Source organism: Podarcis erhardii (assembly GCF_964252035.2).
Source record: "Podarcis erhardii genome assembly, chromosome: 7".
Lineage (NCBI taxonomy): Eukaryota > Metazoa > Chordata > Lepidosauria > Squamata > Lacertidae > Podarcis > Podarcis erhardii.
The window spans coordinates 67,836,592-68,099,207 of NC_138511.1; the positions used below are offsets into that span (position 1 = coordinate 67,836,592).

The following is a 262,616-nucleotide window of genomic DNA, read 5'->3' on the forward strand; positions in this document are numbered from 1 at the left end:
CCATGAAGTTGTTACAGTCACTGCCACACTTTTTAACCAAAAAGGGGGGGGTGCTGGTACTGCATACCCTTGAGTACCCTCTGAAAAAAGAGGATTGCATAAACCTATGAATGTTTGCTCAAAAGCAAGCTCCATGGAGCTTAATCTGAGGAAAGTATGCATAGGATTTTGGGCTTATGGGCACCTCCAACCTGTTGGGATGGAGGGTATATTTTGCAATAATAGTGTTTTAGTAGTGGATTTGTGCTGGGCTGTCCACACATTGTTTTGCTTTATAGTGGTACCTCGGGTTACATACGCTTCAGGTTACATGCGCTTCAGGTTACAGACTCCGCTAACCCAGAAATAGTGCTTCAGGTTAAGAACTTTGCTTCAGGATGAGAACAGAAATTGTGCTCCAGCGGCGCAGCAGCAGCAGGAGGCCCCATTAGCTAAAGTGGTGCTTCAGGTTAAGAACAGTTTCAGGTTAAGTACGGACCTCCGGAATGAATTAAGTACTTAACCCGAGGTACCACTGTACTTGTAGTTCTGTGATGCTTCTGCAATGTTGCTTCATTATCGCTGTCTGGAGGGGCACTCTTGTGCCACAGTGCTACAAAAGCAGGACAACACCACCACCTTGGAACGGTCAAAAACTTACAGAATGTCAGCAGGAATTTTTCAGGACACTCACCAGTTGGAAACAAAATTGAATGACTGGGTTAACTCCAGTGTAGGGCTAAGTTAAAGTCACTTAGCAGTATATTTGTTCCACAGGCAAAATGTCTTCTACAAAAAAACTGTGCAAGAGACCGCAGAAGCAAGTTGCTGGCATCTTCATTGTACCATAGAGTGAGCAGTCTATTGCACAACACATTTCCACTAGTGCAACGGTTGCATTAGATTCCTCTGTTGTGCAAGATTAAAACTTGCCCATCTGCTACCACAAGAGCCCTTGAGCTAGAAAACAGAGAACATTAGATACAGCCCTGTGTCCACGCCAACACTTTTGCAAGTAGGCACAAACAGTATTGAAAGCGGAATCTCATATAACCACCCAGATACAAGAAGAAGAAGAAGAAGAAGAAGAAGAAGAAGAAGAGGAGGAGGAGGAAGAGGAGGAGGAGGAGGAGGAGGAGTAGTTTGGATTTGATATCCCGCCTTTCACTTCCTTTAAGGAGTCTCAAAGCGGCTAACATTCTCCTTTCCCTTCCTCCCCCACAACAAATATTCTGTGAGGTGAGTGGGGCTGAGAGACTTCAAAGAAGTGTGACTAGCCCAAGGTCACCCAGCAGCTGCATGTGGAGGAGCGGAGACGCGAACCCGGTTCCCCAGATTACGAGACTACCACTCTTAACCACTACACCGCACTGGCTCAAATAATTTATTATTTGTACCCCGCCCATCTGGCTGGGTTTCCCCAGCCACTCTGGGAGACTTCCACAAAGACCAAAAATACACTAATATGTCATACATTAAAAACTTCCCTGAACAGGGCTGCCTTAAGATGTCTTCTGAATGTCAGGTAGTTGTTTATCCCTTTGACATCTGATGGGAGGGCGTTCCACAGGGTGGGTGCCACTACCGAGAAGGCCCTCTGCCTGGTTCCCTGTAGCTTTGCTTCTTGCAATGTGGGAACCACCAGAAGGCCCTCAGCGCTGGACCTCAGCGTCATATGCACAGATAACCAATGTATAATAAAATAACTTTTGGAGGGACCCAAATAAGCTCAACGATCTGGAAGTCCCCTTTTGCAATTCTACTTCTGCCATGAACCCACTAGGGACAGCAATCCTGTAAAACTTACAAGGAAGTAAGTCCCATTGAACATATACTTCTGAATAAACATGCATAAATTTAGGCTGCATTTGATCTTAAGCAAGCCCTAAGAGCATAAGAAGAATGCTGATGGATTATTTATTCAAGTTGGCACCCCTGCACTTACTCACCATAAGGGAACTGGTCCAGCCCCATTATCAATCACCTGACTGGAAAGACAGATAGAGCTGGATTAATGACACCCAGCTCCATACAGCTTTATATTAATGTTGAACAATATGGAGGACAAAATGGATCTTTGAGGGACCCCATAATGAAAATGTCATGATGCAGAAGTAAGATCTTTATGGAATCCACCCTCCAGGTAGGAGCAGAGCAACTTAGAAGAAGGTGCCTTCATTCCCCAACCTCAGTGATATAAAATGCTACCAAATGATCCAGTAGAACCAACAGAGTTGAATTTCCCCCTTTTATCTCCTGGTGTATGGCACCCATCATGGTGGTCAAGCCAGTTTCAGTTACAAATCTGGGCCAGAATCTAGATTAAAAAATGGATCCATCTAATCAGTTTGTGAGCATGATCAATCCATCAGTCAAATAAGACTTCTTAAAACTGGGTGACAGAAGTAAATACGACAGAAGTAAAGGTAAAGGTACCCCTGCCCGTATGGGCCAGTCGTGTCCGACTCTGGGGTTGTGTTCTCATCTCGCTCTAGAGGCCGTGAGCCGGCGCCATCCGAAGATACTTCTGGGTCACGTGGCCAGCGTGACGAAGCTGCAGCTGGTGAGCCAGCACCAGTGCCGCACACGGAAACGCCGCTTACCTTCCTGCTATAAAGCGGTCCCTATTTATCTACTTGCACTTAAGAGTGCTTTCAAACTGCTAGGTGGGCAGGAGCTGGGACCGAACAACGGGAGCTCACCCCGCCGTGGGGATTCGAACTGCCGACCATATGATCGGCAAGTCCTAGGCACTGAGGTTTTACCCACAGCGCCACCCGCGTCCCTAAATACAGTGGTACCTTGGGTTAAGGACTTAATTCGTTCTGGAGGTCCATTCTTAACCTGAAACTTTTCTTAACCTGAAGCACCACTTTCGCTAATGGAGCCTCCTGCTGCCGCCGTAGCACAATTTCTGTTCTTATCCTGAAGCAAAGTTCTTAACCCAAGGTACTCTTTCTGGGTTAGCGGAGTCTGTAACCTGAAGCATCTGTAACCTGAAGCGTATGTAACCTGAGGTACCACTGTACTAGCAACCAACAATATCTTCTCTCATGTCGTAAATATCCTGTCATATTTCCTATACATAAACGTGAGACCAAGCCACTGGGATACCAAAGGTGAACTACATGAGCAGAGAAGATTCAGGAACTGTCGCTTCAGAACAAAGTCAATCAGTAACTTGCTGCCATTAGCAAAATTAGGAGTCGGGCAAACCATTTGACCTTGATCATGCGGAAGAGAATTCTGTTTACGCGGACAAGAGCAGGCTATGCAGAGAGACATATAAAACCACACGATTACTTTTGCCAACAATGCCTGTGCTGAAAATTATTATTATTACTTACATTTATATACCGCCCTTTGTCAAAAGAACACAAATGTCAATACATAACATAATGTGTATGCAATATGAAAATCAAGATGGTTATATAAATACAATTACAAAAAGAAGTAATGCATAATTGGATACAGGTTATCATAAAATGCAAATTATCGTAGCAACAACAGTATAAAAAACAAGGAGGAGAAAACTAGCAGGAGAGTATCTAAAATATAAAAACAGTGAACCAATACAGAACCTTCTTTCTGTCCAAAGGCAACTCTTAATTCTGGCTCCCACAGAAAATGACAGACCTTCTCAGCTCTCATCCGAGTCATTTCCATTCCTTTCCCAGTCTCTTACCCTGAGAGATCTTCAGCTTCCCAACTCTCACTCAAAGTCCTTTTACCCTCTAGCTGCCACTTTTATGTGGGTGCAGTACTTAGCCCCCAGTGGCACCTCAGAAGGGGAGACACCAGAAGGATAATTCCCTGTGGTGTCTTCCCTTTGAGGTGACTTCCACTGGCATTGGCCTACCACTGGGCCAACGACAGAAAAACGCCAACGACAGAAAAAAGGCAAAGCATGTCCCTGGTTCCTGGGAACAGTCCCCAGATTTGCAAATCTGTCCCCGGAATGTCCCCAGATTTGCAAATCCGTCCCCAGGAAACGTGGCAGCGGCAGTCTCAGCAGCCAGGAGCCAGCCTGGTAGCACAGTTGGCTCTGGCTGGCTTCAGGAGCTGCCCGCTCCATGGCGCCCACCATTTTTCCTCTTCCTCTTCCATATGATGTGTCTTGTGCGCAACACGTCAAATGGGGACTTCCGGAGAGGAAAAATGGCGGGCACCACAGCCGCGAGCAGCTCTTGAAGCCAGCCAGAGCCAACTGCACTACCAGACTGGCTCCGGGCTGCTGACTGCTGCTGCCGCCGCCACTGCCAAAGGGGAACTGGAGATGTCTGGCAGTACAGATCTCCTGCCCCCTTCCCCCTTTGTTTTGACTGATCGGGGGTCAAGAGTCACGGGCGGGCGGCCATTGCCCAGTTTTTTAAAAAACTGCACATTTATGTTTCACAGGGTGCAAAAGAAGAGCTTTGCACCTTGTCTGGCAGAGAAACCGCGCGCCTTGCCACCCTCATGGGCAACGGCCACCCGCCCACGACTCCTGAGCCTCCCCTGATCTGTCAAAACAAAGGGGGAAGGGGGCAGGAGATTGGGGAAGGCTCAGGAGTCACAGGCACGTAGCGCGCTATTGCCCAGTTTTAAAAAAATTCTGTGCATTTATGTTTCAAAGGGTGTGAAAGAAGGGCCTTGCATCTTTATACAATATGCATGTGTGCTTGGGCCCAGGGTCTTTTGCCTCACCATCCCCACTACTGTCTCCCTGTTGCTAGGTAAAGGTAAAGGGACCCTTGACCATTAAGTCCAGTCGTGACCGACTCTGGGGTTGCGGCGCTCATCTTGCTTTATTGGCCGAGGGAGCCGGCGTACAGCTTCCGGGTCATATGGCCAGCATGACTAAGCCGCTTCTGGCGAACCAGAGCAGCACACGGAAACGCCGTTTACCTTCCCGCCGGAGCGGTACCTATTTATCTACTTGCACTTTGACATGCTTTCGAACTGCTAGGTTGGCAGGAGCAGGGACCGAGCAACGGGAGCTCACCCCGTCGCGGGGATTCGAATCGCTGACCTTCTGATCAGCAAGTCCTAGGCTCTGTGGTTTAACCCACAGCACCACCCACATCCCACCTTTATACAATATGCATGTGTGCTTGGGCCCTGGATCTTTTGCCTCACCATCCCCACTACTGACTCCCTGTTGCTACTCAGCTTTTTTTTAAAAAAAGTGTCAACGGATTCATTGAAAAAAATCTGATAACCATACCTTAGAGGTCATGGATTTTTTTGTGGGCTGACTTGAGTTTTCTCAGGCCACAGATGAATGAAGCACATGGAGGAAATGGGTGGTGCACAGGGTACATAAGCGAAAGAACAAGGAAACTAAATGAGACAGGTAAGACCAGCAACAATGCAACAAAAGGTTGGTGGTGTGGAGTGCTCCTGTTCAAGGTTCCAGCCATGAAAAAGGCCAACCATTCCCTTTCCCAGGATATACCATTCTACCCCCCCCCACCTCAGTGGTTTAGCAGGCAACTCCTCTCATCAGGTCCTAGGGCTGGGAGTGAGATCCTGCCTGGAACCCTGGAAAGCTGCTGCCCATCAGTGTAGACAACACTAGCTGCTCTCATAGTCTGACTATACCTTGTTTTCCGACCTGCCAATGCCTTCTTCAGAGTCCATGTGACATGGAAACCTCTTTGGCTGTGGTACCCAGGTGTAGAACACAATCCCCAAATAGCCTGGTACAAAACTAAAACCTTTAGCTTCATCACTCTATTCTGATGAAGGCTGCTATATGAACAAGTCAGGCCATTGGTCCATCTAGCTCAGTATTGTGTATAGAGCCAGTGTGGTGTAGTGGTTAAGAGCGGTGGACTCGTATTCTGGGGAACTGGGTTTGCGTCTCCGCTTCTCCACATGCAGCTGCTGGGTGACCTTGGGCTAGTCACGCTTCTCTGAAGTCTCTCAGTCCCACTCATCTCACAGTGTGTTTGTTGTGGGGGAGGAAGGGAAAGGAGAATGTTAGCCGCTTTTAGACTCCTTCGGGTAGTGATAAAGCGGGATATCAAATCCAAACTCCTCCAAACTCCTATACTGACTGGCAGCAGCTCTCCAGGGTTTCAGGTGAGGGTCTCTCCCACCTATACCTGGAGAGGCCAGGAATTGAACCTGGGACCTTCTGCATGCAAGGTTGATTCTCTAGCACTGAGCTACTGCCTTTCCCCAATAAAATAATGAATACCTAGGTTCCACTCACCCATTAAACTCACTTGTCTCTCAGTCTGTCCTACCTCACAGGGTTGTGTGAATGAAATGTGGTGGCGTGGGGGAAACCATCTATGCCTCGCTAAGCTTCTTGCAGCAAAGGCAAGATAAAAATGTTAAGTTTTTCGGCTCACAAACCTGAGTATGGAACAAGAAATAAGGAGAAACAAATTTCTGGTTCCAGAAATTTGAAACAGAATTCCTTCCCTTTGTCAATCCAGCAGAAGATCCAGAGTGGAATGAGAGGTGCATTTTTGCTGTTTGCTCCTTCCCCTGAAGCTCCTGATGCCTCCCCACCAGAGTGATCTGCAGGATCAATCCTCTGCAGCAGTTTGGGGTCAGGGTGCAGGGGAAAAAATTAAAATTGACAAAATTTGCCTTCCTTTCTCTCTGCCCCCACCCTTCTCCAGCATGAGAGCTTTATGTTTATGGGATTTCTGGATCCAATACCATAATTATAGTGAGAGAACCACCCCAGAATCCTTAAAATGCACTATGAATTGCAGTTTTGCTCCTGCTGTTGTGACTGGCACCCAAAGGTGGGAAGCCTACAAATTCCTCCTTTGGCACATTGACTTCCTCCAGGTTCCAGAGCTTCTGCAAAATACAAGTAAAAATAAACGCAACTGGGAAAAGAGGAACAAAGGAAATTCTGGCAGATCAGCAAATCTTTCAGTGGTAGAGAACTGCTATATATTTATATCCCTAATGACCTTTTAATAAAGTGTAACAAACACAGAGGCATTATTCTGAATCGAGTTGGCAGTGAGACTGGCTGACTCTGGAATATAGATGACAAATACTCTTTCAGTTTATTATCTGTCTGTTCTAGCAATTTTGAGCTACCATGATAAAAACTGTAACAATGCAAAGCCCTCTATTTTGAAATAGATATAATCAGAATTGCATTTGAGAGGAGCAGCCTCTTAATCTCTGACCAGTTGAGGCTCCATCTATTTTTTAATGCAGTTTGGGAAGAAGGGATATGTTGCCATTTTCTTCTACTTGTGAAAAGGTTACTGTGCCTGTAAGAGCTGTGGCACAAGCAGATATTCAACAGACATTGTTCTCCACATTTCCACAATGTGAAATCATTATCTGTTGAATATCTGCCTGTCCTGTAAGATGTTAAATGGGAAGGAGTCGGGCAGGAAGACTGACAGCCCTGTTAGGAAGTGATGAGGCCATCACTTTTTAAAGATTCCAAAACCTATCGTAGAACTAAACTGTCACAAAAGACGGAGCAAACTTCAGAGTACTGTACACCAGAAGTCTTCATCAGCTTGGATGTTGAGCAAAGGAGCGGAGGTGGAGAAGAAAAAAGATTGCCTGTTTACTCAGCATTAATCCGGATTTACTTGCACAAATCTTACACGGCGGTGAGACTGTGTCTAGTCTTTATTGAGCATTTGTTCTGAATTGCTTATAGAGTAATTATATAACCTGATTTGCTTGAGGAGAGTGCATACATCTTCCCATTCACCATTCATTCGTCCCACACTTCATTCGGTACAGTTCCCTGCTACTTTCCAAACCACAAAAAAGTCTATTGTTGTCCTTTTAAAGTGGATTTGTGGTGAAAGAGCACATTAATCCACTTTAATTGCACAAACCTAAAGTTCCTATAATATACTTGAACACACACCCTAAAAATTATTGAAAGGCACCCTAACTTGATGAGAACTAACCTTGTAATCTAAAGCTTGGTAGGAGTTCACCTTAATCTGTATTGGTCTCAGCCTTAGTGTAGGAAGAGGTACTACTATGCAGTTTCAGGAGACAAATAGAGAGGCTGGGAAGAAGAAACACACAGCTTTCCCCCATTTTTAAAATAATGAAATCCTGCCATTTTCTGCCCCTGTCTATAGCCTTAATCAAAATGCAAGAGGTTATCGTAGATAGCAGAAGTAGGAGAAACGTGGCAATTTTTACATTAGCAATACGGGAGTTTCATTTTAAGTAGTGTACTAGGTAAACAAAATCAATAGAAACGAAGCAGATCCCACCCTCTCCCTCGTGGGTCAACTTTGACAGGTGGGCAGGATTGATAGGTAGGTGACCTGCTTTGCTTGCAGGGTGGTATTGGTGGTGAGATAAAGTTCTAATCAGCGGTGCCAAAAAGCTTCCCCACTCCTGACCTAGTGGCTGTGGAGAATGTAATTTCAAAGAAAAAAGTCCATGGGATTCAAAACAACGACTTTGGAAAACCAGGGATGAAAATAATAAAGAGAGTCTCCTTTTCTAATCATACTGAAGTGGTTAAGCACAGTGGTTTAATCACGAGGTCGGGAAATGTGCAGCAATAAAGTACCAGCAATGTCCAGAAGGTGGCTCTGTTGAATAAAAAAAAGCCTTAGTTTTTTTTGGTACAGGATTGGATCACTGTACTCTATGTTCCCCGCAGAGAAAACACAATTTTATTCAAGGTACTTTACCAGCAGGACGTTACAAATGGTGACAAGGGCAAGGTGTCAAGGAATGCAGTAGATTAGATTTACATGGGGGTACGAGCTGCAGATTGGACTAGTCAGATGAAGACAGCATGTTTGGGTCAATATTCCTCCACTGGTAATCCTTCACCCATCCAATCTTTATCCACCCTGTATAAATGCAGGAGTTTCATCCTGTGCCCTGTCTAGCAATCAAACACAGCTTCTTGTGCTTTTAAAGAAAGAAAAAGTGGGCAACTTGTGAAAGGATTCTTCTCGTATTTAATAAGTACTGCTATATGGGCCCAGCGCTGAACACTAAATGACATGTTTTGCATGCAAACAGACGGAGGGGACAGGAAACTGCTTTTTGTTGAATCAGGCCGCTGGACCATCTTCTTCAGTCCTGTCTGTGTGCATGAGCAGCGGTGTAGTGGCAGGAGTCTTGCCCATCCCAATTTGGAGAGGCTAATAGATGAGGACGGAATCCAGGACTTTCTGCATGTAAAGCAGTGGTGGGGAACCTCCATCCTGTGGGACAAATTTAGCTCACCAGGCCTCCCCAAGTGGCCCACTTGCCCATTTCAGGCAAGCCATGCCCACCAGCCTGGTGTCATATATGATGTCAGGAGTGGGGCAGGTAAGGACAGGGTTTGGCCAAAAGGGGCTCTGTACAGAGGTTCCTAAATGCCTGACAGCCATATACTGGGTACTGGGGAAGAACTGGGTAAAAAAGGTAAAGGTAAAGGGACCCCTGACCATTAGGTCCAGTCGTGACCGACTCTGGGCTTGCGGCGCTCATCTCGCTTTATTGGCCAAGGGAGCCAGCATACAGCTTCTGGGTCACGGGGCCAGCATGACTAAGCCACTTCTGGCGAACCAGAGCAGCGCACGGAAACGCCGTTTACATTCCCACCAGAGCAGTACCTATTTATCTACTTGCACTTTGACATGCTTTTGAACTGCTAGGTGGGCAGGGTCAGGACCAAACAACAAGAGCTCACCCCGTCGCGGGGATTCGAACCGCCGACCTTCTGATCGGCAAGCCCTAGGTTCTGTGGTTTAACCCACAGCGTCACCCGTGTCCCAGCACTTGGTAAAGTGCTTTGCAAATCAGCGCTCTGCACTTCCCAAGCACCACGCATGGGGGTTGGAAAACTTGCTCAGCTTGCTATGCAGTGCTTCCCAAATGCATGACAATGAAGCCGGCTGAGCAAACCCCATCTTCCCATCCCACCAACCAACCATGACAAGTGTCAATTGCCTGGCATCATTATAAAACTGTATGATTGACAGGTGGGTAGTCCCACCCAAGCTGGCCTGAAGACAATGCTCCAGCCCATTGGGTGAAAAAGGTTCTCCACCTCTAATATATGCTGTACATATCTGTAACTCAGGTATAACTCAGATTTTGTGGGGAAGGGGAGACCTGGTCTGTTGAGGGACAATCCAGGCTCCTTCCATTAAGACTGAGACTTCATTTGAAACAACAACAAAACACACATCTAAAGCACATTAAACTCACATTTAAAGCATATGGCTTCTCCCTACAAATACTGATAAATGTAGTTTGTTCAGGGTCCTGGAAATTGTAGCTCTGTGAGGTGGAAACTACAGTTCCCCTGATTCTTTAGGGGAAGTCATGTGTGTTAAATGTGCTTTAAACCATGTAATAAACCATATAATAAAAATTTATTGTATTGCATTGTGGCTATTAGCTTGTTCCTAAATTCGTCCCCAGACATCTTTAACTTAAAAGGATCTCAACCAGTGGGGTTCAGAAAGACCCCCACCCAAGGCTAGTTGGGAAAGTGGCCTAACTCATTATAAGGCACAGAAAGAGAGTACGATAGTGTTGACCAGCACCCAGTACCCTGCTTCCTGGATATTTATATTGTGTGGGCAGTCTTACCAGCTTCCCCTGTTTCTGGCTCCAGTGTGGAACAACAACAGCCAGTGTCAGTAGATTTGGCAAGAGTCTATTCTAATTTTGGCAAATGAATATAGGCAACTCGTCCTATTAAATATCAGCTTAACCAGATTCCGAGGAAGCAGCCAAGCCATTTTAAGAGCAACAAGGTAGATTTTGTGCCAGACTATTTACTGAGACAGTGGGAACGAGACACGGGAAGTGCCAGGTACAAGGACTGTTTCACCTCAAGGCACTTTGATGGAGGAATGTACAGTGGTACCTCGAGTTAAGTACTTAATTCGTTCCGGAGGTCCATTCTTAACCTGAAACTGTTCTTAACCTGAAGCACCACTTTAGCTAATGGGGCCTCCTGCTGCTGCCACGTCGCCGGAGCACGATTTCTGTTCTCATCCTGAAGCAAAGTTCTTAACCTGAAGCACTATTTCTGGGTTAGCGGAGTCTGTAACCTGAAGCGTATGTAACCTGAAGTGTATGTAACCTGAGGTACCACTGTACTACAAAAGAGCAACGTCTGTTGACCTGAGTTTCATCAAGTTACTTTAAGAGAGGATTGGACAAGTTCATGAAGGGAGGTAACAGCTCTGGAGCATGACGCCTATGATCTGCCTCCATGTTTGAAGGCAGCAATGCTTCTGATGACCAGTTGCTGGAAGTCCCAGGATGGGCGAGTGCTCTTGCACTTTGGTCCTGTGTCCAGGCTTCCCATAGGCACTTGGGTGGCCCATGAGAACAAAATGGCCAGAGTGCTGATCTAGCAGGCTCTTCTTGTGTTCTTACCCTCAACCAGGTATACAAGGCAATGGGGGGGGGCGGGTTTCAAGATACAACAAACCAATACATCTACTGTTCTGTAACACAATTCCTTCCCAACTTTAGGGTGTTATATATAACTATACACATACACACAGTTAACCTCTGCTGCCTTGCAGCTATAGTCATTCCTGAGAAAGGCTTTGGGAGTAAACACCTGAGGAAAAATTTGTACCCACTGCCTCGTGGGATATCTTCAGAAGAAAATGCTAAGGCAGGCTTCCTCAACCTCAGCCTTCCAGATATTTTGAGACTACAATTGCCTTCATGCCTGACCACTGGTCCTGCTAGCTAGGGATCATGGGAGTTGTAGGCCAAAAACATCTGGAGGGCCGAGGTTGAGGACGCCTGTGCTAAGGAGTAAACCCTACACATATCCAGAATGGAGTCCCTAAAACAGTTGGATGGCACCTTGTACGCCACCTTCCAGCAACTCCTGTAGCCGAGCTTGTGCCAAACATATTGCTGTTTTCCTTGGGACCACAGCAGTGAGGCTGAGAGGGGGTCTTATCGTCTGGGCAGCCCAAGATATCAAGCCCCATACACACTGCCCACCTTGCATTCTGGGAAGGTCACTTTGGTGCTACTAATGCATCAGCTTGACTTCACCCCTGGAGGCACACTGCGTTGTCTGTCAAGACAGACAGATGCCAACAACAACATACACAGTAAGAAGCTTACCAATTCATTCTCAAGCAGCTGGAGCAGGAACACATTTTTTCCTCAAGCCGTACAACATGGAAAGAGAGTTTGTTTTTGATTTAACAAAAGACAAACAGAACTATCAGATTTTAAACAAAAATAAAAGCTTCTTCCAATTGTCCCAAAACTTCAGAGTGGGGGAACACATACCATTAAGCCATGAAAAATAAGAAGCAAACCCAACAGGAAGGAAGAAACTTTGATGGAAAGTGCATGTGTGTGTTTGATTGACTGGTGTGTGTTGATCACGTATGGGTGTGCTTGAACTGAATGGAACACTTTTTAAACTGAAGTCAGATTAAGTTGTGTTTCTTGGGCAGAATCCAATGTCCTCATTCTGTAAGCACAAGGATTTGCACTTACATAAGGAAATTCCCCCCCCCCCCTCAAATCTGCTCTGGAGGATTGGGGTATACCCTAGGATAGATTTAAGAGGGTGCACAGTGGTAGAAGAGGGCAAAGTTCTGTTGCAAAAGCAGAAGTATTTGTGCTGACCAACAAGTCAGTTTGTGCTAATTCAGATATAACTCTTAGTTGCTAGGAATTCAATGGGATTACTGTAGTTTAACGGGGACACGGGTGGCGCTGTGGATTAAACCACAGAGCCTAAGACTTGCCAATCAGAAGGTCGGCAGTTTGAATCCCCGCGACGGGGTGAGCTCCCGTTGCTCAGTCCCTGCCCCTGCCAACCTAGCAGTTTGAAAGCACGTCAAAGTGCAAGTAGATAAATAGGTACCACTCTGGTGGGAAGGTAAACGGCGTTTCCGTGCGCTGCTCTGGTTCGCTAGAAGCAGCTTAGTCATGCGGGCTACATGACCTGGAAGCTGTACGCCGGCTCCCTCAGCCAATAAAGCGAGATGAGCGCCGCAACCCCAGAGTCGGTCACGACTGGACCTAATGGTTGGGGGTCCCTTTACCTTTTACCGTAGTTTAAGTGTATGTTTCATTGGGTATACAGTGGTTGGGAAGAGCAAGCTGATCTCTCTTTTGCATAGCTGTCAGTCATGCTATTTATAGATGTGAAATGCATGGTTTTAATTTGTAGTCTTTTATTTCCTGGTGTTTAGAATATGCTTTGTTTGGTTGTTTATGTTTTGCAATGTGGAACTGCCCTTGTATTTTGTAACCCATTTATATTTTGATGCTAAACAGGATGCTCTTAGCAGCTAATCATGTTTTATAGACTGTGGAGCTTGCCCCATCTTTTATTTAATATGCTTTAACTTGCACTGTAAACTGCTTTGAGATTTGTTTAAATGTTAACATATAAGTTGTCAAAAGAAGAATGGGGCAACTTCAGGAGGCAGCTGGAAGTGCATAAAATGAGTTGCCTGATGTATTGGTTTATCCACCTGCAATGTCATCAGGATTTATTAAGCTGCTCTTAACTTGTGAGGTGTCAGCTGTGAGTCTGTTTTGACGCTGGATTGACTTGTGACAATGGTTACCAATTATGAAAGTAGCAGAAAGGCATGTATGACACACCAACAATGTATAACTTATCTATCACAAGAATGAAGAAATGGTGGACAGAAAATGCACACAACTGACACATTCACAACACATTACAGAGAGGACCCCAATATATTGTTTTCTGTTTATGCAGCATTTTTGGTGTAGGTTAAGAAATCTATCCCCTCCCCCCACAAAAAAAAACCTGACTGGCTTTTGAGAATCATAACTCTTCTATAACTCATCTCCTTTTCTCTTGGGAGAAAAGCAATGTCAAACCTAGACAGCATCTTAAGAAGCAGAGACATCACCTTGCCAACAAAGGTCTGTATAGTTAAAGCTATGGTTTTCCCAGAAGTGATGTATGGAAGTGAGAGCTGGACCATAAAGAAGGCAGATCGCCGAAGAATTGATGCTTTTGAATTATGGTGCTGGAGGAGACTCTTGAGAGTCCCATGGACTGCAAGAAGATCAAACCTATCCATTCTGAAGGAAATCAGCCCTGAGTGCTCACTGGAAGGACAGATCCTGAAGCTGAGGCTCCAATACTTTGGCCACCTTATGAGAAGAGAAGACTCCCTGGAAAAGACCCTGATGTTCGGAAAGATTGAGGGCAAAAGGTGAAGGGGACGACAGAGGACGAGATGGTTGGGCAGTGTTCTTGAAGCTACCAGTGTGAGTTTGACCAAACTGCGGGAGGCAGTGGAAGACAGAAGTGTCTGGCGTGGTCTGGTCCATGGGGTCACGAAGAGTCGGACACGACTAGACTAAACAACAACAATAACCCATCTCCACACATGCCTACCCATACTGTGAGAACTTCATTAGAGACCCTCCTCTAGGCTCCCTGTCATCTAGTATGGCAAATGGTTTCATCAAGGAAAGGGTCTTTTCAGTGGTTATACCTTGGTTTTGGAACACTCTCCCCAAAGAGGACTGCTTGCTGCTCACTTTAATATTTTTCACTAGGTACAATTTTTTTATATTTCCTGACTTTTAAACTTTTGATGATTTTGTGCATGCATGCACAGATCTTACATATTTTACTGGTTTTCTTAAATTGCTGTTTTCTGGCTTTCTAAGTTTTGATTATCAGTTGGAGGGGAAGGTGACTCTATCATGCACGTTTTACTGCTGCTTTTATAAATTTGGTATTTTAAGGACATTTCTATAGATGTTATATTTTACTGTAAGCCACTCTAATTGTTTAATTGAAGGGTGGAGTGTAAATCATGAATATAATAGACCCTCAAGAACATGTCTTTGCAAGAGCTTCACTGGGAAGCAATTCCCATTAAGCTCCAGTCTGAAGTATCTGGAAACAGTTAGGAGGAGGATTTTATTTTATTTGGACATGACAAGTGCATTAAACATTTACTACTCACTTAGCTATAATTATACTAATTATGATTAGTGTTAGCATAATGGAAGCTCTTCAGTGGAGTAATTATGGCCGGTTCTGAAACGATCCAGCTCAGAGAGGATGAGTCTTATGCCAATTACATAACAAAAGAGCAGCGTAATTATTCTGTAAGGGACAAAGGATTCTGTAGGCATATTTTAGGTCCTGAGGCAAAGTTACATTCTGTTCCTATGAAATAATTAAGTGCACCAAGCCAAGCTGCAGTGCAGGTCTCACCTTGGATAAGCACAGCTGGTGTCACTGGTCATTAAAGTGCCTCTGTGCAACACTTGTGTCTCAATGGCAGCAGCACCTTAGATGTGACATTCTGCTCATTCTTTAACAATGTACAAAGAGAAAGTGAGAGAAATTCCTGGGGAGAGAAGTCACTCCCTTCCTCTCCTGAATTCCTGTGCCTTTGCTGGCCAGGTGGCATGATAATCCAGTCTCTCCAAAGTTAATGCAACAGAGGTAACTCATTCTATTATTATCACCATAAAAGCATCAATGTGCAATGGCAATGAGACAAGGATACATCCTGTCCCCTCTACTCCAATTAGTCTACTAAATTCTTATTGTAATATTCATTGTACAACAGCCAGCAGCTCAACCCAATATGTTTATACTAAGATGATGTCCATTCTTCCAACCTTACTTTTTCCCCATATCTTATTCTATGCTTTTAGTTTCAAGTAGCAGGGAGAGAAGAGGAGAAAAACATGTTAGAACTGAATTAACTAAAATCCAAAGGACATTGGTCCAAAAGGAATATCCAGGTCTAAAATTTCCCTTTCCCCAATACTCCAAAAACAAGAAATACTTCAATGGGTTTCTCATTCCCAGTCCTACTTCTAACATTTCCCCCTTACCCCAAATCCATGTGACAAAAAAACCCCCCACAGGAGTATATATATATATAGTACTAAGCAGTACATTAAGCCCAAAACTTATCCACATTTAACTTGTGTGCATTCAGCTTTACATGCAAAAGAATTTGTAAGTTTTTTCAAAAGGGGGTGAAAAGGAGGTGGGCATCTGCGAAAAAAGATTTTGGCAATCCCACCCACATTGAATCCAATGTGTTTTGACTACACACAATTCTGGCTTTAGGCGTGACTCCTGGAATGTAATCCCTGAGTAACTTGCAAGCTTCCTATACTAAGATTTTGGGAGAACTAGTGTGATGTAGCAAATAAGGACAAACTTAGGACATGGGAAACTTGGGTTCAAAAACCTCCTGAGAGATATTTGGGATCATTCCCTCCCAGTCCAACTTATCTCACAGGACTGGCTTTTTAAAAATATATATATGAAAGGGATATTTATTGATTATTGTATATTCCATAAAACATATAAACCACTTGATTGTTTAAGAAAAATCTCACAGGACTGTTGTGGGGATAAAATGATGGTAGCAGGAAATCCATATGCATTCTGACTTAACTGAAACATGGCCAGGACAAAATTTTATGCATGAATGACAAAGAAAAAATCACTTGGCAAAGTGGGATGGCACCAGATAAGTAACACTAGGTACATCATTTGTCTTATGATGTGGGGTGTGAACTGAGGAAAGGGAACAGCATATGTAGGAAGTTGCCCATTCTTCTGTACAAACCAGGTGTGGAGAACCTTGGGCCCTCCAGATGTTGCTGAACTACAACTCCCATCAGTTCTAGCAAGATATAGTAGCTGGCTCTGTCCCCATCCTGCCAGAGGAAGATTTGATTTTAAATTACAAAAACTAGATGCCCCAACTCCAAAATGCAGTAAGAGAAAGCCAGTTGCAATACTAATTTTATTTGGAGTAAATAAGTAATAATAATAATAAAATCCATTATTACTTAGTAAGAGACCAACCCAACCTTCTGAATTTTGTTTTGCTTTCAAAGGTCTGAGCAAGATAACTCTATCAGTATTGGTTAAAGCAAGAGTGGGGAACCTGTAGCCCTCCTGATGTGGCTGAACAAAAACTGGCATCACACCCAGCAAGCATGATCAATGGTCAGGGATGATGGGAATCATAGTTCAGCAACACCTGAAGAGCCAAAGGCTCTCCACACCTGCGTTAAAGCTTTCTGCAATTCCTCAGTCTTTGTAACAGGAAAGACTCAAGCTTTAGCTGCTGGCCATCTTGCTCACATCAGTCTTTTAGGATCAATTTTCTCTAGATGAACTAAAGGCTTTAGCTGCTCAGCAAAACTCCTCATGTCATCAGAAACCACGTCTTGTCCTGCTGGTGCTACAATGCTGAGCTCCACAAGATAAGAGAGGGACAACGGCTCAATGTTATCAGTGTTTCCTGGAATCAGGATGCGGAAGATCTTGTACACCACAATCTTCATAATGCCCTTGCGGAACACGTGCCCCTTGGCAACAAACTCATGGTCCATGCGGAAGCCCATCTCCACCAGGAAGTCTGTCAAGTTCTCAGATGTGGCAATATCAACACAGTTGCGTACCAAGGCATGGCGGTTTTTGTCGCCCATTTCTGGCTGCCCAAGGTACCGCAAGTGCCAGGGAGTGCCTGCTTTGTCCATTGAGCGCCGAGTGCGGAGAACAAATGGGCTGGCCTGCTGCCCCTTGAGCAGGAACACCATCTCATGATCCAGAAAGGTCTCAGGTTCCATGTTATCACATAGGCCACGGAGTCGATGAAGGAGGCTCTCCAGGCTTTGATCCAAAACACTCCCTAGAGGGAGAAAGGAGGGATTAAGACAGCATCACTGAACAGGTAACCATCCCCATTAACAAATGGAAAGCATCCTACTGCCCTGACAGTCCAGTAACATCATGCCAACATTAAAAAAACAAACCTATGGCAAGCTGCAAATAGTACAACAGCCTTGCTGAATGGAACATGGATCAGAGAACCATGTGAAGTGGCCAAGTGAAACAAGTGTTTGCTAATACAGCTATCATGCAGGTACACTCAAGGTCAGCTCATTATCGAGTATATACTCTGTGCCCAACTTAGGTTTGTGGTTTTATTTGTGGAAAGACCCTAGAGTTGTCCACTCACAATCTCAACAGTTGTTCTGTTTCTTTAACTGTCCTGCAGCTATAAAAGGAAAACACCTACATTGCTAAAGAAACATACATTCTTCCAGTAGAATGTCATATGGAATGAATCAGATATTACAGTTAAGCCAAGTCTTGCCTGTGACTTACCTTGAAGTAAATATTCCATCATGTTAATAGTGCCTCCAGTGACAGGCATCATGGTGACGGGAGGGGCCTCCATGGTATTTTCTTCTCTACAAGCAGCAGGATCAATAAAAAAAACAAGCTGGTCATTCAGGCTGAACCATGAGATAAATGTAAAAACATAAGAAAAGCCTAGCAGGATCAGGCTAAAGGCCCATGTATTGCAACATCCTGTTCTCACAGTGGCCAACCACGGCATGGTTATTTCAGCAAAGCAGAACCATAACGTATCCCCAGTTCAAACACCACAGGTGCCCCTTCTTTACCTTTATTACTGTGTGTGTATATAATACGGTCCAAATATCAATTGGGAGACAATGAATCCAGAGCAGGGTTTCTCAGATTCATGAGCTTCATTCAGGGGGTCCACGGAGTGCCTGTTAAAATACAATTAAAAACCATACAGCATCAAAGACAGTGCATTATAGCTGTTACAGAAGGCAGAAAAATCATTACGTGGTCTGTCAAGAGAACTTCAGCAGAGAAGGGGGGGAATTAGGCTCAGAAGAAGCACTCCCTCGGGGTCATGTTCTTACCACCCCTGTGTGGAAGATGCATGAATCAAGACCTAATTCCTCCTGCCCACCCCTGCACCAGCTTTTCCCCCTAGCAGCAGGACAGGGAAGCAACCAACCTTTTCCCAGCTCAAGGATAAAAACACATGGCCTTGCAGATGTTGCTAGATTTCCCTCTCCCATTAGCCCCAACCAGCATGGCCAATGGGAGCTGTCAACAACATCTGGCGAGCCAACAGCTTCCCCATCCCACTGCAAATATAAGGCAACTTGGTGACAGACAATCTCCAGTGTAAAATCCCATAAGCTCAGACAATTCAGAGGCTCTCCTGGAGTTACTGACATGTATGACCATGCATCTGAAATGATCTTTCCACAAGTTACTCATTGGCCTGACCAAGAACAATCATAAGTCATACAGCTCCATTAGGGTCTACAATATACTAATGGCCCACTCCTAATCAGCCATACTTGGAGGTAACTGTCTTTGATCCAGCGGAATTCCCTTTCATTAAGTAAGCATGCTTAGAATTGCAGCCAGCTTCTCCCACCCCCACTAGAAAGTGCATATGTAAATATTTAATATTAACAGCTTTATCTTACATACACATAGTAGTAAGCTCTGTGGATTTTTGTAGTATATATTGACAAGTAAACATCCATAAGGATTTTAAATACACTCAGCAAGGTAGCCAGTGTAAACAGACTTTCAGCTTTATGTTTTTAAGTCGCTCTCTTAACTGACTGATTTATTTTGTTGTTGTTGTTTATACCCCCCCCCCCCCGCATCTGGTTGGGCTTCCCTAGCCACTCTGGGCAGAATATAGCGTATCTAAAAACATCATGCATTAAAAACCTCCTAATACGAGACTGCCTTCTAAAAGTTACGTAATTCTTTATCTCCTTGACACCTGAAGGGAGGCCGTTCCACAGAAGGAGCGCCACAACTGAGAAGGCCCTCTGCCTGGAATGTGGAATACGACAAAAAGGCGGCTGTAAATGCTCCTTATTTCACACCAGTTTCCCGTAAAAGGATTCCCTTTGTTCCAGAGATACGATCTTCATTGGGATATTTGGGGGGGGGGGGTGAGAGAGGAGACACCTCCAGTATCTCCTGAGAAGTCCTACTTATCCCAGCTAAATGCTGTCCGAACTAACCCTCCGTCTGTAGGCCTCAAAGCCCCGGTCTCAATTAGTATCAGCGGCGCAAAAACCTTATCTCCGGCTCGGCTGAACTAGTAACTTCAGGCGGGGGCTGTGCGCACGGCCTAGGAAGAAAACTTCAGGTATTGTACAGGGGGAAGTCTCCAGCAAGGCGGAGAGGCCTATTACCTGCAACACTCTTCGCCCCACCGTTTGGAAGCACTCTTCCTTCTCTATACAGCCAGTCAAGCAGCGCATGCGCGTTCTCCACCCCCTCCCGCGCTGTTCATTGGCATCGCCATCTTTTTCCTGACGTCACCGTACGGCACGTTCTCATTCATTCTGTGTTCGCTGAAAGAAAACAACAACATCGCGGTTTGCCTGCGGCGGAGTGACGTTGCCGCCTTACGTTATATATCTGCGCCGCCGAAAAGCAAAATACAAACCACGCCGGATCCCTGTTGAACTGTAGCTATGCGGTGTCCCTCCCGGGGTTAGGGTGCGTCTCAGGCTATGAACGATCTAGGACCAGTCTTTGGAAATCCTTCAGGCAACCCAGGTGGGGGGGGGCTTACTTTTGAGTAGACCTGTATAGATTTGGGCCTCTCCTCCTCCTAAAATAATAAGTAGTAACCCCAATCCAGAACTGTGGTTCAGCATCCGGATAATTTGTCGACATGTTTTGTTCCCCCCCGCCACCACGAAATTTTATTTTACTTCGAAACAAAGTTAATAAAAGCAAAAAGTTACCCCGAGGCTGCAGTCCTGTCTTATGCTCTTACCCGGGAGTAAGGCCCGTTAAACTCAGTGGTTTTTCCTTCTGAGTAGTCTTGCATAGATAGGATTATGCTGCAAATGAACGAATAAAATCCCTGATTAGACTTCTTCGCTTCATTGTAGGGAGTTACTGTTGAAACAGCCTAAGGAGAAGTTCAGTTTTGGTTTTTAAAGACCGCAGGTGAAAGGCTGAGTTTGGGTGTTGAGAAAGACACAGCTTGCAGTGAACTTAAAAACAGGAATATGGGGGACGAAGATTGGTGAGGTGCAGAGCAGTACTGGGAAGGCAATGGACTCGGGCCAAACCCACAAAAATCTACTCTGCGTCATGACATCCTCTCCAGGCTTGTAAGGCAACTGTATCTATTGCTTAGTTTCTGTCACTGTGCTGATCAAAAACAATTACTATGCCCTGACTATAGTGAATCACCATATTTTCAGAAGATTGCAAAGCATTTTTTTTTACAAATAGCAGTGACTCAGAACAGGTGTTTATTTTCTTATTACATAATTTGCACCTTTCTCAGAAGTGTCCAGACTGGTTTGCATATAGCTTCCATTTAGGCTCTTTAAAAGACTCGTCCAGTTCAGCACCAGCCATACAGGAACATTGTATATCTCTAAGCAAGTGGCAAAATTCTGTATTTCTGCATTCAGAGGAAGGACTGCAACTCTGGCAGAGCGCATGCTTTGAATGCAGAAGGTTCTGGGTTCAGGCCCCAGCATCTCCACATAGGACTGGGAACATCTCCTGTCTGAATACCCAGAGAGACCTGCCAGTCGTAGAATACTGAGCTTGATGGACGAATGGTCTGTCTGATTCAGTATAAGCAGTGCTGTTTTTCTAGAAAAAGAGGTGCTGGAACTCACTATGAATGTCTCCCGTGTTCTCTTAAAATGGCAATAGCGCCCACCTGAGGGGTGCCAAAACTGAGTTTTGGTGAGTTCCGGCTGAAAAAAAGCCCTGATTATAAGGCAGCTTCCCACACTCTCATGGTATGAAAGTACCAAACTGCAGTAAACTGCAATTTACAGTTGTTTACTTGTCTCTCTCTTGGGTAGCTTGTACTTCAGGTTTTGCTTAAGTAATCCACTGAGTAGCAACTTCTCCCATCCCTTTGTGATCTTTGGTTTTTACAAAGCAAAAGCATGGAGCAACTGATGAGTGAATCACAACCTTTCCTATCTCCAGATTTACCTAACCCTCCCCTCCCCAATAGTGTTAAGACACTTCTAAACATATTTTGGAAATTCTCTTATTTCCTTCGGATTTCTCAACACCCACCTTTGTTTGGCACAATTTTTTAGTCCACATACCCTGCTGTGGCAAAGCCTAAGTACATTGTTTTGGATGGATGACATCTGTATGTCTCAGGAGACAATGGAAGATTGATTGATTGATTGATTGATTGATTGATTCATCGATTCATCGATTGATTGATTTTCTATACCACCCTGTAGCTGAAGGTCTCAGGGCATTTCACATAAATACCATTTCTCTTCTCCTTCCTGCTGTCTCTTGTGATAAAGATGTAGATTGTGAGTTCCTCAGGGCAGGGACCTTTTATGCTTAGCAAAAGCACCATGCACATTGCTGATGTATTTTTATTATTAATGGTGTTGCTATTATTAATGCTCCAATTTCTAATAAAAGCTATAGACAAGTATCCCAGGAGATTACATTCCTTAATGCTGGTATAAAGTTTCTGTCCTGAATCTCCAAGTAATGGTTTCATTCACAATTTCACAGTAAATCATGGTTCAGTGGTGGTAAACCTCCTCCTGTTGTTGTTGTTGTTGTTGTTGTTGTTGTTTGTTTGTTTGTTTATTTACTTACCCACCCTTACCCCAAGGTCATAGGATGAGTTACAGCCATCTAAAATAAAACAAACCAGAAAACCAGACTCGGAGCAAACTATAGTATGCCCTCACATGTGAACTGGGCCTCTATGTCCTTACTAATGGAGTCCTGGATTTCATTCTGCATAAAAGGCCAAATAGCTGCTACCATTGCATTGTATCTATTAGGAACATAGGAAGCTGCCTTATTTGAAGTCAGACCATTGGTCCCTCTAGCTCGGTACTGTGTACACTGACTGGCAGTAGCTGTCCAGGATTTCAGTCATTAGATTCCCAGCCCTTCCTGGAGATGCTAGGGATCGAACCTTGGACCTTTAGCATGTGAAGTGGGTGCTGTATCACTGAGCCCTTCTGCATGGACTCCACGGACTTCCACTTTACAGCCCAGCATGTTAAATTTCTGAACACCTTAAATCACCTGCCTTTTTGCTTTCCTTTTATTACTCTAAAGAGCAGGTGTCTGTAGAGCAACCATCTGAGTATACCTGTTGTTATCACCCCCATGTCTGTCTCCTACTGAGTGCAGTTGCAAGAACAAAGTGATTTATAGCTACCTTCGAGGGCACAGAAAGGGCAACTTGCTGCCACACAAGCTGCTATCAACTCTGTTACGTTCAGTTGGAAAAAACTAGTTGGGAGAAGATGCTTCCGAGAGTTGTAGGACTGAGTCATATAACACAAGTCTACCTTCCTCCCTGCCAAGGCCTGGCCTGCTGTGCCTGTCACCGTTTTGCCATTTGCTGATGAGATCCTAAATGCACGTGCAAGTCAGAATTCATCTCCCTTTGCTTTCATAGGCAATTGCATAACAGTGGTACAAATACCACCATTACATAGCCGTGGCAAAAGGTACACTGTGGTTTGCAGTGCAGAGATGTGAAAGGGAAGGGCTGTAAGCTCAATGGGAGAGCACAGGCTTGTCAGGTTTAATCCCTGGCATCCTGGTCAGGATGAAAGCTCAGACTAGGGGTAGCCGAAGTGCTGTCCTCCTGATGTTGCTGGACTACAATACCCATCATCCCTGATCATTGGCCATGCTGGAGTGGATAATGGGAGCTGTAGTCCAGCAGCATCTGGAGGGAACCACAGGGCTTCTGCTGGTCTACATCGCCATAAGTGTTGATAAGACTGAGCTAGGTGAGCCAGTGGTTTCACTCGGTATAAGGCAGTTTCTTATGTAAAGGCAGGTGACGAATGGAGATGTGTTGTTATAGGTACTAGCATGTACTCAGGGCATCATGAGAGCATGTGGCATACTTTATTGAAGGGTGCCTGTGCCAGCCTGACAAATTGGTAAGGAAGGCTTCCTCAGTTCATCCTACATACTAGCAATAAATTGAGCTCATTTTCTGAGGCTCCACCACCTGCACTACCCATTCAAAGCAGTATCATATCACTTTAAACTGTTGCTATTGTTGCAATTTATTACCTGCCCTTCACCTAAGGTCCCAGGGTGAGTTAAAAGAATTAAAACACAATATTGTGCAATATTAAAAGCAGCAATATAAAATTGCAGAAATAAGGTGGGTCCTAAAAATATACCTCTCAAGGGAGTTTTTGAGGGTGGTGGAACCACCAAGTGGGCTCCCCCCACCAATCTTAGCACCTGAGAGGGTCTGTAGGGAAGGAAGTGGTCTTTCCCGTATTTGGGGCCTGAGTTGTTTAGGGCTTTAAACACTGTACTAACATGAGCACCTTGAATTGAGCCTGGAAACAAACTGGAAATTATGGCTCCCCCCCCAAAGAAACCTGGGAACTGTAGTTTATTAACAGTGCAGAGAGTTGTTAGAAGACCTTTGTCCCCCTTACAGATGACAGTGTGTTCATTTGATGTATGCTACTGCAAAATCAATAAAAATATTTGAGGAGAAAAGTATATCTGGTACTATCTGACAAAGAAAGAAAGCTTGCGAAACGGTACATAGTCTCACATGCTGTTTCTTTCTCTGACAGCATCTGTTTCAAAATCATTTTCAAATGTTTTTCAAACTGTCTCTTCTGCTTGATGACCTCAGTATAAGACATATGTCACCCACAAGCCATCTGTCACTGGCTTGTGCTCTGTGGTTAAGATAGAAACTGGCTGTTTTGTTTTACAGCTGGCGATCTTTGCCCGTCTAGGAAGAAAGCGCACGCTGTAACTTATGGACGGGACCTAGTTGCAGGTGGACTTAGAACAGCTCACCTCATATATTTGCATGGCCCTAAAAGGAAATACTTTTTTGATGACTGTCAAGAAAAGACTGCAAGTTTCCTTGGGTGGCAGGGAAGGTGTCCATGATTTCCACCCCTCACTATCTATCAAAGAAGAATATTGTCAGCCTAGTGAAGCTGCAAAATAAATCAACCAAAACGATCGAGGGGCTGGAGCCAGTCCAACACAAGGAAAAGTTACAAATATTGGAAGTTCTTTTGGTAACTAAGCAGGGTAGGGGAAACACACATAGCAACAAAAGAGGCCTTGGAATGAAGGTCAATGGAGACTGCGGCATCTTTAGGATATGTGGTTTTATTTACATACATGCAACCTGAGCACAGGGTGGGAGGACTCACAAGCCAATAGAGTTTGCCACCCCATTCAGTTTCCAGGGAAGCCCTGACCCATAGCTTTGGTTCCAGCTCAGAGCAGTACCAGCTGCTGTGTCTCCAGGCTCCAGCATCAGCCAAAACTCGCACACCACAAATAATGATGAATGGCCAACTGTTCAGAGACGCAGGAGGCAACTCGATAGAGCTGGCCTTTTAAGCATGGCTGATGGAATGAGCTCTTTTTCCCACCTCTGCAGGCCCATACACTGTTTATTTATCTATCTCACACTTTTGTTATTATTTTCTGTGAATACTGAGACCCCAAGCTACGAATATCTTGTAAGATGTTTCAAACTGTTCTGAATACAGTCATACCTTGGGTTACAGATGCTTCAGGTTGTGTTTTTTCAGGTTACGGACCCGCTGAAACCCGGAAGTACCAGAACGGGTTAATTCCGGGTTCTGGGGCTTGCACATGTGCAGAAGCGTTAAATCACGCTTTGCGTATTCGCCCAATCGCAACCCGCGTGTCCATAGACGCTCTGCTGCAGGTTGTGAACATGCATCCCACATGGATCACATTTGCAACCTGAGCGTCCACTGTGTAGTGTTTACCTTTAAAGGGTGGGGATAAGATAAGAAGGTAAGATAAAAAATGTAGGTGTAGCCCTCTCTGCCCTGAATGCCATCAGCTGTAGCTATTGTAGGACTGATTCCCGCCTCCAGTTAACACAAGGAACCCACTTAAGCCATTGGAATGGCCTTTGTCAGGCAAATGATGGAATAACCATGCTCCAGACTTTGTCCTTGGTGAGAGCTGTCTGTGACCCAGATGGGACATAATCTCCATCTGCACCTTGGAGCCCGCAATCAGGAGTGCACATTATTATTGGTGTTGCAAAGTCCAGAATGCCACACTGTCTGCAGAAACATTCCTGAGGCTGAGAAATTGGTGAATGATGGGACTTTGGCTGGGCCTACCCAACAGAATGCCTGTGTTCACTGCACTTTTTTAATGGATTTATTCAAATATCCCTTCCTATTCCTTTTACCTTTTTGTTTTCCTTTTTGTATCCTGTTTGTGGCTCATACAGACTATGGGATTTGCATTGGCTTTTTAAAAAACTATGTACTGCATTTAGTGGTACATTCAGCATAACAACCAAATGCAGGCTAGTGGGCATAATAATATTTATATTTCAGTTACAGCAGTTCTTTTTGAATGCATATGCTTATAAATTAGCATGCGCCCATTTTATGCAAACCTTGATCGTTTTGGGAGCAGAATAGCATTGCAAAATTCAGAGAAGTGCACATTTTTAAGAACAGATTTGTTTTGGTTTGCATTTCTGAAATGTGGTTCACCTTTAAATGTGATCTGAATCAAATATCTCCCCCATTACCTTGAATTTACCTTGGACTATAAATTCTTATTGTGAAATCAGTACTGCCCATGCAGGCAAGATTCTGTTTTCCACCCCCTCCAGCATCTACATAATCTTACCAGCATAAAAATGCCTGCCTGTGTTTCTCCCCATCCATTCAGGCAGGATTTACCCTTGGTGCAGAAAATCCAATAAGTTACTTTACAGAAATACAAAACTGGAATACCGTAATTTGCAGTGTGAAATCCTCATCTGGAAGCCCCTGATCTCTCACCACCATCTACTTCACAGGGTTGTTGTGAGATTAAACTTGGCGAGAGGAGAAGTGGCATGTGACATCACCCTGCACTCCTTGCAAGAAGAATAAAAATGTTAAACATACAAAAAAATAAAGCATTGGGGTGTTTATCTGATATGTCAGGCTGTTATCCTTGCCCACTCATTCCCCTTCTGTTTATGGAGAGATATAAGCCTTATGCAGTAATCGCAGCCCAAGGTTCCCCACGTATTAAGCAGGGGGAATCCACAGATGCAAACGGCAATCCGCACACAACTTGATTGTTTAAATCCTGCTTCGCAAAGAGGCCTGATTGCTCAATGTGTGATCAAGCCATCAACTAAGCCCGCTTGTCTCGTGCTCTCGGAGACTAATGATGATGGGAGTCACGTGCTGCTCAGAGCGATCATGTGGTCCCCCGGCCATTGAAGACATCCTGCACGTATTGGCTCTGTCAGCAGGAACCGTTTTAAGACGAGCAAACAGTAGCTGTCAACAAGAGGCAAGGCTGCCCTTGTTTAACTAATCACAGGAAGCGGAGGAAATTTGCAACTGTTTTCTCTTGCGTTCATGACAGCGGAGAGGAGAGGCCGCCATTTGGCCAAGACCACCCAAAGAAGCCTCAGGACAAAGGAAGAGGCAAGCCTCCATCCCAGCTGCCACAAACTCTCTCCTCACCCATGGCTGGCATCAGAGGTTGGCACCATCAAGATATTGTTGTTGTTGTTGTTTATTCGTGTCCGACTCTTCATGACCCCATGGACCAAAGCACTCAAAGCACTCCTGTCTTCCACTGCCTCCTGCAGTTTGGTCAAACTCATGCTGGTAGCTTCGAGAACACTGTCCAATCATCTCGTCCTCTGTCATCCCCTTCTCCTTGTGCCCTCCATCTTTCCCAACATCAGGGTCTTTTCCAGGGAGTCTCATGAGGTGGCCAAAGTATTGGAGCCTCAGCTTCAGGATCTGTCCTTCCAGTGAGCACTCAGGGCTGATTTCCTTCAGAATGGATAGGTTTGATCTTCTTGTAGTCCATGGGACTCTCAAGAGTCTCCTCCAGCACCATAATTCAAAAGCATCAATTCTTCGGCGATCAGCCTTCTTTATGGTCCAGCTCTCACTTCCATACATCACTAATGGGAAAACCATAGCTTTAACTATACAGACCTTTGTTGGCAAGGTGATGTCTCTGCTTTTTAAGATGCTGTCTAGGTTTGTCATTGCTTTTCTCCCAAGAAGCAGGCGTCTTTTAATTTCGTGGCTGTTGTCACCATCTGCAGTGATCATGGAGCCCAAGAAAGTAAAATCTCTCACTGCCTCCATTTCTTCCCCTTCTATTTTCCAGGAGGTGATGGGACCAGTGGCCATGATCTTCGTTTTTTTGATGTTGAGCTTCAGACCATATTTTGCACTCTCCTCTTTCACCTTCATTAAAAGGTTCTTTAATTCCTCCTCACTTTCTGCCATCAAGGTTGTGTCATCTGCATATCTGAGGTTGTTGGTATTTCTACTGGAGCCCTAACCCATTAAGACCGGGAGGGGGAACTCTTTTCAACTGCCCTGGAAAAACTGGGATGTCTTTTTCCCCACAAGAGCACGGTGGCCATTTGGGGCAACTTGCCCTTGCATGGTTTCAGGCCAAGATCTCTCCCTGGGGAAAGCGTTTTTTGGGTCCACAATCTTACACAGTTCACATGACTCACACAGGATTTCGGACCCAGATTTTTGGGCCACATCATTTTGGAGGGTATGAGGCCATATTCTCTTCTGGGGGGGTTGCATGCCATTGATGGGCATGGCTAGAGGCAAAAGAGGGTGAAACAACAAATGTTGATTTTACCTTCAAGCTATAGGCTAGTTTCTATATATGCACACACACCACTATTTATTTATTTATTTACTTACGGTACTTACTTACTTACTTACTTACTTACTTACTTACTTACAATATCTCTATACGTCCAACAGAAAACATTATCTGAGCAGGTTGCAGTCAATAATAATAGTAACATAATAACAACCATAAAGTGGGATCCTGCAACCTGGGGCTCTCCAGATGTTGTTGGACTACAACTCCCATCAACCTTAGCATGCCTAACAGTGAAGGACGATGGGAGTTTTAGTCCAACAACATCCGGAGGGTGCCAGGTTGGGGAAGGCTGCCTTAAAGTACGGAAATAAAACATAAACAGGAAAAAGCAGCAGCAGAATAATACCAACATAAAATAAAACCAGCAACTGGTGATAACAATAGTGAAAAGGATTTGAAAATCCCTAAATGCGGAGAGCCAGTGTGGTGTAGTGGTTAAGAACGGTAGTCTCGTAATCTGGGGAACCGGGTTCGCGTCTCCGCTCCTCCACATGCAGCTGCTGGGTGACCTTGGGCCAGTCACACTTCTTTGAAGTCTCTCAGCCCCACTTACCTCACAGAGTGTTTGTTGTGGGGGAGGAAGGGAAAGGAGAATGTTAGCCGCTTTGAGACTCCTGAAGGGGAGTGAAAGGCGGGATATCAAATCCAAACTCCTCCTCTTCTTCAAAAAAAGAGAAAAAAAGAAAAAAAAAAAAAGAAAATCCCTAAATGCTTTTTAAGACCGACACGCCTGGCATAAGAAGGTGGTCTTCACTTAGTGGGCCTCTCAAAAAGGCTCTGAAAATCTCAGTAGGATAGCTGTGTTGATTGCATAGGGACTATCCAGGTTTAGGGAGGAGGAAGTGTGGGACAGCAGTAGGTGGAGAATGAAAATCAAACTCTTCTATGAGCAAATTAATCTGGCCCTTTGGCCTAGTATCTACTAGTGCACTTAATAACACAAAGCACTGCTCATATAGTGTAGAATCAATAATCAGGCCAGAGAAGAGCCCTCCCCCCTCACCCCAGCATTTAAGATGATATATTAATGCTCCGTCTGCAGTATTTTATCAGTGCTGATTGACACAAAAGTCATTGCTTGATACTGCCATCAGGAACATTCATGTGTGAGCCCTCCGGCTATCTGCACCGTACCTTTTAGCTCTTATCACCTTGGAAACTTGCTTTTTTTGTGTGTGTACTGGTTGATTACATCTTAAAAGCATTCAAGGGTTTGTTCATGGAAATGAGGAAAAGCAAAAGATAAGCTTTGGAAGAGTTGATCTTTTTACTTTAAAGCAATCATTTGCAAGATTTCAGCTCCTGCCATACAACTGTCAAAATGTGTTGTACGTACTTGCAAGCACACAACTGCAAGATATGTAGAATCAGAAACATGTATGACTACCCTTCATCTAGCTCAGTAGTTTTCTATGCTGCTGGTAGTGTTGAGACTTCAGGCTTTTTTTTAGAAGCCAGAGATCCACTGACCAGAGCCCAATGCAAAGTAGTGGCTTAGCTGGCTGGACATATGCTAAGAATAAATGAACAGGGTGCCTCTGAGCATGCGCACCCCAGGAATATTCTATCCATGCCAGAAACAAGGTTGTTGTTGTTGTTGTTTAGTCGTTTAGTCACGTCCGCCTCTTCGTGACCCCCTGGACCAGAGCACGCCAGGCCCTCCTGTCTTCCACTGCCTCCCGCAGTTTGGTCAAACTCATGCTGGTAGCTTCAAGAACACGGTCCAACCATCTCGTCCTCTGTCGTCTAACAAGGTTAGAAAGCTCCATTCCTTGTTTTCTGTTTCAGAAACCTCATTTAGGAGAGTTTTGTGTGCCTTAATAGTAAGTTATGGATATTGTTAGATAACCCAGAACAGAAACCCTTGCAAATCAGATTCAAAAACCTACCAGTAGCTTCTGAGCTACTTTCTGCCCATCTACATACACTGCCTGGAGGCAGCTCTCCAGGTTTTGAGACAGGTGCCTTTCCCAGTCCCAGCTGGAGAAGCCAGGAACTGAATGGGAGGGCTTCCTTCTACATCAGGGGTGGACAGGTCAGAGCCCTATCAGAGCCAGCCTTGCAATGGGCCGAATGTGACAGGTGGTCAGGATCCCTGAGGCTTTGGATCTACCCTCCATCAGCTGATGGGAGGTAGGGCCAAAGTCGGCTTCCCTTTGCCTATGCGTGATCAGAAGCACACTTTAAAGTTCCGAAATGTGCATTTGCAGCCACTAAACTAACTGGCCCATACCTAACATCAGTTACAGGGCAAATGGAGAAAGCAGCCTCAGAGGCCAAATTTGAATCCTAAGTTCCCCAGCCCTGTTTGACATTTATTTTATTGATGCTAACAAAATTCAATACAGTGGTGCCTTGGATTACATACGCTTCAGGTTACATATGCTTCAGGTTACAGACTCCGCTAACCCAGAAATAGTACCTCGGGTTAAGAACTTTGCTTCAGGATGAGAACAGAAATCGTGCTCTGGCGGTGCGGCGGCAGCAGGAGGCCCCATTAGCTAAAGTGGTGCTTCAGGTTAAGAACAGTTTCAGGTTTAGAACGGACCTCCGGAACGAATTAAGTACTTAACCCGAAGTACCACTGTATACCACTCAATTGTAAAACAAACAAACAAACAAACAAACAAACAAACAAACCTCTAAGTGATTTAAAATATAAAATAAATCATAAAAACTATCAGTAAAACATAGTTTCAAACAGGTACTTAAAATATGTTTAGAATGATTAAAATCAGCACTAGCTAAAAAATAAAATAAACACATGTCTGGATAGGCTTGCCTAAACAAACATGTTTTAAGCAGGCACCAGAAAGAGTACAACACAGGAGCCTGGCTGGTGTCAGTAGGCAGGGAGTTCCAAAGTATAGGTGCTGCCACACGGAAAGCCTGATTTCTATCAATTGCAGAAGGAAAATTACCTGGCATCTGCAACAGTGCCAGTTCTGCTGAACAAAGTGGTTGAAGGGGCATATATGTGGTAAGGCAAACCTGCAAGTAAACTAGTCCCAAGCAATCAAGGGCTTTATCTATTAACAGTAACCCATAGGCAACCAGCAGGTGTTATATGCTGACAGGTTCTCACTGCTGTCAGCAACTGTGCTGCAGCGTTCTGTGCTAACTGCAGATCAAGCCCAAGGGAAGCCCCACGTAGAGTGCACTGCAGTAATCCAGCCTTGAGACACACTTTCTCTCCCTGAGCTACAGGCCTTCCCAAAATATGACCAGCTTTGCACTGGGATGGCTTGCATGTTGCCTTATCCAAATGGGAGGCCCATTTTAAGCAGAGCCCCCCACCCCCTTACAGGGCTGTTACACTTTGGCGGCTAGTCACATATGAGGTTTGAAATGCCATTGAGCTCTGCTCTTATCTACCACTAACCAGATGAGTTTTGCACTCGTAGCAGCACAGAACATTCTCTGCCTTGCTTCATGCCTGCTCAAAGCTGATAAAAAGTTTGTTATCCCAGAAGCTCTTACAAAACTGGTGTTGAGTAACTCCTGCAAACCGAGAGCCTTGGGATGAAAAAATCCTTGGATGCTGGTCCTCAAAGCTACTTCTAATCCTTTTGCCCTCCATCAAACGCAAACATCCATGGCCTGCATCAGGTTGCTGGCCAAAGAAGACCCCAAAGGAATGGCTGTTTTCAAATGGCAGTGCCCCTCCAAAGTACAAACACATGCCCATTGTAGGCATCTCAGCCAGGGCTGCAGTTAGGGATAGGAGGCAGGGAGACATTCAACACACATTTAGAGGAGGAGGGGGCTACTGATGGCTATTGGTATTTGAACATCAGTTGATGAAAACCGCAGTGGGAGCCGGCAAGTGCTCTTGTGTTCAAATTCTGCTTGCGGGTTTCCCAAACGAGGCTTCTGATTGGCCACTGAGATAATCAGATGCAGGATGAGATGGGCCATTGGGCTGACCCAGCAGGCTCTTCTTATGTTCTCCACCGTATATTTAATGCATATTCAAAGCATGTGACCCTGGCTGAAAGCTCGTCCTAACCACCTGAACATGACGAGGAGAAACCCATTCACTGATCGCTGATGCTATAATGCTAATTCACTTTTAAGGTGCCTTGTTTCAGCAGTCACAAGAGAGTTTTAGCGACTGCCTTAACAACAAGCCAAACGGAGGGCCAAGTGGCTGAGTAGGACGAGGAAGCAGACTGGCTTGTACTGGCGAGGGAGCAGCTGCAGCCACTCTGCACAGGCACACCTGGGCCTGAGCTGCACGCCTAAACTTTTATCTGGCAGGATTTATATGGGGATAAGATAAGGCACTACTGTTCAGTCCATCCTGAACTGCTGCTAGGCTACTGCAAGGAAGAAATGGCTTTCAAAGAGGATTGGACAAATTCATGGTGGATAATGCTGTCGAGGACAGCTACTAGTCACGGGGGTTATGCTCTGCCTTCAATTGTAGAGGCAGTAATGCTTCTGAATGCTGCTACCAGTTACTGGAAAGTAGAGGGGAGCAGTCTTCCCAAAGGCATCTGTCTGGCCACTGTGAGTAACAGGATGCTGGCAGAGATGGACCATTGACCTGTTCAGGCTGGCTCTTCTTCTGCTCTTAAATGTGACTGTCAACACACAGAATGATGGGTTCTAGGAGCCTCAGCCTGAACAAGGAAAACAGTCTCCCTGCTCCTGAACGTGAGAGATGTGGCTCAGTGGTTAAGCACACTTACTTTGCATGCAGAGTGTCTCAGGTTTGATCCCTGGCATCTCCAGGTAGGCCTGGACAAAACTCTGTCTGAATCCCTGGAAAGCCACTGCCAGTCAGGGTCTGACTCAGTACAAGGGTAGCTTCCTATGTTCCTAAATCCAGCTTTTCATCTTCTGTTGAAAACCAGGTTTGGTTCCGCAAGTGCACAAGGGGCCCCAAGTCTTGAAAGCAGCATGCCGTTGTACCCAATACAATAAGCTGGGCTGTGTGTGCTTACTTGTGGTATCCACAAGTCTTTCTCCCATTCAAGGACATAAGAAAAAGCTTGCTGGATCAGGCCAGTGGCAAAGCACCCTGTTCTCAGAGTGGCCAAACAGATGTTTGTGGGGAACCAGCAAGCAAGATTCAACCCCAAGAGCCCTCTCCCCTCCTGTGGTTTTCACCACCTGGTATTCAGAAGCATTGCTGATTCCACCTGTGGCATCACAGCACAGCTGTTCAGGCTAATAGTCCTCTCCTCTGTGAATTTCTCTAATCGCTCTTTTAAAGCCACCCAATTTGGCAGCCATCACTGTCTCCCGTGGGAGCGCGTTCCATAGTTTAACTATGTGTTGCACGGAGAAGCACTTTCTTTTGCTAATGTGTCCACAGGCTCGAAGACGGTTGGCAACCCCTGGCTTCACTGATGTAGGCAAGAACTCTGTTTAAAAACAAACCGGACAGATGTTTGGAAAAACCAAAAGGCAACTTTATTTCTCAAAAAAAACAAACAAGAACTGGTAGCAAAGTCACAACACTGGTACAGTCAAGAGTAAATACATTTTTTTAAACACACAAACACAACATAACTTATACGGAGCAGAGGTCCCACCCAGGTTCCAGAGGCATCCAAGTCTGTACTGCTGGAGGGGTGGGGAAGGGGGAGTGGGAGGGAGTGAAGCCAGGAAGAGAGAGCAATGGTGTGCATGGATTGGTTTTTTTTTGTTTGTTTTTTTTAAAGTATACTTGATGGCATGAGATTTGAGAATGGTCATTGCAGAGACTGGGAGAAATGTGAAATTTAGTGGCACATTCAGGCTAAAGTCACAGACACAGCCTGCTCTCTCAGGATGCTGTGGGATCCTCTGCTCCCCTGCCCCACACTGCACCTCTCAAGGTGGAAACAGACAAAGCTTTCCTAAGAAAGACCCACCTGAAACAGGACACATGATAGTCAATCAACAGAACTGCATTTGGATACGGACAGGCTCCTTAAGAAAAAGTGGCGAGTATCTAAATCAGCTCAAAAAGCCGGCTTGGGAAGAAGAGGGGGGTGGCAGGGGGAAGTGAGGAAAAGTTCAAAACCAGCTTGAATAAAGAGTCGAGGCCTGCTCAGCTCAGTTTAGTCACAGGCCAAGCTAGCCTTTGAATTTCACAGTGCATTTGCTGCCTTAATGTGCAATACTGCCGTGGGCAAAGAGAACGAGCCATTACGCTTTATGGGGGCTTTGTTTCTCCAGGGAAGCTGAGCAGCAGGCTACTCTGGTGAAGCCACTTCAAATGGATCCCCCCTGTGAAAAACAAGGGGGACAACTTAACCAAGAGTCCTTGCAGAGTGTGGCCTAGAGGTTTAGGTCCTTGCAGAGTCAAGGCCCCACCTTCCGCCTACAAACACCACCACAAGACTTGCTTTGCAGTGCAGGAAGTGTATGAATGTTAACACACAGTGACCGTACAGTGTCTTGAAGCAGAGTTAACTAAGCAGCCAAACATAAACCCCAGCCTTTTTGTTTTTCCTTCCAGCGAGCAATGTGTTTCAGTTAGAAGAAAGAATATCCTTTGCAGTCTCTCAAGGCACCTACAGAGTCAGTCTGGAAAGCCATGATCACTAGTATCTTGAGAATTTACAAAAGGGTGACTAACCAGTGGCCCTCCAGATGTTGCTAGGAACCAACTCCCATCAGCCCCCAGCCAACATGGCCAAAGGGCCAGGAATGAAAGGAGTTAAAGTCCAAGAGCGTGTGTACGACCACATGTTAATCACCCTGCTTTGAAAGTCAGCATATAAACACCAAAATCATTCTGAACTCTACACAACCAGGTGAAATTTGAGAAACCCAAGGCTCCATACCAAACCTACTGTATTGTGACCGACGGACGGACTGGGAAGCCATGGGGCAGCCAATGTGCTGCCTTCCAGAAGCTATGGACTACAACACCCATCAGCCCCAGCCAACATGGCCAATGGTCCTACAATGTCTGTAGGGCACCATGTTGGCTATCTTAAAATACCAATTCATGAGCTGTAAAGCCAGTCATATGAGGTAGGCCCCAGCAAATGAATCCTGTGTACCTTATCTTTGACCAACAAAGGCCGAAATACTGTTTTAGCTTCCCTGCCTATGCCAGCTCTGTGATATCTTTACTTTTCCTAGGGCAGGAACTGGGGAACCTGTGGCCTTTCAAGTGTTGCCGGACTACAAATCTCATCATTCCTGAACATTGGCCATGTTGGCTGGCGACTGATGGGAGTTGGGAGTCCAGCAACATACAGAGGGGTGCAGGTTCCCCATCCCCCGTCTTAAGGCTTATAGAGACAATAAGCATATACTTCCAAAGTCTGGATTCATCACAGGGAGCTCCTAGGGCATATTTACAGCATAACCAACTCAGAGGTAATATAGGCTCTCTCTGACCTGAGCAAACCAGGCCTGGGAGGCCAAGTCAAAGAGGCAGCACTAGCTTTCAATCAGCACCCCCCACAAAACCCCCTGCCTATCTCATCTTTCCTGGTGTCCTCCAAATGCTCTGCACCACAACTCCCATCAACCCTAGTCTGCACAGCCTGGTTGGCTGAGGCTGATGGGAATTGTACTCCAAAATAATCTGAAAGGCAACAGGTTGGGGAACACTAGGCTAGCTTGAGCAACCTCTGCCCGTGGCAGTCTTTCATATATTTCAGGAATGCTCCCTAGAGTCCTGTTCTTTTTACCAGTCAAGCCAACACAGGATTTTCATTACTAAAGTTTAAAGGGGGGGGGGAGGCACATATATACAGAACAACCAAAACAATCTTGCGGGCATACTCCAGGGGTTTGGTACACGCAGTTTCATGGCAACAATCCAAGAGGTAAAAATTCAAGATTGTGAATATGAAAGGAGAAAGCGCCAGAACTTGATATGCATCTACACCACCTTTACGTGTTAAAACCTTTTGAAATTATGGACATTTAGTTCCTTCTTGAAGTGTAAAAAAACCCCACACCCAAAAATGGGTTAGCAGTGGGGGGGGGGGAGCAGCTTAAGAAACCCAACAAGAGTGTGGTGTTGTTTGAAAAGGTTATCTTTAAGGTTTGCTTTTTCACAGTTTAGTGATCTACTCTCTGACCAGGGAAATCAGTTAAGGCAGATACACAGTGGACTCACAAAGAACGTTGTGTGTGTGTGTGTTTTGAGCATAGGGCCTGAATGGGGTCTTTCTTGGCAGAGGGGAACCCTCCTAACTTGAGAGAGAGATGAAAAGCGCACAATGTAACATTAAGGCATGATGTTTAAATGCTCTCCACTCTCCAGTGGTCAGTGCTCTTTAAATACGGTACTTCCACATATTCACATTTCTGGAGACTGCTTTGGCAACAGGTGAGGGTCTGCTCTATACACGCAAGAGAATGAGGTGGGAGAATGGAGCACAACACTTCAGCCAGCCAGAGAAGGATCACATTTTTTCCATGCCCTCTCATGTTATATATATATATGTATATCTTTTTATTCCCTGCAAGTAAAGGACTAGTACATCAGAGAGAGGGGGTTTAGTTGAGCCTGCTTCCTTCATGCTAGCTCTTTACCTACAGGGACATCTACTTATTTACTGCAGGAGACCATTTAAAAATGGCACCTCTCACCTGCAATCTAAACTAGGGCAGAGCATTGCACGGCAAGTGTTACCACTTTATTCTATCGCACAAACAGATCAGGCCAACCTCTTCTGAAAATGTCTGTTCAGTCCCCAACTCTGGGTCATCTAGGTGGGCCCATTGTTGCCTAATCAAAACATAGAGGAACTTGTGGGCAGGGCCAGGAGGCAGAGAAAATAACAGCTCCATAAATGCTAAACACCCAAGTTCTGGGATCTGTGAGACAGCCTAAATACATGCGCGCGCACACACACACACACGTTGGGAGGTGATGCTTTTTTAAGGGAGGCAAGCACAGTTGGACATCTCTATCTATACCCCAATTTTCACAGATGCAGCAGCCTTCTGTTCTGGATCTGGTCCTTGAGAATCTGTGTACTCCAAAACTGGTTTCCTCAGCTGAGAGATCTCTCCATCCCTGGCCAGGAGAGACCCTTGCATTTTGCCCACTTTGACAAGGTGAAAAGAAAAAAGGAAAATCTGGCCAAACTTAACCACAACCTGGTATACTTTTGCCCCGTGTGACCTCTTTTAAGCCAGTCGCCATATATGGAGTGCAGTGATCTCAGGCAGGAAGCTAAGAAATGTAGTGTAGTCACCAAAATTGCAGTGGGGAAACTGCTTGTTTCATATGATTCTCAGGCCTCCCCCCACCTTCCAAAGCGTGACCTCCTCAAACATTCACAGTCCTACATTCAAAGTCCTGCAGCAGGTAGAGAAAGGAAAGCCCAAGATTGCGGCAGAGAGATCTCTTTGGTTAATCAAGTCTTTGCCTCAGCTGGTCCAGCAGCGTTGTCGTTGCAAAGGACATGGCCACGAGATCCGACATTCATTGCACTAATCATCTACTGGGTAGGGGTGGGTGTGTAGGGGGAGGTATCTGAGAGTAGCCACAACAGGAAGCCACCACCAATTTCAACACATGACAGGCCAGCAAAAGGGCATTGGCAAAACGAGCCTTCCAAGATGGAGGCCAGAAGCCTGGCCATCCAAACATGACCACCCCTCTTCCCAGCTGGTGGCAGAGCCAACAAGCCACACAGCAGGAGGGGGATGGCTCCCAAGTCTCAGCCGAGAAAGCCGGGGTTAGGCAAAGTTGGTTTTCACCACACGTGTACAGTTTGGTCTCCTGCACCGCCCTCCTTGGCTGGTTGCTTGGCAGGAGATGCTCAGAGCAGTGTCAGAAACGCCACACACAGCCCTCCAAAAAGTCACAGGGGGAGCAAGGTGACAAAAGTGTCTTTCGCAACGTAGTCCAGAAACACGCCTTGGTGTGGGGAGGGGAAGGCTCCCCTGTCCAAAACAGCTGGCCTGCCCCCCTTAGGGACGGCAAGGGGGAGCAGAGTCCCGTCAGGTCATGTAGCGGGTGATGGCACGCAAGGCGTACAGCAGGGCAGCCTGCATGCGGGCCTCCAGCAGAAGCAGGTTGATATGCACCTGGAAGGTGAGAAGAGATAGGTCAGAATGGAAAGGGGCAGAGAACAAAGCAAACATGCCAAGGCCCAGCAGGGACTACCGCTGATGCCTGCCTGTGCCCTGAGCCCTCCTTTTCAATTTTGTCTCCTTGGCAACTGGTGCTCCTTTCCCCCAGTTATAATCCCCTGGTGTTTCCCTGGGGCATTGTGGGAAATTTAAATGGTGACACCCAATGGAGCCTTCGCTCAGAGCTCAGCATTGATTAGGAGAGCAGCATATATATATATATATATATATATATATATATATATATATATATAAATCCAAGCAATTTCGGAGACAAAAGCTCTTATGAGAAAAGTATAGAATATATCCAATACTAGTCCTGGCCCACTGAATGGATGTATTACTAACTTAGGCTCATTCATTTCATGGAAGGAGAGGTGAAATTCAAACAGGAAATGAAAATAAATCACCTAGTTTGAAAGTTTGTGGGATAGGGTTGTACTCCGAGTAGACCTGCTGAAATTAATGCTGCTAACTTAGTTGTGTCCATTCATTTCAGTGGGTCTGCTCTGACTAGGAATAGCCCTGGATACAACCCACAGTGTACAAGTGTGCAGCCATATCCTATATTGGGACCCTCCCAGTCTTGTTGGACCCAAACCTCATAAGCCCAGCCAGTGCAGCCAATGGCCAGTGATGATGGAAATTACTGTCACACATCATCACAGTGTGTGTTGTGTCCTCGGATTCCCGTCCCTGCTATCACTCTCTCAGCCATGAGAAACTCAGACCAGTCTCTTGAGACCCCAGAAAGAGTGAGAGAGAAACAGACCTCCCTTCTCCTCTCCCTCACCCCCCAAGGAAATATCATGCGGCTTTACCTTTTCAGAATGTTTGAAATGCCTCCAGAAGTGAGTGTACATGCGCTTGGTGGCTTTCTCTGGATAGCAGGCCACAGTTTTGATGTAGATTTTCAAGCTGCGCTCCAAGAGCTGATTCACCTCCCTGTAATCATAGTCGTCGTACCTGGGGGGGAAAGCGCAAAGATGTGAACGTTATGGGGCTGCCTTCTGTCAAGTCAGAACATTAAGAACGTGAGTGGCCCAAGTAGTGCAGCATCCTGTTCTCAAAGAGGTCAAGCAGATGCCTAGGGGAAGCCTCCATGCCAGACCCGAGTGCAAAAGCAACCTCCCCCCCCCCCCATTTCCAGCAACTGGCGTTCTAAGGCCTCTGGCGTTGGTAGCAGAACACAGCCACAAAGTACATCTAATCCTCTTTGAAAACCATCCAAGTTGGTGGCCATCACTACTTCCTGGGGGATTGAATTCCATAATCTAAGCATGCACTCTGTGTAGAGATCCTCTTTCTTTATCCATCTTCTAACAGTAAGAGTCCATTTTGACGGGCAGCAACTCTCTGGTGTCTTCTGCAGAGGAGCCCTTTCCTGGCTCTGCTCATCAAGGTACTTTAAACTGGACACGCCAGGGACTGAGCCAGTGAAATTCTGCATACAAGCACATGCCCTGTACCCCTAAGCTATGGCGCTTCCCAGAGAAATCACTTCTTTAGCCACACGCCAACCAACAGCACAACTGTCCCTTCCCTCTTCGTTTAAGTCAGGGGGTGAGCCCCTGGCCTAATTTCATTGGGGGGTGGCAAAGAAAGGAAAGAGGGTGGGCAGAAAGAGAAACCAGTAGTAGGAAAAGGTTAGCTACCCCTGCTCTAGGGAAGCTGTTCCATTCACATGGCAGATCCAGCCGAGGATATGACAGGACAAGTCCTCCCACATCCCACAAACGTGCCTAACATCCGACCTCTCTATGAATTAGGTGACTCAGCTCCCTTGAGTCACACCTGTTTGGCGAGATCCGTGCAAGGCTAGTCGCAGAAATCAATCCAGCCAAAACACACAAAACAGTCAATCTCCTCCTTCAGTCCTATACTAAACAAAGCAACCGATCTGAGAAGGACGATGGATCTCAGTAGATTTCTTGTGAACCAGGCTATGGTTTAGCATCACATGACTAAGCTTTGGGCTTGTGTGCTTCCTCCTCTCGCCTATGTGTCCTACTTCCTGATCTGAGGCAAACCATAGTTGACATGAACCAGCAAACTAGGGTTTATCTGCAAAGTTTCTTACAATTTCTAATCCCACTTTTCAGACATTTGTAGTTTCCCAAATGGGTAAGCAACTAATTAAGCAAAATCCATGAAGGATAGATGGCGCACATGAGTACAAGGCTCATCCACAAAGTGCCAAGCTATGGTTTGGTGCTGCAAGCAACTTAATCCAATGCTTTCCTTTCTTAGAAGTAATCATTCAGCAAAGTAAAGGTCTGGAAAGGTCTCAGGTTAGCCTTGATGAGACACAATGCAGTGCGGAGGGAGAGGAGGGGAAGGGAGAAACCAAAGTCTTACCGAATGCCGAAGACACAGTGCACATAATTCCAGATGGCCCTCCGGAGCATGGATGTGTCCACCCCACTGTGCATGGCTATGGTATTATAAGTCAGGTTGTAGACCACCTGGAATTTCTCATCCAGCAATTGCCCCACATCAGGATATAGGCGATTGATGAGTGAGTAGCCATGGTCCTCCCAGGTGTAATCCTGTGTAGAGAATGAAACATAAGGACATAAAGTCAGCCTGTTGGATCAAGCCCATGGCCCATCCAATCCAACATCCGGTTCTCACAGTGGCCAAGCAGATGTCTGCAGGCCGGACTGGAGCGCAACAGCACCCCGCCCACCTGCGATTCCCAGCAATTGGTAGTCAGAAGCATGATGCCTCTGGCAACGGAGGTAAAGCATAGCCAATGTGGTTAGTAGCTGCTTATAGCCTTGGCCGCCATGAATGTGACTTATGCTCTTTTAAAACCATTCAAGTCGGTGGCCACCACCAAACAGCCTCTGTGCCACAAAGCCTACTGATGCTCTTAAGTGGTTTGCCATTTTGACAGATCTTGCCCTGCACTCATCTACTTAAAGTAGAACAATATAGTATTGTAGGATGCACAGGTACTAAGTTCATCTATCTATAAGATTTGAACTCTGGTCTCCAAGGTCAAAGCCCAACACTTTTACAGCTACACCACACTGGCAAATATTGCATACAGTGGTGCCTCGCAAGACGAAATTAATCCGTTCCGCGAGTCTCTTCGTCTTGCGGTTTTTTCGTCTTGCGAAGCACGGCTATTAGCGGCTAGCGGCTATTAACGGCTTAGCGGCTTTAAGAAAAAGGAAACAAACTCTTGCGAAGCAAGCCCATAGGGAAATTCGTCTTGCGAAGCACCTCAAAAAACGGAAAACTCTTTTGTCTAGCGAGTTTTTCGTCTTGCGAGGCATTCGTCTTGCAGGGCACCACTGTATTACCAATCTGCTGGATTGCTATCAAAGGACAGAACTGGCATTGCGTTTTAGAGAATGAGGGAGGGGGGTTGGGAGAGACTAGGAACCTTCACACACAGCAGGGACCATGAATGCATGCGAACAAGGTACCTGAGCTCGGAAAGTCGGGGGCGTCTGTTCTCCTCTCCTGGTGAAATCCTTGTATCCAAATTCTGGGTCCTCCACAAAGCACATCACATTGGGAGGCAGGGAGTGTTCAGCAATGTCTAGTGGGAATAAAGCCCCAAGGAAGATTAATGTGAGAGCATCAAAAACGCCTCCCTTTGGACAGTGCTTTCTCTTATACCAGAGCAGGTGCTATGTGCAACTAAGCTGTTCAACTAGAATACAACTGTGTCCTAATATACACCCTAGAAAAATAAAGGCAGTTTGGAGCCTAGAATTATTCTTTATTCATTTTGCCAAGACAGGATAGGAATGCCACTATAGTTCCCATCTTGCATGTGTATAATCCTTCTCTCACAAAAGGAACTTGCTCTCCTTTTTCCAGCATCAGTGGCTAAATGCAGAACACATCTGTACTATACATGTAAAGCAGTATCATACCATACCAAACTGTAGTTTGTTTAGGGGTGCTGTGAATTGTTAGATGATCCCTATTCCCTGCAGAGAGCTACAATTCCCAGATTTCCCTAGGAAGAGGGATTGATTGTTAAACCACTCTGGGAACTGTGGCTGTGTGAGGGGGATTACCTTGTTGCACTAAGTTCCAGTGCAAGAGTCTCTACTTCCCTTTGCACAGTCTGTTTTTGGTTGTTAACAGCACAGTCACTGGGAGATCCCCCCTCAAATCTTTTCCAAGTCTAGCAGGCCGTAGCACTAGGAAACTCCCCACTGAAATGGCTTGGATCCCATCTGAGAACTTGCCTGTCTTACCCGAGGGAGTAACGAGCAGACTCTCTCTCTTTTCCATCTCAAAGCGGGTCTCCATCTCCTCCTGGGTGACTGCCTCCTCTTCCAGCTGGCACTCTTGCAGAAGCTTCATCCTCTCCATCAGCACTTCCACCTCCTCCATAGCATCTGAGCCCTGAGAACATTGGGACAGAAACCAGTCAGTCCTCAGAATGACGGCTGGAGAGGGGCACACATTTATGAAGTGCTTAATTGGGGAACGGCCGTAGCTCAGTGGTACAGCACCTGCTTTACATGCAGAGGGGCCTCCAGTTCAATCCCCACTTGGGGGTGGGAATGTCCCCTTCCTGAAACCTTGAAGAGCCTTGGAGAGCTGTTGCCAGTCAGTTTAGACAACACTGAGCTATATGGGCCAATGGTCATTACTGAAAAGCAGTGCTTTTTTCTGGGGGGATGCGGGGGTACACATACGCCTAAATATTTTGTGAATCTAAGTTTGTCCTCGTTGAGGGGCAGTATTTAAATATGAGTAGGAAAATGAGAGTATCTCTAAACTTTTTTTTTTAAGAAAAAAGCACTGCTTAAGAGTATAAGCTTCCTGAAATAAACCTCTAAAGTTTCATAAGCCACTCTGGAAGCCTTTGAGGCTGAAAAGCAGGACAATGAATGCTTTCAGGTAAGCAGATATATAATGTGGAAATCACAGCACTCCCAACCCTCTCCAAGAATGGACCCTGCCAGTTTTTGGTGCTGTTTTCTAGTGGGCTTTAAGGGTCCTTAATGCATTGAGAAAAATGGAACCCCCTCCCCTTACTGCCACTCACACTGGAACTGTTTACTCCATCCTCCGAGGCTGGACTGCTATCACAACTGCGTGGCGAGGGCGGCCGAAAGACGTGGCCTCCTTCCTGGTCGATCTCCAGATTGATGCCGCAGCCAAAAACGAAGGATGCAAGCGAGTGGTAATGTGTGAGGAGCACCAGAGCCTGGATGAGTTCTGCCAGAGACCAACTGTTGTCGCCCGTCTTCAGGAGCGCCTGTTTAAAACAAGCACCACCACCAAAGGGGTCCCCATTTAGCTCCATGCATCAAAAGAAGAACTGCCCATCTTTAAATGGGAAATGAATAATATCTTGCTCAGAACTCTGCTGTACATAAGGCTGGCAAGGATGTGCTGTGCTTCCTAAACAGCAGGGCAATGGTTTCAACAGGTGGGCAGGACAACCTACCTGCCCCCCATCTGATGTCATCTGATTGACAGGCAGGTTGTCTTGCCCAACAAAGATGGTCCATAGGGTGGTGCCAGATAATGATCTGGCTCACAGGCCAAAAATGTACTCTACCCCTGCAACAGACAAGAATGGTCTGACCGGGTATGAGTCAACTTCATATATTTGTAAGTGAATCACTTTCTGTGGCCTGCCATTAACAAGAAAATGGGTGAGTTTTTTGTTTTCGTTTTTTAAAAGAGCAATGGTCTTATGAATCAATACACTGTCCTCTGTGGAGTTCTCAATGGATGTTTGCGCAACTCCCAATTCCTTCCTTCCACCCTTAGTTACTCACCTCAATGTGTTCCTTGGTAATCAACCAGGGCCGATGGGCCAGGATCTTGTTGATTTCGTTGAGGTTCCTCAGTTTCTGTGGGGCATACTGCAAGCCTCGCAGCCACTCTGGGTCCCCACCCACCTGCAGGAACTCCCCCATGTGGAAGCCAACCAGATAGGAACACTGATGTCTTGCAGCAGCCTGAGAAAAAATCGGGTAACTTAATAAGAGGGGTAACTCATAAAGAAATGCAGGAGAACAGTCTCTGCCAGGAATCAGAGTACATGGCCACATTAACAACATGGGACCCAGATTTGGGGGAAAGCTTCTCATTGGGCAGTGCTTAATTAGCCACCCTGAGCCCGGTCTTGGCTAGGGAGCGTGGGGTATAAATAAATTTATTATTATTATTATTATTATTATTATTATTATTAATTTCTATAAACAAGGGATACACAGGATGCAGTTTTCTACTGCCAAGACCATCGGCCCAATATGCTTTCTCCAGCTTGGTGCCTTCTAGATTGCTGGGTTCCTAGCCAGCTCCAGCCAGAGTGGCCAATGGTCAGGGATGATGGGAGTTGTAGTCCAGCAGCATCTGGAGGACAATAGCCTAGGGGAAGCTGGTCTACTCTCATGGGCAGTGGCTCCACACAGGTTCATACAGGCGTCTTTCCTGGCCAAATGTGGAGGTGCCAGGAAGTAAACTGGGGACCTGGCCTTCTGCATGACAAGTACACGTTCTGCCACTGAGCAGAGGTGCTACTGAGGTGGACCCAAGTTAGTCATGTACCTCAATTTCAATGGATCTTCTCTGAGTAAGACCAACATTGAAAGCTGCACGCTATAGCTACGGCTATAGGGCCACATCCGCACCAACTGAAGGACAATTATTACCACTTTGTTACGGCTTCCCCCAAAGAATCTTGAGAACTAGAGTGCTGTTAGGCAAGCTCTGTCCCTCTCACAGTAATATTATTCCCCAAGTGGCTTAACAATCATTCTTCTTCCCAGAGAATTCTGGGAATTGTAGGTCTAGGTGGGGAACAGATGTGGCCTAAGAACTCTCAGCACCCTTTGCTAACTACAGTTCCCAGGATTCTTGGGCAGGCGGACAGGGACTGTGACTGTTTAGAGAGAGATGATACTGCTTTAAATGTGCAGTGCAGAAGGGGCCTCTAAAATTCTAGGTCTTGCGAGGGAAGTCAGTAAGGAGTGTGCAGTTAGGCAACACAAACACACAAAAGTGACCAGCAGCCAGAGGGAAATAAGATGGGAATTCAATCAGGATGATTTGTTTAATGGTCATGAATGATTCACATATGGTGGCAAATTGATTTTCTTTTGCCTAACTGCCAATCACATTACTTTTAAAAATGTTACATTTATAACTTTTATTTGATTCTCATTTATAATACCTTACTTTCTGATGTTCAGAGGTTATTTTGTATAGCTGTTTTCTACCTTCCACACATTTTTGTAGCTGATTCTATGGTGTAATGTTTATTTTGATACTAAAGAGGATTCAGAGGACTTATTATTTTGATACTAAACAGGATTTATTTCAATGCTTAGCCGTGTTTTAGGGAATGTAGAAATGATCTGGGCACTTTTTGTATTTGCTGTATATTTAAGACATTTTAATCTATGCCGTAAACTGCTCAGAGTTTTGTTTAAATATAAGCAGCATGTAGGTTGTCCAAATAAATAAAAATACGAAGTGAAACAGTGACAGAAACAGCCACTCCATTTAAAAAACAAACAAACAAACAAACAAACAAACAAACAAACACCTGCCATTTTGTGGGTGTTGTTGGGGAGTGGCTGCCTGGGGCAATGCTATGACCACTGGAAGGATTAGAAACAACTCTGAGGTAATTCTGTCGTAATTCAAAACACAGAATCTAAACAGGTGCAGGGATAGCTAGGGAATTAAATAATAATAATAATAATAATGAGAAGAAACATTTTAAAATGAGGTGTTCTTTAAAATCTACACCTACTGACCCAGGTTCCCATTTCTCCTCAGTCACTCACCATGATGGCAATGTAATGGCGCTTGTGATATGGCAAAGGCCCATCCATCCGCAGCAGGAGGTACTGAGTTTTCCAGAAGCTTGTCAGGTACTCAGGATGCAGCCCCATCACCATGGTTATGTTATCCACCCTGCCTGTGGAAACAAAGGCCTCAATGAAGAGGCGCCGCTGGGCACTCTCTACTCCTTCTTGTAGGATCTACAACAGGTTAAAAAAAAAAAGGCAGGAATGTAATGGGTTGTCCAGGGGAGCCTCTTTTATTGAGCATTCGTGCCTATTAGCTTGCAAAAAGCATATGCAGAAGTTCAATTGCATCCAGTCTTTAATGGGGCATTTGTTCACATTTATTTGCAGGCAGGTTATATGGTCAAGAGCTCCACTAGTTTTCACGGTGCGTTTGCCCATTAATTCCCTAATCACAAAAAGTACAATCCTTTATGAAAAGTGAATTTGTTGTGCGAGGGTGACAAAGCGCTTTAATTCACTTTAACCGCACAAACCTAGATTTCCCAGTATGCACTTGAAACCCTTCTGCAAAATACTGAAAGTCTGGAGTTAACCCTGAGTGGCTATATAGTTTTTGGAGCTGCTAAAAGCACTTCAAATACACAATGTCAAATACACAATGTTACCAAAACAACCCTGTCCAAGTAGATTACCATCTATATGGGCAGATCCAAACCATACCTTTAAAGGACATGACTCCCTGCCCCTGACTAGAACTCTGGGAACAGCAGCACCCCTTTCACAGAGCTACAATTCACAGCATCCTTAACAAACTACAGGTCCCAGAATTATTTAGGGGAAGTCACTTGTTTATTGCTCTGTATTTTATGCTTTTTTAAAGTTGTAGGCCGCCTTGAATCCCAACTTGGGGGAAATATATGATATAAAACTATTAAAGAAATAAATCAACGTGCTTTAAACATGCACTGGATGTGATTCAAACGTATGAGGCAGATCTGCCCCTAGTAAAGTTACAGAAAGTCTGCAATAAATCCATTCAGTTGTCACAGCTTCACCTGAAGGAATACTCTCCTTTACAGAGAGAGCAAACCCTGGCAGACTTTTTAGCCAACTCGGCATTGCACTTTTCAAAGTTTATTGAGCAAACAACTTTGAGGGAGAGAGAGAGAGAGAGAGAGAGAGAGAGAGAGAGAGAGAGAGAGAAATTTAGCTGTTTCCCACAGCAGCTGAAGGGCTCAGCCATCTGATGCAATCGGGTTGTTTGTTCAAATTCCAGGCCAAAAAAACAGCCACCACCAACAGCCCAGCCCATCACACACCTCCTTGCCCCTCCTGCTTGGCAGGGAAATTTCAAAAAACACGGCTCTCTCGGTTGTTGGAATCAAAATCCTGCCCGGTGACGTCTCTGGAAGCAGATACTGTCCTTGTGGCCAGCACCACAGAGCTGCCCAGGAACAGAACCCATATCATTTCCCCAGCCAGACCAGCCAATGGCTCAATGGCTCTGAGCGGCACCCCCTTGTGAAGGAGGGAAGAGGAGCTGGGAGTAGGCCAGAGAGAAAAAGAGAAAGGGGCAGCTGTCAGCCCAGAAGGAACCCCCCCACACACCCAAAGGCTGCATACACACCATATATTTAAAGCACCCCCTCCAACAATCCTGGGAACTATAGTTTGTCAGGGGGTGGGAGTTGCAGCTGTGCTGGGGCAAACTACAGTTCCCAGGACTCAGGGGAGTGCTTTGAATGTGGTGTGTGCCTGCAGCTGAAGTCTGTAACAGGAGCAGAGTCACAAAGGATTTGAACAGATTTATGCTGCCCAAAGGGTCCACCCCACCCCAGGGCTTGAAAGGAGGGGTGAGGACAGCATCTGATGGTTGCAACAGTGGCCAGGGAGAGGTAGCTGGCGCTCAGTCTTTTGATAAGTTGTTTGTGCATACACAGGGAGGGAAGGTCACTTGATAAATAAGGAGATGACGACATCACAGGGCAACGCTCACACATGTGTCACTCCCATCACAGGAAGAGAAAAAAAAATCACAAGGGTGGGGGAAGCCAAGGACTTTGCTGTGGCAATAAGCAAATAGCACTTTGTGTTATGTGTTGCCCTGCTGGAAAGCCAGCAGGGCTGGCTGCCCCCCAAAAACCAGGAAGAGGCGGGGGTGGAGATTAACACCTCAGATGCCTCTGAACCCATGGCCAGCAGTTTTGCAAGATTGCCAGAGGTCAGGGAAAGAAACAAGTAAACAATAATCCATCTCTGTTGCTTTAGGCAAGAAAACCACCATAGAAGGGGGCAACCCTTCTTCAAGGTGCGAGGAAAACATGGGGGAAATACAGGATATTTATTTTTATTTCAGTGCTGGTGGTGAGAGGGGTTGATTTTCATTTGCAGCCTCCCTTCCTTCATCCCAGTTAAATAGGCAGCACCCCAGAAGCAACACAGTTGTACCTTGCATCCCGAAAGCCTTGCGAGTTGAACATTTTGGCTCCCAAACACCGCAAACCCAGAAGTGAGTGTTCCAGTTTGTAAAACATTCTTTGGAACCCGAACGTCCTCCGCGGCTTCTGATTGGCTGGAGGAGCTTACTGCAGCCAATCGGAAGTCACACCTTGGTTTCTGAATGCTTTGGAAGTCGAATGGACTTCTGGAACTGACTCCATTCGACTTCCAAGGTACCACTGTATTTTGACACACACACAAAAATATATCCTATATATACAAATAGCAAACTTGTTCTTAATGCAAATCCTTATCTAGGCAAAATAGTACCATCCATGCATGAGGAGGGGAGAGACATTAGCAGACCCAGAGGAGCGCCAAGATTTGCAGGAATACAATTTTTTAATTTGTAAGAATAAAAAGTCAAGTGGATCCCTTTACCCTCCAAAAAAGCTCACTGACAGCCAAGCATGCTTAACAGCCACAGGAACAAGGTTGGTAGGGGGGCACCCGGAACATAGTGTTCTCAAAAAGTGCATGGGGTGGCTGGCCTTCTAGGGGCAGGGGAGAATGGAGTTTTCTCAAAAAGGGCATGGCTGGCTGGTAGGCCTTCTGAAGAAGAGCACTCCGCACTGCAACATTTTCTTGCAGGTCCTACTCATAAAATAATTGATGTTATGGTATTTGCTTCTTATCAGCAGAACAACAAACTATTTATGTTATCAGTACCAGGGGAAAAAACAAACCTGTTTTTAGCTACTGCAGTTTCCCTCTGGGAATCGGAATTTATGAAGCAGTTTGACTGGCTTTTTCTAGCCTCCTTTAAGGAACATGATCCCTAGGCTTCAGTAGAGGGCAGTCAGGCGCAGAGACAAGTGACTGAGGTCACCCAGTGAGCATCATGGCTGAGTGGGAACTTGAGCCCTGGTCTCCCAGGACCTAGTCCGACACTCTAACCATAATGCTGCCTTGATTAATTGTCATGGAAGTATGGTCTATAATTATCTCAATAAATAGATAAAACAGAAGCTGGAGACAGTGGTGTGTAGTGCTCAGAACAGTGGTAACTAGAGATCACAAGACCGTGTGTGTGTTCCTGCCCCCTCTTCCCCCCCAAAAGGAAATTCGTCCCACCCACCCTGAGGTTTTTTAAAAAACAGTGTTGGGGCCCAGCCAGGTCTCTCTAGATCTGTTCATGCAATTTCCACATCTGTTCCAGGGCTTCTTTTCAGCCAGAACTCGCCAGACCTCAGTTCTGGCACCTCTCAGGTGGGAGCCATTGCCATTATAAGAGGCGTTCATGGTGAGTTCTGGCACCTCTTTTTCTAGAGAAATAGCACTGAATACACATGTTCCTTCCTAACATGGATGGGAGGTGGGGATGGAAAGGAATACTAAAGTTTCTGCCCTCCGCCAACCCAACAACGCCCCCCCAACCCAGCTCCAGTTCCCCTAGCTGAAACATTCTCTCATTCTAAAGTACTGCTTCCTCAAAAAACGAAAGCAAAGAACAGGGGCACTGACTAACAAGAGAGAGCTATTCCCATGCTCAGGACCACCCTGAGGTTTACAGAGTTAAAAGAAGTGATGAGGACAACTAAAGAGCAAAGGGAAGTCCTACATATGGCACAAAGAAGATAGAGAATGTTCAGCTATGGAATGTTGAGTGTGGGAACCCTGAACAGCAGGAACCCTGAATAACAGCTCTCCTGCTTGTAGCCAGCAAGCACACTGAACCTTTGCTAATATTTATTATTTATTGATACTCAGTTATTTAATATTACAGCACCTGAAGACTACTAGATGCTGAATGCTTGCCGGCTATTTTCTTGTGCATATGAGAGATCTCAAGTACATAGCCTGTTTGCCAAGGGTGCTGGGAACTGTAGCACTGCAAGGAATAAACTATGGTTCCCTGGACTCCTGCCCCAAGGTAGGGAGGACGAATGTGTTTTAAATGCACAATGTGTAAGCAGCTAGAGCTAACCTTCCCAGCACCCAGACTCCTCTCCGCCCCTCAGATCCATCCCCAGAAATGCAAAAATAACTAGCACCATCACTGCAAGGTGCTCTCTAGTAAGGATGATTCCTTAGCCTGGCAGAGAGAGAAAAAGAAGTTCCAAGCTGTGCATCTTACCTCTTCCACCGGGATGAAGGAACTGGGGCCTCTTCCCAACTGCCTGGGGATTTTGACTCCTCTGTCCTGGAAAATGAAAGGAACAGCTGTTTTTAGAAGAACCAACACTCACATCAAAGGGGATTCTGCCCCACCCAGTTACCTCTTCCCTGGGAGGACAGCCATTGCCAGAGGCTGTCCGTCACAGTTTGGGGGTGGAGGAAGGGTGGGGTGGGGAGAATAAGGCAAGAGTGAAAGAAAGCACAAAGGAGTGGGGGGGGGGAGTGCGCCAGAGCCTAGAGAGCAAAGGCTGCTGGAAACTTCAAGTTAGGCTCTGCGGATGAGATGTCTTTTTCTTAACCTCCCCTCCTTGCAAAAGCAGTTTGGAGCAATAGCCCTGGAGGAATTGCATCAGATAAAAGACCTGCCCAGAACTGGTTAGCTCAGTGTGAAGTTTGGGGATTTCCATCAACCTCCCCCACGTTCAGAAAAGAAAGCGACAATATCTCTTAAAGGAGGAGGAGCTGGTCACCCATTGCTTTTGACTCAGGAATTCTGCTACCTGATGAAAACGGTCCAAAGCGTTACAGGGAGATCTCCCCTCTCCCTGCAACAGAGGGCCTAGCCTTGCATCAGCAAGACGATCTCCCCAGGACAGGAGGCGTTTGGTAACCTACTGTATTTTTTGCTCTATAAGACTCACTTTTTCCCTCCTAAAAAGTAAGGGGAAATGTGTGTGCGCCTTATGGAGCGAATGGAGGCTGCGCAGCTATCCCAGAAGCTAGAACAGCAAGAGGGATTGCTGCTTTCACTGCGCAGCGATCCCTCTTGCTGTTCTGGCTTCTGAGATTCAGAATATTTTTTTTCTTGTTTTCCTCCTCCAAAAACTAGGTGCGTCTTGTGGTCTGGTGCGTCTAATAGAGCGAAAAATACGGTAGTTTCTCTCTCATACTCCACAGACCAGCGGTGCCAGGGCAAGAAGAGCTGCAGGCTGGAAGACTTTTATCTAGACAGCTGATCCTAAGAGCCACCTGCTGAATTCCAAGACTAGACAAACAGAAGGCAGACAAACCCAGATCACCACCTGCCACTTCTCTGCTATGCTTTAGGCCAATGGCTAAGGGGGGTTTTGTTGAAGGCGTCAACTGAAGACAGCTTAGTGCTGCAGGGCCTGCGAGCACTCTCTCCCCCCCCCACACCTGAGCGGAGAGTTTTCTGGCACTCCTAGACAGGACTGAGAGGTCTGTGTATATCAGAGAGCCAGGCCTACACTCCCCGCTGGGCTCAGTATGGAAGAGGAAAAGCTGAGCAAGCAGTGCTTATGCGCTACAACACAGAGGAAAGTAGCATTGTGCCCTAAATTTTGCAAGAGAGATTGGCTACCAATGGAGTTATCTCTATGCACTGACCAAAGCTAAGGTCGACAGACGCAATTGCCAGCTCGCCGCTGGCGAGTGCATCTTTCTAACCTGGCGACTGCAGCATTGGAATCTGGAGAAGAACAAGGATTTGTCCTCCAACAGCGTGTGGATTCTAGGACACTCCTATTCCCGCTCTGGAAACCATACCGCTGTGAGGGGTATAGGGGTTTTGATACTGCTTTAAATGCACAGTGCAAATGGGCCCCCAGAAGTTATACAGGACTTTTCAGCACCAGCCCCAGAGGTCAAAACGCTTCAGCTTGATTATCTCAGTGATCTTTCAAACAACCCTGCAGTTCAGGCCCTGTATCCACCCCATTATGCAGAAGGAACATGGAGCAGGGAATCCAGTAAAGGCTACTTAAGTGAGCTCTTGATGGAGTCAGGAGTTGAAATAGAAACCTCGGCTGTCTCTTAGCCACTGCACCACACCAGGGCTCTCCTATTAAAATGTTTCCCCATGCATGGCAATTTCAGGATGAACACTGCTCTATAGGCAACCAGCAACCACATCTTCCCATTTCTTGACTGTGCTAGAGCTTTCAAAAAAGTTAATTACATCCAACAATAACATGCAAAGTTAGTAACCCTGAGGGCTTATCATCTACTTTTGATGTGGCTGTCAGCACCAAACAAGCTGTTCACCACAAAATTAAGAGATACAATTAGAGCCAGCAGAAACTCAGGGTTTGTTTTTTTATAAAAAACCCTAAGTTAACAAAGGTGGGAGTGTGGAGGCAGAGAGAAAGGGAGGGGAGAAAGGACAAGCAGCAACACATTGGCCAACATGTCTTCAAAAGCCAGTCATGAGATTTAAAACAGCCTTCTCCTGGTGACCTGCAGATGTCGTGGGTCCCCATCTCCCATCAACCCCAGTCAGAACGGCCTGTGATTAGGGATAATAGAAGTTGTAGGCAAACAACATCTAGTGGGCACCAGGTTGGGGAAGCCTGCAAAAGATGCCCCTTTAGGCAGAATGTAATGATTTAACACCCTCTTCAGGTGTCCATTCTTTCCTATCACCTCACAGAAGTTCATTGTATTTTTTAAATGCCGCTTTTACTTATTTACTCTAGAAATTTAAAAAAAGAAATTCAGTGTTGTCACAAGGAAGGAAAGTAATAAGGAATTAGCCTGCATTTTGGAGGGTTAAGTACTTTCAAACATCACTGCAGGCCAGATTTGCAAATGGATAAAACTGATCAAAGAATGGCATAAAGGAGCCTTCTGAAGAGCTGATGGTATGAATTTAAAAGGAGAAACAACCTCCACTATATTATGGTGTGGGCCACAAACTCAAAGTTAGCAAGATCCCTAGTGAAGGTTGCTAAGATGTCACCACTTTATATCCTTTACGTTTGGTATTTTACCTTATTGTTTGTTCTTGCGCTAGTATTATATTTTCTTTACGTAAGTACTGTATTGCATTTGTAGAGTTATAGTCATAGAACTGTAGAGTTGGAAGGGACCAAGGGTCATCTAGTCCAACGCCCTGCAATGCAGGAATCTCAACACGACTTTCAGTAATAAAAAAGCAACTCAGATTTAGGAACACAAGAAGCTACCTTATGCCAAGGCAGACCACTCGGTCTGTCTACCTCAGTGCTGTCTACACTGGCGGGCAGCAGCTCCCCAGGATTTCAGGCACCAGTCTCTTTCAGCGGGGATTGAATTTGGGACATTCTGCATGCAAGGCAGATTCTCTGCCACCAAACTTGCAGCCCTAGAATCCTTAGGACTGTAGGAATACACACACACACTTCTCAAAAAGTGAATTTTCCCAAATGCAACTATCTTGCTCAGGACAAACATAAGTCTGGATGAGCCCTATTTAAAATACTATTTTGGTCAAATCCTTCAGAGTTTCCATTTGGGCCTTTCATATCCCTTTCTATTTTAAAAGTGCACATAAAAAATTAAGATATACAAACGCAACAGAACACTACTTTTTGAAAATGTAGGTATGCACATCAGTAGGGATACCAGAGAACTTCAACAAAAATGGAAACGGGAGCAGAAATTGCTGGTGTTCCCTTATTCATCCCATGTCTGGAAGGCTAAACAATCCAACAAATATTATCTGTGGTCATTCTTCAGTCCACCAATGAAACGTGTTTGATAAACTGCCCCCCGCAATTTGCATTGTGTGCGGATTAATGTAACTGATTATGTAATTAATTCACCATAGCGGAAAAGAAGATGAATAATACAGTTCTTGTTGGAAGCCAAATTGCAGCAGAACAGAAACAGCGCAGCACGCAATGCATCCAAGGCGGAACAGAAGTATACAGTGGTGCCCCGCAAGACGAATGCCTCGCAAGACGAAAAACTCGCTAGACGAAAGAGTTTTCTGTCTTTTGAGGTGCTTCGCAAGACGAATTTCCCTATGGGCTTGCTTTGCAAGACAAAACGTCTTGCGAGTTCTTGCGAGTTTTTTCCCTTTCCGCCCCCTTTTTCTAAGCCGCTAAACCGCTAATAGCGCTAATCCGGTAAGCCGTGCTTCGCAAGACGAAAAAACCGCAAGACGAAGAGACTCGCGGAACGGATTAATTTCGTCTTGCGAGGCACCACTGTATTGCCTTCTTACATCCCTTCTCACCAGAAGGTAGGGATGGGTTTCTGCTGTTTTGAGTGCATGATCATCACGGGCAAAACATGATTTTCTTAGCGAACAGTGAGCAAAACTGTCCTAGATGTTCCCTCCATCAAGTCACGGCCGTTCTAGCGCTGCTCTCTGCAAGCGTGAGAACACAAGTCACCTGTGGGTTGGAGGGTGAGCGGGGCTATTTATTCCACCCGCCCCTTTTTGTAGACTTTCATTAAACATTGAAAAAATGAGCGAGCGAGCGAGAAACACATACAAACAAATAGAAAAAAGAAGCCCACAAACCAGTATTTACACTTGTGCAGCTGGCTAAATAAAGGGTTAAAGAAACGCTTCCTTATTTCAGTCTCCAAAAATGCTGACTCCCTGGAATGACACTTTTTTTTTAAAATGGAAAGAGCCTGAAGCCTATATCCAGAGGCACACACAAGACACTGGTGAACTAACCTTTGCCACTCTTCCTTCTCCCCCCCCCCCCCGCCACCATGCACACACCCTAACCAAGCAAGTCTAACTCAGCTCAAATATAAAGCTCTCCAAAGCTGCTGACTCAACAGACTTTTTTTTCCAACCTCTGAGACAGACAGACACACACACACACACACACAGAAAGACACACACACACACACACACACACACACAGAGAGAGAGAGAGAGAGAGAGAGAGAGAGCGCGCGCGCGCGCTTTGATAAAGGGAGGGTTAGAAAGCTGAGAAAGGGGAGGGAGAATAGGAAGGTCAGGCCTCGGCTGGAGGCGCTTCAGATTGCCAAACAGCAACTAAACTGGACTCCTTTTTTGTCGCCAGATACTTGAGCCAGCCAATCACAGCATGGAAGAAACACAAGATTTTGTAATCCTTTGAGCTTCCATAAAATAAAGCTTCAAAAGTGCAATATAAATCATCACAGGTGGTCATTAGTAATACAGGCTATATTTATGTCCCACTCACCTTATTTCTTTCCCTGATCATCTAACCATCAATATTTTTTTTAATTTATTTTTTAAAATAATTAATTCACTGACAAGAGGAACAATGAACCAAGCCAGCATGGTCAATTCCACATCTCTAGCCAGCATGGTCAATTGCACACAGCGCAAATGTCCCGTTTTGAGCGGGACACCTTGGATTGACAGAAGCCACCCTGATCCAAATCCTGGGTTTTGACTCCCATGCTCTGAATGTGCCACAGCGTGGGACCCAAATACACACGTTCTTGGTCGCAAGACAGTTGGCCCACACCAGAGTGCGGGACCAAAAAATGGAACAGCCGGTGTACTTATGGAAGCCAGTGCTGCACTTTCAGGATTTCAGCCAATGGGGACCAAAGGAGTGTGGAAGCAAAAGACACGTGTCTTTTGGTTCCGCGCTCTTTTGGTTCCACACAAGTGAAGGCAAGGCGGTGGCTAGCAGGTGGGCAGTGAGCGAGTGGCAGCAGTGTTGGGGTGCTGTGTGTGTGTTCCGAATTGCCCTCCCAAAATGTTTGGGGGTATGCAATTGTCAAGGAGGAGAGAATAATAATTATTATATTATTTATATCCCGCCCATCTGGCTGTGGCCCTTCTTCCATTTTTAAAACTGTCTGGCGGGTTGCGACTAGGGAACATGACATCCCAACAGTGCCTGCCCCCGCATATATAGAATGCCCTCACCAGGAAGGAAGTCTTGGCTCCCAAAACTGACATACTGTCAGTGCCAGGCAAAGCCATTCCTCTTTTTCTCAGGTATTGGTGGGTTATTGTTTTTCCTCGCAGCAGTTGGGGCATCCCCTCCACACTTTTTGGGGCTGTGTGTGGTGGTTAGACCTATGTTAGCGGGATAATTTATTTTTTATGATATGATTACCTCATGTTGTCCTTCATTTTAATGATTTTGTTTTTCATATGTTGCTTATTTTACTATTACTTGTAAGTAACTCTGAAACACTTGTGTAAAGCTACAGCTAATAAAACACACATAATAAAATGCCCTCCTTTCCATTGTTTTAAGTGTGATTTCAGGTCTCTTTTCTCCATCCATCCTAATTCAATACTTTTATTTTGCGAAGGGATATGTGTTATTTTAATATATATCTCAAAAAAGTGAACACATGGCAAAACAACAGAGAACTTAAATAACATAGGATCACTACTGCTGTCTGCACATAATAGCAAAAAATCTAGCAAGCAGGAGGGTATATGTTGGAGAGTGCAAAGAGACAAGATGGATTAGGTAATAAACCATGAAAATTTTTGTTTTGTTACAGGTTAGCATATGGTTGGTCTTCATCCACTGGTTCCTGACAGTTCCAGAAACAGGCATATTGGTCTGGCACCTGTATATGTGCACCATCATTTTGTCAATGGAAAAAATTAAATCTTGCCAAGTTGTGCTAAATTAATCTGTGTCTCTTAAACAGCATGTTCTTCCAGTATGGCAAAGTTTCATTGCTTTGGCACACAGGTGACTACTATTAGCCATTGTTTTCTAGCATGGATATTAGCCAGAGCCGGCATGGGGAGCCTGTGGCTTTGGGATGGTGTTGAACCAAAACTCCCATCAGTCTCAGCCAGCATGATCAATGGCCAGGAATTATGGGAGTTGTGGTTCAACATCTGGAGGGCTACAGGTTCCCCATCACTGAAGAGAAAAACACGGCAATTATCCAACCAAGATTGGCAGGTCAGTCTATGGCATGATTTGCTAGCGAACCTTGGCTATTGCAAAAACAGGGAAACAGGTCTTAGCCATGGAAAACAAAAGAAACGAATGCATTAAAGCACTGAACTGGATTGTGAAGTTTATAATGTAAGCACTCACTTCAAAGCTTGGGTTGGATAAATTTAACTTTCTCTCAACAATAGGATAGATGCCTTGAAACATAAATCAATCAGCGAGGAGCTGTTTGTACTGAATCCCTTTGCATGGAAAAAAACAAACCTGTGAAAGCAAGCCCAACCATGCCTCATCCACCCCCACCCCCGCAGCAAGCCCACAGACAGTATTTTTCGCATTTGAAAAGCTCGAAAATTGCTACCAGGTACTTACTTCAAGGGACTAATCCACATGCTCTCAGTCACTTGAAGACCAGTGGTGCCAAGTTTGGCAGATACATAAAACAAGAAGTTATAAGAGTATCCCACGTAAGGATTAATAGGAGAGTCTCAGATCTGAAAAGACTGAAGAGCTGAACTTTTTCTGCCTCTCCATTCTTCCAGATAGGAATTTCCTGCTGATAACTTATATATAATCTATTTACTCCCAAGTGTTCCCAGTAAGTCAGTGGACCAGCTCAAAGCAAGTGGATTGTCAACCCAAACAAAAAAGGTCTCTCCCCTTTCAACATGGATCTCTGATGTCAAGCAGCCAAGCAACATTTATTTACTCTCATTTCCTTACAACCAAAAAGTCAGACTGACCTACCTTGATTTTGGTCTCTCTCTCTCTCTCTCTCTCTCTCTTTATTAAAAAAGGGGGGTAGCTTCTTTTTGCCTGCCTTCACGACAGAACTTAAGCCCGATCACTTCCCATCCTCAGCAGCTTCTATGCTTCCTGTTCTAACACATTACATCCCTAAATAGTCTTGTGTCTGCCCACAGATGCATCACGTCACAGACCAATTCCCTATGATGCAACTTGTTTCCACCAAGAGGGTGGAGAGCTGAAACAGAGGACTCCTTTGGGAAACAGGCAAGTCAGCCAAAACGGATTGTTCTCCCAAAAGGAGAATACTCAGATTATGGATTCTTGCCTCTGCCACCCACCTCCTCTTGATCTGATTAATCTCATCCTCCAAGCCTCCCACTGGCACAGCAGTTGAACCAAATGTCCCCACCTTCTCTGTTAAGACACAAAACCCATGCACAAATCCTACACAGTCTGTTCACTCAAGCCTGGCAACATTGGCTTTATAAAACTCTAGAACATGGGCATAGCCAAGGGGGCAGGGGGCAGGGGGCAGCTGCCCTCCCCCCAAATCAATAAAAATATATAATTAACTGAGGTTCTGTGCCCCCAACAAAAGGCCTGCCCCTCCAACAAAAATCCTGGCTACGCCCATGATCTAGAATGAATGCAGGTGAAGGAGAAGAACCAACCTCAAAGAGGGCCTCCCAGTTCAGAAAATGATTACAGCAATGATCTACCTAGCAGGGTGGTGATAATAAGAAAAGAATCTGTAATTCACTTTGTACACTTTTAACAAGTCAGTTCTTGGTGCCTCCACTTCCTTGCCTGTTCTGCCAACCATCTCCCCCTCAATGCAAAGACTGTTTTTATCTCTTGTCTTTAAAGGAGTAGTTTAAGGCTTCCCCTTACTTCTTGATTAAATGATTTTTGGTTAACCATTTAAAAACTCCACCAACCACTTTTTTTTACCCATCCCCATGCCTCCACTTCCTAATTTCCTTGTTTCATAGAATGATGGGGGCGGGAGTATGTTCAGTTGACATTTTACCGAGAAGCTGCCTCATCTTGACTTCCCCAAAATGAGAAGCAAACCAAAATGCAGCTAGCCACACTTCTCCAAATTTCGCAACGCAGTTCTCCAATAATAAAAATGTGCATATTATTGGAAAATCTGCCTGAAAATGTAAATGTAAACAGCTCAGGACCGCAATACCTCAAGAACCACTTGTCTCCACATGAACCTACCTCAACCCTAAGATGATTCTCTGAAGTCCTTCTCCGTGTGCCTCCTCCACGACAAGTCTGAAGGGTGGCAACATGAGAACAGGTCTTTTCTGCAGTGGCTCCCCTTTCGGAATACTCTCCCCCCAGGGCGCTTTCACTATATACCATTAGGCGTCAGGTGAAAATGATCCTTGACAATCAAGCCTTTGACCGATTAACATCCAATCACCTTTTAAATATGTCGTGGGAGATTATTGGTTTGTTTTGGTTTTTATTTTTATTATGTATTTTGTATCTTTTATGTTGTATTTTTAGGTTGCAAACCACCCTGAGATCTATGGGTGAAGGGTGGTATATAAATTTGATTAATAAATAAATTAGTAATAAATATTAAACAACATTGCTTGTGTTCATTGGGAGAAACATAGCAGGCCACAGGTTGTCTATCTGTGGTCTACACCAGTTGATACCAACTCTCTTAAGTTTTCAGACAACGGTCTTTTATGAAACCTGCCTGGAAATGCTGGGAATCGAACCAGGGAACTTTTGCGCACAGAACATGTGTTCTGCTATGTGCTCCGATTCCTCCACTGTAGCTACAGGGAACGGAAAAGCCTGCTCTTTGCCCTTTGCTAGATGCTTCACTCCCCACTCAACCCCACAGAAAACACACAGAACAGTATATTCAAGATGAAGCTGGATGTTGGAAGGTTCAGGACAGCTGAAATAAAGCACTTCTTCAGGCACTGCATAGACAAATTATGGAACTCGGTCCCACAAGAGGTAATAATGGTGACCAACTTGGATGGTTTTAAAAGGGGATTAGACAAATTCATAGGAGTACAAGTTCGTGGCTACTGGCTATGATGGCTATTGCTCTGTCTCCATGATCAGAGGCAGTACAGTGGTACCTCAGATTAAGTACTTAATTCGTTCTGGAGGTCCGTTCTTAACCTGAAACTATTCTTAACCTGAAGCACCACTTTAGCTAATGGGGCCTCTCACTGCTGCTGCGCCGCCGGAGCACGATTTCTGTTCTTATCCTGAAGCAAAGTTCTTAACCCGAGGTACTATTTCTGGGTTAGCGGAGTCTGTAACCTGAAGTGTATGTAACCTGAAGCGTATGTAACCCGAGCTACCACTGTAATGCATCTAAATACCAGCTGCTGGGAACACCGGAGGGGAAAGGGTTCTTGCACTCAGGTCCTGCTTGTGGTTTCTCATAGAAACCTTGTTGGACACTGTGAGTACAGGATGCTGGCCTTGGATCCAGCAGGACCCTTCCTATTCTCCAAGATTCTTATTTGATAATTTGGCAGCAAGTTTAATGATCCCGTTCATATACTTTTTCCTGTGTTAACTTCGTGTTTGTATAGGGATTGTAATTTTAATACAAACTGTTGTGAACTTTCATGTGGTATTCTAATAAATGTATAAGGCAAAGAAGGGGGGGGGGACGACCCAGGTACCGGATATTACAGGTACCTTATAGATGGAAGCACCTCAGAGTCTGAAACAAGTATTTCAGGTGAAGCTGGAGAAAAGGCAATGCTGACTCTCCCGTCTAAAATTTAAAGCAAATCGAATATTGTAACTGATCCCCATCACCAAAGTACACATGAGATACTACTATAAAGGCAGACGAAACTTCCATGCTTTTCCACAAATGCCCTGACCATCAACTGGTCCAAGGCTGTTCAATCTCAGGCACACCAAAACCCAGCTGAGATACCCGGCACATGCCAACATAGAAAGTGCATGATAAAGCATCTTGGAATGGTGGTTAGGTTTATTAAAACATGTCCTCCATAATAACTAAGGCTTATTAAAACTAATTAACCATAGCAACATCCTCCTCTGGCTACAATATCTCGACTGAAGTAGAGGGTGATTGTCTCAATTTGTCTGATCCCACAGGCAACGGTGCCATCAGGCGACCAGACACCTAAACTTGGCGGATTTCAGCCTGGGAAGTGGCTCCATTATCGCTCTGAAAGAGACGGTATCGGATACCCAAGTCACCCAACGAGAGCCAGCATGCTGACTAGGTAGGGTGACTCCGCAGGAGATGAGACGCAACGCTTAGTCAGGAATTGGCAAGAGCATACTTGATAAGCAAGTCAGGAAAGGTTAAGCAAATTACAAGCCGTGCAACAAAACAAGGTTATTATAGCGTCATAAACTCAGGAGGCCAAAGAGGCTGCTCAGTCTGTTGGAGCCTATAGAACCAAAGCCAATCAGCTGAGACGGCTCTTTAGGTTGACCCAACATCCCCAGTTTTATTTTATTCTTTTGCCACCTTTCTATTAACCACCCGTCTCACCTGACAATCCACAAGGTGGCTTTATCTTAAAATCTGATACCAAGTACTAAATAAATTAAACCTTAGCCACATAAACAACAGCAAAATTACCCATCAGACCAGCAGCAACTAATATAGATCCATGGCAGGTCTCTCACTGGTCCCAAGGTAAGCTGGAATAGCAGTCTTAGGCACCATCTTGGCCTAAGGGCAGTTTGTTAAAGATGCTGAGAGTTGTTAGAGGAGACCTTTATTCCTGCCACAGAGCTATAATTCCCAGAGCTCCCAGGGAAGAAGGATTGTTGACAAGAGAGCCCTAGACCAGCTTCAGTGAGGTGGTAGATTCAGTGGGGCCCATGGAGAAGGGCTGGTTCAGAAGGTCTGGGTTCATCAACCCTAGCTGGCAGGGATCAAGAATCAGGGATGATGAGAGCTGCACTTCAATCAGATCCAGAGAGCTATCTTTCCATGGTTCAGTCTAGCTCAACATCGTCTACACCAGCTGTGGCTGATGGGAAGTTGTAGCCAACACATTCTGAAGGGCACCAAGTTGGCAAAGGCTTGTCTATCGGCACTGGCAGTGGATCTTCAGGTTTCCAGACGGGAGTCTTTCCCAGCCTTATTTGGAGATGCTGGGAACTGAACCCAGGAACTTCTGCATGAGACCATCCCAAACGAAGGACCATGTAAGTTGCACTTTGATGAGTATTTTTCCAAAAGAGCTTTCTACCTCTTTAAATACGGTATATGTAGCCCAGTTATTTTATTGACTGAAATGTAAGAATTGAAATCCGTGCAGCTGAATACATTATTTCAGCTCCTGCACCATTGTTCCGTTTCCGAAGTTCAAGGCCGGCTGCTTTCTCTTATGCAGTCAAAACGGCACCACTCACTCACTAAAGGAAGCTTTCAGAAGGCTCAGGAGACTTGCCAAGGTTTACAGAAGCACAAAAAATACCCTAAGTAACTAAGGGAGCATCCTTCCCCAAAAAGCTCAATAGGGGCTGAGGATGTTCAATGGCTAAAGAATGCTGACTGCCTTCTGGAGAAAGGGAAAAAAGAAAACCAGAAATTGAAGGTCTTGGAAGAAGGCAATGCTGGTTGGCTGGCACTGTGAACAGAAGCACTTCACACTGCAACGTTTTGTTCCAGGTTCCATTTGTTCTATGCCTATTCATCATGAAGTGGGGCATTCTTGCTCAGAGCTGCACCCTCTGCTGGTATATAAGGGACTTGACTGCTGTCGCCTATGCCTTTATGTGGGGCTGCCCATGAAGATAGGACAAAAATTGCAACAGGTGCTATTGGGTGCTGGTCAGTAATTTCACCAGTACTTACAATGGGCCCAAAAGCACTCTGGTCACGGGTTCAAGTTAGCCTTGGCCTATGAATCCCTCCTTGTTGACAGATAAGGGAATTACACAGGGTGACACAGCTAGGTGCTTCCAGTTTTGCATTTGGCTAGAAAAACAGGATATATAACCTGGCAAGCGAGTAATCTGTGGGCCATTGCAGACATAACATTCTTGGCTTGGTAAACAATGGCTTGGTAAGCAAAGAACCAGTATTGGGCCTTCACATTCCTCCCTGGTGTGCCAGCTTACACAATGTGACCCTTCAGGCTCTCTTTAAACCACAGATCCCCACCATCGTGTCCAAGGTGGGAAATGCTCAGTGTTGATTTCAGCAACCAGAATCTTAAACCCATAAGGTTTAAAATCCTGATAGGAGCTAAAGTCCAACATTGGGGGGCGGTGGATAGGTTCCCTACCCATGGCTTCTAAACTATTATTCTTATGTGCACATACTCATATGACCCCTGACATTTTTGCCCAATCTGTTGTTTCCAAACTGAAAAACTGTTCCAGCAAAAAGCTACTTTGTGATGTCACAGACATCAGGTCGATCAGCCCTCTGTTCTGCCTGAAACTAGCACAACTTCCCACCCTCAGAGCTCAATCCTCAGACGACTGTACACATGACAACAGCGTCGTGAGTTTACTTTCCAGAAGAGAGAGGCTCTATTCCAAAATCCACATTTGGGCAATGCCCTTATTAAGCTAATCAACTTGTTACAGAATGGCATGTACACATCTGAGCTCTCCAGAACGCCCCATCAGACCAGATGGTTTCTTGGGAGTTGTCAAACAGGAATTAAGAGAAACCAGGCAATTTGTATACAGTGGTACCTCGGGTTACAGACGCTTCAGGTTACAGACTCCGCTAACCCAGAAACAGTATATCAGGTTAAGAACTTTGCTTCAGGATGAGAACAGAAATCGCGCAGCAGCAGCACAAGGCCCCATTAGCTAAAGTGGTACCTCGGGTTAAGAACAGTTTCAGGTTAAGAACGGACCTCCAGAAAGAATTAAGTTCTTAACCCGAGGTACCACTGTACTGAAATGTGACGGGCCATTGCCAGATCCCAAGGAGAAGGCAGCAAGGCTGGAGGTAAAGCAAAGGTTGCCAGACAGTGGGTGACTCCAAGCGACCAACTTGCTCTGAGAAAGGTTGGGAGCAGATTGAGGCCTTGTAAGCCTCTGTGTCTCCAGACTACCTCCTTCACAGCTTCCCTCCTGATGCATTTCTGCACTGCCAGACTATTAATGTGCAGTGGGGGGCATCTTGTGTTTGAGTGTCCAGGCTCTGGCCCTATAGACCAGTGGTGGCGAACCTATGGCACACGTGCCAGAGAGGGCACTCAGAGCTCTCTCTGTGGACACACGCACCATCGCCCCAGCAGGGCCATAGCTTCCATGCTGGGGGTGGGGGAGGAGGAGGAGAGGAGGGTTTGCGTACGCCATCCCAAGCCTGTGGCACCAGGGCCTAGCAAGCATCGAGGGGCTGAGTAGGCATTGACTTTTGATGCGCCAGGGCCTCCCGCCAGTCTGTTTTTCCTACTCAGGAGTAAGACACCTTGAGTTCAGCAGGGCTTAACTCCCAGGTCATTTAGCATATAAAGATGGCAACCTAAGAAGGGGCTGCTGGGTTTACATGTTTGCTGGGCTTTCCTGCAGAAGCCAACAGGGAAATTCATTCTGTGGAGGCTGCAATCAAATGCCAGCTGAAGAAACAGCAAATAATAATAGTAGTAGTAATAATAACAATATCCTGCCCATCTGGCTGGGTTTATTTATTTATTTATTTATTTATTTTTATTTATTTGTATGTGCGCACGCAGACAATCATTATTATCTCATATTAAAAACTGGGAGAGGGTGGCTCTTAGTACAGCCCTTCAGTGTACACTAGTGGCCAACATCGTGGAACCTTCTGGAAAAAACGTATTTCCGAGGTTTGATGGCTCATAATACCACTTGTTTTGGAGTAATACCAGTGCTTTTTTTCTGTGGGGACGCAGGGGGACGCATACTCCTAAACATTTTGTGAATTTAATGGGAGAAGAAATTCACTATATTTATTTTCCCTGATTTGAACTGTATTTATTTTCCCCTGGTGGCGTTTTTCTTGAGTCAAAATGAGAGTACCCCTAAACATTTATTAAGAAAAAGAAGCACTGAGTTATACCATAAAATTTTATATCAATGGAAAAGATAATTTAATGAAGAATATAATGCAATAACTTTTATGAAGGATTATTTATTACAACAGAAGTCATAAAGAAGAAACGTGAAACACACACAAAAAATGAGATATACAGGTTAAATTGCCATGTTGGCACTTTGCGATAAATAAGTGGGTTTTGGGTTGCAGTTTGGGCCCTCGGTCTCTAAAAGGTTCACCATCACTGCTATAGGCCCTGGTGGTCTGGGCAGTTCCTCTGCTGCTCCTGCCCAACAGCCTCAGGCACAATCGTCTCCCTATTTTCTGCAGTCAGTTCTGAGCCCTGAATTTGACCATCTGGTGCCCCTGCAGCCTCCAACTCCATATCAGTGTTAGATCTAAGGGCCAAGACATATACATTTAAGCTGCATCGTAAACATAACCGGTATGCTAGGTTAAAAAGGAATTCAAAAGAAGCCAAACTGGGTAGCTTTTCTTACAGACTGGAAGGAATGCTCCCTCAGAAAATAGGCATTTTGTTTGGCTTAATAAAGGTATTGCCGCTATGGGCCAAAAGAGCTACTTTGACCTTGATAGTTTTTATGTAGGTTCTGGACTTGTAAGTCGAAGACATAGAACATCCCCTTCACCTGTTAGGATACGGAGACTAGGGACCAATTGTGGCTTTTTGCAGCATACAAAGGGATGATACTAATACAGGAATGAAGCAAAATAGGAAATCTTGAAGGTGCATTTGAAGCAGTTTGTTGAAGCCTGTCTGTTTTGAATTAGGGGACTGTTCTTTAGGGGAACCACTGAATCAGTTTCTGCAAGTGCTGGGTTTAATGCAATCTTGCAGACTATGTGATAATTCTCTCTTTACATTAATAGATAGAGCGCAAAACTGCCTTATCCCTACTTTGCAGAAACCAGCTCAGAGGTCTCCCAACCTGAAATGCGCTGGGCCTTAAAGAACTTTTTCAAGTGCATATTTTAAGTCCTCTCTTCTCTTTCTCTGCAGCACATTAGTATACAAGCAGTGAAAATGTGTTTACCTTGCAATGTATAAGTAGGGGTGAGCAAATACGTCAATTTAGGTTTCTCTCAATTACTCATTTTCCATGATTAAACTCTGTTCTCCACATTTCCAAATCAGTATGTGATTATTATTTTTAAAGAGGGTCCCCATGAAAATTCATCAGCATCTTAGTGTGTACTTCTAATATACACATTTGCATAGCAATTTCTGCAAATACAATGCATTTTTGTATACTCTTTGCACTAACATACACACACCCACATAAAATTTATTGTAGCATACACATTTTTAGATACATTACCGTATTTTTTGCTCTATAAGACGCAGCAGACCACAAGACGCACCTAGTTTTTGGAGGAGGAAAACAAGAAAAAAAAATATTCTGAATCTCAGAAGCCAGAACAGCAAGATGGATCGCTGCACAATGAAAGCAGCAATCCCTCTTGCTGTTCTGGTTTCTGGGATAGCTGTGCAGCCTGCATTCGCTCCATAAGGCGCACACACATTTCCCCTTACTTTTTAGGAGGGAAAAAGTGAGTCTTATAGAGCAAAAAATACAGTAATTGGCTACTAAACACTGCATTGCAAAATTCAGAGACGTGCAAATGTCAAAGGATGGCTGTCTTCTTCTATTGTTGTTGTTTCAGAAAGTGTGAATCAGGTATGCTCACCTCTAAATTTGAACCATCAGATTTCTCCTCCATCGCTACGTATAATTCAAAGGCTGCATTCAGACAGGTTTTTATTTCATTCTCCCAACGTTCTTCTGGAAACCAAGCCTTATGAGGAACAGTTGAGGGAGTTGGCTAAGAGGAGACTGAGAGGAGATATGATAGCCATCTTCAAATATCTGAAGGGCTGTCACATGGAGCAAGCTTGCTTTCTCCTGCTCTGGAGGGTAGGACCCATACCAATGGATTCAAGTTACAAGAATGGAGATTCTGACTAAACATCAAAAACTTTCTGACAGTAAGAGCTGTTAAGAACAAACTCCCCTGGGAGGTGGTGGATTCCCCTTCAATGGAGGTTTTTTAGCAGAGGTTGGATGGCCATCTGTCATGGATACTCTAGTTGAGATTCCTGCACTGCAGGGGATGGGACCGGATTACCCTTGGCGTCCCTTCCATCTCTACAATTCTATGTTTCTTTATCAGATAATTTCCATGTCTTATGTGAGATTTCACACAAGCCACTTGTGAAATCCAGTGGAAACATAGCACTCATTTCAGTGCTATTTGCTTCCAGAAAAAAATCTGTTTGTAGCCCCACTAACCCGGAAAACCATACAGCTCTTTCCCACCATTTAAAATTTAGCACAGCATAGAAGTACCGTATTTTTCCTTCTAGAAGACTGCCCTATGTATAAGACACCCCCTATTTTGGGGAACTCAGATTTAAGAAAATGGGGGGAGATGTATCCATGTATAAGACACCCACTAATTTTTGACATTATTTTTTAGGGGAAAAACCTAGTCTTATACATGGAAAAATATGGTATATTGTTCAAAAAGCCACAGTTCCATAATGCAACAGGTAAAAGATTGTAAAAGGTACATTAGAATCTGGGATAGAAGTGGTAATATTGTAAGGAAAAGTAATGCAATAATCCCCACATCTGAATGTGCCTGAAATCAGGTCTGTAAATACTTCCCCAATTACCTCCCTGTGGCATGTACAGCTGCAACCACACCACCATGTATTCCATTTTCACAACATTTCCCCAACTGTTCAGTTCTACATTGTATCTGAGCTTTCACACGATGCAAAAGTTACTTCCAGAACTATGGAGGAATGTAGTGGAACATAGCATTCATTTCCATTTTATTTGCAGACAGATTTTTTTCCGGAAGAAAACAACACGGAAGTCAGCACTAAATTTGCACTATATTTCACTACAGTTCCAGAAGTGGCTTTTACGTCACATCAAAGCTCAAATATAAAGTTGAACTGAACAATTAGGGAAAAGTTGTGAAAATTGAATTAACTGCCATGAAGTCTCAGAATAACTTTTAGGCAACCAAACCAATCAGCTTTTGCAAGTGGAAAGGATTCCGCCTCTGCCCACCCCCTCCTCTTTTTAAGGTCAGTGATATTTCATAAATGACTAACACAGGTATTTGCAGGCCAAAAACAGGCTAATAAACATTTATGAGCGATTAACTTTTGTGAACTCGTTTGCAAGGCTGCAATAAATCTGTAACAGGCAACACGATCCTTAGAAGTAGCAGCTCTTGGATTGCAAAATCACTGGCTGAGATTGAACAGCCTCAAGGAGATAATCTTTCCGACTACCAATGCAGTTCTATGCATGGGTTCCTGGGTGTAACCACCACCAAACATAGTGGAACTTAGCTACGAGGAAACAGTATGAACCCAAGTGCATAGTTAAACTATGGATGTAGCAATGACTGCCAACTTGAATGGTTTTAAAAGAGGATTAGGCAAATTTATAGAGGGCAAGTCTATTAATGTCCATGTTTGGGTGAAATGCTAAGCCAAACCATTGTTTAGCATGAGCATGCTAATTTCCAAGGAGAAGATGGCAGTTGTTTTGCTGCTCCCTGGTGTTTTTCTAGTATATTTATTTGCTTTATTTCAAAAATTTATAAACTGCTTTATTGTTAAATAACCCTCAAAGCTATGTACAAAAAGGAATAAAACAATGAACGGTTAGTGTAGCAGCTAAACCGAAGTGTTGTCCAAACCTAGGCCAAAATTTGTTTTCTGCTTACAGGCCATGGTGAATGAGAGACCTTAACCACAAGTCGGTAGCATTTTAAGATCCGCCCCCCCAAAGCCTTGCAGGAGGAATACTGCCACTACAGTCAGAGTACAATTTTTAAATTAAGAGTGTGAAGTACCTCACCCAATTCTGTTCATGCAAAGAGTTCGAAACTAGAGGTGTGGAAGCTGAGGCGCTTAAGACTACAATTCCCATCACCCTGACCTCCGCCCTCTCCGACTGGGGCTGATGGGAACTGTGAGTCCACCACATCTGGACTGCAATTCCTGATTCAAGAAGCTGAAAAACAGTTTGCCTTTATGTCGGGGAAGGTATCTGGAGGGTTGGATTTCTCCCTTTCTCTCTTTTCCAAGAGAGAACTGTTTTCTCCTCAAATAAGTTTTTTTGCCAACTGCCTTCCTTAGTTACAATGAGTTACATCTGTCTGTTTTGGTTTCTCTCAGTTTCTAAAGTTTTCCAATCTTAAGTTCAGCTCTCCACATTGGCACATCAGTTTAAAAATAATGCTAAAAAGTGGGATATTGTTCAGTAAGTGCCCACCATTGCTAATTCTCAAACCTGAAAAATAAAAGTCCACTTAAACAGACAGGAAAATGATGCAGCCATAACAAACGGAATCAAAAAGACTCCTGTAATTAACAAAAGGTATCTCATCTGTACTCCTCCAGATCCACTGCCCTCCATTGTGCGAAGGTCTCCGGCTTCCTCAAGACTCCACCCTTGCTACCATGCTGCCCCTTCTGCATAAAGATAAGGTAAAGGGACCCCTGACTGTTAGGTCCAGTTGCGGACGACTCTGGAGTTGTGTGCTCATCTCGCTTTACTGGCCGAGGGAGCCAACGTTTGTCTGCAGACAGTTTTTCTGGGTCATGTGGCCAGCATGACTAACTCGCTTCTGGCAAAACCAGAGCAGCGCACGGAAACGCCATTTACCTTCCTGCCAGAGCGGTACCTATTTATCTACTTGCACTTTTAAGTGCTTTCAAACTGCTAGGTTGGCAGGAGCTGGGACCGAACAACGGGAGCTCACCCCATAGTGGGGATTCGAACTGCCAACCTTCCGATCAGCAAGCCCTTGGCTCAGTGGTTTAGACCACAGCGCCACCCGCCACCTTCTGCATAGAATAGAACAATTCTGCACTACCACTACTCTTCTTTCAAACACCTCCCTAAAGTCCTAGTTCCCATACCTTACTATAACTCAGTCTGTCACTAGTACACCTAAGCTGGGACAGTAGCAAGCTGCCTTATGCCGAGTCAGAATATTGAGACCATCTTGCTCAGTACTGCCTACACCAACTGGCAGCAACCCTCCAGAGTTTCAGGCAGGAATCTCTCCCAGCACTTCTTGGAGCTGTTGGGGATTGAACCTGGAATCTTCTGCATGCAAAGCAGATATTCTGTCACTAAGCTACAGATCTTTCCCATGTGCAACAGAAACAACCACATATCGTTTCCCTGTTTATCCCTGCCTCGGCTTCCTCTAATGTTCAATCTATGTCAGATTTTTGATTACGAACTCCTTGGGGCAGTGACCTGGCCTCTTTTCACGATGTAAAAGTGGCATGCACCCTGATGGTACTACAGTATATTAAACTACCATCAACAATCCCTTTCCTTGTGCAGTTCAATACATGCCCAGGCATACAGGGAAATTAAAGAGGACCATCACTAAAGCGGTGCATAAATAATTGCAGATGCTCCCAATTCACAGTGTAGTTCCACATTTAAAACCTTAGCAAGTCTGGGTCCACTATACCTTCCATAGCATCTACTCCATTTATATGATTTACTAGGGGCTGTCAACCTCACTCATTCTGCTTGCCAACCCCTTTGTCGCCTCCCCTTTCCCCTGCAACTGGCCAACCCCTCCTCCCTTCATCCATCCCCTTTCCTATCCCTTCACAGCTCACTCAAATCTCTCCTCCCCTCATTGCTCCCCAAGCCCCAACTCACAGCAGCTGCCCCACCCCCTTGTAAAGGAGAGGGGAGGCACTTCAGAAAACCTCCATTAAGCAATTTGCCTGGGCCACCTGCCACTCACATTGCTTTCTAATTCACCTGTCTTCCATTCTGAAATCATGCTGGAATTGGTGTGGCCACCTAGTGGTGGCCATGTGAAATGCAGTATGACAACAGCCTTGCATTTTTATGTATCTAAGAGGATATTCCACAACTCATCCCAAGTGATCTTGGGGCATGACACAACAACTTAACATACATACAGAAAATAAGATCACAATTAAAAATCACGAATCCATCTATTAAATATTACATGCATTACATAGACAGCACAGGCACACAACCAATTCAAAAGGCTTGGTGGGAAGCCTATTTCTGCATTTATTTCACTACAGACAAAATTAGAAGAGGCATCTCTCCAAGCTGGGATGAAAACAGGGCCTTCCCAGTGGTGACACCAGTGTCATGAAATTCCTTTCTCAGAGGCATTTGTGTCAAGTCAGTTTAATTCTTACTTATTAAATCATAGTGAACCTTTTGGTAAACATTTCAACAGGCATTTCAGAGCCTGGTCTGAGTGTTTGTTTTTTTAACTGACTGATCAAGTGATGGAAAAAATGAATTAAGAGACTGTTTTCAGTTTCTTTGTTTACTTTGTATAATTTTAGCTGTTTTGACCAGTGTAGAAAAGAAGTGTTTGCTTTGTTGTAAGCCTCAAAAGTTCTATGCCATACAGAGCCCAGGGAGGGGTGCTGTGGGCCAGAAGGGGTGGGCAGGGGCCGCCTCTGGTCCATGGGCCAGTAGTTCTCCATGCCTGCTCTACGGAAAGACACTGGTAAGACAGAAATAAAATCAACAAATTAAAACCAAGGGATTTTTAAAGCTATTCACACTTCCTGCTCCGAATTTAACAGTGGCTGTTGTCCACCCTCGAAAAAGGACTGAGGAGAAGCAGCTGAGGAGCTGCTGCTCTTCCAGCCAACGAGTGCCCATGCAAGGAGTGCATGGAAGCGAAGACCCTTGGCTTGTGTCTTGAGCTGCATGATCCAGGGAGGGGCTTCAGCCCAAGCCTCTGTTGCTCTTCACTGCAGGGAAGAGAGATTTAAAGAGCCCTTTGCTCCATCCCAGTGGGCCAACAGGCAAAGCCAATACTGGCTCTGCCTTCAGTGCTTGCGAAACTCAAAATATGGCCTGTCAATTTGGGCTTTATGGTGTCCAGAGAAACTTCACAATCCTGATGGGAAGGCTTGGGGGGGGGTGCGAGGAGAGGGAGAAACGCAGCAAAGCCAAACAGGAGGTATTCACCACTCCATTAAAATTATACACCGAATTAACCCTTTGTAAACCATCACCACTGCCATGTGGTATCAATACACACTGACAAATATTTTGAGATCCAAACTGACCCATAACTATACACTAAAGCAACGGGGTCAGGAAATCCATAATTTAAAAACCTTATAGCAATTTAAAAACTCTCTGGCAGCTAAAACAATCTGAAGAATGGATGCAGTGTGGTTTTCCACCCCATTGCAGTGCTGACCTGGGTATAATTGGTGGGTGTCCAGGGAACCCAAATTTTTTTTGGGGGGGGGGTGGCGGCTAAAGTGCAATAAGTCACATTTTCTGGAGTGGGTCAATCTATGGGTTGCAAAAGGGGCAAGGATACAACCTTTCTTCTTGAAAAAGTTATCAGTGTTTGCTTAGCTAATCCTGGAGATAGAAGTTATCTATGCAGAAATCCTGCAGTTAAGCAGGCCCCCTTCCGCCCTTGGCAGTGTGGGGCACACAGTGTGGGGCATGCCCGTACATGTGTGCTTGACCACTAGAAGAAACAAGTCAAAACGGGAACTTATTGCCTCCCTCTAATGAACATCATGCAAGAGGGAGCCCTTGACCCCCACAAGCCGATAACCCAGAGCAAGGCTGCGGCAATCTTAACCCCTGCTTACACATGGAACTTAAATAAAAAACACAGCGGCGTTTATTTGCTCCAAAAGTCCCACAGTTAGGAGAAGAGTGGGCGCTCTAGTGCACACCGGTAAGTTACCTGGGAGTTAGGCCCGGTGAATCCAATAGGACTTATTTATGAGGGTAGCAAGGACTGCGGGGTAAGGTCTATTTAGCCATTTAGGGGGCCGAATGATTGGGGGGCGAGGAGGCCGTCCTAACGGACCAACACACCAAAGTAAAAGGCTCGCAACCGCTTACCATTTTGCAGTTTTCAGAAGGAGGGAAGGCACATCCCCGCTTGCGCCGACGGCTCACTCTCCCACCCCGTTTGATCATTAATCTCACTTAAGTGGCCTCCGGTACAGTACAGCAGCCACGCTCTCACCCCAGATTTGAGAGAGTGTGTTTTTCAAGACCCCAAGCCTCCGTGTGCTTGTTTGTGCTCTACGGCTGATGCAACTAGGTTCTAATGTATCCTGTTCGGAGGATCATCATAACAACCACCTTTTACGCAACTCTGCAGCAGCAGCTGGAGCGCCCCCCTCCTCCTCGCTCCCCCCTCCCAATCCCCCTAAAATGGCAAAGAACCGGCGCGCCGGGAGGGGAAATAAACAAACACCGACGCCGCACAAAGTTAGCCAGGGTTACAGCTGAAAGGCAAGTGGTAACCCTCCCCCAAAATATCCCCAAGAGGGAGAGAGGCACGCGTCTCCCTCGTTTGCCTTACCTCTTTACTCCTCAAAGTTCCGAGGCTCTTGCAGGGTAAATAGCCCTGGACTCCGGGGGCGTCGCAACTCTCGGAGTCTGCGACCATCATGGTGCCGTGTAGCGCTGGGGAGCCGCGCGGGGCACGCACACCAGAATATAGCGCGATCGCTGTCCGCTAGCCTTTCCTCCAAAGTTGGGAAGAGTTTGAAAAAGCAATTCTTGAGAGAGGGGGAGGGAGGTGGTGCAAATTCTTAAGAAAGAGAGAGGGAGGAATAAAGTGCAAAGAGGCAAGAGCGGGCAGGCGGACCCCCCCCCCTCCTCCCGGGCGCGTCAAGTGTCACAGGGAGGCTGAGCGCCCCTCCTTCTGCGCGAGGCTTCTGCGACAGAACGTCCGAAACTGGCGGAGTTCTAGAACGTCCCGGTGCCCCGGGGTTCCAGAACGCTCAAGAGGCTCGCGAAGCGCCCGACTGAAAACTCTCCTCCAAGTAATCGCTCTCAAGAGCACTGGGGGAGGGAGGGAAGCCCCGCCCCCGAACAGCTGCTATACTGAAGGGGAGGGAAAAGAGGCGTCGACGCCCGCCCCGAAAAGCCAATCGCTGGGATGCAGGCGGGGCTTTCCCTAGACCGGGGCTTCAAACTGCCGACCTCTTTTGCACCAATCGGAAGGAGAACAACAGCCCGCTTTGGGATCATGGGAGGCGTAGTTCCCGCCGAGGTTGTTTTTCTCCTAACTTATATGCCCCGGGAAAGAGGTGGAAAATTTGGCGGCGGTTGTGCTGCTGCTGCTGCTGCTGCTGCTGCGCGGGGCGGGGCCGTCCGATTGGAAAGCAGCCTTGGAAGCGCAGCGATCCGCCGGGGTCTGTTAGGGCCGGTCTGTCGCGATATGCGGGCGCCTGAAGACTTTGTCGCGCTTTCGCGCGGCTCTCTGGACACATTCTGGTGGGGTTGATGGCCGCATATGCCCCTAATGCGCAATCAGGGCGCTTCTCAACCGCAGATTTTAGGGCTCTTCACAACATAAAAATACAATATGGAAGCACAAAATACATGCTAAAAAAGAACAAAAACCCTACGGACCAATACCTCCCTCCCCAAAAAGTCCGATCGATTGGGGAAAGTGGGTTTGTTGCGCAAGTTTACTAAATCAGCTGTAATTGCGCATCCTGAATCTGTTGGAATGTGACTGACAACCAGCTGACGATAGCATCAGTTTGGAAGTGATACAAGAGGGCAACGTTCATAACGCCCCCACCCCCACCCCAACCTTCAAAGAAAGCAGGGCTGCTTGCAGACTGTCTCTTGCTGGTGGGATTCAAGCATCTGCTGGCAATTTTAGGCTGCGCAGCTAAAGCTCACTTCCAGATAACCAGTTTACTGAGCAAACACCCTAATCTGTTTACGCCAAGTTTGTGAGGAGGTTAGACAATGGGTGCTTCCAGACTGACACTATTTTCGGGTGGGATTCAATCATGTAAAATTGGGGTTTGCTTACTTATTAATTAGATTTCTATCCCATCTTTTCCTCCAAGGAGCTCAAGGTAGTGTACATAGTTCTCCCCGTTTTTTATTTCACCTCACAACATACCTGTGAGGTAATGAGACTTCTTTAATGGGAAAATGCACTGGAAGCTGTGGGATAATGGTTGCTTGGAGCATCTTTGTATCACCTCTCTGCTCAATAAACGCTCGTGGTGGGATACCTTATGGAACACAGCTGTTACGGAGAAACTAAGGAAGTATCTGAGAGCGCTAACAAGCACAAAGACCACAAGTTGAATTAGAACCGTGTGACACATGTTTATTCAGAAAGGACTTGCCACCAGGTACCCATGTTTCAGTCTGGGGCAATCTGTAAAGACAGAGAGTAGAAGGCATGCAACTGACACAAATAGACCTTACAAATAGACCAACTGAGGCAATTGCCTCACACGCCTGGATCCCACTGGGACCCAGATGCGGCAGGTCCTGTTGTGTCACACTGCACATCTCCATCTGCTGCCATTGCTGCTATGGTGGTGGGTTCTGGCAAGCTTTCGTGGAGTTCTGGGGGGCGGGGGGGCAGGAGGCCTGCTGTGGTCCTGGAGTTCCATGGGCACCACTTGCCTCTCCCTGCCGCTGCCAGAGAAGCAAGAAGCAGCTGCAGTGTTGGGTTCTCGGTTCCGGATGTGGCGAAATATGATGGGCCGCCCCTGCTAACTGATATAATCTTGTACAAAGCTGCTTAATCTTTGCCTATCATTTACTGACTGCTGATTGACTTTGATGCAATCTTACACACGGAATGTTTTTCAGGCAGGGAAGGTACATGGGGATTGTATGTCATATGTATTTTTTGAAACTGAAAAACAAATTTCAGGAGAAAAACTTAAAAAAACAACAACCACAACCCTCAATAAACAGCTCTTCTGGAAGTGAGGGAATCATATATATTGAGTAATCATCAGGATTTTTCTGCAAATGTTTGCAGGTTGCTGTCAAGTGGTGGTTATCCTGCACTTTCCACTGTAGTTTTCCACCACTTTTCGTACTGCACAACATCAAGTGAATGGGAGCAGATTTGTTGCGCAAGAGTGCCATTTGCATTGCTTCCAGGCAACCTGTTTATCAAGAATTTATCCTGAATTTGAATCCCACTTGCAAAACAGCAACAGTATGGAAGTAGCCTCAGGGTTTGAGTATGTTCACATTAGGGGCTTTAAGCGCAGCAAAGTCATCCCGCCCCTCCCCACTGTACATCAAGCCACATTTACAAGTATTTCTTCATTTTTCAGGAAGGGGAGCTGGGGATGTCTATACCTGACATACATTTTTTGTTTTCCCTGCAGCCCCCCTGGAACTCCTGTTCATTAAGTTGCCGCCAGAACTTGTACACACATCTGCCCCTGCACAAAGGCTGTTAGGTTATGTTCACATTACCGCTTTCTTCCTCATCCATTTTTATAACCAGACTTAAACTGGTGGTGGTTTTAGGGAAAGCACACCAAACAGCAGTAATAAACTACAGAACTGCTAGGGACTGTGGCTAACGTGTGAACGCAGCTTCAGAAACTAGCAGTAGGACCACACTAGGTGCAGAGTAAGCCAAAATGTGAACATATCCTCAGTGCCAGTTCCCTATTTGTGGAATGCCTTCTCGTGAGGTGTGCCTCTTGTTATTAGCTGAAAAACACTTCTGTTTACGCAGGCATTTGATGCCTGAAAGATGCAACTCCTGGCAACCTTGAAATTACTTGCTGTGAGAGCGTGTGATTATCTTATGTTTTAATTGTATATGTATTTTTTAACTGCATTGTTTTATCACTGGCTGCAGTGTTTTATCACCCTGGGTTCCTTTGGGAGGAAGAGCGGGATGTAAATTTAATAAATAAATGACTCAGCCGAGGCAGCAATCCTATGCACACTTTACCTAGGAACAAGCCCCACGTGGGACTGACTTTCGAAAGAACATGCACAAGTTTTGAGCTGTAACTATTCTATTTCGGAAGAATTCTCAGTTTAGGGCTGTGGATTCACTGCTTTAAATGTCTAGAGAGTTGATTGTCTTCCTTTATTTTCACAGGTATGACTAAGAGACGTTTTGGGTGAGTAACCGGCAAGATAGGTGTCTGTTCTTTCCTTCAGTTTCTGAGATGAGTTAAGGGGGAAAAAAGGAGGAGTACACAGTGATCAAGTGTGGAGAGGGCCCTCTTTTCTCTGGAATGTGCAAAACAACTGCAGTGAGAGAACAACAAAGTGATAAAGAGAGGGGAATATGAAGGGGGGGGGGAGGCAGAGGAGATTAGCACACTGTTCAAATAACATTTGTTCCTTGAACGCCCAGAGCAGTTGATCCAGAGCCATAAATTTGCCCTCGAGGTAAGCAGCACTGAAGATGCACTTCTGAAGTTACAGGAAAGAAGTAATCTACTTATAAACAACACGGTTCTCGTTCTTCAACAACACTCATAATACCATCAAGGGGATGGAGCCACTCCCCGAGGAAGAAAGGCTGCAGCATTTGGGACTTTTTAGTTTAGAGAAAAGACGAGGAAGAAGTGAGATGATAGAAGTTTATAAAATAATGCATGGCACAGAGAGAGTGGAGAGAGAGAAGTTTTTCTCTCTGTGTCATGACACCAGGACTCATGTGCATCCGATGACATGACGCTGAACGTCGGAAAATTGAGGACTGATGGAAAAAAGTACTTTTATGTAGCACTTAGTTAAACTATGGAACTCACTCCCACAAGAGGCAGTCATGGCTGCCAACTTGGAGGTCTTTAAAAGAGGGCTAGCTATCAATGGCCACTAGCCACAGCTATGCTCTGTTTGCCGTTTGGAGGCAAAATGCTTCTGAAACCACAGGAGAGGAGAGCACTCTTGTGCTCAGATCCTGCTTATGGGTTTCCCACAGGCATCTGATCAGCCACTGTAAGAACGTGGTGCTGGACTAGAGGGGCCATTGGCCTGGTCCAGCAGGCTCATCTTCTATTCTTAGAATCCTTAGTTTCCCATACTCCTCTCTTCCCAGAGAGCTGGTGTGGGGTAGTGGTTAGAGTGCTGGACTAGGACCTGGGAGACCAGGGTTCAAATCCCCACTGGGCCATGATTCTTACTGGGGGTCCTTGGGCAGCCACTGTCTCTCAGACTAACCTAATTCACAGGGTTGCTGCGAGGATAAGATGTGGAAGGGAGAGAATCATGTCCACCGCCTTAAGCCCCTTGGAGAAAAGGTGGGGCTTAAGTGTAAAAAATATTCAATAGATAACAGATTCAAGTCTGTTGCTCCATTCCTGGGAAACTCAATCCATTCCAGACAATAGAAGCACTGATTGTCCAAAGGGTCACATCACTATTGCCTGGCCATTCTTTGTTGATGATCAGTCTGCTTAATTCTAACAACAAAGACATCTGTGGTGTGATATAGCTTTTGAAATGTAGCTTTGGGAATGTAGCTTTTGAAAGCATATTGTACTTATCTGAGCACTTGAAACTTTGGAGAAGGAATATTGTATCAAATGGAAGAAGTTTCTTTGCTGCAAAAATAACCCCTGACCCTCGTTTAATCTCTCAAAGCCAAAATTAGTTTGTTCTTAGATTTCAAAGTCTGCAGCCTCCCGTTAAAGTATCCTTTACATAGTAATTTAACAGGAACTGGCAGTTCTAAGACTTCCAAGGCCCTAGTCAAGAATTTGGAACAAGTACCGTATTTTTTGCACCATAACACTCACTTTTTTCCTCCTAGAAAGTAAGGGGAAATGTCTGTGCATGTTATGGAGGGAATGCCTACGGGTGGCATGCCTACGGATTTTCCTCCTCTAAAAACTACGTGTGTGTTATGGTTGGGTGCGTGTTATAGAGCGAAAAATACGGTACTTACACTTTATTCCTGATATATTAGGAGGCAGTGCTACTGTACCTTTACAGTAGTACCTCCGGTTACGAACTTAATTTGTTCCGGAGGTCCGTTCTTAACCCAAAACCGTTCTTAAAATGAGCACGCTTTTGCTAATGGGGCCTCCTACTGCCGCCACACTGCCGGTGCACAACTTCCACTTGCATCCCGGGGCGAAGTTCGCAAGCAGGAGCATCTACTTCTGGGTTAGCGGAGCTCGTTACCTGAAGCGTTCATAAGGAGGATGGTACGTAACCCGAGGTTCCACTGTACTAGTAAAGATAACTCTGGCAGATGCTGTTTGCCCTGTTCTTAGTATTACGGGAGGAAGAAAAGCCACAGCCATTATTATTAAAGGTACAGGTTTCCCAACTTTTCTGACATCTCATCCTATCAATTCACAGTGAAATCCAACACATGTTTATTCTGAAGTTAGTCCTGCTAAGTTCAGTGGGGCTTCCTTCCTATCGAGTGAGTTCAGGACTGCTGCCTTAGTAAGTCATGAAAACTGATCCTTTCCTGGTCTGCCCTAAAACCTCCACTGGACACACATAGACATCAGTAAAAGGTTGTTTTTAAGATACCTGAGTTCTTTTTTTTAAGGGATTAAACAAAATGAGATCATTTTTTTTCCAGCAAATGACTCAACAAGCTGGAAACCACAAAAGAGGAAAGAGATGTTGGGCTATATATATTGGTTGTTGACAATGTGTTATGAGCTGTCAGTGGCCCAGTTTGCACATAACGCTAAGCCAAACCATGGCAAACGATCAAACCGTGTGGGTTCCTGGAGAGAAGATTGCAGCCACTTTGTTCCTTCTCATGTCCTGCTGCTGCACTGCTGGGTTTGGCTTTGCCTTATGTCCAGACCTAAATAGGTGGTTTATCTTGCTCAGGACAAATCATGAGCTGCAGCCAAGGTTCCATGTTCTATGGCTTACTGCTTATGGTTTGTTTGGAGGAAATAAGCCCAGAATTGAACGTAGCACACAGAAGAGTGGAGGCGGAAGGACCAGAAAATGAAAAAGTTACCATGACCTTCTCTCCAGGAACCTGCCTGTTTGCTAGTGGATTGGCTTTGTGTTCTGTGCCACATGGGTCAAATATGATGTGGTTCCAAAGAAGGCAAATATAGAAGGTATTATATCCAGTGTTATTTATACCCACAGTTGACATGTTAAAATGGCTTACTTCAATCATAGATCTCCCCTGCAACATCTAGGAAGACCTTGATACCTTTTCACTGGCTTTGCTTCTGGACGGTTGCTGCTTCCAGGTGGGATTCAATTACATACTGCAGTGCTATTTGATTTGATATTACTGGCAATTATAATTGATAGGGAGGTCTTGTCAAAAACACCCGCTTTCCCCAAAGATCAGATTTTTTGTGACTGTAACACACACTGGCTTTATTTCCTGCTGGCACAGTTTTGACACTGTATTATATTTTTGCTTTGTTTTGGCGGTTTATCACTGCATTTTACACTACCTAACAAATTTTGTAAACCACTTAATTAAAAAATAAAAAAATCCAAGCGGCATGTATAAAACAATGATGATGAATCCAATACAGATTTTTTTTTTTAAAAAAAGCAGAATTTCAAAACAAGTATTCACAACAAATTATGTGTCTCGGTGGATCTGCTGAAATAAAAAAAAGTTTTTAGCAGGGGCCTAAAGCTGCATCATGAAGATACCTGCCTCTTGTTTATAGGCAGGGGGTTCCAAAGCACAGCTACTGCAACACCATCTCACATACTGTTTTTATTCTTGTTATAAGTCACCCATAAAACTTTGTAATTGGGCAACATATGCATTCTGTTAAAAAATAAAGAAAATAAAAATCTTATCCACTTTTATTCCTGCATTTTTTTTAAAAAAAATTAATTTATAGCTATACAAAATTTAAATAGAAATAAACAATAATAAATAAAACACTGTACAGATAACTCACAACTTACACATGTTTAAATTGTGTGCATTCTTTTTAGGCACTTGGCATTTTTTAAAAAAAATAAAAAGGGGCAGAAATAGGGTGAACATCTTGAAAAAAATACTTTGACAATCCCACCTGCCATTGAAGCCAATGTGTTTTGACTATACGCACTTTTGACTACACAGTATTTCAGGAACATAAACCAGCATAAATTGAGAGTCGCCTGTATTGACAAACAAGCAAGAGAATGGTAAATAATCCAGCAACATAATTAGTAGCGATTTGACAGTGGATATTATCAGACAATACACACTTATAATAAATATATAATTACATATAAAAATAGTTAGAGTAGGTGTAGTATAGTTATAGAGGGCAATATTTGAAGTAAGTTTTATTGAGAGTGGACCCACTGAAATTACAGTGGTACTTCGCAAGACGAATGCCGCGCAAGACGAAAAACACGCAAGACGAAAGAGTTTTCCGTTTTTTGAGTCGTTCCGCAAGACAAATTTCCCTATGGGCTTGCTTCGCAAGACGAAACGTCTTGTGAGTTCTTGCGAGTTTGTTTCCTTTTTCTTAAAGCCGCTAAGCCGTTAATAGCTGCTAAGCCGCTAAGCTGTTAATAGCCGCTAAGCCGCTAATAGCCGCTAAGCCGCTAATAGCCGTGCTTTGCAAGACGAAAAAACCACAAGAGGAAGAGACTTGCAGAACGGATTAATTTCGTCTTGCAAGGCACCACTGTAATAGATCTAACTTATTCAGGCTCACTCATTTCAGTGGATCTACTCTGAGTAGTACTAGCATTGTCTACTACCCTATAGTTTTGATGTATAATTTGAAATTAATTTTCATAGGATCGAAAAAGGAATGTAACCAATGTTATATTTTTATACGGTTCGCAACTCAGGCGGATAAGGGTGAAGGGCATGTAGGGAAATCAAACAAATACAGAAGCAAGCAACAGTGACTAAAGTGGGAGTTACTTCCCTATAAGCATGCGCAAGATCGGGCCGCACATCTCTCCAAGGGTCTCACAAGGCTGCTTTGCCACTTGCCACTTACTAATGGATGAAAAACAAACAAACATTTGAACCTAGTTGGAAGAAACGTGGACTGTCTCCCACCCCAGTCATTTTCAGCTCTACTTCATTCCAACCAGAAGCTATTTTAAAACCAGGCCCCAGACAGCAATCTCTGCTGTCGGATCTGAAGACTTCCATGCGGCGAAGTCCAGAAAACAGAAATGCTCTGCAACAAAACATCCCAGGTCTTTCTTTGCTCCCCCCCCCGCTTTCTTCTGCCCGGCAACAGCTTGAATCGGGGAAGCCTACCAATTAGAGGACCGGGCCTTTCCACCTTGCCTGAGAGTGAGAGTGCCTCTCAGAGCAGCCATTGAATGGGTTGTTGTGGTGCAGAGGAGAGGCAGTTCCTCAGCCAATCTGGGGAAATAGCACTACAAATAAGGGGGGGGGGCATGGAGGATGAAGCTTCTGCTGTACAGTGGTACCTCAGGTTACATACGCTTCAGGTTACATATGCTTCAGGTTACAGACTCCGCTAACCCAGAAATAGTGCTTCAGGTTAAGAACTTTGCTTCAGAATAAGAACAGAAATCGTGCTCCGGCGGCGCAGCGGTAGCAGGAGGCCCCCATTAGCTAAAGTGGTGCTTCAGGTTAAGAACAGTTTCAGGTTAAGTACGGACCTCCGAAACGAATTAAGTACTTAACCTGAGGTACCACTGTAGCTCTAGAAGGCTCCTCGCACCCTATATTGATTTTTAATAGCTGTAGAAGTGGGGAAAGGCCAACCAGCCTGCAGACAACTAAGCGAGAGCCCGGGTCTTATTTTTTTTGGCATTCGCCATTGCACAACTCTGTGGCTCAACAAAGGGTTTCCTCAAGGAAGATTGTGTTATCACCAGCCCCTGCCGCTTGACAATGGTCCTGGTTCTAATCTTCCTGCCGCGTTCTGCTGTTGCATCAAAAATGTTGGCCGCAACCACGTTTCAAAGAGAGAAGACGTTTGCGGTGGCACGTCCAGCTTTTCACGGGCCTGACCCATGCCACCAGATGTGTGGAGGGGTCGCATGATTGAGGAGATGAAGCAACTCCAGCTATGGGGAAAAGTCACAGCGTTCGGGGCTTTTAGATTTAGGGGAAAGGCAAGTAAGAGGCAGAAGGAGAGGAGATTATAAGATGGTGCGTGGCATGGAGAGAGTGGATGCAGACAAGTCCCCCCCCCCCCATCTCTCATAACACTAACAGACAAAAGAAAGTAATTCTTCATGCTGCAGCGCATAGTTAAACTGTGGAACTCACTGCCACAGGAGGCAGCGAGGGCTGCCAACTTGATTGGCTTTTTAAAAGGATTAGGCAAATTCACAGAGGACAAGGCTATGTTTTGCTTCCACTGTCAGAGGCACTGTGCCTCTGAATGTCATTTGCTGGGGGTCGCAAGGGAGAGGAGTGTTGTTGTGCTCCTGTCCAACTTGCAGGATTCCCAGAGTTATCTGGTCAGCCGCTTTCAGGATGCTGGACTAGATGGGTCATGAGATAGGGTGAGGCACATTTCAGTAGGAAGGGATGTTCATATACAAGGAGCTACCACCGAAAAGGCCCTTTCCTGGACAACCCCATCACATACTTCATCCTGTGTAGGGACTACCAGGAGGTGCTCGGCTGCTGATGTTAGAGAACGAGCAGACTGATGTGGAAGAAAATGTTATTGCCAGGGAAGGCCAATGAGCTGCCCTCCCCATTTTGACCGGCCACAATTCCCATCATCTCTGACTGACCATTGCACATGCTGGCTGGGGATGAGTCCAATGGCATATGGAGGGGGCCAAGTCAGCTACCGTAGCTCCTTCCTCCAAATATGGTGATCAGTTTGACCCTAATGGGAGACAAATTAATGCTCCTTCCCCCACGCCCGTCCCTGACAGAGGAACCCAAAAAAGAGACCGCCATCAGCTGCCAGCCTGTGTCCTTCTTCTGACAGACCCAGCCACTCTCTAGGGAACCTATCAGCCTATTCACATCTTACAAAAAGGCCATAAGTTCAGGGAAAGGCCAATGGTGGAAGGAGAGCATCTCCTCCCAGGTTCATTAACCTCCAGACAGAGGGAAATGTGACTGTGTCAAGCCTCGGAGTGACAGCTTGAGTGACAGCTGTGCCTTTTGGGGATGGAGAAGCAGGAGAAATTAGCACTGGGGCTGCTTTTCTTTACACAAAGGTGTAAGAGCACATGCCACAAATCTGTCACCAGATTTACCCATTTGGATCGTCTCTGAACCTCAGAATCCTCAGAGATTGCTTCAGAACCCACAATACAGGGTGTGTGAGAGACAGAGATTCAGTCCCTAATCTCTGCATGGAAAGCCTTTGAAAACCTCTAGACTGGTGTCATTTGTCTATGTGCAGGTTTATTCACCAACGTGTCATTCAGAGCGGATTCATGCCGGACCATCCACACACATCGTTCCATTTTGTTAGTTGTTCTGCAATGCCTCCCCAAAATTACTGCATTATTGCTACTGGAGCAGCACTCTTGCATTCTAGCACGGCTAAAGCAGGTCAAACAATAACAACACCCTGGAACACTGGTGGTACGAGAAGTTTCAGCAGGAATTTCAGCAGGAAGCTATGGAACATGCACTGATTCAAAACAAAGCAATATGGCCACCCCAAAACCTTTGCAGGTTCAAATGGTATTATGAAAGCAGGATTGTGTATAACTGCCCCAATACCATCATGAGCACATATCATCACAAATGCACAATAAAAAGGAAGTCTGGAGAGGCCCAGAGGTGATCATTCTGTCCAACTATATCTGTTGCAAAATAGCACAAATGGAAACCTCCCCCCACCGCCGAGAAATCACTATGGAGTCATTCCTTATTCATACAAATGACATTCCACACCTTCCACTTCTATTGACCAATAACTGGTAAAGGAGCCAATCTCCACACTCGTGATAATTAAATGCATGCCATGGTCAACATGTTTACCACTAGTATGATATGTTCCTGCCTGACGTGCCTTTTAATTGCTCCAATTACCGTAATATTATTATTAATGCGCTGTTCACCTTAAGTTCCCAGGGCAGGTTGCAACATTAATACGCAATACTAAAAACAGTTTAAAACAACTTACAGTCATGCAAATACGGTGGGTCCTCAAAATATCTGTATGTGTGTGTGTTGTGTGGGTACTTATTTATTGCATTTCTATCCCATTTTTCCTCCAAGGAGCTCAAAGCAGCATACATGGTTCTCCCCCTCCTTATTTCATCCTAAAAACAGCCCTGTAAAGAAGGCTAGGCTGAGAGACAGCGACTGGTCCAAGGTCATCTAATGAGTTTCATGGCAGGGAGTGGGGATTGTGAACCCTGGTCTCTCAGGTTCTGGTTCTACACTATGATGCACTGGCATTATAATCTGAAACCCCACTGGGAAATTTAAGATGGTGACACGTAACTACCGACTGTTGCTATGGTGTAAACCAACCTGTAGTTGGGTGGTGGGGGCACCAGTATAGGAGGGGACTTCCTAAGGGCCTTCTCAACCGCTGTACCCCTCTTTCTCTTAAGCATCAGTGGCCTTCAGGAATATCCTCCAAGCGAAGCAAGTTCCCTTTCTCCCCATCTGCTCCTTTCAAAGAACCCAACTTTTCCTACTCCACTGCACTCCAGATCGCCAATGAGCCTTTAATCTCTTGTTGTTTGCTCCGATTTAAATTGGCCTCATCTGGACATTGTTGCGACTGGGAGGGATCCTCCACTCCTGTTTTGCAACCAAGGAGTGGTGCGGTATCAAACATCTTGGGGGAATTAGGCCATTGTTTGCCAAGGTGATTCAGAGAGTCTCCTAAGGGGGAAATGCTTCCATACAAAGGTTGCCGTGCAGTATGGTCAGGAGTGGAAGAACACCCTGCTCCCCAAAGAGTCATGATCCCATATTAGCAGGGTCTACCTATACTCTGTGATCCTAAGTGATGTTATCCATCCCTTTGGGACACTTCACAGGAACAGATTCAGAAATGAAATAAATAATAGCTAAAGGCTAGGCTTCGTTGTTGGGTAGCCATGTGTCCTACTTTGAAGAGGGCAGTTTTTAAGGGCTAACATGACTAAAGTGGTATGATACTGCTTTAAAGGTATAGTGTTTCAAAGGTATAGGCCCAAGGCCTACTCTGACTAGACCAATTGAAGTTAATGAACATGACTACCTTATGTCTATTAATTTTAATGGGTTTGCTCAGAGTAGGGCTTCGGCCCCTATCTGCACTATACATTTAAAGCAGTATCATACCTCTTGAAACAGTCAATGGCTTTTCCTAAGGGATCCTGGGAATTCTAGTTTGTTATGGTCGCCATGAGCTGCTATGCACCACCTGTTCCCCTCACAGAGCTACAATTCCCAGTGTTTCCTGTGAAGAGGGGTTGATTGTTAAACTGCACCTGAAATTTTGTCCTTTTCTCCAGAAATCCTGTCTTTTGATATAAATTTTATATCATTTGATATCGCAGGGCCACAGGTTCTCCATTCCTGGAAAACACGTGATGTGCCAACAATGGTCTGATCCCATATAACAGAGGTTTTCAACCCTTTTGCGTCCACGGCTCCCTTGACCAACTACATCCTTTCTGCGGCATCCCTGTGAGGCTCAAGAGCCCAGTTATGTCACCCCTTGCCTGCAGAGCTGGCAGCCCCTCACCCCTTTTCGAACACCCTCCCTTGTGGAGTGTTCCCTCAGCTTCCTCTCTTCTCCCCTCTCCTTGGAGTCCTCAGGGCAGCCATTGCTGCCGCCCCTGGTCTCTGAGCTGCCCCACCTGCCCCAAAGAGAAGTGCCTCCTCACCCTGCCCCACAGGGGCCTGGGAAACACCCCATAGCCAGCCCCAGAGGCACCATTCGCCTGGGGAGCTTGTAGCCAGGGCTGCTGCAACAAACAGCTGTGCAAGCCTTTGGCAGGCAGAGGCGCAAGAGGGCATTAGAGGAGGGAGGGAAGGAAAAAGGGACAGAGGCCAGTGTTGCCAGTGGCCCCCTTGACCATCATTCAAGGCACCCCAGGGTGCCACGGCACGCTGGTTGAAAACCACTGCCATATACAGTGGTACCTCGGGTTACAGATGCTTCAGGTCACAGATGCTTCAGGTTACAGACTCTGCTAACCCAGAAATAGTACCTCGGGTTAAGAACTTTGCTTCAGGATGAGAACAGAAATCGCGTGGCATGGTGGCAGCGGGAGGCCCCATTAGCTAAAGTGGTGCTTCAGGTTAAGAACAGTTTCAGGTTAAGAACAGACCTCCAGAACGAATTAAGTTCTTTAACCTGAGGTACCACTGTAAGAGGAGTTCATTAGGACACAATCCAAATTTGAAAAATCAACAATACTTTACACTTTAGGGAGTTATGTGAAAGGGCCTCACATCTGCCCAGCCGCTGCAGTGTGCTGCTAGACTTTTCTTCCTCTCTCCTATTTCCTGGACCTTTTGAGGTTTGGAGTTCAAGCTGGACAAAACGGGAAAGACCTTGACTATGCAGCGGTGGGTGACACCTTCAGGAACCAAATGCCAGCATACAGGTGAACTTTCCAGAAATCCTGATGGCGCTTGGGGAGAAGGGTTGGGGTGAGGAGAAATCCAGAAATGCTAACAGGGGAGGCTTCCAATCTGCAGTATTTGCTTGACTAGATCAAATTATTATATCCTTTGTAATCAGAAGTAATATCTAAGACACCTGGCCTGCCATTAGTGCGCAAATAGAAAAGAAATTCATGATTGCCCAAAGGCACTGGGGAAATCAATATATATATTCAAAAGCTTGATGAGAAGAGAGAGAGAGAGAGATAATTTAATGGAACAACTTCTTTTCCAATTTTACCCAGTGTTAATTTTTTCTCTCTTGACAGGCTCTCATCCAGAAAGGAAGAGTGCGGGCAGGAGGGGAAACTGGATTACAATAAATGGGGCTTTGGAGAGTAATGGAAGCTTCTAGCATACTATCAATATAGGTTTTTGAAAATTTAAAATGGAACGGTATTCATATTTACTGTCTATTTCTTTCTAATAGCCTAGCTTTCTTATTAAACCTCATATCCCCAACTGCACAATCAATTTGCAATGCAATCCTAAGCATGTCTACTCAGAAGTAAATCCTATTGAATTCAACAGGGCTTACTCCCAGGTAATAATGGGTTAGGACTGCAGCCTCAATTCTCACATTTCTTCCTGTTGCCCCCCACCCCACCCCTTCATGCTGGAAGGAGCAAGTTTCTTAAGCCCCATCTGCAGCCTACTGTGAAAGCAGTATCGAACCCCCTTAAACAGTCCTGGTTTTCCTGGGAACTGTAGTTTATTCAGAGTGCTGAGAGTTGTTAGGTAAAGGTAAAGGTACCCCTGACCCTTAGGGCCAGTCGCGGACGACTCTGGGGTTGCGTGCTCATCTCACCAGCTTTTGTCTGCAGACAGCTTCCGGGTCATGTGGCCAGCATGACTAAGCCGCTTCTGGCGAACCAGAGCAGCGCACGGAAACACCGTCTACCTTCCCGCCAGAGTGGTACCTATTTATCTACTTGCACTTTTGACGTGCTTTTGAACTGCTAGGTGAGCAGGAGCTTGGGCCGAACAACGGGAGCCATGAGGCATCCCAAACAATTAGACTTGCTGGAACCCCTCAGTCTTTCATCTTCCTAACACAAACAGAAAGGAAAATTGAATCAAGTGGGAGATTTCTAAAAGGAACATGTGGGTTTTTCCACACCTCTCACACCTGCTGGACTCCCCTCTGCCGATTCTGTTGGAAGATTCCTGCAAAGATTCCTGCAAAGCCTCTCTCTACAGGCCGTGGGGTAGTTAGAGCTGGATAGAGAGGGAGAAATCTGTCAATTTCAGTTGCTCTCAGTTCCTCATTTTTCCACTCTTATGTTCTGTCCTCCACATTTCTACATCAGTTAATTTTATTTTTAAAGTTCTTGTGGAAATTCACCAGCATTAAATAGTAGATTTTTCCACATAAACACATGGTTTTTTATTATAAAAAATGCAGTTTTGCCTCACAACCTAACCTACCTCACAGGGTTTTTTTGACACTGAAATGCAGGCGGGGTGGTGGTATATAAAAATACATTAAATCAATTGCCAAAGGTAAAAATAGGGTCATGCTTGTAACATCCTATTATATGAAACCAAGGATCATGGTCAGATACACAATTGTATGTTGCAGAAGGTTAATACATGTGACCTGCTGCATTGGTTTCTCCTGCAACAGGCTGTCTTCCGCTAATTTAAAAGCCAAGAAAGTGTTTGCTTCTTTGCTAATATGCCCAGGAACCTCACCAAAATGCTGGAGAAGGTGCACCTCCACAGGCACATACCTCCACATGTGGTGAGAGTGCCCCAAAATCCAACTATTCTGGACAACAGCCATATGAGAAATATGAAAAATAACTAAGCAAGTATTAGAAATCGCCCTAGAATTGGCCCTACTAAACATCTTCCAAGACAATAATGCCCATTTACACCACAAAGAACTCATAACCCACCTACTTTCAGCAGCCAGAAACACCATAACCAGACACTGGAGAGACCTGTCAGGAGTAAGCATGGACCAATGGTACCAAATAGTATGGGAAACAGCCTTACTAGAAAAATTAACCAATAAACTGAAACTGACATGGGGACATACAGAAGAAGACGCCTTCACCCTGGTATGGCTCCCCTTTATCAATTACACAGCCCAACAAGACAAAGACAAAAATCCACCAACAGCATACAAATCAGTATGGCTAACCTGATCCAAAACACCCACCCACCCAACTCACATGTGAAAACAAAGATCAGCACAGCCAATCACAAACAACCAACCACACCCTTGGCCCACCCCAACCTCTCTCACCCCCAAAGGAACACAAGTGAACAGCAGAGAACCTGCACAAGCGACACTGACACAAAACCCCACATATATTAAGTAAAATAGAAACATCGCCACCCAACCCCACCCCCACTCACCTTTTCCCCCCTCCACCTCTTTCCCCCTTTTCTTCCTAATGTCTCAACAAATCAAACTAATCTGTAAAAAATGTTACTTGGAGAAAAGAGAAGAGAGAGACATTGCACATACTTTTGTAAACCAAGAAAATCTTTAATAAAAATACATTTTTTTAAAAAAATGATACACTTGAAAAAGGTAGCTGCACTCCAGTTCAAAACATACCCCTGCAGTTGCAAGCTGCATGTGAAGTGGCAGGGTTAGCTCTGCGAGGGGCCTTTTGTGTTCGTCACACCTTCCAACATTTCACAAAGGAAAATAAGGACAGGCTTGCAGCAAACACATCTCCGTGTTACACAGAGGGCCTTCATGGTGCCAATGCACCTAGATAATGGAACACCTGGCACTGTGAAGTACAGCTGGCCCCTTCCTGTGCGGCGTTATTAAAGGCTGTTTTGCTCCTGCAGGCTTTCACTCTGTATGCGGCAGTCAATGTTTTGATGCTTGGTTTTTAACCAAGCCAATCGTGTCCCCTTGGTTGATTGCCTTATGCCAGGACTGGGGAGCCCAGTTTCAGCTCAGCAGCACAGCTCCTCACTTTCCCCCACCACCCAGAAGCCACTCTGACAGGTGGGCAGGGACAACCATCTTGTCACATTAAAGGAACTCACTGGCAGCGTTAATGAGCTGATGGACACTAACAGCAAGCTCTTCTTTGAGCATTTTGCATTTTTATTCATTCTGTGCCTGCAAATTTATGTTAGGGCGGCAGGCTTCATGTTGGGGGGAGGGGCAGAACCTCCGTTAGTTAAGTATTTTTATCATGGGTGTAGCCAGGATTTTTGTTAGGGGAGCAGGCCTTTTCTTTGGGGATGCAGAACCTCAGTTAGTTATGCATTTTTACTGATTTTTATTAATTTTGGGGGGGGCAGCTGCACCTCCCTTCCACCCCTTGGCAACATTCATGATTTTTATTGATTTGCTTGAATGCGGGGGAGGGGGAGCTGCCCACCCCACCCCCTGGCTACACCCATGATCATGCCGCTTTAAACAGGCTTGGCTTCCCCCAATGAATCCTGGGAATTGTAGTTTGCTAAGGGTGCTGAGAGTTGCATACCCTCCAACATTTCACTGACGAAAATAAGGACATCCTATTCTGTGTCCTCCAACCATTTCTCTGATGAAAATAGGGATACCCTAAGGAAAAGCAAGACATTTTGGGATCAAATCAGAAACTAGTACAGCTTCTGTAAACCCGGGACTCTCCCTGGAAAATAGGGACACTTGGAGGGTCTGGTTAGGAGACTCCCCCCTCCCTTCGAGCTGCAACTGCCAGAGTTGTTTAACAATCCCTCTTCCCAGGGAACACTGGGAATTGTAGCTCTGTGAGGGGAATAGGGGTCAACAGTTCCCAGAAATGTTTGGAGGAACTCATTACTGTTTGAAGTCATACAATAGTTTTTAAAAGACATAGTGCAGATGGGGCCTCTCTTACTCAGGAAATATATATGAAGAAGTTGCTACTTCCTTTTCATTTTGGGGACAGTGAAGAAACTATTCCAGGTCTGGTCACAGACAGCCTTATCTGAAATTCAGGGACTGTTGTTTCTCTATTGTCCTAGCCCTTAAATTTTATTACATTTATGGTTTTCTTGATTGCACACATATTGTACAAGCGCACAGAATGGTACTGGTACAGTTCAACATCTTGAAAAGAATTCTAGTCCTTATGGCCGCCTGAAAATATAAGTTGTTATAAAATATAGAATGTTATCATCTATGGTGACATAGCTCAGCTGAGGCCAGTAAGATGGTATGGAAGATTTTGCTAGGCCTTAATTCTGAACTAGGACTGAAAACCTATTTTCCGTTCCACCCTAGTGACCCTGTCGCATTAGAAGTAATAACAAATAAGGGAGTGCCCCTGATCATGTGCAGAGTACCTATTGGCGCTGAACATCCACATATTCCCAACACAACATCCCAAGTGAGGAGATAGACCTCCTGCATTGGAGCCATTTCTCTTTGTTCCACTAGGGATTTTGGTAGAGCATGAGACTCTTAATCTCAGGGTTGTGTGTTTGAGGCCAATGTTGAGCAAAAGCTTCCTCCATTGCAGGGGGTTGGACTAGATGACTTCGTAACTTATAAAGTAGCACTATATGCGTTGGCAGCTAAGAAGATCAGGAGAAAAGAACGAGATAAAATAGCGGTCAATTGCAAAGGTGATTCGGACATTTAAGCTGGCACATTCTATCTGAGAACCCCCTGCTATTCTATCGTATGCAGCAAACAATTTCTAGGAGACGTGACCATGGTTTATTGTATTTGCAGTGCCTGATGTTTTTATGGTTATTGTTGTTTTTCTTTTTTGTTTCCTTTGTGAATGATGCCATGGCCTTTGGCTAGTGCAATAAAGTTGATGATGATGATGATGACCCTCATGGTCCCTTCCCACTCTATGATTCTATGATTTACACAAGTTGTCTCCTGTGAGCTCGTTTAATATAGGTGGTTTAGACCACGTTCTGTCATTCTGCCTTTAATCTGTAACCAGCCTGCCTAGACTTGGCATCTTACCTGGGCAGCCTTTAGCATTTGTGAGCATCGCTCTCTGACCTCTCTGAAAGGGCAGCTTCTGGAGAGCCTGAGCAATAACACCAGGATCTGGTGAAGCTCCAAACCTGCTGCTTCTGACGACGATGAGGACCGTCCATTTTCCAGGTCATTTCGGGAAGGGCAAGGCCGATGGCCGATGGAACTCAGCAGAGCCTGAGCCAAGGTGTCCATTGCTTCTCCCCGGTCCTTTTCTCCTCTGCTATGGAGCCCAACCCACTTTCCACAGTCCAGGTGGCCCTGTGGCCCTGGCTGAAGTTTTCTCTGGTCCTGTGGGATGGCACTTTGTTGAGCCATCTGCGGATCTTCAGCCCGGATTGGCGCATTAATGCAGACCCCAGGCATGGATTGGCTTGTCATTTTTCTGGGATCAAGCGTACCTGTTCTGCAGTCCTGTTTCTCTCTCCCTTCAGCCTTTTACATCTGGAAGTTTCTCAGATCCACTTGCAGCAAGGGGAGGCCACACGAGCAGACAGACATCACTAGTAGCAGTGGCACAGCCACCAGGCTGAGAGGACCATGTCTGCCTGCAATCCTGCCTTGGTGAGCCTCGGTCCCCTAACGTTGCTTTTGTTCGGGTGGGAAGAGGCCGCAGAAAACATCTCAGGCTGATGCAATCTGTCTTGTCTCTGCTGCCGGAGAAAGCACAGAACTGCAAGCCGTGACAGGTAAAGGGGACCGTGGCTTAGAGCAACGAGCCCTAGTGCATTCTGGGAGATGTAGTTTTCTTTGTTGTGAATGTGCTGGAAGCTGCGAGTTAAGCCCTGACCAAGCGGTATTTACAAGATGCCTTATTTTCCAGAGGCAAAGCTGTGTGAAAGCAAACACACACATATACATATGAAGTCTTGTGGGTCCTTAAAGACTAACATTTTGGTATAAGAACTTATGTTACAATACATCTGTTACAGCTGAAGGTTCCTAACAAGACCTTTTAAAAATATACATTAAAAATATCTTCCGTCTCTCTGTCCTGCCTTGCGTCAAAATGTGCTCAGGCCTTATATTTGGACACACAGGCTGTACTTGTGTATGGGATTATGGGAAAGGGAAAGACAATATTTCTAAAATGGACATCCCATTTGATGAAAATTTATGAATGGGGAAAGGATGGATTGTGTATTGGTGTGGGGGGGGGGCAAATTGTGTGCCAAGGTTGCTTGTTTGTTTGTTTTTCACAATACAGTAAGATAACAGATACAAAAACTGCAAACAAAACAAGGTGGCATTTATTCGAGGATTTGTGAATTTTATTGTTTTTGAAATGCACACTCGGGAGAAGCATTTATGTGCTAATTCATTAAAATATTCATGTATCTTTTTGCAAATATTAAAATAAGAATTTGAGTGGGAGGAAAGGACCAGTCATGTTAAGAAGAGTTAGAGTACCTGTGTCCATGCTGTCAGCATTTTACAAGAGGGATTCAACCACATAGATTTGTACAAAGTCGATTAAAAGCCCTCTGTTGTCCTCATGCAACAAAACTATGGACTTTTTCCAGGTAGGAGAAGTGTGGGATGAATAAATGACTAGAAGCAAATCAGGATAACTGTTCATTGTCAGTAAAGACTGGGTACTTTTAGACCTGTTGTTGTTTTTAGGTTGTACTAAGATTGTTTTCCTGCAGTTTAGGATCCTGCTGTTGAATAACTAAATTTGGTATTTTCAGGTCACACAAAAAGCAACATGGCTACCTTTGCTTTTGCATGACAGGAGCTGCCATATGTTTTGACACCCACCCACCCCTTAATGGTGTTATTGACTTCCACCCCTTTACTCTCCCCTAATAGAGCCTGTGGTTCACAGTGAAATCAGTACTATGGGAGAACATGGTACATACTGTCATCAGTAGCTGTGAGAAAGTGATACCCAACCTCAGTAAGGATGTAAGCAATGCAGAGACCATGCAATGCTACATGTGTTTGTCACAGCACTCCTGAAAGGGACGGATGGGGGCAAGGGTATCGTAAAGTCACATGAAGCTAATGCATACTCAAGCGGTGAGCTCAGGACAAAACACCCGCTGCTTATAAAGCACTGGCAGACTAGCCAAAAAATGAACTTGCATGAATATAAATTGTATGGAACCACAGGGAAGGGGGCAAGGAAGACCAGAGGCAGCCCACTCAGAAGGCAGGTGAAGCAGCTGCCTCAGGTGGTGGAAGCGCAAGGGGTGGCGCCCGACCCACCCATTGCTTCTGGTGTGAGGCATTGCTGCTGGTCTTCTCCACCCTTGGAGAAGGAAAAACGAACAGCAAGGCATTGTGGAACACCCCTAAGTTTGGTGAGAGGGGGGCATTCTGGCAAGCGGCACTACCCCTCGTCCTCCCCACCCAGGGCAGATAAGATTTAATCACCTAATATGAACAATAAAAGCATTCAACTGATCCTGACTTAAACATAACAATTGTCATAACACATCCATCTCTTCCAGGGGGGCTAAATATTGTGCTGCTTGCTGCATGTAAAACGCATCAGGGACAACTTTGAGCAAACTTACCATTTTGTTCTTTGTGACTGGCGGTTTATCGTACGATGCAGGAACTAGTAATTTTATTGTAATGGTTCTGTGTTCGGTTTGGTCTTATTTTATATAGATGTACAGGCCACCCCCCCCGGCAATACTGGTCACTGAGTGTAATAAAAGAGATTGATTGACCTAATATTAAGTCCATATGTCCAAGTGGCTATCCAAATGAAACTGACTAGTCTAAGCTGAAAGGACAGTGGGATCTTCACTGCAGTCCCAATCTTAATTAAGCTGCCTGCACCTATTTTAAAGCCATTCACAAAACTGCTAAATTGGTGTCATGTCTAGTTTGAATGGTGTCATGTCTAGTTTGGCCGTCACTCATGCCTGTGTTTTGCTGGATTAGGAGCTGGAGCAGTAAGGAAATTGAAGCAGGCCTGCTTATCATTCACACATTTGCACTATCCAATTTCTCCCCCCACCCCAGCATCTGCAAATTGGGAGAGTAGATGCTTTTACCTGTAATCCAACTAACTATAGTACACGCCAAGGTCACACCGACATGTCAAGTTGCTGTAGTCTAGGAAACAGCTCCTACATCTTTGCATGATTGCCAGGAACAGCTGTTACGATGAATGTCTACATCTCCTGTGCAACCGGTTGGCTGGAAAACCCAGATGAATTTTGTGAATGGCTGAAAGCTGAATTAGGTGACTGTTGACATTTATTCACTTATCTCAGCATTTTCAAACAATGAAAAAAGTTTGTCTCACATTTTAACATTTGATGCTGACACGAGCATCACAGCAATCCACTCTAAAAGGCTCTTGTATTATTTGGAGAATACAGGTGGCGTAATCTCAGAACTAAAATGCACAACATAAATGTTATTGTTTCGTTTTATTGTAATATCAATTTTGTGTTTGACACCCTGGGAAGGAACAGCTGGATATATATTGAATAAAAGCAAATACTATTCATTGTGTTTATATCCCACTTTTTTCTCCAAAGAGCACAGGTGGTATACATGGTTCTCCCCCTCATTTAATCCCAACAACCCTGTGAGGTGGGTTAGGCTGAGAGGTAGCAATGGGCTCAGGGTGACCCAGTGAGCTTCATGGCCAAGTGGAGATTTGAATCCTTGTCCTAATCTGACACCCTTTGGGAGGAAGGGTGAGGTATAAATTTAACAAGTGAATAGTTTTGTTGGTTTCAGTTGTGTTCCATCTACAATTTTATTATGTGCACTGCTTAGAGAGCTGTCTAAGCTGTTTATAAATCTTTCTAAATAAAACGAGCAAGAACATATATATTCTGGTAAGGTGTGATGGGTTGTATCCAATGTTGTGCTAAGGAACCTGTTCAGTTAGTGCAAGGATTAACGCTTGTGCAATGGGATTTCCTCCCTCTCCCATCATCTAAATCTGATCTGGGGGTTCACAGCAGCAGATGTGGGGAGGGCACAGGGTGCACATGGGGGTGGGAGGACAGTGTTCCAATGTGCAAGCGTAAATCTTTACACTAACATTATAACTGCATTGGGTACCACTCAATGCGACTTGAGCACTGTTCACTCCCCACCCTGTCTCCAAGTGGCAGTCAATCAAACAGAGTAGGGGAACTCCGAGAACAATTATGTTATGCCATGTGCCTTCTTCAACGAAACATTTTAAAGAAGATGGTGGGGGCAGTGGGGGGGGGATATGCATTTCTCATGTTGTGTACTTAAATTTAGTGGGAGTCTGAGATTTTTTTGTGTCGCTTTGTAGAGAACTTCACTCCTTTCCCCACTTGGGTTATTCCAGTTTAGCTCATGAAACTTCCCTGCATGGAAAAGAAAAATGATCAAGGACTCGATGTTCGTAGGATTTTAAAAAATGGGAGAGACTAGCTGTCACCCCCACCCTACTTTTTTTAAACAAGTGACGATAGCTACAGTAATGTGACAAGACTGAAGGAGACATATCAAACAAGAAACCTTCAATACAGAAAATACTGTTTAATCCTCTACATACATCAAATCCCACAGTAGCACCAAAAGGTCTTTGTGCTTCATGCTGATCACCTGCGCCTGGATCAGGCCCATGCCAGTGGGGGGGGGGGGGAGGAGGAATGGTTTATCTTTACCAACTCAACCAAGAAAGGCATAGGCAAAGTATCGAAACATGAAACAACCAAAAGATCCCCCCCTCTCCCAAACCATTTTTTTTTACATTTATTTTGTACAAATCAATGCAACTTTTTTTTTAAAGATTGCCAATGTTACAAACATAGAAAGAAAGAAAAACAGCATCACTATAAATCACCCACTTAAATGCATGATCAAGGTGTCACAGTTAAGAAAAAAGACACAATTTACAGGAAAAAACCCTTCTCCTTGTTTTCATTTTCTGTAGGCTGAGGAAGCTAAAAACCACTCCCGCTTAAATTTCTTTTTCCTAAAAATGTTTTTGAATATAAAAATTAGGCTTCTGCTGCTACAACTCCTTCTGGTGCAATGAATTCTTAATGTACAATGTCTTTTAAACAAAGCAAAAACAAGACTAAAAAATAAATAACCCTCAGCAGAGTGTGTGTTTCAATATTCTTTCTTCCACGTTCCAAGGCTTGTAGGTCTTTCAAAGTGCTACTGGAAAAAAAATCATCCCATATATTTATATATTTTAAAATATCCATAAAAGCCCATCTGCAGCAAATATCCCTCTATTTATCTTATAGAAAGTTAATCTCACACCACCTCAGATTGCTGTGTTAGGTGCATGTCCATAAAGGGTGGGGGGTGTCCCCCATTATTTCTGTACAAAGGAGCAACCTGGCGAAATACCTTGCCTGCATCTCAACTGTATTTGAACGGCTTGCTATTTCCGAAGAGATGCAAAAGCCATCATCTTGAACAAGAAAATGAACACAACCTTCTTCCCTCACACCTCTTTGTTCTGCTGCCAAGTTAGCTGGAAACATGGTGCCTGACCTCCGCCCAACTTCCTCAAAACTCTGCAGAATTGGGCCTTGTTACGGCCCAGTTACCACCACATTATTGGGGACTGGCCTCACCCAACCACTGATCTTGGGAAAAGGTTCCCTCCCTCCCCTCCCAATTCCAGACAAAAGGGGTTGGGGGAATAGGAGAAAAAGCAGGCAAATCTTAATCAGGGACTGAACCCTAATTCTCAAAGAACCAATGCCATATAAGTGATGACGACAACAACAACAACTGAATAAGCAAAACTGCAATTCACCAACCCACTTTCTTCCAAATTAATGTCCCCAGTATTTTTTCCAAGAGGCCCTTCAGCCTCCAGAATTCCTGATAAGACAGTTGCTGCATTAAACCTCCATCTGGTTTAACGTCCCGCAATTCTACAGACGTAAGGGAAACTAGAATCATAGAATCATAGAATCATAGAGTTGGAAGAGACCACAAGGGCCATCGAGTCCAACCCCCTGCCAAGCAGGAAACACCATCAGAGCACTCCTGACATTTGAGAGGAGCTCTGCATACTAGAGCAAAACGCAAGCATTCTTACGAGTAAGCAAAGTTAGGTACTGCTCTTTAAAAGGCTATACTCAGGCAGGACGTTAAATGCCTTGGGGGGAGGGGAGGAGAGAAAGCAGGAGAAGTCCGTGGAGGGATCCTATCCCAAGCCCTGTTTCCCTTACCGACTCGAGGGAGTGGTAGTAAAACTGAATGGGAAAACCCTGACATTGAAAGTATTTGTTGGCGGGCTTGGAGGGATGGTGCCCCCAGCCACCCTCATCGCTGTACTAGGACAGGAGAACAAGATGTGGAAAACCCAACACCTCAAGTATGCTATTGAATGGTCAGACGCAGAGGCTTCCACCACGTCCTTCGCAACAACAATCAAAATGAGGTTCTGGAAGGATTCCAACCCAACCAGCTGGGTTTGCAGCCTTACTGCAGGAGGAGCTCCCAGGCGGTGTTTAAGGGGAGGTTATTGCTCCTGACTTCTCCGTTTTCTTCCCCTTGGATAAAGCTGCGGCTTGTTTCAGGAGCTCTCGGTTCTTGGCCTGTTGGAGGAAGGAGAAGATCCATGTGTTACTTGAATGGGTTGGGAAGTAGCCCCAGGCTGAGTAACTGCTGCCGATTTACACAGAATCCTGGACTGGAAAAGAACTTGGGGGGAGGGGAGAGGAGTTCTGCACTGAGAAAAGCTCAATTCTGCAACCTGAATAAATTATGCAAAGCAATCTATCCTGCAATTCTCCCAGTCATCATGGGGAAGGCACTGATGCATTCACACAACCATGGATATAAGCAATATGATCCAACATGCACACCCCTGAGAGTGCGACCCTTGGGAAAGGGTTGGAGCTCAGTTGTGAACTACGTTTTATATGCAGGAAGTCCCAAGTTCAATCCCTATTGCCTCCAGGTAGTGCTGGGAACGCCCCCTTTCTGAAACCTTGGAGAGCTGCTGCCACTCAGAATAAATGATAGGTAAAGGTAAAGGATGCCTGTATGGTTAAGTCCAGTCAAAGGAGGCCGAGGGACCCAGCGTTTGTCTGCAGACAGCTTTCTGGGTCATGTGGCCAGCATGACTAAACCACTTCTGGTGCAAGGGGACACCGTGACGAGTGCCAGAGCACACGGCAGCACCATTTACCTTCCCGCTGCAACGGTACCTATTTATCTATTTGCACTTTTGAACTGTGTGCTTTTGAACTGCTGGTTGGCAGAACCTGGGACAGAGCAACGGGAGCTCAGCCCATCACAGTAATCGGCAAGCCCAAGGGGCTCCGTGGTTTAGACCACAGCACCCCCTGTGTCCCGGTAAAGGATACCGCTTCTCGGTAAATGATGCCAAGCTAGGAAGCAAGGAGGCGCACCAACTTAGATAGCTTTAAAAGAGGACTAGATGAGTTCATGGAGGATAAGGCTATTGATTTCTCCTAGCCATATTGGCTATGTTCTGCCTCCACAGTTGGAGGCAGGAATGCTTCTGAACACAGCTAGAAACCACAAAAGGGGAGAGTGCTCTTGTGAACTCAGATCCTGCAGGCATCTGCTTGGCCACTGTGAGAACAGGATGCTGGACTAGATGGGCTACTGGCTTGATCCAGCAGACTCTTCTTATGTTCTTATGATGCAGCCCTCTGTATCTTTATGTAGGACTCAGAAAGATACCTGTCTGAAAATCTGGAATGCTGCTGCCAATCAGCACAGGCAACAATGAACTAAATGGGCCAAAGGTATTGAATTGTTAAAAATCCAGAGTAGAATATTAGTCGATCTAACAATGCAAAGGTTTGCAGAGCTGGTCACAGTGTTCTCAGCATCCAATCAGTCCTGTAAATGCTAATTAATGGACCAAGTTAAACAAAGTTACCTGCAATTGTTCTGTGACTTCTTTGTGTGTCTTTTCCATCTGGTTCATTTTCACCCTCATCTGGGATTCTTGGTACTGCAGATCAGCCTTCAGTTCAGTTATCTGCAGAACACACACAAGCAAAAGAAATCAAAGCAGTTAAAATTCATTTGCAATTAATATTTGCCATACAATGGGAGATATCCTTGTAGAAATCCAGTATGCTAAATAAGCTGCAGGGCTGCCACCTGGGAACAAGGTGATAAGGAGTTTTATTAAATTCCATATATATTTAGTTTGAAAAATAAAGCAGGAACATAGCTGAGATTCAACAAAATTCTTACAGAAGCCTTTGCCAACCTGGTGCCCTCCAGATGTTTTGGACTACAACTCCTATCAGCTGTTGCTGTGCTGGCTGAGGTTTATGAGAGTTATAGTCCAGAATATCTGGAGGGCACCAGGTTCCTGAAGACTGCCTTGTGGCTTAACTTCCAAAATCATGAAACACAACCAGCGCCCAACCATCTTTCAGCTTGGGATCCAAACACCCACAAGAGCACCTCTCCTTACACCATCCTGGCCATGTCTTGAGATCTTCAGAGGAGGCTCTTCTCCATGTTCTGCTGCCAGGATAATTTCAATATGCAGCAGACAGGGAGAGAGTCTTCTATGTGGTGACACCCCAACTACAGAATGCCCTCCTCCAAACACGACAGGTGGCAATGTGACAATCATTTCAACACTAGCTCAAGACTTATAGAATCTTATTTATCTGTAGCGATACTATGAAAGATCCAGATCTAGCTTTCCTCACCTTCCTTAGGAAGAAAATTAAGAACAGATTACAATAAAGTGCCCCATTGTCTCACTGAGAGGTGGCTCAAAGGGGACATTACCTTCTTCTCTTTCTCCAGGATCATCTGATCTTTTTGGTGCAGCATTTTCTTGAGAGTAGCCACTTCCTCTTTCAGCTGGGCTATGATGACAAAGTGGTCAGTGCCAGGAGAGTCCAAGGCAAGGTCTGGAGAAAAGCTATAAAGAGACAGTAAGGGGGAGATCATTAATTACTCACCCCTGGGCTCCAGTTCAGATGGGATAGTAAGCCGTGAACAAGAGAGGTCAGTCCCACAGGCTAACAGGAAAGCCTGCAAAGTCCCTCACGGTCATCTAGTTATCATCATTCAGTGAAATGTATTTGGAGAAACCCTTCCCAACCTTGAGTCACCGGATGTTGCTGACCACAGCCAATGGTAAAGGATGAAAGGAACTGTAGACCAACAACATATGGGGACCCAAGGCTGGAAACGCTGATTTAGAGGATATGTATGTAGGGTGATCTGCAATAATTAAAATAACACATATGTGCAACATCGGATGCAGGATATCTCTGACCCTCCAAAAGTGGCTGAACTCCTACTTCCATCAGCCCAGCAAGTCAGACCAACAGCCAGGGATGATGGGACTTGTAGTTCAGACACATCTGGAGGGTCTGTGTGGCATGCTTGACCTATTTGTCTAAAGCATGCTGCTCCAACTACATATTTAATTTGTGCCAGGGACATTTTGTGTCCCCTCCCCCCCACCTTTTAAAATGACAACATAGACAATCCCACCTTCTTCTTTGGTCAATTACCACTGCAAAGGTTTAGCTAATATTTGACGTGTTTCCACACTCTTCACGACAAAGGGGACAACGGCTATGGCTCCAATCCTATGCATGCTTCCTTGAGCGCAAGCACTATTGAATTCAACTTACTTCCAAGCGACTTACTTCCAAGTAAATATGCATAGGTTGATCTGAATTGCATCTAAACAATTATCACTGTATATCCTGCGAAGAGGGAAGAACGCTATGCACCTTCTTGAGCATATCACTCTCTTTGCACAAAATGAACTAATAAGCAGTTCTCCAAAACTTCTGTCTTCCCCCTTGTTTGCAGCTGTATGATATTATCCTTTTCCGTGTGGATTCATATTAATTTTTCAGTGCAGCATCAATTTTCTCTGTTTGGAGTTTCTCTGCATTATTTAGCGCACCTGTGCATAACACTGTACAGACCTGTCTTTGTTGAATTTCATTTTTTTAATATATTTTTTTATTAAAGTTTATCATACTAACACAAAACAATAATACAAACAAACAAGAAAACCAGAAAAAAGAAAGAAAAAAAAGATTAAAAAAGGAGAAAAAACATGTATAATTTCCATGCCTTATTTTCTTATAACTTACTTTCCCGACTTCCCCATACCTCCCCTCTCTGTATTCCAATTTCTATTTTATTGCTTCAGCAAATCCTTACCCTTAATTTTAATTTAATTTTTAACCTTTCTTTTCTTTTTACATATCCATTACCGCTGAAAACCCCATAATTTCTAAACCAATGTCATTCTAACATTCATTAATTTTGCAATGTTTCTTAAGATAGTCCTTAAATTTCTTCCAATCTTCTTCCGCTGTCTCTCTCCCCTGGTCTCGGATTCTGCCGGTCATTTCTGCCAGTCCCATATAGTCTATCAGCTTCATCTGCCATTCTTCCAAGGTGGGTAGATCTTGTGTCTTCCAGTACTTTGCGATGAGTATTCTTGCTGCTGTTGTAGCGTACATAAAGAAAGTTCTATCCTTCTTTGACACCAATTGGCCGACAATACCCAAGAGAAAGGCCTCTCGTTTCTTTAGAAAGGTATATTTAAATACCTTTTTCAATTCATTATATATCGTTTCCCAGAAAGCCTTAATCTTTGGGCACGTCCACCAAAGGTTTGTTGAATTTCAGTGCATTGCTGTCAGCCTAGTCCTAAAGCTCAACATCCCAATCGACTTCCCATATTCAATATAGCAGCTTTAAAGCAGGGTGAGAAACACTACCTTGAACACGCCACCAAAGAGCAGCTTAGAAAATTTCTGAGCTATGGGTCTTCTACACTATGCAAAATGAGTTCATGTGCTTTGGTATTCTTCATGTTCAGTGGGCAAAAATGTGGGATGTTAAAGAATGCTGTTTCACATGCAGAGAGAGGGAGGGATAAAACAGTAAGGAAAATCAAAAGCCAAGAGGTGGCTATGGCATGAGGTTTTCTAAATACCCTCAACAAGGACATATCTATACCACAAACCTATGTGGCAGCTATGGGAATCCTGTAGCCCTCTAGTTGCTGTGAGACTGCAACTGTACTTGTCTCTGACTACTGGCTCTGCTGTTTGGAGCTGATGGGAGTTGGGAGTCCAACAACCTCAGGAGGGCACCAGGTTCCCCACCTCTGTTCTCCTGGCTTCTCCCAAAGAATCCTGGGAATCTACCCTTGCAGCACTACAGTTCCCAGACTACCAAGCTGCTTTAAATCTGCAGTGAAGACACGAATGGCCAACTGATGGCTTGCAGGCAACAACGTACCTTGATATGTCCTCATCAAACTTTAGTCAGAGTAGTAATATATCCCCAAGTGCATTTGGAGATGCACTCTTTGCCCTTGGAGATAAAGGAGACCAAGATTCCCAGCAGCAGCATGAACATGTTCCCCATGAGGAACACAATCACTGCTTTTTCAGGTTAGGTTTGAAACCCAACATGAACACAACACACCATAAATGCTACTGCATTACTATCCCATGCAAATTTTGGATATGCAAAGAGTCACTGCCACCCCTGATGTAAATTTATATTTTTTAATATTGTGTTGGAAGCTGCCCAAAGTGGCTGGGGCAACACAGTCAGATGGGTGGGGTATAAGTAATATATTATTATTATTATTATTATTATTATTATTATTATTATTATTATCTTAAATCTGCAGAAGGTGGATCCAGGCCAAGTCAGGCACACTTATTATTTCCACTTAAGATCAAAACTTACTTATCAAGTTGCATGGATTTCAGCAGGTGTAACTACTGCCTTGGTCCAGATTTAACAACCCATTTAATGCAACCTAAATATTAATACTAGAGACAGAAAGAACCACACAAATGGAAAGAGGAACCCTATGAAACAGTGAAAGTTCTTGGGGGAGGCAGTAAAGAGAGAGACAGTATTTCAACTCTGTTGACAGCACTTTCATTACAGAAGCCAAAGAACAGAAAAAGAAGTAGCTAAAATGAGAGTGGGAGGGTGAGGTTTTCCAGAAATACCCCATTTTCAGAAACCATTGTTTTATCTACAACCTCTTCTTGAAGGGTCCATTCACAGTCAACTTCTCCTACACACAAGCAAGCACCCTCCATCTGAACTAGGAGCCACACCTACATTAACACGGGGAAGCATTATTGTGAACCAGGCTGTACAAAGGTACAACCACAGCCACTCCCACGACTGCGGAAGTGTCTGCTTGCTGTCTTCAACGTACACAACTCGGCCAGGAATCAAACCACTCCTTAAGAGTAGAAAGCTGGGCAGGTGAAGGCCTGGGGAGAGTACTGAGGGCCAGACAGAGATACCCACAGGGCCACGTTCACCCCATATGCCTGAGGTTCCTCATTCCTGACCTACATGGAATGCCTGGCTTGCCTATGGTTACCAGACAAGCAACTCAGTACAAGACTGCACTTATGTAATATTGCTCATTTCCAAATAACTTGAGACCCAGAGTCCTCGAAGGGAGGTCAGGCAAAGCAATCACAGGGCAGACAAGGACTCCCTTGGAACTTCAGGTTTTTTTACCTCTCCATACTGACCAGCCTTGATTGAGGCAGGCATAAGTGTACAACGCTGCCAAAAAATGTCCACCTTCCTAATTACTCTTCAGCTTGAGACACACCATGCAAAATGCAGTCCATCGGCTTCACAACTCACCGACCCACCCTTTGTCAGTCCCAGGCAGGCAGCAAAAACAGGAGGTATAGTAACAGGCTGCCATAAGCTTGGTGGGTTGCAAACAGTGCAAGTTTGCTGTGAAATGAGAAATGGGAGCTGTGGAACCTGGGAGCCTCTAGATAAAGTGTGGGGAACCTTTGGCCCTTCAGATGTTGCTGAACCGAATCAGCCTTGGCCCCTGGTCCAGCAATTTCAAGAGGGCCAGAGGTTCCCCATGCCTGCTCTGGGTGCTGCTGTGCAGTTTTTGCAAAGTTTCCTGCTATACCATCCAGAATATAGCAGGTGACAAGAGCCTAACAGACCCGGCTGAAAGACTAATTCCAGCCAGGTTGCTCACAAATCCCAATTCTTATGGATCACAATAAACCTGTGATTTCTTTATGCTGGTTTCTGCCTGCCCTCCCATGGCAATGAGGAGAAATTGCAGGTCTGTGATAAAAAACTGCACTCTCTTCCTTAGATAGTCGTTTAGAAATCATAACATGTATGCCATGGTCTAGTAGGTTTAGGTGTACTGAATATAGTGTGATTATTAGAGCAATAAGAATTAAATCAAGCATACATATACAAGCCTTGATTCTTACTGCTCTAATCACTGAAACTTGATATAGATTCAGTAATACAGTATCTTGTCTTATGGATGGAGAGGAGAGGACACGCAAGGAGGTGAGAGTGCACTAGCTGTGTGTGTCAGCCCCTCAGCTCTGACCTTGGGAGCTACAGATATGATTAATCAACAAATCTGGGTTGTAGCTCTCCAAAAGGATAAAGTTCAAAATGCATGCTACTCAGCAGCAGGAAACTGTAGCAAAAACTTCATTCCAGCTGATTATCATTGTATTATAATCCAATGCTCATCTTTTTTGGCCAAATTACGTTGTGAAAATTAAGGTGTGCGTTAGATTTGATGGCACATTAGACAAGTGATTACGGTACTTTTGAAATTTCTAAATACCATAGCTGGCTTTAACACCTTACCATCTACTCTACTGGAAATAAGAGTAGAAAGCTGGGCAGGTGAAGGCCTGGGGAGAGTACTCATACATTCCTTATAACCAATTCCTCATACATTCCTTATAACCAATGTGTCTTGCTTTTGTCAATCAAGCATTGAAACCATTGAGCATGTATTACTATATTACTCATATTATAAGGACATCTGCTCCTTATATATTTGAACTATTTTAACTGAATTCCCAGGCAGATCTGATAAATTTTACACTTCCTTCCTTTTGTCAGATTCCACTAAAGGCTGTTGGTAGCTTTTTGTACTTTTGCAAGCGTTGGGGTTCTCTCAAGTAACCTCCAGGCTGAATTACTGCAATGTTCTCTATGTGGGGCCGCCCTTGAGGCTGATCCGGAAGCTCCACCTGGTGCAAAATGTGGCAGCTCAACTGTTCACTGGGGCAGGACATGGCCAACACATCACCTCACTCTTGAAAGACTTGCACTTGCTGCCAATTAGCTACTGGGCTAAGTTCAAGGTGCTTGTTTTGCTAAATAAAGCCCTACATAGCTTGGGTTCAGAATTCTCTTTATAAATCCAATTGATTACTGAGTTCTCTTGGCGAGGGCCTCCTGTGAATATAATCTTGTCAGGAGGTCTATTTCCTCACAATACAGGAATTGGTCCTTTAGCGTTATGGCACCTCCTTTTTGGAATTCCTTCCCCTTAAATATTAGGCAGGCACCCACTCGGTTTGTCTGTTCAGGGCCTACTGAAGAACTTCTGTTTTCAACAAGCGTTTTAAGTGGAGACCTTTCCCCGTCTGCATCCACACTGGATATGTTTTTATTGTTTTACCACCTGTTTGCCACCCTGGGCAACTTTGGGAGGAAGAGGGCAGGATATAAATTCTATAAATACATAAAAAACAAATCCTGCCAGTATCTCCCTCTTGTGTGTGGATAATGTCCCCTTGGCTCTATGAGAACGCACACTAGAATAAGGAGTTCGATATTAGTGTATAGAACAATATTGTCTCCGCACATGGATTTCATGCCTTGATATTTCTAAATACAGGCATCACAGACAATGAGGGAGTGACAGGAGAGTTGTAACATGGAACTAGACCAGACCTTCAAGCGATGGTTAATAAAGCAATTGCCAACAAATTACCTACACACTTAGAAGTCCTGGCCTACAGTCTGGCCCACGCTCCTAGAATGATATGTTTTAGGAGGAAATCCAAGAGCATGGATTGCTTCCATAAAATGAGACAATTCCCAGGGTTGGGGAGGAAACAGGTGGGGGAGAAAATGATAGGTGATCTCACTTCAGGATGTCAGTGCCTTGAGAAACAGGACAATCATGGGCACCGAGACTCTGTTGGGAAGCAGCCCACTGCACCAACACGGACGGGGCACTCTGGATAGGGGGGCAAAGCATCTCGGGAGAGGAAGGAACGCTGAGAATTAGAGAGGAAAGGGAGGAATGAAAATATGCACATCAAGAGCGTCAATGCTAACTACACCCGCCCCCTTCTCATTCTTTCCAGATTTTAAGTGTCAGGGAAACCCTAACCTACCCTACCATGTCACTTGCTGGGGAAGGGGGGAAAACCAACACATTTTTTTTGCACACAGCAGTCACAGAACAGAAGCTACAGACTTCAGAGATTGGCAGAGGCTTTCCTTCTCCCAAAACAAAGGAAGGGGGTAAAGTGGGTCTCTTTTTAAAAGTATGATCTTGCTTGACAGTAGCTTTCTTTTCTCTAATATATTTCTATTCTGCACTGCCTAATTTAACAGCATAGTCTGGAATCCCAAAACTACACATATAACTATGCAAAAGAAATGCAACCTATCACCAAACGTTTTCCCCATAATGATAAAGTTGGTCCACAAGAGCCCTGCAGCTCCAGAAGAGACGCTTCACCATTTAAGTCTCTAAGTGCTGAAAAGTTTTCTAATTCTTTTTCTTTTAAAACTAAAAACAGATCAGACCACCCACCCGCACTTCCAAATTTTAAGATGCTCACCTGTCTCCATTGGCTGATATGGCATCAAACTTGGGCTTTTTCTTTGGGATTTCATTCTGAATAGAAGATGTAGATAATGTTTTCTGGCTGCAAAAGAAAACAAAGCAACAAAACACACCGTTAAGAAGTTTGGCAATTCCAAGTCAGTTTTCTGGTTGTTTTCTATAATTGCAGTATGCTCCTTGAAAAAAAGAACTCTTTGTGGATAAAGCAGCAGGATTTCTTAAACAGAAGTAAACATGAGATGACCTTTAATGCACCTGTTAAAAAAAAGAGGGGGGGGGCACCCTGACCATACTCAGTGGCTACACATTTTAATACTAGTTATGTGCCAAAGCTGTGGATTTGCTGACTAGAGTAGAAAAAACTACAACACTTGTTATTGGGAGTGGTACATTACACCCTCCTCCCACTTTCTCCTCCCAACAACCCAGTGAGGTAACATATGGAATGTGTGTGTGTGTATGTAAGAGAAAGAGAAAGAAGGCCAGTATCACCAAATGAACCTCAAGGCAGAGTAATGATTCAAACCTAGATCACCCTGATCATATCCAATACACTATCCTGACACACACACTTCCTTGCCAAGCAGTTTCCAAGACACATTTAAGCAGGGCAATGTGTATGTTGTGATCCCATGTGGCACTGGGTGCAGAATTCATCAAAAAATAAACTTTAAACAGCAGCAGTGCATTACAAAGCCACTACAGATTTCCACCTTCCCAGTTGCTGCACAGGCTACTCAACTTGTACAGAAATACAGAGCAAAGCAGCAATTTTCAAGTCCTCACAGCTGGGAAGAAACATCGGCCATGCCTGCTTAAATATCAAAATAGTTTTTAAATAGACAGGCAAGTGCTCTTTCTCTCCTAATCACCTCCCTGCTCTAAATCCCAAATAAACCGAAAGGTGGCTTGGGTTTATTATTGTTTTTAAAGCAAGAGGACTGCAATATGTGTTAGTGCATACTTTGGTCCTCTGAAAAAGCAAACCACACCAAAAGACAAATACTTCTTATTTACCATAAAGTAACAGCCTGCTATTGAGAGCTCCCTTAATAAATGATTTGAGGAACATATCCTAATATTCAAGACAAAACAAATTCCTTCCAGTAGCACCTTAAAGACCAACTAAGTCAGTTCTTGGTATGAGCTTTCGTGTGCATGCACACTTCTTCAGATACCACACACGAAAGCTCATACCAAGAACTGACTTAGTTGGTCTTTAAGGTGCTACTGGAAGGAATTTGTTTTGTTTTGACTATGGCAGACCAACACGGCTACCTATCTGTAACTAATATTCAAGAACATATTGGTTTACCCTACGGAAGCATTCAAACATACAGTTTTAGCAGGCAGCCCACCATGGAAGTGCATTAGACACATTTTGTGTCATCCTCTCCCCCCAGACAGAGTTCAGGGAAAACAGTTTTTTTTCTTCACTTTGCAGCAGAATGCAGTTTTGCCATCTCCAGTTAGGGCTGAGAGAAACTGCTGCCTGAAACCCTGAAGAGCTGCTGCCAATCAGTGTGGACCATATGGAACTAGATAGACCAATGGCAGCTTCCAACGTTCCATGCCTTCTCATAGAACCCCTGCATGTTTCCATGCATGTTTGTATACATCCTATCTCAGAGTTCAAAAGGCCACTGAAGGTCTGTAGGATGGCCACAATCCTTTGGCCAGAAAAAGCAAGCCTGCTTTTCTGCTGCATATGCCTCCATATGCCACAGGAGTGCACACAGAGAGTGAAGCTGCCGAGGGAGCTACACTGATAGTGCATTACCTGTTGTAGTGAGTGCCACCGCTGAGTCGGCCATACTGTTCGTTTTCCGGCAGGCTTGTCCGGGAAGAGGTGCTCAAGTGCTTACGTTGCTCTTTGGTCTTCTGCAAGACTCTTTTATAGGAGAGTGTGCAAAGCCAGCAGAGTAGCTTCCCATCCACCTAGGTAGAGGAGAAAAGGGACAAAACAGGCAGGATGTTATCACACACTCTCCTAGACAAAAGGAAAAGCACAACAGCCAAAATGGAACTGAGAAGCAGCTCTTCTGAAACAGACCATATTTAGAAACAAAATAGTCACGACCGTTTAAACTTAAGGGTAGCCAATGTGGTGCCTTCTAGATATTGCTGGACTACATCTCCCGGTTTTTCTGGGAACTGGCCATGTTGGCTGGGACTGACAGGAGCTGGTATCTGACATCTGGAAGGCACCATGTATTACTGGTGGGAAAGATACAAGCCAATTCACACAGCAATCTTTCCCCTAAAACCAGTGAATTTAAGTTTCACTCCTTCTCATGCTGGATGCCCGGCCAGATCTCAAGATGTTGGCCAGGAACCCATGTGGAATCCATGTCTCACTGAGCAAAGGAGACATCAGGGCAGTGGGCACCTGCAACAGGCAGAAAAACTTCAAGGAAATGCAGTGAGCCAATGAGGAGGAGGTCCCTCAGTCCCTATTGTGAGGGACTTAATGTTCAGTAGTTAGTTGGTTTTGAAGTTTACCCCACCTCCTGGCATGGTCAAAATAATAACAATACCAAAGTCATAATGATGACTCAGTAAGGAGCAATCTGATGAGCACACAGAATCATAAAATCTTAAGAGTTGGAAGGGTTATCTAATCCAACCCCCTGCAAAGCTGGAACATCTGTAGGACATACTTTTAAAGGTGTCATGTGTTAAATAGCCTTTTGGTGCTCAGAATCTACCCACAGCAGACAGCTTCTTCACTTTCCATGCTGAATGTATATAGGCACTCACTTTTTTCCTGTCATCTTTCCTGTCAAAGGCACACTGCTGCTTACACTGCTCACACGAATGTGGTGGTCCGTACTTCTTCTCGGAGTTTGTACAACGCTGGCACTTGTTACCAATAAATGCAGCAATTATATTGCAATACTGGCATGGTTTGGGCTGTAAAAAACCAGAAAATTGTAAAGAGATTAATGATGCACTTTAATTATATATGCAATCGCCAAGACTTGCTCCAGTGTTCTCAATGTTGCCTCCCTGCTTTCTCTCAACTAAGCATGATGAGTTTCCAAAAACACACTACATACATTTAACTACCCTAAGCTTGCTGTGACCTTTTCTTCCACTTGCTGGTCCACTGGAAACTGGCCAGAGTTCCACCCACCTCTGCTTTTAAACCACCATAGCAGGAATGGGGAATTTCCAGCCTGCATGTCAATCTTGTCACACTAGGGAGTCAAATTCTCCCGAATTCATTTTTTTAAAAAAAACACACACCAAACCCAGTTAGTTGATGTCATTGCAGTGCAGGATGATGTCACCTGATGGATAGAGTTTGATTTTGCATTGGCTGCCACACCAGTTCCCCTGGCCATAGCAGCAGGATGCAATCCCCTCATCAGCTGACAAGCAGGAGTTAGATCCTGCTCAGTTTAGCTGACATTCAGGGCTGCAAAGCGCAATGCAAATGTGACTATGATGTCAGGTGATTGACACACAGGTAGATGGCTCCACCTGCCTGTCAAATTTGGTCCTCAGGGTGGGAAGATAAGGATCTGTCCCACTGGCAGGAATAGATTTCCCATCTTTTCACTATACTATAGGAATTAAGATAAACTTCCAGTGCGTAAGGAAAGAAGACTGAAACATACCGTCCCATAAAGTTTCACGTTCTGTGCACACTTCTTGCATATTGTGTTGGTTTTGCTAGCAAAACAACAAAAAGATTAAATTAAGATAGGAAAACATGATGTAATGTGATCTGCATTTATAGATTATAAAGCAAAAAGAAGTAACTTTGTCACTTTTTGAATTATATACCATTTGTGCCTTACATGATATGGTCAATTTGTAACTATTAAGTTCTGGATCTAATTCTATAATATTTTAATTTAAGAAATAAAAAATGCACAATATATAAAAATGCAGAAAGACAGAATGATTTGCTGTCTCCTGTTTAAAACAGTTGGGGTTGCTCATGAGTGTTCAACTCAATTGGAGTTGCGCAAAGCTATTTCAAATTGTATTCTACATAGCAATTCTACTTTGCATTAAAAAGGTCCTAAATTAAATCCCTGGCATCTCCAAAAAGGACATGGGAGAGAACCATGTCTAAAATCCTGGGCAGCTGCTGCCAGTCAGTCATACTGGGCTATGTGGACCAATGGTCTGACTCAGCACAAGGCATCTTCCTATTTTTCTATGGTCCAAGCTTGCAATCCCAAGCCTTCCAATCCTTGGAAACAGTCTCTGATAGAGTTCACTTCTGAACTGATGTGTGAATTAGTTAGCAAAATAATGCTGAGTATTTTTCGCTATTGGAGAGAAAGTCAGACTCCCTGACTGATTCAACCTGGCAAAGCACCACTCTTATGCTTAAAACAATAGCTCAAGTGTGTTGGAGACTCAACAAATGCTGAAGGCACCAGAACAGGCGGCCTTTGTTTTGGAATCAAACAATGAAAAGCCACAATTGAAGATATCGCAAAGAAAGCAGTTCCATTTCCCCCCACCCAGACAATCCAGTGTAAAAAGGCTGAGAAAGTGTTTACCTCTCTTGCTGGAATTCAGTTCTGCAATAAGTACATTTAACAATGGGGTGTGCAATCCGACACTCCTGAAAGAGAAAGATTTTTGAAAGTTATAAACATCTAGTTATAAACATCTAGGGAATTGAACTGAAAGGCAAAAACATACAAAAGGCGTTTGGGTTGTCACTAATGTATCATCCCGTAAACTTAAGGAGTGTGATACTGACAAGGAATGGTGAAGAGAGAAATCCCATCGTGATAAAGATGAAGGCAGGTCCTAGAGTGGTGACTCAAAGTGGCAAATTATCAAACAACAGATTTTTGTATTCTGGCCCAGGAAGCAATTAGACAGGGCTACTGCTTTACACAGCATCCAACTAGAGAAGATGGCCAGTGCAACAGGCAGAGTCATCTTACAAAGTTATCATCTCCAGAGTCAAAACTCCTCTCTTTATAGTTCATCTGCATATTTTGCTAGTGGCACAGAAAACTGCAATTCTTCTAAGAAAAACAACATAGTGTCTCTTTAGCAATGAGTATGTTATCCCAAAGAAGGGAAGTGCCAAAGAATGGTCCAACTACCGCACAATTGCACTCCTTTCACACGCTAGCAAGGTTATGCTTAAAATTCTACAAGGAAGGCTTAAGCAGTATGTGGACTGAGAACTCCCAGAAGTGCAAGCTGGATTTAGAAGAGGCAGAGGAACCAGAGACCAAATTGCAAACATGCGCTGGATTATGGAGAAAGCTAGAGAGTTCCAGAAAGACATCTACTTCTGCTTCATTGACTATGCAAAAGCCTTTGACTGTATCGACCACAGCAAACTACGGCAAGTTCTTAAAGAAAAGGGAGTGCCTGATCACCTCATCTGTCTCCTGAGAAATCTCTATGTGAGACAAGAAGCTACAGTTAGAACTGGATATGGAACAACTGATTGGTTCAAGATTGGGAAAGGAGTACGGCAAGGCTGTATATTGTCCCCCTGCTTATTTAACTTATATGTAGAATTCATCATGCGAAAGGCTGGGCTGGATGAATCCCAAGCCGGAATTAAGATTGCCGGAAGAAATATCAACAACCTCAGATATGCAGATGACACAACCTTGATGGCAGAAAGTGAGGAGGAATTAAAGAACCTTTTAAGGAGGGTGAAAGAGGAGAGCGCAAAATATGGTCTGAAGCTCAACATAAAAAAAAGAAAGATCATGGCCACTGGTCCCATCACCTCCTGGCAAATAGAAGGGGAAGAAATGGAGGCAGTGAGAGTTATTACTTTCTTGGGCTCCATGATCACTGCAGATGGTGAAAGCAGTCACAAAATTAAAAGACGCCTGCTCCTTGGGAGAAAGGCGATGGCAAATCTAGACAACATCTTAAAAAGTAGAGACATCACCTTACCAACAAAAGTCCGTATAGTAAAAGCTATGGTTTTCCCAGTAGTGATGTATGGAAGTGAGAGCTGGACCATAAAGAAGGCTGATCGCCGAAGAATTGATGCTTTTGAATTATGGTGCTGGAGGAGACTCTTGAGAGTCCCATGGACTGCAAGAAGATCAAACGTATCCATTCTTAAGGAAATCAGCCCTGAGTGCTCACTGGAAGGACAGATTGTGAAGCTGAGGCTCCAATACTTTGGCCACCTCATGAGAAGAGAAGACTCCCTGGAAAAGACCCTGATGCTGGGAAAGATGGAGGGCACAAGGAGAAGGGGACGACAGAGGACGAGATGGTTGGACAGTGTTCTCGAAGCTACAAACATGAGTCTGACCAAACTGCGGGAGGCAGTGGGAGACAGGAGTGCCTGGTGTGCTCTGGTCCATGGGGTCACGAAGAGTCGACACGACTAAACGACTAAACAACAACAAATGTTAATAGGGATTCATAAAGAAAATCATGTCTCCTTCACTGTTGCCCTTGATTGTAATCAGTCACTGAAGAGAGTCATACTGCAGCAAAGGAACAGTAGTTAGATACCACATTAGATAAGTAGCAGCTAACTATAAGCAAGAGTGCAAAACACAAACAAAACACAAACTTTCAGTACATTTAAACCCAATTGTTTTTAAACTTGATTGTAAGTTGCCTAAGGAATGCCCTTTTTAGATGACTTAACAAGTTAATAAAACAACAATTTAATAAAAACAATAACATATTGTGGTTTTCTTTCTTTTTATGTTGTGAACCGCCCTGAGATCTTTGAATGAAGGGTGTTATACAAATTGGGTAACTAATAACTAATAATAATATTGCCTAGGATGAGACACCAACATCTTTATTCCTGATCTTATTATATGACTCATTTGTCCTGTTATATGATCTTTAATGTATTTCTTTTATGATTATATTGATTTTATTGTGAAACTGCCTGGGAGCTGTTTGGCTGAAGAATAACTTACGAAACATGCTAACTACATACTGCCATAGGCCACATCTTTCTTAATGAACCCCAATTAGAAGCTAACACACGAGGCACAAGCATACAAATAATAGGAATAAACAAATACACTCTGACTTCACAAAGGACGTATGCAGGAAATAACTAAAGCTATGTTAAGTGGGATTTGTGGGTACACTCACAAAGAAGCGCCTGCCTACCCAGTTTCCAAACCACCTCCCTAAGCAACAACACCTACTACAATCTATAGGCCAATCCTACCCATGTTTACTCAGAAATAAGGTCCACTACATTCAGTGGGGCTTTCTCTCAGGTAAGAGCACATAACTGAAGTCGTGGCTTCTTGCTCCATTCCTTTCCCCTTCTATTGTCTTCATCAAAGCAGTTCTTGAAGAAGAAGAAGAAACCAGTCCCAGAGAGTCAGAGTGGTGGTATAATAGCTATATGAAACTGGACCGCAGAGACGTGACTTTGAATTCCCACCACTCACCCCAAAGATCCCTGAGCAGTCTTGGGCCATACTCAGAAACCTAGCCTACCTCACACAGCTACTGCATGGATATCCAGAGGCACCTACACCTCCTGTGCAGAAAGTTGCAAGGGATATAAAGGCATCCTATCAGGATTTCTCTTATTCCCTTCACCCAGCGTTCAAAGATCTTTGAATACGTCATGCCTCAGCCCTGCTTGCCAGGGATGATGACAGCAACCCTGTGAGGCAGGCCAGTTGATTCCAATATGGAGTGGTGGCCAGTGGGAGGGAGGGAAAGGGGGGGGGGATGCCGAGTAATGCTGCCCTTCGATTACAGCACGCCTCGGCCACAACAACAACCACCACCCTGTGAGGTAGGCCGGTGTTGTTTTGATTCCAGCATGAACTGGAGGGTCAGGGGGGGAGGAGGCAGAGAGAGAGAGAGAGAGAGAGAGAGAGAGAAGGTTAGAGGCCGAGCGAAGCTGTTCTGGCTAAGGTCACCCAAGGAGGCGGCTAAGCTGAGCTCCGACGGGAGAGGAAGAGAAGGGTGGGCGGGTGGGATTCCGGCTCACAGCTCGCGCTCCTAACCGCCACGGCGCCCGCGCCCCCTCAGCCCCCGCCCGTTCCTGGCCCTGACCTTGCAGAGCTGCTGTCCCTGGCTGAGCGCCTCGAACGGGAAGCGCTGGTGGCACTTGGTGCAAGCATAAAGCGCCGCCATCCCGCCGCCCGCACTGACAGGCGCAGCTCTAACCCAACCCGACGTGACGCTCCCGCCTGTCTACGGCGCCATTGGTCGAGCGCGGCGCCACTCACCGCTTCGGAGGCGGGGCCTCCGTTCGTACCTGGAGGCTCATTGATTCTCCGGAGACGTCACTCAGAGGTTTAGGGCGGGGCGGGCTCGAGTTGTTGCGGGAAGAAGCCGGGGAAGGGAAGGGCGGAGCTGCGTCTCCGGGTGTGCCTCCGTCCGGGGTTGCGCAAGGGGAGCGGCGTCACGGCACCAACTCGGGTCACCCTTAACCATAGAGATAGTCAGAGAAAATAGTAGAGTAACGTGCAATATGAAATATGTTCTCCCGTCGTTATTGCTGTGGTAAAAACTGGGGGCCCTCCCTTTTGCTAGTGTTGCCCATAAGTACGGTGTGGAATCTTTGTGAGGAAAACAGGACTGATATATCTCGAGCTGGAAGTCTGAGTGGCAAAACTAGACCAGAAGCATAGAAAGTATTGAGACAACTTGTGACTCTATAGTTGCATCTTCATCAATTGCTTCTACGCTCCCGCACGTCTTCTGTTCTCTCGCGAGATCTGTGTGTGCTTTGGAGGGGGTAGAGGATGTTATGCTTGTTTCACATGTTTCGATTACAAAGTGGTTTTTAATTGTTATGGTCCCCTTTGCAGAGGGTTGCGTCCTGTTCTCGCAGTGGCCACGCAGATAGGTAGCCGTCCTGGCTAGGAGCCCCCGGCTGCCACAAATTTATCCAATCCTCTTTTAAAGGCCACCCCAAGTTGGTGGCCATCACTGCTTTCTCTGACGAGCAAGTTTTCCAGAGTTTTAACAACTTCGTAAAGAAAAGTACATTTCTTTATTATATGTCTCGAATCCTTCCGCATTCAGGTTCATAGGACACCTTGCAAGTTCTACTGTTTCTCCATGCCATGCATCAGTTTTTGAGCTTCTGTTCTGTCACCTACAGCTCATCTTTTTTCTAAATTAAAAAGTCCCAAACGCCACAACCTTTCCTCATGGGAGAGTTGCTCCACTCCTTGATCTTTTGCCCTTTACTGAATCTTTTCCAACTCTCGAATAATACCACCCTTCTTCAGGTGAGGTGACCAGAACTACACAGTATTTCAAATGTGGTTGCACCATAGATTTGTGTAATGGCATTATGATATTGGCAATTTTATTTTCATTTTTGATATGGAATGGATAAGGGTATTATATCTGACTGTGTATTTTACCTCTGGTGTTTCCTACGGGGTATGTTGTGTATGTGGATGTTAATGGAAATCCAAACTACCAACGGCTAATTTTGTATCAAATGCCATGCTCTACAAGTGATGCAAAATCATGTTGTCCCCCTTCCCCAAGATTTGTTACCAATATTTTCTCACAAAATTATGTAAGGCCACTACACCCTCTCCTCCTAAATGCAGGAGACGTATCTTTATAGGGTCAGGTATGGTACGGGGTAGGGAATGATTATAGTATTTTATATCCTTTAAATTCCAAGGGCAGCCTAAAGAATCATCATCATCTTTGGAAAGAGTTCTAGAGACTTTACCATGTCTGTTTAAGATCTGTTTATTTGTTTCTCATATACAGGTTGAGCAGGCTAACATACTCATACAAATAATATTAATAATTAAGAGCTACAACAGTCCCCGAAAGCAACAGCTGTCCCCATAACTGCTTCTGTCAAGCTAGCTGCAAAAATTCTAAGGCATTCTCCAGCCAAAAGTCAAACCTGAGAAGCAATATACGTTCTGAATTGCCAGATAGTCAGCATTTCTTGTTTGTGGACCATACTTTGACAGGGTTGAGCCTGTAAGAGCTCTTGAAGGCAGCTCCTATCCTGTCTAGGGATGTAGGGGATATCTAGATAAAGGCTGGTTGCAATATAGAGGTATGACTCTATGTCTCATTTTCCATATGAAGTCATGGCTTTTAAGTTTGGTTTTGTTAAGTGGTGAAGAAACATAGGAGATAGGCGCTTATTAAGACTTAAAAAATATGTGTGTGAGCACACAACTATACCAGTTCTATCTCAGGCTGGCCTGCTATGAGTTATCAGAAATAGCCGTCAGTGCATTGACCACAATCCGTATACAGTAGTTTCATGTACCAAGATCCTCAGTAACGTGGCCTACTTTAAATCAAGTTCTTGTATCCAAATCTTCCACCTACATCAGTGTTTCCCAACCGGTGTTCCGCGGCACACTAGTGTGCCGCGAGACGTTGCCTGGTGTGCCGTGGGAGGGAGGCTGGCGAGTCGGGCGGCGAGAGGCGGGGCGGCGGCGGCGAGCACACGCGGGGCGGGGAGCGAGCTCCCTCCCACATCCCATCGCCCCGTGCTCCGCGCTGTTGTAGGCCAGCTCTGCGCACCCGGGGGACCTCCCCCCGAGAGCGCAAGGCTTGCGGGCGTCAGCTGGCAGCGCGGAGCACGGGGAGCCCTTCGGAGGACGCCCCGTGCTCCACGCAGGTGTCCGCAAGCCTTGCGCACCCGGGGGATCTCCCCCCGGGAGCGCAAGGCTTGCGGGCGTCAGCTGGCAGCGCGGAGCACGGGGCGCCCTTCGGAGGACGCCCCGTGCTCCACGCAGGTGTCCGCAAGCCTTGCGCACCCGGGGGATCTCCCCCCAGGAGCGCAAGGCTTGCGGGCGGCAGCTGGCAGCGCGGAGCACGGGGCGCCCTTCGGAGGACGCCCCATGCTCCGTGCTCGAGTTGGCAAGCCTTGCACACCCGGGGGGCGCATGGGGCGCCCTGAAACAGAGGGTTCCCCATGCTGCGGACTGTAGCCTGCCGCCGGACGCGCGGGGCGCCCTGAAGCAGAGCGCCCCTCGTGCCAGGCAGACATGGGCCAGCCCCACAAGCTCGGGGGACAGCGGGGAGGCGCAGCACCGCCATCCCACTGTTCCCCGACCTGGTTTTTTGGGGGGGAAATAAAGGAAAAAATTTTTTCCTTTCCCCTCAAAAAAGTAGGTGCGTCTTATGGGACGGAGCGTCCTATGGGACGAAAAATACGGTTCTTACTATTTCATAATAAAGTAATTATAAAATACTTTCTTTGTGTTTATTTGATTCCTATTAAAGAGAGTTACTTTATATATAGTCAATATAGGCACAGAGTTAATTTTTTAAACATTTTCTAATGGTGGTGTGCCTCGAGATTTTTTTCATGAAACAAGTGTGCCTTTGCCCAAAAAAGGTTGGGAAACACTGACCTACATCAGCTATTGGATGCATGGGGAAGGGCTGTTCTGCAGAAGGGGTAGATTCAGGAGTTAATATAAAGTAGGACTATGTGTGGTTGTTTGCAGTTAAAGATTGTTTGGCAGGACTGGGATGAGGAAAATGGCCCTCCAGCTGTCACTAGACTACAACCACCATCCTTGACTGCTGGCTGAGGCTGATAGGAGGGAATTTGGAGTCCCAACCACATCTGGAGAGTCACACCTTCCCTATCCCTGACTTAAGGCTACAGAAGGTGCCTGCTCCCCTAGTCCTTATGGATAACCTTATTGGATCAAGACTGGGACAATTAGGATAAGTCAGGTGTCACCTTTGTGGAGATGTCTCCTAATTCAGGCTGCCTCACAGGTTAAAATTGGAGAATGCACGAGAGATTGAAGCTGAAGTAGTGCCCAGGCCCTCTGCTGTAAAGCACCCAGCCTACACTAGACCTTTTCTTCACTACCTACTCTGGTCTTATTTTCATGTCCACATATTTATAAGAGTAATGATAACCCTTCCCAGCAGCCCAGTTGATGCCATTGGCATAAGAGCTGTGTTCGCCTTTGAGATAGAGCCCATTGAGGTTAGAATGATGACAGTCCCCATACCACCATGCACCCGTGTAGACTTCTGCGCAGCTGGAGACACTGTTGTCATTATCTTTGTCCCGTGTTGAAAATGGCATGTTGTCGTGCACAGATAGAGAATCTCCTGGGGAGGTGGAATGTAAAGGCAGGTCTTGAATTTACTTGGCATACATAAGGAAGGCTTCTTTTTTATACAAGGCACAGGTGGGAGCTGCAACAAATTGTTGCAGTACATCCTCATTCTGTAACAGGAGTGCTTCTATTCTGGGGTCCCAGGTAGCCAGCCACGCCTCCCTCTGGGAGACTGAAAAATAAATTGTAACAGGCCAATGCAACCTCTCCTCAGTTTTCTATTTTTTAACATTCCAAGGCACCTGGTGATCACCAAAATCCACCCCCTACACCTCTTGCCTTCCATTGGACTTCATAGTTATGGTGCCTGCTGCAGTGCCCCAAACGCTCTGTGCCCCATGCGACCGAACCAGTCATGCTCCCCTCAGTCCACCTTTGCTGAGCTCATTACTAAGAGGGAGTGACAGAGACTCTGATTAGATACACAAAACTACTGAGACATGGGTCGGAGGTAGAACCAATAGCTTAGATACAGTCTTACATAGCACTGAAGGATAAACAATTGTGGAATATGGTATCTAGGTCAAAATAATTTGCATAAACGTGATAAATGTTTGACCACTGATGAAAGAACTTGCCCATCTTACTAGCTGAGGAGACCCAATGTGGTTCTCCCAGTAACTCACCCATGTCACCACTGGAGTAAGAGCCCAGGGTCAATGTGTAGTTGTCATTTTCACTCAGGACTTTGAAGCTTGTATACAGGGCAAAAGTTCTGACTTTGGCAAAATCCTCGGCATCGATCCTCAGTTGGTGTGCCCCTAATCAGAAACACAAAAAGTCACTAGAAGCATGAAGTGGGTTTGTTGCACAAGCCCTCCCAATCATCTATTATTATGCAACCTGAATTTGCTAGGATGTGATTGAATCCCACCCCATAGTCAGTCTGGAAGCACCCGGATAGGGTAATCGGAGTCGAGAGAGGACAGGAATACCTGTAGCGAAAGAGAGCCTTTTGGTAAATATGGGTTCTTCTCACAGGAGATGCGAAGGACACACAAAAGCTGCCTTACCCGAACTAGTGAGAACATGGATGTTGTCGTTGCCCAGCCAGAACTCAGATGCTCGGTTCCCAAACCCCTTCTTGTAGGACTCCCAACCACGATAGAAATCTACTGATCCATCCTGTCTCCTCTGGAACACCTGGGAAGATGACAGGCCAAGCTTTCTCTTGAAACCGTACTTTTCAGAAACAATCAAAGCTTTTTTTTCTTTTACAAGCCTTTCTAGATGGATGAAAAGGTCTCTGCCTCAGGTATTCATTTTGTATTGTTATTAGTGCTGGTGGGTAGGTGTGGCTTGGGGACAGTTCTGAGGGCCAAATGGAGAGGCACGGAAGGCCACATTTGGCCTTCAGGCTAGAGTAGAGGCAGCCTGTCCATGAGGCAAGGTGAAGTAGCTGCCTTGGTGGTGGAAGCCGAGGAGGCAGTGCCCCTGCAGGCACCCCGCTGTTGCTGCCAGACATAGTGTTGCTTTCAGGTGAGATCTTGTCTCTTCAGCTTTTCAGGTAAGGGGGAGGGAGGTGACATGGTGGCACATTCATATTTCACCTTAGGCAGTGAGTGGGATGTGTGACGGCCCCTGGGCTGGAGGTTCCCTGTTCCCACCCTAGAGCTTCTCACAGTTTGGAATGTGAGTTCCAGCCATGAATATCTCTGTAGGCCTCCTATGTAGTGTTAGGTGGATTTGCTGGGTTATTTCATCCTTCATAAAACACAAATAAATACATGTACATGGAAGAGGGCTGCTATTGGTGACCTTCAGTCGTGACAGGAATGGGCTTAATCTCCAGAATCACTCAGCCCTTAACTACAATAGCAATACCACCAAAAAGCCCAGCTTTTTCTGTGACATCTCTTTGGCCAGTGATGAAAGTGAAGACAGAAGACTAATGACCCATCTTATTGCATTCAGTATAGTGAGATGCCATACAGTTTTACTGCTGTTCATGTTTAACAAGCATCTATTTCCAGAATTGTTCTAAGCGCCTGTCAGGGAACTGCCATCAGTGCCGGAGGGAGAGAGTGAAAGCCAGAGGGATTCCAGAGAGCGTCCAGGGATCGGGAGGAGCAGCCCATCTTCTGGGGAAGAGAATCAGCGTAGTGCCAGTGGAGAAGGGGGGCAGATGGGGGAAGCGGTGAGGTGGTCCCATGACTCCTTGCCCGGGACCAGCGGGGAGAGTAGGGGTCCTCCGCTGCCCATGCCCTCCTTGCGCAGAAGGCTTTCGCGCAGAGAGAGTAGGAGGAGGCTAGGCGTCAAAGAGCTTCTTTGCTGGAAGAAGTTTAAGAAATGCCCACTGACGGATTCTGCCAGCGATTGAGTCAGCCACGGGTGAGTGGCTGCCCAGACAGAAAAGGTTCACTCAGGCAACCCAGCCAGGTGTTTGCACCCAGCCGGGGAGATACAGCCGGCTTACGCACAAGCAACCCCTAGAACCATTACAGGGCCAATGGAAATGACAGATTCCTCAGGCACAGTGTGAGCACCATGGTCATACTGTTCTTTCTAGAGCAGGGATGGGGCATCTGTGGCCTTCCTGGTGTTGTTGGACTCCAAATCCCATCAGCCCCAGCCAGCGTAGCCAACAGTCAGGACCCACCTTGGTTGTGAGTCCTAGAAGACCTTTTCCACTTGGCTGGGAGAGGGGGGCCCTCAAAAGGTTAAAAACAGGCTCTTGGGCTGGGATATTGTTTAGGGGGGTTGTTGTGGGGGGTTTGTTGCTGTTATTGATATATTTGTATCTTTGTTTTTTAGATCTTACGGTTTATGTGGAGATTGTTTCAATTTGTGTACTTCAAGATGCTCTATTTATTGTTGATGACTACTTTTGTTATATTTGTAATTATGTAATTACTTTCATGTTGTAAGCTGCCTTCAGCATGGTTTGAACATTGGAAAGGCAGCACGCAGATAAAATGATGGATGTATGATGGGAATTGTAGTCCAGCAACATTTGAAGGGCTTGTTTTAGAGCAGGCATCCCCAAACTCAGCCCTCCAGCTGTTTTGGGACTGCAATTCCCATCATCCCTGACCACGGGTCCTGTTAGCTAGGGGTGATGGGAAGGTGTCCCAAAACAGCTGGAGGGCTGAGTTTGGGGATGCCTGTTTTAGAGCTATCAGGCAGGTTGCACAGGGGCAGCAAGACTCACCAGCCAGCCTCCTCCATCAGTCTCCATGTCGCAGAAGACAGCCAGTGTTTTCTTAGCTGTGGGGAAGACGGTGTACCACCCACTTAGGGTCTCGCCCTGGTCTAGAAGCTCTTTGCAGTTCTTGGCTCTTGGGCCTTCTCAAAAAACATGGAGATTTTAAAAAAAAAACTTTTATTTTGCTTTAAACAGGTACATATAAATATAGACAACCAAAATTACAAAGGAAAATTCCTTAATAGTAATGAAAAAAAACTTTTAAAACTACAAAAAATATCAAAGTACATGACACAGAACATAAGCAACTATGGAAAAGATAAAAGAAAAGAAAAAAGAAAAATAGGAAAAAAAAGAAAAAAAAGAAAAAGAAAAAGATGAGCCAAAGCAGGAAGGCTCATCTATTGTACACTTCCGTCAAGCTCACAACAGATCATTATTCTTATCAATTGTCTCTATCTGCATTCCAAAGGAATCCCTCATCTTGGTATCAGGGAACATTTCTCTATGCGGCATCATTCTAAACATAGCCAGATCTTTCTTGCTGAGCCCTTGTCCCCTAAATAATTATTTAAACATTCCCATTCTTCTTTCACCAAATTTTTAGGTTTATCTCTTATTGCATCTGTCAGCTTTGTGAGCTCCAAGTACTCACACAATTTGACTACCCATTCCTCTTTAGTGGGTGTATTTTTATCTTTCCAGTGTTTTGCCACTATAACCCTTGCTGCTGACGTTGCATACATAAATAGCCTAGTTTTGTTTTTGGGAATATTATCTGAAACCATTCCTAGTAAAAATTCTTCCGGTTTCTTGCTAAATGTAGTTTTTATCAATCTCTTTATCAAAAAACAAGGAGATTTATGTCAGGCAGACAAGCCATCTGATGAGCAGATGCCTTTCACTGACTTGTGCTTAACTCCCACTGAAGAGATGTGAATAGCTGCTATCTTGTAATCTCAAAGGCTAATTGCCACTATATGGATTGTGTGGGTAGGCATGCATGTATGCACACCTAGGCTGCGTACACCCTCTACCTTGCAGCACATTCAAAGCACATTATTTCCCTCAAATAATTCTGGGCACTGTCTTCTGTTAAGGGCTGCTGGGTATTGTTACTCTGCAAGGGGTCAACTACAGTGCCCAGAATTCTTTGAAGCAAATCAGACCATTGGTCCATGTAGTTCAGTATTTACTACATCACCCATCTCCAACTGGTGCCCACCAGATAGTTTGGACCAACTTCCATCAGCCTCTGCCACGATGGTATACCGGTATGTATGATCAGAGATGATGGGAACAGTAGTTCAAAACATTTGAAAGGCACCAGGTTGTTGGAGGCTGATCTACAGTGACTAGCATATGCTCTTTTCTGGAAAAAGAGTCTTTTCCAGGCTTACCTGGAGATGCCAGGGACTGAACCTGGGTCTTTTCACATGCAAAGCAGGTGTTATGAATTATGGCCTGTGCACAAATTAGGAATGTAGGAAGCTGCCTTATCCCAGGTCTGACTATTTGTTCCTACAGCCCAGTATTTTCTATTAGCTTCCCAGAGCCTTGGGCACAAAGCCCTTCCTTACATACTTTGCATTGTCAGTTAATGGTGATTTACATTCATGATGGGATCAGGGCAGTAAAACAGAATCCTGCTTTCAGTACCAATTCTGTGAATGTATTGGTTTATTTTCTGTACTGGTTTTGTTGAGCTTCAGCTCATGAGTGACCCTACAATGTGGCACTGGGAAAGCATAGCAAAACAAACAATCAGAAAGATGTATGGACAAGTCAAACAGCAATGACTATTGTTGTTGTTAGGAGGCCCCTGTTCCCCTCACAGAGCTACAATTCTCAGAGTGGTATAGCAATAAACCCATCTTCCCCGGGAACTCTGGGAACTGTAGCTCTCTGAGGGGAATAGGGGTCTCCTAACAACTTTCAGCACCTTGAGCAAACTACAGTTTCAGGATTCTGTTTATGGTGGTGTGATCCTGCTTTAAATGCATTGTGCAGATAGGGCGTAATTGTGGCTTGGATGAGGAAAGGCTCTACCTTGTTGCTGGGAGCTGCCTCCGCAGTCCGAAGCACAAGCTTCTCCTATAGGGGGTGGAAAACAAACAGCCTTTGGTTAGTGAGGTCAGTGTGAGGGTCCCATGTAGCTAGCACTCACTTCAAATGCAGTAAAGGAAAAAGTTTAACCACAAACTACAAGAAAGAAGATTCCACCTAAACATTAGGAAGAACTTCCTGACAGTAAGAGCTGTTCAACAGTGGAATTTGCTGCCAAGGAGTGTGGTGGAGTCTCCTTCTTTGGAGGTCTTTAAGCAGAGGCTTGACAACCATATGTCAGGAGTGCTCTGATGGTGTTTCCTGCTTGGCAGGGGGTTGGACTTGATGGCCCTTGTGGTCTCTTCCAACTCTATGATTCTATGATTCTACAACCCTGGCTTCAGACCACATGCTAAGCCAGACCTTGCCTTAGCGGTTGTGCTGTGCTGAGTTTAAAGGAGCAGGGAGGCACAATCTTCTCCTGAGAAACAACACGTTCATGTGTTTGGCTAAACCATGGTTTGGCTTAGTGTCACCTGCAAATGCGAGCCCATTTATTTATTTACTGCCATTTATTAATCGCTTCCCATAAGGTATCTCAAAGCAATTTCACAGCAAAAGCACAAACAATAACAACAACAACAGTTAAAAACGGTTCCAGATATAAAAACAAGTTCACATGTGAAAAGAATCTTAAAATCAAGATGTGACATTCAGCACGTGATTGGTCCTTGTGTGCTAGTGGATCCTGCTGCACCCACTTTCTTTAGTAAATAACTGCAGGGCTGTGAACCACCACAGGGCTGGAAGGCTTTAAAAGAAATTCTAATCCTTTCCCCACCTCGTCTTCTTGTTTATCTAAATATTTCACTCTTCTTCTCTTTACCTCTTGTTATAACTTACGCTGCTATAACTACTCACACCCTGCTAGGTTAACTATCTTGTTATAATGATTTTTCATATATTCTATATATAACTTCCATTCTTCCTTAAGTTTTTTGTCAACTCTATTTCTTATTCTATTTGTAGAATAGCCGCTGACTCCAACAATTTGTGATGCCACTCATCTTTTGTTGGCGCTGCGTCCGTTTTCCACTTTTGTGCCAGTAAAATCTGAGCAGCGGTGGTAGCATATGGCAACAGACTCATTTGATTCTTTGGGGCTTCAGATGTTGTTATGCCCAGGAGGAAGGGAAGGATCTTGTAAACATTTTTTTGAGCTCGTTATAAATTGTTTCCCAATATTCTTTAATCACACTGTAAGACCACCACATGTGGTAACTTGTTCCTACTGTTTTTTTGTGTTTTTTTTACACTTCCAGCATTTATCACTCTGTGATTTAAACATCTTTGCCAACCTATTTGGTGCCAGGTACCACCTGTGAACCATCTTTAGATTGTTTTCCTTTAAAGTATAGCGTGAAGGAAATTTCAAGTTGTTTGGCCATAGATGTTTAAATCAATATTGTGTCCCACATCCCTAGCCCAACTAATCATAGATGACTTGACCAACTCCTCCTTTGTCTCTCACTCAAGTAATAATTTGTACATTTTAGAAATAATTTTAACCTTGGAACCTAATAAATCCCTTTCGAATTGTGATCTCTGGTCTGCAAAACTCTCTTTTTTAAAATCTATCTTAAACCTAGCATTGAGCTGATGATAACTTGGCCAGTCCATCACTTTAGAAGCAGTGATGCTTTTGAATGGTAGTTCCCAGAAGCCACTGGGTTTCCCACAAGCACCTTGGTGGCCAATGAGAGAACAGGGTGCTGGACTAGATGGGCCATTGGCCTGACCTGACAGGCTCTTCTCAGGTTCTGTCAAGGTTCTTGAACCCCTTGACAGTCCTGATCTGGATCTCTCTCCCTGTTCTTGCTGTCTGCATGGGGAGTGAAATTCCCATTTATACCAAAGAAAAAAACAGCAAGTCCAATGCAGACTAGAACCATGGTTATGGTGAAGGGTTAAATCCCTCTCCACCTTGTGGAGGGCGCGTGCGCACACACACAACCACCATCAATTTTGTAAAGAAAAAAACAAACCAGGGCCTATCCTACACTTAACATCCTATCCACAGAATTTGAAGAAATGCCTCTTGTACCTTTGTCTCCTTTGGGTCCAGCTTTTCCATGCTCTCCAGGGGAGCCCTTCTCACCTGAATGAAAGAGAAGGGTTTTATCTCTGTACGGTATTTAAGTGGAGCATTTTAAACCTGCTCTTCAGTTGAAAAGTCTCCCAGAGCAGCTTTCACACAATCAGCTAAAACAACACAGTCTCTGCTCACAGGCTCAGCTCACACCCTAAAAGAGGCGACACAAAAGGAAAACAGGAGGGAGGAAGGAAGAGGGGGGTGGAAAGCAAACTCAGGCATCAGTTCTTAAATAGTAGCTCATATAAAGATCAGCAGGAATGAAAAAGCCCTAGATTAATTGGGGGCCAGCATACTTGAAGTAGCGCCTCTCCCAGGAATACACCAGTCCTAGTTTTGAGATCTGCCCTGCTAATAGTTCCACCCAGTGCTGTTTTCTAAAAAAATGTTTAGGGGTACTCTCATTTTCCTACTCCTATTGAAATACTGCCCCTCAATGAGGCCAAACTTAGATTCACAAAATGTTTAGGGGTATGCGTACCCCTGTGTACCCCCAGAAAAAAAGCACTGGTTCCACCTTTAACTGTGGCTCGTGTCACAGTGACTCATAGCAGGGCCTTCTCAGTCATGGCTCCCTAACTGTTGGAATCCCCTCCCAGCAGAGATGCATTATCTCCCCGCATATCGGAGTTGGGAGTCAAACAAGATCAGGAGGGCACAGCATTGGCCACCCAACAACCCCACACTGAGATCGAACAGAGGAGGGTAAATGAGCCCTTCTGAGTTCATTCTGAAGTAAGAAATTCTGGAAAGGGGAAATTATCGCTACAGAAGGGTTTAGTCTAACTGGTGTGCCCTATCTTTTGAGGGGTGCTACTTTTGATGGTGACTGTGCTAAGCATAAACAACAGAAGAGTCCAGCTGGTTCTACATCTGTGAGGTTTAGTGGTTGGAGTGCCAATCTAGAACCCGGGCGACCACAGTTGAAATCCCCATTTCACCATGCCCACTGGGTGACCTTTTGGGCAGTCAGTGCCTCTCAGCCTAATTTATTTCACAAGGTTAATGTGGGGATTAAATGAGGTGGGGGGAGAAACAGGGCCACCTTTAGCACCTTGGAGAAAGAGGTGGGATAGAAATGCAAAGAATAGCAACACTGCAATTGGGACATGCAAGGGCGAGTGGCCTTCTCCACCTGGATATTGATGGGGTCCTCTTACCAGGGGGCCCCAGAGGACCAGGATCTCCCTTGGCTCCAGGTGATCCAATTGTTCCCGGTATGCCAGGGATCCCAGGAGTTCCAGGCTGGCCTTGGAAAAAGAATTTCTTGTCTGGCCCACACTCAGACAGCCCCTTTAGCTCTGGAAAACAAAAACGATGCAGTGATTCAAACAGGGTTCTAGGGCCACAGCTTTCTGAGAACTTGACAGTCACAAGGCGAAGTTTTCTGTTTCCCAGCAGGATGCTGTGCATTCAAGATCAGGAGCCATTCAAGGTCAGAACTGCCCCTACACTCCAGCACAACTTGAGAGCCACTTTCCCTTCTAGTTAACCTGCTCGGGGCCACATTTCAGGGGTGGGCAGAGCAATGAATGCAAATTGTACCTTTGTAGGGTAGCTATTTTGTACACATGCTCACAGATCCCTCTTGATCCAGGCCAATGGGTACTTATCTTGAAGTACACTTTTCAGCCAGGCCAAAACTCTCAAGAAAGGTGCAAGGCAGGACTGGTGGGGGGATGTTGCCTAATACAGCATCTCTTTGTTATTCAGGTACAGGTGTCCTTGGCTGTACCTATGCACTGAAATTCAGTTTCGGGCTAGATGCTTTTGTTTTACAGGACCAATGCAAGGTGTTAGTGTTTAAAGCCCTAAACGAATCAGGCCACAAATACCTGAAAGACCACCTTCTTCACTACAGACCTCCCTGGGTATTTAAGATCAGCAGAGGGTCCCCTCTTGCTTGTTCCACCACCCTCAAAAGCTGAGGGGTGGCTGCCCAGGAGAAGGCATGATGTCACAGCCCCCAAGTTGTAGAACTCTCTCCCCACAGAGTTGCATTCACTGCACAGCTTTGGGGGAATGCTGGAGAGGCAAATTTCACATGGGAGAAGCATATTTTCAGGATCCAACCTCTTTTAATGATTGTATTTTTTTGGTAACTTCCTTTTAAAAAAAATACTGTGTTGGTATCATTCAGATAATCATACAATATCCTGGAATTATGTGTTTGTGCATCCAGGGTTTTAGAATTCAACCCGTACAATTCACTGATTCTATGCTGTGTTTTAAATTGTAGCAACCCAACCTAGGATCTCAGGGTGATAATATAATTTTTATTTATGAGGGCTCATCAATTCCATCCCAAAAGCTTGTCAGCTGACCACAACACTACTGCCTCAGCTACAGGGCAATTGACAGGCACTGCTAGTTTTAATTTCGGCGAAGTCACTGCAAATGGACTCTGACATGTCAAACAAGCCTTGTTGAGATCATACCCTTCAGTGTGTGACAGATGAAATTAGGGACACTTCTAGATATGCCCAGTGGGTAGATCCTGGTGAATCACTGGGCAGAGCCAGCGCATCTTAGCTAGCCCCAGGGCAATTAAGGATGTGCCAGACCTCAGCCTGCAGCATTCTAGCATCAGGGCTGTACCCATGCAAAACAATGGAATTAAAGATGCTCTGGAGACAAGGATTCTGAACCATGTTAGCAAGACTGGTTGCTGGCTATTCACTCTGGAGAAGTAAAGGGGTAGCCAACCCCCAGCTCAAGAATCTGATCCATCCCCACCAAGTAAAGTTTCTTTGCACTCTCACTCATTTTGCAGTGCTGTGTGTATGCACACACGTGCACCTACACACAAAACACAGTGCTATCTATACAGAGAGACTGATGGGGATGGAAATCACCCCATTACCAGTCCTCAGATAAGTCAGCTAAGGAAAGAATGTAGCTCAGTGGGGCAGCACCTGCTTTGCATGCAAAAGGTCCCAGGTTCAGTCTCCAGCATCTCCAGGTGTGGCTAGGAGAGACTCCCTGCCTGAACCCCCATAGAACATCTTTGAAAACAAGACTGAGTAAGATGGACCAATGGTCTGTCTTGGTTTAAGGCAGCTTCTGTCATCACAGAAGAGCCCAATGAAGGCTGCTGCTGAGCATTTGCCATTTCCACAAACACCTCTTGCCCCTTTCCAAGTCACACTCACGTGCACAGCAGCTAGGTTCTGGGTCCTCTGCCAAGCCTCCCTTTATAGATGCAGCAATGAAGGTCAACTGAGTTAAGAAAAGGCTCATCCAGGGTGCCATCTTGTCCTTTGGCAGCTGCCTCCAGTGCTCATCCAGCCACTTTTTAAAGCTAGGACTGCTTTGTCCCTTAAATGCTTTCCATTGCGCAAGCAGGCGGAACGAGGCAGAGAATACCAAAGTCCTCCCAGTTGCGTAATCAATCAGTGTTCCTGGGTCTGCCTATCACAATGGAAAAACTAAGTGTAAGTTGGCAAGTTTGCACCACTTGAGGACCCTCCAAGGAAACCCTTATAGCTTTAAAAACACTTACTTGTGAAATACTCTCTTATCAGCAAAATTCCCACAGGAAATGTCTGTTTTCTGCTTTCTCTCTGCCAAAGTCATGCTTTTTTGATAAACCAAACGGGTATTTCAGAATTTCTTCTAGGGAATTTCCCAAGAACTGCATCTGGAGCTGCTATATGGGCTGTCTCAAAAGGCTATTTTTCATTTCAAAATGCCATGTATAAATTAAGTTAGATAGATCTTAAGAAGAAACACATATACTTAAAAAACCAAGTTTTTGAAGTGAAGTATCACAACCATCAGGAAGGCAGCTGGGGTGTGTGGGAAAGAGATGAATTCTTGACCTCTCTGGTTCTAGCCAATCAGTACTATGCAGAGCTGGCCTTTGTTATAGGCAGACAGGAGCAGCTTCTCCCGAGTGTAGTCCTGCAGAGAAATGTGTATGTTTGAACAACAATAGGAAACATCTGTGATGTTTCAATTTCACTAAACAAGTTGTGTATTTTTATATGCACTCTGTTAATATCTTAGGAGGCATCAGGAGAGTAAATAATTCCAGCCCAGCCATGAATGCTTGTCTGCTGCGCATAATTTATTCACATGCCGAGTTATATATGGTCAAATATACCCCCCCCCCAATATCCTTGCTGCTCAGTGATTGGGGGAAAAGGAAGTATATCAAAAGACAGTTACAGCAATATGGTTTGGTGTAGTATTGAACAGTGTGGGTTACACTAATCAGTAAACATGGAGACATATGTTTTAAAAAATACAGGAACCAGACTGAAGTCTTAAATTATGGCTGCATACACATTTGAAGCTCAGTTCTTTCCACCTCCCTGGCTCAAGAACCCTTGGAGTTGTAGTTTATTAAGACTGAAGGGAACTATAGCTCTGTGAGGGGAAATCACAGTTCCCAGGATTTAGTAGAGGTGGAATGTGCTTTAAATGCATTTTAAATGTATGGTATGTACGCAGCCAGAGATGCTGAACTGTGTCGGTGAACAAATGTCTTCCAGTTCAGGACTTTGATCAGACTTGGAGGAGTGTGTTGTGGCATGATCACCACCCAAACCCAGGTTCCCAATTTCTAGATTAGATGGTTCAGAAGAGGTTACTTCAGATAAGGGCTGTTGTACGTTGACTGGCGTGATCCTTCTTGCCAGTGCTTCCCCCCTTAGGCCAGGACTGGGTAGGTGGGAGCTGTTGCCACCCCACAGTTGTTGTCCTTCATCGACATGAGGATGTAGCCATCATTGCCCCAATATGTGGACCAAGAGTTCTTGATGAGCCAGTAGCTCTCCCCTTCGAGGTCCCCATATCCCACAGCTAGGACCGCGTGGTCTAACTCCATTCTCTTGTTTCCTAGAAGAAAAGAGGGACCAGGAATCAATTCACCACCTAGTGCCACAGCTCGCCAAGCTTTCCTTGTGTACACTAAGACCAGGGGTGGTGGAGAAATCAGAGTAAGTATGCATTTAAAACCAAATCTATCAAATTTGCTCTTTCTGAAACATTATGTGATTTGAAATGCAGATATCCTTCAAAATTTGCACTTATTGGAATTCTGAAATGCAGTTCTCCAACCAACCAGTGTTTTTTTTTAAAATGCATATATTAGGGAAGGTTGCTTCCAGAAATGTGTGCATTAGTTAAAACTGTTTTTATTAGGATAAATGTGCACAAAAATGCCAACTGAGCCAGGGGAAAATGTTGAGTATAATAAGAATAATATTAATAACAATGAATTTTCATAAGGATTAAAAGAATAAAATCTCATATTGCTGCAACTCATATTGGTCAACTAAATTTAAGATTGGGAAAAAATGCAAAACTGAGAGAACCAAGATTGACAGATACTTCCCTCCCTCTTCCAGGGCCTTTAGTGTGGTAAAATCTGCCCTCTGGAATGCACTTCTAGTGAACATCAGGCAAGCAATTATCTACAGTATTGGCATTTAAGCACCTGCTTAAAACTCATCTGTTCACCCAGACTTTCCCTGATGGGTGATCCAGCTATGTCAATGCACTAAGCTGATCTAATGATTGATTTGTGATGCATTTTGTACTTGTTTTTAAGGAGATCATTTTATTGTTGGTTTTATGCTGATAGACCTCCAGAGCTGACCTGAAGTCTCCATGTTTGCCTGCCCCACTCCAGGTGCTGGGGAGAGGGCTTGACTCTTTAGGTGGGCAAGAGTGCCTTTAAAAAATATTTTTTTATTAAGAAGACGACTATGCGTGCAGTTTGTAAGCTTCAGCCTGGCAGAAGTCAGCTGCAAATGACTGCATGGACTCTCTAGGAGTCTGCCATCCACAGCTCCCTCCTCCCCTGTTCCAATTAACCTCCATCTCCAGGGCTTAGTGGTAAGAAGGAGTGCAGAGGAAGAATCACCAGGGCCCGCCCTGTGACATCACCAAGTCTCATCCCCATGACATCCCCAGGAGCCACTCCTGATCTCCTTGGGTTCGGAAGTCTCAGGGTCTGGGATGCTCCCAACTTGACAGCTCTAAGTACCATAGCAGATATGACCCCATGGCTCTGCAGATGTTGTTGGACCACAACCCTCTACATCCCAACCACTGACCATGCTGGCGGGAGCTGGAGTCCAATGACACCTGGAGGGCCACAGGCTCCCCATCTGTGCCTTAAATGGTGACTGGTGGTGCAAGAGAATTTCCATTGTGACACCTGCCTATAAAGTTGACACATCCATAAAATTCCCATCCCACCATAGAGGCTTTGAACTAAGGAGTGACATTAGACTCACCGCAGTTTGGCTCATAGTAGATGCCACTGGAGTAGAAGGCAAAGGACTTGTGGGAGGCGTCAATGTTCACGGCCACAGGGCCATGCTTGTAAAGAGCAGCCTTCAGGGCAGTGGTGTTTTCAGAGGCCACATGGACATAGCCAGAGAGAGTTGCAATCAGCTCGGATTGGTTGTAGTGACAGTAGCCATTCTGGCAAAGGAAAAGCAGACACCCCCCCCAGTTTCATTGCAAGAAAGCTATTCCAGCCTCAGATACAAGCCTGCGACTCTGTGCGCACTCCCTGCTTTTGGGCTGCAATTTGTGCAACGTACATATTGAGCTGTTTGTGCAGAACGCCACCACAAAAGGGCAGGAAAGCCACAGGTTGCAGCATTCAGCTTCCTGAGAACCTTATCTTCCATGTTCTAGCCCTTATGAACACAAAAACATGCTTGGAAGTATATGGGGCATTGGAATCTAAGAGCCAAACTTGGTGCACATCTGCATTCATCATTTATATCTTGCAGGGAGCTATTGTTCTCCTGCCCTGTTTTGTGGGCTTCCTACAAGAGTCTGGTTGGAAACTCTAGGAAAGAGGATGCTGGACTAGATATGCTTTTGGTCTGATTCCACAGGGTTCCTCTTGTATTCTTAACATGCAAGTAGCAGCTGATTGGTAGGGGAGGCGACTGGCCTGGATTGCAACAAATGCAGAGCAGGGAATTTAACCCTTTCCTCTCCTGCTGTGGTCCTGGTAAAAAATTGTCCTACCCTCTGAAGCTGCATTGTTGCATTGCATACTTCAATAAAGCCTTGGTAAGCTGATTTGAGTAACTTAAAGAATGCTGATTCCTAGTAACTCCTTGCGGGATGTGAAACACAGAGCAGTCAAATACAACATTCCTAGAGTGGAAATAAAAGGGGATGTCTGGACCAGCCAGTCGGAACTTCCTGTTTCCTCCTGGGCTGGGACAGACTTCCTCTACATGTGAGCAGAGGTGGGCGTTGCAGGTAACAAAACAGCACAGGGGTGGCAGCCACATCTCTCTCTGACTCCATTCGTCGAAGAAGCAACATCCTATCAGTCTGAGATGCTCTCTTGGCTTCTAGCCAAGAGAGGACAAAGGAACTATCTCCTTATGGGATAGATTCCAGGTGTATATATTTTGTAACCTAAGTTTTTGTAACCTAAGTCTGGGATCCATCTGTGAACAGACACACACTTTTATACAAGACTGTTGTGTCTAATCTTTTTAGGAGGGAATAAAGGGGAATTTACCAAGAAACGCTATACAAGCCTGGAAGAGACATATCTGCTGCACAAGTTTAAAAAGGGGGACGTTACTCTGCTAAATTATAGAACTTGTTAACACAAGTTGGGAAGAATATAATTAAACAATATATCCTCTCCTGCCTCCCTGAACATTCCCATACTCCTGAGGGCAATTTTTCACCCTACGCACTGGCAAGCCTACCCAGCCGAGAACCACAACCAGCCCTGCCTCTCTGATGAGTATACCTGGATGATTCACATATTTGTCTTATTGTCCCCTCTTCAAATTAGGTGCTTTTGCCCTGCTGGAATTTGTCATCAAACTGATGCCTTCTGCTTGCCTAGATGGAGGATGCATAGAAACCTCTGACCTTTGCATGGCTATGTTAAGGTAAGGCACGTGGCTCCTGGAAGTTTGCCCAAGAGGAATGCCACCCTCTGGTTGCTCCAGGTGGACATTCTTTACTCACCTGACCCTGGTACGGCCCATAGGACTCTGTGCTGGCAATCCCGCCATGCTTCATAATCCACTCGTAGGCATGCCGTTCCTCACCCCCATCACAGGCATGGTTTCCAAAGCCCCAGGAACAATCGATTAAGACTTGCTGTGACAGTGGAGTGAGCACTCCAGTCTGTACGGAAAAGATGGGATATTTATTTAGTTAGGACTCATCCAGAATTCCCCTTGTCCCACCACTTTCCCCCGGGGAAACCAGATCTTTACCACTCACTGAAACAGAGCAAGCATCCACCAGGTTTCCCCACAGATTGATGTTTGCCCCTAAAGAGCAGATATTCCCCGGGAAACCGGTGGGGCAAACAGAAAACTGCTTGGACCCTAGGCATGGGACCAGTGGAAGTTTGGGGGAGTCCTCCATTAAGGCATTTTTCTTTTACTCTACTTTTTTGCCAAAATGGTTTCCAGAGCAGCTTACAAGTCAATAATATGACAGATCATGCCCTCGGGACTGAAATCTAAAAGAGATGACATGCAAAGAAAAAGGGAATGGTGTGGAAGGGAGGAAAACCAAACACGCGTAGGTGCCAGCTTTTAAAGTTACAATGGCCAACTGTGGAATGCCCAAGGCAGCGGGTCTCTCGGCTGAGGAATAGCTCTTCTTCTGGTCTCCCACTCTGTTCTGCAGCCTGATGGCATGAAAAGCCAGGGACCAAAAAGTCTAAGGTCTCATTCTGCACTATACATGTAAAGCGGTATCATACAACTTTAAGCAGTCACAACTTCCCCCAAGGAACTTTGGCTTGTTAAGGGAGTTGTTAGGAGCACCTACTGCCCTCACGGAGCTACAGTTCCCAGAGTAGTTTAAAAATCAACCACTCTTCCAAGAGAGCTCTGGGAATTGCCGCTCTGTGAGAGGAATAGGAATGTTCTAACAACCCTCAGCACCCTTAAACTATACTTCCCAGGATGAAGAGGTATGGTCCCAGAACAGGTTCACAATTTCAGTGACATCTATACTAAGTGGAGATTCGGAGGGTGGCAACACGAGAACGGGCCTTCTCTACAGTGGCTCCCCATCTGTGGAATGCTCTCCCCAGGGAAGTTTGCCTGGCACCTTCATTATACACCTTTAGGCACCAGGCAAAAAATGTTCCTTTTTAACCAGGCCTTTGGTTGATCTGATTTACATCCTATGCCGTTTTAAAATGTGTGTGTGTGGGGGGAGGCTATTGGGTTGTTGTTTTTATTTTATTATGTATTTTGTGGTTTTATATCTTGATTTTCTTCTGTGAACTGCCCTGAGACCCCCGGATATAGGGCAGTATATAAATTCAATCAATCAATTAATCAATCAATCAGATAATAATGTGTTTAACTCTAGTTTATCCCTCACAGGGCTACAATTCCTAGAACCCTTAGCCAACTAGAGTTCTAGGATTCTTTGGGGGAAGCAAGGCCATGTTCTTTAAGTAGATGCTGTGCAGGGCTCTGAGGAATCAAGGAAGCCTCAAGACACAGTCAAGCGCCCAGGTTCTCACCTTGAGAAAGAGGGCGCCTTCCAGTGTTCCTGTCGTAGCAAAACTCCAACAGGAACCACACACGGCCTGGTCTTTGACTGGGGTCACAGCACCTTCATTGGTAGGCAGAGAGAAATGGGGACAAAAATTACAGAGAAACAGATCTCAACCACACTGTCGCATTAAATGTTTTTTTTTTTTTTTTAAAGCCCAAGTCACTGCTGCATGAAGTTGGCATGGTGCAAATCCACACACAGGAGCACAGGATTGGCTCCACTGGCATATTTCCACCCATGCCAAACTTCCCACCACCTTGCCCCTCACTTGCTACTTCCCATTATTTAATATAGGGGGAAGGGGGAGAGAAAAAAGTAGGGTTAATTGAAATATATTTCAGTTTTATGCTGTTTTGAAGTCGTTTGTTTAGGTTAGTTAAATTATTATTTAATTTAATTTCAAAAGCTTTTGATATATTGTAGAGTCCTATCTTCCCCTCCCTTTTCTTTTTCACTTTAGTGAAATCCTTTTGAAATATACACTTGCGTTCTATTTAATCTTGTATACATTTTGGCTTGTATACAATGCAGCACTCATTAGTGCTTCGTGTCCCCCCCCCCCCCGATCGGCTCTAAAGGATTGGGGGACCCCCAAATGACAGATTTAGGGAGGCAGTGTGGGAATAAATGGGACAAATAGAGAGGATAAAATTGCACTCAGGGCTTATCCATAATAACCTTTCCCCTGCTCTTTCCAGGCACATCCGCAATTTAAAGCTCCCTGTCTGAGTGCCCTTTATTTTCCTCCACAGCCTTCCCTGTGAAAACTCACCCTTTAAAGCTCAATCAGAGCAAACGTCAATCCACGGAAAACCTAAATTGATGTTTGCTCTGATTCAGCTTTAAAGAGTGGGTTTTCACAGGGAATGTTACTTACTTAGTGTTGCATTGGATAATTCTTTGCAATTAAATTTTGCAGATGTCCTATTTCAGTTTGGATTCCCCCCCCCGAACTGTTACTATAAGTATTCTTTCCAAATTTAAATTCAAAACGAGGGCTTTATGTTCACCATAAAGCCGCCAATCCAGACTCTCTGGCAGGGTGAGGTTGTCATAGCCTTGGGCAGGGAAGGGCCAGCCCTGGTTGGGTTCACCGGTCTTTAGCCTCCCCCTCATCACTGCCATCTCCTCTGGTGTATGATCGGCCAAGTGGTTCACAGCCAGTTTGTAGGAAAGGTTGGCCCTGTTCTTGGAGTGGACGTATCTGGAAAACAATAATGAAAAGCACATATATATGCCTGGCATATCTGATTTCCCTCTTTCCCATTTTCCAGCTGCAAATTATCAGTTTCCAACTGCACAATTTTTTCTTCCACATTTTGTGTACCTCATGTTGTGGATGAAGTTGTGCTTCCTGTGCTCCATCTCCTCCTCACTCTTGTAGGTCTTTCTGAATTTCCCCTTGTAGTGATGGAATAGGTGCTCGTGGTCTCGGCCTACTTCCCCGGCTCCCCCAACAAATTCTTGCATGGGATTGGCCAAGATCCTATGCTCCGGTCCTACACCTGGCCAATGTGTGCATTTTATACCTATGAGACAGAAAGCATGACCAAAAGTCAAAATAAGATACAGTTTATTCCCCTTCAGTTCTTATTTGCTTGCTTTGGGCTGCAGTCCAGACTGGTATTTTATTGTGGCTGTAGTCTGCAAGATTTTCTTTACACAACAACAGCACAATACCAGCAGATTTATTCTGATTTAGTTTGCCCTGTGATGTTTCTTTAATGCTACCACATCACTGCTGTCTTGAAGTTGTTAACAGTACTTGGTACTTGGGGCTGAAACTAATATTGCTGTTTTTCCTGACAGAATCTCAGTGCCTTTAATAGAATCCAGAGCAGGCAGAGATTCAACAGGCATAGCTTCTCCATGGTTAGCTGGCAAGTTGAGATGACACCCGAGATGTGCATTTAAAGGACCCACCCTGTGATTGTAATTCGTTTTGACATATTTAATCGGAATTTTAAATTGTTGTATGCCACCCTGGAACCTGCTGAAGGGCAGGGAATAAATATAACAAATATATATATATAGGCATTAGACAAAATGGTGCTCTCAGGACGTCATTGGACTCCAACTCCCATCAGGCCCAGCCAGCATGGCCAGTGGTCAGGGATGATAGGAGTTGGAGTCCCCAGTATCTGAAAGGCACAACATTGGTTATCCCTGCGCTAGACACTACCACAGCTGCAACATGCACCCTTGTAGTTGAGGAGAAGGAGAAACAGGAGGCTCTCTATGCAAGAGGACAGCTCTGCACTGAACATACCACCAGGGAGATCAAAGACGTCAGAGGGGAATCTGCGGGAAAAGCTGGTGTAGTCTATCTCATACTTGTCATAGTGGGAGCCCAGGAGAGTGTTGAAGCCCCTCATCTCATAGTGCACTGGGACAGGCTCAGGGGAAGCATCTGCAACCCAGAACCTGTAGATGTTCTTCTTCTTGCCCCAGTATGACGTACTCTCCAGGACTGCGCAGGGCTGTCCGTTGTAGTCTTCCTGCAGAACAGTCTGGAGTTTGGAGTGCGAGAGAGCAGGAAAGAGTAAGATTCTCAGTGAGAGGCTGGGAAGGGCAGGTTTGAAAATACCACTGATGTGCAGCAAACAAGAGCTTTTGAAACAGGCATGGAGAACCCTTGGCCCTCCAGATGTTGCTGAACTGTAACTTCCATCAGCAATGTCAGCCCAGGACGTTTTGGCACTTCAGGCAAAACAGAAATTGTGCCCCCTTGTCACCATCAACACTTCCTCTGCGCCCAGCCTCCTCCTCCTCCCCCTCCACTACAGCCAGGCACAGAGGCCATGGTAGTGGCAAAGGAGGTAGCAGGACACATAGGAGGAGGAGGAGGAGGAGGAGGAGGAGGAGAAAGCAAATGGAAGCAGATGAGGCCAGATCTGCCACCTAACCTGACTACCTCACCTCACCTCATGGGTAGGCTGGTCCTGCTCACCAGCCCCAGCAAGCATGGTCAGTCACCTAGGACCGTGGAAGTTGTAGTTCAGTAGCATTTCCTAGTTTTTCACCACAATTCTCTCTCTGCCCCCCCCCCCTCACACACAGCACTCTTAATTAGAGCTTCCTGGGAAAAAGGATAAGATGTTAAACCAATTGGGGAATTGTAGAACTGTGAGGGGAATAGGAATCTCCCAACAACTCTCAGCACCCTAAACCAATGTTTCCAGGATTTTGGAGGGGGCTGTTCAAAGTTATATGATACTGTTTAAATGTATGGTGCAGAGGGAGCCAGAAAGTGAGAAAGCAGAGGTGACCTGCCCACTTTTGCTATGGCCCAACAATCCACCAGCATGCAGCTCCCAAGAGATTGCCCCTGAAGAAATGAAGACTTAACAGGAAAAACAAATGCCCACCCCTACTCTGAGGGTGTAAGGGTATGGGAAGCTGGCATAAAATACCTCAGCTTAGGTTAAGACAGAGTAAAGCACGCCAGCAACCAGACTCTGTTCAGGAGCAAGGCTACTGCTGGCTAAAGCTCTTCATCTCTAAAAGAAATTAGGTTTCTTGGTTAGTTACAGTGCATAAAGCTTCCAACCCCAACTCTGAAATCCAGCTTTCGAAATCCTCAAAATGCACTTCACGGCATATTGGCTGCATTTGGGCACAACATCAAACCATGGTATAGTGTTACGGTATGTCTAAAACCATACCAGTTCTCAAAGTGTAGTTTATGAGGGGTTTCCAAATCAGGATATCAAACCTCAGGTTTGCAAGCCAAGCCAACTTTGGGGCTGACCGTTGTTTACCATTATGTCTGAATTCACAGTCCACTGGCAAACCATTTTGCTCTGCAAAGAGTTGTTGCACCGTGGAGACAGGGGTGAACAGACAAAACTGAGTGCATGGGACAGAAAAGCAGATCAGGAACTCTAAAGCATAGTTCACTTGCCGTGTCTCTGGAAACTCAAACCATGGCATGAGCTTATAACTATGGTTAACATAATGCACAGTTTGGTGTGATGTCTGAACTGAGATGATTGGAAGCAGGAGCTTGAGGGACTCACCTGGAATTCAGATAGGTTAGGAAAGACACTTTGAGGCCTAATGGGATTCTCCAATGTTCCATTGATCTGGAAGCACTCCTTAATGTTGGCCTCGGTTTCCGTGGTTTCTGGAGTTACCTTGAAGCTGGCCCCAAAAGGTTTTACAAAGCTAAACTGGTAAGTGATCACCTGGCCTGGAGAAGCAAGGAAAGAAGCATTCATTACACCAATATCTGCCTCAGAAACTACATCTAATTCTTATTTCATTAGATCAGGGGTCAGCAAACTTTTTCAGCAGGCGGCTGGTCCAATGTCCCTCAGACCTTGGGGCGGACGGGGCGGACTATATTTTGAAAAAAATATGAACGAATTCCTATGCCCCACAAATAACCCAGAGATGCATTTTAAATAAAAGGATACATTCTATTCATGTAAAAACACGCCGATTCCCAGACTGTCCGTGGGCCGGATTTAGAAGGAGATTGGGCTGGATCTGGCCCCCGGGCCTTAGTTTGCCTACCCATGCATTAGATCAAAGAACTGTGGCCCTCCAGATGTTGTTGGACTACAGCTTCCACCATCCCTGTCCATTGACCACTCTGGCTGGGGCTAATGGGAGCTCAAGTCCAACAGCAAATTGAAGCCCACAGGCTCCCCAACCCCATTAGAATTTCCAGCCCACCATGTTGGGAAACAGTATTCCTTTACAACAAATGCTGCATAAATCTGAGGTCTGCTCTTCAACCTCAGCTGGGTGGATTATTTATTTCAGAGATGACAGGAATCAGGTCTGGGGGAAAGCCTGCAGCTTTATTCTTGATCCAGAAATAAAAAGGATGCAGTGGGCCGCTCTTATTCCAGAGAAGGAACCAATGGCAACTGTTATAGATAAACATTTTGACGCGCACACAAAACCACAGTCTTTAAACCTCTATCCTGGTCTACAGATGCAGCAGAGCGAGGTAGCAAAAAGGACGATGCCATTCCAGGCTGCATGTGTGTGTGTGTCGGGGGGGGGGGGAATCTTCCCATATCCATTCCACAAAATAAAACCCCATACAAGTTGAAAATTTGCACACAGGGTGTGGGCTGGGCCTAGATTTCTTTTCCTCCCAAATGACCCAAGCCTTTGTTTTTATTTTACTTGCAGGGATTTGATTATCTTTTTATGTGGGGCAAATGTACCATACACCAGCCCTGGGCTCCTGTGGGAGAAAAAGTAGGGTATAATTGCCATATAAATAAATATGACAAACAAACAAACATCTGAGGTGATATTGTCCTGCTGCCTGCCCTGTGCCCCATATGCTGGATAACTTGTAGCCACCATTTTAAACTTCCCAGAATGCTCCAGGGCATTGTGAGAAATTTAAACAAGGGGCCCAAGCTGCTCTGGACTGGCTGTGGTGCTGTTGCCACCTGCCACCAACCCAAGTAACCTCTCGTACAAATGTATGAAAGAGCATGTTGCTCTTGGCCCACCTGAAAACTGGATCCAACCCTGACCTCCAGCGACATAGAACAGGTCTCATTGACCACCTCTTTGGCTTCGAAGGAAGGGATAGCCTCTTCACAGCATTATCTTCCCCTTGGGACAGTCTCTGGAGTGGCTTAAGGAGCACATTCCAGGTCTCTGCTATTATTATTCCTATCTTGTGTTTATATAACTCAGGGGTGGAGAACCAGCAGCCCTCCAGTTGTCGTTGGGACTCTATTGGTATCTTTGAGAGAAGGAATGCACTTTGACTATTTTTTAAAGGTATAATGTGTACATAGACTTAAGTGCTTCTTTGGATACAAGCCATCATTTCCATCGCATTAAAGCAGGCAATGGGAAATACAACCGCCCGAGACGCTGGAGAGCTGCTGCCAGTCAGAGTAAGCAGGCCTATTGTGGGGGTCCTGTGGTCCTCCAGATGTTATTGGACTCCAACCCCCATCAGCCCCAGCTTGGATGGGAAGGATGATCAGAGTTGTGGTCCAGCGACATCTGGAGGGCTCATCCGCCATCCCTGGAGTAAACACTATGAGGCTTAATAGAGAAATAATGTGACCTGGTGTAAGGCATCTAAAACTGTTCCCAATCCAGATGGATATGTTCATGGGAGAAATGAAACAGATGTTTTCACTGGGCTTCCAGTGAATACCAGATGTCTCTTACCGTCATAATACTGGATACGGCTTTTCCCTTCCGTCTCATTGAACCAGGCTTCGAAGGGCTCTTCTATTTCAGCATAAGGCAGTTTCAGGATCCCTGAATGAAGCCAAATGGCAACAGCTGCTTAGCCAGAGTAAAGAAGGGATGATGATGATGTGTGGTCAGAGGGTGGAGAGGGAGCAGACTGGGAGGAGGAGGAGGTGGTCTGAAGCTGAAGAGGTAACAGTGTTTAGTGAGCAGGAAGAGTCTGTGGCAGAGAGCAGTTCAGAATTGGAGGCTGGAGAGGAGTGCGGGCAGGCTGCTGAAGAAGCCAGGGAATCTCCCCCTCTTGCTATGACCAGCTCCCCTCCTCCCTGGTCTCCCAGAACATGGAAAGGAATGAAGAGGGCAGAGCAAAGAGAGACAAGATGAAGAAGCCTCAAATTGCTGGGGAAGGACCCTGGGGAAGAGCCTTAAGGAGCAGTGGGAAGGCAGGGACCCTTAGTCCTTGCAACTGCCTCATTGGGGGCAAGACCTACTGGGAAGAGTTGCTGTGATCACTAGGCCTGCCCTTTGAATAAAGAGTTAACTTCACAGACACTGGGTGTTTCATTGCTAACCTGCCCTTGACTCTGGCTCCTGACACCAAGGGTAGGGAACCAGTGACTCTCCAGAGATGGTTGGATATTACATGAGCAATAGTCAGGGGTGATGGGAGTTGTAGTGTAGTAACATCTGGAGGGCCAGAGGTTCCCCAGCCTTGCAAATGGAAGGAAACGCCCTCTGCACACAGAGCCACCTCCATAATGAGGCATCTCTGAGATATGGGCACTGTACTTATCACAAATAATCTAGCTCCAAGCGTGCTGCATTTACATAAGATTGAGAAAAATGAGTGCAATACAAAGAGATAAACATTATTCCAGTGGACATCTGTCAGTTGGCAAATCATACCTAGAAAGAACAGAAGGCTGATAAAAAGTTAAAGTAATGAATTAACGCACAAAGGCAGTGACTGATAGATGGCTGCTTATTTTTTCGAAAGGTAATTTCACAGATGCCCAAGAGAGCCTTTTTTGTTTCAACTTGCTTTGAGATTTATTTGTTTCTGTGTTTGCACTAAGCCTGCAAATTCTCCAGGTGTGCCTCTATGCTGCCAGATGGTCCTATTCTGAGGACACCGCTCTCCACATTTGGGGCTGCAAGCTTCAATTAATTAATGCGATCCGTCAGCATAAGCTTTAATCAGAAACCAGCTCTGTGCTTCCTGTCGCCACAAACCATTTTTAATACAGAAATTAAGGAGCGGATCATCTTCTGCCCTGCTTCTAGTGAGCATACCTCTTAAATGGGAAGATGCAGTTCTTTAAAACAGGGATGGGGAACCTGTGGCCCTCCAGATGTTGCTGGACTCCAGCTCCCTTCAGCTCCAAGCCAGCATGGCCAAGGGTCAAGGGTGATGGGAGTTAAGAGTCCAACAATATCTGGAATGCTGTTGGCTTCCCATCTCTGCTTTAGAAATTGGGAGGGGAGAGGTGTAGAAGAGACCAATAAATTATCCCTTTCCATTATCACCTGAAGTGTTGCATACTCTGCCCCCCAACACAGTCTCTCATCTCTGCCTAGTCTCTACAAATGATTTCCCCCTGAAGCATCCAAGGGCAGTGAAGATGTTCATTACCTGTTATATGATAGGCACCCCCAAACCTGGGAAGCACCTGCAGACGTTTGTGTGGAGGTGTGCAGTCAACCACTGAAATGCAAAACAAAGACGACAAAAGGATTAGGTCAGATTTGGTTAATGTAGAGAATGGCACTTGCCCACAAAGGAAATTGTGTTCAGTGCGTCTTAAGAATATAAGAGGCGGCTGGCTGGATCAGACCAAAGCCCCAACCAGGAGCAGTATCCTGTTTTCAGTGTGGCCAACCAGCAGAGGCACCAGTTTCTCAGGAGGACTGAGGGACCCCAACTTGACATCCTGACATTGTGCATGTGACTTGCGAGGAGTCAGAGTGCTGCCCTCTGAACATTGAGGGGATCCAGCCTCCTCAAAAAACAAAACAAAACACAAAACGTTGCTTCGGCCTCTAAGCCAACCAAATGCTTATGGGAAGCCCACAAGCAGCAAATGAGTGCAGGATCAGTATCAGACTCATGTTCCCCAGAAACTGGTATTCAGAGACATTTCACCTCAGACATTGGAGGTAGTCCACAGCCATCATGGCTAGCAGCTGCTAATAGCCTTAGGCTCCATGCATTTGTCTCATCACCTTTTAAAGCCATCCCATTTCTTGGCCATCACCGCACCTTAAGATAGCTAATTCCATAGTTCAATTTTGATTTGTGTTCCTTTTTGGCTGTCCTGAATCTCCCCCTATTAAATGAATTTGGATATGCCAAAGTTATTAAAAAATAAATTTAAGGAACTGCAGAAAGAGGCGAAGGAAGTCAAATTTTGAAATGTTACATTGATTGTAAAACTAATGAAATGTATAAATTTGAAAAATATAAATAAGAAACTTAGAAGACAAAAAAAAAAAAAAAGAATACCCCACCATTCAATTTCCTTGGATGACTCTGGAATTTAGAATTTAGTATAACGAGAGACAGAGATACCTCTCAATTTATTTGTTTATATAACGGCTATATCCCACCTTTCCTCCAACAAATTCAAAGTGGTATATGTAGTTCAGCCCCTTCCCATTTTATCCTCCCAGCAACACAGTGAGTTGAGCAGGGATCTGAATCTTGCTCTGAAAGGCCCTAGTCCCAAACTACTGCTACTACCTCTTGCTGTTTGCTTTTGCCACACCATGCATAATTTTATACGTCCATCACCAACTCTCCTCTCTCCACCCCAAACATTAAGCCCTTTCCTCCATGAGAAGTTGCTCCATACCCTCTCCAAGGTTTTTGCTAATAATCATTATGCAGTGAATTCAATGTAAAGGAACACTTAACTTTAAAGAAACCACCTGGGTATAATTAACACAGGAGAGATCCTTTGTCTACAACAGTATTTTAAAACATACAAAAGTTAAAATACTAAAGCCGATTAAAATAACCTTAACTTCCTAAGCATCTGGGCAGACTGTCTAAACAAGAATATTTTTAGCAGATGCTGAAAAAGAGTACGGAGAAGGTGCCTGCTTGATCTCAACAGGCAGGGAGTTCCAAAGTGCAGCTGCTGCCTAATAAAATGTATTTATTGGGGAAAATTAGCACTAGAACACTGATAAATTTTCATGAATGAGGATTTCAATAAACGAACACCCAACAAACATGGCAGAAATGTGGAATATTGAATATAAGATTTAAAAAATGAGAGAAAAGAGAGAGCACTCAAATTGGCACATCTTTCCATCTCCTCCAACTAGATTCATCAATGTTATTATTAATCTTATATCTGCTAGGTTCTTATGCAGAGTCCTCTAGCCCTAATATCCCAGAAGGGTAGAATAAAATAAAGTAGCTGCCTAGAAAACAAGACAGTCAAACTTACCAAGAAAAGCAGCCCATACTAGGAAGATCAGCAGCATCCCCATTGCTGCTCAGCCACACATGCTCTTTCTCAGAGCCACTTTAACAAGGAGCTGCCTTATTAAACAGCGGCCAATTAGCCAATAGTTGAAGCCTGGCCCTCCCAAAGGGTGAGGTGAGAAACCCTGGAGAACTTCTGAATGGCACTGCAGAAAGCACCAGTTCCTATTGGCTATTTATACAGCTCCCAATAAGGAAATGGCGAATCAGGCTGCTAGGCTGTGGCTTGTTTGATGTGATGGTGGATGGTGGCCAAAGCAATTTATCTGGAGGCCGGAGCTAGGATGACATGCGGTAGTATATGAGTCCAAAGCCCTTGAACTTCTTTCAACAGCATGGAGAAGGAGAGGTGGTCTCCATAGCTCAGTCTGGTAGGGGGGCACCAGCAGTCTATACCAGGCAGATGAATTCGGTATGGAAAGCATCACTCCATTTAGGCCCTGTGGCGCTGTGGGTTAAACCACAGAGCCTAGGACTTGCCAGTCAGAAGGTCGGTGGTTCGAAACCCCTCGACGGGGTGAGCTCCCGTTGCTCGGTCCCTGCTCCTCCCAACCTAGCAGTTTGAAAGCACATCAAAGTGCAAGTAGATAAATAGGTACCACTCCGGCGGGAAGGTAAATGGTGTTTCTGTGCGCTGCTCTGGTTCGCCAGAAGTGGCTTAGTCATGCTGGCCACATGACCCGGAAGCTGTACACCGGCTCCCTCGGCCAATAAAGCGAGATGAGCGCTGCAACCCCGGAGTCGGCCACGACTGGACCTAATGTTCAGGGGTCCCTTTACCTTTATCTATCTTAAGTTTTGGTCACAGGCCGTAATCAGAAATACTCTGACTCATAAGATTGCAACATTAAAACGGGCCCAAATGTGAAAGCTTTGGTATAGAGCCTCCATGTTAACTTGGCATCAAGAGTAAATAAGCTTTTTTGGTACAGGGGCGACTCAAAACTGGATCCCAAGATACATGTGCCTATTTTTTATTATTGTATGCCATAGTCCGGCTCATTCGTTGACTCTCCTGGGTAAGACAGCTGCTTCCCAGAGTAGCTTGAGGGCTGTGATGTGCACTCACAGGTCTGTCACACAAAGAGCATCACCAGTCAGGCCGCCTGGAAATAAATCTGAGCTGCGTCATGCAGAAGCCCCATTCATTTCAATGGTGGATTGTGATCCCCTATCGTAGGGAACTGGAGGGGGGGGGGCTCTTTTTCAGACCAAGGTCTGCACTCCTGTCTGAGTTCTGAGGGCTGCATATCTGTTTGGTAGGGCCAGAAGGAAAAGGAGGTAAAGGAACAGCCGTATATCTAAGCTTTGTACAATAGGCTAATTTCTACACCCACATGCTTCTGTCTGGACTCAGCTACACAGCTGCAAATAAAATGCTTTAAGTGTGATGTAAAGTGCATTATACAAATGTGACACTAGATGGCGATGGTGAGCTATGGGAGATTCAACATACTTTTCAGAACATTTTTAAAAAAAGCATTTTCACGTTTTTATATGTGTGTAGATTCCACCTCTGTCCTCCATCCGGGCAACTGAGAGGCATGATACACCATGGATACATCATGGTTAGAGCGTTGGACTAGGACCTGGGAGACCAGGATTCAGCTCCCCACTCAGCCATGAAGCTCCCTGGATGACCTTGGGCCAGTCACTGCCTCTCAGCCTAGCCCACATCACGGGGTGGTTTTGGGGAATAAATGAGGAGGGCAAGTATGGACACCGCCTTGAACTCATTGGAGAAAAGGTGGGATATAAATGCAATCAATCAATTTCTGCCAGGCAAAATCATTCATGGAAGGTGTGAAGTAGGGCTGGTGATGGGTGTGGCCTAGAGAAAGGGGGTGTGGCCTAGGGAGAGTCTCAAGGACCAGATAGAGAGAACTGGAGGGCTGCATTTGGCTCCCAGGCTTGAGGTTCCTCACCCCTGGCTTGTGGCATAGACCATAAGAGGCTGAATCAGGATGTTCCATTCTCACCTTCCACTCTTCTCAACTGATGCTCAACATTTGATAGCTGCAGAACATGGTGGACTATGTTCATTATAAAAAAATCTAGTGTGCAGCTGCATGAAAACGCCAACTTCTATCCTAGGGGTCATCAGGAAATGGACAGAAATTAAAAAGGTGAGTCCATGATTCCTGATGACTGTAAGTCATCCAGTCATTGGTTGGGCCACATTTGGGATGCAATGTGAAGATCTGGTCACCCTATCTCAAAAAGGACAATAGACAGTTAGGAAAGTGCTGGAAAGAAAAGCAACTGGAATGCTCAAGAGTTGAGGGCTTTTTAACCTAGAAAAAAGAAGAAGATGACCTGTGTGTGTACATTAGGGTTGTGTCCAGATTTTCACTTTTTGAAATATGGCAATCTAAAATAGAGGTTTCTAAAATGATATGGGGAGAGAGAAATTATTCTGCTCCCATAGCAGAACAGAACATAGCAGAACATAACAGCCAACGGGCAGTAGATTCAGGGCAGAGAGAAGTAAGAACTTCACACAGCACATTGCTAACTTGTGGAACTCGTTGCCACAAGATGTAGTGATGGCCTTTTTCTTAGATGGCCTTAAACAGGAATTGGACAAATGAATACCTGCTCATGGGCTTACCAGGAGCCTCTGTCTCCCTGTTGTAAGCCAAAAATGGCTTATCTTACATCCCCACTATCATAAAGTCAGGGTTGGGGGAACTATGTGACTCTCTAGATATTGTTGGACTCTAGTTCCTATCAGGCCCAGCCCTTGGCCATGCTAGCGGAGGCTGATGGGAGTTGGGGTCCAACAGTATCTGGAGGCCCATAGCTTCCCAACCCCAGATAGAACCTTCACCTGATCCAGCAGGGATCTTCTGCATTCTTAAGTAGCAACACAAGAAAATATAATATATTGAGCTTTCATTCCTATGTCGACGCGTCTCATTCATCTTGCTCAAAATCCAGCTGGTTTCTTACCCAAGGTCAGAAAGCAATCTGTCCTCCTCCCTTCCTTGTGTCGGCATGTTCTTTTGGAAGTCATAACACAAACAGCAAAGCCAGTCCTTTGAACCAGATTCTGTATTAGCGCGTAATGTTTTGTTATGCACTCAGGACAGTTTGCCTTGTTTGGTCAAGAGTTACTTGATGTTTTCTTTTTTTAAAAAAAACAAGCCATTTTGAATACTTTAAAAATATATATCATAATTTCAAAATTAAAACAGATTATATTTTACCCAGCTCATAAATATAAAAAAATGAAATAAGCAAATCCTGTATCATGATTAGCCTTATTATTAAAAATCAAAAAAAATAAAACCGTAACATATTAAAACACAATGGTGGATTTGGGATGAAAAGTTTGGGAAGAATAAACACCTCAAGCGTCTCAAGCCAGAGTAAAGAGATGCATTTTCAGCATTCACCAGCAGCTGTATGATGAAGGAGCCTGATGTGCCTCAGTGGGGAAAAAGTTCCACAACTTAGGGGCCTCTACCAGGAAGACCCTCTCCCAAGCCACCAACCCTACAACCTCTGAGGGCATAGGAACTACCAAGAGGGCCCCCTCTGCTGGTCTCCACATCCAAGAGGGTGTGTAGAGATGAAGGTGGTCTTTAAGTTCTCTTGTTTATCTTGTTAAATGGTTTTGACACATTTTGTGTATGTAGAGCAACTCACAAATGTAATAGTGAATTAGAACAAATAAAACAAATTACTAGAGCTCTAAGCTTTCTTTCCTGGCACCATGCCACAAGTGATAGTTAGTCAGTCTCTGGAAGGGACAAATACTGCTGCAAACTTTGCATTTTACCTTTATTTTGCTCAGATGCATCAAGCGCAGCTGTCATCGGAAAAGAAGAGAACGTTCAGAAGTGTCCGTGAAGGTCAAATAATGGAATGAAGTCACACTGGGCCAAAAGCGAAGCTTACGTCACCCTAAAACTGTAGGCACCGACAAGGCCTTATCTCATAGCCATAATAACATCATTCCAGCATTGCATTGTCTGGGGGATGAGCTGTACGTGGGCTGGAGAACAGATATTATCTGCAAGCTATGTAAACATTTTCCAGTTCCTCTCATTCTCAGATATGCCCCATATGGAGTGGAGGGATAAAGATTTTCTTGAATTCCGGTTTCCCTTGCTGAATTTGCTTTGCAGCACATTGTCACCCATTTCTGAAGGAACTTCGGGGGTAGCACAGCAAGGATCTTGCTGCCACCCGCATGGGCAGGCCTTAGGTCTGACAGCACCCCCAGTTGCTGCAGCCATGGCTTCGCCACAGAGGCTACCACAGGGTGGAGGAGGCACAGATGGGGTACACAGGCCCCAGCCGCCACCCCTCCTGCCATCCTCAGCCACTGGTTTGCCTGTGCTAGCCCTTAGCATTGTCTCTACCCAGAGCTGGACAATGGGTTTGCCTGCTGCTACCACGGCTCCTGACACCGCTTGTTGCTGGGGGGGCTGCATAGGAGGCAGAAGGCAAAGGAGGGGTGTGACTTTTCCCTGTGTTTTACACACACACACACACACACACACACACACACACACACACCCTTAATAGACTATGATTCTTCTGGGTGCCATTTTCTGTTCATCTCCAGTGGCAAAATGTCTTGGTCAGGCTGGCTCTGGGGAGGAGACAAAGCAGGTTTTGAACAGGAAAACTCTCCCTGTGTGCCCCTTGGGTGTAGGATGGGTGCTCGAAAAAGGTGGTAAAATTGCTATTCGTAACCCCCCCCCCCAGTGTAAAAAGCAGAGCAGCACAGCACTGGTTTGATTGAACAGTGCTTGTAAACTAAGTTAATCCTCTCACTCAGAGCTACCCAGTGAATAAGCTTCATGTATTTACAGTGGTACCTTGGTTTAAGAACAGCTTAGTTTATGAACAACTTGGATAAAGAATGCTGCAAACCTGGAAGTGGGTGTTTTGGTTTGTGAACTTTGCCTTGGATGCAGAACATGTTTCGCTTCCTGTTGAGTGTGTTCCATTTGTAAATTGAGTCCCCCGCTGCTATGGGAAAGTGTGCCTTGGTTTAAGAACGCTTTGGTTTAAGAACGGACTTCCGGAATGGATTAAGTTCGCAAACCAAGGTACCACTGTACTGCAATTATATTCCATGTCCAACCCTCTCCCCTAGGGGATCCCACAGGTTTCAATCTTGTCTCTCATGCTTTTAAACTTTTATTTGAAACTGCAGGGAGATGTCATTCAGGGACCTGAAGTGAGCTTTGAATCAGCATTATGGAGGAGAGGGCTATCAGAGGCTACCAGCCATGATGGTTATTCCAATTCCAGTTCCTGGGAACCACAGCAGGGGAGAGTGTGTTTGTGCTCCAATCCTGCTTGCGTGTTTCCCCACAGACATCTGGTTGGCCAATGTGAGAACAAGATGCTGGTCTGGATAAGGCATGGGACTGATCCAGCAGGCTCTTCTTATGTTCTTAGCATGGGCGTTGCCAGGATTTTTGTAAGAGGGGGTAAGACTTTTGTTAGGGGGAAGAACTGACGTGATTGGTCAGTTAGTTAAGTATTTCTATTGTTTTACTTGGGTGGGGGAGAGACGCTGCCCCCTGATCCCCCTTGGCAATAATAATAATAATAATAATTATAATTATAATAATAAATTTTATTTATATCCCGCCCTCCCCGGCCAAAGCCGGGCTCAGAGTGGCTAACATCGTACAAGTAAGACAATGCATAAAAACAAGCAATCAATAAATTAAGATATGTCCCACAATTAATTCAAACAAATTAAAATTCAAACTGGACAGGTGGCAATCTTCAGGTTAAAATTGAAGGCGGTTTCCAACTGCTTCCACTTGTTGCCCATGGTTCTTATGTATGTGTTTGTATTAGTGTGTGAGTGGAAGTGTGTGTGGATGTGCTGGGTGGTACATGCAAGGGAGTGTGGGCCTCTGGCTGGAAAACATTGCCTGCTCCTGTTCTGTTGCTACCCATAAGCAAGAATGCCTGGCTATGCTCCCTTCCTCTGTATTTGACCACACCCGGTGAGGGAACAGAGCTGTGCCATGACCCCGGCTGACACCAAGGAGATGGAGATTAAGGTCATCCTTCATTCTATCAAGCCACTTGCTCTGTAGTACTCTGCTTTGGGCTTTTTTTCTGAGAGTAGGTTTTCTACAGCCTTACAAGGGAAGGGGAGCTATTATGAACATAGCTCTCGAGGGACAGTGCACTCAAACTGGGCTGCCCTTGTCTTGTGGCTGAAGGACTAACAAACACCACAGGCCTTAAAGAAGCAGTGATAGGGGGACCGTTCTGTAGTGCAGCAGTGGGGAAACTCATAGGGCCAGTCTTCCCTACGCCTTGCAGGCCAAATTTGACAGGTGGGCTGCCCACTCGGTATTTGGAGTTCTGTCAGAGAAGGGGAAAAAATTCAATTCAGTTTGCATTTCAAGCCATGCATAGTGAATTGTGAATTGTAGTCTTTTTTTTGAAAGACTACAAGAGCTGAAACCCACCCGCCCCTTTGGAATTCACACTGCAGTGGGAATTCATGTACTGCAGTTTTGAGAGAAATGCATATGCTAGGGTAAAGGGTGCATAAAAACGCATGTAAGAGTGAAAAATTACATACAAATATGCTTTGCAAAAAGAAACTTAGGACTTATCCACACCTCTGTTTCCCCCTCCACTTCTTCCCACTCTTTAGCGCTAAACTGGAACAAACAGCAATCTGGTTTTCCGTGGATTGCCATTTGTTCCGATTTAGTGCTAAAGAGCAGGTTTTCCGGGGGAAAGCAGTGGGGCAAAGGCAAAACTGTTTGGACCCATGCTTTCAAGGCACAGGACAAGCAGAAGTGTGGATGAGCCCTTCCTTTGAAAACAAAACAGAATGGATCTGGCAGAGACCTAGTCATCCAGATGGGGAAATGGTGCTTTCCTCACTTTGTGCTATACATTCCAGCTTTCTACTCTGGAGCTGGTATAGTTCTCGTTCAAATCCCATGCACAGCAAATGCATCTGGCAATACCGATTCCCCCACTGCCCTACATGTCTTTTGCCAGCAGAGAAGTTCAATGCGACAAACTACACACATTTTCCATTCCTTCTGCTGGGCTACAGAGGTGCTATACACAGATTTGATCACTAGGTGGCAACAGCATACCATTCTAGTCTTCAAAATAATTGTTTTCCCACCCAGAGGGTGTGTGGTTTGCCTCTGAATTTCAGTGAAATCCAGTGCTCCTTGACCTTTCCTGACAAATGTAGACTGTTTAATATATGCACCTCTGAAGCCTGTCTGAAGGCTGTTCTGATGTCCAAAAAGTTGTTTTCTAAGCTTTTGTGAATAACCATTCTCTTGGCTGCTATTTCTTCAGCTACACAACTGGACAGCTTCAAGAGCTCTTGGTCAGGGATCCGCCCAATGTGGCCAATGGGAAGGCATGTTGCCAGAGATTCATTCTGCAAGGCAGACCATACGCTTTTAGGAATGCTGCAGTTATTTTTTAAAATTATAATTGAGTCATGTGACCCCAAAATTTGAAACAATGTGGACTAAAGTCAACTTCTGAGGCCTGTCCAGGATTAGGAGCCCTGAAGCTTAAGCTTCATTAGTTTCATAGCCGACCCACCCCTGCCCTGATCCTCTGGGATGAGGAAAGGCTGCAATCTTGCACAGTCTCCATGTTGGGCAGCTTTGCCATTGTCTGCTGTGTGCCAGGAGCCCCAATCCACCCCTTGCTCTGTGTCTCTGGGTTCCTGCCTGCCTGGCAACATTAAAAAAGTGCTGAGCGCAGAAGCGATTTCACAGCCAGCTTTTGCCAAGGCTTTAGGCAATCTCTCTTCCTCCCTCGTCTCAGGTGCAAGTTCCCATGAAGACTCAGAAGGACAAGATTGTTCCTTCCATGCAGGCACAGCTAGAGTACTGCATTTCAAGGTGCCTGGCCTTGAGGTAGCTAAAGGATGACATGAGGCCTGTACTGGCTGGCAGAGATGCCCCAGGGAATTTCTGTTGCTTGCATAACACGCAAGAGGGCAAAATGGGGAATCTATTCTGGCTGAGCTCTCTCTCTTTTGGCCCCACCGTGGCATAGAACCAGGTGGGCAATCTGTGCTCCAGGATCCCGTGGAACCCTAGATCTAATTTCATGTGGGTGGCAGGGAGAGGGGGAAAAAAAGTTAAGGTCACTCATCGCCATAACACGCCCCCCCTCCAGAGAGACAGGAATGGGCAATAGGGGTGTGTGGAGTGGCATGTGCAAGATTATTACAGATTGAATGCAACCCTTCCAGGGGTGGGGAGGAGGAGGTTGCTTACCCCTGCCATGGAGCATTGCCAGGTCCCAGGAATGCCAGGGAATGGAATGCATCAACCAGCCCATGTGAAGTAATAACGATAGTGCCTCTGAACATGTCCAGAGAGCATCAACGACTATCCATGGCCTATTCCTCTCTCGATTCACATGGGAAGAGGGGTAGGGCTTTCAAGGAGCACTTTAAAATGCAGCTAATCTGTTTTTTGTTGTTCTGGAGTAAGGCTGAATCAGAGCAAATGTCAAAACTGACGTTTTGCTCTGATTCAGCAGTAAAGATCCGGGGTTTAGCTATATGTACCTTTCCTCCATGCTTTCCAGGCACACCCTACAGTTAAAAGCTCTATGCCGGAGCACTCTTTTCATTTTTGACCAGAGAAGTGTTGGGTGTTTCAGATGCTTTCCTTATACTGTAGTTGCTTAGCAACTGCTGGCTGTGTTCCCACAACCACCACACTAGGTGAGCCCAGAATTCACCAGTTTGCCTGGTTAGGGTGAAAAGAGAAGTGCATATCAAAAAGACGACAACAAAGGGGGCACAGACTTACATAATTTTTTTCAAATGCTGGTTTATATGAAATCTTATTAAATTTGTAATAGAAATAACATTTTATCAGAGTAACGCAGTGACCAGATGCCCTGTGTGCCTCCTCAGCAGCATTCAAAAATTGCATTTTGCACCTGGCTATCGGCCACTTGTGACCAAGTGAAGATGCCCGGCTGCCAGGATGGCACCTGATGTCTCCACCATCTGGAGGCGCATGCCTGGGGATCCCTGGATCTTGACTGTTTTGAAACACTAGCAACGCACCATGTAGAATTCTCCCCATTATATTTTATCTTCACAATCAGAATGAATTTCAGGAACCAAGAAGTTATATTGAAAAATACATTTGGCCCCAAAATGGCAACTAGCCATTCCACTTTAGCAGCTGTAACCCTGGTTTAAGGAGCCATTTGGCACCTAGCTTATATATCTGAGTTTCTAACACTGTTTGCTGTCAGCAGATATCTGCACTGCATTTGAAGTTGTTTTTATATATGAGATTGCTTATAATTGTTTGTTTGATCTGTGAAATCGCTTCGAGGTATTTTGCGTAAAGTGCAATCAACCAAATAAATAAAAACAGCTGATGGGGAATTTCCAAAAAATGCTCTTGTTCTCCCTTCTTAATGGTCCTTTATCTTTAAAACGGTGTCGAATACAGGGCCTTTCCTTTACAATGGGTTTGTGGTTGGGGGGAGAGGTCGGAATACTGCCATAAAGGGGTTCAATCCCCACTCAGTCATAAAACTCACTGTATGATCTTGGGCCAGTCACTGCCACTCAACCTAACCTACCTCACAAGGTTGTTGTGAGGATCAAAATGGAGAGCAGGGAAGACATGCCACCTTGAACTCCTTTGAGGAAGTGTGGTCTATGAAAAGTGTTACATAGGATTTCATAGCCCCCACCTCATGAATTACAGTCCTCTGAGGGTGTTGAGAGATCCCTAAAACCTGACACCCTCACAGAACTAATCTTTCTCAGGGCTAGCTATAGGGCGAGAGTAGCTCTTAAAGCCAGATTAGGCCTTTGCTGCCCTGCCGAAACCACCGAAATGGCTCCAGGCAGGGACGGCTAATGAAGGCCTGTGGCTGGAGTAAGCATTTGCCACCAAAATTATGCGCGCCTTTGATCATGGCAACACTTTCCACGCAGTTATTCCCAGCACTAATAACTGGTGTGTCGAGTGGCCAGCTTAACGCTTAATAAACTCCACCAGCACAGAATCCCTTTTAATAACCATGCTCTATGACATAATTGTGTGCATGAGGCCTAGGGGCAATGTGCCATCATGGCATTATTTTGTCTGAGCAGGCAAGTATATACATACACCTGAGTTCCCTTTTCCTCATGTTTAAAGCACTATCCGTCATAACTTTTCCCCAAAGCATCCCGGGAACTGTAGCCTGTGAAGGGTGCTATTAGGAGGCCCCTATTCCCCTCACAGAGCTACAATTCCCAGAATTCCCTAGGAAGACGAACTGTTAAACCACTGTTTAAATTGGTATGAAACTGCTTTGACTGTACAGTGCAGACAGGGGCTTCTGTGTTTTGGTCCCTGGCTTTTCATGCTGTCAGGCTGCAGAGCAGAGCAGGAGTTTTTCCATTGTTTCTCCTGAGAGATCAGCTGCCATGAGAAGAACTGTAACCTTAAGAGCTGGCACCTGCACTTGCTGTTTTTCTCGCTCCCTCCCTATCCCTTTTTCTTTGGGTGTCACGTATTTCAGACTATAAACCTGAGGGAATAAGGATCTCCCACAACTCCTCAAGCTAGAGGAGATGTAAGCTCCAGTTTCAGGAAGCGAAACTCCAACCTCCCCCCCTTTATTCACTGGCTTGGTCTTCCTGATGTTGCTTCAAAGCTGTGTCAAGTGCATTGTGAGAAGTAATAAGACAGACAAGGACACATGGTATGTACATATTTTTAATTGGCTCACTTGGGAAGAGCCATAGCAACTGATGCAGAAGAGGAGGGAACACCTGAGAATGGAGCTTTGACAAAGCCATAGTTGATCTCCCATCCTTCTACAACTGCTGTATATCGCCTTTCATGTAAAAAGAATCCTGCACTCCAGGAAGTGGGGATGAGGAGCTGCTGAGCTCCAGGTGGTATTGGGACTACAACTCCCATCAGCTCCAGCAAGCATGGTGGCTGCTCAGGGATGATGGGAGTTGTAGTCTAGCAACATCTGGAAGGGCACATGTTCCACCTCCCTGACCTAAGGCCCACAAGGACATAGCTCCTTGGCTTGTGCATGGCCTTAAGGAATTCCCCACCCACTTGCAAATTTCCAGGCCTGGCACCGTAATACATTGTGCTGCGGTTTGTACAGTGGTTTTTGTAAAAGCTTTGGAAACAGAGGTTCATGGTGAGGGGACAGCAAACAAAGAAAACGGCTTCTATAATTCTTATTACAGTCGTACCTTGAATCCCGAAAGCCTTGCAAGTCAAACATTTTGGCTCCTGAACACCACAAACACAGAAGTGACTATTTTCAGAACCCAAATGTCCAACGGGGCTTCCAATTGGCTGCAGGAGCTTTCTGCAGCCAATCAGAAGCTGCGCTTTGGTTTCCGAATGTTTTGGAAGTTGAACAGACTTCCGGAATGGATTCCATTCGACTTCCAAGGTATGACTGTAGTGGGTTTAAGGAATTGGAGGCATGAAGGATAAGAAGAGACTGGGTGATGAAGGGCCTGTTCAAGCAAGCACAAGGAGGATTAGGACTCTCAAAAATATTGGAAAAAGGTGCAGAAGTTATTTTTGTTCCAACAGGGCGATCCCTATAAGACGACTGGACTTTGTGGTTTTATTTATCCAGGGTAGTATTTAGACCCTGCTTCTCAGGGTGGGGAAAAGCCTTCATGAAATAGCTTCCAATATAGTTGAGATTAGGCTTTTTTTTAAAACAACAAAAATACAACAACAAAAACCCCAAAACTCTTCCAGCCCTGTGGCTAAAGATTTCAGCACACAAAAACAAATATGTTAGGGATGTTTAGGAATTTTGGGCCTATGTGGGGTGGTGGTCCTGATTGAGAGCAAAATATATATTTGGACAGTATCAGCTCTGAGATTCCCTGAAGGAGCTTCCCAAGGCAAGGTCGGGTTATGCCATGATCGGGAATGTGGCATCAGTGGCAACTCCACAGTTGTTGTCTTTCATAGACATGAGGATGTAGCCATCATTTCCCCAGTAGGTGGACCAGGAGTTCTTCACAAGCCAGTAGAGTTCGCCTTGGAGGACACCGTAACCTACAGCTAGGACCGCATGATCCAGCTGGCCTCGTTTGTTTCCTAAAAATGGATTAAAAATAAAATAAAAGAATCAAGCTTTGTAACAAGTGGGATAATGGAAAAGAGCACAGGAGCATGGCTGCCACCCAAATGTACTGCTGAAGATTGAGAGTTCAGTTCCTCATGTGCAATGGCCTCCTGCAGAAAAGGGAGATCATTTTCCTCTCACCATATTAGAACTCAGGATTACAGACCCTAAGAGTGGGACCAGGAAGAGAGAAAGCTACTTACTGGGTTACCTTGAGTGACCCATTTGCATTCTTCCTCATCCCAAATACCATTTGCAAAATGGGATTGTGATAATGACCTGCCTCCTAGGTTGGGTCGGGACGATGAATGAGATATGCAAAGGTCTTGGCAGTGCTTGCCAAAAGGCGTAATTATAACCAGCTGATGATTTGCAGTAACAACCATTGCGCACACTTTCTGTAAGCGATGATTATCATCAGCCAGGCTGCCATGTGACACCATCCTCTACCTCAGAGGTAAAGAGGCTATTGACTTGCCAACACTGCTAGACTACAACGTCAGTCACCCTCAACCACTGGCCCTGTTGGCTGCAGCTGATGTGCATTGCTGGACCTCAACTCCCCTTTGAAAGCAGCAGGGTGCAGAACTTTCCCACAAGTAGATCTCTTAGTGAGTGGGTAGGCACCCGAAACTTTTAGATCTATGTGGGTGGTGCTCCAGCTTGCCACAGCAATCAAGAGGACAGGAGATCCCTGCCAAGGCCTATCTAGTTTAGCATCCTGTTTTCAAAGTGACCATCCAGATAGCCACGGCCTCGCTCTGATTTGCATAGGGCTGATGTCTGTGCAGATAGCACAGAGGATGTTGCAGTGGAAATCAGCATCTATGTATTTATTTACTGCCTTGCATTTCTTCCATTATAGAACCCAAGATGTCTTACGTGCGGTACCCAGGTGACCACCCATATCCAAGCACTGACCAGACCTAGACCTGGGACATTTGTTTCAGTAGCCTCACATGCCTTCAGACCATAACCTGGGGAGGTATTAGCTTCCAATTTCACCATACTAAGCATGGAGGAGTTTACCGTATCGCAAATAGCCATGTGGGATGATGTGCAGGTTATGCCAAGTGCTCTTGAGATGCATCGCAGGAAGTGCAACTTTATTTACAGCGGGTAGTGGGGATCCTTGAGCCCAGGGGACAAATGCAGCCCTCTGGGCCTCTCTTTTTGGCTCGGGGGGGGGGCTCCCCCTAGGCCACAGCCTACCCCACACCAAGCCACACTCCTCACCAGCTCTGCTCCACTTCCTCCTTGAGGGTGTAACTTTGACAAGGACTCGTTTGCCAGGATGGAGAGGTGTAGTTCAGGTGGGAATATAGCCTACTGCATAAGGGTAGGATTCACACCCATTGCTCTACCCTGTTTTGCCTCTGGCTTTGTTCACCCCTAGCCTACAGCCCCTGGAAGATTACCCACAAGCAAAAGAAAATGTGGCCCGCAGGCTAGAAGAGATTCCCCGCCCTAATTTACAGTTTTCTGCCACAATCTCATAGGCTGGAACTCACCACACTTGGGCTCGTAGTAGACACCGTTGGAATAGAAGGAAAAGCTTCGGTGGGAGGCGTCGATGCTGACAGACACGGGGCCATGCTTGTAGATGGCAGCTTTCAGAGCAGTACGGTTCCCGGAGGTGACATTGACGTAGCCTTTGAGTTTGCCTACAAGCTGAGTGTCGTTGCTATGGCAGTAGCCATTCTGAAAGAGAGAAGAATCACCCAGGTGGGGATGAAACCCCAAAAGAAAACCCCAAGATTTCACTCATCGTTTCATTAACTACCATTGTTGTCCAGGAGTTTCTAAAAGCTTTCTGAAGACATTTCTTTCTCCGTGTGCAGTCTGGAGTCTTCACTGATCTGCCCCTCTAGTCTGGGCTAGATCAGTTTAGCTGGAGGGCTGGGGACACTGCTGCTGGGCAACCAGTTCACAGCACATTGTGCAAACCACAGTCTTCTATGCCCATGCATATCTCCGCCTTACCTCATTTGCCTGCCACCCTATGCACAGTCAAGACTGGCATACATATGATGTACATAGTGATACTGCACATAAAAATGCTATCGTGCTCAAGAAACACATTTGTGTGGAGTGCTGGAGTTTCCACCTCCTGGCGAAGTCTTCAGATGCCAGTGTGCCTGCCGGACACATGCTCTCCAATGCACAGCATCAGTATAGATGCCCACCCCTCTTTCACATGAACGTGCAGCCAAGGATGGAGTCAGTGGGCATAATCTCACCCTGTGAGATTGGCAGACTTTCCTTCTCAAGATTCTTGGATATTCACATTCAAAGCACTATGACGCCACTTGAAACAGTCACAGCTTCCACCAAAGAATCCTGGGAGCTGTTGTGTAATAAATGGCTTATTAGTAAACTAATTCTGGTTTGACTTCTCTCACCTGGCCTTTGTATGGGCCGTAGGACTCTGTGCTGGCAATGCCGCCGTGCTTCAGGACCCACTCGAACGCCTGAAACTCCTCGCCACCGTCACAGGCATAGTTCCCAAAGCCCCAAGAGCAGTCAATGAGGATTTGCTGAGACAGAGGGATGAGCTGCCCAGTCTGGGGAAACAGGAGAGAAGCAAAATGTCAGTCTTGGTTGAGAGGAAACTGTTACAGTGGTACCTTGGATTTTCGGACGTAATCTATTCTGGAAGACCGTTCAAGTTCCGAAACGTCCAAAAACTGAGGCACAAAGGGCAGTCTGCAAATTTAACAGAGAAAATTGAGAATACACTCAGTGGAAGCCACTCGACTTCTGAGGCACGTTAAAAAACGGAAGTGTTTATGGCATTCAAGTTCTGAAATGTTTGTCAATAGAGACGTTCAAAACCAGGTACCACTGTACCTGCTTAGCCACGCAGTGCTAAACTGTAAATGTCAGGATAGCACACATGGAACATTCCCTTTAGAAAAGAAGCATTAATAGCATATTTTACTGCTGAAGCAAAGTTACATTCATAATGTGGAAAATAGGGCCGTTTCTTTGCTGAAGCTGAGCAGCTTTGTCACTGGCCTGTATCTGGATTGGAGACCACTAACCTGGGGTGTTGGAAAATTCCAAAGGAATTTGACCCATGTTCAGAATGAAAATCAATCCAGAAAAAATTATTGGCATTCACTGTTGGTGCTTTCAGTCCACAAATGATTATGCATCAATTAAGCTTCCTCCCCCCCCCCACCGCCAAAAAGACCCCTTGCATTGTGTTTCCTTAGCAGTGAAAAAAACAGAGTGGAAGAATGAAATGACAGTGTAATTTATATAGCCAACTTTGCAATTTTGCCACAGTGGACAGTGAGGTGAAGTTGTGGTGAAAGATGAACTGCGGCGGAATGGAAGCAGAGCTGCATGCAATAGCTACAATGTGGAATGGAAAATGATGCCTTTTTGTATCCCTGCTCTGTGCTCCCCCTACTGAATAGAAGTAGGAAATTAAATGTACTAAATGAAATATTAAAACAGACGTTGCCACTGCTTACCAGGAGGGAGGTGGTGGGGAGCTCAGTGCAGTGTAAGTGCACCAGCAGAATCACAGCATTATTTCCATCAGCATGCCTGTGCACCGCACCAACCTCCCCATCATGTCTCCTGGTAAGCAGAAATGACACACCTGCTGGGTAGCTCTCCCTGTGGAACGTCCTCCCTTCAGATGTCAAGGAGATGAAGAACTACACAACTTTTAGGAGACATCTGAAGGCAGCCCTGTATCGGGAAGTTTTTAGCCACCCAGAGTGGCTGGGGAAAATAATAGAATAAATACTTTTCTCAGGAATGTGAACAGCTTGGACCTGTGTAGCATCCATTCGCTGAGTTCCCCAACACCTTCCAAATTAGTTGAAAAGAAATTCCCTGGTAAGACATAGGCGACCTCTTACCTTGAGGAAGAGAGCCCCTTCGAGGGCTCCAGTGCTGGAGAAACTCCAGCAGGAGCCACACACAGCTTGGTCCTTAACTGGAGTCACTGCACCTGGAAGGGACAAGCAGAAAAGAGTTGAGATCCACCTGCACAACCATTTCTGTTGCCATCAAACTACTGCAACATCACTCCTTTTGGATGTGGAGCAGCAGAGGTGTGTAACTTCAAGGATGCGCCATTCGAGAGTTAATTCTGTTTTCATTTTTAATTAAAACCAACTGGGGGACAGGGAGGGGCCACATTTGAGTGGAGCAGTAGTGCTGGGGAAATTTCTGCTTGCCCCATGCCTAGAAAGTACAGATCAAAGAGGTTTCCCACTTGTCCATTCATTCTAGGCATGAGTTGGAATGGTTCTGCCTTTGCGCTGTCTCCCAGGAAAACCCACTCTTTGATGCTAAATCGGAGCAAACATCAGTCCAAAGAAAACCCTACTGAGGTTTGCTCCAATTCAGCATTACAGAGCAGGTTTTCCTGGGAGAAAGCAAAAAGTGTGGATGAGCCCTTAGGGCAAACAGAGGAATACCTGTATGTATATTGGAATATCTGCATTTGGCTGGGAGTGGACTAATGCCCTTTTCTCCAAGTACCACTGCTCCAGTCGAGTTTCAGAGTCTCCACAGCTGCTTTTCAGGCAAAAATAAAAAACATCAGGAGATTCTATTGCTCTCCTCTGCATTTCCCAAGGCTTAGGACCACAATTGCTTACAACAATTGGCGCCTATAGCTCAGAGATATAGCATCCGCCTTGCATGCAGACAGTCCCAGGTTCAGTCCCCAGCATCTCCAGGTAGGGCTGGGAGAGAGGCCAGCCTGAAATCCTAAAAAGCTGCTGCCAGTCAGTGTAGACAGTATTGAACTTGATGGACCAATGGCACAACTCAGTATAATCCCCTTCTTATTTGTTCCTTGCCTACACAGGATTGCCTTCCAACACCACTCACCGTAAAGCCGCCAGTCCAAGCTCTCTGGCAGGATTAGGCCCACGTACATCTCCTCAGGGAAAGGCAGCCCATTGTTTGGCGCTGTGGTCTTGAGCTTGCCTCTCATCACAGCTATCTCATCCTGGGTGAGGTCCGCCAAGTGGTTCAGCGCCAGCTTGTAGGAGAGGTTGGCCCGGTTCTTGGAATGGACAAACCTGGGGGGGGGCGGGGCAGAAAGAATGGGAAAGCTGGAGGAGAAAGGGCTGGGCTGGGCAGGGGGCGGCTCAGGCTTGTTGTCGTCCTCCCCTAACCCTCTTGGGGTTAAAGGTTCCTTGAACACTAACACACGGTTCTTGGAAGTACAGGGATAAAGCCAAAGTAGAAATTTGGTATGGCCAAATTCGCCTCACAGAGCTATAGTTCTCAGAGTGGTTTAACAGTCAGTCCCTCTTCCCAGGGAATTCTGGGAATTGCAGCCCCACGAGGGGAACAGGGGTCTCCTAACAAATCTCAGCAACATATTACCCTTCCAAGGATTCTTTGGGGGAAGCTCATGACTCTTTAAAGTGGCATAGCACTGTTTTCAACGTCCAGGGCACATATCAAGTCTTTTACAATGTTCCAGGCTTTCGACAGCAGATGAGAATTTTTTTAGTGTGGTGTTTTCATACTTGGTTTAGGCTGCTTTTTATTCTGCTGTTTTCATCAACACAGTTTCAGTACGTTTCTGTTACAATGATGTGCTTTGTCCCCGGTTGTAAATCGTCCTGATAAACTGGCACCGAAGGGAAGTATATAAATGTATTAAACAAAAGCTGCTTCAGAGCACAGTGCCAAAGCCTAGGTCAAAATGCAGGGAAGCAACTGAGCAGAGGGGCCCCAGCCTCGAGGAAGAGCCCCAAATGATCTGGGTCTTGATTTCAGCAAAGCTTAAGCCCCAAAACATGTGTTAAGTGGCAGGGCTCAGCACAGGCTGGGATACTGGGATTTAAAATGAATTTTATTATATTGAACAGATTTAAAAACAACAAGGTAGCCTCAGACAAGCGTAGCTACAGTCACCTCAATATTATCATCAAAAAGCCAAGTGTGCCTCCATGCATATGCAAGAGTACACACTTCCCCTTGAGGAACGGCTGTTGCTCATTGGTAGAAAATCTGCTTTGTGTGCAGAAGGTCCCAGGTCCAATTGTCAGTGTCTTCAGGTAAGGGTGAAAATATTCTCTGCCTGAAACCCCAGAGAGCTGCTGACAGTCAGTGCTGACAATACTCAGTTAGATGGACCAATGGTCTGACTCAGCTCAAGGAAGTTTCCCATGTTCCTATTGGCTCTCTAACCCACTGGTCTTCAACTGGCAAGTCAGCAACCACTGCTGCCAGTCAGTGTTGACAGCAATGGTGTGAGCACTGGTGTGACTTGGTATAGAGCATCTCCCTATGTTCCTTCCCCTCACCTCCAGGAACCAGAGCCAGATCTAAATATATTGGCGCAAGATTTCAGATCCCATGCTTTGACTCTGACAGCACAGCCACCACCTGTTTCATAATTACTCCTTTTTATAATATACTCCATCAGTAAAGGTGAGATGGGATGACAGCGCTTCTCCATTAGCTCTGCTTGAAAAGCCACCAATATCTAGCTCCTCCTCTTCAAATATTTCAGTCCTAGGTAAGGTAAGGGGACCTCTGAACATTAGGTCCAGTCGTGGCCGACTCTGGGGTTGTGGTGCTCATCTCACTTTATTGGCCAAGGGAGCCGGTGTACAGCTTCCGGGTCATGTGGCCAGCATGACTAAGCCGCTTCTGGCGAACCAGAGCAGCACACGGAAACGCCATTTACCTTCCTGCAGGAGCGGTACCTATTTATCTACTTGCACTTTGACGTGCTTTCGAACTGCCGACCTTCTGATTGGCAAGCCCTAGGCTCTGTGGTTTAACCCACAGCGCCACCCCCGTCCCTCTATCCTAGGTAGTCATTATCAAAATAATGCAACTACCTCCTAAGATTGCTTCCCCCCTCTCCTCTCCCAGCCCCTTTTCCCTTTTGTGCTGTGCCTTTTAGATTGTAAACCTGAGGTCAGGGACTATCTTCTTGTGGCTCCCAGAGCCCTTTTTTTTGGCTGAAGGACAGGATGAAAAAAAAATTCAAATACAACCAATGACCTCATGTTGTGGGTGAAGGTGTGCTTCCTGTGTTCCATCTCCCGTTCATCGTCGTAGGTCTTTCCAAACCGTTTTCTGTATTGGTGGAACACTTGATGGGCTCGGTCCTCTTCTCCCCCCACAAAATCTGCCATGGGGTTTGCCATGATGTGATGCTCTGAGGAGTCGCCGGGCAGTTCATCGCATAGTTTTGTTTCTAGGGAGAAAACAACCCATGCAGATTTATTTATTTATTTCCTAATAAGTATACACTGCTTGATTGTAAAGAAATAAATAAAATCCTCAAAGCAGAATACACAAAGAGAATACAATGATAAAATTATAAAGAGTTAAAAACAACTATTTAGAACATTCAAAAAATAAAATAAGCAGGGATTTCAACTAAAGCATCCATGGCAGGTGGCCACCCAGCCTGTGCTGAAAAACCTCCATTGAAGGGGAGTCCACAACCCCACAAGGAAGACTGTTCCACTGCTGAACAGCTCTTACTGTCAGAAAGATGTTCCTGGTGTTTAGTAAGAACCTCCCTTCTTGTAACCTGAAGCCACTGGCTTCCTACCCTCCAGATCAGGAGAAAAAAAGCTTGCTCCATCTTCCATGTGATAGCCCTTGAGATATTTGAAGATGGCCATTGTTATCTCCCCTCAATCTCCTCTGTTCTAGGCTAAACATACCCAACTCCCTCAGCCATTCCACATAAGGCTTGGTTTCCAGACCCTTGATCATCTTGGTTGCCCTCCTCTGCACACGTTCCAACTTGTCAATGTCCTTCTTAAATTGTGGCGCTCAAACAGATCAATCAGTTATTGTCCCATCTATTCTCCTAACAGACAAGCACGTAGAAGGTCTGACTATGGAGAGGCCGATTTAGCTGACACATGGAAACAGAGGTCCAGTTGAGGAACGTCAAGCCTGGGGACTGATTGGAGCTCCTGGAGCTTTTCTGATTGTTCCTCGGGACTCTGCCCAGGCCATGCCCCCAGGCCAAACCCTTCACTGGCCCTGCTTATACCTCTTGTTATACCTCTTGCTTGCCTGGATTGGGAGTGGTGTGTGTCTGGCCACATCTACCACTTGTTATGCAGCCCCAGGAAGCCAGCCCACATGAGAACGGGGCCCTCAGGTTGACAAAGGTATCCCACTCTTGCATTAAAACCAAGGGTAGCCAATGTGGTGACTTCTAATCGTCTCTGGACTCCCAGTCCCATCAGCATGGCCAGCGGTCAGTGTGAGTTGTAGTCCAACAGCATCCCAAACACACGACATTGGCTCCTGCAGCACCAACCATAGTTTAAGATGAACTATGGTTTCCTGTGAATGAGCAGTGAGCTGCTGCACAGTAAAAGTTCCCACGATGCTCCTCCTGCACAGCAACCTGATTGAGCCAGAATCTGGCTTGTTGTGTTATACAAACCCAGGTGCATGGTTTGTTTTCCCCCAAATAAACCACATGTGGTAAGCCATAAACACACCTTGGCTCCCACTTGTGGTTTGTCTGGAGAGAAACGAACCAGCCCAAATTTGAATGATGCAACGGGCCATATTCTGGCTTGTCTCATCAGCAGGAGCAGTGGCAGGATGGGGGTTTAAAACTACGCTTTTAATGTGTTCTGCAAAACCAGCTCAGAATATTCCAACTGGACCAGGAAGGTTCAGCAAAGAAATAAGCTCAACACGAAGGTGAAGAAATCACAGTAGTTTACGCTTTTCAGGGAAGAATAGGGTGGGTGTCTGCTAGGGAGGATATGGGACAGAATATCTTGTCTTAAGGACTAGATACACACACACACACACCACAACGTTCTGCCAGATCTTGTGCTACAGAACTATTTCATACTTTGTTGCCCTTGTGTTTGTTGTGGTTTGGTTCGCATTCCACAAAGTGCTCCAACCAGTTAGATCACATCCGCACCGTACAATTAAAGAACACATTTAGAACATGTTTAAAGCACATGACTTTCTCCAAAGAATCCCGGGAGCTATAGTTTGCTAAGAGTGCTTGGAACAGCAGCTCTGTGAGGGGTGCACTTTGTGGAATGCCAACCAAGCCAGAGAAAACACAAGAGAGAAGCTGCAAAGCAGAAATGAACAGGGAACCTGCAGCCCTCCATGTGCCATTTGACTACAACTCCCACCTTCCCTGACAATTGGGCCATGCTGGCTGGGGCTGATGGGAGATGGAGTCCAACAACAGGCAAAGAGCCCCGGGATTCCTCACCCCTGCAGTGCAGAGGCTAACATGTCAAACTCAGGCAGAAGATCCATTGCAAAGATGTGGACCTGCTTGAGGGCACACGTGGACTAGCCCGCCTTACAAAGTTGTTGAGCAAGATCAACCCAGATAAGTTGTTTTGCCGCTGTGAGCGAGATCACCCTGAGCTACTTGGAGGAAGGGTGCGGAAGGATAATCTCGTACTCACCATTCGGCTTCAGGTCGAAGACGGAAGCTGGGAAGCTGTTGGAGAAGTCGGTGTAATCTATTTCATACTTGTCGTAGTGGGACCCCAGCAAAGTGTTGAAACCCTTCATCTCGTAGTGCACAGGCGACACACCGCAGCTGCTGTTGGTGACCCACATGGTGTAGATATTCTTCTTCTTGCCCCCGTAAGAGATGTTCTGCCACACGGTGCAGTATTTGCCTTTGTAGTATTCTTCCCTTATGGGCTGGGGAGGAGCAATGGAAAGGGCAGGCATGAAAAGGGCTGTAATCCAATGCGAGTCCTACCAATTCATAAACTTAAGTTAGCCCTATCCATCAATTCCAATGGGTCTACTCTGAGTGGGACACACACGGCAAACAACCCATTGACTTTAATGGGGATTATTCTTTTTCGTATGTCCACTCGGAGCAGAACATAGCTGGATGCAACCCGAGGTCATCATTCTGGTCTATCTAGCTCTCTTATGTCTCCTCCAAAGGTGACCAATATGGTGCCCTCCATATATTGTTGGACTACAATTCTCATTGGGACCACCAGCTCTGGCCTGGGATGACAGGAGTTATAGTCCCAAAAGCTAGTTTGGTTCCCCCTGCTCTAGTCTCCCATAGCCTCCAAATAAATAGCCTACCAATTAAGCTGGACAGGTTGCCAGCGTCCACTGTGTAATACTGGAGTTCACTTGCAAGCTGCATCTATTGAATGATGCTTGCTTGCTTGCTTGCTTGCAGCATTTTTACCCCACTTTTCAGCCAAAAAAGGCCCCCAGAGTGGCTTGGGGCCAGATGGTTGCAGTAGCCAGGCAACAGCAGGAGGGCATCACATGGACTCCTCTTGGTGTAGAGCAAGCATAGGCAAACCCGGCCCTCCAGATGTTTTGGGACTACAACTCCCATCATCCCTGACTACTGGTCCTGTTGGCTAGGGATGATGGGAGATGTAGTCCCAAAACATCTGGAGGGCCGAGTTCGCCTATGCCTGGCCTAGAGCTCCCCATCTCCCTCCCTGTTTTTTAAGTCTTCCAACTAAAGCAAAGTCACACATGCACACACACGGACGCACAGACACAAACACACACACACTGACTTCACTATTCAGGGCAGCAGCTTGGCAAAAGTCAAGTTACAGCTTGTCATCAAACACATCTTCCTTGCAACGAGTGCCACTTTTAACAGCCACCATGGAACAACTTTTCACGATTATCAAGGAACTGCATCTGGGCGAAGCCTATTTTGCATTCGTCCTGGAAGCTTGGCACATGCCAGAGCAGCTTATGGCAAGTGGCTGAATCACTGAGCCAAGCTTCCTGAGGACCTGCCACCCTCTTTCGACAGGAGCAGCTCTCTTGAGCCCTGTCAGAAAGGGAAGGGGCTCAAATGTCAAGTGACATCTGAAGCTGGCGGGTCTCCCTGCAAGCACAGTAGCCTCTGAAGCAGATGTAGACAGGTAGGCTACAAGAGGCTGATGAACTGGGGAGGAGCTACAGCTCAGTGGCAGAGCACCTGCCTTGCATGCAGAAGGTCCTGGGTTCAATCCCTGGCATCTCCACTTAATAAGGAATCAAGTGGCAAATTTTTGAATGGGCCAAAGGACAAGGAGTCCGATGCTGATATAAGGCAGAGTACATAGCAGAAACTACTAGGTTTGAATCCCAGGCAGGCCTGGGAAGGTCCCCCTCCTAGAACCCTGGGGAGCCGTGGCCAGTTGGTGTAGGCAATACTGATCCGGATTAACCTTGGGTCTAAAAAGGCAGCTTCCTATGCACCTAATTCCTACGCCGTGGGAGACTGGGCTTGGAAGAGACTTTGAGGAAAGGACCATAGCTCTGTGGCAGAGCTCTATCAAAGCCTCTCCTAATCTAGCACCCTCCTTAACACTTTGGACTACAAGTCTCAGCTGCTTGCAACTAGCCCTATGATCTCCACGTATGTTGCACCTTCCAATGTGTGCTGGAAAGAAGAGCGCTTCCTGCTGCAAGGCCTACGTCCACCTGGCCTAGGGGGCGAGGCTCACACTCGCCCTGAAAACAGCTAAAAGACTCCTAAAAAGCTCAACAACTTTCACCAAGAAGAATATGGCAACCCTAGTTTTACAATGTTTTAAACGGTTCTAATTTTGCTTCCTCTGTTTTGTTTTTGTCTGGTGGGGGTTGGGGTTGGTTAAATGTTTAGTTGGGGTTGGTGGTTATTTTAATTTGGGTGTAACTATAAACTGTTATTATTGGTTTCTATTGATTTATTGGTTTGTTTGTTGCCTGTATAGGATATGTTTGATGTCTTGTTGTGTTTTTATATATGCTGTAAGCCGCACAGAGTGGCTGCGGAAACCCAGTCAGATGAGTGGGATATAAATAAAATAATTATTATTAATGTTATTACCAATGAGCAACCTGAAAGGTATGTCGTGTTTATTGACAGGCAACTAAGGCTAAGCACCCAGCAGGCAAAGGTGACAGAATCAGTCCATAGCAGGTGTCCCAGATCCAAGTGGGGAAGGGTCTTAGCTCAGACTGCTTTGCCTGCCAAAGGACCCAGGTTCAATCCTCAGCATCTCTGAGGTTGAAATCCTGGAGATCCACTGCCAATCAGTGCAGACAAAGGTAAAGGTAAAGGACCCCTGGATGGTTGAGTCCAGTCAAAGACGATTATAGGGTGTGGAGCTCATCTTGTTTCAGGTCGAGGGAGCCGGCGTTTGTCCACAGACAGCTTTTCAGGTCATGTGGCCAGCATGACAAAACTGCTTCTGGTGCAACGGGACACTGTGACAAGTGCCAGAGCGCATGGAAACGCTGTTTACCTTCCCTTCGCAGTGGTACTTATTTATCTACTTGAACTGGTGTGCTTTCGAACTGCTAGTTGGCAGGAGCTGGGACTGAGCAACGGGAGCTCATACCACTGCACGGATTCGAACTGCCGACCTTCCGATCGGCAAGCCCAAGAGGCTCAGTGCTTTAGTGCAGACAATACCAAGCAGGGTCGACCACAAGGGGAGGATATATTATAAGGCCACCTGCTCTTCAGTTCAGCCCTAAACATTTGACTGCTGAGTTCTGCTTGCTCACCTTGAAGCCTTTAAAGCTGGGAAAGACGCCTTGCGGTTTCACAGGTCCATCTTTGGTGCCGTTCAGCTGGAAGCACTTCTCGGCATTCACGACGTCCTCCGTGGTTTGCGGGGTGAGCTTAAACATGGTGCCGTAGGGCTTCGTGCTCCCAAGCTGCAAGGTCACCACTTGGCCTGCAGCAGAAGCAAGGGGAGAAACCGGCAACAGCCATAAAGGAGAGGAAAGACAAGTAGGCAGTAAAAGCTCATCCTTGTGCAGGCAGATGGCCCCTGTAGACATGTGCTAATAATCAGAGATTTAGCAAGCAAGCCCACCCCGCTCACCAAAGTACACAGGCCAGAAAGGGGCAGGGGAGGGGTTGGAAGGCACTAAAGGGGTGGGGGTGTCTGACAGTGCCAAGGTCCCACATGCATTTTAACCCTGTCTTTCTACTGTGGTTGAAAGCCCTCTTTTATTGTTGCTCCACACACACATTTTAAAGCAGACTGCCCTGAAAGAATCATGGGAACTGCAGTTTACCCTTCACAAAGCAATGATTCCCAGCACCCTTAGCAAACTACAGCTCCCAGGATTCTTTTTTGGAGGGGGGGGGGACAGATGCTTTAAATGTATGGTGTATACACAGCCTGTGTTGCTTTTTATTGTTGCAAATCTCTTTGAAGGTTCTTGAAAGAGCCAATAAGAAGATCAGGAATGTTTTAGGAATGAGTCAAAATATTTGGAAGCGCAAGCATGTGGCGTGGGCCAATCTGAATGAGGAAGATCACAGGAGTATCCTGTGCTCACAATTCAGTACGAGTTGTACAGGCTACAGCTGCCCACTGACTGCATGCTAATTTTTTTTTTTTTAGCTTAGCTTTCAATCAAATCAAATGTAAATAAATTCAGAAATGTAAATTAAAGCAAACGTGAATGCATTTGCAGAATGCCAAGAAGCAAATAAGAGGTCTGAGGTCCTGAAGGAAGCAGGAGAGCTTACACTTTAAATAAACATGACCAACTCACTCAAATGAACGACTCTCTTTAATAATAGTAAATAAATTTAATTCAACAGCAAGCAAGCAAAGATTATCTTCGGCTGCAGACACACCTTTTAAATCTCCCCCCCCCCCCATTAACAACTAAATGTTGAGGTGAGCATTCCAACTATTTAATTAATTTAAGGCTTGCAGCCTCAGCATAACCAAAGGCCACTAGGAGAGTGGGAAGATCATTTCCAGTTTAACAACACTGGAGGCTGCTGCTTAAATTCAAAAGGTATCCCTTAAAACAGGGATGGAGACTTTGTGAGCCTCCCCACCCTGCTCTAAGATCGGGGACTTAGAAGGGAAGTGGGGAGGGACTTCAAAAGGAATGGAGAGGAGACTTGCAAAAACCCTTTTGAGAATCTCCCCCCCTCCACTATAAATCCTGGATCTCATTTAGATCTTGCTCCGATCTTTAATCTCTGTGCATTAGCTGCCAGCGATTCTTCAGCCGTGATTCTTGCATCACGGGGAGCTGGGCTAGGTGGCCTTTGGTATCACTTCCGACGCTAAAATCCTGTGATCAAATCCTGCTGCCTACGCTGTGTGGCCCTGTTTATTGTTGGGAGCAGGACTGTGCGGCCAGTGCAGGATTGAACCCTGTTCACTCACTCGTCAGCATGCAACACCAGTGACAATGGTGAAGGACAGGTGGGTTGTGGTTTGGGGAAAATGTCTTCGGGGCAAGACTGACCTGCAGGCCGGAATTTCCCATTCCTGGTGTAGACATCACTGAGCCAAATGGACCAGTGGTCTGACTTGGTGTAAGGGAGTTTCCTATGCATATTGCTACTGTCGTTAAAGAGCTAGAAGGGGGGCCTCCATCGAAGCATCAGCTCCAGGTTTTGCAGGGTCCTTGGACAAGATGCCCCTCACCCCCCATGGCCTCCCTCCTTCCTTGAGTCTACTTCCTCCTCCCTGCCACAATATCAGGCTGCTGCTGCCCTTCCTCCTTATGACTGCTACCAGTTGCTTGCTAGCCAGGCAGAGGGCCAATGAGCCAGCAGGCAGTAGCAGCTGAGAAGGTTGCCTTGGTGAAGAGGATGAGCAGGTCCAGTGCACTCCTTGCTGCGGGGGGGGGGGGGCTTGGCTGACACCCAACCATGTTGTCCCTACTCCATCATCTCATCTTGTTTGGTCTGGGATATCTGCTGGGAACTTTCTCCTCCGCTGCAGAAACCCACTTCTGCCTTGTATTATTACTGCATTTACATCCTACCTTTCCTGCAAGGTGCTCAAGGTGACATCTGCAGCGCCTCCTCTTCTCCATTTCCATCGTATTATTTGGGAACATGAGGTCTCCCATACCAGACCCAAGAGCATTTGGCATCTCCTTCCCACCCCACTGCCCTCTCTACGGCTTCTTACCGTCATAGTACTCGATGCGACTCTTGTTCCCAGTAAGGTTGTACCAGGCTTCAAAGGGCTCTTCGATTTCGGCATAAGGGAGGTTGATGACTCCTACAGGACACAATGAGAGTTTCCAGGTGAGGGACTCAGAGGAAGGACTTTTTGGCTGCCTGCATATAAAGTAACCTCACATGATTACGCTCACATCCACAGGGTATGCTTCAATGTCTCCGTAGTTGTTGCTGTGACAGAGATGGATTTATAGTGGGCAACCAGATCAATGTTCTATGTACCGGTAGCTTGGGATTTTCCCCCTGTATCTGCGGAAGCTCCCCTGATTTTCAAGGGGTCTAAAACACACAGGGAACCTTTGAAAACTTCCTAGGTAAAGGTAAAGGGACCCCTGACCGTTAGGTCCAGTCGTGACCGACTCTGGGGTTGCGGCGCTCATCTCGCTTTATTGGCCAAGGGAGCCGGCGTACAGCTTCTGGGTCATGTGGCCAGCATGACTAAGCCGCTTCTGGCGAACCAGAGCAACGCACGGAAACACCATTTACCTTCCCACCGGAGTGGTACCTATTTATCTACTTGCACTTTGACGTGCTTTCGAACTGCTAGGTGGGCAGGAGCAGGGACCGAGCAACAGGAGCTCACCCCGTCGTGGGGATTCAAACCGCCGACCTTCTGATCGGCAAGTCCTAGGCTCTGAGGTTTAACCAACAGCGCCACCCTAGCTTGCCTCATAATATTGTATTTGCAACTGTTATTCGCTCATTGGGTTGTACGCAATGCTAAAGATATGCAAAGTAGACCCATTGAAATTAATGAACATGAATAAGTTAGGCCTGTTGACTATGTTAGGTCTACTTCAGGGAACTGCTCAGAGTGAAACTTAAAGCTGGATACAACCAGTAATGTATGTGTCTGAAGTGGCTAATTTCCCAAAGGAAAATGGGGCACAGGGGGGAAAATTCCACTGTGGAAAATTGTCTGACTCTTATCTAGTTTTGCCCATGTTGTTAAATGGAGGACACACCTGAATGGAAGACTGAAGTTGTTAAGGTGGGGGGGGGGATACTGTAAAGTGCCAAACGTCACCATGAATGCACTGGTTCCAATTCTCTCTCATTGTGAAAGCAGTGCGACTCTCATTTCATTGGAAAGATTGCTCAGAGTGCCTGAAATCTTAATGTTTGTGGAATGCATTTAATTTGTCATTTTTGTGGGCTGAAACAGACAAGGCCTGCTGAAGGCCTGTCTAGCTGAATCACTCTGACAACCTTAGGGATGGCAAAAATCCTTAACACCACCCCCAGCCCTCTCCATGTGGCCCTCAGAACTCTTCCCAGGCCTCACCTCTCACTGCCCCCCACTTTACACCCTTAAGTGCTTTTTCCTTCCTGGCTGCAATGATCATGGCACTGACACAGTGGGGAATGCTGCTTCCCCCCCCCCCCAACAAAAATCCTGGCTACACCCCTACTCAGAGGCTGCTGATTTGTTACCAGGTCAAATGCAAGGAGTTTGTGTTATTAGTATAGAAAGCTCTCAATAACTTAGGATCATTGGCTGCCTTAACCTACTTAAATGATTCAGTCGGCAGAACTGGAACTTTTACAAGTGCAATATATAGTAACGTTTATGTCACACTTGAAAGAAAGTGATCCCTCAGTGTGGCAGCACTTACAGTTTAGAACCCCCAGCCCATTTATTTTAGGCAGGAGCCTTTGATTTTCTGTTTTCAGCCCCTGCAAAAAAACTTTGTTGGGCGAGCTAACCCAGACATGAAATGTTCATGTGTAGTTTTATTATGTATATTTGTTTTAGCACTGCTTATTTTATTTATATTTTAACTGCATGCTGATTTTTTAAATGTTTGGTATTTTTCAATAAATAATTTACAGGTAATATTTTATATTATTATTTTATATTAGAGGTTTTTGTCAACTGAGCACTATATAAATCTTGCTAAATTAAATATGGAAATAAAATGAACATGTGAAGAAGGAATTACCGGTATGCTCTGAAAAGGAGCAGAGGATGGCTGGGTGTGGGTGTGTGGGTGTGTGGGTGTGTGTGTGGGTGTGTGAGTGAATGAGTCACCCAGTAGTGCTCACTGGGGCTGATGGGAACTGTAGTCCAAAACATCCAGAGGGCACCAGGTTGAGCAAACATTTGCCCAAGGGCTTTGTCAGCGCTGAGATTTTAAAAGGCATTTCGAAAGGTTTAAACTCTATTGTTCTTCCGAGGTGCAAATTCAAATGGAAGTTGAGAAATCAATGCAAAGTTTTGCTTAACACAGTTTCTGCAAGTCACGGCAATAAACAACTTGTTTGCCAACTTGAAATTCACAAGAAGGTAAAGATTTGTCTCGCTGGATTTGAGACAGACTGTGCATCGCTTTAAATCACACTGGCCAACTCACAGCATCTCTTCCCCATGTTTCCCAGTGTCCTTTTGTTCAAGCAGACAGGTGAGATGCCAGTTTTGTTGGGCTCAGTATTTCTGTGCACTTGGGTCACCTACAACGTGGAGCCAAAGTGGGGAGGCCCAAGTGCAGCCCCAACCCTCTGCATGCCAGCTTTAACTAGAAGTTGATGGGAGACATTTCAGGGACGCAAATGCATTTCAAAGACAATGAATATTTTGGCCCTGGACTAAGGTCCAGTATTCTGTTTCCAGCAGCAGACAATCAGATAGATGCTGCTAAACTCATAAGCGGGGCATGAAGACAACAACCTTCCACACCTTTGTGTCCAGCATCTGGCATACAGGAAATGTTGCTGAGATATACAAAGCCTTTTTTTTACGGTGTGATGATGTTCTTGGGAAATATTATTTTGCAGTTCCTCTTTTTGCACAGCACAACATTTGTCGTGATGAAACAGCTGCTTCTCCAGCAACATGGGTGGGATTGATCTGCCTGGAGACAGGCTTAAGAAAGGACACAGTGGGAAGCCTGCGGTTCTCCTGCTAGTTGACTACAACTCCCATGATCCCTGGACCACTGTCTGTGCTGGCTGGGATTGATGGGGGTCAGAGTCCAACAACATCTGGAGGGCCACAGGTTTCTCATCCCTCCATCATACTCACACCCTGGATAAATTAATATTGACTTTCCACAACCCCAGATGCTGAGGCTGATGGGAGATGGAGTCCCAAACATCCGGAGGGCATCAGGTTGGGAAAGTCTGGATTAATCTGATGAAATGCCACACTTTACTTCAGTTCCCCTATTACTAGACCCAGGTTAAAATATCCACTTAACCCACTGAAAAACTTTATACTATCATCATTCTTTGGCTAGCACTGGGTTCCTCAAACTTGGGTCTCCAGCTGTTTTTGGACTACAATTCCCATCATCCCTGACCACTGGTTCTGCTAGCTGGAGTTTGGGAAACCTTGGCTAGCATGAACAAGACCAAACGGTGTTAGATCTGTGCTCTTCAGTCTTGGGTCCCCTGATGTGGTTTGACTACAACTCCCTTCATCCAGCTTAGCCAATGGTCAAGGATGATGGGAATCGTAGTCCAACCACACCTGGGTAGGAACCCAAAACTGAAGAACACGACATTAGATATTTCCGAAATGATTGCAGGAGGGGGCGGGAATGGCAGCTTGCCTACTGTTCCTATCAAAAGAATTATATTGGGCAAAATAAGGACACACCTTGGCACAACCCAGTCATTGTACTTCTGCCTGAAGCTGCCAAGAAGAATTGTAGCTGAGTTTCCACACTTCCACGGGAGAGTCACAGAGTTGTTCTTTTTGTGTGTGTACATCCTGCTATGCCCCATCTATGCCAACCTGGTGTCCTCCAGGTGTTTCGGACTACAATTTCCACCATGGACTGTGGGGAGCTGCATTCCAAAACATTACTGGGTGTGGCATGGGTGGGGAAGGTACAATTCACCTAAGCCATGTATTTTTTTCATGAAAAGCACAATTGTGCAATGACTTCCACAGCTTGCAAAAGGAAAAAGATCTTGGGAAGCATTTGGGGACATATCTGTGTATCGGCCGGTAGGTAGAATTACATACAGCTGCCGCCAATTTGGCAATCAGAAAGGCACTGTAGGCTTTTCAGTGTCACTGCTCAAATATTTTAATGGTTGTTAAATAGCAGCCAATGAAGTGTTTCTAGAACAAATTAAAATATAGATTTAAAAAACAAGGCAATAAATGACACCCACTGGAAACAGGAAACTTAACAACGAAAGTGTGCTAGTGACACATTCCGCTGTCGGATACATCTCTGCCTAAGGCAGAACAATTCTTCTTCCTTGGTTTTCATTGTGGACTCGATGCCATTAATGCATGCAAGTTTTGCACATCAACATCAACATGACGTCCCATACTGTATTTCCCTTCCATTTAATCCACATTTACCATTTTCATGTATTATTATTATTACTACTTCTTATCTGGTTCTCTTTGCTTTGTAGAACAAGCGGTGATCTATCTATCTGTTATTTTCTAAACTAGCCTTCTCCAACTGGGTGTCCGCCAGATGTTTTGGACTACAACTCCCATCATCCCTGACATCCTTAGTCATGCTGGCTAGGGCTGATGGGAGCAGGACTCTAAAGAGTTCTGAAGGGCACAAGGTTTGGGGAATGCAGTTTCCACTTTCCGGCAGAGGTTCTCCAGGGTTTCAGAGAGGGGGCATTCCTAGCCCTTCCTGGAAATGTCGTGGATCTTCTACACGCAAAGCAGATGGTCTACCACTGAGCTACCTTAAGCAAAAATCGGCTACATACTGCCCAACTAATATGTGAAAAATGTTGTGTCTAGCATGGCTGTCAGCTACAAACATAAGCATTCTTATGTGTGTCCCTGGAACAATTAAAGGAAAGGTAAAGGGACCCCTGACCATTAGGTCCAGTCAAGGATGACTCTGGGGTTGCGGCGCTCATCTCGCTTTACTAGCTGAGGGAGCCGGCATACAGCTTCCGGGTCATGTGGCCAGCATGACTAAGCAGCTTCTGGCGAACCAGAGCAGCGCACGGAAACGCCGTTTACCTTCCCACCGGAGCGGTACCTATTTATCTACTTGCACTTTGACATGCTTTCGAACTGCTAGGTTGGCAGGAGCAGGGACCGAGCAACGGGAGCTCACCCCATCATGGGGATTCAAACCACCGACCTTCTGATCAGCAAGTCCTAGGCTCTGTGGTTTAACCCACAGCGCCACCCGCGTCCCTTCCCTGGAACAGTTAGGAAGAGCTATTTCACCAGATTCCCAGGAGAAGTGACTAACACATTCAAGCACAATCCTTTTAATTTTGCTGAATCTAATCACAGTTTTGCATTAGAGCTGCCTGTCAGGTTTCATCACCAGCTAAATTATATTCCTGGAAGGAGAGCTTAATAATGGGAGACCTACTTGCCTCAGAGTATCTCAGGAAGCTTTGCACATACTTGTTCAGGTTATACAGGAAGGGGCTAAATTGAGGCAGGAGGAAAGAGGAAAGATTGGATTCCACAGAAATCCCCACCCTTATCATTTGGCTCAGGAGAAGATGCAGATTACCCTCTAGGTTTAGCTTCCCACCGAGTCAGCAATGGTGCAAACATGCGTTTCCGGGACACTCACTGGGATATGCTAACTAGAAGCTCTTAATGCAAGCAGGTTAAAATGTGTAGCAAGATGAAAGAAACATTAATGAGATGGCAGCATTGGGCATAAGGCATTCCAAAAAAGCGGAGCATCATGGTTTACCTGGTAGTAGTGACCCCTCTGCTAAAGTTTACCTAATGCTGCAATTTCTAACATTAGTGACTCCTCCCAACTGTCTCTGACTGCATAATGAGCAATAAATAACTAGTTTGTTTACTTCAGGAATGGGGAACCTGTGGTCCTCCAGATGTTGTTGGACTACAACTTTCATCATAGCTAGTCATTTGCCACACTGGCTGGGGCAGACGGGAGCTGCAGCCCAACAACAGATTCCTCAACCTTGGTTACTTCATGCTTCCTGAGCAGGACCAGAAGGCTTTGTGCACTGCCGCTCTTGCAAGCAAAGAATGATGGGCAATTCGTGGGTCCTTCGATTTTAATGCAGAAACATGTCCAAAACTAGGGTGTCTATGAACAGGCTGTTTCCAACCTAGAGATTTCCCATAGCTCGGAACTCTTAGGAAGCCCCACATATTATTTTCCAGTGTGGTCCCTATACAGTGGTACCTCAGGTTACATACACTTCAGGTTACAGACTCCACTAACCCAGAAATAGTGCTTCAGGTTAAGAACTTTGCTTCAGGATGAGAACAGAAATCGTGCTCCAGCGGTGTGGCAGCAGCAGGAGGCCCCATTAGCTAAAGTGCTGCTTCAGGTTAAAAACAGTTTCAGGTTAAGTACGGACCTCTGGAACAAATTAAGTACTTAACCTGAGGTACCACTGTATTCCAAAATGGAGGCTGGCAATAATAAAGGATCCACTAATTCTCAGCTAAACTTAGGATACTTTGCACAATTCCAGATGCAACTTCTACTGCTCATGAAGGGACACCTACACCCGCTGCACAACCACAGCCATAAGAGACACAAGCGTGGTTCAAGATGGATTCAGTGTCTCTACCTGCACATTTTGGGAGAAAGGTCATAGCTTATGTATACAGAAGGTCCCGGGTTCAATCCCCAACAACTCCAAGAAGGGCTTGGGGAGGCCCCTCTCTGAAGCTCTGGAGAGCTGCTGCCAGCCAGTGCAGTCATTGGTCTGACTTGGTTTCCTATGTTCCTACATCAACTAGTTTTCTGCACAGGAACAATGGCCATCCACTGAAGGAAAAAGTGACACCAGAAAGCAGCTTAGGAGCTTGACTAGGGCACAGCCTGACTCCCTCCTTTGGCAATCTTCACAGAACTCTAGCCCAATGGTTGCCATTAATTTGATTTGAATTAATTTTATAATGAAATGATTTTAGAATGTTGTATTATTTTATTGTTGTTAGCCGCCCTGAGCCCGGCTTCGGCTGGGGCAGGCGGGATATAAATAAAATTTTTTTTATTTTTTTTATTATTATTGGCTAGACATATAGCAAAGTTGCCCAAACCAGACATTTTGGTCAAAAGCAGGAAGAACCAGTCCACTGCATGCGCACACATGTGTTTGTGCCACCTGCCTCTGAAAAGCCATACCGAGTGACGCTTACCTTTGACGTGGTACAGGTCTCCAAAATCAGGGGTTATCCTTGAATGAGCGCACCCATTTCCTGAAATAAGAAAAAAAAATGGTAGCATTGAATGCCTCACAATGGTGATGTAGAAGCGATTGAACAAAGGATGCCCATTGTAGAGAAAATGTCCCTGAACTGAGCTACAAAAACCAGAAAGCCCTTGTTTGAATTTTGTCTCTGTCAGGAACTTACCAAGTGGCTTTTACCCTCTCAGTTATCCTCACTTCCCACATCTGCAATATGGGGATAATATTACCCATGCCAATTTACTGTTTGGGGCTTTTGTGAGGATTACAGCTAAAGAATGTGTGTGAAACACATTAAACATTTGAACGTGCTATACAAATGTTAAGTCTTAATATTTTCAGTTGGCACTGGACATTTCATGGACTGACAGATATTCACAAGCCAACCAATGACAGCTTTACAGCATGAATTGCTGGGGGAGTTCTCCGAAGGGTAATTTGGCTGCTCTTAAGTAATTTTTTTAGGACACACACCTCTTCATTCTGCTCGTACTTAGAAGACTGTGTTTCTACTCTCCAGCCCCAGACACTGTCACCAGCTCTGCTCCTGCAACTGCTTCAGAGGAGGGACTGATCTTTATCAAGGGCAAGGCAGCCAGCCCCACTACTGACATCAGTTGTAACTTTTGGAGCTAGAGCTTTCTTTCTTCTTCTCCTCCCTCTTCCTCCTTTTTCCTTGTGTGTCATTTAGTTTTAGATTATGAACTGGAGGTCAGAGACCATCTTAGAGTTGATCTTTGTAAGCCTCTCCAATATAATTTTTGACTAAAGAGTATAAATGCTGTAGAATCAATCAATCAATCAGTGTCGACTTTTGGATGAAAGGATTTGCAAGAATACAGTTTTTAAGATTGCGATTTGATTAGGTAAAGGTAAAGGTACCCCCGACCATTAGGTCCAGTCATGGCTGACTCTGGGGTTGCGGTGCTCATCTCGCTTTATTGGCCGAGGGAGCTGGCATACCACTTCTGGGTCATGTGGCCAGCATGACTAAGCCGCTTCTGGCAAACCAGAGCAGCGCACGGAACCGCAGTTTACCTTCCCACCGGAGCGGTACCTATTTATCTACTTGCACTTTGAAGTGCTTTCGAACTGCTAGGTTGGCAGGAGCAGGGACCAAGCAACAGGAGCTCACCCCGTTGTGGGGATTCAAACCGCCGACCTTCTGATCGGCAAGTCCTAGGCTCTGTGGTTTAACCCACAGTGCCACCCGCATCCCATTGCGATTTGATTAAAATGCAGCAAATAGAAATGGTTGTTTGGATGACAGAAGAGGAAATGGGAGAGTTTCAGGTGCTACATTGGAAAGCACCACAGAAGCAGGATTAAAAATTGCGCAAGTGCAAAAATAGGGGACCAAACCCAAAATATATATCTGATAAGCTTGTCTTAAAGAGATGCTTTAACAGCAGTGCCAAGGAACACCTATGATTCCTAACCTTATAACGCTTGTCCCTGTCATTAAGCAACTTTCAGTTTGAAATGACTATTAAACAACGCGTAAACCAAAGCCGACACACCCTGAGAATGGGGCCCGCCTCTTCCTTGATGTCAGCATTTCCCGCAAAGGGGGCAAGCTCCTAATTTGCAGATGCAAGAAAGGTTGTGTGACATGGCAGCATACGAACCTCCCACTGTGAAGGACAGCAAGCCTTGCTACATTCTATTCCCCTTGTATTTTACTATGTAATTCTTACTATTAAACTTGAATTTAAAAGATAAATCAGTTTTGTCACATCTGTGCAAAGCTGACATGGAACAAGCAGCCCCAGTTGCTACTGGCTCCCGGCTAGGGTTGGAGCATTTGGGCAAGCAGGTTGCATGAAGCAGCCTCTAATTTGGAAGCAGGAAAGCTTCAGGAGGAGACATGCCTTGCTGCTCTCCAAGTTCATCCATGTCAGCATTTTTCCTGAAGATGCCAAAATCCAACTGCCTTCCATAGTGGGGAAGGGCTATAGCTCATTGGTAGGGCATCTGCCTTGCATGCAAAAGGTCCTGGGTTCAATCCTGGGCATCTCCAAGTAGGACCGGGAGAGGCTCCCGTCTGAAACCTTGGAGAGCGACTGCAGGACAATGCTGAGCTAGATGGACTAATGGTCTGCTTTGGAATAAGGCAGCTTCCTAAGTATTAGGAAAGTAGGTTAATGAAACACCAGAACAGGGTTTGCGGGAGGAGAGGGCAGATCATTCCACCTGGCAAACTGAAACGCTTGCGATTAAGGGAACGATCAGAAGAGCACAATGCTGAATTCCTCCCTGGACAGCACTGGAGTGGCAAATTCAGACAGCCAGAGCCACACACCCTTCTAAGATTATATAATAATTTTAGAAGGTTGTATCATCTCACAATTGTACAACAATAATAATTAGGGACACGTTGCAGCAATCACTGCAGCTCTCCATGTGTTGCCTTTCAGCTAGATCTACTATTTCCTGTGCACATGCATGGGCAAATGATACAGAGTACCTTCTTTCTAAGTGACTTAAGCTGTGTTTCCCTTGAAGTTCCTTTGTATGTAACAGAATTTGCACACTGTTTCTTTGAAATGGAAGTGCCTTGTGTTTTCAGTGTTGCCAAATGCTTAGCTTTGGAGCATACAGAATGACTCCGATTCTTTCCGGTTCTTCCCACATTCCTTCTGCAGAGTGACCCTAGGAGCCCATCCTCAGGAGCTGACTCATCTCCTTTCATTCTGCTTGACTCCAACTAGCACAAACAGTAGAAAACTTATTCTCAGTGGCTAAAAAGCTTTCACTACATGCTGTTTCAGCAACTCTAGGGTGATGCTGCAGAAATAGTGACAGGGCTTACACACACACACACACACACACACACACACACACCCCAACCTGGACCACTGCCCCTCTGTCCCTGGGGCACCCAATGAACTTGAATAGTGGGAGATTCGGGACACAAGAAATACTTTTTCACACAGATCATTCAGGGTACAGCCATCCTATGCCTCCAGCATAAGCCACTGAAAATCAACAATGCAAAAACACTCAATGAATAGCTCAGTTGGTTAGAAAGTGGTGCTAATAATGCCAAGGTTGCAGGTTCGATCCTCGTATGGGACAGCTGCATATTCCTGCATTGCAGGGGGTTGGACTAAGTGATTCTCAGGGTCCCTTCCAAATCTACAGTTCTATGATTCCTATGGAAGTGGAGTGAGCAGGGATGGGGGAACCTTGGACCCGAGGGACAAAGGCAGCCCTCCAAGCCCCTCTATCTGGCTCCCTTGGCCACACCTCTCACAAGCCTCACTTCCCTCCCAAAAGGTTTTTACCTGGCTCAGAGTGCTTCCTGCTTGCTTGGATGGAGGACAGAAAGGGGTGTGGGGGTTTCTGCAGAAACTAGCCTATTGCATGAAGGATAAAATTTGCATTAATTGCTCCACCCACTTTTGCCTCTGTCCCACCCACTGCTTGCATACAACCCTCAGAAGGCTTCTCAGAAAGGAATGCGACCCTCACACTGAGTTTTTTTGGGTGCCCTTATGGTAGGGGGATCATCTGTTCTATATGTGGCTGAATCTTGAGACCAGAGGGCAAGACTGTGGAATGATGCTCTTAACCAATTCATTGTTTATGTCATTTGGTGTGGGTGTCTGTACAGGGAGTGGCTATTTATAATTTCCAGTGCTCAAGATGAGGCCCACCCAGAATTTAAAAGTTCTGAAGATCAGAGTTTCACCACCTGATCTCTTTTGCTACCCGATTTCAGCAAAGAAATTCCCCAGAATTGTAGTTTTGCAAGAGGGCAGAGTTAGGGTTAGAAGACAGGAAGAGCTGGGAAGTCCTGCCAGTCTCAAAACTACAGTTCCCAGGAAGCCCCAGGGAAACGTCATTCTCCAGATCTACTTGAAAGCAGGTTTCAGCCTTTTGATATATCTGCCCAGAGCATCTGGGTGGCGAAATTAACACCATTATTTGTGACTCTGACCACTGAAGTACAATTGACTCATGTTTTTGCCCTCCCACATACTCTCATGTGGTTCTGAGTGAAACTGCAGCTGCTGTTTGAGCTGTGGTTTTCTATACAGGACAGACATGGAAAGTCACTCTGGCTCTGCCAGTTTGTCAAGCTCAAAAGGGAATGAGAAGTCCTTCTACTAGAAAGGCTGCTACACCTGTTATCAAAAGAGCAAGCGAGCAATTTTATGTACTCAAAAATTTCACAAAATAAGCCAGCCATGCATTTCTTTTAATTGATTGGGAAAAGGTAGCAGGAATTTTCACAGTACAGGTTATCTCTTCCAACAAATCTGTGAAATTACTTAAGAGGCAGAGCATCTGCCTTGCAAGCAGAAGGTCCCAGGTTCCATCTTCAGGTGGGGCTGGGAGAGAACCTTGCCTGAAATCATGGAGAGATGCTTCTAGTTAGTATAGACCAGGGTTTCCCAAAGATGCGTCTCCAGCTGTTGTTGGACTACAACTCCCAGCATCCTTGACCACTGGTCCTGCTAGCTAGGGATGATGGGAGTTGTAGTCCAACAACAGCTGGAGACTTAAGTTTGGGAAACCCTGGTGTAGACAACACAGAGCTAGATGTGCCAGTGCCTTGACTCCAGGCAGCGAGTATCTGTGACAAGTCAAAACACTGTATTTCCCAAGCTATTTCAATTGCTAAAGCTCCATTGTGCGCTCACTATGACAGGTACCAGTGATGCAATATGCCCAGTGAGGGGAAAAACACACTAATCATGTTCATGTGTGATGTTACTCGGTGTCATTGTTCTCCAGTGGGTGCGCACTTCCTTCTTGCAGCACAATTAGGCAAATCTCACCGAGAGGAGAGGACAGCAATGCAAATCCCAGCAAGTGTTCCAATCGTTTAAAGATGCTATCACTGGAGAAATCAGGGTATTTGCCTTATGTAACTGTTAGCACACATTCACAAAGGATTTTGTCACCTGCGGCATGTGGGGAAATGCTTCACAACCTCAGTAACATCTCTGACTTCTGCTATGTGCAGCCAGTCAATACATTGGGTCAACTTTATTTAGACCGACCAGCTGAGACCTCCAGCTTAGGGCATCGTACTGATTTGCACACTGTAAGCACAAACGTCCTGGGTCAAGCTATTCCCACATCCTTTAAGTGTTTTGAACACGAGATAGATGAGAACCTACTGTACATCTGCAATAGCTCAGCACTAGTTTCTGACTCCCAGCAGCAACCAAAAATTCTCTCTTCTAAACGGAGGTGTAGAAGCGAATGAAACTTAGGGTCCTGGGGTGGAACATAGTTCTGGTACCAAAAAGAAATTCCCCAGCTGAGCACACAACACAGAGTAGGGCTGAGCCAAAATACCCTTCCCAATTAATGGGGTGAACAACTCTGGAATGTTGCTGGTGACATTGGAAGTTATCTAATCAAGAGGTCATCAGGGTGTGGATAACTGTGACAAGGCTGTCTCCACTGAAGTTATGCAGACCTGGGGTTACAACATAGCCCAGGATTTCCCAACCTGGTGCTTTCTCCAGATGTTCTGGCCTACAACCACCACTAGTCTCAGCAAGCATGGCCAATGGTCTGGAATGACAAGAGCCTTGGCCTCAAAACAACTGGAGGGCACCAAGTTGGGGAAAGTTGGCATAGTGCATTGGCCCTCTTGGCTTGCCACACCAGAAACTGCCTGAGTCAGCATTAAAGCTGGGGCTTTTTTGCTTATACAACCTCTATGTGGCTTCCTCTTCATGACACTTTTTCCAGCTGCCATAACCCTTTCTGCAGTGTAGGATACAGAAGGGCAACTTTTGCCAACCTGGCGCCCTCCAGATGTTTTGGATTCCAGTTTCCATATGCTGGCAGGGGCTGATGGAAGCTGGAGTTCAAAAGATCCAGAGGCACCAGGGTGTGGCCAGAAGTACCTCTAATAGCTGCAGACAGCCCAAGCCCACTTGCCTCCAGATGCAGATGAAACAGATTGGCATTACGAGCAAGGGAGGTTTGAACCCATGGCCTTTGGAGAATGCTGCCCTAGCAGTTTCTATGCATCCTAACTCAAAGATGCCTCTGGATCCACCTGTATGTGTGGGAGTTAAAACTAAAGGCAACAGCTTAAAATGCCTGCATTCCAAATTACTTGGAGAGCAAAAAGGATCATAGCTCAGTGGTAGGGCATGCAGAAGATCCTGGGTTCAAACTCTGCCATATCCAGAGTTAAAGAGGGGCTGGGAATGTCCCCTATCTAAAACCCAATCAGAGTAGACAATACTCAGCTGGAGGGACCTGTTATGTATTCCTATGTGGCAAAAGGTGGTGATACAAAGCAAATCCTATGAATCAAGTAAATTAAGCAACCCAAAAGATGACCTCATGTTCCTTTCCCTCACTCACTTCATTCCCTGACTCTTTTTTCTAGTCTCCTCTAGAAGAAGACACCGAAGAGCTTCACACCTGTATTGGTCACAGGCTGTGTGCCTAGAAAAGAAGTGCAACAGGCAGATATTCAACCAGGCACAGCTACATCCTCCACTGCTACATCTGTTGGATTCCTGCCTAGTTCACAGCAGCTCAAGGCACCAATCCTGTTAGGGAGAAAAAAGACTGGCACCCCTACATGCTGAAAGCAGCATTGCCTTACATCACCTCCAAACATCCCCTCGTACTTTCAAGGAGACCTTGGCTTTGTCCTCCAAAGAATCCTGGGAACTGTAGTACTTCCCATCCCAGAGCTACAATGCCCACGACTCTTTGAGGGAAGACATGTGCTTTAAATGTATGGTGTGTATGGAGCCTCAGTTGCTATGATGTAAAGGTAAAGGTGAAGGGACCCCTGACCATTAGGTCCAGTCATGGCCTACTCTGGGGTTGTGGCGCTCATCTCGCTTTATTGGCCGAGGGAGCTGGCGTACAGCTTCCGGGTCATGTGGCCAGGCACTGAGCAATGGGAGCTCACCCCATCGCGGGGATTTGAACCGACAACCTTCTGATCGGCAAGTCCTAGGCTCTGTGGTTTAACCCACAACGCCACCCGCGTCCCTTGCTATGTATATAAATGGCTGAAATAAACATACATTCATACATACAATACTGCTGCATGTGTGCAAATTGTGAATAGCTGCTTGCGCATATGGAGGATAACATACATGTAGAACTGGCATATACCATGAACTCCACACAAAGACGGAGAAGGAGCCCATGCAGTCCTAAACAGCACCCCACTGACACAGAATTTCACAGCTGAAAGTGCCTTGTAGATAACAGTGGATCAGTAGATACCAGAAGGTGAGAGGAAAATAGGATTAGATGATGGCATGCCAACATTTCACCAGCCCCATACTCCTATGCTTTTAACAGCATCTTGATCTACAAATATTAACACAGGGCCCCACTTTCCTCCACGCAGAAGATAGCAGCTCCTTACCCATTCTTACAAACCAAGGGTGACATTCAAGGTTAGCCATCCTCAAAGCAGGCCCACTGATACTAATGGCCACGACTAACTGAGGTGCATCCATTTCAATGCGTCTACTCCCGAGTAGAACTTAGCTGCCCACAGCCAAAGGAATAGTTGAAAAGGCACAAGAGCAGGTCAGATCATGCTGCCCAGCGCGATCAGTTGGCAATCCTTCCTCATCTATTGTAATGATTTGATGGGCCCTTTCCCCACATTAAGGAAGAGCACACAGCAGCTGCAAACCCAGTCTCTTGGGCTTCCTTGTCAGATCGCGTCTGCAGCGCCCAGAAATGCAAACGCCACAGCTGCTTTAGCCGGAACCTACTCACCTAAAGCAAAGCTCCACGAGCAGAGAATCAGGACCAAGGCAAGCTTCCCCATGTCTGCGGCTCTTCCTTTTCCCAGCCGGCACAAGACAGCAGAACTTCACCTTCTGCTTTTAAGAGGAGCGCGGCCAGCCAATGAGAGCGGCCAAGCGCCCCCGGGGGCGGAGCCTCGCCTCGCCTCGCCTTTCCGAACAGCTGATTACCGTATTTCCCAGCGGAGAGGCGGATTTGGCTTGACTCCAGCTGGCGCATGGCACTAAAGGTGCGCTCCTAAAGACGCGTCTACTCAAAAGTAAACCCCATTGCATTCAATGCAATGAATGCAATGGGGTTTAGACGCAGGTAAGTGAGTGTAGGGCTGCAAGCTCTTTTCTTGATTGAGTGCTTTAGTGCATTCGTATCCCTTCTGCAAGGAGCTCAAGATGGCATGCGTGGTTCTCTCCCCCTCCCCATTTGATCCCAACAACAGCCCTGTGAGGTAGGCTAGGCTGCTGGGAGGCAGTGGTTGACCCAAGATCACCCAGTGACCTGGTCTCCTAAATCCCAAGTCCTCCCAAATCCTAATCTCTAATTTATACACCACGCTGACTCTCCCAAGTCCTAATCTCTAACTTGTACACCACGCTGGCTCTAACCACTACACTCTCCTTTCCTACTGCAACGTCCGCGATGCGGAGAGGGTTTTTAATTTTATTCTTAGCTTCATGGCATGCATCTCCCCACAGTTAATCTGTTCCCTCTGAGGATACTGAAAATAAACATTTGGGGCTTGAGAAGACTAGATTCCTCACCCTATATCACCCTGATTTTAATCCCTCTTCCTCAGTTGCTGATAGCCCAACATTCTCTCCATCCTGGACGTCTGCAGGTCTTTGTCAGCCCCAGAAATATTTATTTAAAATATTTCTTGGTTGCCCTCCTCGTTAAGAGATTCTAGGGTGGCGTATAAAAGCATGAATAAAATAAATCCACACCTACATATAAGCATTAAAAATGCAACAAAAAAGCGTGACAAAATGCAACAAAAGTGCAAAAACTAAAACCAGACTGGAAACACAAATCTTTATAAATAGAATTTATAAACATATGTTTCTACATGATTATGAGGGAGCATTCCAAAGAGCCTTATTAATACTGATACCAATTAATAGCATCAACTATTGGACTGAATTACTATTAATTAAAAGTACTATTTTAATAGTAATAATACCTTAATAATACGAATACAAGGAGGGCCTTATTAACAACTGAATGGTCAGTGTGGTGTAATTAGAGCACTGGCTGGACTGGGACCTGGGAGACCAGGGTTCAAACTGAAGCAGACTGGGTGGCCTTGACCTCACACGGTTGTTGTGAGGAAAAAATGGGGAGGGGAAGAACCATGTACACCACCTCAAGCTCCCCCGAGGAAAAGGTTGTATATTCATGTAATGGATAAATAAATACTGCCCTTTTAGGCAAGACCAAAGATTCACCTGAATCCAGCCTCCCACCAATAGGAGTTATCCAGTGATTTCCACTGATGAATCACTTCCCTTAAAATATGTTGAAAACAATTTCATAGAAAAATCATTGGCAATTAAAAGCAATTTAAAAAGGACACCATGCAGTAAAAAACAATTGCATAAACGAGAACAATTTCCTATGTAAAAACAGTTTCACATCCAGTACAGATACAGGGAGGGATAAGTATCTCCACACTTCAAAGGCTTGTTGGAGAAGGAATGTCTTCAACAGGCACTGGAAAAGCCAATAGAGAGGTTCCTCTCTGCTGATATGTAAATTGTGTCCATCCTCTTTCCTTCTCCCTTTGCCAAAATGTTATCATTAACCCTCCCCCTCCCTCTTGGCATACTTGAAATGCATTCAGGAGTCCCTCATAGTTTTAACTCCTACGCTTACAGGTGTATCCAGATCATGACTGAGTGAGGATGCATGGAAATTGCCAGGTGGGTTGAACTGCATTCCCCAGAGGCAGGCAGTTCAGACCATGCTTGTGGTGACCACCTGTGCTCCTCCAGCATCAGGGATGGGGAGCATTTTTTTTTAAGCCAGAGGGCCACATTCCCTTGCAAACAACCCTCTGGGGGCCAGATGCCGGGGTGGGGGGGCCAGATGCAAACCTTTGTCCAATAGTAGAGCTTCCAGACTGTTGCTATTTTCAGGTGGGATTCAGTCACAAACCGGTAAATTCAGGTTGCACAGTTAAAGCCGTTTTTGGAGCTCTGGTGCCACAAACATGCTTCACCAAATTCCCCCCCCCCCCCAATGTGATGGGGAAATGCACAGGAAAATGTGAGGTGATGTTTGCTTTTGTACAGTGCAATGGTCATCTTGCAAACGGGGCATCTTGCAAACAAAATAGGTTGCCTGGAAATGCTCAGGGTTACACTCCAGCCTTGTAGAAGCCATAAGTTTTAAAACACATCTCTCTTCATCGCCCTTCCAGGCAAACAGGAGAGATTAGCACAGTTCAAAGACACATTACAACAGCCAGGCAAAAAAAGCACTCAAGGAGGGCGTGGCCAGGGGAGGGTCTGTGCTCTGGGTTCCAACTCCCATCGGCCTCGGTCCAGTAAATCTGAAGGAGCGTCTCCACCCCCATCCTTCTGCCCGGACACTGAGGTCCAGTGCCAAGGGCCTTCTGGCGGTTCCCTCACTGCGAGAAGCCAAGTTACAGGGAACCAGCCAGAGGGCCTTCTTGGTAGTGGCACCTGCCCTGTGGAACACCCTCCCACCAGATGTCAAAGAGAGAAACTACTACCAGACTTTTAGAAGACATCTGAAGGCAGCCCTGTTTAGGGAAGATTTTAATGTTTAATAGATTACAGTCATACCTCTTGTTACGTTTGCTTCAGGTTAAATCTTTTCAGGTTATGTCCCGCGGTGACCCGGAAGTACCAGAAAGGGTTACTTCTGTGTTTTGCTGCTCGCGCATGCGCAGACGCTCAAAATGACATTACATGCATGTGCAGAAGTGGCAAACCGCGACCTGCACATGCGCAGACGCAGGTTACGTTCTGCTCATGTTGAGAACGGGGCTCTGAAACGGATCCCGTTCGCAACCAGAGGTACCACAGTATTGTATTTTAATATTCTGTTGGAAGCCGCCCAGAGTGGCTGGGGAAACCCAGCCAGATGGGAGGGGTATAAATAATAAATTATTATTATTATTTTAAATAATTTTTATTAAGTTTTCCATTTAACAATCCAATCATATCACATTAATTATTCCAAATTATACCAATACATATCATAAAGTCCAAATATTTTGCCAAATTATAAATTTTTGTTGGGGGTTCCCATGCTTCGAGTTCAGTAAGGGTCCAGTCATCTCATATTTCTGCTGCTTTTAGTATTCACCAGTCCCATCTTTGAATCTTCTGTTGTTACCCTTTTTCTTCTTAATAGCCTCTGAGTTGTTTCCACAGGCGAGTTAAAGTAAGCATTGTTATGCTTCTGTGTGAACTTTGTAAGGCTCTCCCTTTTTTTAAGCTGGTTGTTTTTATTATTATTATTATTATTATTATTATTATTATTATTATTATTAAGCCCACACAGCATGGCCAATGAGGATGTGGGGGGGGGGAGTCAGCAACATCTGGATGGCCACAGTCCCCTGTCCCTGATCTACCATTTAAGCAAGACTTCAGCAACATACAGATTAGGATCAGTATGGGAACCCAGCTAAACAAAACATGATATGTGAATCTGGCAAAGGCTGCTAGATACATGGCTATCCCCATCCTTGTGCACCCTGTGCTGGGCCATCAAAAAGGGTATGCTGTATCCCGGGTCTTTATATATTGGACAGAGACAGCCTGGGTGCTGTCCTCCCCACACTCTCATCACTTCCAGTTTAGATTACAGCAATTTGTTACACAAGGGATTTGTGTGTGTACATTCTGCAGCATGTGACTGATGCAATAATATTGCATTAGTAGTGTATTCATACTGGACTGTCCACACATCCTTCCACTTTCTGCAGTGCTTCCCCAATGCTACTGCGCTATTGCCATCTGGAGGGGCACTCCTGCAACACAGCACAACAAAAGCAGTGATGGTGCAAGGAAAAATAATTATATATGAAAAGAGAATTCCTGGGTGCCAATACCCAGGGATGGGGCAAGTACTCTTTGGCGAGAGAACCCCAGCAGAGATTTAAAGTCACAAACTATGCAGCAAAACAAAGTGTGGAAATATAGGCTGTTAGACCTTCAAAACTGAGAGTTCCAAAACTTCCCTGTTCCCCTGGCATGGGGGGGGGGACCCATACATCTGGTAAGTTAAAAATGGTTTACTTACAAACTCTCCAAAGGTCAGGTTCATGTGATTTTCCATACAGCATTGAGAAAAAGTGTTATGGGCAGTAAAATCTGGCTTAGTTAAAGTGGTAAAGTTCCTAAATTATTTCCTATAGAACTCAATGATGGCTTGTGAGAGCCATGCGATTTGAGCTACAGCAACCAGCAAAGACTTCCTCGGATGCTGAGATTCTCAGTGGAAACAGAGGCTTAATTACCTAGTCCCTCCCAAGGTGAGCTAAGCCTGATGAGACAGCTTACTCTTTGAACTTAACCCCTTCATGCATTGGTTAGACTTAAGGATGTTAGTTATTATGAGGCTAGTTATCTCACAAGCAACACAGAAGGAACCAGTGGCAATTGGTCTATTAGGTCAAATGGGGCACTGCTCCATCAACATCAGGCCTCCCTCAGCCAATCCCTCTGACCTGCCTGCCTTCTTGTGTACAGCAACTCCGGAGGGGTAGCACAGCATGTCAGTTTCCTCCCCGAGTCTTGGTGTTGCTCTTGTACGACTCAGCAAGGAGGAGGTTGGGTACAAAACCAGAAGTAGTTGGCTCTACCTGTCATTGGCTCTGGCTCCACCTGCTGTTGGTCTCCCTGCTTTCTGCCCTACCTGTCCCAATTGCCACCAGCTATTGGCAGTTCGAATCCCCGCGACGGGGTGATCTCTCATTGCTTGGTCCCTGCTCCTGCCAACCTAGCAGTTTGAAAGCATGTCAAAGTGCAAGTAGATAAATAGGTACCGCTCTGGCAGGAAGGTAAACGGCGTTTCCGTGCGCTGCTCTGGTTTGCCAGAAGTGGCTTAGTCATGCTGGCCATATGACCCAGAAATTGTACGCCAGCTCCCTCGGCCAATAAAGCGAGATGAGCGCCGCAACCCCAGAGTTGGTCACGACTGGACCTAATGGTCAGGGGTCCCTTTACCTTTTTATCACTGAAAGAAACCCTGGAACACTAGTGGTATAAAAAGTTGCTGAATTCAGTAGGAAGTTATGGGACAGGCACTGATTGGAAACGAATCTGTATGTCCCCCCTGAAACTTTTGCGGGTGCAAACAGTTGGGTGGCATGTAACTTCCCCCAAACCATCAGGAGCACAAACCATCAAGAATGTACAATGAAAAGGATGTTTGCGGGGTGTTGGGGTATTATAGATTGTATAACAAAACAGGGGTGTGTTGAACTATTCTACAATGAGCAGCAGAGGGTGCTACAGACCAAGTTTGTGGTACAGACAGGGATGGGCAAATCCATCACTTTCAGTTTCTCATTTTTCCATTTTTAACTTCAGTTGTCCACATTTCTACTTTAACGTGTGGTTTTTTATTTTATTTTTTAAAGTGTTCATGAAAATTCACCAGCATTTTTATACTCAGGTTTGTATGCATTGCTGCAATACAGTCTTGCCAGCAGGTGGGAGACCATGTTAAATATTACCTGTGACATTTGCACTGGGAATCCTTTTCCACCTATGAAAAATCTCACATTGGTTTCCCTGACATGGGCAAAGATCAGGCAACCAGACTATATTACATTCCAGACACAATCACCCATATGACCGCCTATATTTCCCTCCCAAATAAGTTTTAAGTCCAACATAGAGCCTCTGGTGTAGATTCAAAGTTCCTTATATAAAACTGCAACTGAACATATACTATATCTCATATTAAAGCACCAGATCACAGTTTTTGTAAGAGGTGTAGTGGCCTGGGCACAGATCTGTGGATGCAACAAAAGTTGGGCTACAAGATGAAAACCAAACCGTGCCATTTTCTTGCTGCGTGGTTTTGCCTTAAATCCAAAAGGTCCCACATTTGATCCCTAGCATCTCCTGGTGTGGCTAAGAAAAGCTACTGCTTGAAACCCCGGAGAGCCACTGCCAGTCAGAGTAGACAAGACTGAGCCAGATGGACCAGTGGCCTGACAGAATATAAGGCAGCTTAGTGTCCTCTTTTTGTTGGTGATACAAATCCTCTTTTCCTGCAATGCCTATCCTACTCCCTGGGCAGAAGCGGCAGCAGATGAAAAGGCCATTCCGCTGACATTGCAGGAGCGCATCTCCAAGCATAATTTGAGCATGCATGCGCTGCCTGGCTCCTTTTATAGACTGGGAAACAGTTTTGCTCCCTTTGATTTCCCCCCTGGGATTTTGCAATGGTTTCTTTAAGCTGTTTAGTGCCTTGGAAGGTACCTCCTCCATTAGCAGCCTGTTCCAACAGCTAATCATGCTTGTTACAGAATAATCTGTGGCTCTTTTCTAATTGGAAGGTGCCCATTCTCTTTGGGGGAAGGGCAGCAGTTCAGCAGTAGAGCATTTGCCATGCATGAAGATGCTCCCAGATTCTGGGGAGGCCAGCCCTTTTGGACAAGTGGGGCACTGCCCCACCAAAATCAGCCTGCCCCTACCTGCCTGTCTAGGGGGCAGCCCTGACTGTCAGCTGCCTCCTCATTTTTAGCATTGCCTTTGCAGATTTCAACAAGGAGGAGGAAGTCAATGATGGAGAGCAGAGCCAGGAAGTCCATTGTTGCCAAGACCACGTCCTGTTCTAAATAGGAAGTCTTTTATAGCTCTTCCTGCCTCAGAGGAGCCAATAGCTAACCTGGGTGGGTGAGGGCAGTCCAGAAATCAGGAACACTACCAAGAGGAAAATTCTGTATTCTTGGTGGTGACTCACCACCCAAGGCACTTATATGCAGAGCGAAGAGTTCTTGCATTGCAGCCCCAGTGGCTCTCAATTCAAGAGCAGGTTTTTCGTTCCTTCTCCCACTCCCAGTTGTCAGTTTCTCCATTCATGTTGCTTCCGGATGACCTGTTTATCAAGTATCCGCCATGGTTTCTTTGCAAGATGTTAGATGATGTCAGCAGATTGAGCATTCATTCCAATTTCTTTCTGGGGAGGCTATATTCCTTATCACAAGAAGTGCAGTTTTGAGAAGACGTGGGTTTGTAGTGCAAGAGCACAACCTGATTGGCTGGTATCGCATGCCAGTGGCAGTGGGTACCTTTAGGAGCTATGGTTGCAGGAGGTCTAAACCACTCACAAAAATACTCACCAATGCAGGCAGGGTTGCTGGTGCAGCAGAGTTCAAACCATCCAAAGTCCAGCATAGCATAGCGAATCAGTCTAGGTCCAAACATATGCAGACATGCCTCTTCTTTCCCCACCTAAAGCTGGATATACTGTTAACTGCTGGTGTTGCTATGATCCCATACATGATTATAAAGTAAGTAAATCTATTTTTTAAACTTACTTGACAAGTTGTTGCCTGATTCTTTATTAAGTGGCGTAAGAAAGGGGAGTCAGCTTACTGCATATCTATACTTGCTCAAAACTGCTTTTAATTTTACTGCCAAGGATGGGAGTTTGAAACTCTATTTAATCCACACATGTGGATGCCTGGAAAGATAAATTGCAATTAATATATCTTCTCCTACTCATGAAAACCCATCCCACAGCCTCCTGGACCATCCCCTGACCACAACTGTTCATAAAAAAAATGAGTTTCAGGGATTCGTTTTACTCCCAGGCGCACAAGTCGACCATCAGTTCCAGCTTTTCAGGTGCATACTATGACATCACCCTTCAGCTTGAACCCAAATCTTTTGCCACTCCTGTTCTTGAGGACTGCACTGGTGATGATTCCATCTCCTTCTCTGACCACTCCAGGGACTCCTCCAGCAGGTTCTCCCAACCTGGAGGGCCCCTAAAGAGTTTGATCCCCATTTGGGACAGCTGCATGTTCCTGCATTGCAGAGGCTTCGACGAGAAGATCCTTCTAACTCTAGAATTCTATGATTCTGTGTCACATGCTAATACGGTACTCAGTTCTCCAATAACTGCTCCTTATGTATCTCCACTCATGTGCCAGAGGGAGGTATTTGTAGACTCAGGCAAGGACCCTGGCTTTCAATCCCCAACATCCCCAGGTAGCGGCCCCTGCCTGGAAACCTGGAGAACGGCTGCCATGAAGTGGAGACCATCATGAGCTTGATGGACCATTGATTTGACTCCGCAGAAGGCACCTTTTTATAGGGACGCAGGTGGCACTGTGGGTTAAACCACAGAGCCTAGGGCTTGCCGATCAGAAGGTTGGCGGTTCGAATCCCCGTGACAGGGTGAGCTCCCGTTGCTTGGTCCCAGCTCCTGCCAACCTAGCAGTTCGAAAGCACATCAAAGTGCAAGTAGATAAATAGGTACCGCTCCAGTGGGAAGGTAAACGGCGTTTCCGTGCACTGCTCTGGTTTGCCAGAAGCGGCTTAGTCATGTTGGCCACATGACCCGGAAGCTGTACACCGGCTCCCTTGGCCAATAAAGCGAGATGAGCGGCGCAACCCCAAAGTCGGTCACGACTGGACCTAATGGTCAGGGGTTCCTTTACCTTTAAGGCACCTTCCTATGCACCCATGTGTAGGTGAGAGGCTGCAGGAGGTCACCGGTTCAATCCCCCAGCATCTTCACATAGGACTGGGATTGTCCCATATCTGAAAACCGGCAGAGCTGTTGTCAGTCAGAGTAGACAGCGCTCCCCGAGATAGGCTAATGATCTGACTCAGGACAAGGAAGCTTCCTTTGTTCCTATAGCTTTTTGTTTATTGCGGGGGGTGGGGGGGCATGGCAGTGACAGGGTTGTTGAAACAGTCCAGTGAGGAGTGAGCATGTCGTGGAATGCTAGCTGACTGTTGGGAGAGGAAGTGGGAAAGTGGGGAGGTGTTGGGGGACAGGGATGGGGTAGAATGGAGTGTCCCTGGAGAGGGCACAGTTGGCTTGCTACACTGCAACATTTTGTTGCAGGTCCCATTTGTATGCTTCTCTTACCTTTGTGGCAGTTCTCCATTTGAAAAACAACCACATAGGATTATAGTCAAGCTACCTATTGGGTTCGTTGTTGTTTTAAATAATGGGGGGGGGGCTGACAGATGACAAGGAGAGCAGTGGCATTTCAGCTTCTCACCTCCACCTCTCGAATCCTCTCTTCCCACTCGTTTCCCTTTGCAAAGCTGCTGCACTCTGCTTTGCCTGCCTAAATCAGTAACAATTTATTTTTGTGTTCGCAGCCAGTCTGGAGGGAGGGAGGTGGGCGGGCAACCACAGGACTCAGATCACCATTTAGGATTAAATTGGAGCTGTGCCCCAGCTCAGAGCATGGTGTAGCTCTGGGGGGCAGCTGCCCCCCTAAATCAATAAAAATAAATAAAAATACATAATTAACTGAGATCCCCCCCCTAACAAAAGGCCTGCTGCCCCCCAACAAAAATCCTGGCTACGCCCATGGCTCAGAGTTCTCCCCCATTTGGCATCTTTCCCCAGGGATGAGAATCCCTCTACATGTCCCACATTCTGCGTGGGTTGAAATGAACAAACTCCCAGCTGTTAAGAGCCTCTCATATAGGAGCAGAGGAAGCCTGCCTTAAACTGAGTCAGAGCACTGGGCAATCTAGCTCAGTATTGCCTACCTTGACTGGCAGCAGCACTCCAGGGTTTCAGATGGGGGATATTCTCAGCCCCACCTGGGGATTGAACCTGGGACCTTTGGCGGGCAAGGCAGATGAACATGAAATTTATTACGGTCAGAGACCAGCTTGTGAAACACAAATGGAACTACAATCCCAAAAGCAAAACAAACATGTAAAACAATATACAACAATGGGTTTTAAGTTTAAAAATGTGGTAGGCATATAAATACATAAAGACTTTAAGATAGACTGCCATAGAGAAATAATCCAGAGACACCCATGGATCTGAGTTTGGGAAATTTCTTATCAAACTAGATTGAAAAGGGGGAAGGTCTGTGCCTACAGATCGGTGCACAGAATCTGGCGACCATCGGGGTCGTCTTGTGATCTTTGCCTAACAGGAGCAGATCAAATTTTTGCTTTACCGGGAGGTCAGCAAGCCTCACCAGCAGGGGCTTCTCTACGTGCCTCATTGTAAAAAGGACATCTAAAAAATATGTGTTCGGGCTTCCTATAGCCCCCAATGGACAGGTGCAAATTCTCTGGTCATATGGGACTTTTTTAAAGGATCCTTCCAAGACCGGCAAGGGCAGAGCTGAGCTCCTGGCAAGTGTAAAAGCCCTTCTTGCAGGAGGCACCAACTCTAGGGGGTGGAGTTGTCGTCAGTCCCCTCAGTATTCCTTAGCAGGGGACTCAGCCTCTCCCCGAATATTGAGGGGGGTGGATGAGGCTGAACCGCCAAGCCAAGCACAGAGGGGAGGAGACAAGGCCATTGAAGGTGCAGGGTGCTGGGCAAGGCCTCCTCCTGACAATGTACCTCCTCCCAGTGTTGCATGCATCACACATCACACACATGACATCACAGGTGCACACTGCGTGTTGCATGCATGATGTCACACACACACTGCCTTGCTGAGCCCCCCCCCCCAATCTTTGGCTCATTGTGGCCCCTCTGCATGGCAGTTAAAAAAAAAAAGAAACTTGACATCAATCCTTCACCTTCCTTTCCTCCCCTCATTTTGTTATTTAACTTCCAGTCAGCCTTTGGATTGTAAATGCCTTGGGGCAAGGACTACTCTCTTTTGCTTATGCCCCCCTTTAGCTGGGACCTTTCCTCTTGTGCAAAGGTCTGTGCTTTAAAGCACTGTGTCCGAGTGGGTTTTTTTCTTTTTTGCCTCAGCGCTTTTCCGGTGAAAACCTGCTCTTTACCACCGAAGCAGAGCAAATGGCCATCCACAGAAAACCCCAATTGCCATTTGTTCCAATTCAGCACTAAAGAGTAGGTTTTTGCAGGGAAAGTGCTCTGACATGGCACTTTAAAGGTAAGTGTGAATGAGCCCAATACTGAGCAAGATGGAGCAATGGTCTGATCTGGTACATGGCTGCTTCCTCTGTTCCTTTACATAGTGCAATGATAAACTATGGCGTTCACTCCCATAAGAGGCTGAGAAGGCAACCAACTTGGACCTCATTTGCACTCTACTTTTAAAGCAGTATCATGCCACTTTAAACACTCACTGGAGCTGCAGTTTGTTAAGGGTGCTGAGAGTTGTTAGGAAACCCCTATTCCCCTCACAGAGCTACCAAGCCCAGAAGAGGGATGGATTGTTAAACCACTCTGATTGTCTTCTTGCTTTTCTGCCTGTCATTGGCTCTGGCTCCACCTCCTGTTGGTCTCCCAGGCTTCCACCTTAGCAAGTCCCAATGGGCACCTAGATCTACTAGCTATATGACCACCCAAGGTCCCTTCCCATTCTCCATTTCTATGAATTCTGCATAAGAATAACTTATGGAAAATAAGTTTCCACATATTTGGCATGCTTTGACAAGGGCATTGTGCTTCTAAAATGCACACTTTTGAAGAGTTTGGATTTGTAAAGCCAACAAAGAAGGTATAGAATTTATAAAGGAAGTAGTAAAGGGAAGCAATGATGGAGAACCTTGCTCTTGTAAGCTAGGCAGGGCATTTAAGCTCCACCCAAGTCTACTGGAAGTCTGCCCACTGTCATCCTCTCTCCTGCCTGCTAAGCTTTCACCAGAAATTTTGCACACAGTTGCAAGCTTTTCTCTTAGACTACAGGCAATATCATTTAACTGAAGTTGTCTATGCACTCTGTGACCTGCAAATCTTATGTCACCCAGGCTCACTCTGTATTGATTCCTTGCACAATTACCCAGGAGAAATTGTGATGTTGTGGAGCACGCTTGGACTGGGTACAGGGTTCTTTGCACTCTCTCTCTCTCTGATTTCTTAGTTTACAAAAATACATACATTGTCTCTTTTCTCAAGTTGCATTTTCTAGAGGTCAGTTTCATTTGCTGTGAGACATTAGTGTAACATACAGTGTTAGGTTAGGAAGGAAAGAGGGGGAGGCAGGGCTGGGTCAGGTGGCAATGCTTCTATTATTCTACTTAGTGTACGTGTGAGGTTTTGTGTCAGCGTCACTTGTGTGGCTTCTTTGCTCTTTTGATGGTCTAATGCAGTGTTTCTCAACCTTGGGTCCCCAGATGTTGTTGGACTACAACTCCCATCATCCCTGACCACTGGTCCTGCTAGCTAGGGATCATGGGAGTTGTAGGCCGAAAACATCTGGGGACCCAAGGTTGAGAAAGGCTGGTCTAATGCACTGAACTGAAAATATGGGAAGCTAGCATGAGCATGAAGACTAGAAACTATTTTAAAGGGGGGAGGTCTGGACATAGAGAGTTGAAGAATGCTACACTTCTTGTTCAATACTAGATTTTGTATTTGAATGGATGTGCAGAATGAACAGCCCCCCCTCCCCCCGGTGTTGCTTGCCCTGAGGATTACTGAGAGAAGTTACTATGCACCATAGGCAGTGCTCCCCCCCCCAAAAAAAATGTTTAGGGGTATGCATACCCTGGCATACCTCCAGAAAAAAAAGCACGGACCATAGGTGAGGTTTGGAACTATATGCTAATACCACGAAAGAACAGCCCTGCAAGTCTTTGGTCAATGTGGGGATGGGGAACCTGCAGCCCTCCAGATGTTGCTGGACTATAGCTCCCATCATGCCTGACCATCGGCTATGCTGGGTGGGCTGATGGGAGTTGAAGTCCAGCAGCATTTGGTGAGCCACAGTTTCAAAGAATCATGACCATGAGGGTCTTCTAGTCCAATCTCTTGCAATGCAGGAATCTTTTGCCCAGAGTGGGGCTTGAACCCACAACCCTGAGATTCTTGGGCTCTACCAACTACCCTATCCCTACTGCAGGTTTTTTGTTCTCACCTTAAAACACATTTGACACACATTATTTCCATCCAAGAATTCTGGGCGCTTTAATTTACCCCTCAGAGTTAAAAATTGCTGGCAACCCTTAACAAACTACAGTGCCCAGAATTCTTGGAGAGAGAGAATGTGTTTCAAATGTGCTTTAAATGCATGATTTATAACAGGGTTTCCCGAATTTGGGTCTCCAGCCGTTTGTGGACTACAACTCCCATCATCTCCAAGAACCCTGGGAGTTGTCATTTGTTAAGGGTGCTAAGAGCTGTTAGGAGACCTTTATTCCTCTCTCAGAGCTCCAGTTACCAGAATTCTCTGTGAGGAGGGATTGTTTAAACCACTTTGGGAACTGGAACTCCATGTGTGGAAACAGAACTCCTAAACGACTCTCAGCACCTTTAACAAACTACAGCTCCCAGTATTCTTTGGGGAAAGCCAGGACTGTGTAAAGTGTTGGCATAGCTCTTTAAAGATAAGGTGTGAATGTCCCCTTATACAGCAAAAGAAACTATAATAGATTCTGTGATGAGGGCCTATGAGAAGCAGAGGGCTCAGACCACACCCCCAACATACATTTAAAGCACAAGGGTTCCCCGCCATCCAAAAAATCCTGGGAACCGTAGTTTGTTCAGGGTGCTGGGAATTGTAGCTTTGTTGAGGGTAAGCTACAGGTCCTAGGATTCTTTAGGGGAAATCATGTGCATCAAATATAGGGTGTCAATGTGCCTTAGTTATTGCCTAACTCACATTGACCAAGCCTCTCCAGAAAAAAAAATGTTCTAGGGCTTTTCCAGAGTAGGAACACAGGTAGTTATTCCGGAAGTGCCCTTCTAAGGATGGGGATCTGCACTCGCCCACCGTTAGGCAGTGAATAAGACTAAGAATAATTTTAAAGGAGGAACGTTTCCTCTTCTGAACCAACATGACATGCCTTTTAAAAAAAAAAAAAAACCACCCATGAGAGAAGCCCTTGATTGGCCGTTCCTTCCCTCCTCCAGAAAGCAGCAAGCCGGCAATCAATGAATGGGTGGGACCTGGCGAGTCGGGGGTCCCGCCCTGACAGCTGATTGGGGGCGGTGGCGCTGGAGCAGAGGCGCTGGAGCTAGAGAACTGCTCCCCCCACTTTCCTACAATGAGCTTCTGCTCGGCGAGAAAGGGGAGGGCAGAGAGAAGGAAGGTGGGGAAACAGAGGAGGTGCTTTTCTGTTCGTGGCATTACACCAGCTGAAGGGTCAGTCCGGGGAATATACAGATACACACACACGCACTCACATGCCTGCGCGCTCAGGAAGTACTCTGGCTGCTCCAAGCCCACTTTCCCTGCGCTTTTAGGGAAGGGAGGGAGCAACCCCAGCAGAGGAAGCGCCGGGAGGAAAAGCGAAGCGACCCCAGCGCTGGTCCTGCCAGTGGGGCAAAGAGGGACCCGTAGCGGGCGAGCAAGCTGGACGAGGGGGCGAAGCAGTTCCAGGTAAGGCGAGCCCTCGATCTCCGGTGCTTTTCGAAGCTGAGTGGCGCGGCGGGTGCGCGGTTTTGTGGATGCGCGCTCGGAGTTGGGGGTCAGGGGCTTAGGATCTCTGCGGGAGGATACCCCTCCCTCCTGTATATATGTCTGTGTATGTGTATATATGTATGTGGGTGTGTGGGTGTGTGGGTGTGTATATATATATATATATATATGAGAAATACAGAGAGAAGAGGGGGTCTGGTCGCCTTCCTGTAGTAGCTTCGCCATCTCCGTGGCTTGTTGCTGCATCGAGGGAAGGAGGAGGAGGAGGAAGAGAAGAAGAGCAGCCCAGGCCGCGGAAGCCGGAGACTGGGGGGCGAGGAAACGCGTCCCTAAATAAATGAGGGGGGCGCGAAGAGTGGCTAGTGGGGGCGGCAAATGTACGAAAGCGTTTGGGGAGGAGGGTGGCATGTGTGGGTGCTCAGAGGAGTGACTTCCCCCGGAGTATTGGGCGGGGAGGAAGGGGGTGTTCTCGGGGTCCAGCACCGTTCCCGGAACTGCAGTGTGGTGGTGTCAGTGGGAGGAGGAGGAGAAGATGGATGGGGAGCTGTAACGCTCTCCGGAGCCCTCGCAATCTCCCTGGTAAACCACACTGCGCAAGCCGAAGGTGGGGAGGAGAAGGAAGAGAGAGGGCCGGAGAGAGAAGGAGGTGTGTTTGATGGGCACAGGTTGACGTACCTTTGTCTCTCCGCCCGCCCGCCCCCCCCCCACGGCTGTGTTTCCTCCTCCCACCCATCCCCGTTTCGTGCAACGATGTGCAGGCAAAAAGAAGCAACCACTGTCCTCTCCTCTCTCTTCCCCGCCTCCTATTTCAGCAGCTGGAGTGAGGCATCAATAAGCTCCTTTTGTGATACCCGCCCCAAGATCGGGACCAGAATCGGCTGCTTATACTGGGAACTGGGGAGAGAGGGTGGGGAACGTTTTCTCTTTCTACTGACGCCCCCTCGCCCCCGACCGCCTTCTCCTCCCTGGGGACGCCTGGGCCATAAATCCTTCCCTTGCCAGCCGCTCCTCACAGCAAGCAACAAAAGGCTCGGCAGCAAACAGCCACGGGGGTGAGTTGCCGGCTGCTCCAGCCCTGCAGGGGGAGAAGCGGTTTGTGTATATGTGCGTGCGTAGCGTAGGAGTGTCCTCCGCCTCCGCCTCCCCCCACCGTTGTAAGGCCGGCGACCTACTAGGATCCCTTCTGACGCTGGACCAGACACCTGTGGACCACCTGCCTGCCTTTCTCCTTGCCCGCTCCAGTCTCGCGTTTCTTGCCCCGGCCGGAGCTATATGGTTTTTAGATCATGCTTTCTCAATTCCCTTTCCTCTCCGGCTCTTCCCTCCCCCGTGTCCGCTTATCTGCCAGATCGGATGTTGAGAGAGGTGTAAAATTAAGCCATCTTTTCTCCCCCACCCCCCTGCCAGCTCTCTGGCCATTGATAAGATTCTTCCCAAGCCCCGCCCCCTCTTCGCTCATGTTGTGAAGAGAGCGTGGGCAATGTCGCCTTAAGAGAAGTTGTGCCACGCAGGAGTCGCAGTCACGGCATCCTCGCAGGAGCCCAGTGAACTTCGGTCCTCTTGGGTTCCGGACTTGGTGGTCTTTTGCAAAGCATTCCTCCCTCTTGCTTCATTACAAAATGTAGCAAGCCAGCTGTCTTTCTGGGTGCCCTCCTGCGGAGTGGGGCTCCGCACTTCTGCCCTAAAGCAGAGCTGTAGGTACGGGGGTGGGGGTGGGCTAGCCAGGTTTTGTGCCCTGCGTGAAACCTCCAGAGGGGCACTATGGAGCCTCCCAGCCTCTGTGTGTGCACGCAAATGCACATGAGGGGGGGTGCCAAACTGGGTCTTTGACTCTGGTTAAACAAAGCTTAGTTTCACCCCTGCCTAAAATCCTCCAGACTCAGGGACAGGGGAACCACTTTTTCATTCTGAGGACCGCATTTCGTGCTAGGCAACCTCCTGGAGGCCGCAAGATGTCAGCAGCGGTGGACGGGGCCAGAGGCAAATGTGGGCGGAAGATTGAATGTGGTTGTTAGCTATGTACCATACAGGGCCGTCTTACCCATAGGTGTCGGGGGCGCAGGGCATCCTGGCGCCAGGCTCTCAGGGGCACCAGGCTGAGAGTCTGGGGCCTGAGTCTTGAGTGCTGCGACTGGCTCTTTTGCTGCAGGCAGTTCTGTGCTGCGAGTTTGGGGGCGACCGAGCCAGCGAGACACTGAGGTGGCTGGCTGGCTCCGCCCTCCTGCATGCCTGGCACTGGGCAACCTGGGGGGCCACTGGGTGGATCTATGGTTAAGACAGCCCTAGTACCATAGGCTGACGTTTTACACACATTCATGCACCCCTCTCTGTTGCCCATCTGGGCAAGCAAGAGGCATTATCTAGGCAGGTAAAAGCACACAAGGAAGGTGTGGCGCAGGATTGTTGAGGGCTGAGGCAGGGCGGATGGGTGGGTGAAGTGGCCTGGGGAGAGTCCTGAGGGTTAGATAGACCTGGAAGGTGCACTTGACCCACAGACCCAGGTTCCCCAGCACTGCCCTACTGCCAGGCTTCCCCCTTCTAACCATGCACATGGCGGCCAGGCCTCAGCACACATTCCGGAGGCTCAGAGTTATGGTGAGAGAGCCGCTGAGGGAAACAGCTTGTTTCCTTCTCTCTTGGAATGGCCCACCCCACTTGTGTCCTTGGTTTCTCTCCTGCATTGTTCTTCTTTTAACAGAAAAAATGAGAGAAAAAATGCCTGTCTTCTTCCCAAAACTGGGGGTTTCTCCCAGAATGTGACCAACAGTTTCCGCCTCTCCTCCAGCACTCACAGATCCGGGAATTGGCATTTCCTTCCGGCGGAAGTCCTGCTTTTCTCAGCCAGAGGTTGAGCTGGGGGGAGGTGATAGGGTTTATGGGGAAAGGGTTACTATGACTACTCCTGCGCAGAAATGAACATTTCTCTTTCCTCTGTGTGTGCGCTCGCTCGCATGTGCGCCTTCCTCTGGGTCACTTTGCGGAGAGAGTATTTTTATCAGGTTTCAGAAGGACAGTCCCTGCGAGGGAGGGGCTGCAGCTGAGTGGGAGAGCACATGCTTTGCATGCAGAAGGTCTCAGCAATGTAGCGAGAGCGCCGGAAGAAGGCAAGCTGCCTCACACTGAGTCAGGCCATTGGTCCTTCTAAGTTCGTACTTTTTTTCAGCCAAAGGGCCACATTCCCTCCTGGGAAATGTGTCACTGTTGGGCGAGGCTGGTGGCAAAAGTGGGTGGAGCAATGAATGCAAATTTTGTACACATGACTAACTTGACACACATTCACACAGCCTCCATCCAATGAAGCAAGAAGCACTATCAGAGTTGCAGCCAGGCAAAAACATTCACATAGGGTGTGAATAACAGAATCAAAGAATCATAGAGATGGAAGGGTCATCTAGCTTACTCCCTGCATGCAAGAATCTTTTGCCCAACATGGGGCTCAAATTCTCGACCCTGAGATTAAGTCTCATGCTCTACTGACTGAGCTATGTAAGGTGAGTGAGGGGTGTGGCGTGAAAGTGGGTGTAGACTGAGGAGTCCTGAGGGCCAGACAGAGAGGGTTGAAGGGCTGCATTTGGCTCCCTGACCTGAAGTTTCCCACCCCTGATCTATACTCACTGGCAGCAGCTCTCCAGACAGGTGTTCTTCTAGCCCAGGGGTCTGCAACCTTTAAGACAAAAAGAGCCACTTGGACCCGTTTCCGAAGGAAAAACAAACCTGGGAGCCGCAAAACTCGTCATTATTAAAATAACTTTTTTGTCACTTTTTATTATTTCTTTGTTTGACCCTTCAGAATTACTCCTCCTCATAGAAATAAACGTTAAATTAACAAGTTACCTTTTTGTGTGTGTGTGTTCTTCACTCCCCTTCAAAACAGTGACCAGCGTACATGCCCCCTTTCAATGCAGTGACCAACATACATGCCCCTTACAATGTAGCGGGCAGGCGGGAAGGTGACATCGGGACGTTGCGTGACTAACGCACGCACCGCCCCCATGCAACGTCACAGCCAGTACAGCGCCCGCCACAGTGGGGAGTGTCGGGGCGCACAATGCGCCTCCTCCCCTCGCTAGTATCTGCCTCGGAGCCGCGGCAAAGGTGTCAAAGAGCCACATGCGGCTCCGGAGCCGCGGGTTGCAGACCCCTGTTCTAGCCATACCTGGAGATGCTGGGGATGAAGCCAGCATTCAGTCTGCAGCATCTCCAGGCAGGCCTAGGAAAAATTCTCAAGTGGTCCTCCATCTGTTGTAGGACTTCAGGTCATTTCAGCCCCAGAGAGTGTAAGTAATGGATGGGGATGTTGGGAGCTGGGGAGTTCAGCAACATCTGGTGAGCCACATGTTCCCCATCCCTAGTGTAGACTTCGCTGCACTAGAGGGACCAATGGTCTTGGTCTGGTAGATGTCAGCTTGCTATGTTCTACATATTTGGCTTAGCTCTAAAGCAACTGCACTGTGATTCAAAAGACAAGTGTGCCCCAACCCAAAATTTATTACACTGTCAGATAGGATATAGGGGAGGATAATATTCAAGTTATGTTGTTACAAGGGGATTATTATTGTTGTTTAATTTATGTACCACTTTTATGATAATATAGCTCCTAAGTGGTTTACAACTACAAAACCAATCCACAGTTAAAGTACACAATAATTTTAAAGCACCCTTAACTAAAATACACAATAAAACAGTTTAAAAGAGCTTAACAATTGAAAGCAGTCAAAACTATAAAATCCCAAGTTCACTTCAGGGGAATGCTTGCTGAAATGGGTGTGTCTTCAGGAGCTGAAAAGTTGTTTGTCTGTATTGGATCACAGTCTACTTCTGGGGTGCCCAAATGCCCAAACTTGTTTTCAAAGAGGGCCAGATTTGATGAAGTGAACATGCATGAGGGGCGACCAAAGTTGTTGAGCTTTTTTTTTTACCCCAGGACATATACTGCAACGGGGGCCAGATTAAATCGACCAGTGGGCCGGATTAGGCCCCCAAAATGGACTTTGGACATGCCTGATTTACTTTAAAAGTCTGTCTCTAGTAACTGGGAAGTCGGTTGCCCCAGATGTGGAAGTATATGACTAACTGTCATGGCAACAGTCATTGGCTGTGCATACCTAGAATGATAGAACTCTTGGGTTGCCTGTGCATTTGGGATGACCGGAGTTTTGGACTGGACTGCAGCAAATGTGTGAAAGCAGTTGGAGGATAATCTTTTGTGTTAGAGTTGGTTGAGGGTGGGAGAATCAACCTCTGGTCCCTGTGCTAATTTCAGAAACCTCCTTCATGCAATTTGTTCCCCTCGAAGCAGCCTGCTGGAGGTGGGGGAGCCACACCCCTTTTAGTTCACCCACATGTCCACATGGGCCCTCTGACAATGGTGGTTGGTGCCCATTAGTACTGGCAGGGCAGAATGCAGGGAGGCCAAGGGAGGCGGAGCCAGAGCCTGATTGGGAGGAGCCAGAACCCACAACAGACAGAGGCAACTAATCCTAGTTCTGCCTCCATCCTCTTCCCTGCTGAATTTTACAAGGGCAACACAGAGACCAAGGAAGAGGAAAGTGGCTCTTCAAAAGAAGGGGCAGACAGAGGTTGGTGGGGCAGTTGCTCATCATCCTAATGGACAAGCCACCACAAGATTTCTTGTTTGCTGCCTGGAAAAAGAAAAAAAAATTAATACATAAAGAGAGCATGCAAACATTAATAATGTGGAAGAGGCCACATTGTGAGATTTAAGAAGCAAGCACACCTGTGCTGGAACCCATCCTATGAAATGAGTGCATCTGGGAGCATAAAACTTAGTGGTGGGTTAAATGATGAGTCTGATCTAACAGAGCTACTTCAGAAGTATGCTATGGAATCAGTTTCTGTGCACAACCTGATAGAGAAAAAGCGAGTAAGAGGTGACACAGTGTAAGTTTATTAGATTATGCGCCGTGTGTGGAGAAAGTGGATAGAGGAAACTTTTCCTCCCTTTCGCATGACACTAGAACATATGTCATCCAATGAAGCTGAACGCTGGAAGATCCAGATAAAAGGAAGAACTTCTTCGTGCCGCTTGTACTTTAAACTATGGAACTCACTTTCCCAGGTGGCATTGATGGCCACCAACTTGAATGGCTTGAACAAAGGATTAGACAAATTAACAGAGGACATGGCTATTGACGGTTGCTAGCCAGGATGGTTGTGCTGTCCTTCTATGGTCAGAGGCCGAGAGCCTGCTGCACTCATTTCTGGTTTGTGGGCTTCCCATAAGCATCTTGTTGGCCACTGTGAGAACAGGATACAACTTTGGCTTGATCCAGCAGGCTCATCTCATGTTCTTAACCTGCACGGCCAAGCAAACACCACCATGCCATTTTATTAACAGCTCACACGTGTTTCAGTGGAGGGTTTTGCCTAGAAAACCCTCATGATCTGCACCCCTCCCCACCTTCCCACTGGCACCTATTCTGCAGGGTTGAAGCCTCTGTTTAAACATATGTGAGCCATTCAGAAACGCCACCATGCACATGCAGTTTGTACTCAGGAAATCACCAAGTACAAGATGTAGCAGCATACGAAGCAGCCCCCGCAATTCCCTCTCCTCCCCAAGACATCCCTCTGCCTATTCAAGGTTTTCAATGGCATCTGGGAAGTGTGGGCAAGTAGAAATTTGAATGGAACAAGGAAAGAATGTTCATCTACTCTCTATTGTGTAACCTTGTGCTTCTGTATCTGGAGCTGCACAATGTATGGCAGTTTATTTTTCAGTAGCATTTTCAGCATGCAAAGTGTGCTGTGGTGCTTATTGTCTTCATCCAGTCAGTGCTGGGCTACAACGGAGGCATTTTGCATTCTTTCAGACCAAGTTCTCAAAAGCTTTAATCTGCCCCCTGGAGTATTGTGCTCTCTCTCTGTGTGTGTGTGTATCCAGGTTGCCCAGTGCCTCCATTCTGCAGCACTGAGCAAAACCATGTTGACTGTTTAATTCAGGAGTATCTAGTATGGCACCACCCAGATGTTGTTGGACTTCAACTACCATCCAGCATAGCCAGTTGTTGGGGTTGATGGGAGCTCCAGTCCAACAATATTTGGAGGGCACCATGCTGGCTATGCCTGCTTTAATTGATATAATCACAGAACTGGGAGGAGCCATATGCGGCATCTAGTCTAGCTTTGATTTGATGCAAGAAATCCCCAGAGCATCCCCAATAGAGCATCCCCAGCAGGAGAGGGCTATTTGCTTTTGCTTGAAGGCCTCCCTTCTAGGTAATTGGTTCCATGCCCCAAATGCCCATCCGTTCAAGAACTTTTCCTTAATGTTAACTGACACCTACCCTCCTGTAATGCAGGATGTAAATGAAACAAGTAATAGTGCAAATACAGTGGAACCTTTGTTTTTGAGCGTCTCGGAAGCCAAACGATTCGGAACCTGAATGCTGAAAACCTGGAAGTGAATGCTTCCATTTCCGAACGCACTTCGGAAGTTGAACGGCTTCCAAGGCGCGTTTCTCCCTTTTTTCCCATTAAAATTGCTGACCACCCATTGCGCCTTGGTTGTCTCACATTTCAGAAGTCGAAAGGTCTTCTGGAACAGATTACGTTCGACAACTGAGGTTCCACTGTACCTGCTATTGAGAGTGGGCTCCTTGTGCAGAAGACTACAAGCTCCCCCCTGCTTTGCATTGCCATCATTCGTAGGAACATAGGACGTTGCCTTATAATACCAACTCAAAACGCTGGTTTGAGGAACTTGTTATTAACACAGACTGCCAGTGTGGTTGTGCAGGGGTTCTGAGAAGTATCCAGCTCAGCCTGGAGATGCCAGGGATTGAACTGGGAACCTTCTGCATGCAAATCTTGAGCTCCGCTACTGATTCTTGTGCTTCCTTTCTACCTCCACTGTCAGAGGCAAAATGCCTTAGAAAGCCAGTTGCTTGGAATCACAAGGTGGGAGAGGGCTGTTGTGTTAAGGCCTTCTTGCAGGCTTCTTGTAGGCATCGGCCTAGTCCAAGATGCTGAACTAGATAGGTCTTTCACCTGATCATGGAGGCTCTTCTTATGTTCCAGCTGATAGAACATCACATTGGTGTTGGGGCACCAGTGAAAATATTAATCTCCTGCAGTAGGAAGGGGCAGTGGCAGAAGGGGCAGTGCATCCAAATGATCTATGGTTCAATCGGGGGCATCTTCAAGTAGAGCTGGGAATAGCCCTTCTCTGAAACCCTGGAGAGAGACTGCCAGTCAGTGTAGACCATGGGTAGGCAAACTAAGGCCCGAGGGCCAGATCTGGCCCAATCGCCTTCTAAATCCGGCCCGTGGGTGGTCTGGGTATCAGCGTGTTTTTACATGAGTAGAATGTGTCCTTTTATTTAAAATGCATCTCTGGGTTATTTGCGGGGCCTAGGAATTCATTCATTATTCCCCCCCCCAAAAAAAAACTATAGTCCGGCCCTCCCCACAAGGTCTGAGGGACAGTGGACCAGCCCCCTGCTGAAAACATTTGCTGACCCCTGGAGTAGACAATACTGAGCTGGATGGAGCAACGGTCTGATACAGTATAAGTCAGTTTCCTATGTTCCTATGACAGGAGAAGCCATCTATGCTGGTGGAATATTCAACACCATATTTAAAGGTACAAAGAGCCCTCTCTAGGTCAGGAGCTGACACTGTGTCAGCCAGCCAAGTCAGTGGCTGTGAAGCTCATGAGACAGACTTGATGGAGACAACCCCACCTTGTTGACTGGCCTCAGCAGCACCTGGGCATCAAAGGTATGTGTGGCCAGATGCAAAAAGAAGAAGATAGGGCTCTTGCATGTTTAATAGCATGATACCTGCTGAAGTGCCCTCTTCTACAGAAGGAGCATGTAGAAGGCAGAAAGGGATCCAATAGACCTTTTGGTGCTTTAAAATAGATTAGCATGGCTTTCCGGGTGCTTCCTCCCCGCCATAGTGCTCTGGAATGTGTTTTCCTAAACAGCAGATTCACTTGGCTTCTTGATAAAGCAGACCTGGCTATTTGCCACGGTTTCTGCTGGATGCATCGTTCTGCTCTGGGTGACTCCCAAATGTTCCATCGCGCAGGAAGCTATGGAGAGAGGCAACATGTTCTCAGAGGTGGAGCGATCCTCTTCACAGCCCTGCCACTGACTCATGCAGCCTTGGGGATGATGTTTCCTCTTCGTGAACCTCTTGCTTTCTCGCCCTAACCCAGCAAACAGAAAATGCTTGCTTAGTGCCTTCTCCTTTGGACACCCTCATGACGGCTGTCACGTCACAACTGTGGCAATCTCTGGCTAAATATTGCTGGGAAAGTACCAGAGAGCTCCCCCAAGAAGTCTTTCAAGTTCATGTTTAGTGGAGGAGGATGTGGTATCTATCTCAGCATTCTACATTCCTGCTTAATCTGGATACAGATGGTGCTGCGGGTATAAGGTTTTTAAAAAATGAAAATGTGCATTTATAAAGGGTCATGGCATAATCTGTGCATAGTCTGGCCACTGATTGCCTGTCACCCACTGCTTCCTTCCTATGAATCTCCTGTTTGGAGCAGACTGTGCTCTGCAGACCACGGGTGCCCCTGGTCCAGGAGCTTCATTCCCTGCTAGTGGAATACTGTACTCTCCCCAGAAACACTTGTCTGGCATCTGCTTCGCTAGCTTTTTAGCACCACATGAAGACAAATGTTATTTCCCTTAGCTTTTAGTGGATGATTATTTTTTTTATTGCTAAGGATGGTCAGCTCAGCCCATTTCCACTTTGTCAGTTTCACATGCACCCAGTTGTGAGTTTGTTCCATCTCATTTGGACAGATTTCCCCCCTAAAAGCATGAGGGGAAAGAAATTGCGTTTGAACCATGTATATTCTTAATCTAAAACACACATTTATGAATGCTTTCCGATGCGTTTGCCCCCATAAAATAGGCTTCTTTGGTGTGCATTTTTGAACTGAACTCATTTAGGAAAATTCAAAGAATCTGTTTGGCAGCTGCGCTCCAATCTATGTACAAGCTTGGTTGGTTCACTTCAAAATGTGATCCAAACAAACTTCTACTCCATCCCCAATTTATTACTACTTCTGTTGTGTGTGTGTCTGTGTGTGAGCGTGCTTCTATCTTATTATTTTAGCTCTAGTGTTAATTTGCTGTACAGTGGTACCTCGAGTTAAGAACTTAATTCGTTCTTGAGGTCTGTTCTTAACCTGAAACTGTTCTTAACCAGAAGCACCACTTTAGCTAATGGGGCTCCTGTTGCTGCCACGCTGCCGGAGCACGATTTCTGTTCTCATCTTGAAGCAAAGTTCTTAACCCGAGGTACTATTTCTGGGTTAACGGAGTCTGTAACCTGAAGCGTATGTAACCTGAGGTACCACTGAAATGTTTACTACTTTGGAAGCTTTGTTCAAAAGGTGGAATAGAAATTTATTTAAAATGAAAACAGATTATGTCTACACAGTACCATTGGGTTCAGTTGTGATTACTCCTAGGTAAGCGGCTGTAAGGATTGCAGTTTAAGGCTAGAAATGGCAAAGCAGCAGGATTTGGCTAAATATTTGGAGGAACCTCTTAGTGGTAAGAGCTGTCTGTTGTGGAACAAAATCATCTTGGGCGGTGGTTGGCTCTCCTTCGCCGGAGGCTGGGTGCTCATCAGTAACTGCAAATGTCTTGCACTGAACTGGGTGTTGGACCAGATCATTGGTGGGCAATCTCTGGCCAATCATGGCCTGCCAGGCCATTTTCCCCAAACCATGCCCATCACTCCACCAGCTGCCTTCACTGGTGGCATTGGCTGGTGGGTGGGGTTTGATCCTTCTGGAGTCCTGGGGGAGCAAGCTGGCAAAGCAGACTCCTGCAGTCAGCAGAATTGCACTCACCAGCTGGTGAGTAGAGAGTGCAATCCTGCTGGCGTCAGCTTCACCTACTCCTGCAGGCCAACTCTGACAGGTAGGCAGGACCACCACCCGTCAAACGACAGATGTTGGCCTGGCAGGTTGAAGCAGCCTTTGCCAAACAGACGTGCCAACTGAGTTGCAGTCAAAACATCTGGAGGGCATCAGGTGGGACTTAAGAGAGAAAACAGAATGCAAGGTCACAGAGGTCACAGATGTGGCTAATCTGACATGGAAGATGATAACTTCCTGACCTGAGCTGCGAAACAGATACCACCTGAAAAAATTTAAATGCTGTGTGGCACATTTTTATAAGCTTGTAGATTGTGATGTGAGTCGCCATGGATTTAGAGCCCTATACCTAATTAGGTGAACGGGGGCCAGGAAACCCTCCAAGATTAAATATAGGCTGTATATACACTGTACATTTAAAGTACGTTTAGAGTGCAGGTAGAGAATCCTGGGAACTTTAGTTTACCACTCACAGAGCTACATTTCCCAGCACCCTTAACAAACTACAGTTCCTGGATTTATGATTCTATGATTCTTGGGAGGTGCAGCTGTAAATGTATGGTGTGTCTGCAGCTTCTGAGTTTCCACTGGTGCGTTCAGTACACCTGAGTGCCTCATTGCAAGTAATAGATAACTGGTCACAGTGCACACTCCAGAGATGAGCTTCTGGCAAAGTGTTGTTTTATAATTTAAAGGAAGTTTCTAACCCTCAAGTGAACAGTGGCAGGATTGAAATAGTACACTGGAAATGGAGTGACGATGATGGTTAGAAAACACCAGGGCCAAATCAGTGTGGGTTCCAGGGGTGAGGTTGCACAACTAGGTGACCCAAGCTATTTCTTCCTGTCATAACCTTACATGATGTTGCTTCCTTTCTTTTTGCTTCTTGCCATATATGTGAAACCCTGGAAAGTCCCAGATTCTTCTATTTCCCATAATTAAGGCAATTCATGTGTCTTGCAGAATACAGTCTATGGCACAGAGCATAGCTAGACTTCAGTGTGCCTTCAGAAGTGTGAAGAGCATTTTGTCCTGACCCTCCCACTCTGCTCAAACCAGGCTCCTGTTCCCACGCCTCCTTAAGAGTTGCATCCTGGGTTGCATCAGATCACAGACGATTCTTACTGGAGGGTTAGACCAGGGCGGGAAAAGCTCAGGCTTGTTGGTCATATGTGGCCCTCCAGGCCTTTCCATCTGGCCCTTGGGACTCTTCCTAGGCCACGCCCCTTACCAGACCTGCTTTGCCGCCCTCTGGAGTCTTCCTGCCTGGCTGTGTCATTGGACTCTGAGAACAATGCCTCTTGTTTGCCTGGATGGGGAAGGGACCGTGAAGGTTTGTGTAGAAGCTAGTCTGCTCTACCAAGGCAGGGTTCTCATTGGTTATTCTGCTCATTTTTGCCTCTGGCCTTGCCCACTGGCTCCCCAGATGGTTGCCTAGGAGGGAATGTGGCCCTCGAGGAGCTGAAAGAGGTTCCCCATTTCAGGGGCCCTTGAGAGGAGATTCTCTCCCACGATGGACCCTGCCCTCTATTTCCCATTTCCCCTATCTCACGCCCGCTTATATTGCTGTTCATTGGACATTCCTTTGCATGCAGCTCAGCAGCCTTTTGCCCCCCAAACCCCACCCCCATCCCCTCCGCAGTCCTCCTCAGCTTCCTCCTTGAAGCTGCTGTGAACTGGACCGGAATCCTGGTGGCTTCCTGTCTCCATCCGGTTTCCCTCCAGCAAACGCCCTCACCACTTCCTCTCTGGCTTGTGCTTCGGACCCTCTCTTTCGCTTGAAAAGGTCCCGGTTGCCTGGCTTAGAAAATATATCCCCTTCCCCACAATGCAGTGCAAAGTGTAGCAGGGAGTCTCGGAAGGGCAGCCGCGTCTTGAACAATTGACAGATGATTGTCTCGCAAGTCTGCAGCCCACTTCATCAGAGGAAGGAAAGCAGAATTCAGTCCTTGCAAGCAGAGGCCAAAAAAATAAATTTGTTAGGCTTTTAGGCAGGGATGCTGTTGGACTGCAGCTTCCCTCCTGCTTGCTTGACCACTGGCTGTGCAGGCTGGGGCTGATGGGAGCTGGAGTCCAACAAAGTCTGCAGAGCAAGGGGTTCCCCAGCCTGCCTTAAAAACGGAACAAATTTAATATATGAATATAGGAAGCTGCCTTCTACAGATTGTTGGGGTTGATCTAGCCCAGTAGTGTCTGCACTGGCTGGCAGCAGCTCTCCGGAGTTTTCCACCTGGAGTCTTCTCATCCTTACCTGGAGATGCCAGGGACTTAGCTTGGGACCTTCTGCATGAGAGATAGATGTTCTGTGACTAAGCTACGTCCCTTTCACAAGACTATAGGAAGCTGCTGCATTCTGAGTCAAGACCATTGGGCCATTTGGCACTGCCTACACTGCCTGGCAGCAGCTCTTCAGAGTTTGAGATGGGAGTTTTCTCCAGCTCTACCTGGAGATGCCTGGGATTGAACTTGGGACCTCTTGTATGAAAGCAGCTGCTCTGCCACTGAGCTACAGCCCCCTCCCCCAAACACATTTCTTCTCAGGGCTGGCAGTGGGTTAGCATACGTGCGGGGCTCTTTTTTTCTACTGTTTGGCTCTCCGCTCTCTCGTTTGCACCTGACAGGACCTGCTACATCCCAGCATCTCCTGGCTAAGCCCTTTCTGTCCATGACCATCTGCCTCCGTGTGCAGGCTGCCATCTCCTCGCCAGCAACTTGGGTTGTTGGGCAGAAGTTCAAAGGCCACATCTCACACCCACAAGAGGGGATGGAGAGAGTCCCCTGCGAAGGAAGGTTGCAGCCTTTGGGACTTTTTAACTTTAGAGCGAAGACGAGTAAGAGGTGGCATGAGAGAAGTGTGTAAAGTAATTCAAGGCATGGAGAAATAACTGACTAGAACTTGAGGACATCCAATGCGGTTGGATGCTGGAATATTTGAGACAGATAAAAGAAAGGGGTGGGTAGCATTGCTTTGTGGTGGTTCTGGTCCTACTTGGATGGTCATTTCCAGAGGGTAATGCTGGGGGACTATTCTTTGGCCTCATGGAGCCTTCAATGTGGGGTTCCTCAGAGTTGGATATTTTCCCCTACACTGTTTAATCGCTGAGTGGGGTCTGCCATATATGTTGTCAGCCAGTGCTTTTTTTCTGGGGGGACGCATACTCCTAAACATTTTGTGATTCTTGGTAAAGGGCAAAGGGACCCCTGACCATTAGGTCCACTCGCGGACGACTCTGGGGTTGCGGTGCTCATCTTGTTTTATTGGCCGAGGGAGCTGGCATACAGCTTCCGGGTCATGTGGCCAGCATGACTAAGCTGCTTCTGGCAAACCAGAGCAGCGCACGGAAACACCGTTTACCTTCCCGCCAGAGCGGTACCTATTTATCTACTTGCACTTTGACGTGCTTTCGAACTGCTAGGTTGGCAGTAGCAGGGACCGAGCAATGGGAGCTCACCCAATCGCGGGGATTCGAACCACCGACCTTCTGATCGGCAAGCCCAAGAGGCTCAGTGGTTCAATCCACAGCGCCACCCGTGTCCCATGATTCTTTGTACTTTTGTCCATTTACTGAATTGATTTTTCCTGATTTGAACTGTAAAATGGGAGGTTGCCTGCTCTTGATAGGGCTACACTCCTTCTGAGGAGCAGGTATTTAGCTTAAGGGTACTTCTAGATCATTTGCTGTTGTTTGAGGCTCAGGTGGTCTCAGTGGCATAAGGTGCCTTCCATCAGCTTTGGCTGGTGGCCCAGCTGCCCCCCACCCCTGTACAGAGATGGCCTATGTTGTCTATGCACTGGTAACGATTAGGTTAGATTACTGCCCCTGAAGATGGTTCAGAAACTCCAACAGGTGTACAATTTGGTGGCCAGGTTACTCACTGGGACAAGATGGTTTGAGAATTTGAAGTGACCTCTCCAGGCCGTAAGCCTGGGCAGTGTGTCTGGAGGTCATGGGCTGCCCAGATGACAAGACTTCCCTCTTGGCCTTAATACTGTGGTTCAGTGTGGTGTAGTGGTTAAGAGCAGTAGACTCGTAATCTGGTGAACCGGGTTCGCGTCTCCGCTCCTCCACATGCAACTGCTGGGTGACCTTGGGCTAGTCACACTTCTCTGAAGTCTCTCAGCCCCACTCACCTCACAGAGTGTTTGTTGTGGGGGAGGAAGGGAAATGAGAATGTTAGCCACTTTGAGACTCCTTAGGGTAGTGATAAAGTGGGATATCAAATCCAAACTCCTCCTCCTCTTCTTCTTCTTCTTCTTCTTCTTCTTCTTCTTCTTCTTCTTCTTCTTCCAAAGGAAAGCAGGAGATGCTGGAAGGAAGCATACAAGGTGCCATCCAACCATCTTAGGGACTCCACTTCAGATTTGTGTAGTGTTACTCCTTAGCCTTTTCTTCTACTGAAGATGTTCCACAAGACAGCAGAGGTTTAGGATCAGTTTTCCTTCTTCTAGATTGGCTACTTTCCTAGGCTGACAATCCCATCTGCCTCTCACTTCCCTTTACAGCATGTGCAGAAATTGCCATATTGACTATTGGACCCACTATTGGTCTCGTCCGACCAACTGCCGGAGCCTGTCTTAAGTAAATTAATAATAATAATAATAATAATAATAATAATAATAATAGTTGAATAATGGAATGTGCTCCCACAGGAGGCAGTGATGGCCATCAACTTGGATGGCTGTAGAAAAGGGAAAGTGGTGGGCCCAGGTAAGCTAAGTGCAGCTTTCTGTAAGCGCCACCTGTAAGGGAGATAAGACAAAACCAGAGGCCTAGCCTGCCTCCTTGTGGCTCTTCCCACCCCCAGCCTCAACACCCTTTCCCCTTGCCATTGTGCGAAGGCAGAGCCTGTTAAATATTCTGGGCTCTGTTCCCTTGTTGATTTATGCTGCCAGATTCCTCTGGGGACAACAAGCCTGCTGGGATGTCAAAGGGGGAGTGCCCCAGGGGGTATGCAAAGTCAGGCTCTCTTACTTCTAACAATAGCCACCCCCTGGGTTCAGCTATTTTAAGCTTTCAATAGGATTCCAATTACGGATGCTTTCATTATTCTTGGGGAAAACCCAGCTGCAGAGAAAGGGATTAGCAGCAAGCAGAGGGACTGGTGATGGCAGGGAAAGGGCTAGAGCTCAGTGGCAGGATGTCTGCTCTGCATGCAGAAGGTGTTGGGTTTGATCCCCAGCATCTCCAGGTAAGACCTAGCAGAGTCTCATTTCTGATTTTCTGGAGAGCCGCTGCCAGTCAGCATGAAGCTAGGTGGACCAAGGGTCCAATTCAGTATAAGGTGGCTTCCTATGTTCTTATGAAATCTCTTCCATTGGAGGAGAATAGAGTTTCCTTGCTGTTGTTGTTTGCTGTGATTTGTAGCATCTGCAAGCAAGACTTTGGCCATCTTCTTCCCTGGCCCTTCTATGGTTGTTTCCCCCTGTGGGTTGGTGGGAGGAAACCAGGGAAGGGCCATAGCTCAGTGGAAGGATGTGTCCTCAGTATGCAGAAGGTCACAGGTTCAAGCCCAGGCATCTCCAGTTTTTAAAAATAAGAGCAGGTTCAGGTGTTAGGAAAGACCCTGGAGGGCTGCTGCAGAACTGAGCTGAGTGGACTAACAGGGCCCTGGTATAACCTTCAGCAACTCTTGAGTGCACTGGTTCCCATTTTGTTCTCCTACCAATATTAGCTCTGAGGTTCCATCTGCACAATTCATTTAAAGTGGTATCATACTACTTTAAAGTGCCATAGCTTCCCCCCAATATTCCTGGGAACTGTAGTTCCTTAAGGGTGCTGAGAGCTCCTAGGAGCCCACTATCCCCCTCCCAGAGACACAATGCTCGGAGTTCTCTGGCAAGAGGGATTGATTGTTAAACACCTCTGGGAATTGCAGCTCTGTGAGCGGGATAGAGACTGCCTAAAAAGTTCCAGCACCTTAATAAACGACACTTCCCAGTATTCTTTGGGGGAAGCCTTGGCTATTTAAAGTGGCATGGTGCTGCTTGAAATGCATGGTGCAGCAGGGGCCTGAATGCTAGAGCAGTGTTTCTCAAACTCCATCCCACTCTCCATGGACTACTTTAAAATTACTGAGGGTCTCGGGTGACCACTTTTTTCGTTCTACAAATTGAAACACATATACATGGGCACCTGCTGGGGTGTGGGGCAACACGCAGGTGAACACAACCCGCATATCCCCAGCTTTATTAAAAAAGAAAAAGTTTATAGCCCTGGTAGAACCTGAGATATATGCAGGTACAACTCTCCTTGTTTTGCTTTGTGAGAAACCAACCTAATTATTTATTTGCAGTATTTACTTTGTGCACTGCCCTGGTTAAAAACATAAAACAAAACCCTACAGATGCATATGCATAACTCACATTTTAATAACTGTAGTTTTTCCTTCCTAATGTGAGAGATGTGCTTCTGGATTAAATATGAAGAAAAATAGCCTTTTGCTGCTTCTTCCATGTCTGAATCATTATCAAAACCCGGGCGGTATAATGCAAATCTTGGGCACCAGGCCAAGGCTGCCTTAGCCCATTCTGATAATTTGGCTCAGATCCAGATAGCTTTGCTCCCCATCAGAAAAAAGATAAATCAAGTGCATGGCCAGGTATAGATGTTCTCAATCGTTCAGCCTTCCTCCTTTCTGCAGGCCACCTGGATGGAGCTCATGGACCACAGGTGGAGAGCTGCAGCATGTTCTCCAAATAGAGTACATTGACCACTAGACTATTTCTTCCAAGGTGATATTGTGTACAGGTGACTCCCCACTTACACGGGGGTTACGTTCCTGAGTACGTGAATTTAAAGGTAAAGGTAAGGGGACCTCTGACCGTTAGGTCCAGTCGTGGCCGACTCTGGGGTTGTGGCGCTCATCTGGCTTTATTGGCCGAGGGAGCTTCTGGGTCATGTGGCCAGCATGACTAAGCCACTTCTGGCGAACCAGAGCAGCGCACGGAAATGCTGTTTACCTTCCCGCTGGAGCGGTACCTATTTATCTACTTGCAGTTTGATGTGCTTTTGAACTGCTAGGTTGGCAGGAGAACTTACGTATATGTGAAATTGTGTATAGTGGGAACATCATTGGGTTCAATGGCAGGTGGGATTGGGGGGGGGGGGACAAATTTCCCGGATGCCCACCATTTGTTTGTTTGTGTGTGTGTTTTGCCAAGCTCATGAAACTGAATGTGCACAAGTTGAACTCCATAAGTGGGGGGGGGGGAATGCCTGTACATTGGTCTGGTACCCAATAACAAAATACGTATGTTCTCTGTCAGTTGTGAAGTAGCTCCATAGTTTTCAGACAACTTTTCAGGGGACAGAAAGAAGGGAAGAGTTTTGGGTGGGTGAATGGGTGCTAATTCAATGCACTTTGATGCGGAAAGCCATGTCCATAAACTGATACGGACCGGATTTTGTTCTCTGGTACCTGAGCTTGAATACAGCATATGAATCCCAGTGTGAACTGCAGTTTCAGAGAATCTCAGGGCAGGGAGAGTGCTGTTGAACCCACGTTCAGCTTGCAGGCTTCCCCAAGGGAACTGGTTGGCCACTGTGAGACTGGGATGCAGGAGTGGATAGGCCAGCACGACTCTGACCCAGCAGGGCTTTTTTAAGGTTCTTATATCAGGTGGCTACATGTAGGATTTTGTGATTGTTAAAAACAAACCCAGCAGTATTTGGTAGCAAGGTTTGCAGGTGACATTCTGCAAAAATGTAAGAATTGGGCCTTTGGTGTTTAAACCAGGCCTGCGGAATCTGTGTCCCTCCAGGGGTTGCTGAATTCAACTCCTATCAGCCCCAGACAGCATAGCCAGTGAGGAGGGGAGATGCGTTCCGGCAAAGTCAGCCCTGGTTTAAACAATTAACCTGTTAGATTATTCAGTTAACCTTCTGATGGGCTAATAATGTATTCCAGAAAGCTTGGCAACCAATTTCTTTTTTTAAAGAACATCTTTATAACATTGCAGGAGGCAAACCGCATTTTAAAAGAGGAATTCTTTGTCACACACAAAGACATATGCACACACAAAATACATTTTTAAAGATGTGTGCATATATCTGCTGAAAACATAGCATATGCTTCTTGGTTCAGAAGATTTTTTTAAACTGGCATGTAAATTTAATCGATTGCTTAATCATACAAGCTGGGAGTCAATTAATCAATTTAAATTGCATTTAATTGGGCTGCAGCCCCAATAAGAACGTATTTGTAAAAATGGTTTAATTGCCCCACCCTCAGCCTAGTGGAGGGGACCTTGTTTTAGCTAATGTTCTCAAAGACGATGGCTGTGGTGTGTTACAGGCCGCAGACCTCACAAAGTTGCTTCCCCCCAAAGCGTTTGTTTGCAGTTCTGCTGCTGTGAACTTCTTTTCTCATGGTATCTGAAGCAAATGTACCGAATTTCATTTATGGTGTGGAAGGCTTACAATGCCTTGATGTGGTTTAAAGAAGATGGGTCTCTCCATCTAGTTTTATTTCATTTGTTTAAAAGCATTTCTCAATGGCTGAATATTTTAAAACCTCCCAAGTGGTATATGGAACATACAACTTAAAAAAACCTTAGCACAGCATCATAAAAACAGGGTTACAGTCTGAAAGGATCTGCACTATACTGCATTCAGTGGTTATTTTTTTAGCTGGAACTCACTGGAACTCAGTTCTGGCACCTGTCAGGTGGGCACCATTGCCATTCTAAGAGAGGGGTTCATGGGGAGTTCCAGCACCTCTTTTCTAGAAGAATAACACTGATCAAATGTATAATACTACTTTAAACAATCATGGCTTCCAGAGAATCCTGGGAAGTGTAGTTCATTAAAGGTGCTGAGAGTTGTGGGGAGACCCCTGTTCCCCTCACGAAACTACACTTCCCAGAGTTCCTTGGTAAGAGGGATTGGTTGTTAAGCCACTTTGGGAATTGTGGCTCTGTGAGGAGAATAGGGGTTGCCTCACAACTCTCAGCAACCTTAACACACTGAAGCTCCCAGAATTCTTTGGGGCGGAGCCATTATTGTCTAAAGTAGTACGATACTGCTTTAAAAGTAGAGTGCAGACAGGACATTGTATGTTATCAGTAGTCCGGGGGAAGCCAAACTGCAGCATTCCAGTTATTGTTCAACTCCAGCTCATATCGGCCCCAGCCAGCCAGTCCGGTGGTTGAGGAGGATAGGAGTTGTAGTCAAACAACTAGTGGAGGGCACCAGGTTGGCTACCCTTGCAGCCTCTGGTGATGTTGGACCTGTACCAACTCCTCCTGTGTGCCCAACCTGGAATAGGGAGGATGAAGCACATCTTCACAAAACATTAGTCAGCTTAACAGTGGCTTTTGCATGTGTCTCCCCTGTCTGGGGTCCTGCTCTCATATTCATGGGGTGCCTGGGGGGTCATGCATCAAGACACATACACACCCGGTTCTGGCATACAATTTTAGACCCTCAGGGCCAGGTCACGCAGAGCTGGCAGGGTGTGTGCGAAGAAGGCAAACTGGGCACGGCTCCATCCCTAAAATGCAGAAGAAATCCTAAAAATAGCTCTTGGGTTTCCTCCAGCCTAAAGCCACTGACTGGCAGCAGTAGGTTCAATACGTACGGGAAAGAAGAATCCTCTTGCCCAGTGCTTAATGAACGACCTTTTATAGTGCAGTTGTGCAAAGGTTGGGATTCTCCCAAGCCTGTTAAAAAGAATGCCACCCAAGCCTGTCAATTCCTCCTCCTCGTGGGTAGGACTGTTTTGGCTGCATAAGCAATGGGGTGGCCAGTGCAATATTCTGTGGGATAGGTATAGCTATAGCTATAGCTATAGCTATAGCTATAGCTATACAAATAGATATAGATATAGATATAGATATAGATATAGATATAGATATAGATATAGATATAGATATAGATATAGATATAGATATAGATATAGATATAGATATAGATACAGTATAGCCTGCCTCATTTTAATGTGGAAAACATTCTGGAGCTATGGCACTCCCACTGAAAAGGCCCTGTCTGTTGTGCTCTTTTGACAGATGTCTTGAGATGGCCCCTGAAGCAAAGCTGGTGGGGGGGATAGTAGATAAGCCTGCCTGCCGCCGCCAAGGTAGTAGTTCAAGTGTTGCTTGCCTTGTACATAGCCTTGTACACAGCAGGGAGACATTCAACCAAACATACCAATGAAAAACTCCCTCGGAACAGCACAGCCAGCATATGCTCCTTCAGCAAACATCTAGGCCCATGTGCTTGGCAGCTAAGCATCACTTCCAGCCCTTCTGCAGTCCCCCTCTTGGTTAGTTGACTTTCACACGCGCAGAATTAACCCATAAGTTGGGCACGGAGTGATCACCGCTGTTGCGCTTCCAATGCGTGGAAAGGCTGCAAGCCTGAATGCATTTATCTACTTCCAAGTAAGTCCTATTAAGCTCAATAGATTCTACCTCCTACATTGTGCATGGGATTGCAGCCCGCATCTTTGCCTAGCAGGATTACAGCCTAAAGCTTCTATCCAAGTTTTGAGGGACAGAATAGGGAGTAGAGAGACAGTCACACAGGTGCCCCTTCCGCTAAAACATCCCACTCAGAGCCTGTGGGGCTGTAGAGAAGCCAATGTCTCGCAGCCCAGGGCAGCCGCTTTGGGATCTGCAGCCTCACCATATACATCCCAGCTTCCTCTTGTGTTCTGAGAAATGCAGCTCCGGGCCGATTGCAGCCAGTGACTGTGCAGAAGTGAAAGTTGGGCTGTGAGTCACAGCAAAAGTAACCAGCCTTGCCTTTGGTTCAAAAGAGCAAGAGGTCTGAGACTTGGCGCCATCACGTTCACTCCACCTGGCTTTCCCAGGGGCTTCAAATGTATGGCATTGATGTGACCCAGGTCTCCCAGTATACAGAGTCCTGGTACGGGAGTGGAGAAGCTTTGGTGCACCTGATGTTGCTGAACTGCACCTCCCATCAGTCGCAGCAAGCATGGCCGATGGCAAGGGATGATGGGAGTTGTAGTTCAGCAACATCTGGCAGGCCAAAGGTTCCTCGCACTTGTCCTAGCATAGCAGCAGCTGTATTTTCTAAGACACTTTCTCTGTTTTAGGGTGCTTCCAGGCAACCTGTCAATGGAGCAACACCATCCTGATTTGTGTGCATGGAGGGCAGACGACGTTGGTTATTTAACGACAACCCTTCTCATTTGTTTGTGGGGAGGTTCAATGACATTCAGTGATCCTTTGCTCTCTGGTGCATTTTCCCATCATTTTCCGTAGTATAAAAAGTCTAGTGTTTTGGGGAAGTGTGTCCATTGTGCAAGACCTCCCAATCAACTGTAAATACACAAACTTAAATTGACCAGTATGTGGTTGAATCCCACCCAAAAATACTTAACAGCCTCAAATTGCTCTTAGTTCCTGTTTTTGTATTTGGGGAAGAAGCTGAGGATGCATTTTTAATTTTTATAAAAATATCAAATCAAATCAGCGTGCCCCCGTGTGAACTAGAGATTGCCCAGAGTATTTAGAACATAAGAGAGGCCCTGCTGGAACATAGGACTGTCTAGTCCAGCGGTGTGGAACCTCAGGCCTGGGAGTTGAATGTGGCCCCCAGACATCTCATCTGGCCCTCATGATCCTCTCCAGGCCACACCCTCACTGACCCTGCTCTATGCTCTCTTTCTGTGCCTTGACCTGTGATGATGCCTTTTGCTTGCCTGGATAGAGGTTGGAGAAGGGGTGGGGTCTGAAAAATAGCCAACTGTACGAAAGTAAGAAACGCATCTATTGCTCCATCCACCTCTTTTCTTTGCCCATCACCGGCATGTCTTGGTCCCCATAAGGGGAAATGCAGCCCTTGAATGAAGGAAGTTCCTCAACCCTGGTGTAGCTCAATAGCCTGTTTCCCACAGGGGCAAAGTATCCTATTTTACAGGGGACAGTCCTCTATTTGATAGACTATCTGGTCTAAGGACCCATCTCCCCAATACAGTGGTACCTCGGGTTACATACGCTTCAGGTTACATACGCTTCAGGTTACAGACTCTGCTAACCCAGAAATAGTGCTTCAGGTTAAGAACTTTGCTTCAGGATGAGAACAGAAATCATGCTCTGGCAGCAGCGGCAGCAGCGGGAGGCCCCATTAGCTAAAGTTGTGCTTCAGGTTAAGAACAGTTTCAGGTTAAGAACGGACCTCCGGAACGAATTAAGTACTTAACATCTCCTGCTAACCTAGCAGTTCAAAAGCACATCAAAGTTCAAGTAGATAAATAGGTACCGCTCCAGTGGGAAGGTAAATGGCGTTTCCGTGCGCTGGTCTGGTTCGCCAGAAGCGGCTTAGTCATGCTGGCCACATGACCCGGAAGCTGTATGCCAGCTCCCTCGGCCAATAAAGCAAGATGAGTGCCACAACCCCAGAGTCGGTCACGACTCGACCTAATGGTCAGGAGTCCCTTTACCTTTACCTTACCACTGTACATTTAGAACAGTATTGTACCACTTTAAGCAGTTGTAGCTACTCCCAAAGAATACTGGGAACTGTAGTTTTTTTTTAAAGGATGCTGACAGTTAGGAGAACTGCCCATTCCCCCCACAGAGCTACTACTGATTGACTGATTATTTAATTTCTATGCTGTTTAATAAATTCAATATATTGATAAGCAGTGCACAAAAAAACGGAAGCAACAACAGCCAACTTTAAACAAAATATTGCAAAGATACACGATAAAAATGTTACATTAATACAAAGTTACACACAAAAACAAATACAAATAAATATCAATTTCCTATCTGACACGCCCCCCCCCTTCTCCAACTCTTCCCACAGTCGCTTAACAGTCAATCTCTCTTTTCAGGGAATGCTGACAACTGTAGCTCTTTTAAGGAGATGGGAATCTCCTACAACTCTCAGCACTCTTAACACATTACAATTTGGGCGGCGGGGCGGGGCGGGGTTAGCCAAAGACACAGCTTTAAATTTATAGTGCAGATTGAGGCCTAGTCAAATTTCACCTCAATTGCTATCAAGTGTTTACATTATCTTTCCAGGCAGTTGCCTACTGACTTCCAATCTAGGGTCCAGTTTACATTATTAAATCCCTGCATATCCCTATGAAGTAAGATACAAGCTGAAATGAGAAACTGAGCCAGCTCCTGTGGAGAAGGTGAATTTTACCTTAGCACATTGGACCTCTTGAGGGTATCTCGCTGCTGAAAGCTAGATCTCTTGTACAAATTGCCTTGTCTCTTTCTGGATTGCTGAGGCATCATCTCATATTTCAATTATTCTAGTCTTGCATTCAGAGGAGGAGAGAGGGAGAGCTTTATAAACGACATTAATCAAAGAGGTCTCTAAACATTGCACAGAATAAAATTGTAGATGAAGTACAGCTGAAAGCTACAAAACTATTAAAAACAAACAATACATAAAATAACTAAAACGGATAAACTAAGGCAGAACAAGAAGTGGCAGTGACTGGGTGACTGGCAGAGTGTGTGATCACAAACCTGATATTCCCACAAGGCGAGAGAGTCTCACAAGTGAACGTGTGATGTCTTGCCTTTAAATGCTTGGCGAGAGGGGTGGGGGAACTTGCTGGGACATCTTTGTTTCTTCTGTTCACTTCTGAACTTCTTGCTGCGCTCCTGGGTTCCTGAATCATGACTTCCGAGCACTGTGTCTGCTGCTGATTCTGTCTGGTTATTTGCCTGAATAAGGATCCTCCGTCTGTGTGTGTTGCAGGGGAGTCCGGGCAGTTGCTTGGATCAGAATGCTGGTTTGAAACAAGCAAACATGGTTCCAAAGTAGCAACTATTTGAGAGGGACGAATGGACGGGCGGATAGCAAAATGCTGTACATAGAACATTTTGGAGGGTTATTGGGGGAATATTTTATGGTGTCCCCAAACTCCTCTTCTGTGTCAAAAATGTACACTTCCAAAAACCTGGCAAAAACATTCCCTGTTGATATTCAGCCTTATGACCCAGGTGTGACCATGGCTCAGAAAACTATTGGCTTAATCTTTTGTATTTATTGGTTATTTGGGGGATTTTTAATATATACATGGGGATTTGATGTGGATTAAAGGTTTCATCCATTCATTCATTTGATTTATATAGCACTCTTCATCCAAAGATCTCAGGGCGGTTCTTGATGGATTCACTGATGATGAGAAGGGTAACTTTTAAGTCAGGGGAGTGAAGCTCTAGATTGGGTAAGGTCTAAGTCACTTGTCCTGGACTAGCTGGCAAGTTAGATTTATGCTTTATGGTCATGTGGGGGCTGGCTGAGGGCAGACTGAGGTTAGTGGGACAGTACGAGCCAACACTGCTCAGAACTTATGTCACCTTGTGAAAACATAGAAGGGTTTGTGGGAACCTGGGGGAGTGTCATGTACTGAGTTAAATAGGATCCAAAATGCAGCAGTCTGATTGGCCCTAGAACAATGCAGCATTATGATTGGTCTGCAGGAGCCACCCAATCCAGATCCAGATGGAAGTGAATCCACAATCTGACTGGCCTACAGGAGAATTCCAGAATTAGCCAATCACGTGCAGTCCATTGTGTAAATAATGTATATAAAGCAGATACTGGGGGGGGGGGACTTTCATTCCTCCTCACCACTATGAGCTGAATAAAGAGCATGAAATCCACTCTCGCCCCCGAGTATATTTCAGGGAGGGGGGCCACTAGGGGGCGCATCGGAAGATGGCTAACAATAACATCTCTCCGACCCACACGAGGTAATTTGGAGGCTATGATGGGAGTAATTAGCCTCCCTACCCCCCCCAGGATGGTGGGGAGGACTGCCCTTGCCTGCTGTGCCCTATACCACCCCCAAATTTGTGGGGATGGGGGCACTAGGCACAAAGCCCTCCTGTGGGATTCCGGCGCTCCTGGACGCCGTCCCTGATCCGCGCCACTAGCTGCAAGAACTTCAAAAGAAACAACTTGGATGAAGGAATGCACATATTTCAAGGAAGGAGGGGGAGTAAAGATTGCTAACAGAAGAGATCTCTGATAAAACAAGACAAGAATAAAACATGAGAAGATACGCCAAGATACGGTATGGCAAATGACTGTTGGGGGAGGGGAAAAAACTTTCCTTTCTTTTCTTATGTGATTAAACAAGAATCCCCTCCCCTCACGAGACAGAAATGTCGTTTTAAGGACTTAAGCTGTGGATTTAAGGCTGTGTGGAGATAAACTTTCGAACCAAAGCATGACGCAGTTAAAAATGCCGTCGCCATATTGGGAAGTTCTGTCGGAGGTCTTGAGTCTGGGAGGAGAAAGAGAGAAATAGAGCTGTTTATACATTGTGGGTGAAACCTCTCAGAGGGGACTTAAGAGCGACAGTTTTGCATGATGGAAAGAGCGATGTTATCTATGAAGGTGATGATATATGGAAACCATCTCGATTTGAGGATTGGAAGAACGGAAAAATTCACACAGGATTATTATTGGTGTTTATCGGCTTAAGGAGACTATCAGAAGAGATCATAAAGAAAAAAGAGAAAATATATGAACAAGATGTGATGTGGAAACAGCAAGACAAGACTGGATAGAATTATGAACTCTGTTTGGACTGATTTGGATTGATTTGGACATTAACGCAGTAGCAAGAAGATGATCAGAATCCCCCTTCGGATCTTGAAATATGGGTCCCCCCAACAAAATTTAAAATTCGGCTTTGTAATTCGGAATTTATGTGATGTGATTTAATTTGATTTGATTGGCCGGTTAATAAATTTTTATTTTTTATTTTTAAAAAGAGTATATTTCAGGGAGGGAAGGAAGCCATTACAGAGATATCCCAAGGCTTGGAAGAGACATCATCTTAAGAAGCCATAATTCTGGCTGCAGGCTGGGTTAAGCATTTCTCTAACGTATTTAGTGACCATTCAGGGCAACCCCACTAAACAGTTGCAAGTAAAGATTTGTTAAACTTACTGAATGGCAACTGGTATAGAATAAGGAAATTAAATCCCTCATTGAAGGTTTGAATTTTTTTTAAAGTGCCAGGTGAAGAAGATATGTTGCCTCCTGAGCTTTTTAAGCACCACATGGAAAGTTGGATACCCATCTTGGAAGGTTTATTTACTTTCATAAATAGCACGGCCCAAATCCCTTCTGGATGGAAGATGAGGACCATTGTCCTAATTTTCAAAAAAGGGGATAGAATCATAGAATCATAGAGTTGGAAGAGACCACAAGGGCCATCGAGTCCAACCCCCTGCCAAGCAGGAAACACCATCAGAGCACTCCTGACATATGGTTGTCAAGCCTCTGCTTAAAGACCTCCAAAGAAGGAGACTCCACCACACTCCTTGGCAGCAAAGTCCACTGTCGAACAGCTCTCACTGTCAGGAAGTTCTTCCTAATGTTTAGGTGGAATCTTTTTTCTTGTAGTTTTTTCTTGTAGTTGGATAGAAATGATCCACAGAACTATTGCTCAGTTAGGCTACCAGACATTTCCTCCAAGCTTTATCTGTGACATCTCCTTCATATATTATCAGACTGGCTGCACACTAATAATATTTTTCATGAACACCAAGCAGGGCTTAGAGGATACAGTACTATCGATCAATGCTTCACATTGATGCACATCATTAGGAAATATACCGAAAACATTAAGAACACTCTGTATGCCGCCTTCATTGATCTCTCTGCTGCTTTTGATTCTATTAAGTGAAGCAGAGTGTGGGAGAGACTACTTAAAGCCAGCAACGGCTACAGACTTCTGTTACTGATTTGAGAACTTTACAGTGACATGGAAATGAAGGTTAGAGTAGATCTTAAGGGTGGTGTGTCTGAAGCTTTCAAATCGACTCGAGCATTGAAACAAGGCTGGGTTGGGGCCCCCAGTCTTTTTAAGTTCTATATTAATGACTTGGTACCTTATTTAGCCCAAGTTTACTCCCCTTCTCCAGTAATTAGGAATTAAAAAATTCACAGAAGACACAGTTCTTCTTCCTCTTTCTCACCTGGACCTTAAAAATCTTTTGGCTGCTTTCAGTTCCTATTGTAAGCATGAAAGCCTCTCCAAAACCAAAATCATGATTTTCGGTAAACACAGTATTAGATTTAAATGGAGCATGGGGATCATCATGATTTAGAGCAGATCTGATCTTTTATATACCTTAGGATACTCTTTAGTGAATATCTGCCTTGGAACTGGCATATTGAGGCAGTGAAAGTCGACACATAGAAAGCCAATAGGGGCACTGATGAAATTTTACTATAATGAGGGTGGTTAGCTATTCAAACCTGCACTGAAAAATTACAATAGCAAAATGATCCCTCAAATGTTGTATGGAGCTGAAATCTGGGGCCACAACTTGAACTCCATTAAAGGGTTAGAAATAGTGCAGACTCAGTTTATTAGCAGATTATTCTCCTTACCTACAGGAGTGTCAGCATCTCTTTTACGCACTGAAGCTAGGTGGGACACGTATAACGCCAGAGCAGCTTGCACCCAGTTAAACTACTTGAAAAGGCTCACTTCTTTACCCATTGAGCATCTCCTGGCTATGTGCTCTGTGGAACTGAGGACTAGCCATCTGTGGAATTCAAATGGTCAAAGTATTCTAGACTATTATTGTTTTCAGGACTTGAACGTGGATAAGTGTCAGCTAAGGGACTAGCTCTTATGGATAGAATCCAGAAGGGACCTGCAATCGATTTGAACCACCAATTTTTCTCCTTTTGAAAACAGAGCATGTCAGATCTTGCTATTTGACCAAACTCTTGCCTGCCTCATTAAGAACTGCTTTTATAGAGTTGTGATTTCAAGTGCACACAGACTCTATATTTGTGGGCAGCCCCAGGTAGAATATATCTCCCATTGTATGATAACTTGTCCTTTATATGCAGATCCAACGAGGCTCTTTCTAAGACCCCCCCTTTGGACAGGAAATCAGCTCTCCCTGACAGAGAGGGTCCACTGGTTGCTGAGTGACAACAGTGCTGTAGTGGCGCATAAAGTGGCCCTTTTTTGCTCTGAAGGCAAAAAAAGGTTAGGAAGAAGTAACTGAGTTACTGTATCCCTGGTGGTTTCCCTGTTATTGTCACCTTCCTAATTTATGGTTCCTGTTTTTATTTGCAGTTGTTTGAGTTATATTTTAAGCGGCTTGTGGTTGTATGGATTTGCCATGGCTTTTGGCTAGTACAATGGGTTTTTTAAAAAAAATATTAATTGCAGAAACAGATGATGGGGCAGCTACAACAGGCAACAGAGCTACACTATTTCCCACCTATTTCATTTTAGACCAGCACACACTAGCAGGAAACAGGCTGTGATATGAAAGTGAAGGCAATACACTTGTTGTTGAGACCACAGTTGGTTATTTCTGTGTCATCAGATTAGACTTTGGCCAGCGTGGTTTCTGCTCTGAAAAGCGCCACGTGGTCTGTGAGGTAGAAATGGAACTTTTGTATGGGTTTATTTACTGCAATTTGAGCTCGCCTTTTTTCTATGTACCTGAAGGTATCGTGGGGTGGTTCTCTCAAGCTTCCTTTTTTATCTTGTGACAGAACAATCCTGTGAGGTAGGCCAGGCTGCCAGATGGGGAATGGCTCAAGGTAATCCAATCAGATTTCATGGCTGGCAAGGGTGAGGCAGCCTCAGCCCTAGCCCCACACACTTAACTGCTGCACCAGATTGGATTCACAATGTTGGAAAAGTCATGGTTTTCCTTAAGGGTGGGGCTGGTTCACTGCTTCCTGATTGGGGCGGCAGTTACAAAATGGAGAAGTTTGCTCAGCCGATTGTGAGTCAAGGAACTCTGATCGGGAAGGGTAGTCCAGTTCATCTTCCTCTTCCCGCTTTGCCTCAGGTTACACACAGCCAACCAATGCCCTTCAGATTTTGCTGAGCTGCAGCTTCTATCATGCCTGATGGGAGTTGGAGTCCAACAACAACAATGGCTTCAAGTTGCAAGAAAGGAGATTCCGACTAAACATCAGGAAGAACTTTCTGGCAGTAACAGCTGTTTGACAGCGGGAACGGACCCCCTTGCGAGGTCGTGGATTCTCCTTTTTAAGCAGAGGTTGGATGGCCATCTGTCATGGGTGCTCAATGCAGCTGAGATTCCTGCACTGCAGAGGGTTGGACTAGATGGCCCTTGGAGGTCCCATTCAACTCCACGATTCTATGATTTTATTAACATTTTGAGGGAACTGCACTGGCTACCCCTGATGCAGGCTGGTCCAGGAGGAGAAGTGTTCTTCTAAGTAGGGCTATAGCTCGGCACTAAAGAAGGTCCCACATTGGCCCATCTTAGTCCAGCATCCTGTTCTCACAGTGGCTAACTGGATGCCTGTGGGGAAACTGCAAGAAGGATCTGAGCACAACTCTCCTCTTCTGCAGCATTCAGAAGCGTTGCTGCCTCCAGCTGAGGAGTCACTGACAGGTTTATCCTCCACAAATCTGTCTAATCCTCTTTTAAACCCATACAGGTTGGTGGCCATCAGTGCCTCTTGTGGAAGTGACCTGTATAATTTGACCATGTGCAGTGTGAAGGACTTTCTTTTATCTGTTCCAAATCTTCCAAGTTCTACTGTTTTGACAGAGGGGGGGGGGGAGCTTGTCTCCACTACTTGCTTTCTCCATGCCATGCATTATTTTATAAACTTCTGCAATGTTGCCTCGTACTTGCTTTTCCTCTAACTTGAAAAGTCCCAGATGCTGCATCCTTTCCTCCTAGGAGAGTCACTCCATTCAGCTCCCAGCATCTCCCCATTCCCATGGTTGTAGCCAATGAACATTTACTCAGAGTAGACCTATTGAAGTCCATGGTCCTGATCCATTAATTTCAACACTTTTTTCTGAGTAAACGTTAGTTTAGCACAAGCCCCTGTCAGTAGTTTATAAAGATTTGTCATGATCTACAAGAATAACAAACTGCAGAGGAAATGGAGGAGAACAGTAGCTGACATGAGAGCAAAAACTATAAAGGAAGAAAAACAACAGCCCTGATGTCCTTTTGGGAGGCAGAAAACACTAGGAGGGAAAGGGATATCTAATAATTAAATTATGGCTCAGATATTAGCAGCCTTGGGGCTTGTGGAATAACTGGAAACCCAGATATTTGTTTTTGATCAGATAAGTAGGAAGAATAAGGAAAAAGACAAGCAAGGGGTGAGAAAGAGGGGGAGGTGGTAAGTAAGAGCAATCTCTAACTCTCCATATCTCCAGAAAACAAATTTATACTTATATATTATTTTTAAAGAACATTGCTATTTTTCTAGAAAAAGAGGTGCTGGAACTCACCATGAACCCTTGTTCTCTTATAATGACAATGGCGCCCACCTGAGAGGTGCCGAAACCGATTCTGGTGAGTTCTGGCTGAAAAAGGCTTGAAAATAGATACCCCTTTCTCCAACAATGCATCTACGAAAGGAGTGAAGTAACCCAGGCGCAAACTGACCCTTCTCAGCTACACAGCCTCACTGGCTTGGCTTCGCATCCTCCTTGAGAGATTTTACTTGGGTGGAATGCATTCTTCAACTTAGTGCCTCTTGCTGACCTGGAATTGGAGCAGAGAAGGGGAATGTGAGTCTGTGCAAAAACTAGCCTACTGTAACAGGCCCTCTGGACTCTCCCAGGCCACAATCCCGCTCCTCAGGCCACAGCCCTTCCTGGGTCTGCTGCACTGGAATATCTCCTTGAACCCTGATGGTGCATTTTTGCTTGTCTGGATGGAGGACAGACAGGAGTGTGTGTGTGTGTAGAAACTGGCTTAGTGCACAGTGATAAATTCCCCCCTCTCTCTTTTTTGCTCTTTCCACTTTTTCCTCTGGTCCTTCCCACCCCTGGCACGTGGCCCCTGGAATGTTGCCCAGAAGGGAATGGGGGCCTCGGTCTGAAAAGGTTTGCCTTTTAGAATACAGTTAACCAGTTTGCCATCAGAGGCACAGGACGGCATGTCAAACGACAGACAGACGCGTCAGTCTCCATCAGTCTCTATCCTCTCTTTGTTACTGCTCAGTGAAGGGTTAAAGAGCTGTGGTGGGCTTGGCTGGTCCTGGCTTCCCCAGAGGTCTCTATCTTCCTTCTCACCCCCACCCCTTGCCCTTTGGGCCGCTTTGAAGGGCGCCCAACGCCCTTGAGCCACAACACGTCCAATTCGGTCCATCGTTCTTTGCTCCCATTGTGTTAAGGCACCCACCATGGAAAACAATTTCACAGACCAGCCGTCAGGAGAGAAAGATCGGGGGTGACAATTGCCTGGCCGGCAAATGGGCCTGGTGGCAAAACAGAGAGCAGAGCAAACTCGGCAGAGGGCCCAGAGCAGGGAGTCTGGAGCTGCTGCTGCTGCTGCTTTTGTGGGGGTAGGGATGAATGGAAGGCACATTGACTTCACTCCAGCTCTTGGGAGCCAGCAGTGTGTGGAATCAGCAGCCCTCAAGATTGCACAGTCACATGTTTGGGCATAGACATGAGAAAACCGGTGAGCAAACAATTTAAGGTGCCTAAATGCAAAATAGGGGCGCAGGTGGCGCTGTGGGTTAAACCACAGCGCCTAGGACTTGCCGATCAGAAGGTCGGCAGTTCGAATCCCCACGACGGGGTGAGCTCCTGTTGCTCGGTCCCTGCTCCTGCCAACCTAGCAGTTCGAAAGCACGTCAATGTGCAAGTAGATAAATAGGTACCGCTCCAGCGGGAAGGTAAACGGCATTTCCGTGCGCTGCTCTGGTTCACCAGAAGCAGCTTAGTCATGCTGGCCACATGACCCGGAAGCTGAATGCCGGCTCCCTCGGCCAATAAAGTGAGATGAGCGCCACGACTCCAGAGTCATCCACAACTGGACCTAATGGTCAGGGGTCCATTTACCTTTAAATGCAAAATAACTGGGCATAACAAGCCTCTCTGTGAGAAAAGTAACCTAACAGCTGTCTCAGACCCTCCAAGTGCCCCTGTTTTCCAGGGACAGTCCCAGATTTACAGAAGCCGCCCCGGTTTCAGATTAGATCCTGGAATGTCCCTATTTTCATTGGAGAAATCTTGGAGGGTAGGATATCTTAAATAAGAAAAATAACATAAGAACGAGCCTGCTGGATCAGGCCAATGACCCATCTAGTCCAGCATTGTGTTTTCACAGGAATCAACCAGATGGGGAGCCCCCAAGCAGGCAGTATGTGATTGAATCCCATTTTGAAACAGCAACCATCTGGAAGTGCCTTTTGTCTCACCTCTCTGCAAACTTTTCAACCCAATCAGGATGGGTGCTCAATAAACAAGCCACCTGGAAAAGGCTGAGAATGCTTATGCTGTAGAACAAGCTCCGTTGAAGCTTGTGTGGTCAACTCTCCAGTTTCTTTGCTGGAATCCTGAGGTCCATTGGCTGGAGTCAGGTGCAAAAAGAGGAAAGATAGGGAAAACATACACTTAGAATTAAGAAAGAGGGTGCCCTTGAGCACCAGGGCTGAGCTTGCAATCCTGCCACACACAAAAATCCACTCCTGGTTTTCCAACCATTTTATTTTATTTTTTGTCATTTCAGCAGCTTAATTTAGGAAGCATTGGGTGGGTGGGGGAGTCATTTTGTTGTTGCAGTTGAACACCTGGGAGTTGCAAAGCCTTGCCAATTTACGGCAAATCACCCAGCTCCCCCCCCCCAATTCCTGGCAAAGTGGAGGGTCTCAGTGGAGGCTGGGGAGGGCAGTAGGCAGTGCAGGGAGGCAGGTAACTCAGAAGGTGGCAGCAACTGCTACTAAGCCTGTACTGTTGCTTCCCTGAATAAAAACTGTATCTCTTCCTTACTTGCACATAACAGCCTCTCTCTGCATGCACTGATCGCGAAATGGGACAGTGGGTAACACAGGTAAATGTAAATGTAAAGGGACCCCTGACCATTAGGTCCAGTTGTCGACGACTCTGGGGTTGCGGCGCTCATCTCGCTTTATTGGCCAAGGGAGCTGGCATACAGCTTCCGGGTCATGTGGCCAGCATGACTAAGCCACTTCTGGTAAACCAGAGCAGTGCACGGAAACGCCATTTACCTTCCCGCCGGAATGGTACCTATTTATCTACTTGCACTTCGTGCTTTTGAACTGCTAGGTTGGCAGGAGCAGGGACTGAGCAACAGGAGCTCACCCTGTCGCAGGGATTCGAACCGCTGACCTTCTGATCGGCAATCCCTAGGCTCTGTGGTTTAACCCACAGCGCCACCCGCGTCCTGGGTAACACAGGGAACCCTTGAATAGAGTAATCGAGTTGGAAGGGACCCTGAGGATAATCTACTCCAACCCCCTGCAATGCAGGAATATGCAGCTGTCCCATACAGGGATTGAACCTGCAACCTTGGCACTGTCAGCACCACGCTCTAACCAACTGAGCTATCCAGGCTGTGAGCCTTCCTGTGTATCCTAAGAACAGTAAGGAAGTACAGTATAACAAATAAGTGGCTTGGCCCCCTTAACCCTCCTGGGATTTGAGCACAAGGCTGAGTCTTATGCCTGCCATATTCCACAGCCAGAGATCGAACCTGGTTACCTCCCAGGACCCAGACGGTCAGGGCAGTATCAAAGGAGCACATGCTGTCTTCTCCTTCCAAGTGTGCTTTGTGCCGAACCAAGATCTGGTCCTGAGGGATGGGGCACACTTGTTGTGTGTACATTTATACCCTGCCTTTTCCCCTGACAGGGACTCAAGGCGGCTTACAGATAAAAATCAGAACAGCTAAAAACATAGAACAGATTTAGTGGGTGCACTGGGGGAGGGGGAGAAATGGGAGAGTCCTGTTGCAGAAGCAGAAATCCTTGTGCTCGTGGAACATGTTATCTGCACAAGTTTGGATACAACCTTCAGTATTTTGCAGGAGGGATCCAAGTGAATACCAGAACCTTAGGGTTGTGCCTTCAGAGTGGATTAAAAGACTCTGTTGCCCTAGCACAACAAACGTACCTTTCTTAAAAAAGGACTTTTTGTAGTTTGGAAAGTGACAGGGAAGTGAATCGGAAAGTGTGGAATTAATTAACAACAGGAAGACTTACAAGCCCCCTGCAAGCAATTCAGGATGAATGCAGAACAAATGCTTATTATTAATATTTATTATTATTTACTTATTTAGAGCATTTGTACCCCACTCTAAAAAGGCTCACAGAGTGGCTTACATACAGTCAATTTAACCAAGCTGGTCTCTGCCCACAGGCTCTCAAGTTAAAAAAAAACCAAACACATGACACAGAAGGGGAAAGGGATAGGAAGAGGAAAATGAAGATCAAACTCAGGCACCAATTCTTAAAAATTTGTCCTTATAATGACCAGATTGCAAGGTTCTATGACCTCACAAACAAATCAGAACAAATGCTCCATAAAGGCCAGGTATAATCTACCTTCTGCGTGAACTTTGTGCAAGACAATCAAATGCTCAGTAAATGCAATGCAGACTTGCAATGTTCTTTGCAATGTCCATTAAAGGAATGGGACAATCATCTGGGTCACCTGTGTTATGAGTCTTGACATAAGGATTCCCACCTGTCTGCAAGGACTCTGATATTGATGGATGCCGGTGTGCTAAGTGCTTGTCCCTTGGAGGGGCTATGACAGTGTAGGGCATGAGATTTAGTATCTCTGGGTAGTAACCAAGCCTCTTTCTGCTTGTCTTCCTGCTATTCTTTCTTAGGCACGTGTTCCCGTCCAGCAGGAGACATGACACAGCAGCACTGACCTGACGGGACAGCCTGGTAAGTGGGCAGATGGTAGGGGAGAAATTTGAGTCAGTTCACATTCTAAAAACAAACTTAGCCTAATTTGCAGTTTCCGAAACAATGAAATTTGAAATTTGCACTTTTCTGAATTTCATAATGCACTTCTCTGGCCAAGCAGTGTGTACCCAAAATGCATATACCAGGGTAAAGTGTCCACTTAAAATGCATTTCTTTATCCTGACATGTTGGGCATTGTAGGGGTTGGACTAGATGACCCTCATGGTCCCTTCCAACTCTACCATTTATGACTACAGAAATGCCTGTTTTGTGCTGCAATGACGTTATGGAGATCCCATGGGACAAAATTACTTTAAAAAAAATATTTATAATATTTTTTACCTGTCCTTTATTGAAAAACAGGGTCATCACCAGAGGGTGGCTAGCTTGGTTATTTGCTTGGGCTACAAGCCCAGTAAAGGGGCCAGTACCCTAATGTTTGTACCCTTTCCACCTTGCACGGAATACCCAAGAATCTCAATTGCAGCATAGATGAAATCTCAGTTTGACTGTCCTGCCTCTTCCAGGCTAGGGGGTCCACTGAGGGCTCCCCAAATCCTGCAGCCAGCCCTGATCAAAATATTCCAGGGTAGAGATGCAAGAAGAAATCAATTTCTGTTCTACCCTGTATTTGTTGCGTGGAACTCTGTTTCCATTCCACTGCAGCTCATTTTCCAACAAAAAACTAAGTTACTCGTCTCGCTGTCCACCGGTGAAAGTACTGACTTTCATAATTAATTACATAAATTACATTGCCATTATATTATTCCTCCCCGTTCATTTCAGCACAAAGGTCCCACAGTGCAAACAGGGGAAGAAAACGCAATCAATTACATATTATTTGCAGACTGAAAGCAACGAGAGCAAATGCCAATCCTGTTTTGCTGGATTGATTTCTGTTCTAGACATGGGATGAATAAGCAAATATCAGCAATTTTTGCTTCCATTTTCATCAGAATCCCCCAATATCCCTTTTCCAGTGTGGGGGTCAATCAATGGCACTCCACAATAAATGCAGTTTCAAAACCCACAAATAAGCAACAAGACAGAAGGCTACAAATATATTGTTTTATTGCTGCAATGTGCCCCAGTTATTGGTTGTACGAGAAATATCCCCTAGACAACAGCCGTGGTTCTTCAGTGTGTGTCTGAGAGAAGAAACCCCTGGCAATGTTATTGTCTCTGCATGTTTATATATATCTAACCTCCCCCCGACCCAGCGCCAACCATTCCTCACTTGCTTCCCACTGTCCTACTAACCCAGGGCTGTCGGTGGCAGGTGTCTCTAATGTCCCTGTCACTCCGGATTAAGAGATGCGCTCTCCCACCCCAACCCTCTCCTGGGTGCCTTGCCTGCATTCCTTCACTACTTGCAGATCCAGACTCTGCCTAAGGGCCCGTCTAGATGCAGCTTTGCACTTGCTTTCCTTCCACAAAGATGGGAAGAGCTTGTTTTCTGAAGGTGGCATGGGGTGGGCAGCACATTTGGATTTTGTTTTGCCTTCCCTGGGCAAATTAAAAACCCTTCTCCAGCCCGTACAGGGACTGATTTGTTTATTTTATATATTTCAGGGGTGTGTGTGTATAGATCTCTATCTCTATGTATTGATCGTGTGTGTGCGTGTTTTCAATCATTAAATGCAAATAACTAAGACTAAATTCATCTGTCCATAAATATACAAACGTTATATAAACTTTAAATACACATAGTAAGTAAGTAAATTGCAAGTTGTTTTTAATATTGCGTTTTCATGTTGTAACCTTACCCAAGACCTTGGTAATCAATAATAATAATAATAATAATAATAATAATAATAATGTGCAAAATCTTTTTTTAAAAAGCATTTTAAAATTTATTTCTGACAACCCAAAAGTACAGTAGCAGGGCATTACATTGTACCCCATACAAAAACAAAAAAGGAATACTCACACAGCATCAAGACACCAATATTTCCCAAGCTGGCTTAGATGGTGAATGTGGAGCATCTAAGTCCAAAGCAGAGGAAATAAAATTCCCCCAGCTGAAGTGGAATTGTTCTGGGCCTCCATTCCTCTGGAGACACACAAATGTACCGTATGTGTTATTCCTTCCTCAAAAACCATAACTACAAGGACAAACGTATATTTTTTCAAACTTTTCCAATGCTGGGCTACTGAAATCCCTGCTGCAGCAAAGGTTCTTTAGAGTGATAAGCTCTCATGTTAAATATGCATATTGTGCAAACTCATTCAACATTATTCAATATAAGATAACCTGATCGTTTCGTTTAATTTGTAAAACAACCAGGGCTCTAAACAGAATTTCCTTAAGCTGACTATATTTTGTTGTCTAACCGGAGTTCCGATATATTTAAAACTGTACCTCCCCTAATAACCACTATGGATTTATCACCTCCTGTGCCCTTTCTTTCCAATATATGAACAAGCTCCACTTTTCTACAAATCTCACTGCCAGGCTTCTGTAATCCTTATTATATTTGCAAGTTTGGCCATCTGAGCTACATTTAGAATCTTAGTCTCAATTTTCTATTTCTGCATGGTCAGATTTCTTCTATGCTTGACACAGAGTTTTTCGGGCTGCTGTAAGAAGGTGCGGCCTCTACTGATTTATATACTGCTTAATATTCACAATTTTTAAGCGGTGTGAGATACAGTGGTACCTTGGTTTACAACCATAATCTGTTCCAGAGGTCTGTTTGTAAACTAAAACAGGTTGTAACCCAAGGCGCGCTTTCACCAGTGGGGCCTCCAATTTTTTTTTTGTTTGTAATCCCTGCAAAATGGATTGTAATCCAATAAAAAGTTTGCAAACCGGGACACGTACTTCTGGGTTTGATGTGTTTGTAATCCTAAACATATGCAAACCAGATTGTTTGCAAACCAAGGTACCACTGTAAAATGTCCTGGGTTTTTAAATAAAAAAAATAATACATAGAATAAGAACAATTAAAATTCATCCTAGAAACAGAAAACTACATTAAAATGCTATCAATTTCAAAGTCAGGGTACAGGGACAGTTACAGTTGATTTGGAGGTCTTATGCAAGAAACTTGTTTCCCCAAAAGACTGGAATTTTTGCAGTAGGGAAAATGATGGGGAAATGTACTAGAAAGTGTGAGATAACACTTGCTTTTCATGCAATACATGGGCGTAGCCAGGATTTTTGTTAGGCGGGGGCAAGCATTTTGTTGGGTGGGGGGCAGAACCTCAGTTAGCAATGTATTTTTATTGATTGGGGGGCAAGCTTGGCTACGCCTGTGATGCAATACCATCTAACCTCCCCGGAATCTGTTCAGAATTAATGCTCATTAACCAGCTATTCTTACCAACCTGCACACAGATCGGAATGAATAAACTCAGCAAACTGGTCAAAGGGCTTAGAGCAGCATAACTTGGGCACCTTATTTCGTGGAACATTGAACCAGGATACGGTTTCCTTGCTTTTGTTCTGAACATCTTCTTCTATCTTCTGTGTGCGCGCCCTCCCTCCCTCCTTCCCTCTCTCTCTCACTCACTGTATCTGTACTCCAGATGGCTGAGAGAGATCAGAAGGCGCTCAGTTTTATGTCTCCCGGATTGCAGGGAATATCACCCAGCTGGCAAGATGTTCTACTTCCTCTGTGCTGTGCACCTCCTCCAAAAATGCAGGCCGTAGTTCTTCTCTCCAATATGTTAACACAGTCAATGAAGCCTCCCTGAAATTCCGGCATCCAAAGCAATTGCTTAGTTTGTCACTGGAAATCAATTCTGGAAAATCGGATGCAACGCAGCTTGCTGAGAGGGGTTTTCATAGGGTTTAGACAGATAAAGTAAGAGACGTCCAGTATCCTAGACAATACCTGTACCCCCTTTATGTCTGCACTGACTTCTCACTATTCTCCTCACACTTTCTCGGGGCCTTGAGCACTTAGCCCAGCATCCTGTTCTTGCCTGTGGCAAGTCCATAAGCAGGGCCTGAGCACAAGTGCCTTCTCCCCTCCTGGGATTTCCATATACTGAATTTCAGAGGTGACCATTCAAAGAGATTGCTCATTGTCTGGTGAGGATGTGCCTTGAGGCACCAAAGATCTTTTTTTAACACCCAGGCCCAAAAATAACCCCACAAACACGTCTGGCAGTCGTGAATGTGAATAATGTGAATACCATTTGCTTGGAACCACAGGAGGCAGGAGAGCTCCTGTGCTTGAATCCTGCTTATAGGTTTTCCTCAAGCATCTGGTTGGTCACTGGCCTGATCCAGCAGGCTCTTCTTAGGTTCTTAATGGACCCTCTCTAGCATTAGTCCTACTGAGAGTAGATCACTGAAAATGACTGAGAGGTCCCTTAATTTCAGGGGGGTCTACGCTGAGTAAAACTTAGCTGGATACAACCCAATAACTCCAGTTCTAACGGGGCCATTCTGAACTGTTCCAAGTGTTCTCCATGAACTCCTGGCCCTCTAGAGCAGTGTTTCCCAACCTTGTGCCTCCAGCTGTTTTTGAACTACAACTCCCATCATCCCTGACTAGCAAGACCAGTGGCAAGGGATGATGGGAATTGTAGTCCAAAAACAGCTGGAGGCACAAGGTTGGGAAACACTGCTCTAGAGCCTACCATGTCTCTTCCCTTCGGCTGATGTCCCAGACACGTTGCCATGCAACCGGCATGTGGCAGAAAGGAAGAATTGTGGTTGGGGGAGGAGGGGGAGAGAATCACCGCTTGACGGTCCTTGAGAAAAATAAAGCCAGCAAGCTACCTTTCTTCCTCTGCTGCCTCCAGCTTCAAGTTATGTTGCACCATCTCCACGCCCACCCACCCACCTGTACGGCATTGTATGTCTTGCACAGATGGATCTCGAGAGCCTTTCCTGATGGGTGATGGAGTAAAGCTGCAACCCTTTATGATCATATCATCTCCTCATGGCTTATAGTCAGGGGTCCTTATAGACCCTCCTGGATGTTAAGGTCAGCACAGGAGGCTTTTCTTGGTAGTTCCTCTATCCTCAGAGGCTCAGGAGGGTGATGGCCCAGGACAGCTCCTATGTTGTGCAACTGCATTCCAACAGAGGTGCATCAGGCACCTCCATTATGTACAGAACTTTCCATTGTATGCTGAAGATACAGCTCTTTAGGCCTGGACTTTCACATTCTCTCTCTCTCTCTCTCTCTCTCTCTCTCTCTCTCTCTCTCTCACACACACACACACACTACCTTCTGTATTCTCTTGACCATATGTTGTTTTAAACAGATTTTAAAAGTGTATTTCAAGTTGCTAAAACACACCCACAGGGAGTATAGCTCAGTCTGGAGACCATGAGACTCTTAATTTCAGGGTTGTGGGTTTGAGCCCTATGTTGGGTGAAAGATTGCACTAGATGACACTCACGTTCCTGTCCCACTCTACCGTTTTATGGTTCTATAACCTTATGGTGAAGGTTAGGTAATAAAATAATAATAATAATAATAATAATAATAATAAATCACCCTTTACCTGAGGATTACAGGGCAGTTGACAATATTAAAACATAAAAATACAAACAAAACATTAATCCCCCACCACGCACAGTTTAAAAGGCCACAGATTGTTTAATCAGCCAAAGGCCTTGGAGAAGAGGAATGCTTTTGCCTGGCGCCTACATAATAATAATAATAATAATAGTGTGGAAGGGGCAGTTGCTCCTTTCCCAACATTTCAGATCACATGCTGTTATTATTCTTCAGTATGCACTGTTTGGTTGGAGAATGAAACCACAAAACTCAGAGAAGTGTGAGTTTTGAAGGCTAGCTATGTTTTGGTTCGCATTCTGGTTCAAAAAAAGTGTAAATGAGGTAGTTTCTCATTTAAATGCAAACAAAACCAACCCATCCCTACTCCTATACCCTGAAATGTCCCTCCAGCCCTCAGTGTTTCATCCAGTCCTAATTTCTCTTCTCTCCCTCCTCTCCGTCTGTCTCTCTGATTCCATTTCAGGTGCTGCCAGCGATGGGTTGTGTGCAATGCAAAAGGAAGAGGCCCAGTAAAAACCCCAGCAATGGCGGCGATGGGATGGCAAACCTGCAGCCCAGCTCCTGCTACGATCCTGACCCCACCCCACAGAACCCCACCAACACGTTCACGCGCATCCCCGACTACAACAACTTCCAGGCAGGGACCTCGGGGCCTTCCACTCCAGCCTTCATGGGGGGGTCCAGCCTGTATCCCAGCTCCCTCCCCATGTCTGGAGCCGGGATTGCAGGTCAGTCTCTCAGGGAAGACTGCAGCTAGAGGACTCAGGTGTGGTGGGCAGGCCTCTAATGCTTGCTTTGGCTGGGCCAGCCCTTTGGGACAGGGCTAAGTCATGGGTGGGGAACCCAATTCAGTCCTAGGGCCACATTTCCTTCTCAACAAACCTTTGGGGGCCACATGCCAGTGGTGGGAGGAGCCAGAGGTTAACATGGGTGGAGCAATGGATGCCAATTTTACCTTTGTACAGGAGGATGGTTGCTAGGTACACAAAAACACACAGTCCCCTCTATCCTCCAATCAGGCAATCAAGCAGCATGATCACAGAATCAGAGTTGGAAGGGACCCTGTGGGTCATTTAGTCCAACCCCCTGCAATGCAGGAATCTCAGCTAAAGCGTCCATGACAGACGGCCATCCAACCTCTGCTTTGAAGCCTCCAATGAAGGAGAGTCCACCACCTCCTGAGGGAAACCGTCCCACTGTCAAACAGCTCTTACTGTCAGAAAGTTCTTCCTGAAACTCCCTTCTTGCAACTTGAAGCTCATTTCCTGCCCTCCCAGAGCAGGAGAAAACAAGCTTGCTCCATCCTCCATGTGACAGCCCTACAGATATTCAAAGGTGGCTATATCTCCTCTTTTCCAGGGTAAACATTCCCAGCCCCCTTAACTGTTCCTCATAAGGCTTGGTTTCCAGACCCTTGATCATCTTGGTCGCCCTCCTTTTCACATGTTCCAGCTTGTCAACATCCTTCTTAAATTGTGGCGCCCAGAACTGGACACAGGATTCAGAGCTCAAGGACACACGCCAGTCAGACAAAAGCACTCAAGAGGAGTAGAAAGCAGGGCCAGTGAGGAGTGTGGCATAGGGAGAGAGCAGTAGTGGCTGGAGAGAGTCCTGAGGGCCAGGTGGAGATGCGGGGGTGGGGGGTGGTACACGCCGACACACATTTGTTCCTCGCATCTGAGCTTTTTTCAAATGGCTTACAAAGTTATTTCTGGACAACTTGTTGGATGCAGCCCAGGTAGCGTTGGCATTTCCTGTGGACCGATTGTAATTCAGGAAATACTATGCTCATAGGTAACATACCTGGGGATTTCTCGTGAGCTGGAGCTGCCTCTGCAGCTTTTGCTGGGTCCTCTCACTGCCTTTCTGCTGCTGCCCCCTGCAGGTGGAGGAGTGACCCTGTTTGTTGCCTTGTACGATTATGAAGCCAGAACAGAGGATGACCTCACGTTCAAGAAAGGAGAGAAATTCCACATAATTAACAACATGTGAGTATTGGCTTATGGTGTGGCTTAAAGGAGGTGTACAGAACGTTTGGTGCTCTAGAGTTGGCTCAGCTACAACCCTCACCAATCCTGGCCCTTCGCCATGCTCACTGGGGCCGATGAGAGACAGTCCATGTATTCTTATTAATTTATATGCCACTTCCATGTTGTGAACCACCCTGTGCTCTTTGGGTGAAGGGCGGTCTACATATTTAATAAAGAATAATTATAAAATAAGTGTCTTCTAAGTGGTTTACAGCTATACCATCAGCTACAAAATCCACACCTAATTAAAAGGCGCTGTGGGTTAAACCACAGAGCCTAGGACTTGCTGATCAGAAGGTCGGCGGTTCGAATCCCCGCGATGGGGGTGAGCTCCCATTGCTCTGTCCCAGCTCCTGCCAACCTAGCAGTTTGAAAGCATGTCAAAATGCAAGTAGATAAATAGGTACCAGTCCAGCGGGAAGGTAAACGCCATTTCCGTGCACTGCTCTGGTTCACCAGAAGCGGCTTAGTCATGCTGGCCACATGACCCGGAAGCTGTACGCTGGCTCCCTTGGCCAATAAAGCAAGATGAGCGCCACAACCCCAGAGTCATCTGCTACTGGACCTAACTGTCAGGGGTCCCTTTACCTTTACCTAATAAAACACACACAAAACCAATTCATCCTTAATTAAAATATACACTAGAACAAACCAGGTGAAAAGAATAGTGTTTAAAACAGATTAAAAGAAAAGAAAAAAAGATCAGACATTGGGAATTGAACCTGAGACCTTCTGAATGCAAAAGCCTGGGTTCTACCACTAAGCTATTCCTCCACCCGGGTGAGCTTTATAGAGCTGTAGAGTTGGAAGGGAGCGCAAGAGTCATTAGTTCCAACCCCTCCTCATGGTTCACTGGTTTCTTTTCTCTCTCCTGTTTCTCCAGGGAGGGTGACTGGTGGGAGGCAAGGTCTCTCAACACAGGAGCGACGGGCTACATCCCTAGCAATTACGTGGCACCCGTGGACTCCATCCAGGCAGAAGAGTAAGTATGGCGGCACCTGGAGGGGAGCGATGCAGGGGATAGGAAAGCGGAGAAGTACTCAAAGGAGGTGATTCTTTGCTTTTAGTTGGGTAAGGAACCTTTTTGGCCTGGCGGGCCAGACCACATCACTTATCTCCCTTCATCCCGGGGGGTCAAACTTGAGCAACAGGAGTGGGGAAGAGGGGTCTGTTCCCCCACAGGAAGCACGCTGGTGAAGCAGCACCCAGCAGGATTGAACCTCGCTCTGCTCTACAGAAGCTGGCGACTTGGCCTGGGTCCTCTTCCCCTCTGTCTCCAAGCATTCACTTCTAAATCTTCTTTTTCCAGATGGTACTTTGGGAAAATTGGCCGCAAGGATGCGGAGAGGCAGCTTCTGTGCCATGGCAACCCCCGGGGAACTTTCCTCATTCGTGAGAGCGAGACCACCAAAGGTAGCACCTTTCTCCCAAGGGTACTCTAGTCCAAACCCCTGCGATGCAGGAATCTCAACTAGGTCATACATGACAGGTGGCAGTCCAACCCCTGCTTAAAAAGGTCGGCTATTCTCCCTGTAAACAGATCAGGATGACAGCTCATTAAACAGGTCACTTTTGCTTTGGGCACGCTAGGTGTGCAAACAGAAGGGTCCTAAAAGACCCCAGGGAGGACACAGAAATCAAAGTAACTTATGGAAGAAGAAGGTTCATCTCCCAAATAGGTGGGAAATGCAATCCCTTTCGACTTGGCCTCATGGAGTACAGCACCACCTGCTGGCTTGCTGTGCAATTATGTCTTGATCATTCCTTAATCATTTTTTTTATTTACTACATTTATTTCCCACCTTTTCCTCCAAGGAACTCAATGTGGCATACATAGTTCATGGCTTCTCCATCCCTGGCTTTTGATAGGTTATTCCACAACTGTGCATAGTGTCTAAGGAATGTTTTCCATTTTGCTTTTGCTCCTCCCTCGGGACCCACCTCTCCTCCTGGTCTCCTCCTCCCAGGTGCCTACTCACTATCCATCCGGGACTGGGATGAAGTGAAGGGTGACCACGTCAAGCATTATAAGATCCGGAAGCTGGACAACGGCGGCTATTACATCACCACCCGGGCCCAGTTTGAGACGGTGCAGCAGCTGGTCCAGCATTATATAGGTAGGGTGTTGTGGGGCGGGATCAGCAGGAGAACGGCAAAGAAGAGACAGGGACTCTGGACCCTCCTCCTCCAGCCCTTCAAGGATTTGGGTGGCTGGAATGTTTCATTTCACAAAGGTCTCCTCCACACCGTACGTTGAAAGCACTCCTTTATACCTCTTTAAGAGCAATGGAGGATCCTGGGAACTGTAGTTCGCCAAGAGTGCTGGGAGAAGTAGGTCTGTGAGGTCAGCATCCTGAGCAAACTTCAGTTCCCAGGGTTCTCTGGGGGAAGAAGCCACTGCTATAAAACTATACATAAGAGAGGGCTTTAAATGTATTGCGTGGAGGTGAGCAAAATTAGTGCCGGAGCTCAACTGCCTGGAAGTGGTTTCCTGAAATCCAGCAGTGGATGACATCCATTGGCACTGGTGGGACGGAAGGCAGGGAGCCCAACAGTAGGGGGCGCCAGAGCCAGTCTAGTTTTGTCCCTACCCTTCTCCCTGCTGAGTTCTGCAGGGGGCACCATTGAGTCTAAGGAGGAGGAAGCTGATAGGCAGTGCTATGCCCTGGACAGAAAGGGTGACAGGGTGGGGGCCAACTGAGGTTGGTGGGGCAAAGACCCATATGCCCTAATGGAGCCTCCACTGCTGGAATCCTTCATCCCTAAGCCTAGGACTTTGAAGATTGTCCTTCCTCTTTGCTCCGGACAAATCCTCAGCATCTCCTGGTAGTGCTGAGAAACTCTGGGAAATGGCTGCCTGTTGGGTGCAGGTTATGGGGATTGGGAATTGCTCCTGGCAAATCCAATGAGTGCAACGGTTTTGCTACCGCTTCAGTTTCTGTGTAGTAAAAGGGTATTTCCCCCTTGGTGACCAACTTGTTCTGCACTGGCTATCTTACTGTTCTTTATCTCTTCTTCTCTCCCTCCCCCCTTTTTTTAAAAAAAAATGTGTATTCCCCTTTTTTTACCCCCGCACCCAATCCTTGCTTTCCGGGGCTCCTTCTTCAAGAGAGAGCTGCAGGGCTGTGCTGCCGGCTGGCTGTGCCATGTCACAAAGGGATGCCCAAGCTGGCAGACCTGTCCGTCAAAACCAAAGACGTTTGGGAGATCCCGCGCGAATCGCTGCAGCTTATCAAGAAACTGGGCAACGGGCAGTTTGGGGAAGTGTGGATGGGTAGGACTGACCGCGAAAACAGAGGAGACGGAGCCCTAGAGGGGAGAAGGAAGAAGGCAAAGACACCAGGCCAAGTGCCAGTCACGGGGTGGGCATGCCAACACAAAGTGGCATCCCAAGAACATCCAGTGGGCCCTGCTGGACCAGGCCAAAGGCTCTTCTAATGGAGCATCCTGTTTTCTCTGTGGCCAAGCAGGTGACTCTGGGAAGCCTGCAAGCAGAACTTGAGTGCAACAACTCTTTCCTTACTTGGGATTCCCAGAAACTGGGATTCAGAGGCAGGCTGAAGGCAGAGCACAGCCATAGTGGCTAGTAGCCACTGATAGCTTTATTCTCCATGAATTCGTCTAGTTCTCTTTTAAACCCATTCAAGTCTGTGTCCATTCCTATAGACTTGCTATCAAGGGCTGCTAACGTCCTCACATTATTGTGCCTTTGGGGAAGAAGCAGGAAAAAGAGGGCACCTGCACATGATTTAACGCAGGGATCTCCAAGCTTTCCTTGCCTCGGGCTGGTGTCTCAAGCGATGATTGTGTGGCGGGCTGGAGAGCGCGCACCCGTAAGCATGTGCACATGCTATTTCCAGCGCACTTCTGGGTCGGAGGAGGCCCGTGTGCATGCGCACAAGCTATTTCCGGTGCTCCCCTGACCCAGAAGTGTGTTCCCGCGCTGTGCCAGTAAGAGTGGGCAGCAGCAGGGGTCGCTGTGGTCCTGATAAACGAGTTCCTTGGGCCTTATCCAGCCCCCGGGCCGTAGGTTGGTGACCCCTGATTTAACATCTTCATTCCAACATGCAAAAGTCACCATAGGGTGAGATTACAATCAGCCTCTGTTAATTTGTTCGGAGGCAGCGATTCTTCTGAATGCCCGTTGCTGGAAACCAGAGGAGGAGAGAAGGCTCTTGTGCTCAGATCCCAGAAGCATCTCCTTGGCCACTGCGAGAACAGGATGCTGGCCTAGAGGAGCCATTGGCCTGATCCAGCAGGCTCTTTGTATGTTCTTATGCTCCATCTGTGCTCAAAACAGTGTCAATACAGTAGTATAGTGCCACTTCATCAATAACTTGGGTAAGAGTGGCCAGGCATTAACTTTATGGAGTTGATTTCTGCAGGCAAGCTTGAACCTGCCCTAATGATCTCTTTCTATGCAACTCAAAAAGGGAAATCTATTCTTGTTCAGAGAGCTGCTGCTCTAAAAGTAAGCCAAGGGCACCAACTAGTGGTCAAAGCAGATACTTCTGCCTGATATAATATGGGGCCTGGTTCCACACCCCTCTTCCTCCCCTTCCTGGGCTCTGTCTGTCCCTCCTGGGTGCATGTGGAATCCATCACTCCATTTTCCATCTCGCATTCTCTCTCTCTCTCTCTCTCTCTCTTTCCCACCTTCTCCATCCCACCCCATTCCATCCATTACAGAGTACAATGATGGTCTCTGCCAACTACTAACCAGGGTGTGCCCTTTTCCGAAACCCCAGACTATGGGCCTGTCTAAGGACGCTTGGGAAATCCTGCGCGAGTCCATACGCTTTGACAAGAAGCTTGGCATGGGATGTTTTGGAGATGTGTGGATGGGTAAGGTGGGGGCCATCTTCCAGGGTCACTCTGTAGCTTGGAGGGCACATGAGTTGGAGGTGGGTGGGGAAGCCCATGGAATGAGAGTGCATTTTAGGAACAGGCAATTTTTGGGGGGTGCTGCTGATTTTATACCTAGGAAAGATCAGTATCCTGCCTCATTTGGAAAGACTGTAGCTCAACAGCAGGACAACACGTGCGTTGTATAGAAAAGGTCCTAGACATCACTCAGGAGATGTGAACCTGTGGCTCTCTGGAAGTTGTTGGACTCCAGTTTCCATCAGCCCCAGCCAGTGTGGCCAACAGTCAGGGGTGGTGGAAGTTGTAGTCCAGCAACCTCTAGAGAGCCGCAGGTGACCCATCCTTCATCTAGTCACTGGCATATCCAGTCACAAGGATCTCCGAGTGGAAAGGCAGGGCAAAAGGTCTTCTGCTACTGCTATTCTTCCTATTCAGAACAGGCTCAGGGGGTCTCTCTTGGTGCAGACGGCACCTCGTAGCTTTTAAGAGTAGCCAGTAAGTGCATCGTGCCCTGCAGAGCTGTGATGTTCAGTGATCAGTCCTTGAAAGCACAGGGTTTAGTACTGGATCTACAACTTCTTGAGAAGCAAAACTCTTCGTTTCTTTGTTTAAATATAAGTGCTGCTTTCCGGCATAGCTGTCAACTTACAGATTTGAAAATAAGGGACCAGCAGCCAAAATAAGGGACCTGCAGCCTCACCTGTTCCAGGCACTCCAGTCTTCCTGTCCTCCTGCAGTCTGGTCAAACTCATGCTAGGTAGCTTTGAGAACACTGCCCAACCAACTTTGTAACCAGAGGTTCAACTGAATAGAATCTGAATCACATGCACCACAAGGCCTATGCAGCCTCACCTTAAGATGGCTCCCCGGCCTGGCTTTGCACTGCAAAATTTGCAGCAGCACGTGCAACAAAATGGCGTCCAGCGTTCAAAAACCCCCTCAGCTTGCATTAACTAGCCACACACAAGGCATGTAAGCTCCACCCCCCAGTCGTTCTTAGACTTCTTATTGGGTGAGCAACACAGCCAAGCAACACAGTTGGAGCCTCCCTCCTCCCTGGCCGGCAGGGAGGGAGGGAGAGGAGCTGCTTCCTTTGAAATTTAAGGGACATCATTTAAGGGACATCCATCAATAAGGGACAGCAGCGGGACATGGCGCTGGAATAAGGGACTGTCCCTTCAAATAAGGGACACTTGACAGCTATGCTTTCCGGCCCTTGTTGCCTTCAGGCCAGAGTCAGAAGCGGTGAACTCTCAGAAGCCAGCTCATTGCAAAGTAGGGAGGGCGAGGCAGGGGTGCCAACTTGAATAAAATATGGGGGGCGGGGAGAAGCTCCACCCAGCATAATCTATCACAAGAGTGGCAAGGACCATCAACTTCAAGGCCCAGCCCCCTCAAACATTTTATTGGGAGGGAGGTGAAGGGACCTCAACAACTAGGTGTTGGCTCCTATGGGGCGGGGTCATGATTGAGCTGGATTTCCATTGCTCGGGGACTGAGCCTTCCAACGAGCTGCATAGTTCCTAGCCCCCTACTACTAGCAAAACAGAACAAATGAGAAGGACGTACATGTACTGGAAAAGGATTGCTCTTCAGCTAGGAAGTTAGACAAGGGTGGCCCTTCTGAGTTGGGTTTTTCAGAAGGAGGGCATTCCTTCCATCCCACACGTTTCACCTCTCTGCTGAGGGAGCACCATCCTGATCTGGCATAGCTTCCCCCTCCCATCCATCTCCATCTCCCCATGGGTCAAGGTGGGAGCGCGCAAGGGAGTGCCCTCGCTCTAGTGGGCGCCCCCTCGCCATCCCCCTCCGTGACTCTTTCCCGTGCTTCCCACTGACTCCAGGGACCTGGAACGGCACCACGAAAGTCGCGGTGAAGACGCTGAAGCCAGGGACCATGTCTCCGGAAGCCTTCCTGGAAGAGGCCCAGATCATGAAGCGCCTTCGGCATGACAAGCTGGTGCAGCTGTACGCGGTGGTGTCGGAGGAGCCCATCTACATCGTCACTGAGTTCATGAGCCAAGGTGGGGCCATATGCTGGCATGGCCAAGGCCAAGGCTGGTGGGAGGGCGCCAAGGCTTCCGGGTGGGTGGGTGGCAGGCAAGCAACTAGCTGCAACCCAGGGGCATCCCGGGAAGCTCAAGGGCGGGAGATTTCAAAGCGGGCAAAAAGAAGTTCAACTTTGTACAGTGCATGGTTTAAACTATGGAACTGGCTCCTGCAAGATATAGCAATGGCTGGCAATTTGGCTGGCTTGAAAAGGATATTAGACAAATCCATGGGGGGGGGGTCACAACTGGGAATGGTAGGGCGGGAGGCAGCAAAGCCCACAGTAGGTGGCGCTGCAGCCACTGACGGGGCACAGACCATTTATTCTAGCTTTGTCCCCGCCCCCTTCCCTGCTGAGTTCTTCATTGGCAACTTTGGGACTAAGCTGACAAACCAGAGTTCCCTGAGAATGTATATCAGAGAAGGGAAGTTTCCAGGTTTCCTTGCAGTTGAGAAAGAGGGAGGGACTTGGCATGCAAGCCTGAGATTTGTGCAGGCTTGTCCATGTACCAGGGAACTGTGGTGTTTCTCTTATGTTTGAAATGGAATTCTGGAAGGTACCGGGAGGTCAATGGTGTTGGGTCCCTGTGCAATTGCAGCCTTTTTAGTTCAGTTATAAAACCACCAATGGTAGTCTACGTGATGCCCTACAGATCTTGCTAGATTCCAACTCTCATCAGGCCCAGACAGCATGACTCATGGTCAGGGATAATGGGAGATGGAGTCAGGCAGCATCTGAAGGATACTACATTGGCTACCTCCTCACTAACCCAATTGTCTAGTCTAACATGGAAAAGTTCATCATATGCATTCAGCCTTTCCCAACCTGGCACCCACTTTCCAAGATGTTGTTGGACTGCAACTCCCATTGCCCATGATTATTGGCCACACTGGCTAGGGCTCATGGGAGCTGGAGTCTAACACCATTGGAAGGGTGCCAGATTTAGGAAGGCTGATAAGACTCATTCCCCAGCTGCTTGCCTGCAAGGGAAGGCCAGTGGCAGGAAACTGGGCATGGGAAGTAGACTGGACAGAGAAACTGGGCAAAGTGGTTGATGGGTAGCTGCCGCTGGTGGGTTATTGGGAAAAGATCCTAACAAGATGCTGGTCTGATCTCCTGACTCTGCCCTTCACAGGGAGTTTGCTGGATTTTTTGAAGGATGGTGATGGCCGGTTCCTGAAGTTACCTCAACTGGTAGACATGGCAGCCCAGGTAACCGGGGGTGGGGGGCAGTTGGGGAAGCTACATTTAATTTAACAATAAAATTCTCTAGACAGCTTAAAGAAATGTGAAATAAGCAAGCATGCCTGTCATTCAGTCTCATTCTTTTCTTTAGAAAGGGGTGATAGACTCTATAACATCCTTCCCCAACAGATGTTTTGGACTACAATTCCCATCAGTACCAGCCAGCATAGCACAGCACAGCCAACATTTAGGGGTGATGGGAGGTGTAGTCCAACAGCATCTGAAGAGACCTTAAGTCAGAGGAAGGCTAAAGTATGAAGATGACCCTTGGGCAATGAGCGATGTCATTTGAGTCACCCACCTCCCTGTTGCATTCTCACTTCTGCACCACCCAAGATTGCAGCTGGAATGGCGTACATTGAGCGGATGAACTACATCCACCGGGACCTGCGTGCTGCCAACATCCTTGTGGGTGACAACCTAGTGTGCAAGATTGCTGACTTTGGCCTGGCCCGCCTCATCGAGGACAATGAATACACAGCACGGCAAGGTAAGCTCCTGGAAACATACCATGTTAAGAAACCCAAGATACTGTCTTATACCAAGTCAAGAGTATTTGCCCATCTAGCCCAATATTGCCAACAATGACTAGCAGTGGCTCTCTGGGATCTTGGGTAGAGTTCTCTCTCATTGTCTCTTACCTGGATGCCCGAGGGTCTGAACCTGGGGTTTTATGCATGCAAAGCAGGCAGGGCCGGCGCCAAAGGTTGGCATGGCTGGGCATCTGCTGGGGGCCCACTGACAAGATCCCCTTGGACTTGCTACAGGGAAGAGGCAAGAGTGCCCTGTGGATGAACTGGGCCTGCCTGGAGGTTTGGTGCTGGGAGGGGAGGGGACATTTCCCTTCTGGGCCATCTCAGCATCTTCTCCCATCTCCCTCCCCTGCCAGGTGCCAAATTCCCCATCAAGTGGACGGCCCCAGAAGCTGCCCTTTACGGCAAGTTCACCATCAAGTCAGACGTGTGGTCCTTCGGCATCCTCCTGACGGAGCTTGTGACCAAGGGGCGAGTCCCCTACCCAGGTAAAGCCTTCCCCTGTCTGGAGAGATGGACCTGACCGTTTTTGGTTGCTCTCCATTTCTCACTTTCCCAATCTCAAATTCACTTCTCGACAGAAATCTACGGTGAATTTCTCCTCTGGAGCTCTCTGCTGAACCCTGCCCAAACCCCTCGCTCTTTTTCTGCAGGCATGAACAATCGGGAGGTGCTGGAGCAAGTGGAGAGGGGCTACCGCATGCAGTGCCCCGGGAACTGCCCTCCGTCGCTACACGAGCTGATGGTGCAGTGCTGGAAGAAGGAGCCTGAGGAGCGCCCCACCTTTGAATACCTCCAGTCCTTCCTCGAAGACTACTTCACCGCCACAGAGCCTCAGTACCAGCCGGGAGACAACCAATAACTGTTGCTGCAGATGCCAGCAGGGACCATGGACAGCCCATCCCCTGGGGCACTTTGGGACTTGGCTGTCCGCAGAAACAGTCCTCTCCCTTCCTGGAGCAGGGGCCAAGGATCCCTTTTTGTACAAGTGGGGTTGGACTCCTATTTCCTTCTCTCTCTCTCTCTCTCTCTCTCTCTCTTCCCCGCTTCCCTTTTTTTTACAATTCCACACCGAGATTTTTTAATTGTGATTTTGTGTTTTAAAGTTCTGCTTCTTCTTGGGCGACTGCCGTGCTGATTTTTTGGAGTTAAGAAGACGACTGTGAGCCAGGGGCTCGGGTTAGCAAAGGGAGAGAGAGGGTTTTGTACAGTACATCCTTGCTTAATAAAGTTTCCTTTCCCCAACCCTCCCCTCCCTTTCCCTCCTATATTGTTTTGGAACATGATAGTGCTCTTTGGACAATAAACAACCCTCTCTTCCCTTCCCACCAGCCCTGGTGCCCCCAACTCTCCGAAGGAATGAAGCAGGCATGGGGAACCTCTAAACTTCCAGATGCTGTTGAACTGCAGCTTCCATCATCTCTAGCCATTGGCTGATGGGGATGGGTGTGATGGGAGTCCAGCAACATCTGGAGGGTTGACAGAATCCCATCCATCCCTGGAGTGTAACCTATGACCTTACAGAGGCTGTTGGTCCCCTAACTCCCATCTGCCCCAACCAGCATAGCAAGAGGTCGGGGATGACGAGCGTTGTAGTTCTGCAACATCTGGAGGACCCCAAATTATCCAGCCTTGGCCTGTATGGAGTGACTGAAGTTCTTCAGAGCTTCAGGCAGGAGTCTTTCCCAGACCTGGAGCTGCTGGAGATTGAACCTGGAGCCTTCTGCATGCCAAAAGCCTGCTCCGCCACTGAGCTATGGCCCTTCCACTTTGCACAGCGTAGGTGGGCCACCTCACAAGGATGGTTGAGACTGCCGAACTTGGCCAGGTGGGTTGCGAAGGGATTATGGGTCTGCCTTCATTGTCCTCTACAATTCCGTTGCCACCCTGCCCCAACTCACAAGATGCTCAAGGGCTTTGAAAGGGGTTGTTGGTTGTGTTTCACACCTCCCTCCCCACCCTTCTATAGCTTTTCCTATCCTCCCCCATTTCCTTAACCAGCGATGATATTATTAAAGCCATAATCCACTGGGGGTGCGATGATAGTGGGCGGTGTTACAAAAGGCGGATCACATTGGAGGTTCAAGGGGGAGGTCTGTGCTACGGCTTTCATCCAAGGAAGCAAGAAGAAGGGTTGCTTCAGAAGGAAATCTCTGCAACTGCGACGCATCTATTTCGTATCAGTGCCTTCCAATAGCAAGTGGTACCTTGGTTCCTGAACAGCTTAGTTGTTGAAAAAATCGGCTCCTGAAAACCGCAAACCTGGAAGTAAGTGTTCTGGTTTGCGAACATTTTTTGGAAGCCGAACGTCTGGCGCAGCTTCCACGACTTCCGCTAGAGTGTAGGAAGCTCCTGCTGCCAATTGGAAGCTGCGCCTTGATTTTCGAACGGTTTCGGGAGTTGAACGGACTCCCAGAACGGATTAAGCTCAAGAACCTAGGTACCACTGTAATGTTCCTTATCAGACAGAGAGCTTAGGTAGCCATCTCATGAGAGTTAACCATGACAACATCTATATCATGTGCCCCTTATGTTTAAATCACTTATCATGCCACTTTAAACAGTCATGGCTTCACCAAAAAAAATCAGGGAACTGTAGTTTGGTAAGGATGTTGAGAGTTGTTAAGAGACCCCATTTGCCTCACAGAGCTGCAATTTGCAGAGTTCCCTGGGAAGAGGGACTGGTTGTTAAGCCACTCTTTGAATTGAAGCTCTGTGAGGAAAATGGGGGTCTCCTAACAACTCTCAGCACCCTTAACAAACTACAACTCCCAGGATTCATTGGGAGTATTTAGTGTGGTGTACAGGCAGCAACCAATGTGCACGGGGGTTACATTTTGGATCCCCATGCACATTGGTGGGCCCCTGTAAGGCCACCCTGTTCTGCCCCTTTCTGTGATGTTTTCAGGTAATTTCCTGGTTCAGGCTGATGTGTGTGCACGCAATCGCAAACATAATGCACAAGCGTAAAACAGTTGTTGGCTGTAGTAGAGCTTTAGGTATACGACAAATGAATATACAAGATTGGCAGTCGTTCTCTCAGGGACTCCAGTAAACCAGGAGTCTAAAATTCCCTACTGCAGAAGCAGGACTCCGGAGTCAGACCAATTCATGCATCTTCCTAATGATGTACTGTCAGGATTCTGAACTTTGTGGGCATGAAAAGTACCTGGTTGGTTACTTGTGTATGTGAATGCAAGTAGTTAAACCACTGTATCAGGAGCAGGAAAAATCACCACAGCCCAGAGGGAAAGGGCAGGTCAGCAGTAGCTACCTTGACCACCATGGCCAGTCTCCTACCTGAGGAGATGAACAAGCAAGGGAAAAGTATTGAGGTAGCAGTATTGGATCAGGAGGGCAGCAGTGGGCAAGACCATCCTGGAAGCTGCCTCAAAAGATGAAAACTTGTCAAAATGTCACATGAAGTCTCACCGCCACCGTCAGCCCTTGTCTCAACAGTCTTGTAACCCAGAAACTCCCTTAAACTACAAAGGACTCGGGATTTTGCAGGTGATGAGGAGAAAAGTGTCAGTTGACCAGCTGCGGTGCCTTAGGCTGCCATCCTAACTGCGCTTACCTGGGAGTAAGCCCCATTTAATTCAGCAGGGCCTGCTTTGGAGTGGACGTGGTTAGGATTGCATTGCTATTCAGTCTGGGCAGTATCTAGTGCTCCAGCTAACTCAAGGATTTCCACTTGCGCAATGGAACTTCTCCCCTTTCTCCCCTCCCTCCCTCCCCCAAATCTGCTCTGTAGGATCAGAGCAACTTCCGGCACAGATTTGGGGGGGCAGAAGGAGGGGAAATTCCATTGAGCAGCCAAAAATCTCAGCACTAGCAGAAGCACAGAGTTGGATACTGCCCTCTGTTTCCCGTCTTTGCCACAGACTTCTCCCCTGGAGGTCAATCTTTTGGCAAGGAGTTGGGTTCATTGGGGGTGGGGGACCCTGAATCTTCTTCTAAGTGTCATGAGAATGCACCTGAGGGGAACTGACATTGGGGGAAAGGGGAATGATCTGGATTACTGGCTAGGATATTAATTTGTGGAGATAAAGATTTTATTTTTACAATCGAGACGATTGTAATGAGTTGGGGAACTGATCTGTTTCAGAGCAGGGCCTGCTGGGGAATTAACTGGTGAATGGACTGAAGATGAACAGGTTTGGGGGTGATCTGGAGAAGGGTGCCAATTAATTGACGGCTTTTTCTGGAGTGGCTTGTGTGGGAAATTGTTCGACTTGCCTTCTGGAACATTTACATTCTCAACTTGTATCAATACATATCAGTTAGCGTATGCAAAGGTTCTGCAAAAGTGTGTCTCTGGGCCCCTGCCCCGAACCTTTTCCTTACCCAGCATCACCCCTGCCTGCAGCACATGGCAAGTTCCTTGCTGAGCCATGCTCAGGTGAGTATCCCAGTTATTCTCCTAGCATAAGGGCCCTGTTTCTCCCCAGAGGCTGACTTGAGGCCTCCCTCCCTCTCTTGCAGAAACAAAGCCTTGTGTGAACTTGGGACATGAGCTCAGAGTTCTGAAAATGCTTAGGTCTGGAGCATTCAGTGGCTAAAAAGCTCCCTTTCCATGCTGAATGGGCAGCTCTAGGACACTGGAGCCAAGGACCTTGAGGCAGAAATAGTAGCAGGTTTTCAACCCACTGCAACCCTGGACGATGACACCATTGGGTCATAGGCATGATAGACAACTTAGCATAATTTTGAACCCTGGGTCAGCTGCAGCAAGGCTAGGGATGCACAAAACTTGCCAGATTTGGGGTTCTCTCAACCACTCATTCTTCCCAAGTTCAGTTCTCCTCATTTCAACATCAGTTTGCAATTTTGGGGGGGGAAAGAAATCCTCGTGAAAATTTGTCTGCAGGCTATTGAGAATTTCCCCCAATACACTTGTTTGTATGTCATTTTGTCCAATACACACACATTCCTAAAGCAACTTCCTTCTAAACTAATGCATTTCAGTATGTTCACTTTCATGGACACGTGGCTTTTAATGCACATTTTAATCCATTACATGCCTTTTTTTGTACATTTGGTTGGAGAGCTTCATTGCAAAATTCAGAGAAGAGTGAATTTCAAAGGATGGCTGCGTTTTGGTTTTCGTATTGTTTCAGAAAGTGTGAACTGGATAAATTCACCTTTAAATGTGAACCGAATCAAACCCCCAGCCCCATCCTTACTTTCAAGGCAGACAGACCCTTCCTGAGCTGGAAACGTGAACACAAAAGTCAAGTGCCAAGCCTCTACCTTCTCCCCTCCTTTTCAAGTCCTTTGGAGCTACCCCGTTTTACACTATGTTTTCTAATAAACAAATCTGTAAATAAAGAGAAATAAACCTTTCTACCATGAGGGGAAGTTTGCGAGTCTTTGCCACGTGGAGATGAGAGTAAGAATAAAAACAGGGCAAAGGGAGATTGCAGTCTTTGTTGCAGATGGATCCAGGTTGCCACTTGAAGGGAATTAAGTATGTATGGGGGGGCATTGTTAGGGGGTGGCGCAGGGGGCCTGAAGCATGAACCTTTGCTTACAGGGCTACTGGGCATGGTGCAAAAGTCTATTGAAACCCAGCATCTTAATTTGCTCTGAGATCAGATCTACATTTGCACCTATGCCTATAAAATAGCACATTTTATGCATATTTGCATCATGGCCCTGATCCTTTCAAGTTCCTAGCAATGCCACTTGCATGCTTATTGTTGCATATCTGTCATCCAAGGAGAGGGACTCTGCAGCCCTCCAGGCGTTGGGACTACAACTCCTGTCATCCCTGACCATTGGCCATGCTGGCGGGGGCTGATGGGAGCTGGAGTCCAGCCATATCTGCAGCTGAGTTCCCTATCCCTGCTGTAGTTTCCTGCTCCTTCCACTGCCCAATGTAACACAGAACCATCTGTGATCAGCATCGCTGCTTACAGGGATGTCTAAGCAATGCAAACTGAATTGCATAGAAAGGTCTGCGACAACTTACGGCCCACCATCACAAATGCAGCCCAGCTCTCCTCATTTGTGCAGCGAAACCTCTCACCCCCTCCCCTCCCTGTGCACAACGGGTGATCTGTGCTTGCCATGGGAGTTTACAAGTTGCGCGGGCCCATTTGAGAGTTTTGTGGCTGCAGGCGCCACTTGTATGATGCCAAGGGGCATCTCAAACCAGGGCCTCTGAAATCTGCTTGGGAGCACATTACCTCCTGCACCATCTGGTCCCTAAGAAACTAGGAAGGTTAGAAAGACTCTGCATCGAGTGCACCCTCAGGGCTGCAGTTCCTGGCAGAATGGAGTCAGTTGACCCCACAGGACCCAAGCAAGACAAACCAGGTCTTCACCGTCAAATCAGCTGCTCACTCTGAGCAACTTGTCTTACTGAGTAGCTGCAGCGGTTCCCTTAAAACTTCCCTTCTCTAACCTCATGCCCTCCAGGATATTTTGGACTACAACTCTCACCTGATGGGAGTTATATACCAAAACCTCTGGAGGGTACCAAGTTAGGGAAGGCTGCCTTAAAGCTTATCTAACTTAGGAAGCTAACAAGTCAGAATATCTGTTCATCTACATCCACTACCAAACTCTTGAGTGTAAGTCAGTGCCCTGAACCCCAGGCCTACCTGGAAGCAAGTCAGTATGTCAAGTCCAAAGTTCAAGCCTGGGGGTCAATCCACACAGGCAAAGAAGCCAAAAGCCAAAGGTCAGGAAACACAGTCCAGGTAGCCAAGTCTGAAGTCCAGCAGCCAGGATACAGTCCAGAGTCAAACCCATTGAGGTTCAGGAGCATCCAAGCCGAGGTCCATCAACATGGGCAGTTGAGCAGACCCAGCACCTCAACTCTGCTTGCCTTTGGTACTTTGCCTGCTGATTGCAGCATCTGGGCTTGAGGAGGCAGGTGATCCTCACCTGTCTCAAGCCTATTCCAGCTAAGGAACCACACACTTTCTCCCAGAGCTAGTGAGCCCCACCTGGCCAGCTAGAGGGCTGGATTGTGGGCCATAGCTGGCCTCAGCCTCCTAGAGTGCCCCTTCTGCTGTTCCATAGGCCTCAGAGCCTGCTCTCTTCGGGGAGACAGGGCCCCCTCTGGTGATGGGTACTGCTGCTCTGGTTCCTGTGCACTGACCTCCATCCCCTTCGTCATCCTCCATCATCCTGTGAGTACTACTTCAGTCTTCCTCATGGGCCCTGCCAGCAAACCAAACATTCGTTCAGTGGTCGGTCTTGCCTCTCCATCTGAAAAATGGAGTGTATCTGAAAAAGTGTGCATGCACACGAAAGCTCATACCAAGAACTAACTTAGCTGGTCTTTAAGGTGCTACTGGAAGGAAATTTTTTATTTTGTTTTGACTATGGCAGACCAACACAGCTACCTATCTGTAACTTGCCTCTCCATCGTCCTTCAGGTGGGCTGTAGGATATTGACCCTCCTGGCTTGCCTACCAGGAGCCTCTGAGTCAACTCTCAGGCAGTGTGCTCTTTTGTTTCAGCTCTGCCTTACAAGCAAAGCTTGCTCCTTCCATAAACTGTTTTATATAAAAACACATCCTCTTCTTCAGAATACCTTTCCTAAATAAGATGCCTCTGTGTCACCTTTTAAAGTTTACAGCCCCACACTTACAGTTATTTATGCATTCAATATTCTCATTACCTTTTAAATAAA

At 46.0% G+C, this 262,616-nt stretch overlaps 7 protein-coding genes and 2 long non-coding RNA genes across 23 annotated transcripts; 2 read left to right on the forward strand and 7 right to left on the reverse strand.

Annotated features, from left to right (window-relative positions):
- Nucleotides 1-16,353: 16,353 nt before the first annotated feature.
- MED18 (mediator complex subunit 18) lies at nucleotides 16,354-20,128 on the reverse strand. Of its 4 annotated transcripts, none has more exons than XM_081869755.1 (4): nucleotides 19,969-20,128; nucleotides 18,388-18,498; nucleotides 18,086-18,169; nucleotides 16,354-17,606 (listed from the first exon to the last, which is right to left on the reverse strand). In XM_081869755.1, exons 3-4 carry the CDS (start codon nucleotides 18,156-18,158, stop codon nucleotides 17,053-17,055), a joined length of 627 nt encoding a protein of 208 aa, XP_081725881.1. In that variant the 5' UTR covers nucleotides 18,159-18,169; nucleotides 18,388-18,498; nucleotides 19,969-20,128; the 3' UTR covers nucleotides 16,354-17,052. The 4 variants fall into 4 exon arrangements, with proteins under 4 accessions (XP_081725881.1, XP_081725878.1, XP_081725880.1 ...); XM_081869752.1 differs by having other exon boundaries at nucleotides 18,086-18,171; nucleotides 19,990-20,127; XM_081869754.1 differs by lacking the exon at nucleotides 19,969-20,128 and adding an exon at nucleotides 19,795-19,941 and having other exon boundaries at nucleotides 18,086-18,171.
- A 13,744-nt stretch (nucleotides 20,129-33,872) lies between these two features.
- Nucleotides 33,873-92,965, reverse strand: SESN2 (sestrin 2). Of its 6 annotated transcripts, none has more exons than XM_081869083.1 (10): nucleotides 92,555-92,965; nucleotides 50,849-50,914; nucleotides 46,306-46,503; nucleotides 44,287-44,469; nucleotides 43,545-43,757; nucleotides 42,745-42,895; nucleotides 41,959-42,074; nucleotides 40,880-41,070; nucleotides 39,343-39,487; nucleotides 33,873-38,476 (listed from the first exon to the last, which is right to left on the reverse strand). In XM_081869083.1, exons 1-10 carry the CDS (start codon nucleotides 92,948-92,950, stop codon nucleotides 38,390-38,392), a joined length of 1,746 nt encoding a protein of 581 aa, XP_081725209.1. In that variant the 5' UTR covers nucleotides 92,951-92,965; the 3' UTR covers nucleotides 33,873-38,389. The 6 variants fall into 6 exon arrangements, with proteins under 6 accessions (XP_081725209.1, XP_081725208.1, XP_081725210.1 ...); XM_081869082.1 differs by having other exon boundaries at nucleotides 42,736-42,895; XM_081869084.1 differs by lacking the exon at nucleotides 92,555-92,965 and adding an exon at nucleotides 73,693-74,104 and having other exon boundaries at nucleotides 42,736-42,895.
- Nucleotides 65,345-70,932, reverse strand: LOC309346280. Its single transcript, XR_014158561.1, has 2 exons — nucleotides 69,174-70,932; nucleotides 65,345-65,666 (listed from the first exon to the last, which is right to left on the reverse strand). It is a non-coding gene; the product is annotated as an uncharacterized lncRNA (long non-coding RNA).
- A 5,885-nt stretch (nucleotides 92,966-98,850) lies between the features above and the next one.
- On the reverse strand, nucleotides 98,851-116,348 carry FAM76A (family with sequence similarity 76 member A). 2 transcript variants are annotated; one of them, XM_081872230.1, is made up of 10 exons: nucleotides 116,187-116,345; nucleotides 112,703-112,767; nucleotides 111,803-111,857; nucleotides 110,940-111,092; nucleotides 109,960-110,117; nucleotides 108,175-108,261; nucleotides 107,470-107,601; nucleotides 101,285-101,420; nucleotides 100,410-100,511; nucleotides 98,851-99,090 (listed from the first exon to the last, which is right to left on the reverse strand). In XM_081872230.1, exons 1-10 carry the CDS (start codon nucleotides 116,265-116,267, stop codon nucleotides 99,004-99,006), a joined length of 1,056 nt encoding a protein of 351 aa, XP_081728356.1. In that variant the 5' UTR covers nucleotides 116,268-116,345; the 3' UTR covers nucleotides 98,851-99,003. The 2 variants fall into 2 exon arrangements, with proteins under 2 accessions (XP_081728356.1, XP_081728357.1); XM_081872231.1 differs by lacking the exon at nucleotides 107,470-107,601 and having other exon boundaries at nucleotides 116,187-116,348.
- LOC309347561 lies at nucleotides 101,427-106,246 on the forward strand. The gene is made up of 3 exons (XR_014158978.1): nucleotides 101,427-102,439; nucleotides 103,147-106,194; nucleotides 106,229-106,246. It is a non-coding gene; the product is annotated as an uncharacterized lncRNA (long non-coding RNA).
- Nucleotides 116,349-117,838: 1,490 nt separating the features above from the next.
- LOC309345928 (veficolin-1-like) lies at nucleotides 117,839-130,874 on the reverse strand. 4 transcript variants are annotated; one of them, XM_081869420.1, is made up of 9 exons: nucleotides 130,716-130,874; nucleotides 128,724-128,864; nucleotides 127,516-127,569; nucleotides 125,415-125,459; nucleotides 123,372-123,508; nucleotides 121,234-121,363; nucleotides 120,847-120,981; nucleotides 119,492-120,212; nucleotides 117,839-118,453 (listed from the first exon to the last, which is right to left on the reverse strand). In XM_081869420.1, the coding sequence occupies exons 1-8, from the start codon at nucleotides 130,813-130,815 to the stop codon at nucleotides 119,965-119,967; spliced, it is 990 nt and encodes a 329-aa protein (XP_081725546.1). In that variant the 5' UTR covers nucleotides 130,816-130,874; the 3' UTR covers nucleotides 117,839-118,453; nucleotides 119,492-119,964. The 4 variants fall into 4 exon arrangements, with proteins under 4 accessions (XP_081725546.1, XP_081725547.1, XP_081725549.1 ...); XM_081869421.1 differs by having other exon boundaries at nucleotides 123,372-123,505; nucleotides 130,716-130,873; XM_081869423.1 differs by lacking the exon at nucleotides 120,847-120,981.
- A 778-nt stretch (nucleotides 130,875-131,652) lies between these two features.
- Nucleotides 131,653-146,831, reverse strand: LOC309345763 (digestive cysteine proteinase 2-like). The gene is made up of 11 exons (XM_081869126.1): nucleotides 146,736-146,831; nucleotides 144,914-144,985; nucleotides 143,257-143,349; nucleotides 141,117-141,289; nucleotides 139,367-139,607; nucleotides 138,425-138,626; nucleotides 138,108-138,301; nucleotides 137,063-137,154; nucleotides 135,535-135,696; nucleotides 133,812-134,001; nucleotides 131,653-132,405 (listed from the first exon to the last, which is right to left on the reverse strand). Exons 1-11 carry the CDS (start codon nucleotides 146,776-146,778, stop codon nucleotides 132,218-132,220), a joined length of 1,650 nt encoding a protein of 549 aa, XP_081725252.1. The 5' UTR covers nucleotides 146,779-146,831; the 3' UTR covers nucleotides 131,653-132,217.
- A 10,653-nt stretch (nucleotides 146,832-157,484) lies between these two features.
- Nucleotides 157,485-188,868, reverse strand: LOC309345767 (digestive cysteine proteinase 1-like). The gene is made up of 11 exons (XM_081869138.1): nucleotides 188,718-188,868; nucleotides 180,934-180,993; nucleotides 173,797-173,889; nucleotides 171,404-171,576; nucleotides 168,325-168,568; nucleotides 165,905-166,100; nucleotides 163,763-163,956; nucleotides 162,781-162,872; nucleotides 161,305-161,466; nucleotides 160,414-160,603; nucleotides 157,485-158,874 (listed from the first exon to the last, which is right to left on the reverse strand). The coding sequence occupies exons 1-11, from the start codon at nucleotides 188,767-188,769 to the stop codon at nucleotides 158,687-158,689; spliced, it is 1,644 nt and encodes a 547-aa protein (XP_081725264.1). The 5' UTR covers nucleotides 188,770-188,868; the 3' UTR covers nucleotides 157,485-158,686.
- A 13,945-nt stretch (nucleotides 188,869-202,813) lies between these two features.
- Nucleotides 202,814-256,213, forward strand: FGR (FGR proto-oncogene, Src family tyrosine kinase). 3 transcript variants are annotated; one of them, XM_081869142.1, is made up of 13 exons: nucleotides 202,814-203,190; nucleotides 238,677-238,737; nucleotides 244,708-244,972; nucleotides 246,130-246,232; nucleotides 247,158-247,256; nucleotides 247,584-247,687; nucleotides 248,242-248,391; nucleotides 250,964-251,119; nucleotides 252,985-253,164; nucleotides 254,326-254,402; nucleotides 254,772-254,925; nucleotides 255,325-255,456; nucleotides 255,622-256,213. In XM_081869142.1, exons 3-13 carry the CDS (start codon nucleotides 244,720-244,722, stop codon nucleotides 255,828-255,830), a joined length of 1,617 nt encoding a protein of 538 aa, XP_081725268.1. In that variant the 5' UTR covers nucleotides 202,814-203,190; nucleotides 238,677-238,737; nucleotides 244,708-244,719; the 3' UTR covers nucleotides 255,831-256,213. The 3 variants fall into 3 exon arrangements, with proteins under 3 accessions (XP_081725268.1, XP_081725266.1, XP_081725267.1); XM_081869140.1 differs by lacking the exon at nucleotides 250,964-251,119 and adding an exon at nucleotides 249,384-249,548 and having other exon boundaries at nucleotides 202,815-203,190; XM_081869141.1 differs by lacking the exons at nucleotides 202,814-203,190; nucleotides 250,964-251,119 and adding exons at nucleotides 206,700-206,720; nucleotides 249,384-249,548.
- The last annotated feature ends 6,403 nt before the right edge of the window (nucleotides 256,214-262,616 follow it).

Coding starts and splice junctions, on each gene's coding strand:
- MED18 (XM_081869755.1), bottom strand. CDS start 18,158: ATGGAGGCCCCTCCCGTCACCATGATGCCTGTCACTGGAGGCACTATT. Junction 17,607..18,085: donor GATGGAATATTTACTTCAAG/GTAAGTCACAGG, acceptor TTCTCCCTCTAG/GGAGTGTTTTGGATCAAAGC.
- SESN2 (XM_081869082.1), bottom strand. CDS start 92,950: ATGACAAGCCAATCCATGCCTGGGGTCTGCATTAATGCGCCAATCCGG. Junction 50,915..92,554: donor AAATGCTAAAGGCTGCCCAG/GTAAGATGCCAA, acceptor TTCATTTTCCAG/GACAGAGGAGTCAAAATCCC. Junction 44,470..46,305: donor GCCATTACATTGCCATCATG/GTGAGTGACTGA, acceptor ATTTTTTCTCAG/GCTGCTGCAAGACATCAGTG.
- FAM76A (XM_081872230.1), bottom strand. CDS start 116,267: ATGGCGGCGCTTTATGCTTGCACCAAGTGCCACCAGCGCTTCCCGTTC. Junction 111,858..112,702: donor ACTGAATTCCAGCAAGAGAG/GTAAACACTTTC, acceptor TTGTTTTGCTAG/CAAAACCAACACAATATGCA. Junction 101,421..107,469: donor CAAGGCACTGACATCCTGAA/GTGAGATCACCT, acceptor GTCTCTTTATAG/CTTTTCTCCAGACCTTGCCT.
- LOC309345928 (XM_081869420.1), bottom strand. CDS start 130,815: ATGGCACCCTGGATGAGCCTTTTCTTAACTCAGTTGACCTTCATTGCT. Junction 127,570..128,723: donor TGGTCCTCTGGGGCCCCCTG/GTAAGAGGACCC, acceptor TCTTTCATTCAG/GTGAGAAGGGCTCCCCTGGA. Junction 123,509..125,414: donor AGGCAGCTCCCAGCAACAAG/GTAGAGCCTTTC, acceptor ATGTTTTTTGAG/AAGGCCCAAGAGCCAAGAAC.
- LOC309345763 (XM_081869126.1), bottom strand. CDS start 146,778: ATGGGGATGCTGCTGATCTTCCTAGTATGGGCTGCTTTTCTTG. Junction 139,608..141,116: donor CTAACCTATCTGAATTCCAG/GTGAGTCCCTCA, acceptor TCCAAACTCCAG/ACTGTTCTGCAGGAAGACTA. Junction 138,302..138,424: donor AACTTCATCCACAACATGAG/GTACACAAAATG, acceptor ATTGTTTTCCAG/ATACGTCCACTCCAAGAACA.
- LOC309345767 (XM_081869138.1), bottom strand. CDS start 188,769: ATGGGGAAGCTTGCCTTGGTCCTGATTCTCTGCTCGTGGAGCTTTGCT. Junction 171,577..173,796: donor TCGCATCGAGTACTATGACG/GTAAGAAGCCGT, acceptor CTTCTGCTGCAG/GCCAAGTGGTGACCTTGCAG. Junction 161,467..162,780: donor AAGGGGCTCTCTTCCTCAAG/GTAAGAGGTCGC, acceptor CTGTTTCCCCAG/ACTGGGCAGCTCATCCCTCT.
- FGR (XM_081869140.1), top strand. CDS start 244,720: ATGGGTTGTGTGCAATGCAAAAGGAAGAGGCCCAGTAAAAACCCCAGC. Junction 247,257..247,583: donor GACTCCATCCAGGCAGAAGA/GTAAGTATGGCG, acceptor TTCTTTTTCCAG/ATGGTACTTTGGGAAAATTG. Junction 254,926..255,324: donor TGAATACACAGCACGGCAAG/GTAAGCTCCTGG, acceptor CTCCCCTGCCAG/GTGCCAAATTCCCCATCAAG.